The sequence below is a fragment of the Scyliorhinus canicula genome, chromosome 20 (genome assembly GCF_902713615.1).
Source record: "Scyliorhinus canicula chromosome 20, sScyCan1.1, whole genome shotgun sequence".
Taxonomy (NCBI): Eukaryota; Metazoa; Chordata; class Chondrichthyes; order Carcharhiniformes; family Scyliorhinidae; genus Scyliorhinus; species Scyliorhinus canicula.
This window is the reverse complement of record NC_052165.1, coordinates 50,879,754-51,097,900: the sequence shown is the minus strand read 5'-3', so window position 1 is coordinate 51,097,900 and position 218,147 is coordinate 50,879,754. Positions and strand designations below refer to the sequence as shown.

The 218,147-nt window shown below is 49.5% G+C and overlaps 1 protein-coding gene across 3 annotated transcripts; it reads left to right on the top strand.

Annotated features, from left to right (window-relative positions):
- The first annotated feature begins 7,546 nt into the window (after nucleotides 1-7,546).
- On the top strand, nucleotides 7,547-167,393 carry zgc:136858 (uncharacterized protein LOC678543 homolog). Of its 3 annotated transcripts, none has more exons than XM_038780951.1 (19): nucleotides 7,547-7,632; nucleotides 28,835-28,935; nucleotides 30,121-30,235; nucleotides 41,239-41,413; nucleotides 51,094-51,205; nucleotides 58,206-58,312; nucleotides 61,070-61,196; nucleotides 62,304-62,424; nucleotides 64,383-64,468; nucleotides 66,927-67,057; nucleotides 68,522-68,581; nucleotides 113,065-113,131; nucleotides 123,025-123,119; nucleotides 125,267-125,395; nucleotides 126,723-126,837; nucleotides 127,977-128,114; nucleotides 129,873-130,039; nucleotides 132,760-132,848; nucleotides 166,091-167,393. In XM_038780951.1, the coding sequence occupies exons 2-19, from the start codon at nucleotides 28,854-28,856 to the stop codon at nucleotides 166,311-166,313; spliced, it is 2,139 nt and encodes a 712-aa protein (XP_038636879.1). In that variant the 5' UTR covers nucleotides 7,547-7,632; nucleotides 28,835-28,853; the 3' UTR covers nucleotides 166,314-167,393. The 3 variants fall into 3 exon arrangements, with proteins under 3 accessions (XP_038636879.1, XP_038636880.1, XP_038636882.1); XM_038780952.1 differs by having other exon boundaries at nucleotides 7,588-7,632; nucleotides 28,835-29,016; XM_038780954.1 differs by lacking the exons at nucleotides 7,547-7,632; nucleotides 28,835-28,935; nucleotides 30,121-30,235 and having other exon boundaries at nucleotides 41,244-41,413; nucleotides 51,095-51,205.
- The last annotated feature ends 50,754 nt before the right edge of the window (nucleotides 167,394-218,147 follow it).

The window sequence follows — 218,147 nt, the reverse complement described above, 5'->3', positions numbered from 1 at the left end:
GCACCGCATCCAGTGGGAGAAGATTTCTTTAGCCTCTGCATCCTGCGGGTTGAGTTCCAGGCGTCCAGGCTTGAGGGCCGATTCCATAATCGATCTTTTACTGTTCTTAAGTCGATTAAATTGATGGAACAATCAATTCACCAGACACGTGTTTCCGATGTGAATCTAGGCTTTAATCAACTTACTTCAGAGCCAGCCTGTTACCTGTCGATGAACTTGTAGTGACCCAGGCTGACTCTGGACACGGGTACTTATACAGCTGCACTAGGGGGAGGAGTCATGGGCGGAACCAAGGGTGGAGCCCAGTACAAGTTCCTAGGTGCTCCCAGCACTACTCCCCCTAGTGGTAGGACAGCGCTACTGTGCTTACAACAACAGTGTGAATTAACATATATTACATTCACCACAGCACTGCAGCACACCAGAGCGGTCCAGGCATTGTAACGGCATTTTGAGCATGTGGTAGTCACCACTGTTGTATTGTGTATACTGCATACGAGGGTATTACGGTAAGGCCCCTGTGCTACAGGTATGGGGGTAGATCCCTGCCTGCTGGCTCAGCCCAGTAGGTGGAATATAAATGTGTGGGCTCTCCGAGCTGCAGGCATCTCGGCAGCAGCTGCGGGAGGCTCCACATCTCTGCGTAATAAAGCCTCGATTACTCTCTACTCTTGTTTCGTCATAATTGATAGTGCATCAATTTATTAAGCTGAGATTTTAAAACGATGGATCTCCGCATCAAGGCTGATCACCAGCAGCTGCACCCTCAAGCAGACAACGGCATGTCGGCCTTCGCACATTGGCTAGTCTGCTTCGAGACATACGTCGGATCTGCGACTGAAACACCCTCCAGATCCTCAACACACGGCTGAGCTCAGACATCTTCCCCCTCATCCGGGACGCGCCGACATACACTGAGGCCATGGTACTACTGAAGGAGAACTACACTCAGCAGACCACAAAATCTACGCCAGGCACCTCCTCTGCACGCGGCATCAACTCCCCGGTGAGTCTGTGGAAGATTTCTGGCGTGCCCTGCAACTCCTAGTGAGAGACTGCGATTGCCAGGCCGTTTCGGCCGATGAACATTCAGACCTGCTACTAAGAGACGCGTTTGTTACAGGCATAGGGTCGGCCTACATCCGCCAGCGCCTCTTAGAAGGGGCTACCCTCGACCTCGCGGCGACCAAGAAACTAGTGCTCTCGCTCACAGTCGCCTCACGCAATATACAGGTGTATGCCCCCAACCGCACGGCCCACCCCTCCTGGGCATCGTGGACCCCGCCAGCGAACCTACCGTGCACCCCACCAGCGACCTCCCCCAGTCAACCTCAGGCCTGTGCTGCGTGGCAACCACACTACCCCGGGGGGACCCAAGTGCTACTTCTGCGGACAGTCAGAACATCCCCGACAACGCGGCCTGGCTCTCCAAGGCCTGTGGTAAGAAAGGACACTTTGCTGCTGTGTGCCAGGCCCACTTGGTCGCCGCTGTTGCCCCGGCACCCCCATGTGCGACCCGCGGGCACCGCCATCTTCCTCGCCTCATACCTCGTGTGGCCCGTGGGCGCTGCCATCTTCCTCGCCTCAGACCACGAGCGGCCTATGGGCGCCGCCATCTTGCTCCCCTCACAACACATGTGGCCCATGGGCGCGGGCATCTTGCCTGCCATCTTGCTCGCCTCGCATGTGCGGCCCGTGGGCGCTGCCATCTTGCCTGCCTCAGGACACGTGTGGCCCATGGGCGCCGCCATCTTCCCCGCCTCAGGACCCCTGCTCGTCGGACACCTCATCGGGCTGCTCATCGCCTGCAATCGCCTCCGACCAGCCACGTCTGGCCTCTGTCACGATCGACCAGTCCTGACCGCACAACCTTGCGACCGCTTCGACGACAGTGAAGGTCGACGGCCACAAGATATCCTGCCTTCTGGACTATGGGGGCACTGAGAGCTTCATCCACCCCGATATGGTAAGGCGCTGCTCCCTCGCGGTACACCCCACCAACCAGAGAATCTCCCTGGCCTCACCATCCAGGGCATAGAGTTCAGCGGCTTCCGGTTCTACGTCCTCCCCAACCTCTGGGCTGCCTTGCTACTCGGCCTGGACTTCCAGTGCATCCTCCAGAGCCTAACCGTGAAATTTGGCGGGCCCCTACCACCCCTTACTGTATGCGGCCTCACGACCCTTAAGGTCGACCTACCTTCTCTGTTTGCGAACCTCACCCCGGATTGCAAACTCGTCGCCACCAGGAGCAGACGGTACAGCGCTCAGGACAGGACCTTCATCAGGTCTGAGGTCCAGCGGCTGCTGCGGGAAGGTATTATCGAGGCCAGCAACAGCCCCTGGAGAGCCCAAGTGGTAGTGGTGAAAACTGGGGAGAAAAACAGGATGGTCATTGACTACAGTCAGACCATCAATCGGTTTACACAGCTCAACGCGTACCCCCTCCCATGCATATCTGATATGGTCAATCAGATTGCACAGTACTGGGTCTTCTCGACAGTGGACCTGAAATCTGCCTACCACCAGCTCCTCATTTGCAAGGCGGACCGCCAGTACACTGCATTTGAGGCAGATGACCGCCTTTACCACTTCCTTAGGGTTCTGTTCGGCGTCACTAACAGGGTCTTGGTCTTCCAACGGGAGATGGACCGAATGGTTGACCAGTATGGACTGCGGGCCACTTTCCCGTACCTGGATAACGTCACCATCTGCAGCCATGACCAGCAGGACCATGACGCTAACCTTTCCAAATTCCTCCACACCACCAAACTCCTCAACCTCAACTACAACAAGGACCGATTGGCCATACTCGGCTATGTGGTTCAGAACAGAGTTCTAAGGCCCGATCCCGATTGCATGCAACCTCTCATGGAGCTCCCCCACCCCCACTGCCCCAAGGCCCTCAAACGATGCCTCGGGTTCTTCTCGTACTCCGCCCAGTGGGTCCCAAACTATGCGGACAAGGCCCGCCCACTCATTCACTCCACCGCTTTCCCACTAACGGCCGTGGCTCACCAGGCCTTCAACCGAATCAAGGCCGACATCGCCAAGGCCGCGATGCACGCGGTCGACGAGACGCTCCCCTTCCAAGTCAAGAGCGATGCATCAGACGTCGCTCTGGCCGCCACCCTCAACCAGGCAGGCAGGCCCGTGGCATTCTTTTCCCGCACCCTCCATGGCGCCGAAATTCGACACTCCTCTGTTGAAAAGGAAGCCCAAGCCATCGCTGAAGCTGTGCGGCATTGGAGGCATTACCTGGCCAGCAGGAGATTCACTCTCCTCACTGACCAAAGGTCGGTAGCCTTCATGTTTAACAACACACAGCGGGGTCAGATCAAAAATGATAAAACCTTGAGGTGGAGGATCGAGCTCTCCACCTACAATTACGAGATTTTATATCGCCCGGGTACGCTCAACGAGCCCCCCGATGCCCTATCCCGAGGTACATGTGCCAGCACACAAGTGGACCGACTCCGCACCCTGTATGACGATCTCTGTCACCCAGGGGTCACCCGCTTTTATGACTTCATAAAAGCCCGCAATCTGCCCTTCAGGAGGTCAGGGCTATTACGAGAGACTGCCAGGTCTGCGCGGAGTGTAAACCGCACTTCTACTGGCCAGACCGTGCGCGCCTGGTGAAGGCCTCCCACCCCTTTGAACGCCTCAGCGTGGACTTCAAAGGGCCCCTCCCCTCCACTGACCGCAACACATACTTTCTCAATGTGGTCGATGAGTCCTCGAGATTCCCCTTTGCCCTCCCATGCCCCGACATGACATCTGCCACCGTCATCAAAGCCCTCAACACCATTTTCGTGCTGTTCGGTTTCCCCGCCTTCGTCCACAGCGACCGGGGATCCTCATTTATGAGCGATGAGCTGTGCCAGTACCTGCTCAACAGGGGCATTGCCTCGAGCAGGACAACCAGCTACAACCCCCGGGGAAACGGGCAGGTGAAGCGGGAGAATGGTTCGGTCTGGAGGGCTGTCCAGCTGGCCCTAAGGTCCAGAAATCTCCCGGCCTCCCGCTGGCAGGAGGTCCTCCCCGACGCCCTTCACTCCATTCGGTCGCTCCTGTGCACTGTGACTAACGAAACTCCCCATGAACGTCTCTTTGCCTTCCCCACAAAGTCCACCTCCGGGGTTTCGCTCCCAACATGGCTGGCAGTTCCAGGACCCATTATCCTCCGCAAGCACGTGCGGCTCCACAAGGCGGACCCATTGGTTGAGAGGGTACAGCTACTCCACACAAACCCACGGTACGCCTACATAGCGTACCCCGACGGCTGCCAAGACACAGTCTCCCTCAGGGACCTGGCACCAGCTGGGTCCCCATACACCCCCCCCCTCCCCTCTGCCCCGGCGCCACCCTCCCTCCCCCCGGCGCAGCCCACCACAGCCCCCGCTCCAGGACGATCCGCCCTCCACTTGGTCCCACCCGTGGATGAGGTTGACATGCTCCCGGAGTCACCGACAACCGAACCAACGCCTGAATCACCACCACAACTGCGGCGCTCGCAATGACGGATCAAGTCGCCCGACCGTCTAAATTTGTAACCTCTTTCTTAAATTTTAAACAACCTGTATGTAAATAGTTTCCACCACCCCCGCTGGACTCTTTTTCTTTTAAACAGGGGGTGAATGTGGTAGTCACCACTGTTGTATTGTGTATACTGCATACGAGGGTATTACGGTAAGGCCCCTGTACTATAGGTACGGGGGTAGATCCCTGCCTGCTGGCTCCGCCCAGTAGGCGGAGTATAAATGTGTGGGCTCTCCGAGCTGCAGGCATCTCGGCAGCAGCTGCGGGAGGCTCCACATCTCTGTGTAATAAAGCCTCGATTACTCTCTACCCTCATCTCGTCGTAATTGATAGTGCATCAGAGCAGTCCGATGCACCGCTCAATGACAGCGCAGGATCTCCGCCTCGGTCTCCAGCCTCCACACTGGCGTCATCAGCGGGTACCCCTTATCCCCCAAGAGCCGACCCGTCATCCTGGGGTGGCCCTCGAATATGCTAGGGATCTGCGAATGTCCCAGGATGTAGCTTTCATGCACACTCCCTGGGAAGCATGCACACATGTGCTTGATCCATTGTGCCATCGTGCCTCCGGACCTGGGGCATCCCGGCGATTGCGGTGAATCCTGCAGCCCGGCATCTTGATTGGCTTGGTCCAGCTTGAAGTTTATATAGTCAGCTGCCCGGGCATACAGAGCACCCGTGACTTCAGGAATGCACTTGTGGGCTATAGCTTAGGAAATGCCACACACGACCCAGCTTGAGCCCTGGAATGAACCTGTTACATAGGAATTCAGAGCTGCCACTGGGAGCGGGTGTGTTCCTGCTCCACAGTGTGCCACATTCATAAGGACATGGCACAGGTGCCGAACTGTCTCTTTGGGCCCCTCTGGGGTCCCTCCTCGGTCTGGTGGGCAGCCGGGTCATCAGGGTGTCCGGCGGCCCCCTGCACATGGGATGCCACCTCCAGGATGTGTCGACATTGCTGCCTTCTCCGGCGTCTTGCCACCTGGACTGCCACCAGCACCGCAAGGGTATCCTCCACAGGATCGACAACACCAGCCTTCCTGGTCTGTGGGGATTGGAGGAGAGTGATTAACTTCCATCCTGGGACCCTCAAATCACCATGCCTACCCCACCCTTATGTGTCCCGCCTTCTCTCAGAGTGCCATCCACCGAGCCAGTTGTGCTGGAAAAGCTCTGCACACTCATCCCCCGGCCACAGCAGGAGCCCATAGATCCCAGATCCCTGCCGGGAACATTAGGGAGGCCGTGCTCAGGTGCCCTTCCCTGATCCGCACACTCACCCTTTGATCGTGAGGATATCCCCAGAGCTGAAGCCCATATCTTGGATGTTTGATTGTTGGCTGCTGCCTCTATGGTGATGACGCTTCTTGAGTTCAGACAAAGAGCTCATTCTTCAAGGTTTGATTGAAATGCAATGCAATGCTCATCCTGTCAGACATTGCACATGTACCCACAGGCAGCTAATTGAGAGCAGCAAAGTGTTCTCACTACTAACAAGGCCAATTCCTTATTAGCAATAGCCTTCAGCCTTGCAGCTAGAGTCTGTTCATAGTCAAAGGGAATTAAAGTGACATTCCGCATATAACCAAGGACAGGTTTGTGTCATGGTCGTGGTTGGTGGGACAGGCAGCAGCTGTAGTACCCCCTGTTATGAGTAGCCACAATATTTGGAGATGGCCTGAAGGCCTCGCAGACGAAAAGCTCCTGAACACCCGCCCAGGGGCAACCCCAATCCTGGAACACCTCAGCTCCCAACAAAGCCCAACCCTCCACTGCAGCGGCAGCTCCAGTCCCTTCAGGTGCCTGACTGAAAATGCAAATGGCTGCTCACTTACTCGGTTCTCCTCAGCAGCCACTGCACCAGCTTCACTTTTTTTAAAAAGGAGAGCTAAACAGCGCATGATTCCTTGCTGGGGAGCCGGTTAATTCCCGGAAAGCCGTTACATTCAACTTCCATCTCACTAATGTTGTGGGGCGCTGCCATGGACCCGGAAATTCTCCGGCCGTACCATCAGCTAAAGCCGGCTTTATGCTGCATTGCCTGCTAGCCCCCCACGAGACAGAGGATTGGTGCAGCTTTGCGCTGTTTTTTCGGGTGTAAAACACCACTGTTCCCACGCCGGCGTCAGCACTTAGTCTTCACATCAGAGAATCCAGCCCAGGATACTTATCTGGAATCTTGACAAGGATCAGAAATCATTCTGGTGAAAGTGCAGAACACCTCAACGAGGGAATGGTGATGAGGAGGCCAGTGGCAGGGTCTTTTTGCCGGGGGGGGTTCATGTGACCAGCTAATTGGGCCGGAGAGCGCGAATCCAGGAGTTGAGCGGGGACTGGAGTCGAAGTAGTCATAGAATTTACAGTTCAGAAGGAACCCATTCGGCCCATCGAATTTGCACTGGCAGTTAAACCCACGCTTCCACCCGATCCCCGTAAAACCCACTAACCTTTTGCACACTGGGGGGCAATTTAGCATGGCCAATCCACCTAACCTGCACATCTTGATTGTGGAAGGAAACCGGAGCACCCGGAGGAAACCCACGGAAACACAGGGAGAAAGGGCAAACTCCGCACAGACAGCCACCTGAGGCTGGAATTGAACCCTGAACCCTGGAGCTGTGAGGCAGCAGTGCTAACTGGTAGAACATTTCTGCTACTTTGCATATAGTTTATTCCTTAAATTAAATAATTTGTTGAGTTACTAAACTTGGTGGTCGTCCATCCTTGAATTCCAACAAGGAGACTGGCATTTCTGGTGATGGTGATTTGCAAAACAACATTAGCATGAAACTGAAGATCCTGAGGAATGAGCTGTAAGTGGCATTACTGTGTGTGGGGCCAGTGTCTGCTGTATGTGTATGGGAGAGTTTGATCATCTATTTAGCAAGCCTTTTGGCAGAGTTGTGAACCCAATGTCAACAGTTCGAACCGCACAGCTGCCGAACACTATTTGATAGGGCGGAATTTGTAGTTCTGCCTGGTCAAAGTTCAGGTTTTATAACACGTGTTTCGAGGAAGTGGAGAGGTTGGTGGAGGTGGAAAATAATAAACGCAACTGAGCAGCTTTCCTGGGGAAGGGTTAGGATTTGGGTAAGTTGGAATTTTAATTCTCTGAGCGAGTTACAGGGATTGGTAACTGTACCGGGGAAGGATGTGATCCTTGTTATTGTTCACAGAGCCTCACCCTGCTGAGGTTAGCCGGCCCGGGACAGGGGCCAACACCGCAGCTCATTAACCAGATTGGCCGGATCGCCTCACCCTGGCCCCCTCACAGATCGGCGGCTTTGAGAACTCCAGACGCGCACTGTTAAAGAGCCATTGCTGAATAACTCAACTGTGAAGCCAAGTTGTGGGAGGGAGAACATGTTGCTGATGGTGCAGGCTTGTGCTGAGGGCTGGCTGCACACTCACTGCCCTGTGCTGAGTGTGGGCTGGCTGCACACTCACTGCCCTGTGCTGAGGGTGGGCTGCACACTCACTGCCCTGTGCTGAGGGTGGGCTGCACACTCACTGCCCTGTGCTGAGAGTGGGCTGGCTGCACACTCACTGCCCTGTGCTGAGTGTGGGCTGGGTGCACACTCACTGCCCTGTGCTGAGGGTGGGCTGGCTGCACACTCACTGCCCTGTGCTGAGGGCGGGCTGCACACTCACTGCCCTGTGCTGAGGGTGGGCTGCACACTCACTGCCCTGTGCTGAGGGTGGGCTGCACACTCACTGCCCTGTGCTGAGGGTGGGCTGCACACTCACTGCCCTGTGCTGAGGGTGGGCTGCACACTCACTGCCCTGTGCTGAGTGTGGACTGGCTGCACACTCACTGCCCTGTGCTGAGTGTGGGCTGCACACTCACTGCCCTGTGCTGAGGCTGGGCTGGCTGCACACTCACTGCCCTGTGCTGAGGGCTGGCTGCACACTCACTGCCCTGTGCTGAGGGTGGGCTGCACACTCACTGCCCTGTGCTGAGGGTGGGCTGCACACTCACTGCCCTGTGCTGAGGGTGGGCTGCACACTCACTGTCCTGTGCTGAGGGTGGGCTGGCTGCACACTCACTGCCCTGTGCTGAGGGTGGGCTGGCTGCACACTCACTGCCGTGTGCTGAGGGTGGGCTGCACACTCACTGCCCTGTGCTGAGGGTGGGCTGCACACTCACTGCCCTGTGCTGAGGGTGGGCTGCACACTCACTGCCCTGTGCTGAGTGTGGGCTGCATACTCACTGCCCTGTGCTGAGGGTGGGCTGGCTGCACACTCACTGCCCTGTGCTGAGGGTGGGCTGCACACTCACTGCCCTGTGCTGAGGGTGGGCTGCACACTCACTGCCCTGTGCTGAGGGTGGGCTGGCTGCACACTCACTGCCCTGTGCTGAGGGTGGGCTGCACACTCACTGCCCTGTGCTGAGTGTGGGCTGCACACTCACTGCCCTGTGCTGAGTGTGGGCTGCACACTCACTGCCCTGTGCTGAGGGTGGGCTGCACACTCATTGCCCTGTGCTGAGTGTGGGCTGCACACTCACTGCCCTGTGCTGAGGGCTGGCTGCACACTCACTGCCCTGTGCTGAGGGTGGGCTGCACACTCACTGCCCTGTGCTGAGGGTGGGCTGGCTGCACACTCACTGCCCTGTGCCGAGGGTGGGCTGCACACTCACTGCCCTGTGCTGAGGGCTGGCTGCACACTCACTGCCCTGTGCTGAGGGTGGGCTGCACACTCACTGCCCTGTGCTGAGGGTGGGCTGCACACTCACTGCCCTGTGCTGAGGGCTGGCTGCACACTCACTGCCCTGTGCTGAGGGTGGGCTGCACACTCACTGCCCTGTGCTGAGGGTGGGCTGCACACTCATTGCCCTGTGCTGAGTGCGTGTCGCGTCTTTTCGTCCGACGTCACTTCGTCCAACGACACTTCGTCCACGTCTTTTGGTCCAACGTCTTTTTGTCCGCCCGTCTTTTGGTCCAACGTCACTTCGTCCAATTATCCAATTACAAATTAACTCCGTTAATTTACTTGCTAAAATGCAAGTAATTGATAAAATGCAAGTAAAATGCAAGTTGAAAAATGCAGTTAAAAAGTTAAAAAATCTAAAAATGCAGTTAAAAAATCTAAAAGTTTACTAATTACTTAAAATTCCCGAAATTACTTAAAATTGATGTAAATTGTAAATTCCCGAAATTCCCTAAAAGTTAGATTTCCAGAACTGTACCCGAGAGAGAATAATGGGGAGAGGACAAGATGATTTGATATTCTACAATTCTGACAGACACAGATATAAGTGGGAGTCTAATTGGATTTAGACAATGAGTGCAGTTCTGAAAGAAGCAGATTTAAACTCGATTTTCGTCGAGTGATTAAAACCTCTGGTTGGCAGTGGGTTCTGACATTACAGGTCTGAAATGATCAAATATTCCATCAGATACAATGGCTCTCATCACTCTGGAGCATACATGGGTGAATATCCTGCAGCTTATCTTAATAATGTCTGGAGATCAAGCAGCACAAATGCAGAACTCAACTTCAAGAGGCGAAATAGGTGGAGAGGATCCTTGAGCAGTAACATTGAAAAACTAAATTAAACTATTTGTAATTGGATAATTGGACGAAGTGACGTTGGACCAAAAGACGGGCGGACAAAAAGACGTTGGACCAAAAGACGTGGACGAAGTGTCGTTGGACGAAATGACGTCGGACGAAAAGACATAGCACCGCTGAGTGTGGGCTGCACACTCACTGCCCTGTGCTGAGGGCTGGCTGCACACTCACTGCCCTGTGCTGAGGGTGGGCTGCACACTCACTGCCCTGTGCTGAGGGTGGGCTGGCTGCACACTCACTGCCCTGTGCTGAGGGCTGGCTGCACACTCACTGCCCTGTGCTGAGGGTGGGCTGCACACTCACTGCCCTGTGCTGAGGGCCGGCTGCACACTCACTGCCCTGTGCTGAGGGTGGGCTGCACACTCACTGCCCTGTGCTGAGGGTGGGCTGCACACTCGCTGCCCTGTGCTGAGGGTGGGCTGCACACTCACTGCCCTGTGCTGAGGGTGGGCTGCACACTCACTGCCCTGTGCTGAGGGTGGGCTGCACACTCACTGCCCTGTGCTGAGGGTGGGCTGGCTGCACACTCACTGCCCTGTGCTGAGGGCTGGCTGCACACTCACTGCCCTGTGCTGAGGGCTGGCTGCACACTCACTGCCCTGTGCTGAGGGCTGGCTGCACACTCACTGCCCTGTGCTGAGGGTGGGCTGGCTGCACACTCACTGCCCTGTGCTGAGGGTGGGCTGGCTGCACACTCACTGCCCTGTGCTGAGGGCTGGCTGCACACTCACTGCCCTGTGCTGAGGGTGGGCTGCACACTCACTGCCCTGTGCTGAGGGCTGGCTGCACACTCACTGCCCTGTGCTGAGGGCTGGCTGCACACTCACTGCCCTGTGCTGAGGGTGGGCTGCACACTCACTGCCCTGTGCTGAGGGTGGGCTGCACACTCACTGCCCTGTGCTGAGGGCTGGCTGCACACTCACTGCCCTGTGCTGAGGGCTGGCTGCACACTCACTGCCCTGGGTTGAGGGCTGGGTGCACACTCACTGCCCTGTGCTGAGGGCTGGGCTGGCTGCACACTCACTGCCCTGTGCTGAGTGTGAGCTGGCTGCACACTCACTGCCCTGTGCTGGGGGTGGGCTGCACACTCACTGCACTGTGCTGAGGGTGGGCTGCACACTCACTGCACTGTGCTGAGGGTGGGCTGCACACTCACTGCCCTGTGCTGAGGGTGGGCTGCACACTCACTGCCCTGTGCTGAGGGTGGGCTGCACACTCACTGCCCTGTGCTGAGTGTGAGCTGGCTGCACACTCACTGCCCTGTGCTGGGGGTGGGCTGCACACTCACTGCCCTGTGCTGAGGGCTGGCTGCACACTCACTGCCCTGTGCTGAGGGCTGGCTGCACACTCACTGCCCTGTGCTGAGGGCTGGGCTGGCTGCACACTCACTGCCCTGTGCTGAGGGTGGGCTGCACACTCACTGCCCTGTGCTGAGGGCTGGCTGCACACTCACTGCCCTGTGCTGAGGGCTGGCTGCACACTCACTGCCCTGTGCTGAGGGCTGGCTGCACACTCACTGCCCTGTGCTGAGGGCTGGCTGCACACTCACTGTCCTGTGCTGAGGGTAGGCTGCACACTCACTGCCCTGTGCTGAGGGCTGGCTGCACACTCACTGCCCTGTGCTGAGGGCTGGGTGCACACTCACTGCCCTGTGCTGAGGGCTGGGTGCACACTCACTGCCCTGTGCTGAGGGCTGGCTGCACACTCACTGCCCTGTGCTGAGGGCTGGCTGCACACTCACTGCCCTGTGCTGAGGGCGGGCTGCACACTCACTGCCCTGTGCTGAGGGTGGGCTGGCTGCACACTCACTGCCCTGTGCTGAGGGTGGGCTGGCTGCACACTCACTGCCCTGTGCTGAGGGTGGGCTGGCTGCACACTCACTGCCCTGTGCTGAGGGTGGGCTGCACACTCACTGCCCTGTGCTGAGGGTGGGCTGGCTGCACACTCACTGCCCTGTGCTGAGGGCTGGCTGCACACTCACTGCCCTGTGCTGAGGGCTGGCTGCACACTCACTGCCCTGTGCTGAGGGTGGGCTGGCTGCACACTCACTGCCCTGTGCTGAGGGCTGGCTGCACACTCACTGCCCTGTGCTGAGGGTGGGCTGGCTGCACACTCACTGCCCTGTGCTGAGGGCTGGCTGCACACTCACTGCCCTGTGCTGAGGGCTGGCTGCACACTCACTGCCCTGTGCTGAGGGCTGGCTGCACACTCACTGCCCTGTGCTGAGGGCTGGCTGCACACTCACTGCCCTGTGCTGAGGGCTGGCTGCACACTCACTGCCCTGTGCTGAGGGCTGGCTGCACACTCACTGCCCTGTGCTGAGGGTGGGCTGGCTGCACACTCACTGCCCTGTGCTGAGGGTGGGCTGGCTGCACACTCACTGCCCTGTGCTGAGGGGGGGCTGCACACTCACTGCACTGTGCTGAGGGTGGGCTGCACACTCACTGCCCTGTGCTGAGGGTGGGCTGCACACTCACTGCCCTGTGCTGTGGGTGAGCTGGCTGCACACTCACTGCCCTGTGCTGAAGGCTGGGCTGCACACTCACTGCCCTGTGCTGAGGGTGGGCTGGCTGCACACTCACTGCCCTGTGCTGAGGGCTGGCTGCACACTCACTGCCCTGTGCTGAGGGTGGGCTGCACACTCACTGCCCTGTGCTGAGGGTGGGCTGCACACTCACTGCCCTGTGCTGAGGGCTGGCTGCACACTCACTGCCCTGTGCTGAGGGCTGGCTGCACACTCACTGCCCTGTGCTGAGGGTGGGCTGGCTGCACACTCACTGCCCTGTGCTGAGGGTGGGCTGGCTGCACACTCACTGCCCTGTGCTGAGGGCTGGCTGCACACTCACTGCCCTGTGCTGAGGGTGGGCTGCACACTTACTGCCCTGTGCTGAGGGCTGGCTGCACACTCACTGCCCTGTGCTGAGGGCTGGCTGCACACTCACTGCCCTGTGCTGAGGGCTGGCTGCACACTCACTGCCCTGTGCTGAGGGTGGGCTGCACACTCACTGCCCTGTGCTGAGGGTGGGCTGCACACTCACTGCCCTGTGCTGAGGGCTGGCTGCACACTCACTGCCCTGTGCTGAGGGCTGGCTGCACACTCACTGCCCTGGGTTGAGGGCTGGGTGCACACTCACTGCCCTGTGCTGAGGGCTGGCTGCACACTCACTGCCCTGTGCTGAGGGTGGGCTGGCTGCACACTCACTGCCCTGTGCTGAGGGCTGGCTGCACACTCACTGCCCTGTGCTGAGGGTGGGCTGCACACTCACTGCCCTGTGCTGAGGGTGGGCTGCACACTCACTGCCCTGTGCTGAGGGCTGGGCTGGCTGCACACTCACTGCCCTGTGCTGAGTGTGAGCTGGCTGCACACTCACTGCCCTGTGCTGGGGGTGGGCTGCACACTCACTGCACTGTGCTGAGGGTGGGCTGCACACTCACTGCCCTGTGCTGAGGGTGGGCTGCACACTCACTGCCCTGTGCTGAGGGTGGGCTGCACACTCACTGCCCTGTGCTGAGTGTGAGCTGGCTGCACACTCACTGCCCTGTGCTGGGGGTGGGCTGCACACTCACTGCCCTGTGCTGAGGGCTGGCTGCACACTCACTGCCCTGTGCTGAGGGCTGGCTGCACACTCACTGCCCTGTGCTGAGGGTGGGCTGCACACTCACTGCCCTGTGCTGAGGGCTGGCTGCACACTCACTGCCCTGTGCTGAGGGTAGGCTGCACACTCACTGCCCTGTGCTGAGGGTGGGCTGCACACTCACTGCCCTGTGCTGAGGGCTGGCTGCACACTCACTGCCCTGTGCTGAGGGCTGGCTGCACACTCACTGCCCTGTGCTGAGGGCTGGCTGCACACTCACTGCCCTGTGCTGAGGGCTGGCTGCACACTCACTGCCCTGTGCTGAGGGCGGGCTGCACACTCACTGCCCTGTGCTGAGGGTGGGCTGGCTGCACACTCACTGCCCTGTGCTGAGTGTGAGCTGGCTGCACACTCACTGCCCTGTGCTGAGGGTGGGCTGGCTGCACACTCACTGCCCTGTGCTGAGGGTGGGCTGCACACTCACTGCCCTGTGCTGAGGGTGGGCTGGCTGCACACTCACTGCCCTGTGCTGAGGGCTGGCTGCACACTCACTGCCCTGTGCTGAGGGCTGGCTGCACACTCACTGCCCTGTGCTGAGGGTGGGCTGGCTGCACACTCACTGCCCTGTGCTGAGGGCTGGCTGCACACACTGCCCTGTGCTGAGGGTGGGCTGGCTGCACACTCACTGCCCTGTGCTGAGGGCTGGCTGCACACTCACTGCCCTGTGCTGAGGGCTGGCTGCACACTCACTGCCCTGTGCTGAGGGCTGGCTGCACACTCACTGCCCTGTGCTGAGGGCTGGCTGCACACTCACTGCCCTGTGCTGAGGGCTGGCTGCACACTCACTGCCCTGTGCTGAGGGTGGGCTGGCTGCACACTCACTGCCCTGTGCTGAGGGTGGGCTGGCTGCACACTCACTGCCCTGTGCTGAGGGTGGGCTGCACACTCACTGCCCTCTGCTGAGGGTGGGCTGCACACTCACTGCCCTGTGCTGTGGGTGAGCTGGCTGCATACTCACTGCCCTGTGCTGAAGGCTGGGCTGCACACTCACTGCCCTGTGCTGAGGGTGGGCTGGCTGCACACTCACTGCCCTGTGCTGAGGGCTGGCTGCACACTCACTGCCCTGTGCTGAGGGTGGGCTGCACACTCACTGCCCTGTGCTGAGGGTGGGCTGCACACTCACTGCCCTGTGCTGAGGGTGGGCTGCACACTCACTGCCCTGTGCTGAGGGTGGGCGGGCTGCACACTCACTGCCCTGTGCTGAGGGTGGGCTGCACACTCACTGCCCTGTGCTGAGGGCTGGCTGCACACTCACTGCCCTGTGCTGAGGGTGGGCTGGCTGCACACTCACTGCCCTGTGCTGAGGGCTGGCTGCACACTCACTACCCTGTGCTGAGGGCTGGCTGCACACTCACTGCCCTGTGCTGAGGGCTGGCTGCACACTCACTGCCCTGTGCTGAGGGCTGGCTGCACACTCACTGCCCTGTGCTGAGGGTGGGCTGGCTGCACACTCACTGCCCTGTGCTGAGGGTGGGCTGCACACTCACTGCCCTGTGCTGAGGGTGGGCTGGCTGCACACTCACTGCCCTGTGCTGAGGGTGGGCTGGCTGCACACTCACTGCCCTGTGCTGAGGGTGGGCTGGCTGCACACTCACTGCCCTGTGCTGAGGGTGGGCTGCACACTCACTGCCCTGTGCTGAGGGTGGGCTGGCTGCACACTCACTGCCCTGTGCTGAGGGCTGGCTGCACGCTCACTGCCCTGTGCTGAGGGCTGGCTGCACACTCACTGCCCTGTGCTGAGGGTGGGCTGGCTGCACACTCACTGCCCTGTGCTGAGGGCTGGCTGCACACACTGCCCTGTGCTGAGGGTGGGCTGGCTGCACACTCACTGCCCTGTGCTGAGGGCTGGCTGCACACTCACTGCCCTGTGCTGAGGGCTGGCTGCACACTCACTGCCCTGTGCTGAGGGCTGGCTGCACACTCACTGCCCTGTGCTGAGGGCTGGCTGCACACTCACTGCCCTGTGCTGAGGGCTGGCTGCACACTCACTGCCCTGTGCTGAGGGTGGGCTGGCTGCACACTCACTGCCCTGTGCTGAGGGTGGGCTGGCTGCACACTCACTGCCCTGTGCTGAGGGTGGGCTGCACACTCACTGCCCTCTGCTGAGGGTGGGCTGCACACTCACTGCCCTGTGCTGTGGGTGAGCTGGCTGCATACTCACTGCCCTGTGCTGAAGGCTGGGCTGCACACTCACTGCCCTGTGCTGAGGGTGGGCTGGCTGCACACTCACTGCCCTGTGCTGAGGGCTGGCTGCACACTCACTGCCCTGTGCTGAGGGTGGGCTGCACACTCACTGCCGTGTGCTGAGGGTGGGCTGCACACTCACTGCCCTGTGCTGAGGGTGGGCTGCACACTCACTGCCCTGTGCTGAGGGTGGGCGGGCTGCACACTCACTGCCCTGTGCTGAGGGTGGGCTGCACACTCACTGCCCTGTGCTGAGGGCTGGCTGCACACTCACTGCCCTGTGCTGAGGGTGGGCTGGCTGCACACTGACTGCCGTGTGCTGAGGGCTGGCTGCACACTCACTACCCTGTGCTGAGGGCTGGCTGCACACTCACTGCCCTGTGCTGAGGGCTGGCTGCACACTCACTGCCCTGTGCTGAGGGCTGGCTGCACACTCACTGCCCTGTGCTGAGGGTGGGCTGGCTGTACACTCACTGCCCTGTGCTGAGGGTGGGCTGGCTGCACACTCACTGCCCTGTGCTGAGGGTGGGCTGCACACTCACTGCCCTGTGCTGAGGGTGGGCTGCACACTCACTGCCCTGTGCTGAGGGCTGGCTGCACACTCACTGCCCTGTGCTGAGGGTGGGCTGCACACTCACTGCCCTGTGTTGAGGGTGGGCTGCACACTCACTGCCCTGTGCTGAGGGCTGGCTGCACACTCACTGCCCTGTGCTGAGTGTGGGCTGCACACACACTGCCCTGTGCTGAGGGCTGGCTGCACACTCACTGCCCTGTGCTGAGGGCTGGGCTGGCTGCACACTCACTGCCCTGTGCTGAGGGTGGGCTGCACACTCACTGCCCTGTGCTGAGGGTGGGCTGCACACTCACTGCCCTGTGCTGAGGGCTGGCTGCACACTCACTGCCCTGTGCTGAGGGTGGGCTGCACACTCACTGCCCTGTGCTGAGGGCTGGCTGCACACTCACTGCCCTGTGCTGAGGGTGGGCTGCACACTCACTGCCCTGTGCTGAGTGTGGGCTGGCTGCACACTCACTGCCCTGTGCTGAGGGTTGGCTGCACACTCACTGCCCTGTGCTGAGGGCTGGCTGCACACTCACTGCCCTGTGCTGAGGGCTGGCTGCACACTCACTGCCCTGTGCTGAGGGTGGGCTGGCTGCACACTCACTGCCCTGTGCTGAGGGTGGGCTGGCTGCACACTCACTGCCCTGTGCTGAGGGTGGGCTGGCTGCACACTCACTGCCCTGTGCTGAGGGTGGGCTGGCTGCACACTCACTGCCCTGTGCTGAGGGCTGGGCTGGCTGCACACTCACTGCCCTGTGCTGAGGGTGGGCTGCACACTCACTGCCCTGTGCTGAGGGTGGGCTGCACACTCACTGCCCTGTGCTGAGGGCTGGCTGCACACTCACTGCCCTGTGCTGAGTGTGGGCTGGCTGCACACTCACTGCCCTGTGCTGAGTGTGGGCTGCACACACACTGCCCTGTGCTGAGGGCTGGCTGTACACTCACTGCCCTGTGCTGAGGGCTGGGCTGGCTGCACACTCACTGCCCTGTGCTGAGGGTGGGCTGCACACTCACTGCCCTGTGCTGAGGGCTGGCTGCACACTCACTGCCCTGTGCTGAGGGCTGGGCTGGCTGCACACTCACTGCCCTGTGCTGAGGGTGGGCTGCACACTCACTGCCCTGTGCTGAGGGTGGGCTGCACACTCACTGCCCTGTGCTGAGGGCTGGCTGCACACTCACTGCCCTGTGCTGAGGGTGGGCTGCACACTCACTGCCCTGTGCTGAGGGCTGGCTGCACACTCACTGCCCTGTGCTGAGGGTGGGCTGCACAGTCACTGCCCTGTGCTGAGGGCTGGCTGCACACTCACTGCCCTGTGCTGAGGGTGGGCTGCACACTCACTGCCCTGTGTTGAGGGTGGGCTGCACACTCACTGCCCTGTGCTGAGGGTTGGCTGCACACTCACTGCCCTGTGCTGAGGGCTGGCTGTACACTCACTGCCCTGTGCTGAGGGTGGGCTGGCTGCACACTCACTGCCCTGTGCTGAGGGCGGGCTGGCTGTACACTCACTGCCCTGTGCGGAGGGAGGGCTGGCTGCACACTCACTGCCCTGTGCTGAGGGCTGGCTGCACACTCACTGCCCTGTGCTGAGGGTGGGCTGCACACTCACTGCCCTGTGCTGAGGGTGGGCTGGCTGCACACTCACTGCCCTGTGCTGAGGGCTGGCTGCACACTCACTGCCCTGTGCTGAGGGCTGGCTGCACACTCACTGCCCTGTGCTGAGGGTGGGCTGGCTGCACACTCACTGCCCTGTGCTGAGGGCTGGCTGCACACTCACTGCCCTGTGCTGAGGGCGGGCTGCACACTCACTGCCCTGTGCTGAGGGCTGGCTGCACACTCACTGCCCTGTGCTGAGGGCTGGCTGCACACTCACTGCCCTGTGCTGAGGGCTGGCTGCACACTCACTGCCCTGTGCTGAGGGCTGGCTGCACACTCACTGCCCTGTGCTGAGGGTGGGCTGGCTGCACACTCACTGCCCTGTGCTGAGGGTGGGCTGGCTGCACACTCACTGCCCTGTGCTGAGGGTGGGCTGCACACTCACTGCCCTCTGCTGAGGGCTGGCTGCACACTCACTGCCCTGTGCTGAGGGCTGGCTGCACACTCACTGCCCTGTGCTGAGGGTGGGCTGCACACTCACTGCCCTGTGCTGAGGGTGAGCTGGCTGCACACTCACTGCCCTGTGCTGAGGGCTGGCTGCACACTCACTGCCCTGTGCTGAGGGTGGGCTGGCTGCACACTCACTGCCCTGTGCTGAGGGCTGGCTGCACACTCACTGTCCTGTGCTGAGGGCTGGCTGCACACTCACTGCCCTGTGCTGAGGGCTGGCTGCACACTCACTGTCCTGTGCTGAGGGCTGGCTGCACACTCACTGCCCTGTGCTGAGGGTGGGCTGGCTGTACACTCACTGCCCTGTGCTGAGGGTGGGCTGGCTGCACACTCACTGCCCTGTGCTGAGGGCTGGGCTGGCTGCACACTCACTGCCCTGTGCTGAGGGTGGGCTGCACACTCACTGCCCTGTGCTGAGGGTGGGCTGCACACTCACTGCCCTGTGCTGAGGGCTGGCTGCACACTCACTGCCCTGTGCTGAGTGTGGGCTGGCTGCACACTCACTGCCCTGTGCTGAGTGTGGGCTGCACACACACTGCCCTGTGCTGAGGGCTGGCTGTACACTCACTGCCCTGTGCTGAGGGCTGGGCTGGCTGCACACTCACTGCCCTGTGCTGAGGGTGGGCTGCACACTCACTGCCCTGTGCTGAGGGCTGGCTGCACACTCACTGCCCTGTGCTGAGGGCTGGGCTGGCTGCACACTCACTGCCCTGTGCTGAGGGTGGGCTGCACACTCACTGCCCTGTGCTGAGGGTGGGCTGCACACTCACTGCCCTGTGCTGAGGGCTGGCTGCACACTCACTGCCCTGTGCTGAGGGTGGGCTGCACACTCACTGCCCTGTGCTGAGGGCTGGCTGCACACTCACTGCCCTGTGCTGAGGGTGGGCTGCACAGTCACTGCCCTGTGCTGAGGGCTGGCTGCACACTCACTGCCCTGTGCTGAGGGTGGGCTGCACACTCACTGCTCTGTGTTGAGGGTGGGCTGCACACTCACTGCCCTGTGCTGAGGGTTGGCTGCACACTCACTGCCCTGTGCTGAGGGCTGGCTGTACACTCACTGCCCTGTGCTGAGGGTGGGCTGGCTGCACACTCACTGCCCTGTGCTGAGGGTGGGCTGGCTGTACACTCACTGCCCTGTGCTGAGGGTGGGCTGGCTGCACACTCACTGCCCTGTGCTGAGGGCTGGCTGCACACTCACTGCCCTGTGCTGAGGGTGGGCTGCACACTCACTGCCCTGTGCTGAGGGTGGGCTGGCTGCACACTCACTGCCCTGTGCTGAGGGCTGGCTGCACACTCACTGCCCTGTGCTGAGGGCTGGCTGCACACTCACTGCCCTGTGCTGAGGGCGGGCTGGCTGCACACTCACTGCCCTGTGCTGAGGGCTGGCTGCACACTCACTGCCCTGTGCTGAGGGCTGGCTGCACACTCACTGCCCTGTGCTGAGGGCTGGCTGCACACTCACTGCCCTGTGCTGAGGGCTGGCTGCACACTCACTGCCCTGTGCTGAGGGCTGGCTGCACACTCACTGCCCTGTGCTGAGGGCTGGCTGCACACTCACTGCCCTGTGCTGAGGGTGGGCTGGCTGCACACTCACTGCCCTGTGCTGAGGGTGGGCTGGCTGCACACTCACTGCCCTGTGCTGAGGGTGGGCTGCACACTCACTGCCCTCTGCTGAGGGCTGGCTGCACACTCACTGCCCTGTGCTGAGGGCTGGCTGCACACTCACTGCCCTGTGCTGAGGGTGGGCTGCACACTCACTGCCCTGTGCTGAGGGTGAGCTGGCTGCACACTCACTGCCCTGTGCTGAGGGCTGGCTGCACACTCACTGCCCTGTGCTGAGGGTGGGCTGGCTGCACACTCACTGCCCTGTGCTGAGGGCTGGCTGCACACTCACTGTCCTGTGCTGAGGGCTGGCTGCACACTCACTGCCCTGTGCTGAGGGCTGGCTGCACACTCACTGTCCTGTGCTGAGGGCTGGCTGCACACTCACTGCCCTGTGCTGAGGGTGGGCTGGCTGTACACTCACTGCCCTGTGCTGAGGGTGGGCTGGCTGTATTCTCACTGCCCTGTGCTGAGGGTGGGCTGGCTGTATTCTCACTGCCCTGTGCTGAGGGCTGGCTGCACACTCACTGCCCTGTGCTGAGGGCGGGCTGCACACTCACTGCCCTGTGCTGAGGGTGGGCTGGCTGTATTCTCCCTGCCCTGTGCTGAGGGTGGGCTGGCTGTATTCTCAATGCCGGCTGCTGAACCTACAACGGGGGAAAAGAACCACATCATTGTCTATCGGCCGGCTTGCTTTCATTTACATCTCAGTTTGTATTTATTTATAACTGAGGCCGTATTTAATGCTGACCCCCCCCCCCCCCCCCTCCCGTCTCTGAAGAGTGACCCCAGTATGTGTGTTTTGTTAAGTGTGGGAGAGGAGGGAGTTTATGTTGAGTGGGGACATTCTTTCGGCTTTTTAAATATCTGTTTTCTGTGAATCTCTTGTTCCTGTGAAAGGAACAAAAACATCGCTGTCCCATTGCTCGAAAAGATGTTTCAATTTGGATTCAATTGTCTAAAATGTGTTCTTTCTGTGTCCTGTTTTATTTTTTGTCTTTCTTTTGTTTCACTTGTGGAAACAAAAGAAAGACGGAAAGTTTTTTGAGGGGTAGATAGGTGTGGCCTGTGCGCACCTCCCTGTGCACTGGCCTCAACTATCTACCCCCTCAAAATATCTACTCGTCCACGCTAACGTCATATCTGCCCTGTGAAATACTTTAAACTGAATGAGGCTTCGCCTCGCACACGACAAGGACTCATTCACCCTCCTCAGGGCCTCCGCCGACGCCCCGGCCTCCACCACCCCACCCAGCTCCTCATCCCACTTCCTGTCCCAATCTGTCAGCTCCTTATAGATTTAAGACAGCTTCGTAGAACATAGCACAGAACAGGCTCTTCGGCCCTCGATGTTGTGCCGAGCATTGTCCGAAACCAAGATCAAGCTACCCCACTCCGTGTCATTCTGGTGTGCTCCATGTGCCTATCCAATAACCGCTTGAAAGTTCCTAAAGTGTCCGACTCCACTATCACAGCAGGCAGTCCATTTCACACCCTAATCACTCTTTGAGTAAAGAACCTACCTTGGATATCCCTCCTATATCTCCCACCCTGAACCTTATAGTTATGCCCCCTTGTAACAGCTACATCCATCCGAGGAAATAGTCTCTGAACATCCACTCTATCTATCCCCCTCATCATCTTATAAACCTCTATTAAGTCGCCTCTCATCCTCCTCCGCTCCAAAGAGAAAAGCCCTAGCTCCCAAAACCTTTCCTCATAAGACCTATCCTGCAAACCAGGCAGCATCCTGGTAAATCACCGTTGCAACCCTTTCCAAAGCTTCCACATCCTTCCTATAGTGAGGTGACCAGAACTGCACACAATACTCCAAATGTGGTCTCACCAGGCTCATGTACAGTTGCAGCATAATCCAGCGGCTCTTAAACTCAAGCCCCCTGTTAATAAACGCTAACACATCATAGGCCTTCTTCACGGCTCTATCCAAGTGGCAACGTTCAGAGATCTGTGGACATGAACCCCAAGATCTCTCTGTTCCTCCACATTCCTCAGAACCCTGCTGTTGACCCTGTAATCCGCATTCAAATTTTTTCTACCAAAATGAATCACCTCGCACTTATCAGGGTTGAACTCCATCTGCCATTTTTCGGCCCAGCTCTGCATCCTATCAATGTCTCTTTGCAGCCTACAACAGCCCTTCATCTCATCCACTACTCCACCAATCTTGGTGTCATCAGCAAATTTACTGACCCACCCTTCAGCCCCCTCCTCCAAGTCATTGCTAAAGACCACAAGTAGCAGAGGACCCAGCACTGATCCCTGTGGTACACCGCTGGAAACTGGTCTCCAGTCTGGAAATTTTCCATCCACCACCACCCTCTGTCTTCTATGTGATAGCCAGTTACTTATCCAATTGGCCAAATTTCCCTTTATCCCACACCTCCTTACTTTCTTCATAAGCTGACCATGGGGAACCTTATCAAACGTCTTACTAAAATCCATGTATACGACGTCAACTGCTCTACCTTCATCTACACACTCAGTTATCTCCTCAAAGAATTCAATCAAATTTGTGAGGCAAGACTTACCCTTCACGAATCCGTGTTGACTATCCCGGATTAAGCTACATCTTTCCAAATGGTCTAAATCCTATCCTTCAGGACCTTTTCCATTAACTTACCGACCACCGAAGTAAGACTAACCGGCCTATAATTACCAGGGTCATTCCTATTCCCTTTCTTGAACAGAAGAACAACATTCGCCACTCTCCAGTCCTCTGGCACTAGTGAGGACCCAAAGATCAAAGCCAAAGGCTCTGCAATCTCATCACTTGGCTCCCAAAGAATCCTTAGATATATCCCATCTGGCCCAGGGGACTTCCCCTCCCCAATCTCCTCCTTCGACAGTTCCTTGTCTTGCAACCTTAAGGACGGTAACCCAGGAATAGACGGCACCTCTCTCTTCACAAAATCCCGAACCTGCTGGTACCTGAAACCATTCCCCCTGATTTGTACTCTTCCTCTAGGTCCTCCAATTTCGCAAAGCTGTCTTCTACAAACAAGTGCCAAACTGCTCAATCGCTGCCTGCAGCCACCCCCGGAACCTCACATCCACCCCCCCCCCGATGCAAACCTATGGATATCACAGATCGGTGTCCACACCAAGGCACCCTCCAGTACCAAATGCTGCCTCTACTGCCCTGACACCCTCAAGGCCAACACCACCACTGGGCTCACGGACTACCTGGCTGGCGAGAACGGCAGAGGCTCTGTTAACAATGTCCTTAAGCTTGTTCCCCTACACAAAGCCACCTCCATCCGCCCCCACCCTGACGTCCCATTTCCTAACCATGGCGATGTTTGCTGCCCAGTAGTAATTCATTAGATGCGGCAACACCAGTCTCCCCCCCCCCCCCACTCGTCGCCCCTTCTTAAAAAAAGCCCTTTTGACCCTTTCCCCAGCCGATGCAAACACCAATATCAGCCGTTTAACTTCTTAAAGAATTACTTTGGGACAAAGATCGGGAGGTTCTAAATACGAACAGGAACCTTGGCAGCATCATCATCGTTCCTGTCTGCACCCATCCCGCCAATGACAGTGGCAGCACATCCCAATTCTTGAAACCCCCCCTTCATCTGCTCCACCAGCTGAATCAAATTTAACTTGTGCAACTGCGCCCAACCCTGCATCACCTGAATGCCTAAGTATCTAAAACTCGTCCCCACTATCCTGAACAGCAACTCTCCTAACCTCCTCTCCTGCCCTCTGATCTTATTCGGGAACACCTCGCTCTTTCCCATGTTCAACTTGTAGCCGGAGAATCCCCACAATACTCTCAATGCCACCCCATGGGTCCGAAATATATAACAGATCGTCCGCATACCGTGATATCTTGTGCGCGATGCCCCCCTGTACAATCTCTTTCCAATACCTCGACGCTCTCAGTACCATTGCCAATGGCTCTCTTGCCAAGGCAAAAGGCAACTCGGAGAGCGGGCATCCCTGCTTTGTCCCACGATGTAGCCCGAAATATCCTGATCTCACCTGTTTGTCTGCATATTTGCGATCGGTGCCTTGTTAAGCAACCAGATCCAGTCCAGCACCTCCCACATATATTCCCACTCCATCCGGTCGAAAGCCTCGCTACTACCACCTCCACCTCCTGCCCCTCTGGAGGCATTATAATTACATTGAGTAGCCTCCTCACATTTGGCGACAACTGTATCCCTTTCACAAACCCTGTTTGGTAATTTCCTATCACCCCCGGAATGCAAAGCCAATGTCATCGCCAGCAACTTGGCATCTACATTCAATAGCAATATAGACCCACACTGTTCTGGAGTCTTGTACTTTTTCAATATCAAGGAGATGGATGCCTGCGATAGTGTAGGAGGGAGTTCCCCTCTCTCCCCAGTCTCGTTGTATGCCCTTACCAGCAGTGGCCCCAGTCCCCCCCCCCCCCCCAAACCTTTTATAAAACTCCACTGGAAACCCATCTGGGCCCGGAGCCTTCCCTGCCTGCATCGGCCCCATACTTTCCACCACTTCCCTCGGCCCGATTGGGGCCCCCAATCCCTGCACCAACTCCTTGCCCACCCTGGGAAACTCCATAATCTCCTGTAAAAAGCCTCAATGCCTCATTCATTCCCACCGGGTCCAACATTACACTCCCTGTCTCGTCCTTAACTCTGCCAATCTCCCTCGCCGACTCCTGCTTCCTCAGTTGAAGGGCCAGCATCCTACTTCCTACTTGCCTTCTCACCATACTCATATATCGCCCTTCTGGCCCTCCGAACTATCCCACCGCCTTCCCCATGGACACTAATCCAAACTCCATCTGGAGCCTCTGCCTCTCCTTCAACAGCCCCTCTGGGGCCTCCAAATACCTTCTGACCACCCTCAGAATCACTTCCACCAGCTTTGCCATCCCTGCCTATTACGCCTTCTCCCTATGTGTTTGAATTGAAATAAACTCCATCGAACCAATGCCTTGAGTGCCTCCCACAGCATTTGCCTCCCACATAAACACCCATGATTTCTCCTCACCACCCGTGCGTAAACAGGAAGCTGTTTTTCATTTTTAATTTCTCCCTTTATAAGTGATGGCATATTTCCCAACCTTTCAGTTTTGGTGTGACCCAAGTCGCTATTAATAGCCCCACAACAAACTTGAAATAGAATGAATCATCAATCCAGAAGGAGGCCATTTGGCCCATCGATTCTGCACCAACCCTCTGAAAGAATACTCTACCTAGGCCCAATCCCTCACCCTTTCCCCGTAACCCCACTGAAGGGCAATTTATCATGGCCAGTCCACCTAACCTGCACATCTTTGGACTGTGGGAGGATACAGGATCACCCAGTGTAAACCCACGCAGACACGGTGAGAATGTGCAAGCTCCACACAGACAGTCACCTGAGGTCGGAATCGACACAGGGTCTTTGGCGTTGTGAGGCAGCAGGGCTAACCACTGCGCCACCCGCAAAAAGGTAAATAGCAGAGAATGGTTTTGATCCTTCGACCACTGGGCTATGGGTCCAGCATGCGTCTGCTGCGCCGCTCTACTACCTAAAAGGGTTTGCTTATTTACACACTGCATAGTCTCTTAAAGTATAAGAGGGATAAAGAAAAAGATTTACTGGGCAAAGAACACAGAATAAAGATTTGTTGTTTCAAACAAATCCAGAATCAAAGTGTATTACTTCACAGAGGCCAGCAGGCTGAAATTGATGCTGGATAATCCACTTTTCCAGTAGAGTTGACTTCCATGATGAATTGAGCACACAAATACAAATTAGCCTTGTAGGAGATAGTACAGAATTCCAGTAGAAACTGTGTAGACGGGACCAGGTATTCAGAAGCCGAGTTCTGGTTCTCGGCTACTGCTGGTTAATTGGAAGATGACAGCCTGAGCTTTGCAGCTCCACAAGACAAGGAACTTGGTTCTCCCAGCTCGGCAGGGCCTTGTGATATGGCTCCCACATCCCCACTTTGACTTGGGCAAAGGACATATATTCCTTTGTCTGGATTCCTGAGATGCTTCATGTTTCAGCCATTAATAAATTAATAATTTCAAAAGAGGTTTCAGGGTGTTTTGTCCTATCAAACAAGATGCCTTTGTTGGCTGGGGACTGGCCTGAGAAATGTAAATGCCCTTTGTACAATTCCCTTGGATTTGATTTCTAATAATAATAATCATCATTAGTGTCACAAGTAGGCTTACATTAACACTGCAATGAAGTTACTGTGAAAACCCCTCGTCGCCACATTCCGGCGCCTGTTTGGGTCCACTGAAGGAGAATTCAGAATGTCCAATTCACCTAACAAGCACGTCTTTCGGGACTTGTGGGAGGAAACCGGAGCACCCAGAGGAAACCCACGCAGACACGGGGAGAACGTGCAGACTCCGCACAGACCGTGACCCAAGCCGTTAATCAAACACGGGCCCCTAATGCTGTGAAGCAACAGTGCTAACCACTGTGCTACCGTGCTGCAGTCATTGACACATCTTCAGAGGTAATCTTTGTCCAGTTTTTAAAGATTTTATAAATCAGCCATGATAATAAGTATATATTTAAAAAAAACACATGGTGTCTTAGCCCCCGACAGGTATTTGATAGGATTCTAGTGGGTATATAGGTGACCGATGGGGTCAGTATCTGAGAGGGAATCATAGAATTTACAGTGCAGAAGGAGACCATTCGGCCCATTGAGTCTGCACTGACTCTTGGAAAGAGCACCCTACCCAAACCCACACCTCCACCCTATCCTCATAACCCAGGGGTGGGAAAACTATGGCCAGCGGGCCAAGGTCTTTATGCGGCCCACCAAGTCATTAAAACAAAATTAAAAATTTTTTTTTTTTTTTTAATTTTTTATTATTTTTTTTTAAGGTTAATGGGGGGGGGGGGCTGTTGGGTTACTTACTGGTATAGGGTGGATACGTTGACTTGAGTAGGGTGATCATTGCTCGGCACAACGTCGAGGGCTGAAGGGCCTGTTCTGTGCTGTACTGTTCTATGTTCTATATGAGGCGCCCAGAATCATAACCGGGTGAAGTAATTATTTTACTTAATATACTGTGCGGCCCTTTAAAATTGTGAATTTCTGAATGTGGCCCTTGCACGGAAAAGTTTGCCCACCCCTGTCATAACCCAATAAGCCCACCCAACACTAAGGGCAATTTTGGACACGAAGGGCAGTTTAGCATGGCCAATCCACCTAACCTGCACATCTTTGGACTATGGGAGGAAACTGGAGCACCCGGAGGAAACCCACGCACACACGGGGAGAACGTGCAGACTCCGCACAGACAGTGACCCAAGCCGGGAATCGAACCTGGGACCCTGGATCTTGAAGCAATTGTGCTAACCACTATGCTACCGTGCTGCCATTTACAATGTCAGCCGTCATGGAGGCCAGATAGTAAAGTTTGTGCTCAACAATTTCGTGCAAAAAGGTGACAGGCTGTTGTGGACAAAATGAGTTTAGAGAGACACAAGGGGAGATAGAAGGGAAATTAAATAACGTGGTATCAGGACCAAAGCAGGAGTGGGCCTGGGGTAACATTGTGGACAAGTGGGAGAGTAGCAGAGAAAATGAATAAATGAATGGACGACCTCAATCTTTGTGTCAAAATGTCCATGAGCTCTCTGTACCTGTTGGAGGTGAGGGCTGAGGAGGGGAGGGCTGAGGAGGGGAGGGCTGAGGAGGGGAGGGCTGAGGAGGGGAGGGCTGAGGAGGGGAGGGCTGAGGAGAGGAGGGCTGAGGAGGGGAGGGCTGAGGAGGGGAGGGCTGGGGAGGGGAGGGCTGGGGAGGGGAGGGCTGGGGAGGGGAGGGCTGAGGAGGGGAGGGCTGGGGAGGGGAGGGCTGGGGAGGGGAGGGCTGAGGAGGGGCGGGCTGAGGAGGGGAGGGCTGAGGAGGGGAGGGCTGAGGAGGGGAGGGCTGAGGAGGTGAGGTTGAATACAGGGTGTGACCTGGTAGAGATTTTAATGAACTGAAGGTATTCAGAAGTCCAATTTGATAGTGTGGTAGTTAAAATCTCATCATGAAATATGTAATGGTTTTGTTTTTATGATGAACCTCAACATCTTTATTTTGAACCATTCGTCAGATTGTTTTGAGTGACATGATTGTATGAGATTCGTGTTTAGTAGATTTTCATAAGTCTTTATCTCTGTGTGAGGCAGGATAATTAATGTTGCAATTTGGTGTTTTCAGCCAGTCAGAAAGCTTGAGGGGAAAGACACACACAACCATCCGGATTAGGAGCAGGAGTAGGCCACGTTCCCTCGAGTTGCTCTGCCATTCAATAAGAAAAGCTACGACCGAATAAAAACACCATGAAATCTTTTCTAATGTATTGATGTATACTTATACACAATCATAATTGCCTGATTCTGGGTGGAATTTGAAATGCATTTTTAGAGCAGATTGGTACTGACTGTCAGCACAATCAACTTGGGCTAAAAACTTCCATTCTAGTGAAAGCTGATGTGTAATTTGCAAGCTAACTTGCATTTTCCAGGACACAGAATTCTCCTTGGATTTAATTGAACTACTCCAATGGCATCATTGGTGTTCCCCCCCTAAACTAAGAGTACCAGTCTTTTTTAAATTGATCAGAAGGAATGAAGATAATGACTGATCTGACTTTGTTTTCCTCTTCTCAGTGCCTTTCCTCACCGGGGAATGATGTTTAACCACATTTCAGTCTTGCTCCATGCGCGACGTGTGACTCTGGGCGTTGCCATTCCTCGGAAACATCTCCATGGTTCGTTAACAGTCATCTCAACACAATTCTTCCTTTCCTGCTGAATTCATTTCTGCTGCCTCGGTTGTTGATTCAATAAGGGTTTGTTTTACCATTGCGGTTGGTAATTTACTGTCTCTTTTTTAAATTGACTCATTCGAACTGGAATGAACGATACATGTTTTTAACCTGTTAAAATTGGACCTTCTTTGGCAAGTCAGAGTCAACTCTGTGGAGTGTGAATGGGTTAGGTACAGAATTAAACTCGTTCCCGTCTGCCTCAGTTACCGTACCTTAGAGCACCCTGAACATTGTAATATGCTGATGACATTTTTACACCAGCTATCCTTATAGTTATCTCAAAGGCCAATGAGTTTGGGATACTTCTGCCATTTTGAATCCACGCCCTTTCAAATTCATCTCATGTAGGTAGAGAGAGAGGTTTTTCATCCTGGATGTAAACCAGGTTCTGGAGATAGAAAGAGTGTTTTCTAATCCAAGAAACACCGTAGTCATTTCGCAGTCCTGTAGTACCCACACTAAACATACACACTAAACATGAGATATTAACTGTTGTCTAGGCTTAAAGGTGATACAACATCTTATCTTCAGAATATCCCAAAGCATTTCACATTCAATTAATGATTTTGGAAGTGCAGTTTCTTAAATGTAGGCAAATGTGGGAGCCAAACTGTATACCGTTTCAGTATACAAAGGTGAACTAAATGACCACTTCCTTTGGTGGTGTTGGATGAGGAGGAAAGTTGATCACATGAGAACTCCTTTATCTTTATAGTGCAATGGGATCTTTTACATCTGCTCGATCAAGCAGATGTCGCCTCAGTTTAAGGTTCTGTTGAAAACCTAGCACCTCTAATAATGCACAACTCCCTCAGATTATGTGCTCAAATCCTAAAGTGGCGATTGAACTCCCAACCCTCTGAGTCAAAGAGCACAGTGGCTGGGCCATATAAAGCTGAAATTATCAAGTCACTGGGCCAGGGATGTCACCCAGACAGCAGCGTAGAATTTGGGGAGCAATAAGCATCTTGGGTCATTCTTTCCTCTCCCTCTGGGCCTTGGCACTGACTATTGTAGATAGAAATTTGGGAAGCCTCTGTGTAACATGGAAACAATGTAACTGAAACCTTATAAAACATCCAGTTCATTAAAAATATGTTGCTCAATTCTTTTTGATTTATCCAGATGGACTGGTTAAACTTCACCCAAAGGTCTCGGAAGCGATAGCCAAGAAGGAGGCTGTGCTGGCTTTGGAGAGCACGATCATCACACATGGCATGCCGTACCCTCACAATCTGAAGTTCGTAGACTGTTGAAATGCTTTGGGTTGAGAGACTCTGGGGAACAGGACGTTTTGCATTTGAAATCAGCCAGGGATCAATTTGCCTCTTACTGAAATATATTTAAATAGGTTTGATGAATGTCAGGAGCACTGGTAGGTAGGGTTTCTGAACTAGGTTCACATCAACAAGGCTACTATTTTGCGATTTGCAGAAAGTAATCCTCAAAGAATCACAAAAAGCCGTGGAAAATTCCAGAGTCCCATTTAGTAAAAATACAATTTGTTTGAGCCAGCCACCATAACCCAAAAGTTTGGGTTCTATACATAAAGAGTCTGATCAGCTAGTTATTGTATACGCAGATTGACATTCCTGTTTCACAATGGTGAGGAACATAAAACAGGGTGTGTTTTGCCCACTTTTGTCGCAGGCCAGCATATTTAAGCCATCATTAATATATTGTGAATCTGTGGCTAGATTAGCTGCCGAACCTGTGAGCAGAATTTTCTGTTTGTCACTCTGCAGTGTGGTGACAGGATGGAAAATTCGTGTTGAACTTGTTCTTCGGCAAGTAGGAGGAACTTCTGCAATTTTATTTTTGAAAAGCAATGAATCTTGAAGTGGAGCATCAAAATGTTGACGCCGTTCCCTCTGTCATGGGTTCGGTGGTCTCGGTGCCATAGTTACAGAATTCCTGGACGGGTTTTCATCGCCTGCGACCCATCTTGGAGCACCACCTTTGGAGTTGACCACCCTTGTGGACTAAACCTGACAGCCTGTGTCCCATGTTTTAGCGATGCCTCATTCCAGGTTCTCTTCCAGGCTGTGCAGGAAAAGGGAGAGGTCATCTTTCCCAGGGTTGTCCCCCAGGGAGTTCCGGCAAGCAGAGCTCCTCAGTGTAGAAAACGGAGCTAAGTGTAGCCTGGCCGGGGAGTTAATAATCTTTATTAGTGTCACAAGTAGGCTTACATTAGCACTGCAATGAAGTTACTGTGAAAAGCCCCTAGTCACCACATTCTGGCACCTGTTCGGGTACACAGAGGGACGAATTCAGAATGTCCAATCCACCAATCAAGCATGTCTTTCAGGACTTGTGGGAGGAAACCGGAGCATCCGGAGGAAACCCACACAGACACGGGGAGAACGTGCAGACTCCGCACAGACAGTGACCCAAGCGGAACTCAAACCCAGGTCCCTGGTGCTGTGACGCAATAGTGCTAACCACTGTGCTACGATGCCGCCCTCGCTGAGGCCCCCGATCTACCCGGATGGACATTAGATAGTGGGGTGTTTCTCCGCGCTCCGAGCTAATCTCGCGCACTGCGTCACTCTGTCCCCAATTGGGTAGATCATGTCCTTATTGCATGTCATTTTTCCGTGTCATTTTCCCAAGTGATTTAACTCTTTGGCAAAAACAACAACAGTATTCAACAGCTAGAACTGTTCAAATGCCCCAGGGCAGATCCTTCTCACCAGAAGGCAGACACAGGTGCACCTTCCCTGTGCTGCCGCACTTTCTATTGACTAGAGCAGACTTGGAAGATCCTGCTGACAGGAGGGGCTTGGAAATTCTGGCTGCAGGAATTGGCAGCTGTGGGAGCTGCTGGGAAATATGTGGTTATGAATGCTGTGAAACTGTTAATGTCCCCATGTTGCTGAATGCTTCCCTCTATCTAGAAGAAAAAAATGCACAATAGGCTTGAACGTACACAGACCTCGGAGGGATGTCTGACATGAGGATCCTAACCTTGTTTGAAGAAGGGACCACAAAACTAGCAGGAGAAGAGAGTGACCTGCTGGCTCCAGGAGATTGGAGTTGTCCAGTTGTCTTGTGAGAATGCCTGTTTTCTGCTTTCTCTCCCTCCCCCCCCCCCCCCCCCCCCCCCAAGCTGGATGTGAAGTAGCCGAATACAGATATTGTCTAAGCTGGCAACTCACAACACTAATAATACTTTATCTTCTTCAACACATTCTCTTTTTTTTAAAAACGCATTTTATTCAAACTAGTATCAAAGTAGGTTACAGCAAATAAACACCCCGGGAAACATTCTTCCCAACAATCAACTATACAGTTTGTACAGATTTTTCTCCTTTTTCACTGCCCTCCCCCTTCCCACCCTCCTGCAACGAACAGCTCCTCAAACACGATCACAAACATCCCCTACCGTTTTTTAAACTCCCCTGCTGAGCCCCTTAACTCATACTTTATCTTCTCTAACCGCAGGAAGTCGTACAGGTCACCCAACCGTGCTGCTACCCCCCGTGGCGATGCCGACCGCCACTCCAGCAAAATTCGTCGCCATGCAATCAGAGAGGTGAAGGCCAAGACATCGGCCTTCCTCCTCTCCATGTGCTCCGGCTTCTCTGAAACCCCAAATATCGCCACCAAAGGTTCCGGGTTCACTCCCTCCTCCACTATCCTGGCTAAGACCGCGAACATTCCCGCCCAGAATATTCCCAATGTTTCACAACCCCAAAGCATGTGCGCATGATTCGCTGGCACCTGCCCACACATCTCACACTCATCTGCTACCCCCTGAAAGAACCCACTCATTCTCGCCCGAGTCATATGCACCCTGTGCACCACCTTAAACTGTATCAGCCTCATCCTTGCACAAGAGGAGGTCCCGTTTACCCTTTGTAGTGCCTCACTCCATACTCCCCAATTGATCTGCATTCCCAACTCCGCTTCCCATTTCTCCTTGATCTTCACCACCCGCTCGCCTCCCTGCTCCCCCAGCCATTTATACATATCCCCAATTCTTCCCTCCCCTTCCACATCCGGAAGCAGCAGTCGCTCCAGCAGGGTGTATCCCAGCAATCTAGGGAACCCCTTCCAGATCTTTCGTGCAAAGTCCCTAACCTATGGATACCTGAACTGACTACCCCTCGGCAGCTCTACCCTCTCCCTGAGCTCCTCCAGACTGGTGAACCCTTCCTCCAAATACAAATCCCTCACCTTGACCAGCCCCACTTCCCTCCACCTCCTGTATACACTATCCATCCCCACTGGCTCAAACCCATGATTCTCGCACAGCAGCGTTAGCAACGACATCCCTTCCACCCTAAAATCCCTTCTCACCTGATTCCATATCTTCACCATGGACTGCACCACTGGGCTCCCTGAATACCTACTCAGAGCCATTGGCAATGCTGCCATCACCATAGCCCTCAAACTAGACCCCTTACACGTTTCCTCCTCCATCCTAACCCACTCTATCCCTTCTCCTTCCCACCACCGCTGCACCTTGTCCACATTCGCTGGCCAATAATAAGCAAGTTTGGCAATGCCAACCCCCCCTGCTGCCTCTGTAGCAGGGTCCTCCCCACCCTCGGCACCTTCCCCGCCCATACAAAGCCAGAGATTATTGTGTCCACTTTCCGAAAAAAGGCTTTTGGTAGAAAGATCAGGAGAGCCTGAAAGATAAACAAGAACCTCGGCAGAATATTCATTTTCACCACTTGGACCCTCCCCGCCAACGTTAAGTGCAGTGTATCCCACCTCTTAAGATCCTCCCTGGCCTCCTCCACCAGCTTCGTGAAGTTCCACTTATGGAGCCCCATCCATTCCGTCGCTACCTGAATCCCCAAGTACCTAAACCTATCCCTCACTACCGTAAATGGCATCACCGCCTAACTTAGCCCACTGTGCCAGCTCATTCACCGGGAATACCTCGCTTTTCCTGACATTCAGCTTGTATCCTGAGAACCCTCCAAACCTCCTCAACAGGCCCATTATCCTTCCCAAACTCTCCAATGGATCCGCAACATACAGCAAGAGGTCATCGGCATAGACTGACACCTGATGCTCCCTCTGTCCCCTCATTATCCCCAGCCACTCTGCCGACCCCGTGAGAGCCAGCGCAAACAGCAGCGGCGACAGCGGGCACCCCTGCCTCGTACCCCTGTGTAAGTCAAAGCTTTGTGAGCTCATATAATTCGTCCTCACCCTCGCTCTTGGCGCCACATACAGCAACCGCACCCATGCCACAAACCTCGGCGCAAACCTTCCCAAACTTCGAACAAGTACCGCCACTCCACCCGATCAAATGCTTTCTCCGCGTCCATGGACAACACCACCTCCGGTACCAGAGACCCCGACGGATTCATCACCACATTCAACAGCCGCCTTATATTACTCGCGAGCTGCCTGCCCTTCACAAAGCCTGTTTGATCTTCTGCAACCACCCCCCGGGAGACAATCCTCCATCCTCCCCGCCAACAACTTAGCCAATACTTTCACATCCGTGTTCAATAGTGATATGGGTCTATCCGACCCACATTCCACTGGATCCTTCCCTTTTTTTGGGGATTAGTGTGATTACTGCCTGCTTCATCGTCTCTGACAATTCCCTCTCCTCCAGTGCTTCATTAAACGTCCCCAACAGATGTGGCACCAGGTCCGCCACAAATGCCTTAGAAAATTTTGCCGGGTACCCATCCGGCCCAGGGGCCTTCCCAGACTTCACATCCCTGATACTAACCAGCACCTCCCTCAACCCCAGGGGCTCCTCCAACACCTGCCTCTTTGCTTCTTCCACCTGGGGAAATTCCAGCTCGTCCAGAAACCATCCCATGTCCCCCTGCTCTCCTCCTGGGTCTGCCTCATAAAGTCCCTGGTAATACTCTCTAAATGCCTAATTTCTCTTCCCTGGCTCTGACACCACATCCCCAGCCCCAGCCCGGATCTTCAATATTTCCCTGGATGCAGCCTCCCTCCGCAGCTGGTGCGCCAGCATGCGGCTTGCCTTCTCCCCACACTCGTTTTGCACCCCTCTTGCCCTACGCAGTTGCCCTATCGCCCTCCCCGTTGTCAGCCTGTCAAATTGCCCCTGCAACTTTTTCCTCCTCGCCAATCCCTCCACGGTGGGCACCCTCGAATATTCCCTGTCCACCTCCACTATCTCGCTCACTAGACGGTCATGTTCCGCCCTCCTTATTCGCACGAACCATAAATGAGATCATTTCTCCCCGGACCACTGCCTTCAGTGCTTCCCAAAAAATGCCATCCGACACCTCCCCATTCTGATTGAACTCCACATAATCCCTAATCGCCAACTTCACCTTATCACAAAAACCTCCATCAGCCAACAACCCCGAGTTAAACCTCCACCCCGGCCTCTGCTGTCGTCTCGTACTAAAGCAAATTCCCAGCCAGTAGGGTGCATGGTCAGAGGTAACTATCCCCCCATACTCTGCTCGATCTATCCACCCTCGGCTCCAGGATACAGTTAAAATCTCCTCCCATGATCAACTGGTACATGGCCAAATCCGGGATCGCTGCCAACAACCCCCTCATAAAACCCACATCATCCCAATTTGGGCAAACACATTTAGCAACCCTACCGGTGCCCCTTCCAATACCCCACTCACAATCAGATATCTGCCACCTGGATCCCTCACCTCCTTCGCACTCACGAATCCCATTTTTCTGCTCATTAAAATCGCCACACCCCTCGATTTCAAATCAAACACCGAGTGAAAAACCTGCCCGACCCACCCCTTCCTTAACCTAACCTGGTCCTTCACACGGAGGTGTGTCGCCTGCAAAAAGACACCTTTCAAGCTCCTGAGGTGCGCGAACACTGAAAGGATGCATCTTCTTCTCAAGATCTTCCTCCACATCCGACCACCAGCACAGACACATTCATCTCGGTTGGTAACCCATCGAGAGTAGGCTTGGTGAGCACATCACAGACACAGGTTCACAGCAGGCAGAGGAAGAGACAGCCGAGGTCGCTGGCACTCAGAGGACTGCTGGAGACCAGGCCTCTGCTGAACCTCATGCAGATAATGAGCATGTGTATTCAGCCATAAGAGACACGTTGGGGATGCAGAGATGGGCGGGGAACATCAGGCGGAGGTGCCAGCGGCTCTGTGCAGGCTGGACCGAAGGATGGATGTCAGAGGGGAGTGCTTAGCCGCCTTTCTGGAAAGGGTGGTAGCTGCTTGGAGACCCAGGTCTGGTAGGACACAGTGACTGCCAGATGTGCACTTGGACTTGCATTCTTGAGCCATGGGTGCAGTGCAGCAGTGGTTCGGCAAGCGGGGGAATGAGGCTCACTGACCTCCCTCTAGGTGCCCCTGCTCCCCAAGGAGTTGTCATGGGGCACCCACCGGGAAAAGGAGCGCCAGCCTGGCACCCTTTGGACTTCATCCCAGGACACTCCAAGGATACCCTGATGCTCAACCTCCAGTTTTCCAGTGACTTTATTGCCTTCAGCAGGTCAGGCCGAGGAGGATTCACTTGCATGTGCAGAAGCGCCTCAGCATAGGCCTCGGACCACCAGAGGATACCCACCAAATCATCATATTCAATAGGACAAAGCAGTCAACATGCTGCCTCCATCTCAACTGGAGATGTCAGGGCTACACCTTGACGTAGGTGGAACGGGTATCCAGTCTCTGTATGATTTGCACATAATTTGCACATTGATTGTATGTTAATTACGCTGTGTTCAGGTTTGCTGTATTCTCACTATGCTGCAGGTTACTGCAATGATCACAGATATTTAAAGGACTTCCCAATCAAATTGAATGAAGTGGCTCTAATGATACACCATTTAGTGTGTCATATCATCAGTAGTGTCGTTGAGTTTTCGGACATGAGAATGTTTCAATTACAGCATCATTTGTGCAGCCCAGACACAGGTCAGACAAGCCAGCCGGTATTGCTCACCTGGGTTTGAACCCTCTGAGAATACTGTCAGCACAGAGTTTGCAGTTGATTCATTACATGTCCTACTGGTGTCCTGATGTGAGAGGTGAGGAGGCTGCAAAGAGGCCTCAAGGATGGTTAGACAGTATATGTGAGTGGCCAGGGATGTAGTTGTTGGAGTGTAAGGGTCAGAAGTGTGAGACTGTCCACTGTAGTCTGAGGAATAGCAAATAAGAATCTTTCCCAGATGGTCAGATAATGAGAGGTGTGGACGGCCAAAGGGATCTCTGGTTGTCCTTGTTCAAAGGTAAATGTAAGGTCACATGCACGTGCAGATGGCACGTATGGAGACAATTGCAAGTTTCCCTTGCTTATAAGGAATTGATAACAGGATTAAAGAGGTCTGGCAGCAGTTGATTGTAGCTTTGGTGAGACCTATTTACTGTCCTGTTTGTCCCCTTACCTAGGGATTTGCTTTGATTTGATTTATTATTGTCACGTGTATTAGTATACAGTGAAAGATATTGTTTCTTGCATGCTATACAGACAACGTATACTGTACATGGGGAAGGAAGGAGAGACTGTAGAATAGAACATAGAACATAGAACAGTACAGCACAGAACAGGCCCTTCGGCCCTCAATGTTGTGCCGAGCAATGATCACCCTACTCAAACCCACGTATCCACCCTATACCCGTAACCCAACAACCCCCCTTTAACCTTACTTTTTAGGACACTACGGGAAATTTAGCATGGCCAATCCACCTAACCCGCACATCTTTGGACTGTGGGAGGAAACCGGAGCACCCGGAGGAAACCCACGCACACATGGGGAGGACGTGCAGACTCCGCACAGACAGTGACCCAGCCGGGAATCGAACCTGGGACCCTGGAGCTCTGAAGCATTTATGCTAACCACCATGCTACCGTGCTGCCCCAAATATATAAGAATATAATGTTACTGTCATAGCTAGGGTGTAGAGAAAAGATCAACTTCATACGAGGTAGGCCCATTCAAAGGTCTGATGGCAGTGGGGAAGAAGCTGTTCTTGAGCTGGTTGGTACGTGACCTCAAACTTTGGTATCTTTTTCCTGACGGAAGAAGGTGGAAGAGAGTATGTCCGGGGTGCAAAGGGTGCTTAATTATGCTGGCTGCCTTTCTGAGGCAGCAGGAATTGTAGACAGAGTCGATGGATGGGAGGCTGGTGTGCGTGATGGACTGAGCTACATTCACAACCTTTTGCAGTTTCCTGCGGTCTTGGGCAGAGCAGGCTCCATACCGAGCTGTGATACAACCAGAAAGAATGCTTTCTCTGGTGCATCTATAAAGGTTGGTGAGGGTCGTAGCTGACATGCCAAAAGGAAGGATTAAACTCACATGAAATGATTACAACCAAGGTTCACCTAATTTACTACAAGGACAGGGGGTTTCCCATGAGGTGACATTACTGCTCCTGACCTTGCTGGGATGACAATGTTAGGAGACCCATGAATCAGGGAGCAAACCTGTCAGATGGCATTCACCAAAAAGAGGGGAACACAACTGAGCATCCAGTTGCCTCATGATTATTACTGTGCCCCTTTAGTCAGTCAATTGTGCCCACTGAAAGGATTCTCCTCCCAATTCCAAAGATTTCACTTACAGTCAACTGTGTTTCAACAAACTTTAAAAAACAGCGTATGTCACATTTCAAACATGCTCCACCACCATCATCCACCAATTTCCATCCACCATCATCCTTGTCCCACGCAATATCATAATTTCTCTTCCCTCTGTTACCCTTCAACCTCCCCCCACCTTCGTCTAGCACCTAACCATCATCCTGCATATGCCTTCTCTCCCCTCTGAGTTTTCACCCTTTACCATCCCCATGCCCACCTTGATCCTCAGCCCCTCCCTGTTGTCCGTTTCTGCGACCCCCTCCCTATCAACTACCAACCATTACCCTGGACATGTCACCCTACCGGATCTCACTACCCCCTCTTATTGTGGATGTTCCCTCCGCTGCCCAGTATCCTCAGTTCAACCATCAACAACACCAACCCCGCACTTTAGGACCATCTCTCCCACTATTCCTGCCCTGAAATTCCTCCCCCAGCCAACTACAAGAACACCCAACATGCAAGGGCCTTCCCTCCTTCCCACTTTTCTGCACCCTTCATATTCCTTCACTGCTCCCCTCCTTCTGCTGAATGTCTGGCTTCCTTCCCCAAACACCCTTCCACCCTGTCCCGCTGACCCTTGTACCTTTGCCCGGGCCCAATCCCACCTTTCCCTGTTGAGGCTGCATCCCTTGTCCAGCTTGCTTGATGCTTTCCTAGTAGACTCCATCCTCCCTCCCTTGTTCCCTTTCCCCGCACCTTGGACAACTGACACCTGAACTCAATTATAGTCTGCCTTAGAAGAATGATTCTGAAAGAGGGCCAGAGGGTAGAGGTTAGTCACTCCACAGTGCAGGAAGAAACCTACCTCGCCTGGTGCATGCTTCTTACAAATGGTCAGATTCTGAGGAACGTTTTTCTTACTTATTATGAACACGATTGCGACCATGAACATAATACTGGCGGGCTGGGGTTTTAGTAACTGTGCTAACATGCTAATGGGTGCCAAAGAGCTTCCTGACCTTTACCATCAGAAGGCAGTGGCATACTGGTATTGTCACTAGACTAATAATCCAGAGACCCAGGGTTCGAATCCCACCAGGGCAGATGGTGAAATTTGAATTCAATAAAAATCTGGAATTAAAAGTCTAATAATGACCATGAAACCTTTGTCGATTGTCGTAAAAGCCCATCTGGTTTACCTTTAGGGAAGGAAATCTGCCATCCTTACCTGGTCTGGCCTGCATGTGACTCTAGACCCACAACAATATGGTTGACTCTTAAATGCCCTCAGGGTAATAAATGCCAGCGACGCCATCTCATGAACAAATTAAAAAAAAATGTTGAACCACCATCTTAATACCAGTGTATTAATACCTTAATACCTGTGTAATGAAGTTCCCCCTCCACCACTCTCCCTGCTTCAGGAGATATTGAAACATTCTGCCTTGTGTGTGGGAGAAAGATGAATATGAGTGAGTATAGATGATACATTTGAATTTTGCATTTTTGCTTACTTCATTCACATTGAAAGGATCAGGCAGCTTAATTTTCAGCAAGCGTTACTGCGAATAAGAACTCATCGAAACTGTTTCAAGAGATTGTAAAATTCAGCATTTAAAAGAAAACCGGATTTAATGTAAAAACGATAAAAACATTTACCAGTGATATGGGTGTAATGAGTAAATACAATTAATTTTAAAAATGTGTGATTTTATGTGACTAGTGAAATAACTAGAAACAGAGAACGTGCAACAAAACATGCAATATGGGGCTGGATATAATGGTTGTGGTAGTTGCTACATCCATGCTGTGATACAATTGTATAAACATTTAGGCCCACAAAATACAATCAGCCAAAAGACCCTGGCAGAAGATAATGGGCGTGATTCTCCGCAAATGCGGAGAGTCGTGAAGGCTGCCGTGAAACTGGCCGTGTTTCACGGCAGCCTCCGCACCCCCTCCTGGGACCCGATTCTCCCCCCCGGGCGGGGCTAGCAGCGGGGCCCCGTGATCCTCGGCATCGCAAGCTTAGCGAACTTCGCTAAGCCCTCGTGCCAAGGGTAACGGTGGCTGACGCACAAGATGACGTCAGCCGCGCATGCGTGGATTGGACGGCTCCAACCCGCGCATGCGTGGATGACGTCATCACGCATATGCGTGAAACCCGCGCATGCACGAGCCGTTATGCACCTCAGCCGCCCCGCGGACTGATCCAGTGGGGCGGCGGAGGAACAAAGAGTGGGGTTCGGACCCGCTGCCCGCGATCGGTGGGCACCGATCGCGGGCCCATGCCACCCTTGGCACGGCCGTGGTGCGGCCGTGCCAATCGGTGCCATGGTTCTCGAGAACGGCACTTTGCGGCCGTTTTCACGAACTGTGAGAGCAGGTGTGTTGAGTTCATGAAAACGGCCGTAAAGGCCTGGGAAATCGGCCCATCGGATAGGGAAGAATCGCTGCTCGCCGTAAAAAAAAGGCGAGCAGCGATTCATGTCGTGGGGCGGCCGTGGGGGGGGGGAGAATAGCGGGAGGTTGGGAAAAATGTCGGGAAGGCCCTCCCGCTATTCTCCGACCCGTTGTGGGGGGCGGAGAATCGCGCCCAATAGGTACAACTGTCCCACTTACACAGTTTCCCAATTCTGAGCCTATTCTGCCTGCACAGCCAATGCAGCAAAGTGCAAAATCCATCCGAGAAGTAGAAAGACATTTGTGCTGGTGTTTTGGCTTTGTAATTTGGCTCCACATTTCTCTGATTCGTTCCAGTACTGCGAAAGAGGTTGAACAGATAGTGAAAGAACATGGGGTGGTTCCTGCAGCAGTTGGCATTGTGAAAGGCAAGATTCATGTTGGGTTGTCAGACAGTGACCTGCAGTACCTGGCAGCAAACAAGAAAACAATCAAAGCATCTCGAAGAGATCTACCCTATATCCTCACTAAGGTAAGAACTGAAAGATTAAATATAATTTTCTCTATACAGTTGTATATATTGAATGGAGATGTTAGAAGAATATTTGCACATCCAAGAATTCATTAGAGATTAGAACAAGTGGACATTGAAACAGTCAATTTCAACAGATTCATTTTATGTCACCCACAAATCTGTTCTCATACACTTCCTTTGATCTCTTAATCTGTTTTAATGTCCTCTCTGTACTTCCTGTGTTCACCTTGTTTCTCTGCTCAATTGCAAACTCAACATTGATCATAAATCTCCTTTGTCTGTTTAATTTTGATCTTTAAACACCAGGAACTTCTTTCACTTCTTGCCCCTCCTTTCAATTCTTGGGAATATGTCTATTCTGTGCCTGAACAACTTCCTCTTTGAGGGCCTCACGTCGTTCACTTATCGTTTATTTGCCAATCTTTGATTCCAATCCAGTCGGGCCAGATCCCCTTTCAAAATGAGTTTTTGAAAGTTTTATTTTCCCTTGTCCTTTTCCGTAACTGCTCTAAACCTAATAATATTATTAGGTTTAATAATAATATTACTGTTTCCCAAATATTATCCCACTGAAACATGCTCCATTTACCTCACTTTGTTTGCGAGAACCACTGACATCTCCATTGTTGCTAAACTATCAGGCTGCTGTTCTGGTCCAGAACTGGATGAGTAGAAATTCTCTCCAATTGAATATTGGAAAGACTCAAAACCATTGTCTTCAGTCCATGCTCCAAACCCAGATCCCTAGAGAATGACTCCAGCCTTCTGCCTGACAACAGTCTTGAGACGAAACCAGACTGACTGCAACCTTGGTGTCAGATTTGATTCCAAGATGCAATTCTGGCTATGTATCTGCAGCATGAGATTACCTATTTTCACCTCCATTACAGTGCTTTGCCCGTACCGTAGCTCATCTGCTGCTGAAACATTCATTCAGGCCTTTTGTTACCGCTAACTATTCGAATGTGCTCCTCGGATCAGCCTCCCACATTTGACCCTCTGTAAATTTGAAGTCATTCAAAACTCTGCTACCTTTGTCCTTATTCACACCAAGTCCTGTTCACATATCACCAAAGCAATACTTTGATTTCAAAATTCTCACCCTTGTTTTCAAGGCCTCCATGGTCTCGCCACTCCCTACCTCTATAATGTTCTCCAGCCCTTATGCTCATCTAATTCTGGCCTCTTGAGCATCTTCCATTTTAATTGTTCCACCATTAGTGACTGTTCCTTCAGCTGACGAGCCACTAAGATCTGGAATTTCCAACCTAAACCTCTCTGACTTTCTCCCCTCGCATTCTCACTTTAAGCTGCAGCTTAAAACTTACATCTATGATGAAGCTTTTTGCCATCTTAGCAAATATTACCATTTTTGGCTCAGTGTCTAATTTTGTTTTCGTGTCATTTTATTTTGGGCTGTTTTATAACATTAAAGGTGTAATATATATCCAAGTTGTTGAAATATACTGACCCAGAACCCTCTCTCGTGCACACTTCTGGAATTTTTCCTCCTGTGCCATTTATGGGCGGCATGGTGGCACCGTAGTTAGCACTGCTGCCTCACAGCGCCAGGGACCCGGGTTCAATTCCGGTCTTGGGTGACTGTGTGGAGTTTGCATATTCTCCCCGTGTCTGCATGGGTTTCCTCCGGGTGCTCCGGTTCCCTCCCACAGTCCAGAGATGTGCAGGTTAGGTGGATTGGCCATGATAAACTTGCCCCTTAGTGTACAAAGATCGGATGGGGTTACGGAGATTGGGCGGGGGAGTAGGCCTGGGAAGAGTGCTCTTTCGGAGGCTTGGTGGTGACTCGATGGGCCGAGTGGCCTCCTTCTGCACTGCAGGGATACTATAATTCTATGACACTGTTCATCTTTATTCACTTTTCCGGCAAAATTGTTCCTCTAGCTCCTTCCCCTTGACGTGCTCCCCCACCACTTGCTCCCTCCACAGACACACACCTTATTTGGTGGTTTGTACGCCAAGTATCACAACAGCTCCTCTCGTGTTCCTGAATTCTAACCACATCAATTCTCCCTTTGAACCGGCAAGCACATCAATCCTTTCTGTTATACTCCAGAAAACCAGATGTTGGAGGATAAAACCAAGGCAAATCTTTGCACAGTCTTAGAAATATTTATTTATAGAGACATTCATAATAAATGTATGCTTCCCCATCCAGAAACCACAGTGTCAGTTCCTTTATGCACAGGCCAAGTGAATCCCCAGGGAATACCTATCATCACATACAATTGATGGACACTTCACAGATTCTCTTCTCTCCTTTGATTGAATTAGAGTTAATCTGTACAATCAAAATGTCAAAACAAATTAAGGGCGCGATCTACCGTTTGCATCCTACCGGAATCGGGGCGGGATGTGGCCGACAAATGCCGGGAGAGACCTCCCCGGGATTACCGACGGGCGTTACACCTCGCGGGACATCACCATTTGTGGACAGGACTCAGTCAAGCACGGTTAAATTAGTTAAAAAACCCACTTAGCCGTGCTGATGCCGGATCGCCGAGGAGACGCCAGCCGAGTGCCAATTAGCACTTGTTCCCACAACCGTGGCAGTGCCACCTGGTTATTGCTACCTGGATGCCACTCTGTCACTGTGCCCAGCCGATACTGCCAGGCTGGCAGAGGTACTACCAATGTGGCAGGCTGGGTGCCAAGGTGCCTGGCTGGCATTCTTCCCACACCGGGGATCCGGCCCAGGTTGTCTTGCCGGTATATCGTGGGGAGCGGGGGGTGTTCATGGACCCTCCGAACAGGTGAGTTGGGGCATCCTGGGAATCGCGACAGGGTTGAGACATCAGGGTGTCATTTAAAATGGTGTCCCAATCTCTTCCTGCACTGCAGAACTCCGCTTGTCAGAGCTCCTTAGTGCAGGAAATTACACTGACCTTGGCCTTGAGGGGGTGCTCCCTGGCAGTGCCCAAAATAGCAACACAGTGCTGTTAGATATCGGGGTAGTTCCCGGCAGCTTGACCCTGCTAATCTCGTCCAGAATGGTCTCTTATTTTTTTTTTTGATTAGGTCGTGCCCTAAATCAGAAATCACCACATTCTGTCTGGAGCATTACAGTAAGAGATGTACCTCCTCCAGGACCGCTAACAATTTTTTCATACATATATTTCTTTTTAGAAAACAATCTGGCAGTTGATGACTTGCATCCACTATTTAATTTACTTTCTCCCTTGCACTGCTTCAAACCAGCAAGCTCAGGCCCTAATCTTTCCTCACTGACACATTTCATAGATTGTGCATTAGCCCACAATGAACACCTTCAGTAATATCCCTTTAATAGAATCGCGCTCAAAATATTTGACAAATAAAATCCCACATCTCTTTCTCCCACATGAGTCAGTGCTTTAACAGCTGGACTTGTTTTACCAATGTGTTATATTTCCTTAACTTCCCAAGTTAAGGGATAATATTTACCATTTCTTACCCATGAGAAATATTATGAAAGTGACTGCACTAGAATTCCTGTCAGGGAGAGTCCAGGTGGTGTGTCATTAAAATGTCTTGTTTCTTGTTCTTTGGGCCATCCAAGCATGGGGACTTAAGTATGCATTTATCTAAATATCATTTTGGATAGTTTATTTACCCATAAAGCACTCTACTTTAGTATGTTTGGGCAGCATGGTAGCATTGTGGATAGCACAATTGCTTCACAGCTCCAGGGTCCCAGGTTCGATTCCGGCTTGGGTCACTGTCTGTGCGGAGTCTGCACATCCTCCCCGTGTGTGCGTGGGTTTCCTCCCACAGTCCAAAGATGTGCAGGTTAGGTGGAGTGGCCATGATAAATTGCCCATAGTGTCCAAAATTGCCCTTAGTGTTGGGTGGGGTTGCTGGGTTATGGGGATGGGGTGGAGGTGTTGACCTTCGGTAGGGTGCTCTTTCTAAGAGCCGGCGCAGACTCGATGGGCCGAATGGCCTCCTTCTGCATTGTAAATTCTATGATATGTTTCATCGTGGTACTAAACTCGAAACCAGAGTGCAGAGCCACTTCTACTGACCAAGCAAGCATTGCAATTACCCTGCCTCTTCCTCAGATAATACATCGCCTTTCCAAGATGACCTAGTATGATTGACTTAAATAGGAATACCACTCTCTAAGTTGGACTTTTGATTTATTCCAGACCTACTTTGCTTAATACCTAAACCACTTAAAGGCCCCACAAGCTTGACTCCCAATTTTAACTTCTACTCTAATCTTATGAACATGAATACACCCTTCTCAAATCTTTTGCCCGCACCATAAGGAATCATCAACCATGTCATGAAGATGCTTGCGGGTTTTCCTACATGATACTAATAAAACATTGCTTTGTGAAGAAAAGTCTATTTTCAGAAATAAACATCTGACTGCAGAATACCGCAGCCTGGAAACATCATTAATGCCATGGACAGGTTTGTTTAGTTTCCATTGTTTTCCTTCTGCTTCTGTGGCCACTTTGTGCAGTTTGAGAAACATTTCCTTCTGAAAAGTATCACATTGCAGACATTTTCGTTTAATGATTTACAACCTCCACGAATATCTGATCAAATAAGCTAAACATCTTTTTAAGATTACGACAATGGATTTTCAAAGACAAATTGGTCGCATTTTGCTGATTGCATATTTTTGATTTGATATTGTTTCATTCCTGATTTGTCCATTCACTAACTTTCCAGTTGTGATTTGTTGCTGTCATCAAATTTGTGAGCCTGTTATTATGTTCAGGCCTGATGTATCTTGGATAATTCCTGCTCTGCTCACATGTCTCGAGGTAAACATACGTGTTTTTCTGTGAGTTCTGCTCATGAAAAGACAGCAACATATCTTTTAAACCACACCTGAACATTCGCTTGTTCTTTAGCTTATGAATTTGTTTGAAGTTGTCTCAGCTCTAGACCAGCTATTGTCCACTTACAAATATGAAGTTGTCCCACAAGGTGGGGATAGTGCGATGGGACTGGGCCTAGATAGGGTGCTCTCTCAGAGGGTTGGTGCAGACTCGATGGGCTGAGTGGCCTCCTTATGCACAATAGGGATTCTATGCATCAGCAACCAGTCTACTGACCAGAGCTCCCCTCAGTTCCTACTGATCAACTTAAATTCCTTTGATTTACATTTTTATCCTCCAGTCTTACTGTCATTGATTAAAAGATTCAGTTCTGGAACATTCTGGAGACTTGCTTTTATTTGCTTTTGTCTGGCAATTGTGCCAGAATCCAAATAAGATTAAACAGCTCATATTTTGTGAAGCCAATTGGAATCGACTGGACCTCCTGAATTCCCTGCTTTAGTGTGGCACTGGGATCTACAAGCTCGATAAAGATACAGTTTTTTTAATGAGCTGACAAAAGATAATTATAAATTAGTGTGGCTAGGCCAGCACATCCTGACGTAAATAAAAACAGAAAATGCTGGAAAGACTCAGAAGTCTGGCAGCATCTATGGAGAGAGAAACTGAGATAATGTTTCAAGTAAATCAGCTTTGAAGAAGAGTCATACGGACCAGAAACAGTGGGCATGATTGAACGGGAGAAGGACTAAGTGCCATAGCGGGCGTGACTTCCCGGGTGCTTCCCAACGGCCGACTAGGCAAGACCACAGCCCGTATCTAATGGCAATTAATGCAGGAAATGGCTGTTTCGCCAGCTGATTCGCTCGGACCATGCCCAGCTGCTCCCTGCTAACCAGGGGGAACAGCTCATAAACTGCTTCCTCCCAACACACCCCAGTCAGCACACAGCCATGCCACCACATAGACCTGCTCTACGGCCAGGCTGCTGGATGCCGTGGAGGCGAATTGGGACACCCTGTTCCCCCAAGGGGGTTGGAGGATGAGCCCAGGGCCATCATGCAAGAGAATGGATATGTGGCCAGTGAGAGGGACGGATCTGCCTGAGAGGCAATGACAGTGGCCGTAAGTTCGGGCAGTGTGACCAGGAGGATCTCAGTCCAATGCAGAAAGACCCAACAAACTCCACCAGGCCGCATGGAAAAGTTGACACTGGCCCTGGCATCTCACACCACCCTGCGCCACAGTGGTGAGGATTCTGCACCCAAATAACCTGTCTCAAGTGAATTGTTCATGCCAGACAAAATGATCCTTCCCTTTCACCGGCCACATATCCATTCTCTTGCATGATCGCCCCCACCTTCCAGAGAACACCTCAGAGGAAAGCTCTGAGGATGCCACAATTGATGCGTCACAGCTATCATCCCCACTCTCCACCAACGCAGAAACATGCACCTCGCTGCTGCCTGTCCTTCTGACAGTGGGTCCTGTGGGTTCTCCCCGGGCTTGTCCTCTAGCACCTCCTGGTCTGGTCACTCCTCATCCTCCTCTTCAAATGAGGCCACATGTTCCTCCTCTTCCTCCTCCAGCACGTTGCCTCCCTCCCAGATTGTGGAGGGCACAGCAGACCACCATTAAACTGGAGACCCTCTGTGGGGGAGGTGTACTGCAGTGCACCACCAGAGTGGTCCAGGCATCGGAACCACATTTTGAGTAGTCCGATGCAGCGCTCAATGACAGGATGGGTAGGAATATGAGCCTCGTTGTACCGGCTTCGATCTCCACTTCGGTCTCCAGCCTTCGTACTGGCGTCATCAGCCAGGACCTCAGCGGGTATCCCTTATCACCCAAGAGCCCACCCGTCATCCTGTGGCAGTCGTCGAAGACGCTGGGGATATCCGAGTGTCCCAGGATGTAGCTGTCATGTACAATCCCTGGGAAGCATGCACACATATATCCGAAGGTCGCGGTCGCTCACGGGTTGAACATTTAGGGAGTGGAACCCCCTCCTGTTAATGAATGGCATTCTCTGAAACAGGGCATCCGCGATTTCACAGATGCACATGTGGACTGTAGGTTATGATATGCCACACAAGTTCCTGCTTGAGCCCTGGAATGAACCAGTGGCATAAAACCTCAGGGATGTGGTGACCTTCATGGCCACCGGGTACCCTCCTCCTCCAAGGGATGCCAAGTCGCGACAACATGATACAGGTGCCATTCTGTCTCCTTTTTGAGATGGAGCCTCCTGTGGCACATGTTGTTCGTCATCTCCTCAAACAACCAATGATACTTGCACACCTTGAGCTACCGCTGGCCTCCCCCTGCGGGTCTCTCCACGACCTGATGGGCAGTCAGGTCTGCAGGGTTTTAGCAGCTCCCTGCACATGGGATACTGCATGGAGCTTACATCGATGCTGCTGCCACCTTCGGAAGCGCCTGGCCGCCTGGGCTACCACCAGTATTACAAGGGCAGCCACTGTGGGGTTGTCAACAGCATCCATATTGTTACACCATAAGGAATTGGAGAGGGGAGAGACCCAAAATCAGTTAGGGCTTCCACTCCAGGACCCTCCAATCCCCCAAGCCTCCCCCCACCCAAGCCTCCCCCCACCTGTCCCATCTTCTCTCGGGGTGCCATCTGGCGAGCCTCTTGTCCTGGGGGGACCCCGCCCTCCACATGCAACCTGGCCACAGCTGGGGTTCCTGGGCCCTGGACCCCAGATCCCTGCCCGGAACATTCGGGGGACCGAGCTCAGGTACCCCCCCCCCCCCCCCCCCCCGATCACACACTCAACCTCTGGTCGCTGGGTTATCCCCAGTGCTGAGGCCCAGCTCTTAGGTGTTTGATTGTTAGCTGCTGTTCAGGGTTCAGGCAAAGTGTCCAGGCCTCACCGTTTGATTGGAATGCTTGCCAATGAAACTTATCCGAAACACGGCACATGTACCCACAAGTATGGATTTGAGAATATTTTGTTTATTAAACGGTCAACAGTAACAAAGGTTTGAAAATCAATTGTGTTTCATTCCACACATTGCACTAATCATTAAACAACCTTCCCAAATTAGTAGTAATATAAAGCTATAGCAGCTCATTTTCATAAATAAAAACGCATGGTATCACCCCTCACAGGTTCCTCAACAGAAACAGAGGATATGCCTGAGAATATGTTATCATGTCCAGAACTTTGTTATAGAAATGATCTTCCATCAATGTGTGACTTGTTCCACGCATCAATGACATTCTCCTGCCAGGAACCGCAGCTGTTCAGGCCCTCCCACATATCCCAATCTTACCGGAACCAAATTCAGGTTCCACTGTATGTATTCCACTGACACTCGAGGTGTAGTTGACCATCCTTGACTTCCAGCGTGTTTAACCCGTGGTGACGTGCCAGTTACACGCAGCACTCACCACACCAGCAACAAAGCATCAGCAATCTGTGTTTCTTCAACGATGTTAGCAGGTGGCCCATTTGATCAATGTCGCGCACCAGGTCGTGCAGCATCTTTTGCTCCAAACCGGATTGACATCTGGGCTCATACGGCCCCCTGAGCTCGGTGTTCCAGGTTCCAGGTATCTTAGAAAAAAATTGTCCTTCTTTCCGGCTACAGAAAAAGGAGGAAACAGCAACAGCAGCCTCCAGGCATCTGCAGCCACCAGCAGCAGCAAGCACAACCTACAGCTGTGAAGCGCTGACATAACTAACAAGGCCAGTTCCTTATTAGCAATGGTCTTCAGCTGTGCAGCCAGGGGCTGCTCACAGTCAGAAAGAGTTAAAGTGACTGTCACCGTATTACCACAAACAAGGATCTGTTCTGGAAGTGTTTGGTGAGACAGGCAGGCAGCAGCTGAAATAGCCCCTGTTATGGGTACACTATTTGGGATGGCCTGTAAACCTGCAGGGGCAGAGAGCCCCCCCCCCCCCCCCCCCCCCCCAGCACCCCCCCTCCAGCACACCCCCTTCACTCTGGCAACTGGTGCAGCAGCTCCAGTGTCCTTGGGCTGCATGTCCGATTTTGAAAATGGCTACCTCCTCCGATCCCCACAGCAGCCATTGCGCAAGCTTCCTGTTTTTAAATAGGTGTGCTAAAGGGTGTCAGTGTGACCTCCCGCTGAGGAGCCGGTTAGATCCTGGGAGGCCATTAGAGAGGGCCTCCATCTTATTAATGAGATGGAGATTGCCTTAATTGGTGATAATCGCCATGTCTAGACAGGATCCGGAACCCGCCAACATTTGTGAGCCAGTTAGGTTGCAAACCAATCAGCGCCCTGCGCGGAACCCTATTTCGGCCTCTCCCGTGATCTAACCAGCACGCACGGATCCGCGCTGAGCGCAACGTGGCTGTTAAATTTGGATTTTGTTTATTGTCACGCGAGCAGATCAACAGATCATTAAGTGCATGAAAACAAAAGAAAAGAAAAGAAATATATAATAGGGCAACACAAGGTACACAATGTAACTACATAAACACCGGCATCGGGTGAAGCATACAGGGGTGTAGTGTTAATCAGGTCAGTCCATAAGAGGGTCGTTTAGGAGTCTGGTAACAGAGGGGAAGACTTGTGCCCAGTAACTCTGTTTCTCTCGTCATACATTCTGCCAGACCTGCTGAGCCTTTCCTGAATTTTCTGTTTCTATTTCAGATTTCCAGCATCCACGGTATTTTTGCTTTTATAACAATTGACTGAAGTCTGTTTTGTTTGAGACACACGAATAAGATTAACTTTAGTGCAAATTCCAGAATATCTTTCTGCGTGACTTCAGGATTGCAGCTTTGCAAAAATCAGGAGATTTGTATCTTATTTTGTGTGTTTTGAGAAAGTCAGCCAAGTGTCATTGAGACACAATAGTATTGATTTTCTTTGTTTTGTATCAGGGCTTATCTGCTGGTACCACAGTTTCAGCCACTATGATGATAGCGCACAAAGTTGGCATTCCACTGCTTGTAACTGGTGGGATTGGAGGAGTGCATCATGATGGACAAAACAGTAAGAGATTTATGAGACCTACTTCAAATGTCCAAGAGTCAAATTCAGGCACAATCTTGGATACATTTTTAAGCAAATTTACATGATTAGTAAGACCGCCACGTGTTATTTAACATTTAGTTAAATGAGTAGCAGTGATCAGACTCGACCTAAGTCAGGGAAGAAAGAAAATGTTACTATATGTACGAGTATATATAGTATCGTCAGGATGCAAGCAGCAACTCAACCAATGAAAATACTGTTCTGAGTGTTCATTGGTTGCATGTTTGCAAATCATGACACAGCTCACACAAAGAGACCAACTTCAGGGTTAATATTTTGAATCAGATGCATGTTTAATGTCTGCCACTGTTACCATTGTCAATTAATCTTGAGTATCTGTTACCGTTGGCAGTGTTGGTTCAATTTCTGCGACAGTTAATCTTCTTGATGTCTGTTGAGTTTCAGTTACTCTTAACCTTGTCAATCAGATCTATGTTTAAAGTCGTGTTGTGTATGAACAAAGGGTCGATGTATATTTTAAATGGGGAGCCGCTTTACGCTCACTTTCTGAGATCAGTCGCTCTCTGTGAAACTGACTTCGTGATCAATGGTGAGGCTCCGTCCTTCCCCATCAGCCCCAAATCCAGACGTGTTTCCAAGAAATTCCTCATTTCCCCTTCAAACATCTCAGGACTCTGCGATCAAAAGACTCGCACACTGATCTGTAAAGAGATATTAATTTCAAGTTATTTAAATCTGCAAATAACAACAAAAAATAGAAAATATATTTTCATTTACATTATTTTACATTTAATAACACAGATGTGATAATACAGAACAATGAAAGTGATGTTTGAAGAAGTAACTATGGAGAATCTATTGTGAACAAAGCGTGGGTCGCGAAAGGCAGCCATTTTGTACAAAAGGGTCGCTGTAAAAAAAAGTTTGAAAAACATTGTACGATATACTGACACTGGGAAAGGACATTACAGTACAGATACACTGACTGAGGGACAGGTCATTACAGTACAGATACACTGACTGAGGGACAGGTCATTACAGTACAAATACACTGACTGAGGGACAGGTCATTACAGTACAGATACACTGACTGAGGGACAGGTCATTACAGTACAGATACACTGACTGAGGGACAGGTCATTACAGTACAGATACACTGACTGAGGGACAGGTCATTACAGTACAGATACACTGACTGAGGGACAGTTCATTACAGTACAGATACACTGACTGAGGGACAGTTCATTACAGTACAGATACACTGACTGAGGGACAGTTCATTACAGTACAGATAGACTGACACTGGGAAAGGACATTACAGTACAGATACACTGACTGAGGGACAGGTCATTACAGTACAGATACACTGACTGAGGGACAGGTCATTACAGTACAGATACACTGACTGAGGGACAGTTCATTACAGTACAGATACACTGACTGAGGGACAGTTCATTACAGTACAGATACACTGACTGAGGGACAGGGAATTACAGTACAGATACACTGACTGAGGGACAGTACATTACAGTACAGATACACTGACTGAGGGACAGTTCATTACAGTACAGATACACTGACTGAGGGACAGGGCATTACAGTACAGATACACTGACTCTGGGACAGGGCATTACAGTACAGATACACTGACTCCTGGACAGGGAATTACAGTACAGATACGCTGACTCCTGGACAGGGCATTACAGTACAGATACACTGACTCTGGGAGAGGGAATTACAGTACAGATACACTGACTCCTGGACAGGGCATTACAGTACAGATACACCGACTCTCGGATAGGGCATTACAGTACAGATACACCGACTCTCGGATAGGGCATTACAGTACAGATACACTGACTCCGGGACAGGGCATTACAGTACAGATACACTGACTGAGGGACAGGGCATTACAGTACAGATACACTGACTGAGGGACAGGGAATTACAGTACAGATACACTGACTCCTGGACAGGGCATTACAGTACAGATACACTGAGGGACAGGGCATTACAGTACAGATACACTGACTCTGGGACAGGGCATTACAGTACAGATACGCTGACTCCTGGACAGGGCATTACAGCACAGATACACTGACTCCTGGACAGGGTATTACAGTACAGATACACTGACTCCGGGACAGGGCATTACAGTACAGATACGCTGACTCCTGGACAGGGCATTACAGTACAGATACACCGACTGAGGGACAGGTCATTACAGTACAGATACACCGACTCTCTGATAGGGCATTACAGTACAGATACACTGACTCCGGGACAGGGTATTACAGTACAGATACACTGACTGAGGGACAGGTCATTACAGTACAGATACACTGACTCTGGGAGAGGGAATTACAGTACAGATACACTGACTCCTGGATAGGGTATTACAGTACAGATACACTGACTCTGGGAGAGGGAATTACAGTACAGATACACTGACTCCTGGATAGGGTATTACAGTACAGATACACTGACTCTCGGATAGGGCATTACAGTACAGATACACTGACTGAGGGACAGGGCATTACAGTACAGATACACTGACTCCGGGAGAGGGAATTACAGTACAGATACACTGACTCCTGGACAGGGCATTACAGTACAGATACACTGACTCCTGAACAGGGCATTACAGTACAGATACACTGACTCCGGGAGAGGGTATTACAGTACAGATACACTGACCCCTGGACAGGGCATTACAGTACAGATACACTGACTGAGGGACAGGGCATTACGGTACAGATACACTGACTCCGGGAGAGGGTATTACGGTACAGATAAACTGACCCCTGGACAGGGCATTACAGTACAGATACACTGACTCCGGGAGAGGGTATTACGGTACAGATACACTGACTCCGGGACAGGGCATTACAGTACAGATACACTGACTCCGGGACAGGGTATTACAGTACAGATACACTGACTGAGGGACAGGTCATTACAGTACAGATACACTGACTCTGGGAGAGGGAATTACAGTACAGATACACTGACACCTGGATAGGGTATTACAGTACAGATACACTGACTCTGGGAGAGGGAATTACAGTACAGATACACTGACTCTCGGATAGGGCATTACAGTACAGATACACTGACTGAGGGACAGGGCATTACAGTACAGATACACTGACCCCTGGACAGGGTATTACAGTACAGATACACTGACTCCGGGAGGGGGAATTACAGTACAGATACACTGACTCATGGACAGGGCATTACAGTACAGATACACTGACTCCTGGACAGGGCATTACGGTACAGATACACTGACCCCTGGACAGGGCATTACAGTACAGATACACTGACTCCTGGACAGGGCATTACAGTACAGATACACTGACTCCGGGAGAGGGAATTACAGTACAGATACACTGACTCCTGGACAGGGCATTACAGTACAGATACACTGACTCCTGAACAGGGCATTACAGTACAGATACACTGACTCCGGGAGAGGGTATTACAGTACAGATACACTGACCCCTGGACAGGGCATTACAGTACAGATACACTGACTGAGGGACAGGGCATTACGGTACAGATACACTGACTCCGGGAGAGGGTATTACGGTACAGATAAACTGACCCCTGGACAGGGCATTACAGTACAGATACACTGACTCCGGGAGAGGGTATTACGGTACAGATAAACTGTCCCCTGGACAGGGAATTACAGTACAGATAAACTGACTCCTGGACAGGGCATTACAGTACAGATACACTGACTCTGGGAGAGGGAATTACAGTACAGATACACTGACTCCTGGACAGGGCATTACAGTACAGATACACTGACTCCGGGAGAAGGAATTACAGTACAGATACACTGACTCATGGACAGGGCATTACAGTACAGATACACTGACTCATGGACAGGGCATTACAGTACAGATACACTGACCCCTGGACAGGGCATTACGGTACAGATACACTGACTCCTGGACAGGGTATTACAGCACAGATACACTGACCCTCAGACAGGTCATTACAGTACAGATACACTGACTCATGGACAGGGCATTACAGTACAGATACACAGGTCATTACAGTACAGATACACTGACTCTCGGATAGGGCATTACAGTACAGATACACTGACTGAGGGACAGGGCATTACAGTACAGATACACTGACCCCTGGACAGGGTATTACAGTACAGATACACTGACTCCGGGAGAGGGAATTACAGTACAGATACACTGACTCCTGGACAGGGTATTACGGTACAGATACACTGACTGAGGGACAGGTCATTACAGTACAGATACACTGACTCTCGGACAGGGCATTACAGTACAGATACACTGACTCCTGGACAGGGCATTACAGTACAGATACACTGACTCTCGGATAGGGCATTACGGTACAGATACACTGACTCCGGGAGAGGGTATTACAGTACAGATACACTGACTCCTGGACAGGGCATTACAGTACAGATACACTGACTCCGGGAGAGGGAATTACAGTACAGATACACTGACTCCTGGACAGGGCATTACAGTACAGATACACTGACTCCTGGACAGGGCATTACGGTACAGATACACTGACTCCTGGATAGGGCATTACGGTACAGATACACAGAGCATTACAATGCAGATACACTGACTCCTGGACAGGGCATTACGGTACAGATACACTGACCCCTGGACAGGGTATTACAGTACAGATACGCTGACTCCGGGAGAGGGTATTACAGTACAGATACACTGACTCCTGGACAGGGTATTACAGTACAGATACACTGACCCCTGGACAGGGTATTACAGTACAGATACACTGACCCCTGGACAGGGCATTACAGTACAGATACACTGACTCCGGGAGAAGGAATTACAATACAGATACACTGACTCCGGGAGAGGGCTCTGTCGTACAGATGCACTGATTATGGGAGAGGTCATTACAGTACAAAGAACAAAAGAACAAAGAAAATTACAGCACAGGAACAGGCCCTTCGGCCCTCCCAGCCTGCGCCGATCCAGATCCTTTATCTAAACCTGTCTCCTATTTTCCAAGGTCTACTTCCCTCTGTTCCCGCCCATTCATATACCTGTCTAGATGCTTCTTAAATGATGCTATCGTGCCCGCCTCTACCACCTCCGCTGGTAAAGCGTTCCAGGCACCCACCACCCTCTGCGTAAAAAACTTTCCACGCACATCTCCCTTAAACTTTCCCCCTCTCACCTTGAAATCGTGACCCCTTGTAACTGACACCCCCACTCTTGGGAAAAGCTTGTTGCTGTCCACCCTGTCCATACCTCTCATAATTTTGTAGACCTCAATCAGGTTCCCCCTCAACCTCCGTCTTTCCAACGAAAACAATCCTAATCTACTCAACCTTTCTTCATAGCTAGCACCCTCCATACCAGGCAACATCCTGGTGAACCTCCTCTGCACCCTCTCCAAGGCATCCACATCCTTCTGGTAATGTGGCGGCCAGAACTGCACGCAGTTTTCCAAATGTGGCCGAACCAAAGTCTTATACAACTGTAACATGACCTGCCAACTCTTGTACTCAATACCCCGTCCGATGAAGGGAAGCATGCTGTATGCCTTCTTGACCACTCTATCAACCTGCGTTGCCACCTTCAGGGTACAATGGACCTGAACTCCCAGATCTCTCTGCACATCAATTTTCCTCAAGACCCTTCCATTGACCATATAGTCCGCTCTTGAATTTGATCTTCCAAAATGCATCACCTCGCATTTGCCTGGATTGAACTCCATCTGCCATTTCTCTGCCCAACTCTCCAATCTATCTATATTTTGTTGTATTCTCTGACAGTCCTCCTCGCTATCTGCAACTCCATAAATCTTAGTATCATCTGCAAATTTGCCAATCAGACCACCTATACCTTCCTCCAGGTCATTTATGTAGATCACAAACAACAGTGGTCTGAGCACGGATCCCTGTGGAACACCACTAGTCACCCTTCTCCATTTTGAGACACTCCCTTCCACCACTATTCTCTGTCTCCTGTTGCCCAGCCAGTTCTTTATCCATCTAGCTAGTACACCCTGAACCCCATACGACTTCACTTTTTCCATCAACCTGCCATGGGAAACCTTATCAAACGCCTTACTAAAGTCCATGTATACGACATCTACAGCCCTTCCCTCATCAATTAACTTTGTCACTTCCTCAAAGAATTCTATTAGGTTTGTAAGACATGACCTTCCCTGCACAAAACCATGCTGCCTATCACTGATAAGTCTATTTTCTTCCAGATGTGAATAGATCCTATCCCTCAGTATCTTCTCCAACAGTTTGCCTACCACTGACGTCAAGCTCACAGGTCTATAAACATCTAGTACAGATGTGCTGATTCCAGGAGAGGGCAGTACAGACCAGAAATACTCAATCCAGGAGAGCACATTCCTGTCTGTATGCACTTAATCCAGGAGGGGGTGATACAATTCAGAAACACTGTTTTAGGAAGGGCGTAACATGACAAATACATTCATTCTGGGAGAGAGAGTTCTCCAATGGAAATGTTCAATCTGGACAGGTTATTATGGCACAGATATGTTCACTCCTGGAGACCATTAAATATAGGAACACAGCAAGGAAAGGAAGATATAGGGATATGGAAATGGAGTTGGGACATGGGATTATGATAACTGCTCATGTGGGGAACAAGCACCAAGGTGGACTGATTGAGCTGAATGCTTGTTCTGTAGTAGTTTATAATTTTGTGTCATGACTGATAATTGAGCTGAAAAATACTACCCATTGATCATTTGAGGTATAACTACAATTCTAGAAACATTTTGTGAACAGTTACACAATCTGCATCTTTTTGCCATCATTTTGGGGAGTTTCAATACATAATTAAGTGGACAATGTGTGTTAAATTCATTTTACATTACTACATCTTACTAGGAATTGTTCCATGGAATATCCCACAAGACTGGTGTCAGAGTAACTCCTGTGAGCCTAACAGATGATACCGTTATTTTACTTTTCCAGCATTAGATATAAGCACAGATCTGACTGAACTGGGACGTAATCCTGTTACTGTGATCTCGGCAGGAGTCAAATCCATCCTGGATATAGGACGAACACTGGAATACTTGGTAAAGTGGCTCATAGATTGTCATTTATAAAGAAATATCGTAACTGATTTTGAATTCAGACTAGTCTGGCAGATGAAACTCTTTTCCATTCTTTACGCAATAAGTTTGAATCAATCTCGTAACGGTTCAGATCAGTAGCGATTAGGGAAAGGCGGGTAAGGCACCAGGGCTGGATGGTTTTGTGGTACTGTTTCACAAAATGGTTATGGATACGTTGGCACCGCTGTTGGTGGAGATGTTTCAGGATGCTGTGGCTAAGGGGACACTGCCAGAGACAATGGGTCAGGCATCCATTTCATTGCTGCTTTAGAAGGACAAGGACCTGGTGGAGTGTGGGTCGTACAGGCTAATATCTCTGTTGAATGTGGATGCTAAGATATTGGCAAAGGTGCTGCCACATAGGTTGGAGGAGTGCCTCCCGAAGGTGTTTGGGGAGGATCAGACTTCGTCGTAAAGGCCAGACAGTTGTCATCGAACCTGCTGTGTCTGGTGAATGTGGTGCTTTCTCTGGCAGAAGGGAGGGAGTTAGAGGTGGGTGGCACTGGATGGGGAGAAGGCGTGGAGAGGAGCTAGTTTGTGGTGTTGGAAAGGTTTGGGATTGGGCCTAAATATGTGGCATGGGTGAAGTTGTTGTATAATGATCCAATGACATTGACAAAAGGGTACTTTACATTGCATAGGGGAACGAGGCAGGCATGCCCTATGTCCCCCCTTCTGTTTGCGCTGGTTATAATGCTGAGGTGCTCGGGTAAAAGGAGGGGGATAGTGAGGAAGGTGGAGCCCCTGTATGCTGATGATTTTTTGCTGTATATCTCTAACCCTGGATCTTTAGTGGGGGATATAATGGGACTGCTTAGGAGATTTGGGGCTTTTTCAGGCTATAAGTTAAATTCGGGGAAAAGTGGGTGTTTTGTCTTCTCCCGGGGTGGGATTTGGGGTGGGGGTTGCCATTTTGGGTGGCAACAACCCACTTTAGGTATTTGGGAGTGCAGGTGGCTCGGGATTGGACCCGACTTCGTAAACTAAACATTATAAGTCTGGTGGGAAGGATTAAGACAGATCTATCGATCCCCTATTGTTGGCATTTGGGTGCAGTGGTTAAGATGAACCTTTTGCCCCGCTTCTTATTTTCAATTCAGTGCAGTGATTGATAGGGTTGTGAAGAAGGCCTATGGTGTGTTGGCCTTTATTGGTAGAGGGATTGAGTTCCGGAGCCATGAGGTCATGATGCAGCTGTACCAAACTCTGGTACGGCCGCATTTGGAGTATTGCGTACAGTTCTGGTCGCCTCATTATAGGAAGGACGTGGAAGCTTTGGAACGGGTGCAGAGGAGATTTACCAGGATGTTGCCTGGTATGGAGGGAAAATCTTATGAGGAAAGGCTGATGGACTTGAGGTTGTTTTCGTTAGAGAGAAGAAGGTTAAGAGGTGACTTAATAGAGGCATACAAAATGATCAGAGGGTTAGATAGGGTGGACAGCGAGAGCCTTCTCCCGCGGATGGAGGTGGCTAGCACGAGGGGACATAGCCTTAAATTGAGGGGTAATAGATATAGGACAGAGGTCAGAGGTGGGTTTTTTACGCAAAGAGTGGTGAGGCCATGGAATGCCCTACCTGCAACAGTAGTGAACTCGCCAACATTGAGGGCATTTAAAAATTTATTGGATAAGCATATGGATGATAAGGGCATAGTGTAGGTTAGATGGCCTTTAGTTTTTTTTTTCCATGTCGGTGCAACATCGAGGGCCGAAGGGCCTGTACTGCGCTGTATCGTTCTATGTTCTATGTTCTATGGTCATTTTGCCCGAATTGCTTTTTACGGGGATGGATCCGTTTGTTTCATCGTTTGTGTGGACAGGTAATGTGGCAAGGATATGGGAGACTTCAGAGAGGGCAACAGTTGGGGGGCTTGACCTTTCTGAACATGTTAATGCTCTCATTGGGCGGTGAACACTGAGAAGTTGCCAGGTTGGAGCAGGGAGACTGAAGCTTTGTGGGTGAAGATGAAGGAAGGCTCTTGTAAGGGGTCACGGTTGCGGGCGCTGGCAACGGCGCTGCTCCCTGGTTTGCTCCAAGGACGATCTCGGGGTGGTGGCCGCGCTGAAAATATGGAGCCAATTTTGGCAGGACTTTAAGTTGTGGGTGGGGGTCAAAGCTGATGCCGATCCGAGGGAACCCTGGGTTTGAGCCAGGGAGGATGGATTCGAGGTTTCGGGGATGGGAGGAACGAGGGGTGATGGAGATGTTTTTGGAAGGACGGTTCGCAGGTTTGGAGGAGTTGGGGAGACATTTGGGGTCCTGCTTGGGGAGGGTTTCATGTACATGCAGCTGTGGGATTTTGCAAAAAAAAAGGTTTTTCTGATTTTTCGGGTGGCACCCCCTCCTCGTTGCTGGAGGGGATGTTGTCAGTGATTGGGTTGGAGGGGTGGGTGGGGGGGGGATGTCGACGATCTCTGGGAGGGTTTTGAAGGAGGATATAGCATCCCTAGAAGGGGTGAAGGCCAAGTGGGAGGAGCTGAAGATGGCGCTGAAGGAGGGGTTGTGGTGTGAGATGCTGCGGAGGGCGAATGCCTCAACCTCATGTGCGAGGCTGGGGTTGATACAGCTAAAGATAGTACACAGAGAGCACCTGACGAAGTCGAGGATCAGCCAGTTGTTTGAGGTGGTGGTGAACATTTGGAGTGGCGCAAGATGAAAGTAAAGTTTCAGCAAGGTTCTGTAATTCTGTATAATCTTCTCTGCTTTTGTTGCTTTAGGAGACACATGGGGTATGTGTGGCAACATTTGGAAAATCACGTGACTTCCCAGCATTCTTTCTTCCAAAAAGTGGTTTTCAATCTGCTTACAATGTCACTGATGAAGAAGAAGCAGCCCAACTTATCGGTAGGTTATGGTTTCTTCATTTTCCCAGGAATTTCAGCATCATATATAATGCATTGTAAATGGTTCGTGAAAATCTGCATCACATCCACTGGTTTCAGAGCTCCATGTAGAGGAGGTCAAAACATTGACACGTGATTATGGCAGTGACAACAACTGTTCCAATTTGTTGATTTAGATCACAGTTGATTAATCCCTCCGGTAAGTGCAAAGCCGTGTGTCAGAATGAACTATGTAATCTGGGAAAATCCCCCCCCCCCCAGCCAGTTGCTGTTGAGTTAACTTTCCGAATCGGCCATAAATTGGCTGAGGGAAAGAGGATAAAGTCATGGATTCCATTCCGGATCTGTGCAGTTAATTTCACAAATTAAAAATTGCCACTTGGGTGAAGTAGCATAAGACGGTGAACCAGAGGCAGTGCCTTCAGGAGAAGAGGAGGGAAAAGGTAAGAGAAATTCCTTCCTTTAGCAAATTTAATGATAACAGTGCACTTACCAAGGGAATAGTTGTTTTGTGTTTGCTTCGGCTCTTCAACATCGATGGAGAAATGTCTGATTTCAGCCCAAGCTTTCTTGAGTGTAAAGGCACTGCATATGGTTCAGTGATGAGCAGGATGTATATCATCTCAAAGGCTGGACAACTCCATTTACAGGTAGAACAAGGTGTGAGTAAATAACCAGCAGGGTATAGTGTCTGGAATGACCAGTGACCGTGTCAGGGACCATTGGGTTTGAGCTGTCTTTGAGTTTGTTGAAATTCAAGTAAATTTGACATATCCATTGCTACCTTAAGATGATAGGTTTGTAGTGGTTTACAGCAATTGTATCAAATCTGCTTTCAAATAAGAAATTGAAAGAAAATATTCACCCAAGAGCCACCAGTAATGCAAACAAATGGAATAATTTAAAACCTGATTTGAATGTTCAAATGGCCAATTTATGTATATCAGGGATTTTATAGCATTTTAAGAGCCAGTCATAGCTTCCCTGCATAGCTTTCCTTTCCTAATGCAGGACTGACAGCTCTAATCTACTGGGGGCTCTAAACTACTGGGGGAACTACACGTGATTGGACAATAAAGTGAAAGTATTTGTTATTTAATTTCAATAGCCAATGCACATAAATTTGGCCAGGACAGCGGTGTGCTGATAGCTGTACCTATTCCAGAGGAGCAGGCAGCATCAGGTCTGGTTATTGATGATGCAATCCAGCAGGCTGTGGAAGAAGCAAGGTAAGAAGCACAAACAAAATCTTGGGAAGTAATTTAGTGACTAATGATATTTTGGGGGTGAATTTCCATGGAGATTTCCCTCACCAGTCTGCATTAGGATTACCATGGAAAGAGCTGAAAACTGGTGTTAACAGTGTTTCACCCGTTTATCATTTATACAGCTTTTCTGCTAAAGTTACAGCAGACAATCACAAAATTCATCACCCAAGTCTCACGTTTGTGCACTTTGTCTGGTTTTGTTGATGATAGAATCCCCACAGTGCAGAAGGAGGTCATTCAGCCCATTGAGTCTGCACTGACTCTCTGAAAGAGAATGCCACCAAGCCCATTCCCCCACCCTATCATATGACCCTTTAACCTAACCTGCACACCTTTGGACACCAAGGGCAATTTAGCGTGGCTAATCCACCTAACCTTGCACATCTTTGGACTGTGGGAGGAAACCGGAGCACCCGGAGGAAACCCACGCAGATACGGGGAGAATGTGCAAACTCCACACAGATGATCACCCAAGGCTGGAATTGAACCCAGTCTCTGGCCCTGTGAGGCAGCAGTGCTAACCACTGTGCCACCGTGCCGTCCACAAAAGAAGATGCCCTGCATTGGCCGGGAATCAAATCTGGGCCTCCTGCATGGCAGGCGAGAATCCTACCACTGAACTATCAATGATAATCAACAAACAAAATGTAGACTAGACATGTTTGGGTGCGGGTCTCGCAGAGAGTCATGATTTAACCTCGATCTGGGAGTCAGCAGTTAATTTGTTTGAGTTATGAGTCTGCCTGTTCTTAACCAAAGTCATTTGAAATGCTTCATCTCTTAGCATCTTCACTCATGAGAAATACAATGAGTTGTACCAGTTGCATATTCATCATTGTACAAGTTGCATATTCAGTCTTGCATTCTAAAGTGGAAACTCTCCAGCCACTGAACTTGTACAGACAGTGCAATCATAGGCTAGAACATGAAAAGGTCCTGGTGGAAACATTCAGCAGGTCAGATAAGGTCCAAACTACAGCATCTGTTTGATGATGAAACTGCTTTCCTGATCTACTTTGTCTCATTACTTTCAATACAGACATCATTGATAACAACTTCAGAAAGAACTCCTGTTATGTAAGCTAAATCATAGAATATGATTCCATATCACTATAGGATTCTTTAGTATTGATTTCACAATTTTGATTAGAGCTTAGGCACCAAGCCTCACAATTTCAACCTGACTATAGTAAATAGTGGTTTACTCAAAGCTCTTGCATCAATTCTACCTTTGATCTCTAAATTTTATGCATACTAGCACCACATTGAAAATGTAGACTTCAGATAACATGAAGTCGAGAAGATATTTTTCTGTTCACTTTAGTCTCTCCCAGCGATTCTGTTCTCATGGTTATATAGTCTACTTAAGTTTTCAATCACATTATTACCATAAACAGTGACTAAATCAACATGTCCCAGACCCTTAAGGTGTGGATGAATGGCCTTCCTTCAACCAGACTTACTTAATGCATCCCCATCAGCACGACTGAAAGCTGTTTAATCTCATTGTGTGTTCATCACAAACAATGAGATACATGGACAATGTGAACTCACATTCACACACTCCTTAGAGTCAGAAAGCTGCCTCTCAAAACCTGGGCAATAGTTGAGTGCTACATTTGTTCATATCACTTATTAATTGGCTTGTTCTGTATGAATGTTGTCAGCTTGCAGGTTCAGAAAAGCCTGTTCATCTCATGAGAAGGATGATTCTTCAATCAGGACAGTAATATCTGTCAGTTTCAGCAACTTGAGATATATGCTAATCTAAGGGAGCATGAGTGAAACTTTTATATTTGCCCCCTGAGGCTCCCCAGGGTCTACACATGTTGTGGCTATGAAAGCAAAGAGTTTGGACATTTCTAATCAAGAGAGGAGACGGGACATGGCTATGACTTTTCCTGTTTCTCCCCCATCAGGAACAAAGGTATCCTGGGCAAGGATGTTACTCCCTTCATTCTGGACAGAGTTTATGAGCTCACCAAAGGAATTTCTTTGACTGCCAGTATCCTTCATATTTTGAACCATTTTTGAACCTGCGGCTTGTCTTTAACTCGATTCATTTCATATGGCGAGGAACAGGAGAACTATGTCGGTCCAGATATAAAAATTGAAGACTTTGCATAGTTAAGAGCAATGCTAGGCTATTGTGGTCATCCCTGTCAAGGTAGTCACTCAAGAGGAACACAGGTGGTGTCAGAGACCCGCATTGCTTGAAGTATAAGTATATTTGGAATAGTTACATGTATTAGTGAAAAAATGAATTCTCACTTGCTGATACTGCCATAATAGAAGCATTTTTAGCCTCAGTAGTTACGGTTGAGGTATGAGATTGACTTATCAGAAGCTAACTTTATAGTCTGACAGCCACTCCAATTACTGAGGAATCACATATGGGCCTGATCTGGTATGTCTTTATATTGTGCCGGATGGGTGGGGTTTTGGATTTGGTGGAAGAAACGACAGAGACTGGGGGTGATTCAGACTATTGTTTTTGTCAATAACACAAAAATGTTAACGTATATCCCTTAGTATTTAAACCAATCATAAAAGTGACAAATTTTCCTGCATTGACTGTGTCAATCTCTTTCAGTATTGCAAACTTCAACTACATCACATCAAAGGCAAGTCCTCTGTCTTTGCTTGGTGATTAAATTATCGCTATCCTGAATTAGGTTTTCTGGTAAATAAATCCCTATCATGACACTTAATTTGACATTGTATTTCATCAGTGTTATCTTTTAATCATTATGGATTGGTTCTGAAACAAGGTCTCATTGGTGAAAGGAGAGTGTGCTTAACTACTGCACCCTCTGCATCTTCCTAGATCCCCACTAACATGCACCCTTATTTCTTTTGCCTGTTCCAAGTTACTATTCTCAAAAATATAGCCCAGCTAAGAGTCAATACCACGTTTCTGCTCTTTACAAGGGAGGTCAATCATTTTATAAAAATAAATTTAGGGTGCCCAATTCATTTTTTCCAATTAAGGGGCAGTTTAGCATGGCCACTCCACCTAGCCTGCACATCTTTGGGTTGTGAGGGGGAAACCCACGCAAACGCAGGGAGAATGCGCAAACTCCACACGGACAGTGACCCAGATCTGGGATCAAACCTGGGACCTCGGTGCTGTGAGGCAACAGTGCTAACCCACTGCGCCACCGTGCTGCCCCTAGGGAGGCCAGTCATATCAGGGAAGAAGGCAAAGAAATGTTGTGTGGTTGCCCAAATTCCTGGTTAGCCTGAAGCTGTTAGCCACTGAACCAAACATGGACTGGTATAATTTTCAAAGGCTGAAACTTAAAGCTGTTAATCCTCTATAACACAATGGTGATGGTGCATTCAGAACCCTGTCTGCAGTTTGACAACCAATCTTCAAAGGTACATCAAACAAGCTACAAAGTTGACTTTAAATTATGATTGTACATCAAATGAACCAAGTTTACCTTCATTAGAAGAAATCAGGGAGAATAATTTGCTACAATTCTTTGAAATGATGAAAGACATAGTTAATGAGGTCACAGACACAAAATTAACAAGCGAGTATTAATAAATGAATATCAGAGGCAGAGAAAACAATGGCTGGAAAGTAGGTAACAAAGAAGTCGTTCAGTGACTCTTGGTACTTTTTCAATGTGAGGAGTCTAGTGAATAAAACATTTGAGCTGTGGACACAGAGACGCTTGGAAGTATGAAACGGCTACTACGTAAACTTCCTTAAAAAAGATTGAAAATGGCAGCTCAATATTTCTTGTTTCCAGGCAGGACAGAAGGAGGATAAGAAAGGGTGGGGGAGTGGGACGCGGTATTTAAAGAAACAGTCCCACCTGAGAGGAAGAATGATACGCTAGAAGGAGCAAGAAATGAGGCCATGTGGATTGGACTGGGAGTAAGAAAGGGCAATCACCCTGGAGGGCAATTACAGTGTTTAACATGTTCAAACAGTGTTTTATTTTCCCTTCACAGAGTGATGGCTTTTTGAGCACGTAGCCTTCCCGCAAAATCAGTTTGTGTTGTGCTGATTAAGTTCAATGTAAATTCATGAACTTCTGTCTGTTCTCCCTTTAGTAATCTTCATTCCCATTCACAAACAAATACTTCATGGAAAGTGTGGTTTCTCTATTCCCGGGAAAAAAAACTTGTTTACTGTTTTTTCGTTCTGGGTTGTCAGGGAGATAGTTGAGCCTCCAGTGGAGTGTAAATGATCGAAGAGTTGGAAGTGTGGTCTGTGAGAGATTGAATCAGTATTGTGAAGTTTTCTTTGATTATGGAGTGAGGGGAGAATTCCACCAACTATATTGGGTATTTTTCATCGATTCCCTCAGCTCCCGATGAATATTGACTTGGATGGAGTTATGATAGAAAATTGCAGGGATTTGTTGAGTTGAGCCACACTTCTAGCAATTTACCAGACGGGTAACAGCAAGCACTTTATTCACCTTTACTCTTTAACACTGAAAAAGACATTGCCCTCATCAAAAACAATGCAAAGGTGGGCAGCCGCATAGCATGTGCCCTCACCAAGCAGAGTTACCACAAGTACAGCACCCTGTCACAACCACCGAGGGAAAAGCTTGGTGCCCACGAAAAGCTGGTAAGTTACAGTTCTATTGTGTCATTTCCTCCTAACTCTGCACTACCCCTTGGAAAGAACACCCTACTTAAGCGCACACCTCCACCCTATCCCTGTAACCCAGCAACCCCACCTAACCTTTTTGGACACTTAAGGGCAATTTAGCATGGCCAAGCCACCTAACCTGCACACCTTTGGACTGTGGGAGGAAACCGGAGCACCCGGAGGAAACCCACACAGACACGGGGAGAACGTGCAGACTCCGCACAGACAGTGACCCAAGCCAGGAATCGAACCTGGGACCCTGGAGCTGTGAAACAACTGTGCTAACCACTGTGCTACCGTTCCGCCCCATGCAGAGTGCGTAGAGCACTTCTAAGCAGCCCGGTGGTAGGACTTTGTAGCTGACAGTTATAAAAAGAACATATTTAGGAGCTTGTTCAAGGCACTAAATCATCCTGGATTCAAAAGACCAGTTTAATGCTCTAACATGCAGCATTTAAATTCCTGAAATATGCTACAGTCTGATAATATATTTGCATTTCTCATTTAGTCTCTGATGTGATAGAGAAACACGACCCACTCTCACAAGTTAATGCTTGTGGAAAGGGGATTAAATGTTTTTGCAGAGGAATTAGAAAGAAAATTCTTAAAATGTTGAGTTTCTCACACGGTTAGTTCTGCTGATATAATGCTATTCACTCTCACTGCAACAATCAGTTTAATGTTAAATAAAATATCAGAAACAATGGAATGTACGAACAAGGAATAGGAGCAGGCCATTTGGCCCCTCGAGCTGCTCCGCCAGCTGATAGTAACCTCAATTCTGCACTTCATCTACACTCGATAACCTACCAGCTGTGATGATATGCATCACTGTAGATACACAAGGGGTTAATGTAAGTACACGTAGACTAGCTAGACACTAGAAGGAGCACCAGAGACATGACACACAGACACTCAACCAATAGGTCAGTAAAACAGGACACGACCAATGGGCATTCACGATACACACAGAGGTGACATTACCACAGGGGGGCATTACACCAACCCATATATAAAGGACACAGCATACATGATCTGGCTCTTTCCAGTGGAGACACTCAGTGAGTACAGACACAGGGTTGATTCAATATCACACCCACCTCGTGGATTGTAGCAGACTGGTTTGTCAGTCTGAGTAGCTATAGAAGGATTAACAATAGTGGCGAACCCGAGTAGGAGAATTGTAAATAGTTTAATAAACATGTTGAAGTTATCTCCACGTCTGAACCTTCCTTTGTCAGAGTGAACATCAAGGAAGCCGCTTATGCTACGCCAAGAGCATAACAAGACATCAGCCATTTACTTACCAAGAATCAATCCACCTCTGCCTTCAAAATAGAGAAAATGCAACTCTTTTTGAACTGACACCTGACAGTAATTGCACCTAACCGGATTGTTTGTGCCTGAGAGTCTATTCCTGTTTTTTTCCCGTATCCACAGGTGGTGATTGGTGGCTGCAATGTTGATTTTATTGCAAAGGCGAAACAAGGAAATTTGGTGGTATGTGAGTACAGCAATATAAGTGACCATTGAACAAACTGCAACTGCTACACTCTGCTCCTGCTCCCAACGTTAGCTTTTGAATCCAAAGTTCCTGTCTGAAGTTTGACCTTTGAAACTCTGTTGCCAGTGATGCTTAATTTTTTTAATTGATCTTTTTGATCTTGTCCTCTTGCCTCAGCTTGTGCACCATGTTTGCCTTACATCACCATGAAACCCATTAGGAATTCCACAGCAAAGCAATAAACTACTCCAGTCAATTGACAAATAGTCAACCAGACTAGAAATGTTACCTCCGTTCTCTCTCCACAGATACTGTCAGACTTGTTAAGATTGTCCAGCATTTTCTGTTTTAGTTTCCGATTCCTGCATCCGCAGTAATTTTGCTTTTATCTTAGTGTTTATTTTATTCCATCCCAGCACGGACCCTGAGGTCTGCCAATTTGGATACTGGATGAGTTGGCATGGAGGGTGTAAGGGACAAGGGTGGTGGATGGGGGGCATTGGGGCAGTGAAGGGCTATGGGGTGGGTAGAGAGGCACTTGTTGGCATGGAGGGTATGAGAGGTCTTTGAGGGTGAGTAGAGGGGTGTGGGATAGCATGGGGTGTGTGGAGGGTGAGGCGATATGGTGTGAGGGCTGGAGGGTTTTTAAAAAAATCTGTTTTCTCATAGCTGCAAAGTGCTGGAGCACTGAGACGAGTCCTTCACACAGTCCGCCTCCGCACCTTCACACAGTCCGCCTCCACACCTTCACACAGTCCGCCTCTGCCCCTTAATACAGTCCGCCTCCGCACCTTCACACAGTCCGTCTCTGCCCCTTCATACAGTCCGACTCCGCACCTTCACACAGTCCGTCTCTGCCCCTTCGTACAGTCCGCCTCCACACCTTCACACAGTCCACCTCCGCACCTTCACACAGTCCGCCTCCGCACCTTCACACAGTCCGCCTCCGCACCTTCACACAGTCCGCCTCCGCACCTTCACACAGTCCGCCTCCGCACCTTCACACAGTCCGCCTCCGAACCTTCACACAGTCCGCCTCTGCACCTTCACACAGTCCGCCTCCGCACCTTCACACAGTCCGCCTCCGCACCTTCACACAGTCCGCCTCCGCACCATCACACAGTCCGCCTCCGAACCTTCACACAGTCCGCCTCCGAACCTTCACACAGTCCGCCTCCGAACCTTCACACAGTCCGCCTCCGCACCTTCACACAGTCCGTCTCTGCCCCTTCAGACAGTCCGCCTCTGCCCCTTCACACAGTCCGCCTCCGCACCTTCACACAGTCCGCCTCCGCACCTTCACACAGTCCGCCTCCGCACCTTCACACAGTCCGCCTCCGAATCTTCACACAGTCCGCCTCCGAACCTTCACACAGTCCGCCTCCGCACCTTCACACAGTCCGTCTCCGCCCCTTCATACAGTCCGCCTCTGCACCATCACACAGTCCGCCTCCGCACCTTCACACAGTCCGCCTCTGCACCATCACACAGTCCGTCTCTGCCCCTTCATACAGTCCGCCTCCGCACCTTCACACAGTCCGTCTCTGCCCCTTCACACAGTCCGCCTCCGCACCTTCACACAGTCCGCCTCCGCACCTTCACACAGTCCGTCTCTGCCCCTTCATACAGTCCGCCTCCGCATCTTCACACAGTCCGCCTCCGCATCTTCACACAGTCCGCCTCCACACCTTCGTACAGTCCGCCTCCGCACCTTCACACAGTCCGTCTCTGCCCCTTCATACAGTCCGCCTCCGCACCATCATACAGTCCGTCTCCGCACCTTCACACAGTCCGTCTCCGCACCATCATACAGTCCGTCTCCGCACCTTCACACAGTCCGTCTCTGCCCCTTCATACAGTCCGCCTCCGCATCTTCACACAGTCCGCCTCCGCACCTTCACACAGTCCGTCTCTGCCCCTTCATACAGTCCGCCTCCGCACCATCATACAGTCCGTCTCCGCACCTTCACACAGTCCGTCTCTGCCCCTTCATACAGTCCGCCTCCGCATCTTCACACAGTCCGCCTCCACACCTTCGTACAGTCCGTCTCTGCCCCTTCATACAGTCCGCCTCCGCACCATCATACAGTCCGTCTCCGCACCTTCACACAGTCCGTCTCTGCCCCTTCATACAGTCCGCCTCCGCATCTTCACACAGTCCGCCTCCACACCTTCGTACAGTCCGCCTCCACACCTTCACACAGTCCGCCTCCGCACCTTCACATAGTCCGCCTCCGCATCTTCACACAGTCCGCCTACGCACCTTCGTACAGTCCGCCTCCGCACCTTCACACAGTCCGCCTCCGCACCTTCACACAGTCCGCCTCCACACCTTCGTACAGTCCGCCTCCACACCTTCACACAGTCCGCCTCCGCACCTTCACATAGTCCGCCTCCGCATCTTCACACAGTCCGCCTCCACACCTTCGTACAGTCCGCCTCCGCACCTTCACACAGTCCGTCTCTGCCCCTTCATACAGTCCGCCTCCGCACCTTCGTACAGTCCGCCTCCGCACCTTCACACAGTCCGCCTCCACACCTTCGTACAGTCCGCCTCCACACCTTCACACAGTCCGCCTCCGCACCTTCACATAGTCCGCCTCCGCATCTTCACACAGTCCGCCTCCACACCTTCGTACAGTCCGCCTCCGCACCTTCACACAGTCCGTCTCTGCCCCTTCACACAGTCCGCCTCCGCACCTGCACACAATCCGCCTCCGCACCTTCGTACAGTCCATCTCCGCACCTTGACACAGTCCGTCTCTGCCCCTTCACACAGTCCGCCTCCGCACCTTCACACAGTCCGCCTCCGCACCTTCGTACAGTCCGTCTCCGCACCTTCACACAGTCCGTCTCTGCCCCTTCACACAGTCCGCCTCCGCACCTTCGTACAGTCCATCTCCGCACCTTCACACAGTCCGTCTCTGCCCCTTCGTACAGTCCGCCTCCGCACCTTCGTACAGTCCATCTCCGCACCTTCACACAGTCCGCCTCCGCACCTTCACACAGTCCGCCTCCGCACCTTCACACAGTCCGTCTCCGCACCTTCGTACAGTCCATCTCCGCATCTTCACACAGTCTGCCTCCGCACCTTCACACAGTCCGCCTCCGCACCTTCGCACAGTCCGCCTCCGCACCTTCACACAGTCCGCCTCCGCACCTTCACACAATCCGTCTCCGCACCTTCACACAGTCCGCCTCCGCACCTTCATACAGTCCGTCTCCGCACCTTCACACAGTCCGCCTCCGCACCTTCACACAGTCCGCCTCCGCACCTTCACACAGTCCGCTTCCGCACCTTCACACAGTCCGCCTCCGCACCTTCACACAGTCCGTCTCCGCACCTTCATACAGTCCGCCTCCGCACCTTCACACAGTCCGCCTCCGCACCTTCACACAGTCCGTCTCCGCACCTTCATACAGTCCGTCTCTGCCCCTTCACACAGTCCGTCTCTGCACCATCACACAGTCCGCCTCCGAACCTTCACACAGTCCGTCTCCGCACCTTCATACAGTCCGTCTCTGCCCCTTCACACAGTCCGCCTCCGCATCTTCATACAGTCCGTCTCCGCCCCTTCACACAGTCCGCCTCTGCATCTTCACACAGTCCGTCTCCGCACCTTCACACAGTCCGCCTCCGCATCTTCATACAGTCCGTCTCTGCCCCTTCACACAGTCCGCCTCCGCACCATCATACAGTCCGTCTCCGCACCTTCACACAGTCCGTCTCTGCCCCTTCATACAGTCCGCCTCCGCATCTTCACACAGTCCGCCTCCACACCTTCACACAGTCTGCCTCCGCACCTTCACATAGTCCGCCTCCGCATCTTCACACAGTCCGCCTCCGCACCTTCGTACAGTCCGCCTCCGCACCTTCACACAGTCCGCCTCCGCACCTTCACACAGTCCGCCTCCACACCTTCGTACAGTCCGCCTCCACACCTTCACACAGTCCGCCTCCGCACCTTCACATAGTCCGCCTCCGCATCTTCACACAGTCCGCCTCCACACCTTCGTACAGTCCGCCTCCGCACCTTCACACAGTCCGTCTCTGCCCCTTCATACAGTCCGTCTCCGCACCTTCACACAGTCCGCCTCCGCACCTTCACACATTCCGCCTCCGCACCTTCACACAGTCCGCCTCTGCCCCTTCACACAGTCCGCCTCCGCACCTTCACACAGTCCGCCTCTGCCCCTTCACACAGTCCGCCTCCACACCTTCACACAGTCCGCCTCCGCATCTTCATACAGTCCGTCTCCGCACCTTCACACAGTCCGCCTCCGCATCTTCATACAGTCCGTCTCTGCCCCTTCACACAGTCCGCCTCCGCACCATCATACAGTCCGTCTCCGCACCTTCACACAGTCCGTCTCTGCCCCTTCATACAGTCCGCCTCCGCATCTTCACACAGTCCGCCTCCACACCTTCACACAGTCTGCCTCCGCACCTTCACATAGTCCGCCTCCGCATCTTCACACAGTCCGCCTCCGCACCTTCGTACAGTCCGCCTCCGCACCTTCACACAGTCCGCCTCCGCACCTTCACACAGTCCGCCTCCACACCTTCGTACAGTCCGCCTCCACACCTTCACACAGTCCGCCTCCGCACCTTCACACAGTCCGCCTCCGCACCTTCACACAGTCCGCCTCTGCCCCTTAATACAGTCCGCCTCCGCACCTTCACACAGTCCGTCTCTGCCCCTTCATACAGTCCGACTCCGCACCTTCACACAGTCCGTCTCTGCCCCTTCGTACAGTCCGCCTCCACACCTTCACACAGTCCACCTCCGCACCTTCACACAGTCCGCCTCCGCACCTTCACACAGTCCGCCTCCGCACCTTCACACAGTCCGCCTCCGCACCATCATACAGTCCGTCTCCGCACCTTCACACAGTCCGTCTCTGCCCCTTCATACAGTCCGCCTCCGCATCTTCACACAGTCCGCCTCCACACCTTCACACAGTCCGCCTCCGCACCTTCACACAGTCCGCCTCCGCACCATCACACAGTCCGCCTCCGAACCTTCACACAGTCCGCCTCCGAACCTTCACACAGTCCGCCTCCGAACCTTCACACAGTCCGCCTCCGCACCTTCACACAGTCCGTCTCTGCCCCTTCAGACAGTCCGCCTCTGCCCCTTCACACAGTCCGCCTCCGCACCTTCACACAGTCCGCCTCCGCACCTTCACACAGTCCGCCTCCGCACCTTCACACAGTCCGCCTCCGAATCTTCACACAGTCCGCCTCCGAACCTTCACACAGTCCGCCTCCGCACCTTCACACAGTCCGTCTCCGCCCCTTCATACAGTCCGCCTCTGCACCATCACACAGTCCGCCTCCGCACCTTCACACAGTCCGCCTCTGCACCATCACACAGTCCGTCTCTGCCCCTTCATACAGTCCGCCTCCGCACCTTCACACAGTCCGTCTCTGCCCCTTCACACAGTCCGCCTCCGCACCTTCACACAGTCCGCCTCCGCACCTTCACACAGTCCGTCTCTGCCCCTTCATACAGTCCGCCTCCGCATCTTCACACAGTCCGCCTCCGCATCTTCACACAGTCCGCCTCCACACCTTCGTACAGTCCGCCTCCGCACCTTCACACAGTCCGTCTCTGCCCCTTCATACAGTCCGCCTCCGCACCATCATACAGTCCGTCTCCGCACCTTCACACAGTCCGTCTCTGCCCCTTCATACAGTCCGCCTCCGCATCTTCACACAGTCCGCCTCCACACCTTCACACAGTCCGCCTCCGCACCTTCACATAGTCCGCCTCCGCATCTTCACACAGTCCGCCTACGCACCTTCGTACAGTCCGCCTCCGCACCTTCACACAGTCCGCCTCCGCACCTTCACACAGTCCGCCTCCACACCTTCGTACAGTCCGCCTCCACACCTTCACACAGTCCGCCTCCGCACCTTCACATAGTCCGCCTCCGCATCTTCACACAGTCCGCCTCCACACCTTCGTACAGTCCGCCTCCGCACCTTCACACAGTCCGTCTCTGCCCCTTCATACAGTCCGCCTCCGCACCTTCGTACAGTCCGCCTCCGCACCTTCACACAGTCCGCCTCCACACCTTCGTACAGTCCGCCTCCACACCTTCACACAGTCCGCCTCCGCACCTTCACATAGTCCGCCTCCGCATCTTCACACAGTCCGCCTCCACACCTTCGTACAGTCCGCCTCCGCACCTTCACACAGTCCGTCTCTGCCCCTTCACACAGTCCGCCTCCGCACCTGCACACAATCCGCCTCCGCACCTTCGTACAGTCCATCTCCGCACCTTGACACAGTCCGTCTCTGCCCCTTCACACAGTCCGCCTCCGCACCTTCACACAGTCCGCCTCCGCACCTTCGTACAGTCCGTCTCCGCACCTTCACACAGTCCGTCTCTGCCCCTTCACACAGTCCGCCTCCGCACCTTCGTACAGTCCATCTCCGCACCTTCACACAGTCCGTCTCTGCCCCTTCGTACAGTCCGCCTCCGCACCTTCGTACAGTCCATCTCCGCACCTTCACACAGTCCGCCTCCGCACCTTCACACAGTCCGCCTCCGCACCTTCACACAGTCCGTCTCCGCACCTTCGTACAGTCCATCTCCGCATCTTCACACAGTCTGCCTCCGCACCTTCACACAGTCCGCCTCCGCACCTTCACACAGTCTGCCTCCGCACCTTCACATAGTCCGCCTCCGCACCTTCACATAGTCCGCCTCCGCATCTTCACACAGTCCGCCTCCACACCTTCGTACAGTCCGCCTCCGCACCTTCACACAGTCCGTCTCTGCCCCTTCATACAGTCCGTCTCCGCACCTTCACACAGTCCGCCTCCGCACCTTCACACAGTCCGCCTCTGCCCCTTCACACAGTCCGCCTCCACACCTTCACACAGTCCGCCTCCGCACCTTCACACAGTCCGCCTCCACACCTTCGTACAGTCCGCCTCCACACCTTCACACAGTCCGCCTCCGCACTTTCACATAGTCCGCCTCCGCATCTTCACACAGTCCGCCTCCACACCTTCGTACAGTCCGCCTCCGCACCTTCGTACAGTCCGTCTCCGCACCTTCACACAGTCCGTCTCTGCCCCTTCACACAGTCCGCCTCCGCACCTTCGTACAGTCCATCTCCGCACCTTCACACAGTCCGTCTCTGCCCCTTCGTACAGTCCGCCTCCGCACCTTCGTACAGTCCATCTCCGCACCTTCACACAGTCCGCCTCCGCACCTTCACACAGTCCGCCTCCGCACCTTCACACAGTCCGCCTCCGCACCTTCGTACAGTCCATCTCCGCACCTTCACACAATCCGTCTCCGCACCTTCACACAGTCCGCCTCCGCACCTTCATACAGTCCGTCTCCGCACCTTCACACAGTCCGCCTCCGCACCTTCACACAGTCCGCCTCCGCACCTTCACACAGTCCGCCTCCGCACCTTCACACAGTCCGCCTCCGCACCTTCACACAGTCCGTCTCCGCACCTTCATACAGTCCGTCTCTGCCCCTTCACACAGTCCGCCTCCGCATCTTCATACAGTCCGTCCGCCCCTTCACACAGTCCGCCTCCGCATCTTCACACAGTCCGTCTCCGCACCTTCACACAGTCCGCCTCCGCATCTTCATACAGTCCGTCTCTGCCCCTTCACACAGTCCGCCTCCGCACCTTCATACAGTCCGTCTCTGCCCCTTCACACAGTCCGCCTCCGCACCTTCACACAGTCCGCCTCCGCACCTTCACACAGTCCGCCTCCGCACCTTCACACAGTCCGCCTCCGAACCTTCACACAGTCCGCCTCCGCACCTTCACACAGTCCGCCTCCGCACCTTCACACAGTCCGTCTCCGCACCTTCACACAGTTCGCCTCCGCACCTTCACACAGTCCGTCTCTGCCCCTTCACACAGTCCGTCTCTGCCCCTTCACACAGTCCGCCTCTGCACCTTCACACAGTCCGCCTCCGCACCTTCACACAGTCCGCCTCCGCACCTTCACACAGTCCGCCTCCGCACCATCACACAGTCCGCCTCCGCACCTTCACACAGTCCGCCTCCGCACCTTCACACAGTCCGCCTCCGCACCTTCACACAGTCCGCCTCTGCACCATCACACAGTCCGCCTCCGCATCTTCACACAGTCCGCCTCCGCACCTTCACACAGTCCGTCTCCGCACCTTCACACAGTCCGCCTCCGCACCTTCATATAGTCCGCCTCCGCACCTTCACACAGTCCGCCTCCGCACCATCACATAATCCGCCTCCACACCTTCACACAGTCCGCCTCCGCACCTTCACACAGTCCGTCTCCGCACCTTCATACAGTCCGCCTCCGCACCTTCACACAGTCCGCCTCTGCACCTTCACACAGTCCGCGTCTGCCCCTTCACACAGTCCGCCTCTGCCCCTTCACACAGTCCGCCTCCGCACCTTCACACAGTCCGCCCCCGCACCATCACAAAGTCCGCCTCCGCACCTTCACACAGTCCGTCTCCTCACCTTCATACAGTCCGCCTCCGCACCTGCGTCAGGGGATATGTTGAGCTTGTGCAAAGCACTGATTTACCCTCCTCTGGAGAACAATTTGAGATGAATTTGATTGGATTATTTAAAATTGAATGGATTAATCAAAGACTTGATGATTAACTGACTTTGCTACAAATACATGTTCTGTTTAACAAATGTAAATTTTGAGAAAAGAAGTGGATACACAGTGGAAATCTAGTTGATATAATATTTTGGATTTTCAGGATGTGTTAATTAAGGTGACATGTCAGCTATATGGTAGCACCACGGATAGGAAATTTGTTAAAGAGCAGGAGAGAATCGGGTGTTGGTGGAAAAGGAAATGGTGCCTGGTGAGACCAGCTTTATTCTCAGTCTGTTTAGATTTGAGCATTAAAAATGTTTAAATTTGCAGATGAGACTTGGCAAATGATGTGGAGGATAGGCATGTGAATATGTAAATAGAACAAGCAAACAGGCTGCAGATGTAGACAGGAGTAGGTATTTCAGCCCCTCACTCAGAAAGATCCCGGTTGATGTGCGACCAAACTGCACCATATGGCGTGTAGGGATGGAGAAACTGGGAAGGGGATTAGGGATGGACCTCTGTTGCATCTGTTTGGATGAATCAACTTTCCATACTTGTACTTTGACATGCCATCCTTTCTGCTCAACCAAGAATTTCCCCACAGTTTGGTTGGTGGGCGCCCGACCATGTCCATTCTATTGTACAGACTTCTGCTTTCATCCCAGGACCATGATTGGGTTCCACTTGTCCTCACCTTCCAGCCCACCAGCCGCCATATTCAACCAATCATCTTCCACCATTGCTCCTGCCTCTGGTATGATGCCATCATCAAACACATCTTCTCGCCTTGGCTTGCAACGTTCTGAAGGCACCGTTTCACGGAACACTTTCATTCTGGCCACAAGCACGACCTGAAGCTTCCTGTCGCCTGTTATTTTAATTCTCCGCCATGCCTCCCACTCTAATGTTTCATAAAATTTTACAGTGCAGAAGGAGGCCATTCGGCCCATCGAGTCTGCACCGGCTCTTGGAAAGAGCACCCTACCCACGGTCAACACCTCCACCCTATCCCCATAACCCAGTAACCCCACCCAACACTAAGGGCAATTTTGGACACTAAGGGCAATTTATCATGGCCAATCCACCTGACCTGCACACCTTTGGACCGTGGGAGGAAACCGGAGCACCCGGAGGAAACCCACGCACACACGGGGAGGATGTGCAGACTCCACACAGGCAGTGACGCAAGCCGGAATCGAACCTGGGACCCTGGAGCTGTGAAGCCATTGTGCTATCCACAATGCTACCGTGCTGCCCTTGTGTCCTTAGCTAACTGCACTCCTCCAAGGAAGCGCAATGCAAGTTCAAAGATCTGCACCTCAGCTATCAACTGGGCATTTCACAGCCTTCTGAACTCCACATTGAGATTGAGACCGCTGCTACCATTTTGTTTTGCTTATGTTTGCAGGTTTATTTTCTTTCTCATTTTTCTCTTATATTCTTGACTTTGCCTTCAACATCAACCATTCGCCCCTCCTCGCGACATTCCTTTTGTTTCTTAACTTGTCCCATTAGCCTTTGTACCTTTATCACTTAATCTCTCCAACCCCCCAAACTATCCACGACATTTCCTTTTTTATTCCTCTTCCTCTCCACTTTCACTTAATCAAATTCTATTGCATTTCTAACTCTCCTCAGTTCTGAGGAGACCTGAAGTGTTAACTCTGTTTCTCTCTCCACAGATGCTGAGCAGTTCCAGCATTTTCTGTTTTTATTCATGTTTTTTTTGTGATCTCTCCTCACATTTAACCCTTGACATCCAAGTTATATTCTGATAAATCTATGCTGCACTTCCTCCAATGACAATATATCCTTTCTAAGGGGCCCAGATACAAATCTATATGGGTAAATGTGAGGTAATATACTTTAGAAGTAAAATAAGAATAGGAGTGTGCTGTCAATGGAGAGACATTGAAATATGTGGACAAATAGAGGCCTATGAATTTAAATACATAATTCACTCAAAATGCAAATGTAGGTAATTAAACTTATAAAAGTATCAGTGGGATTTACTGAATTTGAGTAAAACTTGAGTGGCCACAATTAGGGTCCTGAGTAGAGTTTTGAACGTCCATTACAGAAATGAAATTCAAAACATAGACTGCGGGATTCTCCGTCGGTGGGATCCTCCGCCCCCACCGGCAGTGAACCCATGCCCGGGCTTTTCACAATGGCGTGGGGGTGGCACACAATGGAAAACAGGACGGGCAGGATGGAGAATTCCGCCCAGAGTGTGTACAGCATAGATTTACAAAGGTGATTCCAAAAAGTTCCGGTTACTGAAATCTACATTTATTAATACACAGGACCCTCTTCTTCTCAGACAGAAAGAACATGTTTGAACATTGTGCCTGTTTCAGCTAATCAAAATAAGTGACATTGGCTAGTTCATTCCTTAATCAGAGTCAAGCTGTCTGGTTTAAATTTGAAAAAATGCTTGGCAGTTAATTGTCAGTTTCCATCAACTAGTACATTCTCAATGGCAACATCTGTACCAGTCTGAGCCCACTTGCCAACCAATCGGCACTCTTCCCATTTGGTATAATTTTGTTGTCTCTTGGATTTATATTCTTGTGAAATGTCCTGATGAGTGCAAGATGAAAAGCTTCATCAAAAAATACCTGTTTTCAGCAAAGCTTAAGAGTTGAGACTTGAAATGCTGAGGAACATTTCAACAGAGAAAGCGGTGAGGAGAATTTAACTTTTTTAAAAATTGTGAAAGAATTATTATTTTTTTTATTTTTTAATATAATTTTTATTGGAATTTTTTACAGAAAATATAAAACATAACGACAAACAATGAAATGCAACAAAATAACCCATAATAACTGTGACACCCCCAGACCGTATCGACGCATGTATCACATCCCCCCACCCCCCCAACCCCAATGAACAACAAAATATATTAAAATTAAATAAACAAACATAGTCATTGTCCGCCCCCCCACTCTTTTCCCTCCCCCTCCCCCCCCCCCAGGTTGCTGCTGCTACTGTCCCTGTACCCTATCGTTGAGCTAGAAAGTCGAGAAAAGGTTGCCACCGCCTAAAGAACCCTTGTACCGATCCTCTCAGGGCGAATTTGACCTTCTCTAGCTTAATGAAACCCGCCATGGCATTGATCCAGGTCTCCACGCTTGGGGGCCTCGCATCCTTCCATTGTAGCAAGATCCTTCGCCGGGCTACTAGGGACGCAAAGGCCAGCACACCGGCCTCTTTCGCCTCCTGCACTCCCGGCTCCACCCCAACCCCAAAAATCGCGAATCCCCATCCTGGCTTGACCCTGGATCCCACCACCCTCGACACCGTCCTCGCCACCCCCTTCCAGAACTCCTCCAGTGCCGGGCATGCCCAGAACATATGGGCATGGTTCGCTGGACTCCCCGAGCACCTGACACACCTGTCTTCACCCCCAAAGAACCTACTCATCCTCGTACCAGTCATGTGGGCCCTATGCAGCACCTTGAATTGGATGAGGCTAAGCCGCGCACATGAGGAGGAAGAATTAACCCTCTCCAGAGCATCAGCCCATATCCCGTCTTTGATCTGTTCCCCCAGTTCCCCCTCCCACTTAGCTTTCAGCTCCTCTACTGACGCCTCCTCCGCCTCCTGCATAACCTTGTAGATATCAGATATCTTCCCCTCTCCGACCCAGACCCCCGAAAGCACCCTGTCGCTCACCCCCCCTCGCGGGAAGCGAAGGGAATCCCTCCACCTGCCGCCTAGCAAATGCCTTTACCTGCAGATACCTGAACATGTTCCCCGGGGGAGCCCAAATTTCTCCTCCAACTCCCCCAGACTTGCAAACCTTCCGTGAAAGAATTATTGATTGACACTGTACCAGCATTGGAGAATGTGTTTGTTAGGTGGCTGAAGTTTTTAAAAAAAGGGATGTGGGGTCAGACAAGCGAATGGAGTACTGAAGGAGTGTGACGGTGTCAGAGCTGTCAAATTCTGGAGGAAACATTAAACCCATGTACCCTCTTGTTGATGTAAAATATCCGATGACACAATTTGAAGAAGAGCAGGATACTTTATCCCCAGCGCTAGTCAACGCATATTTCTCAACCAACATTTAAGAGCAGATTATCTGACTGTTAGTGCATTGCTGTTGTGGGACCTTGCTGTTCACAAATTGGTTGTTGCATTTTCACCATTATAACAATACTCCACTTCAGAAATACTCGGCTGGTTATCAAGTTTCTGGAGTGTCCTGAAGTCAGGACGGGCGCAATAGAAATGCAGGTTCGTTTTGTCTGTCTTTTACATTGCGTGGAGGTCGGTTTACTTGTAACACGGAGGGAGAGAATTATTCCATGGTTCCTCTTTTCTGCCTCTGGAGGTTTGATCGGCAGTAGTGGAAAAGGCTTGGGAACCTGATCAAAGTGTAAAGGTCAATTAATGACCTGAGGGAAAATTGGCCAAAAGGCTCCCTTCTGACACTGTTCTCCTTTCCCTTACAGTCACACAGGCTGTTCAGTGTCATAGACACCACTTCCCTAGTTACAATAAATTTTGGATAATATATTAATGGTTCTGATGGTGCATTTCCTCTTTTCCCAGCTCTGACTGATGTGCTGTTTTAATAACTTTGGTCACATGGTGGCCCTGTTCCCTGACAATAATCACATGCTGCACTTGCTGACCAGGGAGTGGCATCCAGCGGGAAGCAAAATGTTTGCCAGCTGATATTCTGGGAGAACCAGGAGGCATTGAGCAGCCTACACATGCTAACTGTGTTCACCAGTACCAAGGCTTTGGTCAGTGAGAAACATTTGGAATTTGGGCATGGACACAGAACTGAACTCCCACCACAAGGAATGGTCAGAGACGGAGGAAAATGTAAACATTAGATTTTGATTTGGCCGAACCTGTTAGTCAGTTAAAGAACAAGCTGAGAGAGGGACAGAGTACAGGTTTGCACAGTATTCAAGCTGAGAGACAGACAGGCTCCAGATTCACTTCGCTATCGAGTTTTAAAAATTTGTTCATGGAGTATACATATCGCTGGTTAGGCCAGTATTTATTGCCCATGTCTAATTGCCCTTAAGAAGGTGGTAATGGCTTCCGGTTCGGCAGCTCCCGCTATTTAGGGACTTTTGGGCCGTTTCGAGGGCCCCAAACGGCGCTGTTTCTACGCATCCCGGTGGGGGAAGGTGCCTGGAGGAACTTGCCCCACACTATATGGTGCTCACCCGGAGTGGGACGAAGAAAGAAGGTGCAGTAACTCCCCCCAAAAAACGGGGGAAGGAAAACAAAATGGCGGCCGGCACAACACCCGAGGACTGGTGGAAGTGGGCGCAGGAGCAACAGGCCTCGCTCCTACGTTGTTTTGCTGAGCTGAAGGCTGAGCTGCTGGACTCCATGAATGCAACTACGAACAAGCTGCTTGGGACCCAGGCGGCACAGGAGGAGTCTATTCGGGAGTTGCAGCAGCAGGCCGCTGAGCGGGAGGAGGAGGCCGTGGTCCTCGTGGGGAAAGTGGAGTTGCACGAGGCACTACATAAAAAGTGGCAGGACCGCTTGGAGGAGCTGGACGTTCGCACGACGCGAAAGAATCTGAGGATCCTGGGCCTGGCGGAGGGGCTGGAGGGGTCGGATCTCCCGGCGTATGTGACCACGATGCTGAGCTCGTTGATAGGAGTGGGGTCCTTCCATTTGCCCCTGGAGCTTGAGGGAGCGCACAGAGTGAAGGCCAGGAGGCCCAAGGCAGGTGAGCCCCCGAGGGCGGTGCTGGTGCGGTTCCACCGATTCAGTGACCGGGAGTGTGTGCTGCGCTGGGCCAAGAAAGAGAGGGGCAGTAAATGGGAGAATTCGGTAGTGAGGATCTACCAGGACTGGAGTGCGGAGGTGGCTAAGCGGCGGGCCGGGTTCAACCGGACGAAGGCGGTGCTGCATGCCAAGCAGGTCAGGTTTGGAATGCTGCAGCCTGCATGCCTGTGGGTGACATACAAGGACCGGCACCATTACTTCGAGTCCCCGGAGGAGGCGTGGGCCTTTGTACAGGTGGAGAAGCTGAACTCGAACTAGGGTCTGGGGGCATACTTGGGCCGTCGTTGTTTCCGCTGTGGCTGTTTTGTTTCAACTTTTTAAACTTCGACATGTGTGTTATGTATGCTGGTTTTCTGTTTGCTCTGGTTACGGGTGAGTTTGTTTGTTGGGCATGGTTGTGGGTTAGGTGGGGAATGTTGGGGGTTTGTGTTTTATATGTTCTCTTCTGTATGGGGCTGGGGATTGAGGTGAAACTGGATTTTGGGGAGCTGCATCAGAAGGGTGGGGTGTCGCAGTGTGAAAGCGCGGGCTTTCCTCTGGTTTCCCGTGCTGCGGGGCGGGGGCGGAGCTTGTGGTGGGGCGGGGCCTCTACGGGTCTTCTTTCCCACGCTGCAGCAGTGCCAAGGAGGTGTGGCAAGAGGGGGATGACCCTATGCCGGGAGGGGATAGGTTTTGGCGGGAGCTGCCGGGGTCAGCAGAAGTCAGCTGACTCACGGAAGTACCATGGAGGGTGCCTCGCGGCTAGGAGGGGTCCTAGCCTGGGGTGTGGGGGAGGGGTGGGGGGGGGGGGGATACCGGGTTGCTGCTGGAATGACTAGGAAGGAGCCGGTGGGGGCCGTGGGGGAAGAGGAGAGGCGTTATCGCCATGGGGAACGGGTCGGGCGGGGTGTGCTGGCCTGGGGCGAACATCTGCCAAGCTATGGCTAGTCGGCGGGGGAGGGGGGCGGGTTGCCCTCTGATCCGGCTGATAACCTGGAACGTGAGGGGGCTGAACAGGCCAGTTAAGAGAACCAGAGTGTTTTCCCATCTGAGGGGGTTGAAGGCGGACGTGGCTATGCTCTAGGAGACCCACCTGAAGGTGGCGGACCAGGTTCGTCTGAGGAAGGGGTGGGTGGGGCAGGTTCATCATTCAGGATTGGACGCGAAGAACGGGGGGGGTGGCGATTCTGGTGGGGAAGAGGGTGGCGTTTGAGGCGGCTGAGGTGGTGTCGGACAAGGAGGGCAGATATACCATGGTGAAGGGTAGGCTGCAGGGAGAGAAGGTGGTGCTGGTTAATGTATATGCCCCGAATTGGGATGATGCTGGCTTTATGAGGCGATTGTTGGGCTGCATCCCGGACCTGGAGGCAGGGGGCCTGATCATGGGGGGAGACTTTAACACAGTGCTGGATCCCACACTGTACCGGTCCAGTTCAAGGACGGGTAGGAGACCGGCGGCGGCCAAAGTGCTGAGGGGGTTTATGGACCAGATGGGAGGGGTGGATCCCTGGAGGTTTGGGAGACTGAGAGCGCGGGAGTATTCCTTTTTCTCTCACGTCCATAGGGTTTATTCCCGGATAGACTTTTTTGTCCTGAGCAGGGGATTGATTCCGAGGGTGCAGGATGCCGAGTACTCGGCCATAGCGATTTCGGACCATGCCCCGCACTGGGTTGATCTGGAGATGGGAGAGGCGCGGGACCAGCGCCCGCTCTGGCGCCTGGATGTGGGGATGCTGGCGGAGGAGGAGGCGTGTAAGAGGGTTCAGAGAAGCATTGAGGGGTATCTGGATACCAATGATACGGGGGAGGTCCAGGTGGGGATGGTCTGGGAGGCTCTGAAAGCAGTGATCCGGGGGGAGCTGATCTCCATCCGGGCCCACAGGGAAAGGAGGGAGAGGAAGGAGAGGGAGAGACTGGTGGGAGAGCTCCTGGAGGTGGACAGGAGACATGCGGAGGCACCGGAGGAAGGGTTGCTGCGAGAACAGCGCAGTTTGCAGGCCAATTTTGACTTGTTGACCACCAGAAAGGCGGAGACACAGGTGCTGGAGAGGTTTGGATTTGGGGAGGGATTCATCAAATGGGTGAGGCTGCTTTATGCGGCTACGATGGCGAGTGTAGTCACAAATGGAAGGAGATCGGAATACTTTAGGCTCTACCGTGGGACCAGGCAGGGGTGTCCCCTGTCCCCCTTGCTCTTTGCACTGGCGATTGAACCGCTGGCCATGGCATTGAGGGAGTCAGGGAAATGGAGGGGTCTGGTGCGGGGTGGGGATGAGCACCGGGTATCGCTGTATGCGGACGACCTGCTGTTATATGTGGCGGACCCAGAGGGGGGAATGCCGGGGGTGATGGAGCTGTTAGTGGAATTTGGGGGCTTCTTGGGCTATAAGCTAAATTTAGGAAAGAGCGAGGTATTTGTAGTGCACCCGGGAGATCAAGAGGAGGGAATTGGGAGGCTCCCCTTCAGGAGGGCAGTGAAGAGTTTCAGATACCTGGGGGTGCAGTTGGCCAGGAGTTGGGGGGCTCTCCATAAGCTTAACTTCACCAGACTAGTGGAGCAGATGGAGGAGGAATTTAAAAGGTGGGACATGGTGCCGCTATCGCTGGCGGGCAGAGTGCAATCCGTCAAAATGACGGTTCTCCCGAGGTTCTTGTTCCTCTTCCAGTGCTTGCCCATCTTTATCCCTAGGGCCTTTTTTAAAAAAGTGACCAGCAGCATCATGGGATTTGGTTGGGCGCATGGCACCCCGAGGGTGAAGAGGGTCTTATTGGAGCGGGGTAGAGATGGGGGGGGGGGGCTGGCATTGCCCAACCTCTCGGGGTACTACTGGGCGGCCAATGTGTCGATGGTGCGTAAGTGGGTGATGGAGGGGGAGGGGCAGCATGGAAACGGATGGAGAGAGCGTCCTGTGGGGATACAAGCCTGGGGGCCCTGGTAACGGCGCCGTGGCCGCTCCCTCCCACGAGGTATACCACGAGTCCGGTGGTGGCGGCTACCCTCAAGATTTGGGGGCAGTGGAGGCGACATAGGGGAGAAGTGGGGGGCTCGATGGAGGCTCCGTTAAGGGGGAACCATAGGTTCGTCCCGGGGAACATGGATGGGGGATTTCAGGGATGATACAGAGTGGGCATCAGACAGCTGAGGGACCTGTTTATCGACGGAAGGTTTGCGAGCCTGGGGGAGTTGGAAGAGAAATTTGGGCTCCCTCCGGGAAACATGTTTAGATACCTGCAGGTAAAGGCATTTGCTAGACGGCAGGTGGAGGGATTCCCTGCGCTCCCCGCGAGGGGGGTGAGTGACACGGTGCTTTCGGGGGTCTGGGTCGGGGAGGGGAAGATATCCGATATCTACAAGCTTATGCAGGAGGTGGAAGAGGCGTCAGTAGAGGAGCTGAAAGCTAAGTGGGAGGGGGAACTGGGGGAACAGATCGAAGATGGGACATGGGCTGATGCCCTGGAGAGGGTTAATTCTTCCTCCTCGTGTGCGCGGCTATGTTTGTTTATTTTATTTAAATTTGATTTATTTAATTTTAATTCATGGTTAAGTTTTCTTGTGGGGGGAGTGTGATACATATGATGTTATGGTTTGGGGGATTTGTGGGTGTTATGGGGCAGTTAGTTGCATATTATTATTTGTTATATTTTTATATTTTCTGTATAAAATTCCAATAAAAATTATTTTAAAAAAAAGAAGGTGGTAATGAGCTGCCTTCTTGAACTGCTGCAGTCCCTGAAGTGTAGGTACACCCACAATGCTGTTAGGGAGGGCGTTCCAGGGTTTTGACTCAGTGATAGTGAAGGAAAGGTGAAATGTTTCCAACCAGGTTGGGGCGTGACTTGGAAGGGAACTTCGAGGTGGCAAGGTTCCCAGATATTTGCTGCTCTTGCCCTTCCAGATGGTAGTGGTCATGAGTGTCATATCTTGCACAGAACCTACTGGAATGGGAATGCTTGTCTGCCCCGTGCTCCTCGCGGAGTTACAAGCTCCCTGCTACAGGGCGCGGATTCTCAATTAACTCATGTAAATAAAGTCGGCTGCTGGCGGCAGCCATGGAGTGAGTGGTCGTACATAGGGCAGCTCAGATTCAAAGGTGTTGATTTGAGTTTTTCATACATAAAAGCGGAGGAATTTCGGCAGGAAAGTGTAGCTGAAGGTGTGGAGGAGATGTTCCGCCTGGGAGTGACATGTCTGCTGGCTATCAGACCCGGCAGAAGAAGGTTACAAAAGTGGCCAAGGAATTGGAAGAGACCTGCAGCGCAGTAGAAATTAGGAAGATGGCGGAGGGGGAAGAGTTGTTGCAAGTTGGAAAACCACATATGGAGCAGATGATGGCATTAATCAGGAAGGAGTTCCACCAGCACCAAAGGAGATGAATGAAGATTGATCGATTGATCGAGGGACCCGAGGCACCCCTGTGAGACGGACAGAGTACAGACTCACTCACACTGAGCTGTGAGGGACAAAGTACACACTCACTCACACTGAGCTGTGAGGGACAGAGTACAGACTGACTCACACTGAGCTGTGAGGGACAGAGTACAGACTGACTCACACTGAGCTGTGAGGGACAGAGTACAGACTCACTCACACTGAGCTGTGAGGGACAGAGTACAGACTGACTCACTCTGAGCTGTGAGGGACAGAGTACAGACTCACTCAGACACTGAGCTGTGAGGGACAGAGTACAGACTGACTCACACTGAGCTGTGAGGGACAGAGTACAGACTGACTCAGACACTGAGCTGTGAGGGACAGAGTACAGACTGACTCACACTGAGCTGTGAGGGACAGAGTACAGACTGACTCACACTGAGCTGTGAGGGACAGAGTACAGACTGACTGAGACACTGAGCTGTGAGGGACAGAGTACAGACTGACTCAGACACTGAGCTGTGAGGGACAGAGTACAGACTGACTCACACTGAGCTGTGAGGGACAGAGTACAGACTGACTCACACTGAGCTGTGAGGGACAGAGTACAGACTGACTCACACTGAGCTGTGAGGGACAGAGTACAGACTGACTCACACTGAGCTGTGAGGGACAGAGTACAGACTGACTCACTCTGAGCTGTGAGGGACAGAGTACAGACTGACACACACTGAGCTGTGAGGGACAGAGTACAGACTGACTCACACTGAGCTGTGAGGGACAGAGTACAGACTGACTCACACTGAGCTGTGAGGGACAGAGTACAGACTCACTCACACTGAGCTGTGAGGGACAGAGTACAGACTCACTGACACTGAGCTGTGAGGGACAGAGTACAGACTGACTCACACTGAGCTGTGAGGGACAGAGTACAGACTGACTCAGACACTGAGCTGTGAGGGACAGAGTACAGACTGACTCACACTGAGCTGTGAGGGACAGAGTACAGACTGACTCACATTGAGCTGTGAGGGACAGAGTACAGACTCACTCAGACACTGAGCTGTGAGGGACAGAGTACAGACTGACTCACACTGAGCTGTGAGGGACAGAGTACAGACTGACTCACACTGAGCTGTGAGGGACAGAGTACAGACTGACTCAGACACTGAGCTGTGAGGGACAGAGTACAGACTGACTCACACTGAGCTGTGAGGGACAGAGTACAGACTGACTCACACTGAGCTGTGAGGGACAGAGTACAGACTGACTCACACTGAGCTGTGAGGGACAGAGTACAGACTCACTCAGACACTGAGCTGTGAGGGACAGAGTACAGACTGACTCACACTGAGCTGTGAGGGACAGAGTACAGACTGACTCAGACACTGAGCTGTGAGGGACAGAGTACAGACTGACTCAGACACTGAGCTGTGAGGGACAGAGTACAGACTGACTCAGACACTGAGCTGTGAGGGACAGAGTACAGACTGACTCACACTGAGCTGTGAGGGACAGAGTACAGACTGACTCACACTGAGCTGTGAGGGACAGAGTACAGACTGACTCACACTGAGCTGTGAGGGACAGAGTACAGACTGACTCACACTGAGCTGTGAGGGACAGAGTACAGACTGACTCACATTGAGCTGTGAGGGACAGAGTACAGACTCACTCAGACACTGAGCTGTGAGGGACAGAGTACAGACTGACTCACACTGAGCTGTGAGGGACAGAGTACAGACTGACTCAGACACTGAGCTGTGAGGGACAGAGTACAGACTGACTCAGACACTGAGCTGTGAGGGACAGAGTACAGACTGACTCACACTGAGCTGTGAGGGACAGAGTACAGACTGACTCACACTGAGCTGTGAGGGACAGAGTACAGACTGACTCACATTGAGCTGTGAGGGACAGAGTACAGACTCACTCAGACACTGAGCTGTGAGGGACAGAGTACAGACTGACTCAGACACTGAGCTGTGAGGGACAGAGTACAGACTGACTCACACTGAGCTGTGAGGGACAGAGTACAGACTGACTCACATTGAGCTGTGAGGGACAGAGTACAGACTCACTCAGACACTGAGCTGTGAGGGACAGAGTACAGACTGACTCACACTGAGCTGTGAGGGACAGAGTACAGACTGACTCAGACACTGAGCTGTGAGGGACAGAGTACAGACTGACTCACACTGAGCTGTGAGGGACAGAGTACAGACTGACTCACACTGAGCTGTGAGGGACAGAGTACAGACTCACTCAGACACTGAGCTGTGAGGGACAGAGTACAGACTGACTCACACTGAGCTGTGAGGGACAGAGTACAGACTGACTCACACTGAGCTGTGAGGGACAGAGTACAGACTGACTCACTCTGAGCTGTGAGGGACAGAGTACAGACTGACTCACACTGAGCTGTGAGGGACAGAGTACAGACTGACTCAGACACTGAGCTGTGAGGGACAGAGTACAGACTGACTCAGACACTGAGCTGTGAGGGACAGAGTACAGACTGACTCACACTGAGCTGTGAGGGACAGAGTACAGACTGACTCACACTGAGCTGTGAGGGACAGAGTACAGACTGACTCACACTGAGCTGTGAGGGACAGAGTACAGACTGACTCAGACACTGAGCTGTGGGGGACAGAGTACAGACTGACTCACACTGAGCTGTGAGGGACAGAGTACAGACTGACTCAGACACTGAGCTGTGAGGGACAGAGTACAGACTGACTCAGACACTGAGCTGTGAGGGACAGAGTACAGACTGACTCACACTGAGCTGTGAGGGACAGAGTACAGACTGACTCACACTGAGCTGTGAGGGACAGAGTACAGACTGACTCACACTGAGCTGTGAGGGACAGAGTACAGACTCACTCAGACACTGAGCTGTGAGGGACAGAGTACAGACTGACTCACACTGAGCTGTGAGGGACAGAGTACAGACTGACTCACACTGAGCTGTGAGGGACAGAGTACAGACTGACTCACACTGAGCTGTGAGGGACAGAGTACAGACTGACTCACACTGAGCTGTGAGGGACAGAGTACAGACTGACTCACACTGAGCTGTGAGGGACAGAGTACAGACTGACTCACACTGAGCTGTGAGGGACAGAGTACAGACTGACTCAGACACTGAGCTGTGAGGGACAGAGTACAGACTGACTCACACTGAGCTGTGAGGGACAGAGTACAGACTGACTCAGACACTGAGCTGTGAGGGACAGAGTACAGACTGACTCAGACACTGAGCTGTGAGGGACAGAGTACAGACTGACTCAGACACTGAGCTGTGAGGGACAGAGTACAGACTGACTCAGACACTGAGCTGTGAGGGACAGAGTACAGACTGACTCAGACACTGAGCTGTGAGGGACAGAGTACAGACTGACTCACACTGAGCTGTTGAGGGACAGAGTACAGACTGACTCACACTGAGCTGTGAGGGACAGAGTACAGACTGACTCACACTGAGCTGTGAGGGACAGAGTACAGACTGACTCACACTGAGCTGTGAGGGACAGAGTACAGACTGACTCACACTGAGCTGTGAGGGACAGAGTACAGACTGACTCACACTGAGCTGTGAGGGACAGAGTACAGACTGACTCAGACACTGAGCTGTGAGGGACAGAGTACAGACTGACTCAGACACTGAGCTGTGAGGGACAGAGTACAGACTGACTCACACTGAGCTGTGAGGGACAGAGTACAGACTGACTCACACTGAGCTGTGAGGGACAGAGTACAGACTCGACTCAGACACTGAGCTGTGAGGGACAGAGTACAGACTGACTCACACTGAGCTGTGAGGGACAGAGTACAGACTGACTCACACTGAGCTGTGAGGGACAGAGTACAGACTGACTCACACTGCAGCTGTGAGGGACAGAGTACAGACTGACTCACACTGAGCTGTGAGGGACAGAGTACAGACTGACTCACACTGAGCTGTGAGGGACAGAGTACAGACTGACTCAGACACTGAGCTGTGAGGGACAGAGTACAGACTGACTCAGACACTGAGCTGTGAGGGACAGAGTACAGACTGACTCACACTGAGCTGTGAGGGACAGAGTACAGACTGACTCAGACACTGAGCTGTGAGGGACAGAGTACAGACTGACTCACACTGAGCTGTGAGGGACAGAGTACAGACTCACTGACACTGAGCTGTGAGGGACAGAGTACAGACTGACTCACACTGAGCTGTGAGGGACAGAGTACTGACTCACTGACACTGAGCTGTGAGGGACAGAGTACAGACTGACTCAGACACTGAGCTGTGAGGGACAGAGTACAGACTGACTCACACTGAGCTGTGAGGGTCAGAGTACAGACTGACTCACACTGAGCTGTGAGGGACAGAGTACAGACTGACTCACACTGAGCTGTGAGGGACAGAGTACAGACTGACTCAGACACTGAGCTGTGAGGGACAGAGTACAGACTGACTCACACTGAGCTGTGAGGGACAGAGTACAGACTGACTCAGACACTGAGCTGTGAGGGACAGAGTACAGACTGACTCAGACACTGAGCTGTGAGGGACAGAGTACAGACTGACTCACACTGAGCTGTGAGGGACAGAGTACAGACTGACTCACACTGAGCTGTGAGGGACAGAGTACAGACACACTCAGACACTGAGCTGTGAGGGACAGAGTACAGACTGACTCACACTGAGCTGTGAGGGACAGAGTACAGACTGTCTCACACTGAGCTGTGAGGGACAGAGTACAGACTGACTCAGACACTGAGCTGTGAGGGACAGAGTACAGACTGACTCAGACACTGAGCTGTGAGGGACAGAGTACAGACTGACTCAGACACTGAGCTGTGAGGGACAGAGTACAGACTGACTCACACTGAGCTGTGAGGGACAGAGTACAGACTGACTCACACTGAGCTGTGAGGGACAGAGTACAGACTGACTCACACTGAGCTGTGAGGGACAGAGTACAGACTGACTCAGACACTGAGCTGTGAGGGACAGAGTACAGACTGACTCACACTGAGCTGTGAGGGACAGAGTACAGACTGACTCAGACACTGAGCTGTGAGGGACAGAGTACAGACTGACTCACACTGAGCTGTGAGGGACAGAGTACAGACTCACTCAGACACTGAGCTGTGAGGGACAGAGTACAGACTGACTCAGACACTGAGCTGTGAGGGACAGAGTACAGACTGACTCACACTGAGCTGTGAGGGACAGAGTACAGACTGACTCAGACACTGAGCTGTGAGGGACAGAGTACAGACTGACTCACACTGAGCTGTGAGGGACAGAGTACAGACTCACTCAGACACTGAGCTGTGAGGGACAGAGTACAGACTGACTCACACTGAGCTGTGAGGGACAGGGTACAGACTGACTCAGACACGGAGCTGTGAGGGACAGAGTACAGACTGACTCACACTGAGCTGTGAGGGACAGAGTACAGACTGACTCACACTGAGCTGTGAGGGACAGAGTACAGACTGACTCACACTGAGCTGTGAGGGACAGAGTACAGACTGACTCAGACACTGAGCTGTGAGGGACAGAGTACAGACTGACTCAGACACTGAGCTGTGAGGGACAGAGTACAGACTGACTCACACTGAGCTGTGAGGGACAGAGTACAGACTGACTCAGACACTGAGCTGTGAGGGACAGAGTACAGACTGACTCACACTGAGCTGTGAGGGACAGAGTACAGACTGACTCAGACACTGAGCTGTGAGGGACAGAGTACAGACTGACTCACACTGAGCTGTGAGGGACAGAGTACAGACTGACTCACACTGAGCTGTGAGGGACAGAGTACAGACTGACTCACACTGAGCTGTGAGGGACAGAGTACAGACTGACTCACACTGAGCTGTGAGGGACAGAGTACAGACTGACTCAGACACTGAGCTGTGAGGGACAGAGTAAAGACTGACTCACACACTGAGCTGTGAGGGACAGAGTACAGACTGACTCACACTGAGCTGTGAGGGACAGAGTACAGACTGACTCACACTGAGCTGTGAGGGACAGAGTACAGACTGACTCACACTGAGCTGTGAGGGACAGAGTACAGACTGACTCACACTGAGCTGTGAGGGACAGAGTACAGACTGACTCACACTGAGCTGTGAGGGACAGAGTACAGACTGACTCACACTGAGCTGTGAGGGACAGAGTACAGACTGACTCACACTGAGCTGTGAGGGACAGAGTACAGACTGACTCACACTGAGCTGTGAGGGACAGAGTACAGACTGACTCACACTGAGCTGTGAGGGACAGAGTACAGACTGACTCACACTGAGCTGTGAGGGACAGAGTACAGACTGACTCACACTGAGCTGTGAGGGACAGAGTACAGACTGACTCACACTGAGCTGTGAGGGACAGAGTACAGACTGACTCACACTGAGCTGTGAGGGACAGAGTACAGACTGACTCACACTGAGCTGTGAGGGACAGAGTACAGACTGACTCACACTGAGCTGTGAGGGACAGAGTACAGACTGACTCACACTGAGCTGTGAGGGACAGAGTACAGACTGACTCACACTGAGCTGTGAGGGACAGAGTACAGACTGACTCACACTGAGCTGTGAGGGACAGAGTACAGACTGACTCACACTGAGCTGTGAGGGACAGAGTACAGACTGACTCAGACACTGAGCTGTGAGGGACAGAGTACAGACTGACACACACTGAGCTGTGAGGGACAGAGTACAGACTGACTCAGACACTGAGCTGTGAGGGTACAGAGTACAGACTGACTCACACTGAGCTGTGAGGGACAGAGTACAGACTGACTCACACTGAGCTGTGAGGGACAGAGTACAGACTCACTCAGACACTGAGCTGTGAGGGACAGAGTACAGACTGACTCAGACACTGAGCTGTGAGGGACAGAGTACAGACTGACTCACACTGAGCTGTGAGGGACAGAGTACAGACTGACTCACACTGAGCTGTGAGGGACAGAGTACAGACTGACTCACACTGAGCTGTGAGGGACAGAGTACAGACTGACTCACACTGAGCTGTGAGGGACAGAGTACAGACTGACTCACACTGAGCTGTGAGGGACAGAGTACAGACTGACTCACACTGAGCTGTGAGGGACAGAGTACAGACTGACTCAGACACTGAGCTGTGAGGGACAGAGTACAGACTGACTCAGACACTGAGCTGTGAGGGACAGAGTACAGACTGACTCACACTGAGCTGTGAGGGACAGAGTACAGACTGACTCACACTGAGCTGTGAGGGACAGAGTACAGACTCACTCAGACACTGAGCTGTGAGGGACAGAGTACAGACTCACTCAGACACTGAGCTGTGAGGGACAGAGTACAGACTGACTCACACTGAGCTGTGAGGGACAGAGTACAGACTGACTCAGACACTGAGCTGTGAGGGACAGAGTACAGACTCACTCAGACACTGAGCTGTGAGGGACAGAGTACAGACTCACTCAGACACTGAGCTGTGAGGGACAGAGTACAGACTGACTCACACTGAGCTGTGAGGGACAGAGTACAGACTGACTCAGACACTGAGCTGTGAGGGACAGAGTACAGACTCACTCAGACACTGAGCTGTGAGGGACAGAGTACAGACTCACTCAGACACTGAGCTGTGAGGGACAGAGTACAGACTCACTCAGACACTGAGCTGTGAGGGACAGAGTACAGACTCACTCAGACACTGAGCTGTGAGGGACAGAGTACAGACTGACTCAGACACTGAGCTGTGAGGGACAGAGTACAGACTCACTCAGACACTGAGCTGTGAGGGACAGAGTACAGACTGACTCACACTGAGCTGTGAGGGACAGAGTACAGACTGACTCACACTGAGCTGTGAGGGACAGAGTACAGACTGACTCACACTGAGCTGTGAGGGACAGAGTACAGACTGACTCAGACACTGAGCTGTGAGGGACAGAGTACAGACTGACTCAGACACTGAGCTGTGAGGGACAGAGTACAGACTCACTCAGACACTGAGCTGTGAGGGACAGAGTACAGACTGACTCACACTGAGCTGTGAGGGACAGAGTACAGACTCACTCACACTGAGCTGTGAGGGACAGAGTACAGACTGACTCACACTGAGCTGTGAGGGACAGAGTACAGACTGACTCACACTGAGCTGTGAGGGACAGAGTACAGACTGACTCACACTGAGCTGTGAGGGACAGAGTACAGACTGACTCACACTGAGCTGTGAGGGACAGAGTACAGACTGACTCACACTGAGCTGTGAGGGACAGAGTACAGACTGACTCACACTGAGCTGTGAGGGACAGAGTACAGACTGACTCACACTGAGCTGTGAGGGACAGAGTACAGACTGACTCAGACACTGAGCTGTGAGGGACAGAGTACAGACTGACTCACACTGAGCTGTGAGGGACAGAGTACAGACTGACTCACACACTGAGCTGTGAGGGACAGAGTACAGACTGACTCACACTGAGCTGTGAGGGACAGAGTACAGACTGACTCACACTGAGCTGTGAGGGACAGAGTACAGACTGACTCACACTGAGCTGTGAGGGACAGAGTACAGACTGACTCACACTGAGCTGTGAGGGACAGAGTACAGACTGACTCACACTGAGCTGTGAGGGACAGAGTACAGACTGACTCACACTGAGCTGTGAGGGACAGAGTACAGACTGACTCACACTGAGCTGTGAGGGACAGAGTACAGACTGACTCACACTGAGCTGTGAGGGACAGAGTACAGACTGACTCAGACACTGAGCTGTGAGGGACAGAGTACAGACTGACTCACACTGAGCTGTGAGGGACAGAGTACAGACTGACTCACACTGAGCTGTGAGGGACAGAGTACAGACTGACTCACACTGAGCTGTGAGGGACAGAGTACAGACTGACTCAGACACTGAGCTGTGAGGGACAGAGTACAGACTGACTCACACTGAGCTGTGAGGGACAGAGTACAGACTGACTCACACTGAGCTGTGAGGGACAGAGTACAGACTGACTCAGACACTGAGCTGTGAGGGACAGAGTACAGACTGACTCAGACACTGAGCTGTGAGGGACAGAGTACAGACTGACTCACACTGAGCTGTGAGGGACAGAGTACAGACTGACTCACACTGAGCTGTGAGGGACAGAGTACAGACTGACTCACACTGAGCTGTGAGGGACAGAGTACAGACTGACTCACACTGAGCTGTGAGGGACAGAGTACAGACTGACTCACACTGAGCTGTGAGGGACAGAGTACAGACTGACTCACACTGAGCTGTGAGGGACAGAGTACAGACTGACTCAACACTGAGCTGTGAGGGACAGAGTACAGACTGACTCAGACACTGAGCTGTGAGGGACAGAGTACAGACTGACTCACACTGAGCTGTGAGGGACAGAGTACAGACTGACTCACACTGAGCTGTGAGGGACAGAGTACAGACTGACTCACACTGAGCTGTGAGGGACAGAGTACAGACTGACTCAGACACTGAGCTGTGAGGGACAGAGTACAGACTGACTCAGACACTGAGCTGTGAGGGACAGAGTACAGACTGACTCACACTGAGCTGTGAGGGACAGAGTACAGACTGACTCAGACACTGAGCTGTGAGGGACAGAGTACAGACTGACTCACACTGAGCTGTGAGGGACAGAGTACAGACTGACTCAGACACTGAGCTGTGAGGGACAGAGTACAGACTCACTCAGACACTGAGCTGTGAGGGACAGAGTACAGACTGACTCAGACACTGAGCTGTGAGGGACAGAGAACAGACTGCACTCAGACACTGAGCTGTGAGGGACAGAGTACAGACTGACTCACACTGAGCTGTGAGGGACAGAGTACAGACTGACTCACACTGAGCTGTGAGGGACAGAGTACAGACTGACTCACACTGAGCTGTGAGGGACAGAGTACAGACTGACTCACACTGAGCTGTGAGGGACAGAGTACAGACTGACTCAGACACTGAGCTGTGAGGGACAGAGTACAGACTCGACTCAGACACTGAGCTGTGAGGGACAGAGTACAGACTGACTCACACTGAGCTGTGAGGGACAGAGTACAGACTGACTCACACTGAGCTGTGAGGGACAGAGTACAGACTGACTCACACTGAGCTGTGAGGGACAGAGTACAGACTGACTCACACTGAGCTGTGAGGGACAGAGTACAGACTGACTCACACTGAGCTGTGAGGGACAGAGTACAGACTGACTCACACTGAGCTGTGAGGGACAGAGTACAGACTGACTCACACTGAGCTGTGAGGGACAGAGTACAGACTGACTCACACTGAGCTGTGAGGGACAGAGTACAGACTGACTCACACTGAGCTGTGAGGGACAGAGTACAGACTGACTCAACACTGAGCTGTGAGGGACAGAGTACAGACTGACTCACACTGAGCTGTGAGGGACAGAGTACAGACTGACTCAGACACTGAGCTGTGAGGGACAGAGTACAGACTGACTCACACTGAGCTGTGAGGGACAGAGTACAGACTGACTCAGACACTGAGCTGTGAGGGACAGAGTACAGACTGACTCAGACACTGAGCTGTGAGGGACAGAGTACAGACTGACTCAGACACTGAGCTGTGAGGGACAGAGTACAGACTGACTCACACTGAGCTGTGAGGGACAGAGTACAGACTGACTCACACTGAGCTGTGAGGGACAGAGTACAGACTGACTCACACTGAGCTGTGAGGGACAGAGTACAGACTGACTCAGACACTGAGCTGTGAGGGACAGAGTACAGACTGACTCAGACACTGAGCTGTGAGGGACAGAGTACAGACTGACTCACACTGAGCTGTGAGGGACAGAGTACAGACTGACTCACACTGAGCTGTGGGGGACAGAGTACAGACTGACTCACACTGAGCTGTGAGGGACAGAGTACAGACTGACTCACACTGAGCTGTGAGGGACAGAGTACAGACTGACTCAGACACTGAGCTGTGAGGGACAGAGTACAGACTGACTCACACTGAGCTGTGAGGGACAGAGTACAGACTGACTCAGACACTGAGCTGTGAGGGACAGAGTACAGACTGACTCACACTGAGCTGTGAGGGACAGAGTACAGACTGACTCACACTGAGCTGTGAGGGACAGAGTACAGACTGACTCACACTGAGCTGTGAGGGACAGAGTACAGACTGACTCAGACACTGAGCTGTGAGGGACAGAGTACAGACTGACTCAGACACTGAGCTGTGAGGGACAGAGTACAGACTGACTCACACTGAGCTGTGAGGGACAGAGTACAGACTGACTCACACTGAGCTGTGAGGGACAGAGTACAGACTGACTCACACTGAGCTGTGAGGGACAGAGTACAGACTGACTCACACTGAGCTGTGAGGGACAGAGTACAGACTGACTCACACTGAGCTGTGAGGGACAGAGTACAGACTGACTCACACTGAGCTGTGAGGGACAGAGTACAGACTGACTCAGACACTGAGCTGTGAGGGACAGAGTACAGACTGACTCAGACACTGAGCTGTGAGGGACAGAGTACAGACTGACTCACACTGAGCTGTGAGGGACAGAGTACAGACTGACTCACACTGAGCTGTGAGGGACAGAGTACAGACTGACTCGACACTGAGCTGTGAGGGACAGAGTACAGACTGACTCAGACACTGAGCTGTGAGGGACAGAGTACAGACTGACTCACACTGAGCTGTGAGGGACAGAGTACAGACTGACTCACACTGAGCTGTGAGGGACAGAGTACAGACTGACTCAGACACTGAGCTGTGAGGGACAGAGTACAGACTGACTCAGACACTGAGCTGTGAGGGACAGAGTACAGACTGACTCACACTGAGCTGTGAGGGACAGAGTACAGACTGACTCACACTGAGCTGTGAGGGACAGAGTACAGACTCACTCAGACACTGAGCTGTGAGGGACAGAGTACAGACTGACTCACACTGAGCTGTGAGGGACAGAGTACAGACTGACTCACACTGAGCTGTGAGGGACAGAGTACAGACTGACTCACACTGAGCTGTGAGGGACAGAGTACAGACTGACTCACACTGAGCTGTGAGGGACAGAGTACAGACTGACTCACACTGAGCTGTGAGGGACAGAGTACAGACTGACTCACACTGAGCTGTGAGGGACAGAGTACAGACTGACTCAGACACTGAGCTGTGAGGGACAGAGTACAGACTGACTCACACTGAGCTGTGAGGGACAGAGTACAGACTGACTCAGACACTGAGCTGTGAGGGACAGAGTACAGACTGACTCACACTGAGCTGTGAGGGACAGAGTACAGACTGACTCACACTGAGCTGTGAGGGACAGAGTACAGACTGACTCACACTGAGCTGTGAGGGACAGAGTACAGACTCACTCAGACACTGAGCTGTGAGGGACAGAGTACAGACTCACTCAGACACTGAGCTGTGAGGGACAGAGTACAGACTGACTCACACTGAGCTGTGAGGGACAGAGTACAGACTGACTCAGACACTGAGCTGTGAGGGACAGAGTACAGACTCACTCAGACACTGAGCTGTGAGGGACAGAGTACAGACTGACTCACACTGAGCTGTGAGGGACAGAGTACAGACTGACTCACACTGAGCTGTGAGGGACAGAGTACAGACTGACTCAGACACTGAGCTGTGAGGGACAGAGTACAGACTGACTCAGACACTGAGCTGTGAGGGACAGAGTACAGACTCACTCAGACACTGAGCTGTGAGGGACAGAGTACAGACTGACTCACACTGAGCTGTGAGGGACAGAGTACAGACTGACTCACACTGAGCTGTGGGGGACAGAGTACAGACTCACTGACACTGAGCTGTGAGGGACAGAGTACAGACTGACTCACACTGAGCTGTGAGGGACAGAGTACAGACTGACTCACACTGAGCTGTGAGGGACAGAGTACAGACTGACTCACACTGAGCTGTGAGGGACAGAGTACAGACTGACTCACACTGAGCTGTGAGGGACAGAGTACAGACTGACTCACACTGAGCTGTGAGGGACAGAGTACAGACTGACTCACACTGAGCTGTGAGGGACAGAGTACAGACTGACTCAGACACTGAGCTGTGAGGGACAGAGTACAGACTCACTCAGACACTGAGCTGTGAGGGACAGAGTACAGACTGACTCACACTGAGCTGTGAGGGACAGAGTACAGACTGACTCACACTGAGCTGTGAGGGACAGAGTACAGACTGACTCACACTGAGCTGTGAGGGACAGAGTACAGACTGACTCACACTGAGCTGTGAGGGACAGAGTACAGACTGACTCACACTGAGCTGTGAGGGACAGAGTACAGACTGACTCACACTGAGCTGTGAGGGACAGAGTACAGACTGACTCACACTGAGCTGTGAGGGACAGAGTACAGACTGACTCACACTGAGCTGTGAGGGACAGAGTACAGACTGACTCACACTGAGCTGTGAGGGACAGAGTACAGACTGACTCACACTGAGCTGTGAGGGACAGAGTACAGACTGACTCAGACACTGAGCTGTGAGGGACAGAGTACAGACTGACTCACACTGAGCTGTGAGGGACAGAGTACAGACTGACTCACACTGAGCTGTGAGGGACAGAGTACAGACTGACTCAGACACTGAGCTGTGAGGGACAGAGTACAGACTGACTCACACTGAGCTGTGAGGGACAGAGTACAGACTGACTCACACTGAGCTGTGAGGGACAGAGTACAGACTGACTCACACTGAGCTGTGAGGGACAGAGTACAGACTGACTCACACTGAGCTGTGAGGGACAGAGTACAGACTGACTCAGACACTGAGCTGTGAGGGACAGAGTACAGACTCACTCAGACACTGAGCTGTGAGGGACAGAGTACAGACTGACTCACACTGAGCTGTGAGGGACAGAGTACAGACTGACACACAGTGAGCTGTGAGGGGACAGAGTACAGACTCACTAGACACTGAGCTGTGAGGGACAGAGTACAGACTGACTCACACTGAGCTGTGAGGGACAGAGTACAGACTGACTCATCACTGAGCTGTGAGGGACAGAGTACAGACTGACTCAACACTGAGCTGTGAGGGACAGAGTACAGACTGACTCACACTGAGCTGTGAGGGACAGAGTACAGACTCACTCAGACACTGAGCTGTGAGGGACAGAGTACAGACTGACTCAGACACTGAGCTGTGAGGGACAGAGTACAGACTGACTCACACTGAGCTGTGAGGGACAGAGTACAGACTGACTCACACTGAGCTGTGAGGGACAGAGTACAGACTGACTCACACTGAGCTGTGAGGGACAGAGTACAGACTGACTCACACTGAGCTGTGAGGGACAGAGTACAGACTGACTCACACTGAGCTGTGAGGGACAGAGTACAGACTGACTCAGACACTGAGCTGTGAGGGACAGAGTACAGACTGACTCAGACACTGAGCTGTGAGGGACAGAGTACAGACTGACTCACACTGAGCTGTGAGGGACAGAGTACAGACTGACTCAACACTGAGCTGTGAGGGACAGAGTACAGACTGACTCAGACACTGAGCTGTGAGGGACAGAGTACAGACTGACTCACACTGAGCTGTGAGGGACAGAGTACAGACTGACTCACACTGAGCTGTGAGGGACAGAGTACAGACTGACTCACACTGAGCTGTGAGGGACAGAGTACAGACTGACTCAGACACTGAGCTGTGAGGGACAGAGTACAGACTGACTCACACTGAGCTGTGAGGGACAGAGTACAGACTGACTCACACTGAGCTGTGAGGGACAGAGTACAGACTCACTCAGACACTGAGCTGTGAGGGACAGAGTACAGACTCACTCAGACACTGAGCTGTGAGGGACAGAGTACAGACTGACTCACACTGAGCTGTGAGGGACAGAGTACAGACTGACTCACACTGAGCTGTGAGGGACAGAGTACAGACTGACTCACACTGAGCTGTGAGGGACAGAGTACAGACTCACTCAGACACTGAGCTGTGAGGGACAGAGTACAGACTGACTCACACTGAGCTGTGAGGGACAGAGTACAGACTCACTCAGACACTGAGCTGTGAGGGACAGAGTACAGACTGACTCACACTGAGCTGTGAGGGACAGAGTACAGACTGACTCACACTGAGCTGTGAGGGACAGAGTACAGACTGACTCACACTGAGCTGTGAGGGACAGAGTACAGACTGACTCACACTGAGCTGTGAGGGACAGAGTACAGACTCACTCAGACACTGAGCTGTGAGGGACAGAGTACAGACTGACTCACACTGAGCTGTGAGGGACAGAGTACAGACTGACTCACACTGAGCTGTGAGGGACAGAGTACAGACTGACTCACACTGAGCTGTGAGGGACAGAGTACAGACTGACTCAGACACTGAGCTGTGAGGGACAGAGTACAGACTGACTCACACTGAGCTGTGAGGGACAGAGTACAGACTGACTCACACTGAGCTGTGAGGGACAGAGTACAGACTGACTCACACTGAGCTGTGAGGGACAGAGTACAGACTGACTCAGACACTGAGCTGTGAGGGACAGAGTACAGACTGACTCACACTGAGCTGTGAGGGACAGAGTACAGACTGACTCAGACACTGAGCTGTGAGGGACAGAGTACAGACTGACTCAACACTGAGCTGTGAGGGACAGAGTACAGACTGACTCACACTGAGCTGTGAGGGACAGAGTACAGACTGACTCACACTGAGCTGTGAGGGACAGAGTACAGACTGACTCACACTGAGCTGTGAGGGACAGAGTACAGACTGACTCAGACACTGAGCTGTGAGGGACAGAGTACAGACTGACTCAGACACTGAGCTGTGAGGGACAGAGTACAGACTGACTCACACTGAGCTGTGAGGGACAGAGTACAGACTGACTCAGACACTGAGCTGTGAGGGACAGAGTACAGACTGACTCAGACACTGAGCTGTGAGGGACAGAGTACAGACTCACTCAGACACTGAGCTGTGAGGGACAGAGTACAGACTGACTCAGACACTGAGCTGTGAGGGACAGAGTACAGACTGACTCACACTGAGCTGTGAGGGACAGAGTACAGACTCACTCAGACACTGAGCTGTGAGGGACAGAGTACAGACTGACTCACACTGAGCTGTGAGGGACAGGGTACAGACTCACTCAGACACTGAGCTGTGAGGGACAGAGTACAGACTCACTCAGACACTGAGCTGTGAGGGACAGAGTACAGACTGACTCAGACACTGAGCTGTGAGGGACAGAGTACAGACTGACTCACACTGAGCTGTGAGGGACAGAGTACAGACTGACTCACACTGAGCTGTGAGGGACAGAGTACAGACTCACTCAGACACTGAGCTGTGAGGGACAGAGTACAGACTGACTCAGACACTGAGCTGTGAGGGACAGAGTACAGACTGACTCACACTGAGCTGTGAGGGACAGAGTACAGACTGACTCACACTGAGCTGTGAGGGACAGAGTACAGACTGACTCAGACACTGAGCTGTGAGGGACAGAGTACAGATTGACTCACACACCGAGCTGTGAGGGACAGAGTACAGACTGACTCACACTGAGCTGTGAGGGGCAGAGTACAGACTGACTCACACTGAGCTGTGAGGGACAGAGTACAGACTGACTCACACTGAGCTGTGAGGGACAGAGTACAGACTGACTCACACTGAGCTGTGAGGGACAGAGTACAGACTGACTCAGACACTGAGCTGTGAGGGACAGAGTACAGACTGACTCACACTGAGCTGTGAGGGACAGAGTACAGACTGACTCAGACACTGAGCTGTGAGGGACAGAGTACAGACTGACTCACACTGAGCTGTGAGGGACAGAGTACAGACTGACTCAGACACTGAGCTGTGAGGGACAGAGTACAGACTGACTCACACTGAGCTGTGAGGGACAGAGTACAGACTGACTCACACTGAGCTGTGAGGGACAGGGTACAGACTCACTCAGACACTGAGCTGTGAGGGATAGAGTACAGACTGACTCAGACACTGAGCTGTGAGGGACAGAGTACAGACTGACTCACACTGAGCTGTGAGGGACAGAGTACAGACTGACTCACACTGAGCCGTGAGGGACAGAGTACAGACTGACTCAGACACTGAGCTGTGAGGGACAGAGTACAGACTGCACTCAGACACTGAGCTGTGAGGGACAGAGTACAGACTGACTCACACTGAGCTGTGAGGGACAGAGTACAGACTGACTCAGACACTGAGCTGTGAGGGACAGAGTACAGACTGACTCACACTGAGCTGTGAGGGACAGAGTACAGACTGACTCACACTGAGCTGTGAGGGACAGAGTACAGACTGACTCACACTGAGCTGTGAGGGACAGAGTACAGACTGACTCACACTGAGCTGTGAGGGACAGAGTACAGACTGACTCATACTGAGCTGTGAGGGACAGAGTACAGACTGACTCATACTGAGATGTGAGGGACAGAGTACAGACTCACTCAGACACTGAGCTGTGAGGGACAGAGTACAGACTGACTCACACTGAGCTGTGAGGGACAGAGTACAGACTGACTCATACTGAGCTGTGAGGGACAGAGTACAGACTGACTCACACTGAGCTGTGAGGGACAGAGTACAGACTGATTCAGACACAGCTGTGAGGGACAGAGTACAGACTCACTCAGACACTGAGCTGTGAGGGACAGAGTACAGACTCACTCAGACACTGAGCTGTGAGGGACAGAGTACAGACTGACTCACACTGAGCTGTGAGGGACAGAGTACAGACTCACTCAGACACTGAGCTGTGAGGGACAGAGTACAGACTGACTCAGACACTGAGCTGTGAGGGACAGAGTACAGACTGACTCACACTGAGCCGTGAGGGACAGAGTACAGACTGACTCAGACACTGAGCTGTGAGGGACAGAGTACAGACTGACTCACACTGAGCTGTGAGGGACAGAGTACAGACTGACTCAGACACTGAGCTGTGAGGGACAGAGTACAGACTGACTCACACTGAGCTGTGAGGGACAGAGTACAGACTGACTCACACACTGAGCTGTGAGGGACAGAGTACAGACTGACTCACACTGAGCTGTGAGGGACAGAGTACAGACTGACTCAGACACTGAGCTGTGAGGGACAGAGTACAGACTGACTCACACTGAGCTGTGAGGGACAGAGTACAGACTGACTCACACTGAGCTGTGAGGGACAGAGTACAGACTGACTCACACTGAGCTGTGAGGGACAGAGTACAGACTGACTCACACTGAGCTGTGAGGGACAGAGTACAGACTGACTCTCACTGAGCTGTGAGGGACAGAGTACAGACTGACTCAGACACTGAGCTGTGAGGGACAGAGTACAGACTGACTCACACTGAGCTGTGAGGGACAGAGTACAGACTGACTGACACTGAGCTGTGAGGGACAGAGTACAGACTCACTCACACTGAGCTGTGAGGGACAGAGTACAGACTGACTCACACTGAGCTGTGAGGGACAGAGTACAGACTGACTCACACTGAGCTGTGAGGGACAGAGTACAGACTGACTCTCACTGAGCTGTGAGGGACAGTGTACAGACTGACTCAGACACTGAGCTGTGAGGGACAGAGTACAGACTGACTCACACTGAGCTGTGAGGGACAGAGTACAGACTGACTGACACTGAGCTGTGAGGGACAGAGTACAGACTCACTCAGACACTGAGCTGTGAGGGACAGAGTACAGACTGACTCACACTGAGCTGTGAGGGACAGAGTACAGACTCACTCAGACACTGAGCTGTGAGGGACAGAGTACAGACTGACTCAGACACTGAGCTGTGAGGGACAGAGTACAGACTGACTCACACTGAGCTGTGAGGGACAGAGTACAGACTGACTCACACTGAGCTGTGAGGGACAGAGTACAGACTGACTCAGACACTGAGCTGTGAGGGACAGAGTACAGACTGACTCAGACACTGAGCTGTGAGGGACAGAGTACAGACTGACTCAGACACTGAGCTGTGAGGGACAGAGTACAGACTGACTCAGACACTGAGCTGTGAGGGACAGAGTACAGACTGACTCACACTGAGCCGTGAGGGACAGAGTACAGACTGACTCATACTGAGCTGTGAGGGACAGAGTACAGACTGACTCAGACACTGAGCTGTGAGGGACAGAGTACAGACTGACTCAGACACTGAGCTGTGAGGGACAGAGTACAGACTGACTCACACTGAGCTGTGAGGGACAGGGTACAGACTCACTCAGACACTGAGCTGTGAGGGACAGAGTACAGACTCACTCAGACACTGAGCTGTGAGGGACAGAGTACAGACTGACTCACACTGAGCTGTGAGGGACAGAGTACAGACTGACTCACACTGAGCTGTGAGGGACAGAGTACAGACTGACTCACACTGAGCTGTGAGGGACAGAGTACAGACTGACTCACACTGAGCTGTGAGGGACAGAGTACAGACTCACTCAGACACTGAGCTGTGAGGGACAGAGTACAGACTGACTCACACTGAGCTGTGAGGGACAGAGTACAGACTGACTCAGACACTGAGCTGTGAGGGACAGAGTACAGACTGACTCACACTGAGCTGTGAGGGACAGAGTACAGACTGACTCACACTGAGCTGTGAGGGACAGAGTACAGACTCACTCAGACACTGAGCTGTGAGGGACAGAGTACAGACTGACTCACACTGAGCTGTGAGGGACAGAGTACAGACTCACTCACACTGAGCTGTGAGGGACAGATTACAGACTGACTCACACTGAGCTGTGAGGGACAGAGTACAGACTCACTCACACTGAGCTGTGAGGGACAGATTACAGACTCACTCAGACACTGAGGCCCCGGGTTCGAATCCCGGCCCTGGATCGCTGTCCGTGTGGAGTTTGCACATTCTCCCCATGTCTGCGTGGGTTCCACCCCCACCACCCAAAGATGTGCAGGTTAGGTGGATTGCCCATGCTAATTTGCCCCTTTATTGGTAAAAATTAATTGGGTACACTAAATTTAAAAAAATATATATATGATATGCCACTGAAAGGGGCCAGGTATCTTTTTACTACACTGTGCCATTACAATACACACATTACTGTCACAGTGAATTGAATTTCACACTTACAGAGACAGTCATTTACATATTGATGTACCATCATTTGGACTCGAGACACGATGATGATCCGAACTGTGGCTTTAGTCAGCTAGTTGTTAGCCCGGTGGTCGACTACCGGGAAACCTGGGTACTTATACCCCGCCTCGGAGGCGGGGTCTACTTGCCTCTCGACCAATTGGTGAGCAGTCACATGACTAGTGCCAGCCAATCGGACGAGAGGCACATGACCAGCTAGAGCCAATGGGGAACCAATGCTCTGCACCAATGGCAGTGCTTACATTCATACCACCACATTCACCCCTTGTGGAGAAAGAAGACGGGGGGGGGGGATGTAAGTGGAAGAGAGGGGGGGGGGGGGGTCCGAGGAATGGTGGTATGAGCAGCGAAAATCGAGAAAGGTGGGCTGCCCCCTGGCTCATTAAGCAAAACAATAAAAACAATAAAAAGACAATACTACTACTACGAACTTAAGGTGCAACAGAATAATAACAAAGTCCAAAAAAATGTCCCATGGTCTGATCAGATGGACACGATCAGCCTGTCAGGTGCCTGTGATGTTCTGGTGGACCGTCGCAGTGGAGCCGGTGATGTCGGGCCGATGGTCGTCCTTGCCTCCGGGAGCGTCAGTCGTAGATGTGTCTCCGTACCTTGGGCCGGTGGTGGAGACGCTGTAATCGGGGGAGAGGGGGCAAGGGCGCGGGGGGGCTCTGGGGGGAATTGGTGTTGGGGGGGAGGTGTTGATGTAGGGGGAGAAGGCCGCATGACGGCGGGTGCCAGGTCCCGAAGTGAGACCGCATCCTGCCGACCGTCGGGATACTCCACGTACGCATACTGCGGGTTGGCGTGGAGTAACTGGACTCACTCAACCAACGGGTCGGTCTTGTGCACCCGCACATGCTTCCGGAGCAAGATGGGCCCGGGGGTGCCCAGCCAGGTCGGGAGAGGGGATCCTGAGGACGGCTTCCTGGGGAAAACAAGAAGACGTTCATGAGGTGTTTGATTAGTGGTAGTACAGAGGAGAGACCGGATTGAGTGAAGGGCGTCGGGGATGACCTCTTGCCAACGGGGGATAGGAGATCTCTGGACCATAGGGCCAGCAGGATGGTCTTCCAAATGGTGCCATTCTCCCGCTCGACCTGACCATTACCCCGGGGGTTATAACCGGTCGTCCTGCTGGAGGCTATGCCCCTGCTGAGCAGGAATTGACGCAGTTCGTCACTCATAAAGGAGGACCCCCGGTTGCTGTGGATGTACGCGGGGTAACCGAACAGGGAGAAAATGGATAGGAGGGCATTTCTGATGGTGGTTGTGGTCATGTCGGGACAGGGAATGGCGAAAGGGAAGCGGGAGTATTCGTCGATAACACTCAAGAAAAATGTGTTACGGTTGTTGGAGGGGAGGGGACCCTTGAAGTCTATACTGAGACGTTAAAAAGGGCGGGATGCCTTGACCAGATGCGCTCGTTCGGGGTGGTAGAAGTGCGGTTTGCACTCGGCGCAGACGTGGCAGTCCCGGGTGACGGTCCTGACCTCCTCAATGGAGTAGGGCAGGTTGCGGGTCTTAATAAAATGGTAAAAGCGGGTGACGCCTGGATGGCAGAGGTCCGTGTGGAGGGAGCGGAGGCGGTCAATCTGCGCGCTGGGGCAGGTACCGCGGGATAGGGCATCGGGAGGCTCGTTGAGCTTCCCCGGACGATACAAGATATCGTAGTTGTACGTGGACAACTCGATCCGCCACCACAAGATCTTGTCGTTCTTGATCTTGCCCCTCTGTGCATTATCTTTTTTATTTATTTATTTATTTTTTTAAAATTTAGAGTACCCAATTATTTTTTCCAATTAAGGGGCAATTTAGTGTGGCCAATCCACCTACTCTGCACATTTTTGGGTTGTGGGGGCGAAACCCACGCAGACACGGGGAGAATGTGCAAACTCCACACGGACAGTGACCCAGAGCCAGGATCGAACCTGGGACCTCAGCGCCGTGAGGCAGCTGTGCTAACCGCTAGGCCACCGTGCTGCCCTACCCTCTGTGCATTATCGAACATGAAAGCTACTGACCGTTGGTCTGTGAGGAGGGTAAACCTCCTGCCGACCAGATAGTGCCTCCAATATCGCAGAGCTTCGACTATGGCCTGTGCCTCCTTTTCCACCGAGGAATGGCGGATTTCGGAAGCGTGGAGGGTACGGGAGAAGAAGGCCACGGGTCTGCCCGCTTGGTTCAGAGTGGCCGCCAGAGTTACGTCAGACCCGTCGCTCTCGACCTGGAATCGGAGGGACTCGTCGATAGCATGCATCGTGGCCTTTGCGATATCCGCTTTGATGCGGCTAAAGGCCTGGCGGGCACCATCGACAGGGGAAAGGAGGTGGACTGGATGAGGGGGTGGGCTTTGTCGGCGTAGTTGGGGACTCACTGGGCGTAATAGGAGAAGAAGCCCAGGCAGCGTTTGAGAGATTTGAGGGAGTTGGGGAGGGGGAGTTCCATCAGGGGGCGCATGCGTTCGGGATCGGGGCCTATCACTCAGTTACGCACTACGTAGCCAAGGGTGGCTAGACGGTCGGTGCTAGACACGCACTTATCCTTATTGTAGGTTAAATTAAGGAGTTTTGCGGTTCGGAGGAATTTTTGGAGGTTGATGTCGTGGTCCTGCTGGTCATGGCCGCAGACGGTGACATAATCGAGATACGGGAAGGTGGCCCGTAAGCCGTGCTTGTCGACCATTCGGTCCATCTCCCGTTGGAAGACCGAGACTCCATTTGTGACACCGAATTGAACCCTGAGGAAGTGATAGAGGCGCCCATCTGCCTCAAACGCGGTGTACTTGCGGTCACTCGCGCAGATGGGAAGCTGATGGTAGGCGGACTTAAGGTCCACCGTGGAAAAAACTTTGTATTTCGCGATCCTGTTAACCAGGTCGGAAACACGGGGAGAGGGTACGTGTCCAGCTGCGTAAACCTGTTGATGGTCTGACTGTAATCAATGACCATCCGGTTTTTCTCCTCAGTCCGAACAACCAGCACTTGGGCTCGCCAGGGACTGTTGCTGGCCTCGATAACTCCTTCCTTAAGGAGCCTCTGGACCTCGGACCCGATGAAAGTTCGGCCCTGGGCACTGTAGGGTCTGCTCCGAGTGGCGACAGGTTTACAATCTGGGGTGAGATTAGCAAACAAGGAAGGGGGGTCCACTTTGAGGGACGCAAGGCTGCAGACAGTAAGGGGGGGAATAGGACCGCCAAATTGGAAGGTTAAGCTCTGCAGGTTGCACTGGAAATCCAGGCCCAAGAGTGCTGGAGCACATAGACGGGGGAGAATGAGGAGTTTGAAGTTTTTGAAACCCCTCCCCTGGACCGTGAGGTCCGCTATGCAGCACCCGGTGATTCGGACGGAATGCGAACCCGAGGCCAATTCAATCGTATGCTTAACTGGGTGGATGGGGAGCGCGCAGCGTCTTACCGTGTCGGGATTGACAATACTTTCTGTGCTCCCGGAGTCCAGCAGGCATCTCATTTTGTGTCCGTTGAGCTGGATCGTTGTCGTAGTCTTGGCGAGCGAGCGTGGTCGCGACTGGTCGAGTGTGATGGAAGCAAGTCGTGGCGAGAGTTGCAGATCCTCCTCGGTGGCAGAGTAATCGCTGGCAGGGCCTTCCGTGTTGGCCCAAGATGGCGGTGCCCAGGACCCGCACATGGAATCGGGGTCCCAAGATGGTGGCGCCCAGGACCCGCACATGGAATCGGGGTCCCAAGATGGTGGCGCCCAGGACCCGCACATGGCGTCCGGGGCCCAAGATGGCGGCGCCTGTGGGAACCTCGTGGCGGCTGGGGGCAGTGTCAGCGGCGTCTGCGGGCTGGTCGGGGCAGCTGGGAGCGCGTTGGGAGGACCGTGGGGCCGTTGCGGGGGCCGGGAGGTGGGCCTGAGAGGTTGGTACGCGCGGGGCCCGGGGGGGGGGGGGGGGGGGGGGGGGGCGCTTCGTGGTCGCTGCGCGGAACAGCTGCGACCGACTTGGTCTGGGAGACCACCGCGTAGTAGCCCTTCCTCCCGCAGCTCTTACACAGGGCGGAACGGGCCGGGCAGCACGGGCGGGGGTGCCTGGAGAGACCACAAAAATAGCAGCGGGGCCCCGATAGGTTATTGGAGTGTCCTGCAGCGCAGGCCTGGGCGGGGGGGGGGGGGCAGGGTCCACGGAGGACGGGGTTGGCGCGTGCCATGAAGTCCAGGGGGTTGCTGCGCGGCCGGGGGCGTATGCGCGGGCGTTCAGGTCAGCAACCTCCAGGGAGGTTGCAAGGGTTCGTGCCTCAGTTAGGCTGAGGGCGTTCTTCTCCAGCAATCGTTGACGGATAGAGGGGGATTGCATGCCGGCAATGTAAGCGTCTCTAATTAAACGTTCCATGTGCTCAGTCGCCGAAACTTGGATGCATGCGCACATTCTCCCTAGAGTTGAGAGGGCCTGGTAAAACTCGTCGAGTGACTCACCAGGGAACTGTTGTCTGGCTGTCAGGAGATGCCGTGCGTATACTTTGTTGACCGGCCGGAGAAAGTGTCCTTTGAGAATCCCCATGGCCGCATCAAAATCGCTTTCGTCCTCAAACATCGAATATACCACCGTGCCCACGCATGAGTGGAGGATGTAGAGTTTCTGCTCCTTGGTGGGCTTGCCGGCTGCAGTTGTCAGGTAACTGTTAAAACACGCCTGCCAGTGTTGAAAGATTGCAGACACATTTGAAGCATGCGGGCTGGTGCGGAGGCAGTCAGGCTTGATGCGTAGCTCCATTCCAAAATTCTAGCTGATTAAATTGATGTACCATCAATTGGACTCGAGACACGATGATGATCCGAACTGTGGCTTTAATCAGCTAGTTGTTAGCCCGGTGGTCGACTACAGAAAAAGGCCGACTGCCGGGAAACCTGGGTACTTATACCCCGCCTCAGAGGCGGGGTCTACTTGCCTCTCGACCAATTGGTGAGCAGTCACATGACTAGTCCCAACCAATCGGACGAGAGGTACATGACCAGCCAGAGCCAATGGGGAACCAATGCTCTTTACCAATGGCAGTGCTCACATTCACACCACCACACATATGAGCTGCTAAAACAACTAAGTCATTAAGTCAATGAATAGAGGGACAGGACTTACATTTATTTAGCATCTTTCAGAAGTGTGAGATTTCCCAAAAGCATTTCCTGCCAATGGAGTACTTGGAAAGGTGTCACTGTCAGAAGCTAGGCCAACACAGTGAGATAAATGACCAGGTCACCTGTAATGGTGATGTTGGTTGAGGGATAAGGAGTGGTGGTCGGTTCACTGAAATTTCCTCTCCTCTTAAAAGGCTATTGCTGTGGGATCGTGTCTGTCTCCCTGAGAGAGTTAGGACCGTGGGGAAGGGGGGCCCTTTGGTTTTATGGCTTAGCTGCAAGGTGGAGTCACAAACAGTGCCCCCCACCCTCAGAATTGCAGTGAAGTTTCAAACTCGACCATAACTCAGATTGGGGAGTGGACATTCAACACACCCGCTGTTACCTCCAATGTTAGATTGCTACGACCAAGCTAATCTGACACCTAAATAAAAACTAGAAGGTTTGCTATGATATCCGCTATTACAAAGTAAACTGCTTCCTATTTCTTTCCTGTAGTTCAACGGACCTACAAACCGTAGTACCATGCGCCAGACAATAGGGGGAGTTGGCAGAAACCTCGCAGGTACGGAGACTTCTCATTTCTTGGTCCTTTAGAATTGAAAGATAAGGAACAATTAAATGTTAAGAAATGCAACAATCAGTTGGAAATCAATTCTTTATGCTCCTGCGGTAATGCTATCAAAGTCATTAATATCGTTTGCCACCATTTGATGATATCACCCTGATGCTGTAGAAATTCCTGCAGACAGCAAATGAGCTGAGCGTGGGTCATCTGTTGTTGAGGAATATTGGCCCGGACACTAAAATAACACTGCACCAAATGGTGGCATAACGGAGTAACAGAATTGTTGCAGCACAGAGGCAGGTTATTCAGCCCATTAGGTTTGTGCTTGCTCTCCATTGGAGCAATTTACCTGCATGTATCCCCCCCCCCCCCCCCCCCCCCCCCCCCGATAGTCCTACACATCCCTCCTTTTCACATAACAATACAGTTCCCTCTTGAATGCCTCGATTGAACTTGCCTCCACCACATTCTCAGGCAGTGCATTCCAGATCCTAATCACTATCTCTGTGAAGAGGTCCTTCCTCATGTTGCCATTGCTTCTTTTACCAGTTACCTTAAATCTATGCCCCTTATTCTTCCTCCTTCCAGCAATGGGAACAGCTTCTCCCTCTCTGCTCTGTCCAGACCCCTCAGGATTTTGAATACCTCTATGAAATCTCACCTCACCAAGGAAAATGGTCTCAGCTTCTCCAATCTCTGTAAGTGAAGTTCCCCATCTTGGGAACCATTCTTGTGAATCTTTTCTGTACTCTCTAATGCCTTCATATCTTTCCTAAAGTGTGACCCTCAGAACTGGATGCAATACTTCTGTTGTGGCTGAACCAGTGTTTTATTCAGATTTATTGTAACCTCCTTCAAATTGTTCGGTATGCCCCTATTAATAATGCCTAAGATATTATATGCTTTAATAACCACACTCTCAACCTGGTCTGCCATTCACTGTCGATGATTTATGCACATATGCACCCAAATTCCTCTGCTCCTGCACCCACTTCAAGAATTATACCCTTTATTTTACAATGTCTCTCCATGTTTTCTCTACCAAAATGAATCACTTCACCTGTCTCTGCTTAAATTCTGTCTGCCACTCGTCTGCCCATTCCACCAACCTAGGATCTTCTGAAGTTCTATACTGTCTTCCTCACAGATCACAATGCTTCCAAGTTTTGTATTGTGCCCAGGAGTGTGCCCTGTATACCGAGATTTAGATTATTAATCTGTATCAGGAAAAACAAGGGCTCCAATATCTACCACTGGCGAACACTACTACAAACCTTCGTCCAGCCCGAAAAACAGAATTAACCATATTCTTTGTTTCCTATGACTAATCCAGTTTTATATCTACACTGCTACTGTCCCTTTCATTGCATGAGCTATAACTTTGCCCACAATTCTGTGTGTGACACTGTATCAACTGACTTAGAAGTCCCTATACACCACATCAACCTTCTCTGTTACCTCATCAAAAAACTCCAGCAAGTTAGTTAAACACGATTTTCCCACAAAAAATCCATGCTGGCATTCCTTAATTAACCTGCATTTTCCCAAGTGACTATTAATTTTGTCCTGAATTATCGTCCAGAATTCTCCGGCCGTTTGGATTTTCTTTTCCGGCTGGCAGTGCACCCCCGGGGCAGCATGGAGCGGCTTCAATGGGAAATTCCATTGACAAGCAGCGGGTAGGGAGAATCCCACCATCAGCGAAACATGTGGCTGGTGGACTGGAGAATCCTGCCCATCGCTTCTAGAAGCTGCCTCATTGTAATTACTGACCTTATCCTTACACCCTTTTGTGAACAAAGGTATATCGTTTGAAATTCCTCCAATCCTCTGGCACCACCCCCAGAATAAGAAAAACTGAAAAATCTGACCAACACCTCTGCAATTTCGACTCTCACTCCCCTCCGTATTCTTGCGTGCATCTCAACTGGCCCTGGTTGCCTTATCAACTCTTGAGTACAGACTACTTAGCCAAAAGCCCCTCCATATCAATTTTAAAACCCGCAAGTGTCTGAATTACCTCCTCTTCACCATGGTCTGGGTAGCATTTACTTGGTAACAATAGATGCAAAGTATTCAATTAGTATCACATTGGCACAGTGGTAGCACTGCTGCCTCACAGCGCCAGGTACCCGGGTTCAATTCCGGCCTTGCGCGACTGTCGGTATCAAGTTTGCACATTCTCAGAGCAAGCGAGAGGGGTGCAGGGTAGGATTGGGGAAGAGCGGGCAGAAAACCTCAGAGGCCAGGCAGGGGAGAAGCGAGACAGTAACTCCCGAGAGGGGGGCCACCGAACTAGCAGGAAAGCTAGCGCCGGGGGCACGCAACAAAGCAGGGCCGCAGCGCACCCCCAACAGGGGGGAAGGCGCCAGGCAGGGGAGGGGGGGAACTACCCATCAGAGTCGGGAGAGCAAACGGGGACAGGAACAGGGGAAAGAGGGGCAAAGGAGGGGAATACGTGGAGGAGGGAAAAGGGAGAGACCGGGGGCGGGGGGTACACAGGGAGCGAGAGACCCGGGGGGGGGGGGGGGGGGGGGGGGGGGGGGATGCAGGGAAGGAGGGACAAACGAGATTAGAAAAGGAACAGGGCTACAAAGTGCCACAACCAAGGGCTCGAAACAAGGAACCGCTGCAAGCACCCACCCAGTACGGTCTGTGGGCAAAGGGGGCCCCCCAGAGTGCAGGGGACTACCCGCGTGGCGGACACACAGTGGGCGGCCATGGCGGGTGCCCCCGGGACAAAGGGAAACCCCGGAGCGCAGAGACCCGACCGCATGGGGAGAGCAGTGATAGCGGCCATCCTGGACGGCCCCCTTACAAAGGGAAGGACAGGGGCGTGTCCACCAGATAAGTATGTTAATCCCACAGGAGCGAGGGGGCCGAAGCCCTCCCACCAGGATAGTCACCTGGAACGTAAAGGGACTTAACGGCCCAGTAAAGAGATCCAGAGTCCTCACCCACCTCAGAAATTGAGGGCCGACATAGTCTTCCTCCAAGAGACACACCTGAGGGAGCAGGACCGACTGCGGGTAAGAAAGGGCTGGGTGGGACAAACCTACCATTCCTGCTATGGGACAAGGGCCAGGGGGGTGGCGATACTGATCGGCAAGAGGACGATGTTTAGGGCGACAAAGACGGTTACGGACCTGGGGGGACGGTACGTCATGGTCAGCAGGGCCCTGGATGGGGCACCGGTAGTACTAGTCAACGTGTACGCGCCCAACTGGGATGACACGAGCTTCATCAAAAAGACCATGGCAGAAATCCCGGACATAGCGACGCACCGACTAATCGTGGGGGGGGACTTCAACTGTGTACAGGATCCAACGACAGACAGATCAAACCCCAAAACGGGGAAAACCTCAAGCATGGCAAGGGAACTCAGTCACTTTATGGAGCAGATGGGAGCGGTGGACCCCTGGAGGTTCACCCACCCAGAGGAGAAGGAATTCTCCTTCTTCTCCCCAGTACACAACGTATACACCAGAATTGACTTATTTGTGGTGGGAAAAGCAGTGCTTCCAGGGATAGACAAAATGGAATACTCCGCAATTGTGATATCAGACCACGCCCCACATTACATGGACGTGCGGCTAGAGACAGGAAGGGCCCAGCGCCCCACATGGAGGTTGGACGGTGCCTTACTAGCGGACAAGTCCTTCAACGAAAGGGTAACGCGGGCCATAGCAGAGGACACGGAGAACAACCAGAATGGGGAGGTCTCACCCTTCACGTTCTGGGAAGCGCTAAAGGCCGTACTAAGAGGGGAAATCATCGCTTTCAAAGCGCGAAGAGCTAGAGCGGAAAGGTGGCTAGGCAGCAGCTGAACAACTCCATACTGGAGGTAGACCGTAAATACTCCGAGGCCCCGACCGTAGAGCTCCTGGCGGAGAGGAAAGAGCTACAAAGGAACTTTGACCTGCTCTCCACCAGGAAAGCAGTGCACCAACTCCGCCAGGCGCGTGGGACCCTGTACGAACACGGAGACAAAGCCAGCCGCCTGTGGGCACACCAGCTGAGAAAGCAGGAAGCCACCAGAAAAATTGCACAAATCAGGGGTACCGGAGGCATGTTGGAAACAGAACCAGAGAAAATTAACAAAACCTTCAAGGCCTTCTCCCGAGAGCTGTACACCTCAGAGCCCCCAAGGGGGGAGTCTGGAATGAAACGGTTCCTTGATGGACTGGACATTCCAGTCGTGGGGGAGGGCAGAAAACGGGGCCTGGAAGCACCACTAGCACTGGGAGAGATCATGGAGAGCATTAGCTCCATGCAGACGGGGAAGGCGCCGGGACCGGACGGATTCCCGGCGGACTTCTACAAAAAATGTGCGACAGCGCTGGCCCCGCACCTGCGGGAGATGTTCACAGACTCGCTAGCTAGGGGCACACTGCCACCCACGCTAGCACAGGCCTCAATCTCGCTGATACCTAAGAAAGACAAAGACCTAACAGAATGTGGGTCATACAGACCCATCTCACTGCTGAACGCAGACCCCAAAATACTGGCCAAGATCCTAGCCAAAAGGCTAGAAGACTGTGTACCTGAGGTGGTCACAGAGGACCAGATGGGCTTCGTCAAAGGTAGACAGCTTACCTCAAACATCAGGCGCCTGCTGAACGTGATAATGACCCCCTCCGGGGAGAGAAAACAAGAGGTGATCGTCTCCCTAGATGCAGAAAAGGCCTTCGACAGAGTCGAATGGAAATACCTCATAGAGGTACTAGAGCAGTTCGGGCTTGGAACAGGGTTCACCTGGGAAAAGCTCCTATACAACGCTCCCATGGCGAGTGTACAGACCAACAATACCAACTCCCAATATTTCCAACTGCACAGGGGCATCAGACAAGGATGCCCACTGTCCCCGCTGCTGTTCGCCCTAGCGATCGAACCACTAGCAATCGCGCTCAGAGCAGCAAAAAGCTGGAGTGGGAACTGAAGGGGAGGCAGAGAGCACAGAGCCTCACTCTATGCAGATGATCTGCTCCTCTACATTTTGGACCCACAGAGCAGCATGGACGGAATCATTGCGTTCCTGAAAGAGTTTGGAGCCTTCTCGGGCTACAAACTCAACATAAGCAAAAGCGAGATCTTCCCAGTACACCCGCTGGGGGGGGGGGGGGGGGGGGGGGCTGCCGTTTAAACAAGCCCGACACAAATTCCGCTACCTGGGGATCCAAATTGCGGGGGGGGGGGGGGGGGGGAATGCTAGGATCCCAAAGAAGGTCCTACAAAAACAAAATCCAGGGGGGGTCTAGCCCTCCCAAACCTACAATTCTACCACTGGGCGGCGATGGCCGAGCAAATAATGGGATGGATCAAGGAGCCAGAGGCCGAGTGGGTGCTTGCGGAGGAGGCCTCCTGCGTGGGGACCTCCCTCCGGGCCCTCGCCACAGCAGCACTCCCATCCCCACCCAAAAAACACTCCAGCAGCCCGGTGGTGATAGCCACCCTCCAATCCTGGAACCAACTGCGGCAGCAATTTGGCCTGACCAAAATGTCGGACAAAGCTCCCATCTGCAACAACCATAGGTTCACACCAGCACTGATTGACGCCACCTTCAAAAGGTGGAGGCAGGACGGAGGGACACTGACAGTCAGGGACCTATACACGGACGGCAGGATCGCAACACTGGAAGAACTGACAGAGAAATTTCAGCTAGCCAGGGGGAACGAGCTAAGGTATCTGCAGCTTAAAAACTTCCTACGAAAGGAGACAAGGACGTACCCACAACCGCCACGACAGACACTACTGGAAGACCTACTGGACGCAAGTATCCTAGAGAAAGGGAACTGTAGTGACATGTATGATCGACTGATAGAAAGGGCCGACATCGTACTGGACGTGACAAGAAAGAAATGGGAGGAGGACCTGGGGATTGAGATAGGGTGGGGACTCTGGAGCGAAGCACTGCATAGGATCAACTCCACCGCCACGTGCGCAAGGCTCAGCCTGACACAGCTAAAAGTGGTACATAGAGCCCACTTAACGAGAACTCGTATGAGTAGGTTCTTCCCGGAGGTGGAGGACAGATGCGAACGGTGCCAAGTAGGCCCGGCCAACCACGCCCACATGGTCTGGTCTTGCCCCAGACTTGTGGAGTACTCGACAGCCTTCTTCGAGGCAATGACCAAAGTGGTGGGAGTGAGGGTGGAGCCATGCCCGAAAGTGGCGGTCTTCGGGGTCTCGGACCAGCCAGATCTATTCCTGGGGAGGGGGGCGGATACCCTTGTCTTTGCCTCCCTGATCGCCCGCCGTAGAATCTTGTTTGGCTGGCGGTCAGCAGCACCACCCAGAGCTGCAGACTGGTTGTCCGACCTCTTGGAATCTCTCCAAATGGAGAAAATCAAACTCGCCATCCGAGGGTCAGACGACGGCTTCCACAGAACGTGGGAGCCGTTCACGCGACTGTTCCGGGACCTGTTTGTGGCCAACGAGCAAGAGGATGAATAGCCAGGTAGCCAGAAATCAGGGGAAAGTAGTCAAGAATCAGGGGAAAGTAGCCAAGGCATGAAAGGGAGAGATAGACTGGGAGGGAGGGAGGCGGGGGGGGGGGGGGGGGGGGGGGGGGGGGGGGGGGGGGGGGGCAGCTAAACCTGAGGAAAGAAAGGTGAACCACGGGGGGGGGGTGGGGGGGGAGACAGCTAAACCTGAGTAAAGAATGGCGAACCGTGGAGGGGCGGGGGAACAAGAGAGGAGAACCAGCGAGGTGGGGGGGGGGGGGGGGGGGGGGGGGGGGGGATGGAGCCGGAAGGACAGGCACGGGATACCAAAACGTACGTGACATCTCCAGGACGCTCGGGGAAAGAGGAAATAATTAAGACAGAGGACGGGAGGAGCACAGCAGAACGCGGAGGCGAGGCGCGGGACGGCAGCGAGGACCCGTCCGCGGAGAATGTAGGCGACCAACAACACAAAACACAGCCAAGTATCGCACACCGTGATTACCTCCCCGCGCACCCCAACTGTATATTTTCCTCCCCAATCCCCCCCCCCCCCCCCCCCCTCCCCACCCACCCCCACCCGAACCCGTCAGCCTACTTCTGGTGTAAATAATTTTTCCCAGGTGTACAGAGCTGCCGCTGTCGAGCTGGTGCACAATACCCTACCAGTTATTCTATTTCATTTTTTATTGTATTTTTTTTTTTACTATGTATTATTTTCTTCTCTTTTGTATGTTGGGGTGTGCCCTTCTCTTCTATATATGTGTGTGTGTATATATATATATATATATATATATATGTTTCTTACCTTGTGTACATAACGGTAATTATACCTTGTTCAAAAATCCAATAAAAAACATTTATAAAAAAGTTTGCACATTCTCCCCGTGTCTGCGTGGGTTTCCTCTGGGTTTCCTCCCACAAACCAAAGATGTGCCGGTTAGGTGGATTGACCATTCTAAATTGCCCCTTAGTGTGCAAAATTAGGTGGGGTTATAGGGATAGGCAGGAAAAAAGGCCTAGGTAGGGTGTTCTTTCAGAGGATTGGTGTAAACACGATGGGCTGAATGGCCTCCTTCTGTACTGTAGGGATTGTATGAATATCCCTTCCTTTTGGTTTTTAGTTGTCCCCAGCTCTGCTTTTACTATTTATATGCCCAAAAAAAGGTTTCGATTTCCTCTTATATTCAGCCTGGTTCTCAATTGTATTGTCCACCTGACATCAGTCCCAACTGCTTTTTCTTCGTCTTCTCCATCTCTTTTGTTATCCAGGGAGTATTGAATTTGTTTGTCCCAACTTTCCACTATGAAGTTGGCTTTCCCCATTTAATTATTGGATTGTTATTTGACCTTTTCCGTAGTCAGCCTAAACCATATGATACAATGATCACTGTCCCCTAAGTGATCTCCTACTGATACTTGATCCACATGGCCCACCTCATTCTCAAGATCCAGGTCCAGCAATGTCTCCTTTCTCATTAATCGTTACATTCTCACATACTATTCTAAAAATAAATCCTGAAAATACTCTAGGAACCCGTGCCTCTCTCTACCACTCGCACTCTTACTATTCCAGTCTACGTTCAGATAATTAAAGTCCTCCAATTTCACGACTGTATAGTTCTTGCATCTCTCTGTAATTTCTTTGCAAATTTGTTGCTCTACCTTTTTTCCACTGGTTGGCGGCCTACAGTCTAAATCAAGCAATGCAATTACACCTTTTTTTTCTTGAACTCTAGCAAAATAGTTTTGTTTTTTGATCACCACACTCCCTCCCTCCCACCCATGCCTCTTTCTCCAGCACTGCAATATAACACCATACCTCCCCCTTTTATTCATTTCTGTCTTTCCTGAACACCTAATATCCAGGAATATTTAACACCCAGTCCTGCCGTTCTTTGAGCTGGATCTCTGTTCTAGCCACAACACCATATTTTCACATGATTTACCACACTCTGCTTGTTCACATATATGCACAGTAACTCTAATTTCTACTTTATTACTGTCTCTTGTACTCTGAAACCACCGGATCCACTATTTCCTCATCCTCTCCTATCTAATATGGAACTATTCCTTTTTCCAGCTCTGCCAATATCCTAGCTTTATACATGTAATTCCTCTTTTATACTTCTGTTGTCCACCTCCCCTGTGAATTTAATGTGAACTCTCTACAACCACGCTAGTGAACCTCTCTGTGAGGACATTGGAGCTGTTGAGATGCAACCCGTCCCTTTGGAATAGGTGCTTTCTCTCTCAAAACTGTCCCCAATACCCATGAACCTGAAGCCCTCCCTCCTACATCATGCTTTGAGTTACTCACTGACCCACGCTATCTTCCTATTTCTATGACATCTTTTACATGCACCCGATCACGGGTTTAACACCTCATCTGAAAGATAGCACCTTGGACAATACAGCACTCCCTCAGTGCTGCACCGTAGTGTCAGTCTAGATCGTGTGCTCAAGCTCCGAGTGGACTCGAGCCTGATTGAGACTTGGGAATGCTATTGACTGGGCATTTGAGTCATCTCAATTTGTATTTTTTAATATAAATGACTTTATTTAATATTCTCCCTGTAGTACACACCATCACTCAATGTGAAGATTTGCTGGACCTATACCCACCATTTTCCCATTCCCAATTCAGCCACTGACTAAAGATTGTGAAAGGTGTCAGGAAGTGACTGGTCTTTTAGATTTTCTTAATTTTCTGTTGAAATTCCCAGTCAATGATCCACACATCTCCTGAGATCAGATGATCACCATGTGAGCACTTCCTTTATGAACCCACATCATACCCTTCAGTAGCCTGGTTTTTAGCGTTTCAATGGGGCCGGTAATTGTATTTCTATGTTAGAGGCAATAAGAAATTTGAATTAGTTAGTTAGATTCACGTTAGATTCTGCCTTTTCCCTTAATAAGTACATTATCTTGTTCTGGTACAAGCAGCACTAAGATTAAGAAATGGCAGACACCATAGTTGATGCACCAAACAGTTTGATTGGTTCATTGGCCTGCACCATCTTTGATAAAACAAAAAACATCATCTAACTAACGTGTTTTACATTTATATTAATTTTATTCTTTGAAAGAAACAGGTCCTTATCCTAACTTTCATAGTAGCAATGACTTTGTTTTGGTGTCAGGAATCACCTTAGTGAGAGGTGTCAGATTCATGATTTACTCCAGGTTTTCAGCCAGAACACTTTTCCACTCGTTACACTTTGTCCTTGAAGACAGTTTTAAACATTTAAACGACACACAAATTAGTTGTGCAAAACTGCCAATTCAGTGTATTTACTACCACAATAACTTGACTAGTCCCTTCAATCACTTTAGTAGACCCACAATATGACCTGTTTTATTCACCAACTTGGCCACAGGGTTGGTAACTAGGAAAGTTTATTGCACAGTTACCAGTATTTACATGTATATCTATTTTTCAGACTGTTTAAGTCGCCTTGGGTTGACTCCACTGTTCATCTCCGCCCTTGGAAAGGACGCCAATGGAGACGGAGTTCTTCGCTTTTGTAGCCATATGGTAGGTAGGCTAATTTGCTGTGCGTTTGGCTCAGAGCAGATATTCTTTTATTATTGCACCATGGGAAGTATATTACTTTTGAAGGCAAAATGCCTTGTTTGTGAAGGGGTTTCTCCCCACCTACCCTTTGATTGGGGATGGCCATATCTCAGCTAAGAAATCTGGCACACCCCTAGTCCTCTTGGAATGCCAGCCTGACGTCCTCCACTAGGTGGCATGAAAGCATGTCCAGAGGATTCTACCATTATCCACCCTGCAGAAGAGCAGGCATTATTTTGACACCTCTTCAGAATGGGGGTAGAGGATAAAACGTGATTGAGAGGCTGAGCAAACCTACATTTCAGCACCCCTGTCGGCTGAATACATACTCCTCACATTTCATAGCCTCCCACTTACTGCGTAGCTATGTTGACCTATGTCTGTCATGGTCTAACGACAAAGATGTCTAGGTTGGTTTCACCCAGTGAGCAGAATTTCTTGTTCTCAATACCTCCTGCTGTGAAACAGGAATGTTTTAAAGACCCCAGTCCAATTGTCCGTAAATTTGTAGTAAAGCTTTATTTTATACTCCACCCTCCTTGATATAAAGGCTAACGTTCTTTTTGCTGTCCTACTTACTTGCTGTACCTGTGTGCTAACCTTTTGTGATTCATGTACGAGGACACCCAGGTCCCTCTACTTCAGCATTCTGCCATCTCTCTCCATTTAAATAATTTTCTGCTTTTCTATTCTTCCTGCCAAAATGGACAAGTTCACATTGTCCCAGGTTATATTCCATCTGCCAATTCTTTTGCCCACTCACTTAACCTGTCTCTTTCCTTTTGAACGCTCTTTGTATCCACTTCACAACTTGCTTTCCTACCTATCTCTGTATTGCCAGCATACTTAGCTACAACATAATCGATCCCTTCATCCAAGTTATTAGTAAATACTACAACTTCCTGAGACACGCCACGAGTTATAGTTTGCCCAAGCGAAAAAACGTCACAATGTTAAGCCCGCCCATTATGGGTGGGATCACATTTGAGCAAATCTACATATTAGAGCGAGACCGCTAGCCACTGACGGAACCAAGGCTTTGGGATCCATCTCCGTTCAATACTCGTCTCCAAAAACCGGGATCAAATGCAACGGCACTTGTGGGGATGTCCAGCAGACCGGAGGCCCCAGTTTCTTGCCCTCTGGGCAGGGTGGCATGCTGGCACTGCCAGGCTGCACACTGGCACTGCCACCTGAGTGGCAGCCTGGCATTTTCAAGGTGCCCAGGTGGCACTGCCAGGTGCCAAGCCAGCATTTTCGTGTCACTGTGATCGAGCCCGGGGGTGCCCTGTGCACGTGGCGTGAGGTGGAGGGGGGGGGGGGGGGGGGGGGTGGAGAGAGCCAAGGACCTCCTTACAGGTGGGTTAGGGCTTTGAGGAGATTCGGGGGTCACATCCAGGGATCGAGAAATCAGAATGCCACTTAAAAATGGCGGCCCAATCTCTCCCTGCACTGAGGAGTTTTGTTCCTCAGTGTATGAAACGGGACTAAGTGCAGCCTTTGTGCTGCGCTCCCCACTGAGGCCCCGTATCTAACCGGAGTCAAGTTAGATAGTGTGTTTCTTGGCGCTGTGTTCCCCACTGAGACCCCGTATCTAACCGGAGTCAAGTTAGATAGTGTGTTTCTTGGCGCTGTGAGTGCCGGGAGACATGTGGCTAAATGGACTCGCTATGGGACATAGTTGCCTTGTGGTTGAATCATGCCCTACATCTCTATTAATAAAGTGGCTTACCCCAGCTTTACCACTCTTTTCAGTGACTTTAACATATTGTCATCCCCAAACCTGAAGCAAGTAGAATTTTCATAATGCTTGACCTTCTTCTGCTCCTTACTACTGAGTGAACCCAAATAACATTTTGGCCAATCCATTCCACAGGCTGTGGATGTGCAACCACTTTCCAACAGGGCCCATTTAAATGACTCTGTGGCTAGCACACTCATTCCTGGACTGAATCCTCTTGTGACCAGCACAATTCGCTCAGACTGATCAATATCATTATCTTCCCCTTCCAGACTTTCCATGTCCTACGTCGCGTTTGTGGAAGGACATACCCATGTGTTACATGACTGTGTTTGTTTGGTGCTAAAGCGTCTCTCCCTCTTTCCAGGATACCAGTGCCATTGTAACGTTACCGGAACATAGCACAGCTGTGTACTGTGCAGTGATCGCAGCCAATGGAGAGATAAGCGTGGGCCTTGGAGATATGGACATTCACTGGCAAATAACAGAGCAGTATGTAAGAGAAACCAAGCCCCCCACCTTTAAATTTCAGAAATGATAGGCAACAAATGGGAAATCAAACTAGCCTCAAGTTCTTCCTTGGCAGGTTCATGAATGTGGTATCGAACCAGACAAAGCTGAAGGTCCCAGCCATGCTGTCAACTGAAGTTAATGGGGAATTAAAGAGGAAATGAAATGAAAATCGCTTATTGTTACGAGTAGGCTTCAAATGAAGTTACTGTGAAAAGCCCCTAGTCGCCACATTCCGGCGCCTGCTCGGGGAGGCTGGTACGGGAATTGAACCGTCTGCTGGCTTGCCTTTGTTTGCTTTAAAAGCCAGCTCTTTAGCCCTGTGCTAAACCAGCCGTATACAAGGTGTAAAATGAGTGTCTGATCCAAACCGCCTTGTTCCTGCCATTTGAGTTGGATGAAAATTAAGATCAATAGATATGTATTACTGTCCCTTACATTGATGAATACAATCTCAGAAACACCCAATATTATGAGGAATTGGTATAACCTTTATGAGATACCAAGGGCGCGAATCTCCGCAAATGCGGAGAGTTGTAAAGGCCGCCGTGAAACTGGGCGTGTTTCACGGCAGCCTCCGCGCCCCCTCCTGGGACCCGATTCTCCCCCCGGGCGGGGCTAGCAGCGCGGCCCCGCGAAGCATGGCATCGCGGGCTTAGCGACCGTCGCTAAGCCCGCGCACCAAGCGTCACGGCGGCTGACGCGCACGATGACGTCAGACGCGCATGCGCGGATTGGATGGCTCCAACCCGCGCATGCGCGGATGACGTCATCACGTATATGCGTCAAACCCGCGCATGCGCGGGCCGTCATGCCCCTCAGCCGCCCCGCGGACTGATCCTGCGGGGCGGCGGAGGAACAAAGAGTGCGCAGGTATCAGACCCACTGCCCGCGATCGGTGCCCACCGATCGCGGGCCCATGCCACCCTTGGCACGGCCGTGGTGCGGCCATGCCAATCGGGGCCATGGTTGTCCGGAACGGCACTTTGCGGCCGTTTTCACGAACGGTGAGAGCAGGTGTGTTTGCGTTCGTGAAAACGGCCGTAAATGCCTGGGACCTCGGCCCATCGGCCGGGGGAGAATCGCTGTTCGCCGTAAAAAACGGTGAGCAGCGATTCGTGTTGTGGGGCGGCCGTGGGGGGGGGGGGGGGGGGGTGGAGAATAGCGGAGGTCGGGAAAAATGTCGGGAAGGCCCTCCCCCTATTCTCCGACCCGTTGTGGGCAGCGGAGAATCACGCCCCAACTCTTATCTCCTTGCTTTTCTACACCCCACTCTGATCCTCTCTATTTCTGGATTGATTGTTATTTGTTAGGTTTCAAAGTTCAAGGAGCAACTCCAATCAGCCTCACTTGTGTCTCTAGATGGAAATATCCCCACGTCGACTATCAATTATGTCTGCAGTTTTGCAGAAGAACATGGAATACCAGGTAATGGACTGTACCGGGCACATAACTGAATCAAGTAGCGTATGGTGTTGAGAGATGATCACCATGGTCATTTTAAATGGCGTAGCAACTCGAAGGGCTGAATGGCCTCTTCATATTTTCTATGTTTCTTTGTTTTACATCATTGACTCAAGATTTCAAACCAAGGGCAGCAGGGTAGCACAGTGGTTAGCACTGCTGCCTCACGGCGCCGAGGTCCCAGGTTGGATCCCGGCTCTGGGCCACTGTCCGTGTGGAGTTTGCACATTCTCCCCCTGTTTGCGTGGGTTTCGCCCCCACAACTCAAAGATGTACAGGGTAGGTGGATTGGCTGCGCTAAATTACCCCTTAATTGGAAAAAATAAATTGAGTGCTCTAAATTAAAAAATTTTTTTTTTTTTTAAAGATTTCAAACCAATCCAATAGTAGCTCTGCTTCCCCAGTGGACCAGTTGATGATGATTACAGAATGTGGGATGGTTCAATTGTTCAGTTACAGCTAAGACCACTGCACGTCCAGGTTATTTTGTAGTGATTCAGTCCAACACACCACCCCATAAAGACCAACGTTTTCCTTATTTACTATGTGGCATAACCAAGTGTTGAGAGCACATAGGAGGATGTTCCTATGCTGGTTCAATTAAAGCAGAGACAGCAATTATATTCATCTCAATTTAATAATAATCTTTATTAGTGTCACAAGTAGGTTTACATTAACACTGCAATGAAGTCACTGTGAAAAGCCCCTAGTCGCCACATTCCGGCGCCTGTTCGGGCACACAGAGGGAGAATTCAGAATGTCCAAATTACCTAACAGCACGTCTTTCGGGACTTTTGGGAGGAAATCGGAGTACCTAGAGGAAACCCACGCAGACACGGGGAGAACGTGCTGACTCCAGCCGGGAATCGAACCTGGGGTCCTGGCGCTGTGAAGCCACAGTGCTAACCACTGTGCTACCGTGCCATCCGACCTAATAAAGCAAAATTTGGTGTTTGTACAATGCTCCCTAGAATATGAGGTTTTCTGCATAGAAAGGCTGATGTGCTACAGACAGCAGCAGCAAAATTTAAAGTCTTTCTGCTAAAGGTATGGAATGTTGAAGTAAACTTCACCCCATTTTTTATCCATTGTCTTCTTTGTAGTATTGTTTGAACCGACAGACAGCATTTCAGCTTGCAAACCATTCAAGTCAGATAGTTGGAAAAGCCTGGCATACACGTCACCCAACCTGATGGAGCTGCGGGCAATGAATGAGACGCTCGGATTACCCGTACCAGCAGGTGGTCATCTCCAATTATTATATTTTCTGCAGCACGTTTCAAAAAAGCTTTCAGCCAAAGGTCTGAATTTTAACGGGCCAGGGGAGGTGGGTTCAGGCACGGGACACAAGATTAAATCCGACAAAATGATGCAGGGTCAGAAACCTGATATAATATCATTCATTTCCAGGTTTAAACTTCAGGGGTTTTCTGGTGAACATTCTGTCTTTAACAACGAGTGAACAACTTGTCAGGGTCAACCAGGTACACGTACAGCGCAGAGTGCTTCTTCAGTGGAACTGGCAGGCTGGGAAGGTTTCACATATTGAAACTGGATTACTCCAGCACTGCCTTGGTGGGAGGCCGGTGCTCATGGAACTTTACTCGAGAGCGTGCTATTACTGCTTGACCGATGTTTTCCACCTGCTTGGAGGTCACTTCATTCATCTTGGACTTCACTCACCTTGATCTGCAATTTCCTGTTGTCAGCCTTCGCTGCAGCACGTGAGCAGCTGATGCAGCTCGACCTGGCACCTCTGATGAGGAACGAGTAGAACTGCAACACCTACAACATCATGAGTAACAGGACCAACACCAGCAGCAACTGTCCTATCTGCCAAATACTGGTCCAAAGGATAGAGGAAAAGGACACAGAAATCCCCTACACACGGTCTACAGACTGAGGATCAGATCTCTCAGCACGTCAGTACCAGTCTCTCAGGAAGCATCAGTTTTCATGGTCAGTCATTCCTGACATCCATGGCCTCCTGGAGCTAGACCTCCTTTCCAGTGAAACAGGACACACATTATCACAGTGTGCCTGTCTGGAGGACTGCCCCAAGATCTCTCTGAGGTTGTACACTCCCTTCTGACAGGACAGAAAGCAGAGAATGGTGAGTGTCAGGAGTGTTAGGAATGGCTTGTGTGGATATAAAGGAATCACAGCATTTATGGAGGGTATGTGTAAGGCATGAGTATGAGAGGACAATCGGGTGAGGGAAAGTTGGCTGTTTTGATCCCTGCAGAGAGAAGAATGAATGAAAATGGAAACTGTGTTGTTCTGAGGAGTGCTGTGCAGGAGAATGCTGGGAAAGTCAGAGTGTGGGGCTTGGTGCCTGGCAGTGTTATGCCACTCACCTTAACCACCCTCCCGGGGTCCCGGATCCCCATGGTGCCCTTTTTCCCCATTGGAAGAGCCACACCTCTGCTGCTCACTTTCTCGGCTACTTCCAACCACATCTACCTAATTGGAGATATTGGCCGTTCCTCACGTCCGTGATAAACATCAACCTCACTCCAGTCTCTCATATCCTAGGGAGGGTGGCAGTCTTCCCAGGTCACCTTCCCGTTCCTGTAGTTGCTGAAAGCACAGAGATCAGTGTACAGTGTAGACATTCTGAACCCCTCGGGGGTTGCTCTGGCAGACTTGACGATGCGACATCTCTTCCTCTCTGGCAGTGTTTGTCCCGTTCTTTGACTTTGAATTCTGAACTCATGGGCAACCTAACATGGCCGCTGCTTTGTTCTGCTTCTGATTAACTGTTGCATTTGAACACAGGACAAGATTATCAGAGTTGGTGACAGGAGACAAAAGTAAATATAATTAATGATTTTATTCTTACAGCGTGGATGCAGTGTGTGTTGCATGTGAGATACTGCCAGTGTGAATGGACATAGCTGCAAGCCATATGTTGGATCTATGAGCTTCTGTCCTCCGATTCCACTCTCAGTTTGAACTTTCCTTTAATGTCTTCAATGTGCCGTCCCAATTTTGTACAGAGTTGCCCTCGGTGATGGATGAAGTCATTGGTGTTGCGCTGGACATGTCACGGCCCCTGTTGAAACACCTGCAATGTGTGATTGTAACTTTGGGGGAGCAAGGTGTGCTGCTATGCGGTAAAAGTGAAGAAGGAACTATTTCTCTTCAACCAAAGAAATCTCCTCAGGTTAGCAATAAAACTGGCTGATGAGTCATCTGTCTGCAGCTCCCGTTTGTTGATTCACAAAATGTTGACATTAATTTTGGTTCCTTCTCGAACATTCCACATGTTGTTTTGCCAACATAGTGAACAAGCATCCTGCTCCCAAGGTCAGCAGTTACCTGTGAACGGTCACTGAGGTATGAGGCAAATCAGTATCACACTGCTGTGTGCTGTCACAGGCCGATAATTCCCCATGGTGTCGTTGTCCATTATTGCATAACGGAGATGAGGTGTAGCCTTGAAAATACATTGAAGATGAAACACAAAAACAGGCCATTTAGCCTGACCACTTTTATTTTTTAGAAAAATATTTTGTTGAGGCATTTATAATTTAAACAGTTTTGAAACATCAGGGTTCAACAAGAACAAAACAATATAACCAACCCCCCCCTCCCCCCAGTAACAAACCCCAGCAAACATGGCTTACACCAACAGGACCACGTTCCCCAGCCCTCTTTCTACTGGTTCTCCTGCCCCTCCCATACCCCCCCCCCCTCCCCCCCCACCCCACTTCTGAAAGCCTAATTTTTCTCAAGGAAGTAGATGAACGTCTGCCACCTCTGGGCAAACAACTGCAGCGATCCCCTCAAGGCAAATTTAATTTTCTCGAGTCTGATAGACCCCTCCATATCACTGACCCATACCCCCGATTTCGGAGGTTCCAAGTTCTTCCAACCTCGTAAGATCCTCTCTGGGCTACCAGGGAGGCAAAGGCCAGGATATCGGCCTCTCTCACTCCCGGGTCTTCCTGCCAGAAGCCCCTCAGCCTCGGACATGCCCAAAACATATGGACATGGTTCACAAAACCCCCCACACAGCTCCCACACCTCTCCTCCACCCCCTCGAAGAACCTGCTCATCCAAGCCACCATCATGTGCGCCCTGTGGACCACCTTGAATTGTATCAGGCTGAGCCTGGTACACAATGAGGATGCATTGACTCGTCTCAGGGGCTCCCCCCATAATCCGGCCTCCAAATCCCCAACCAACTCTTCTTCCCACTTTCTCTTCCCCTCCCCTATCGGGGCTCCCTCCTACGCCATCAGTTCCTGTAGATCTCTGAAACTTTCCCCTCTCCTACTGTTCTCAACGCCATCTTATCCTGTATGCCTGACTATTCCGATAACGTTTCCCCCACACAAATGAATTCCATTTACCCACCTTGTTCCCAGATCCTCAGTCCCTTTTTCTGTACCACCTACCCAATCTAATCTTGGATATTGACAAGCCCTGAAATTCAGTTCCTCTGTGTGAAGAATTCCTCATCATTCAATCTTGTATCTATTGATCCTCCCCCTCAACTACGCTGCTTCAATCTACAATATCCTGTCCTTTCATGATTATAAGCACTACTGTTATCACCCAATCATTTATCTTGGTCCACTGAAAAAGGATCTAAACTTTCATGTTTTTCTTTATATTTCCTTTACCAGGCAGCTTCCTGCTGGACCTCCATTGCACACAGTTTAAAATGTCAGCATCCTTTCAATGGTGTGTGTCCCTGCATACTCTAATAGAAATCTAATTAAGGTTTTATATTGGGTCATCATTACATTGATGTTTTATATTCTACATCTGGACATCAATCCAGATTTTGCATGTTTTGGCATCCTCTGCAAATGTCGACACTGCCCCTCCAATCCTTCCTCTATCCTAATCATTGTTAAGAACACGAGGAAGAGCAAGAGTATAGCACCTGGCCTGTCGAGCATGCTCTGCCATTCAGTATGATCATTGTGCTTCAACTCCACTTTTCCGCTTGGTCCCCATATCCCTCGATTCCCTGAGACACCAAACATCTGTCTATCGCAGCCTTAAATAAGTTCAGTGATGGTGTGTCCCCAACCCTCTGGGGTTGTACACACTGAATGGAAATGTCCACAGAACTTAATCCTCTGGGACACCTCTGCCAACTTGCAAACATTCTGGAAAACTGCCTTAACTCTTAATTGGTTTCCTACCTGTGAACCTATAGTAACTTCATTACAGTTTTAATGTAAGCATACGTGTGACAATAATAAAGATTATTATTATTTTAATTCAGTTTGATAGCCTACTCATTCCATACATCAAATCCAGTTACACCACATCCTACTGCCTGATACTCATCAAAACATCCAGACATTGGTCTGGCCTGCCGTGCTAACAAATTGTTACTAATATCCTTACCAGGAGCTTGTTGTTGATGCCATTGCAAATTATTTGATAGCCTTGCCTGGAGACACATTTTCCCTGCAGAAAGCTGGAGTTTCAAATCCATTTGATGGTGCAAATTTTGTTGGATAACCCTGTTCTAATTGTTCCTTTCCCCACCCCTCGGATAGTCACCTCTTCTTCCTCCTCCCTATTTCTCAATGATGCGATTATCCTTTGAAACTCTCAATCACCCCAGTAACACAATATTGAATTAACATCTAGTCACTGAGCTACTTACAGGATGCGGGGGAAATAATCTGAGTTGGCAGTTGCCATGGGTCTCGCTCAAAGCCTCTAGAACTGAGAAGGGCCTGGGTGGACCCAGTCTCCAGCTTACCTCAGCCCCAAGTTGGGAAGTGCTGACCTTTGATTATGGTCAAGTTTTGTAACTCAACCTGTCGAAGCCGAGACCTGTGTCCATTACTCAATAACATGGTCTACATTTACTATTTAATATCCTACATTTAAATGTTTTTTGTTTTTCCCCAGGACGTACCTGGTACGTTTTGTGCTATCCATTACCCAGCAATTGCTGTTGAAGCAGAAGAAATACTGAATGTGTCCGGAGCTGGTGATAGGTAAGGCACCTTAATCATCTTCACCAACCTGTGCATCTGAGTGAACTGAGATTTAAATCTTTATCTTTACTTCAGACTAATAGTATTTGGCACTGTTGTTCTGGCAGGGCTTTGATTCTAGGTGTGGTGAATTTCTGATATACTGTGTTGGAATGTTGATGTGTAGAGGTTGGATACACATTCACCAATCCAGCTTTCTACCTATAACTGTCCAGACATGACCATGCCATTAGAGGAGGCACATTCCACAGGTCATAGCATACAGGTCAACCCAGATAAGACTGTCACAAACCACGCTGATGTTATCCACGAGGATACCCCAACTTGGAACATGGTTCGTGGGGGTGTATAGTTTTGTTTTCGAATGGTGCGAGACGTCAAGTGAAACCGCAGTGAGAATAATCAGTCCAGCCGTCGTGTAACATTTATTTATTTATTTAATGTTTTTATTAAAACTTTTCATTTGTAACAACCGGATAACCATAACATAGCCGATGTTACACATTATAATGTAATGCTAAAAGCACACAGAAAAAAACAAGACTAACACAACCTATCATATAATCTTTTCACAACAATACTAACTACTCGAATTCCTCCCACAAACACCTGATGACAATTGATTCTTTAAAGTAGGAAATTAGTGACTCACCTCAGGGAGAATCCCTCCACCGACCCTGTAATGATGTACTTGACCTTTTCCAGATATAGAAACTCCATAAGGTTATCCAACCAGGCCGAGGAATTGGGCAGAGTTGAGGATCTCCATCCCAGCAGAGCTCGCCGCCGGGCTAGCAGCGAGGCAAAGGCCAGAACGTCTGCCTTCACCCTGGTCTGCAGCCCTGGCGAGTCCGATACTCCCAACAATGGCCATTAACGGACAAGGACTCATATTGAGAATTGCTGACATGGTGTTGGGTTTTGGGAGACCCAAAAGCTTACCATCCTAGGGCACGACCAGAACATGTGGGTGTGGTAGGCGGGCCCGTGAGAGCACCGCTCACACCTGTCCTCCACTCCCATGAAGAACCCACTCATCCTTGCCTTGGTTAGGTGCTCTTTGTGCATCACGTTGAGTTGAATCAGGTTAAGCTGCGCACAAAAAGAAGTGTGAAGGGCTTCACCCTGCGAAGGGCTTCACACCACAACTCTCCATCCAGAATAGGACCTCACTCCCCTGTCCACTTTGCATTCACCTGGTTCAACGAAGCTCCCTCCATTAGCATGATCTGCCCATAAATATTTTAAATGTTCCTCCCAGACCCCGCCAGCAATAGGATTCACCTAAGCAGGCTGGGTTGAGGGGCTAAAGGAAACTTAAGACAGGCTTTCGGGATAAAATTGCACAGCTGGAATTAGCAGAATGACAGTTGATATTTCACCGAGTGCTCCAAACTGGCAAATCGTCCCTCCACGATCAGATCCCCAAAGCTTTCCAGGCCCTTTCCCCTCCATGACCTTGAACATCCCATCCAAACTCTGTGACACAGACAAGTGATTGCCACAGATGGGGGCCAAGAATGACATGGAGTCCAGTTTGTCGTGGTACCATATCCTTAAAGTAGAGATCACTACTGGCTTTGAGGACTACTTCGCCGGGGAGAGCGGGAGTGAAGTCATAACCAAAGCTTGCAAAGTCGAGCCGCCACATCAACCGTCCTCCATGTGACTCCATACGGAGCTCGGCTCCCGCAACCACCCGAGCACCTTTTCAATATTGGCCGCCCAATAATAAAAGAGCAAGTTGGGTAATGCCAGACCCCCGACTGCCGATCCTTCTGAAGGAACACTCTATTCTTGTTGACTTACCCACCCAAATAAAAGAGGTCAATAGCCTGTTAATCCTGGCAGAGAGAGACTTGGAGGAAAACAGGGAGGCATTGAAACAAAAACCTTGGAAGAATGTTCATCCTAATAGTCTGGACTCTGCCTGCCAGTGATAGCAGGAGGCGATCCCACCTTTGTAGGTCTGACTTCACTCTGCTCATTAGACTTCTTAACCAATGAATCATAGACCAAACTTGGATACCCAGATAACGGAAGATAATTGGCTCCCTTCCCCGGGGGATTAACTGGAAAGTATTCAATCTTCTCCAGGTTCAGCTTATACCCTGAAAAGGAGCCAAAGCTCCTTAGTAGCTTCATTATTCCTTTCATAGTGGAGACTTGGCCAGTAACATACAAGATGCAGGACTTCCGGTGGCGGCTTTGGAGTGAGTTGTTGCCACTCTGGCTCGAAGGCGTTGATTTGAGCTCTTTTTACCCGAAAGTGGGAGAATTTGGACAGGAACATGTGGCTGGTGTCGAGGAGAGGTCCCCCCCCCCCCCCAGGGGTGGCATGTCTGCTGGTTATCAGACCTGGCACAAGAAGGTTAAAACCTGCCCAAGGGACTGGAGGAGACCTGTGGCGCAAGTGGGGAAGGGTTGTCGCAAGTTGGAAAACCCCAGATGGAGCAGTTGATGGCGTTAATCAGAGAGGAGTTCCGCTAGCAATGAAAGGAGTTGCAGGAGGATCGATCAAAGGCCTTTGAAAGGATCGATGGAGAGAGTCAAGAGGCACGGGGGCGGCAGATCCGGGAGGTGGAGAGGGTGATGTCCGGCCACAGTGATTTGTTGGTGGCATTGGAGGCGGAGGTGGGGCTCCTAGGGGATCTTTGCAAATCGTTAAGGGCAAAGGTAGAGAGCAGGAGAATAGATCCAGTAGACAAAACCTGCGTAGCGTTGGCGTGCCTGAAGGTGTGGAAGACACGAGTACAGTGAGATAAATCTCAAGGATGCAGATGGGGATGGAGGTGGAGGGGGTGCCGGACAAGGCTCCAGAGGTGGATAGAGTGCGCAGGTCTCTAAGGCAGAAGCGGGAGAGCCGCTACAGATGGTAATTATGAGACTCCACAAATTTGTGGAGAAGGAGATGATCCTGCGGTGGAACAGGGAGAAGCAGAACCATAGCTTCCCCCTCTCCGCAACTTGTCCTGGCTCTTTTTTGGAGGAGGTGACCTGTGGTTTTGGATGTGTCTTTGTTTGTGTGGGGGAGGGTGGGATCCACAGGGAGCCGTTTGCACAGCCCAAGGAAGGAAAGGTGAGGGGAGAAGTGGGGGGGGGGGGGGGGGGGGGGGGGGGAAAGGAGGAGCCTTCGGGCAGGATCTGCCACCCTGGCAGATAATTCTGGGGAACGGAACTGAGATGGGGGAGGGGGAGGAGTTGGGGATGGGGGACTTGTCCTGGCAGTGTTGGACTTGGAGCAGGGTCATGGATGGAGAAAGACCCATCCGGGTGAAGTATCAGGTTAGGTCAATGGGTGGGATAGGTATTTCACTCGGGGTTCAATTCAAAGTTATGGGGGCTGGCTATCCAGCTGAGCAAAAAGATGGAGTTTGGAGGGGCCAGGGAAGTGAGGGATCCAGGGGAGAGATATGTGATGGTGAGCAGGGTGTTGGAGGGTCGGTGGTGGTGCCAGTGAATGTTTGGACGGTCGGAGGTGCCAGTGAATGTTTGGAGGGTGGGTGGTGCCAGTGAATGTTTGGAGGGTCGGTGGTGGTGCCAGTGAATGTTTGGAGGATCGGTGGTGCCAGTGAATGTTTGGAGGGTCGGTGGTGCCAGTGAATGTTTGGAGGGTTGGTGGTGCCAGTGAATGTTTGGAGGGTCGGTGGTGCCAGTGAATGTTTGGAGGGTCGGTGGTGCCAGTGAATGTTTGGAGGGTCGGTGGTGCCAGTGAATGTTTGGAGGGTCGGTGGTGGTGTCAGTGAATGTTTGGAGGGTCGGTGGTGCCAGTGAATGTTTGGAGGGTGGGTGGTGCCAGTGAATGTTTGGAGGGTCGGTGGTGCCAGTGAATGTTTGGAGGGTCGGTGGTGGTGCCAGTGAATGTTTGGAGGGTCGGTGGTGGTGCCAGTGAATGTTTGGAGGGTCGGTGGTGCCAGTGAATGTTTGGAGGGTGGGTGGTGCCAGTGAATGTTTGGAGGGTCGGTGGTGCCAGTGAATGTTTGGAGGGTCGGTGGTGGTGCCAGTGAATGTTTGGAGGGTCGGTGGTGCCAGTGAATGTTTGGAGGGTCGGTGGTGCCAGTGAATGTTTGGAGGGTGGGTGGTGCCAGTGAATGTTTGGAGGGTCGGTGGTGCCAGTGAATGTTTGGAGGGTCGGTGGTGCCAGTGAATGTTTGGAGGGTCGGTGGTGCCAGTGAATGTTTGGAGGGTCGGTGGTGCCAGTGAATGTTTGGAGGGTTGGTGGTGCCAGTGAATGTTTAGAGGGTCGGTGGTGCCAGTGAATGTTTGGAGGGTCGGTGGTGGTGCCAGTGAATGTTTGGAGGGTCGGTGGTGCCAGTGAATGTTTGGAGGGTCGGTGGTGGTGCCAGTGAATGTTTGGAGGGTCGGTGGTGCCAGTGAATGTTTAGAGGGTGGGTGGTGCCAGTGAATGTTTAGAGGGTGGGTGGTGCCAGTGAATGTTTGGAGGGTCGGTGGTGGTGCCAGTGAATGTTTGGAGGGTCGGTGGTGGTGCCAGTGAATGTTTAGAGGGTGGGTGGTGCCAGTGAATGTTTGGAGGGTTGGTGGTGGTGCCAGTGAATGTTTGGAGGGTCAGTGGTGGTGCCAGTGAATGTTTGGAGGGTTGGTGGAGGTGCCAGTGAATGTTTGGAGGGTCGGTGGTGGTGCCAGTGAATGTTTGGAGGGTCGGAGGTGGTGCCAGTGAATGTTTGGAGGGTCGGTGGTGCCAGTGAATGTTTGGAGGGTCGGTGGTGCCAGTGAATGTTTGGAGGGTTGGTGGTGGTGCCAGTGAATGTTTGGAGGGTCGGTGGTGCCAGTGAATGTTTAGAGGGTGGGTGGTGCCAGTGAATGTTTGGAGGGTCGGTGGTGGTGCCAGTGAATGTTTGGAGGGTCGGTGGTGGTGCCAGTGAATGTTTGGAGGGTTGGTGGTGGTGCCAGTGAATGTTTGGAGGGTCGGTGGTGCCAGTGAATGTTTAGAGGGTGGGTGGTGCCAGTGAATGTTTAGAGGGTGGGTGGTGCCAGTGAATGTTTGGAGGGTCAGTGGTGCCAGTGAATGTTTGGAGGGTCGGTGGTGCCAGTGAATGTTTGGAGGGTCGGTGGTGCCAGTGAATGTTTGGAGGGTCGGTGGTGCCAGTGAATGTTTGGAGGGTCGGTGGTGCCAGTGAATGTTTGGAGGGTCGGTGGTGCCAGTGAATGTTTGGAGGGTTGGTGGTGGTGCCAGTGAATGTTTGGAGGGTCGGTGGTGCCAGTGAATGTTTAGAGGGTGGGTGGTGCCAGTGAATGTTTGGAGGGTCGGAGGTGCCAGTGAATGTTTGGAGGGTCGGTGGTGGTGCCAGTGAATGTTTGGAGGGTCGGTGGTGCCAGTGAATGTTTAGAGGGTGGGTGGTGCCAGTGAATGTTTGGAGGGTCGGAGGTGCCAGTGAATGTTTGGAGGGTCGGTGGTGGTGCCAGTGAATGTTTGGAGGGTCGGAGGTGCCAGTGAATGTTTGGAGGGTCGGTGGTGCCAGTGAATGTTTAGAGGGTCGGTGGAGGTGCCAGTGAATGTTTGGAGGGTCGGTGGTGGTGCCAGTGAATGTTTGGAGGGTCGGTGGTGGTGCCAGTGAATGTTTGGAGGGTGGGTTGTGCCAGTGAATGTTTGGAGGGTCGGAGGTGCCAGTGAATGTTTGGAGGGTCGGTGGTGGTGCCAGTGAATGTTTGGAGGGTTGGTGGTGGTGCCAGTGAATGTTTGGAGGGTTGGTGGTGGTGCCAGTGAATGTTTGGAGGGTCGGTGGTGGTGCCAGTGAATGTTTGGAGGGTCGGAGGTGCCAGTGAATGTTTGGAGGGTCGGTGGTGCCAGTGAATGTTTGGAGGGTCGGTGGTGGTGCCAGTGAATGTTTGGAGGGTGGGTTGTGCCAGTGAATGTTTAGAGGGTCGGTGGAGGTGCCAGTGAATGTTTGGAGGGTGGGTTGTGCCAGTGAATGTTTAGAGGGTCGGAGGTGCCAGTGAATGTTTGGAGGGTCGGTGGTGGTGCCAGTGAATGTTTGGAGGGTCGGTGGTGCCAGTGAATGTTTGGAGGGTCGGAGGTGCCAGTGAATGTTTGGAGGGTCGGTGGTGCCAGTGAATGTTTGGAGGGTCGGTGGTGGTGCCAGTGAATGTTTGGAGGGTCGGTGTTGGTGCCAGTGAATGTTTGGAGGGTCGGTGGTGCCAGTGAATGTTTGGAGGGTTGGTGGTGGTGCCAGTGAATGTTTGGAGGGTCGGTGGTGGTGCCAGTGAATGTTTGGAGGGTCGGTGGTGCCAGTGAATGTTTAGAGGGTGGGTGGTGCCAGTGAATGTTTGGAGGGTCGGAGGTGCCAGTGAATGTTTGGAGGGTCGGTGGTGGTGCCAGTGAATGTTTGGAGGGTCGGAGGTGCCAGTGAATGTTTGGAGGGTCGGTGGTGCCAGTGAATGTTTAGAGGGTCGGTGGAGGTGCCAGTGAATGTTTGGAGGGTCGGTGGTGGTGCCAGTGAATGTTTGGAGGGTCGGTGGTGGTGCCAGTGAATGTTTGGAGGGTGGGTTGTGCCAGTGAATGTTTGGAGGGTCGGAGGTGCCAGTGAATGTTTGGAGGGTCGGTGGTGGTGCCAGTGAATGTTTGGAGGGTTGGTGGTGGTGCCAGTGAATGTTTGGAGGGTTGGTGGTGGTGCCAGTGAATGTTTGGAGGGTCGGTGGTGGTGCCAGTGAATGTTTGGAGGGTCGGAGGTGCCAGTGAATGTTTGGAGGGTCGGTGGTGCCAGTGAATGTTTGGAGGGTCGGTGGTGGTGCCAGTGAATGTTTGGAGGGTGGGTTGTGCCAGTGAATGTTTAGAGGGTCGGTGGAGGTGCCAGTGAATGTTTGGAGGGTGGGTTGTGCCAGTGAATGTTTAGAGGGTCGGAGGTGCCAGTGAATGTTTGGAGGGTCGGTGGTGGTGCCAGTGAATGTTTGGAGGGTCGGTGGTGCCAGTGAATGTTTGGAGGGTCGGAGGTGCCAGTGAATGTTTGGAGGGTCGGTGGTGCCAGTGAATGTTTGGAGGGTCGGTGGTGGTGCCAGTGAATGTTTGGAGGGTCGGTGTTGGTGCCAGTGAATGTTTGGAGGGTCGGTGGTGCCAGTGAATGTTTGGAGGGTTGGTGGTGGTGCCAGTGAATGTTTGGAGGGTCGGTGGTGGTGCCAGTGAATGTTTGGAGGGTCGGTGGTGATGCTAATGAATGTTTAGTCAATGTGCCGAGTTGGGATGATGTGTTGTTTGTAAAGGGATTGCTGCGAGCGATTCCAGACCTGGTCATGCATCAGTTGATCGTTTCATTGCGTGCTGGAACCCAGGGTGGACAGGTCAAGCCCCAAGTCAATGGGAAGGTTGAGGAGGTGAAGGAGCTGGGCGGGTTTATGGACAGGATAGAAATGGTAGATCTGTGGAACTTTAGGAACCCGGGGAGAGAGAGTACTCCTTCTTGCACGTGTACAAGGTAACTCCCTGTGGTGAGTTGAGAGATGGTGGTGGGGCGGAGTGTGCGGGAATCGTGATTTCTGACCATGTGCTGCATTGGCTGGAGGTTAGACTTAGCTCGAGGCAGGAACAGAGGTCGTGATGGAGGTTGGATTCAGGGCTTTTGGCGGACAAGGGGTTCTGTGAGAAAGTGTGGCTGGTGATCAGAGACTATGTGGAGCTGAATCAGAACGGAGAGCTATCGGCGGCCACATTCTGGGAGGCATTGAAGGCAGTGGTTTGGGGGGAGATTATCTCGTTCAAGGTGCAGAGATAGGAGACGGAGGGAGGAGTATGGACAGTTATTGGCTGAGATAGTCGAGTGGACGGAAATATTCGTGGGCCTCCACCAGGGAGGGATTGGGGAAGAGAAAGAAGCTACAGGGGCAGTTCGGTAGGCTGATGATGGGAAGGGCTGTTGGGAAGCAACAGAGTGCGAGGGGGGTGCAGTATGAATATGAAGAGAAGGCAAGCCGCATGCTAGCACATCAGTTACGGAGGTAGGCCGCGTCCAGAGAAATCCTGAGAGTGCGGGCAGGGAAGGGGGAGGTCGTGTCGGGAGGATTAATGAGGGAATATTATTAGAAATTGTATCGGGCCGATCTGGGGGGTGAGGAAGGGGATATGGGGCGGTTTTTGGATGGGTTGGAATTCCCGCAGCTGGCTGAGAAGATGAGGCAGGCACTGAAGGAGCCGCTAGGGTTGACAGAGGTGATGGAAAGCATAAGAGGGATGAAGTCGGGGAAGGCCCCGGAGCCAGACGGTTACCTGGTGGTGTTCGATATAGAGTTGGCGATGGAGTTGGCACCACATCTATTGAGGATGTTTAGCGAGGTGCTGGAGAAGGGGGAGCTGCCGGAGACACTGACCCAGGCGTCGATCACGTTAATCCCAAAGAAGGGGAAGGACCCACTAGAGTGTGGGTCATACAGCCCATATCACTGTTGAACACGGATGTGAAAGTGTTGGCTAAGTTTGTGGCGGGGAGGATGGAAGGATGTATTCCGGGTTTGGTTGCAGAGGATCAAACGGGTCTTGTGAAGGGCAGGCAACATGCCACTAACATAAGGCAGTTATTGAATGTGATCATGACCCCTTTGAGGGGGCGGGTACCAGAGGTAATGGTCTCCGTGCTTGCGGAGAAGGCTTTCGACCGGGTAGAGTGATGGTACCTGTTCAAGGTTCTGGGAAGGTTTGGGTTTGGGCTGAAGTTTGAGGCACAGACGCGTCTGCTGTACATGGCACCGGTGGCGAGTGTACCGACAAATGAGATGAGTTGACAGAGTTTTCAAGTTGCATAGAGGAGCGAGGCAGGGATGCCGCTGTTGTTCGCGCTGGTGATAGAGCGCTTGCCGATTGACCTTAGGGGGCCAACAGAGTGGGGATTACAAACGAGAGTAGGGAACACCTGGTGTCGCTGTATGCAGACGACCTGCTACTGTTCGTATCAGAGCCACTGAAGAGTATGGGGAGAATTATGGGCTTATTAAAGGGGTTTGGCGCCTTCTCGGGCCATAAGCCGAATTTCGGAAAGAGTCAGATGTTTCCAGTGAATTTGGAGTGCTGCCCTTCAGGGTTGCCAGGGACAGGTTTAGGTATTTGGGGGTTCAGGTGATGGAGTGGGCGACAATGTACAAATTAAACCTAACAAAGTTGGTGGGGGAGGTTAGGGAGGACTTTAGGAGATGGGATACATTACACCTGACAAGGCGGAGAGGGTCCAAGTGGTAAAAATGAATGTCCTGCCACGGTACCTGTTTGTATTCCTTGCAACCTATATTCCGAAGGGCATATTTTGGAAATTGGATGCAGCAATTTTGGAGTTTACACGGGCGGGTGAGGCATCTAGGGTGAAAAGGCAGAAAGGGGGCTGGCGCTACGAATTTGTTGCACTATTACTGGGCGGTGAATGCGGAGAAGGAGAGGGGTCAGAATGGTCAGGATGGAGGAGGAGTCCTGTAAGGGTCCAGCCTGAGGGCCACGGTGACGGCGGCCTACCATGGAGTTATACGACGAGCCTGGTGGTACAGTCCACGATTAGGGTGTGGAACCAGTTGAGGAGTCATTTCAGGATGGAAGGGATATCGGTGCTAACATTGCTGTGTGGGAACAGTGGGTTTAAGCTGCGGGAGACAGATAGCATGTATAGGAGGTGGAGAGAGGTGGGGCTGGTGAGGGATCTATACCTGGAGGAGAGGCTTGTAAGTCTCGAAGAGCTGCGGGAGAGGGTAGAGCTGCCGAAGGGAAGCAAATTCAGGTATATGCAAGTGAGGGACTTTGAGCGGATGAATGGAGAGGGTTTCCAAAGCTGCTGAAGTATAATTTATTGGAGCGGTTGCTGCTCCCAGATATGGAAGGGGAGGGTAGGATTGGGGACATATACGGGTGACAGGGGGGGCAGGGGGAGTGCAGGTAATAATAATCATTATTGTCACAAAATTGACAGGATGCAGAGCTGGGCTGAGAAGTGGCAGATGGAGTTCAACCTAGATAAATGTGAAGTGATTCATTTTGGAAGGTCGAATTTCAATGCTGAATACAGGATTAAAGGCAGGATTCTTGGAAGTGTGGATGAACAGAGGGATCTTGGGGTCCATGTACATAGATCCCTCAAAGTTGCCACCCAGGTTGATAGGGTTGTTAAGAAGGCGCATGGTGTGTTGGCTTTCATTAACAGGGGAATTGAGTTTAAGAGCTGCGAGGTTTTGCTGCAGCTTCCTTGGACAGGCACATGGACAGCAGTAAATTTTGAAGGGGTTGATCTTAGTTTAGGATAAATGGTCAGCACAACATCGTGGGCCGAAGGGCCTGTAGTGTGCTGTTCTGTTCTATGTTCTATATGTTCTAAGTAGGCTTACATTAACACTACAATGAAGTTATTGTGGAAAGCCCCTAGTCGCCACATTGTGGTGCTTGCTCGGGTACGCTGAGGGAGAATTAAGAATGTCCAAATTACCGAACAGCACAAATTCGGGACTTGTGGGAGGAAACCGGAGCACCCGGAGGAACCCACGCAGACACGGGGAGAGCATGCAAACTCCACACAGACAGTGACCCAAGTCAGGAATCGAACCTGGGACCCTGGAGCTGTGAAGCAACAATGTTAACACTGTGCTACCGTGAATCTGCAGAAATAGTTAGTTGCATTGGGTCACTAGAAATGATGATTGGCTTACAGTTTATGACATTAATCGAGTTATGTATCATCATATTGCAGGCTGTGGCATATCCTTCATTTATCACATTTGAGTCAAAATATTTTGACTGGAGTAATCACTAAGGTAACTCACTTAAAACTGTATTATCAAGTCACGTGATAGAGGATGTGGGATTCTCCGTGAGCACTGTGAAGGAAGCCTGGTTGTAACCAGACTCTTAAGTAGAGTTTCTAGATTTTGCCATTTGTAGAAGCATGCACAGAAATATTGGAAATAAATGCATCTCAAAGGCGGTGACAAATCCTTCAACCAGCCCTCTAATCTCACTTGATTCTGCAGTAGTTACATTTCTCATCTTCCCACCCTAACCAAACTACAGTAACAATTTGGAAAGGATTAGTTCAAAGAAACAAGGGATTTCCTTGGATTATACAGATTAGCATAGAACATGCGAAGGAAGAAAACATGAAGGATAATGTTGAGCAGAAATAAATTAACTGAGAGACATTGAACGAGTTATTTATCTCAATAATCAAAAATATTAAAAAACAAGTCAATCCCAGAAGTTTTTTTTTCCATTTTTTACAACAACGAAAGCAGAAAATTTGAAAACTGCAGTCATATATATGATAGGAGAACAACTCCAACGAGCCAACCTCGCGTGCGTGAAATGGTGACTATATACTGCAAACCTGTTCTTTCACGTTTGTCGCGTTCTTTCTACCCACTTTGATCGTAGACCGCTAACCCACCCTTGAAAGGAATCTTCCTCCTACTCAATTTATTGGGGAGTGCCTGTCCATCTGTTTGGGGACATCTTTAACATAAAACCTTCTCATTACAGTATATCCCCATCTACCCAGTGCTCTCTCAGTGCTCTCCTGTCTGACTTTCACACCCTGTAAAACTACAGAGGAAAGGAAGCCCCAGTTTAAAGAAGCAACACAATTTGTGCAAAACCTGCCACAACAGAGGCACTTAATGGGGATAATTTTTTGCTTCTAAACACGCAGCAGCTAACAAAAAAAAAAGCTGTCTGTTCTATCTCCATCCAGCTTTCCTGATTAGGAGTTGTCAGCCCTTGAATACGTTCAAAATGGCTACATCCTAACTTCGACCTCCAATGTTCAGTGGATGAGAACTGGAATGGGTGATAATCCAGCCGGTCAAAATAAATTAGGCGTAGTTTCACCTGATCCTGATTAACATTGATCAGGTTCCTGCCATTTCCACGTGTGAGCTCAGGCCTTCTAGGCAAAAGTCTACTCAAAGATCAGAGAGAACGCCATACAAAAAGCAGCAAATTTGCATTTAAACTGATCATGTTATTTTGAAGTAGAAACAGAGCAAAATGGATTTGAAAATCACTGTGTACCTAGCACATCTGATGCTTGATCAAGGAGTGCTTGATGGGGCAATGTAAATTTTGCTTCATCAAACTCAAACTTTAGATGAAGTATTTACTGGTGCAACTGGGTAAAGGAAAAGGAACAGTGTTCTAACACCCTCATTTCCTTACAATTCATAATTTGATTAGAACTTGAGGGAGTAAAGTTTCCATTGCTATAAATCGGTGACAGCCTATTCAGAGCATTCAGCAGCAATCCTCCTCTTGCCACTAAACCTCAGGGATCTCTGAATGGAGTTTGTGTGGGCCCCTGGTTTCCCTCAGTGTAACTTGATTAAAAACGACCAGGCCTAATTGTGTGTGTATGGTGGGGGGGAGGGGGGTGGGGGCGCACATTCAGCTGCTTGCTGAAGGAGATGGTGTTCCTTTATTCCCTGCAGGATTTCTAGCTCCACAGACTCAAAACCTGGCAGTAGTCCAGAGCAAATTTATGCTGGACTAATGGAGGCTGTACAGTTAAGCTAACTCACAAAGATAGTGTCATCCTATGACCTATCTAAACTGGTTGAATTGGAGGTGATTGTGTAAAATAAGACAAACATTCTGGAAAATGAGTTAGCCAGTCCGGCAGAATTTCCACATGAATATACAGCCCCTGGTTATGTACAGCTGACCAAACCACATTAAAACACATTGTGCCATTGCAAAGAAGCATTATGAATTTATGCATTGAATTTATTTTCATTGGTAACTGAGTTCTTGATAAATGAAGAGTTTTGCATTTAATTCCTGTTAAATGGAATTAAGTATTTGAAAATGAATTGGAGTTACCCATTATTTAGATGTAAGCCTATTAGCAGTGTTACAATGTAACCTGTTAGTATTTCCTGTAAGAATTCAGTTCTTCTTTCCGATGAATCCTATGCCTTTCCTTACTCTCTACCGTACATTTTTCTTCCTCAATTCCATCTCACCATTTTTGGTTCCTCCTTACTCACCACAGTCAATGTTTCATTACTGTTTGTCATCGTGGTAATAGCAACAGACCTTGCTGTGTTTAAGCCTGCACTTTTTGGTGATCCCTCTCATCACCGGAGTACATTCATTGGATATTAATATCCCTGCAGTTTCAAAAATGTGAAACTCGGCAATTTACACATGCACTTGTTAAATCTTTAGGCAGTAATCTCAGATCAGTGATCTATATTTTTAACAGACCTTTGCAGTGATGATCAGCTGTGTTTGTCATATTTTTAAGCTTTAAAATTGACTTGTGATCATCTGTAAATTATTTTTGCAAAATAAGATAAATATGGCATTTTTCTTCTCCGACCTTGCAAACACCGACCAGAGATTGGGTAAGAATAAACAGAGGGCTGGATTCTCCAGATGCATCCGCCTGGCGACAGGAGAATCCCGCCCGAGGTCAATGGAGTTCTTCATAGTACGCAGCTCGCCCGTGGCATTCTAGCGGCGGGCGCTCAGGAGAATCCAGCCCTGAGACAATGGCATCTATGAAATGAAATGAAATGAGCTTATTGTCACGAGTAGGCTTCAATGAAGTTACTGTGAAAAGCCCCTAGTCGCCACATTCCGGCGCCTGTCCGGGGAAGCTGGTACGGGAATCGAACCGTGCTGCTGGCCTGCTTGGTCTGCTTTAAAAGCCAGCGATTTAGCTGAGTGAGCTAAACTGAAACAAATTTTCCTGTTTGAAGGAAATGGATTAAATGGGCATCCTGTTCAATGTGTGTGTGTGTGCGGGGTGGGGGGGGGGGGGGGGGGGGGGGATGTAGCCTATGTAGACTGTGTCCTCTTTAAAGTCCTCTCACCTCCTACAAGTGGATAGAGTTCTTGATCTCTTTGTTCTTTGAAACCACCTGTTCAGCATCCTCTAATGCTTCTGACCATGAGGTCAAACTTCCAGCTAGGTTCCCACTCGCCATAACTCTAAATGTCTCTCTAGTTTCTCTCCCATCTCCTTCCATGCCTTCTTCAAGCTGACCACAAAGGCTGCCTACTTTTCAACTTAACATTCCCTGTATCTCCTCTGATCTCTCTCTCTATGCCACTGAAACCCTCATCTGTGCGCTGTTAGTTCCAGGCACAGGCTTTCCAATGCTCTCCTGGCCAGCCTATACCAATATCTCTGTTAAAATAACTGGGAGGGCAAACTGCTCTTTTAATTACCACTCTGAGTTGCTAGATTCTGACTTAACGTAATAAGTATAACGTCAACAGAGTACATTTGCCAAGGTGACTGATATTCAACTTGAATATCAACCTCTGGAAAGCAGATTGCTCCTACTCCCAGGACTCAAGTTAACAAACTCAAGTTAAAGTCCTTTTTTAACTAAAGTTACAGTTGAGACAAGCATAATAAGGCAAGTAATATTGGACACATTTCAGACTTGAGATTTACCCTGGTCAACCTGTAACCTGATAAATTTCCTGATCTTGCCTACCATGGAAATGAGACTAGAATTGTTTCTGACCGAATCCTCTGGGGGAAAAGGATGTTGAGATCTCAACAGGGAGATCAAGTAACTGTTCAATCAAGGAATTATTCACAGTTACAGGAGAGAGCTGCAAGGTGATAGGGAAGGAAAAAGCTTTGGAAAAGGAGAAATAGAAGGAAAGGAAAAACCTCAGAGAGAAATATATTTACAGCCAAAAAATGAAATGAAACAACTGACCCAACAAAAGAACATTATTTTGACTAAGAGAACTGGCAAAGAGTCTGCTACATTGTCTGGACTGTGGGCAAGGTTATTGGCATGTCATTTTATAATACAGAACACACTGAAACTAGTTGAGTTGAGCAATAAAGCAGAGTTTTATAGTACTGTTTAATGCTTGTAATTCATATAGCTACATACTAGGGTTGTGTGCTTTCAACGAAACTTTGAAAATGTGTTAAAATATTTTCAATTGATCAGACTGCAGTTATCTGACATGTCACAAATATGACATTAGTTTTTCGAGGCTAGAGAGGTTGTTCGCCAGTGATGTTTTCCATTTTTACAGCACCATAAATTCAATTGTGTGCAATCAATGGTACTGAATTGGATGGAAAAAAATTACATTTTTATAGGTTATTAAAAGGCATCAACTTAATAAAGCAAAATTTGGTTGTATACAATACTCCCTAAAATATGAGGTTAAACTGTATTAGGTAGATGTATGGCAAATATCTCTGAAGAAGCACTTAATGAATATTAGGATCCCTGTGGACTGATAATTTTATAAAAGTAATTCAGTCTTCCAGTTAATAGCTAACAAAATGACGTGACACGGAGTGAGATTCAGTGGAGGGTGTCCGAATGGCGTGTTTAGCAGGGTTTCAGCAGCGGCTGCAGTGCCGAGAAACATCCCCCTATCCAATGGCACCCTGCTGTCTTCCTTAGCCTCAGGGAGTTTCTCTCTGCAGGAGACCAGCCCCGATCATTCCCCCCCCCCCCCCCCCCCCCCCCCCACCCCGCCTCCCTTCAAACCCCTATCCTCTCCTGACCCCCTCACCCCCCTACCAATCTTGGGGAGGTCCCGGGAACATCTCCTCTACCTGGCAAAGCCCCAAATGCCGGGCCTGACCTCTGGCAGTGCCAACCTGGCACCTTGGCAGTGCCATGGGGTGTGTCAGGGTGCCACTCTGCCCTGCCCCCAACCACCCGGGGGTCTTCAGTAGCCGTCAAGACCCTCCCAAGTGCCCTTACGACTCATCCACATTTGTGCGGACCAATACTAAACGGGCCCTGGCCAGTTTTCCCAGGCGCGGCCGGTTAGCCCTCAGTGCCAGGTGAAGGGTATTTAAATCGGCGTCGAGTATTTAAATAAGCCGTAAGGTTGATTTCAATATTCAGATCTGGGGTCTCGCCGGGCAGAGTGAGTCTGATGACTCGTGAGATTTCGTATCCGCAGCGAAGCTCAATTTGGGGCTCGAGCGCAATTCACCCGTTTTGCCCAGATCCACGCCGGACGCACCGGAGTCGCTGAATCGCGCCCAATATTTCACATTTTAAGAGTTATACTGTAAAAAAAGACAATGGACTCAATCTAACAGAAAGCACGATCTAACGAAGAAGTTTCTAAGTGTCATTTGTGGCGGGTTTTGCTGGGAGTTCTCCTCTGGCTCTGCCAGCAAGTTCCCCGCCGTTATCTCAACACACTTAGGGCGGGATTCAGCTAAATAAATCCCATAACAGGCACATTTAGCCGCTATAAAACAGCAGTCACATTAGATAGGGGGCCTCAGCGGGGAACGCAGGGCCGAGGCCGTACATGGTCTCCTTTTGTGTACTGAGAAGCACAGCTCGCCGGAACCCCTCAGTGTAGCGAGAGATCAAGATGCCATTTGTAATTGGCGTCAGGATCTCTGGAGCTCCCAAAGTGATCCACCCAAGCCCTAATGCACTATGGGAGAGCCCCCCCCCACCCCCACCACACTCCCCTCTCCCCCACAACACCCACGCGGGGCACCTCCAGCCGGATTGCCGCTGTGCAGTAAATGCCAGCCTGGCACTTTGGCAGATAAACATACCAGGGAGAAAGGCAAAGGTTTTAAAGCAAGATATGGTCAAGTACTCAGAATCTGTGGCCATAAATCTTCAAGCATTTCAAGCACTATGTTGCTTTGGCCACCTGAAATAGGTTTAAAAACCCCAGGGGAAACCACATGTTCCCTCCCTCAGGTGGACATAGCCACTGTGAGGCAGGCAACTGGAGCGAACGCCCAAATAACTCAATTGTCAATTCATAGAATCATAGAATACCTGGGACGCAATTCTCTCCAAACATTCCTAAGTTAATTTGTGGCGTTTTTTTGGTGCGTTCCCTGTCATAATATACACACAAGTATATGATGGTGCATAGACAAGCATTGATTGGCACACAGGATGACCAATGAACACACAGAACACAGCAGCCAATCACCAGACAGGACACGGCCACTATAAAGCCAGAGGGCACTAGTTTTCCCGCTCTCTCTGGATCCAGCCTCTGAGACAGTCAGAGCCTGTGAGCAACAACTAGAACATCCACCATGTGGTAGTAAGATAGTCTGGTCAGGTTAGCCTCAGGTCTCCAGTCAACTCAGCATGGTACAGTGAGACATGTGAGAGTTTGATGGACCTACCTTGAGATAGTCTGCCTTTGACCTGCGATCAGCCATCCGGTAACATGGACAGCGTCCGCCCTCCCCCGCCGCTCCGCATCGCTGGCAACCTCGGTGCAAACTGGAAGATTTTTAAGCAAAAGTTCCAGCTGTATCTTGAAGCCAACGACCTCGAAGCCGCATCTGATGCCAGAAAGATTGCTCTCTTCCTCTCTACAGCCGGGGACCACGTTATCCACATTTTTAACTCCCTCACCTTTGCGGAAGGTGAGGACAAAGTTCACAGTCCTGCTGAAGTTCGACAACCACTGTGACATCGAAGTCAACGAGAGCTTTGAACGCTATGTGTTCCAGCAGAGTCTTCAGGGTAAGGATGAACCTTTTCAATCCTTCTTAACCCATCTCCGTATCCTTGCGCAATCCTGTAACTACTCCTCCACTTCTGACTCCATGATTCGCGACCAGATCGTTTTCGGGTCCACTCCGATCCCCTTCGCCAGCAGCTCCTTAAAGTTAAGCAGCTCACCCTCACCATCGCCATCGAGACCTGCGTCCTACACAAGCACGCTAACAACAGGCACTCCCATATCAAGGCAGCAGAGACGGCGCGTCAAGGCCACCACGATGCGGAGCGAGTGCAGGCCGTAAAACAGCTCCAGGGCCTGAGTCTGGATGAGGGCGGCCATTTTGTGTGCTTTTCCTGGGCTCCTGCACATTCACGCAACGACCGAGGGGACAGCGAGGCCGACGACTGAACTGCGCAGGTGCGCACATCGTTTGACCGCACCGCACATGTGCGGTTGCGCACGGAGCGTCCTGACGTCGGCGCCATGACGTGCAACAACTGTGGCTCCGCCCACTTCAAGCGGCAATGTCCCGCGATATCTCGACGCTGTCTCCAGTGTGGCAAGCTTGCCCACTACGCAGCCCTGTGCAGATCTGCTCAACTGCCCACCACACAGCGATCCCAGCCGCAGCGCAGGAATATCCGGTCAGTACAGCAACCCGTTGCAGACTCCGACTCTGACATGGTTCCAGATCCCGACACCGAGGACTTCACATCCCCATTCCGGGTGGGCATCATCACCAAGCATACGATGCTTTCCGCAAAAAAGGCTAAACAACTCCCAGTGATGAACATTGATCCGGACGCCGAGTGGTGTGCCACCCTTATGGTCAACAAGGCTCGCATACGCTTCAGGCTGGACGCCGGCGCTTCAGCGAACCTCATTTCAAAGTCTGACCTGGATACCATCCACGTCAAGCCGAGCATTCTTCCATCGGCCAGCCAGCTTCTCGACTACAATGGCAATGCCATTGCTGCCAGTGGCTCATGCCAGCTTGTGGTATCCCATCGTTCTTCAAAAACCACCCTGCGTTTTGAACTTGTAGGGTCCAACAAAGCTTCCTTGCTCGGTGCTCAGGCCTGCAAAATCGTGAATCTTGAGCAGCGTGTTCACACCATGTCACCCGCTGAGGCATCAGCCTCGCCAGATGCCAACTTCCAAACCCAATTAGATGGCATCATAGCACAATACCACAGCGTCTTCGAAGGTATGAGCACACTCCCCTACAGATACAAGATACTTCTGAAACCGAATGCCACACCTGTGGGTCATGCACCGGGTCGGGTGCCGGCACCCCTTCAGGACCGCCTCAAGCAGCAGCTGCAAGACCTCCAGGACCAGGGCGTCATTTCTAAGGTCACGGAACCCACGGACTGGGTTAGCTCCATGGTTTGTCGATGACATCATTGTCTGATCCACAACTCCTCAAGCGAGTGTTCCAGAGGATCCACGAGCATGACCTCCGACTCAACAGAGCCAAATGCTCGTTTGGTCAAGCAGAAATAAAGTTCCTCGTCGACCATATTTTGCAGCCAGACGCAGATACGGTGTCGGCGATCAACGCTATGAAGATACCGGAGGACAAGAAGGCGGTCCTCCGCTTCCTAGGGATGGTCAACTTCCTTGGGAAGTTTATCCCCAACCTTGCATCTCACACCACAGCTCTCCAAAATCTTGTTAAAATAAACACCGACTTCCAGTAGCTCCCCGCTTATGAGCGAGAGTGGCGTGAGCTCAGGGCAAAACTCACCAAGTCCCCGGTACTGGCGTTTTTCGACCCTGCCAAGGTGACGAAGATCTCCACTGACACGAGCCAGGCTGGCATTGGGGCAGTACTCCTCCAGCGGGACGAATCCTCCTCCTGGGCCCTAGTCGCATATGCATGTAGAGCCATGACACCTACTGAGCAGCGATATGCTCAAATCGAAAAAGAATGCCTGGGCCTCCTCAAAGGGATTGACAAATTCCATGACTACGTGTATGGACTCCCCAAATTCACGGTCGAGACGGACCACAGGCCACTGGGTCACATCATACAGAAGGACCTCAACGATATGACGCCACGCCTACAACGTATCCTCCTCAAACTCCGACGCTATGATTTCGACCTGGTCCACACCCAGGGCAAGGAGCTCATTAAAGCCGATGCACTCTCGATCCATCACCACGCCGTGCGAGCAGTCGGACTTCGTCTGTCAGATCGACGCCCATGTTGAGTTCTGTGCATCCAACTTTCCGGCCACTGATGAAAGGGTCGTACAGATTCGGCAGGAAACGGCCAGGGATCCTTTACTCCAATGGGTCATGCGCCATCTCACGGACGATTGGCCAAAGGGCCAGTGCCCACAGTTCTATAATATAAAAGACAATCCGGCAGTAGTCAATGGCATACTAATGAAACTGGGCAGGATAGTAATACCACAGAATATGCGGGAGCTTGTCCTCGGCCAACTGCACGAGGGTTACCTGGGGGTCGAAAAGTGTTGCCGGCGAGCCCGAGAGGCAGTATATTGGCCTGGCATCAATCAGGACATCGCCAACACTGTCCTCAATTTCCCTACGTGCCAACGGTTCCAGCCGGCTCAGCCGAAAGAGACTTTGCAGCCGCATGAACTGGTGTCCTCCCCATGGACCAAGGTTGGCATTGATCTCTTTCATGCAAAGGGCCGAGACTATGTCCTCCTCGTGGACTATTTTTCTAACTACCCCGAGGTGGTCAGATTGACTGACCTCACATCAGCAACAGTCATCAAGGCATGCAAAGAGACCTTTGCCTGTTATGGCATTCCACTTACAGTCATGTCTGATAAAGGCCGGTGCTTCTTCAGTCAGGAGTGGACGTATTTTGCCCGGCAGTACAATTGTACGCACGTCACTTCAAGCCCCCACTATCTCCAATCGAATGGGAAAGCTGAAAAGGAGGTCCACATTGTTAAAAGACTATTGTGCCAAGCTGTTGACTCGGGTTCAGATTTTAACCTAGCGCTGCTAGCCTACAGGGCGACTCCTTTGTCCGCTGGTGCCGGCTATCCACATCCCGGACCTTGACAATTTTCCGGTCCTGCAAAGAATGCAACAGTCTCGGGCCCAATGCAAGTCGGCGTATGATGACCACGCCACAGATCTCCCTGCTCTGGTCCCTGCTGACCAAGTTCATGTTCAGCTACCTGACGGTGGCTGGTCTGCCACAGCTGCGGTGGTCAAGCAAGTGGCCCCGAGATCATTTCTCGTTCGCATGCATGATGGCTCCTTTCTTCAGCGTAATAGGTGGGCACTGTGGCTGCTTCCACACTCGCCACCTGAATGTGATGTCCCGCCTCGCCTGCTGATTCCTCCCGACGCACCCTTCCACGAGGTCACCGATCTGCCACTTCTTTTACCACCCTCTACATTGGAGGCAGTTCCACCTGTTCCAGTGCAGGCAGCCCCTGACCCACCCTTGAGGTGGTCAACCAGAATTTGTCGCCCGCCACAGAGACTGAATTTATAGACTGAATGTTGCATTGCCTTGTGATCTGTTTACACATCTGTACATATTGGTTCTTCCTAATTTGTTGTATGCCCTCTATCTGCACTAGACACCTTCCCATGTAAATATGTTCACGTACTTTGTATATAGTCAGGCTCCTACTCATGTAAATACGCTCACACACTTTGTACATAGTCAGGCTCATACACACATTCACTATTTATTGACCTATTCACATTTTTTTCAAAGGAGGGAGATGTCATAATGTACACACAAGTATATGATGGTGCACAGACAGGCATTGATTACACACAGGATGACCAATGAACACACAGAACACAGCAGCCAATCACCAGACAGGACACGGCCATTATAAAGCCAGAGGGCACTAGTTTTCCCGCACTCTTGGGATGCAGCCTCTGAGACAGCCAGAGCCCATGAGCAACAACTAGAACATCTACTATGTGGTAGTGAGATAGTCTGGTCAGGTTAGCCTCAGGTCTCCAGTCAACTCAGCATAGTGTCAACCCACAGTTAAAGTATGTATAATAGTTAAGAGTTCAATAAAATAGCGTTGCATTTCTTCAAGTGTTGGAAGCCTGTCTCTCACTGCTATGGTAAACGCAGTCCTCGCAGACCCAGCTTACCCAACACATCATTCCCCACCGCTATTCAATGACACTTAGTCACATTTCTGGGCCCTGGGGGGTTTCTCACCGGTTTAGGCCACACTTAAATTTTTTTTTAGCACTGGGAAGCTGAACTCAGAGATCGGAGCGCCATTTTGAAAGGGCACCACTTATGGATGTAGTGGAATTGGAGGCAGGTCAGAGGAGGTTCACCAGATTGATTCCGGGGATGAAGGGATTGATGTATGAGGAGAGATTAAACAGTTTGGGCTTATACACGCCGGAGTTTAGAAGGATGAGAGGGGATCTCAATCTCAAACTCTGCAATCTTGGACTTGACCCCTCCCTGTGCAGCTGGATCCTTGACTTCCTCACCAACTGACCGCAATCTGTCAGGATAGGCAACAGCACCTCCTCCACAATAGTCCTCAACACCAGGGCCCCGCAAGGATGTGTGCTCAGTCCTCTACTGTACTCCCTATACACACATTACTGTGTGGCAAGATTTAAGTCCAACTCAATCTATACGTTTGCAGATGATACGACTGTGGTGGGCCGTATCTCAAACAACGATGAATCACACTACAGAAGGGAGATAAATCACTTGGTTGCATGGTGCATTGAAAACAACCTCTCTCTAAATGTCGGAAAGTCCAAGGAACTGATCATCGACCAGGAAGCACAGCACGACACACACTCCATCTGCACCAATGGCTCCGAAGTGGAGATGGCCGATAGCGTCAAGTTCCTGGGGGTCACCATCACCAACAGTCTATTCTGGTCCACTCATGTTGATGCAACAGTCAAGAAAGCCCAACAACGTCTCTACTTCCTACGGAAGCTAAACAAATTCAGCATGTCTGCATCGACTCTCACAAACCTCTACAGATGTGTAATAGAGAGCATCCTATCCGGCTGCATTGCAGCCTGGTATGGCAACTGCTTGGTCCAAGATCGCAAGAAACTGCAGAGTGTGGTGAACTCAGCCCAATGCATCGCACAAGCTTGCCACCCCTACATTGATTCTGTAAACACCTCCCGCTGCCTCAGGAAGACAGACTGCATGATCAGAGACCCCTCCCACCCAGGCATTGGTTTCTTCCAGACCCTTCCATCAGGCAGAAGGTACAGAAGTCTGACGACCCGCACATCCAGACATAGGAACAGTTTCTTCCACACAGCTACTGGATTCTTTAACAGCTCTCTCTCGTTTTCTTTTTTCTTTTTCTTTTTTTAATAAATTTAGAGTACCCAATTATTTTCTCCAGTTAAGGGGCAATTTAGCGTGGCCAATCCACCTATCATGCACATCTTTGTTTGGGTTGTGGGGGTGAAACCCACGCAGACACGGGGAGAATGTGCAAACTCCTCACGGACAGTGACCCAAAGCCGGGATTCGAACCCGGGTCCTCAGCGCCGTAGGCAGCAATGCTAACCACTGTGCCACCGTGCTGCCCCCGCTCTCCCTCGATTGATCTGTTCCCTGTAACAACACTATTCACGACGCCCTATGCTGTTCTTGCTCATGTATTTGCTTTGTTTGGCCCCTTGTTCCGCACTGTAACCAATCACTGTTGTCGATGTACCATTTGTCAATGTACTCTGTCGATTATTCTTTTTTTGTCCACTATGTACGAAATGTTCTCTTGGCTGCAGAAAAATACTTTTCACTGTACTTCGGTACATGTGACAATAAATCAAATCAATCAATCAATCTTTTTTTTATAAATGTTTTTATTCTCCATTTTCACACTTTCCTCCAAAATTTACACCCCACCCACAAACAGTAAATGGTAACAAATACAAAATCAATCCCCTTAACAATAACAACGATCCATCCTCCCACCACCCCAAACAACGGCCCACCTGTCAAGAAATGCATCCAATAAAACAAACCCTCCCACGGTGGAAACAAAAAGCTAAGGAGAAAAAGAAAAAAGGAGTCCGGGACCGCCCATGGTCACCATAGAGTCCACTCCCCCCCACCCCCACTCAACGCCGTCCAACCTCTGAAAGAGTGCCGTACATGATACCCCAGAGTTGTAAACCCCCCCTCCTCCCCAACTCCTCCCGTCCACTACCTCTTATAAAATTCCTTCCCCCAACTGCCACAGTTCCTTCCCCTCCAACTTTCCACCCCGGCTAGACCACTCGGACCCTGTTCTGCCAGACTCTGATGGCTGCAGCCTCTTCCCCACCTCACTCCCGTTCACTGGCCGGCTTAGACCGGCCAGCGCGGAGGCCCCCCGCCCGGGTCCCTTTCCCCCCATGCCCGGCCCTAGGAAAGCTCAAAAATACCCCTTTTAGCACACAAACCCCACATATCCACCTATACCCCAAAGAGCCCTCACTTCGAGTGAAAGTCCCATCACTTCCCTTGTCCAAATATATACAACACCGGCTCCTTTAGCCCATACACCTGCATGCAGTGAAACACAGAAGAAGAAAATACAGTCATGAGGTTACATCGGCACATGGCCATTTCTCAGTTCTGCCACAGTCCTTCTGCCTTCGTAAACTCCTCCGCTGCCTCCGCCGTTCCAAAATAAAAGTCCTTGAGCTTGCAAGTCACCCTCAGCTTCGCTGGATATACAATGCCACACTGCATCTTGCTAATGTACAGTGCCCTCTTCACCCGGTTGAAAGCAGCCCGCCTCCTCGCCAGCTCCACCGTAAAGTCCTGGTATATACGTATACCAGTTCCAGCCCACTGCACCACCCGCTTCTGCTTGTCCCAGCACAGGACCTTCTCCTTCACACTGTACCTACGGAAGCACAGAGTCACTACCCTTGGCGGCTCACTCACCTTTCGTATAGGCCTCCACGACCGATGAGCCCAATCCAGTTCATATCGGGAGGGATCCTCCCCCTCCCCCAATAGTTCCGCCAGCATCACAGCAAAATACTCAGTCGGCCTCGGCCCTTCAACTCCTTCGGGCAGCCCCACAATCCTCAAATTCTGTCGCCTGGATCTGTTTTCCAGGTCTTCCATTTGTCCTCGCAGATCCATATTAATTTCCATAACCTTCCGCATCTCCTTCCCCATCGAGGTAAGTTGATCACCGTGCTGCAATAATGTCTCCTCCACTTCCTTCGGCGCCTCCCCTTGCTCCCGCACCTCCGCCACTGCGCTCGCCACCGATGTCGTCGTCACCGGGGAAATCGCCTCCTCCACCAGGACACTCAAAACCTCCCTCATCTCCTTCCTCATTGTCTCCATGTATTTTGTAAACTGCCTTTCGAATTCCGCAGCCATTACCGTAGTTATTTCTTCAGCCGTAAGCAATGCAGCCTCCCCTGGTGCTCCAGCCTCCATTTTCCTTGGTGACCCCACGGTGACCTTTCTACTCCCCAACGAACTTTCAGCTGTTTTCACAGCCGTTTTCTTACTGGACCTTGACATATCCCTTCCCTGTATTTTCTCCTGGCCTTCACCACCTTTGCTGCCCCTAGAACCGGGCGTCAATCCCCGACAATGCTGTTCCCGAACGGCAGCCCTCCAACACGCGGCTGCCTCCCGCCCGCCGTCACCGGAAGTCAGCCGTCACCGCTTCTTCAATGGCCTTGGTGAGATCTTTTCACAGTTGTTCCCTCTGCTGCTAGAATTCAGCTTTCATAAAGGCCCTCAAGTCAGCTTGAAGCCTTTAAGCTCGCCCTTCCCCCGCCTGCATGCTGGAAGAGGCTTTTGTCTCTGCTGTAGCTTCAGCCAAATCTTTCACTGTTTCTGCGTATCTGGTAACCAAGATACCTACCATTCCCGGGGGAAAGTACTCCTCCAACATTCACCTACGCCTTTTCATCAAAATTCCACCCCGTATTGCTTAAAAAAGAGCTCTTTTCTGTAACCTTGGGCAGGAGCTGCCTTGTGTCTGACCACTTACTCCATGGTGCACACCGGAAGCACTCCAATCTATCAATCAATCTGATCGAGGTGTATAAAAGACTAAATGGGATTTATAAAGTAAACGTAGACTAAATGTTCCCCATTGTGGGGCAATCTCGAACGAGAGGTCACAAATGTAGGTTCAGAGGTGGTAGATTTAAAATTGAGATAAGGAGGAACTACTTGCAGAGGGTGGTGAATTTGTGAAACTCGCTGACCCATAGTGCGGTGTATTCTGAGTCAAGAAGGATTTCAGGAAGGAGATGGATATATTTCTGATTTTTAAAAAATGGGTTAAATGGATATGGGCAACAGGCAGGGTGGTGGATTTGAGACCAGGAAGAGATCAGCCATGATCTGATTGAATGGTGCAGCAGGCTCAATGGCTGAATTGGCTACTTCTGCCCCTAATTCCTATGTTCCTATACCTGTACTCCTTTAATTGCGGCCTCTTGGGCATCCCCGATTTTATTAGCTCCTTCATTGATGGCCGTGCCTTCAGCTACCTGGGCCCGATACTCTACAATTCCTTCCATATCTCTGTAATCTCCTCTTGACCTCTTCTCCTTTTATCATAGATCATAGAATTTACAGTGCAGAAGGAGACCATTTGACCCACTGGGTCTGCACTGGCCCTTGGAAAGAGCACTCTATGTAAACCCATACCTCCACCCTGTGCTTGTAACTCAGTAATCCCACCTAATCTTTTTGGACACTAAGGGCAATTTAACATGGCCAATCCACCTAACCCGGACTGTGGGAGGAAACCGAAGCACCCAGAGGAAACCCACGCAGACACTGGGAGAGCGTGCAGACTTGCACAGAGTGTGGGTGCGATCTTCCCAAAAGGGAACAAAGTTCCCTAGCGAGCGTGATTAGCCGCGTGTTTCCTGGCAGTGCCAACGCTACTCGCGTTGAATAAGGGGCCTGAAGGGGAACACACGGCCAAGGCCGCACATAGCACCATTTGTAACAACGGGGAGCTCTGCTCGCTGGAACTGCCCGATGTAGTGAGGGATCGGGATGCCTTTTTAAAATGATCTCCAAGGCCCACAAAAGAAAACCCAACCTCCCCCCAGCCTGAACATAACAGGGGCGGGTCCCCCCGGCCCCTCCCTTGCACACTCTCCCTGTGTCTGCCTGGGTTTCCTCCGGGTGCTTCGGTTGCCTCCCACAGTCCAAAGGTGGGCAACCCCAACCCAATCACACAGGCACCCAAAATGACAGCCTGGCACCTCAGCAGTGCCAATCTGGCACCATGGCAGTCCCTCTGCCAGCTGGAAGTGTTATATGGGCAACTTGGCAATGCCAAGTACTGAGGTGGCACCAGCCTGCCCAAAGTGCATGCAGCTGGAGACTTCGGATTCCCTTGGGGACCCCCATGAGTGCCATTCCATCTGGTTCCCGTTTGTGGTGACCAGCACCAAACAGCACTCACCTAGGTCCCCAAGGCAAAGGGATTGAATCCCAAAGCCTCAGGTACCCTGGAAATCTGCACATTAGAGTAAGGCTAGCTGACCCATTCTAATATGCAGATTTGCCAAAAGGTGATCCCACCCATTGTGGGCAGGATTCTCCTTGCAACGTCTCTGAGATTGCATTGAACCTCGCAAGGTGTTGCGAGCCAGGTGGATCACAGGAGCGGTGTCTTCCGGCTTTCACCGGCCAATTTGTGGCGCACCGAGATGCTTTTCCGACCCGGCGTGGCCGGAAGATCGTGCCCAGGGATATTTTATTATATTAAAGGTGCTATATATATATATACAAGTTGTCCTCACATCCTGTCTCCTCAATTAGACCTTCAGTTCTCACTAGCTGACAGGATACATAAAGAATAGCAACTTGATTGAGATATTGGAGGCCTGTCAGGGGCCTGTGGACTGTACCTCCAAGAATTACCACCTCAACGACAGGTGAATGATGGAATGGATATTGATAAAATTGGATACACTTTTGTTACTTCTCACAGAGGAAATAAATGTGTTTTTTATGTGAAGTGCTGTAAGGTTTTCTTCTGCGTCAGCGATCGGCTTAGCACCGTAGCACAGGGGTTAGCACTGTTGCTTCACAGCGCCAGGGTCCCAGGTTCAATTCCCGCTCGGGTCACTGTCTGTGCTGAGTCTGCACGTTCTCCCCGTGTGTGCGTGGGTTTCCTCCGGGTCCTCCGGTTTCCTCCCACAAGTCCCGAAAGACGTGCTGTTAGGTAATTTGGACATTCTGAATTGTCCCTCAGTGTACCCGAACAGGCGTCGCAATGTGGCGACTAGGGGCTTTTCACAGTAACTTCATTGCAGTGTTAATGTAAGCCTACTTGTGACAATAAAGATTATTTTTTAAAAATTAAAGTGGAAGCAAATGTTGTCTGCCTCGGGGAACATAAATCATCCAATTATTGCCACAATGAATGATGTATTGGTAAACACCTAGATACAAAATATTAAATTAAAAATCCCATCACAATGTCCTTAACTACATGTAATAGTCATTATAATCACTGTGCAAACACTGATGTCATATTTTCCTACATTTCAGCTCTATCCGTGCTCCATGTGCAGTCTTGCAAAGATCATAGGGGCCCCAAAATGCAGGGACAAGAAATTACAAAATTGTGAAGAAAAATTGGAAAGAAATTTCCTGGCATTGGTTCAGCAATTTCCATATTAGAATCTGAAACCATTGTAGAAATTGCTGCTTCAGTTACACTCCGAGGCAGGTATTAGTTTTGTTTGAAGTAAGGATAGTTTCAGACAGAGACAGAAATAATACAGAAAGGAGTTCTTGAATCAGTGAAAGAAACTCTTGTGTGTTAGTCTTTTGCTCATTTCTAAGTTAAAAATTGTGTATAATATGCATCATCCAGGAGCTGAAAAGATTCTAAAGCAATGTGAAAGCCACAGGAAATAATCACAATGATTCAGTCTGTTATTGCTAACCCTGTGTTTGGAAGAAAGGTCAGGGTTACTCCATTTCTGCAGTGTTTAAGAAGTCTGCTACTGGTGAAGGAACAATGCTAACTCAGATACCAGGCAAGGTCAGCATGGTGGAGCAGTGGTTAGCACTGCTGCCTCACGGCACCGAGGTCCCAGGTTCAATCCCGGCTCTGGGTCACTGTTCGTGTGGAGTTTACACATTCTCCCCGTGTTTGCGTGGGTTCGCCCCCACAACCCAAAAGATGTGCAGGGTAGGCGGATTGGCCACGCTAAATTGTCTCATAATTGGGAAAAAATGATTGGGTACTCTAATTTTATTTAAAAAGAAGAAAAAAAGCCACAAAAAACTCACTTACCAGGCGGAAGTCCTGTTCGCACAGTGGTGTTGTAAGGGCAGGGTTGCCCAGGACAATTGGATAACCCCTTGACAGGAAGGCAGCAGCTGGCAACGTGGGCATGGCTCTTAAAATTCAGCTCCTGTGACTATGAGAAGCAACACTCTGAAGGAAAGGCAGAGTCCCGGGCATCAGGAGGGCAGAGAAGAGGGACATGGGGCAGAAAGGAAACAGAGTCTATCCCCTCAGCTTGAGATCTACCAGCAAAAGTGGAGCTACCTGGAGATGGCAGAGAACCAGAACCACAGGAAACTGCAGCTCTCCAGGCAGGTAGTCATTGGCATCTGTGCTCTCATTGCCATAGATCTTGCAGCCGACTGTTCGGCTCGTCATACCCTGTCAGCAGCCGTCAAAGTCACTATGATCCACAGCCTGATGTACCCAGCACTGAAAACACTCTATCAACACTCCAGAACACCAACTCACCTCACCCCTACAAACGGCAAACTCCTCAGCCAGCGATTGCAGCAGGGGCCTTTTTCCCCTCCAAAAAGGATTAAATACAGTTGGTCCCCCTGCCTGTGTTGTCCATGCAATGAGTTTAAAATTGCACGGGCAACGTTACATTTGGGTCTGTTGGAGTTCTAATCACCTGAAATACATCTCTAATTGTCGGTGGGCCCGAGCATTGTTGGTCTCAATGCCACGCATTGTCGGCACCATCTCCTGCGCCTGCAGCCTTTGGCACTCCTCCAATTGGCCTTACAGTCGCTAGCCTATCACTGACACCCCCTGCTGAATGTCACGGCTGTGTTCTATCAGCTCTGGGAGGCCAGAGTTTCAGCATCTGGCTGGGACCCAGGTGCGTCCTGGGATCCAGCAGACCTCCAACTGCTGTCTCCCTTGGATGTTCTTGCCTCGACCTGATGTGCATCAGCAACTGTGTGATGATCACTAGATTGTGCCCCGAAGCCAGTCCACTACTGCACCCGCCGAGGTGTGTTTCTCGGCACTGGTGGAAGATGGGGATGATAGCGGTGAAGCCTCGCCATGGTCTCCTTGGAGCTGTCTGAGGTGTTCCCTTGGGGTGGCTGGGGAGGGGAGGGGAGTACGACCGACCCCAGCTGGCCCGGCCTCATCAGATGGAGATCCTGTGAGACAGTGGACAATGTGATGAGTGAGAAGGAAAGGTTTATTTTGTGGGATATCAACAACTCACTAGAGTCAGGACACCTGGATGAAGGGCAATGAATCCTCACCACTCTGGCACAGGCCGACCTCGCTGTCAGTCACTGGTCTCATCAGGAAACCCTGCTATCTCCAGGTCCCATTCTTCATAGGGTGTGAGGACTCGGATCTCTGGGACTCCCTCCCCTTGTCTTCACCCTTTCCCTATTATGGAATATCTGCTCTTGCAGAGAAAGAGAGGCCATTGTAAGCCACACGTTTGATGCATTAGGGGTCTATAGCAGTCGCATGTACGGTCACCACACCTAGATATGAAGGGGTTGTGCTGGTGGGTGAGGAACAAGTTTGAAGATTGGTTGAGGAGAGGGTCCAAGGGGTCAGCTAGTCGATTAGGGGGTGGGTTTTGTATTTGAGGGGTGGTAGGCAGAACTGATGCCAGGAGAGAGGTGGTAATGTACCCTTGCAACTTGTTGGAGGGCGTTTGTCAGCTTACGCTATTGGACAGAGTTCCTCCTTGCCATACTGCCTGCACTCACTGCAGCTGCCTCTGCCTCCCAGGCAGCATTGCTGACCATGCTTCTGGTTCTCTGACCTCAGGGGAATGAGGTCCCTGCCTCTTACCAACGGCATTGAGAAGTCTGGTCAGGTGGGCATCACCAAAGCAAGGAGCAGGTCTGCATGCTACTATGCTTGTGTGTTGACTGGGAGTGAGTGGTGAGGGAGCGTTTAAAAGCTGCTCCCCCTTGTTAGGGGTGAGAAGCTGCGGCGTGTCGGGCAGATCAAATGGAGAGGGAGTCAGGAATGCGGAGATTCATGTGGGGGCTTATTTTTGGCACTAAGTGCTGTTGAACACAAGCTGTGATTTTGCCAATGTGGCCACCAAGAAATATCCCACCAAACACACCCAAAAGCGGACTTTAACTTTTGTCCGCTGAATCACATCCATCATTCTTTCTCTTTGATGTTACCCACCCTGTGGACTCGGTGTTTAGCATACAAGTGCTAACTCCGTTATCTCTTCACTTTGAAGTTACCATTTCTACACCCCATTGTTTCCCCATATTCACATCGGGAAGCACTTGCTTTCTCACTGATATGCTGATTCGCATATCAAAATCCCCTTCAGAAAATGTCCCTCATCAATTCCCATTTTTATTAATTATATCCCAATTTTATTTAATATATCCCAATTTCACTTTTTAATCTCAATTTTCCCGAAATCTTAACACCTTTCCTCTTTTTTCAAATGGAACATCATAATTTATTTGAAAGACGATTTAATTTCTCAACCATTTATTAATTCAATCTTATTTAACATTGTATGGATTTAAAAATACGTGTTAACATAAAATATACCCAAAGTATTTACACGCAAGGTTCCCAATAGTGTCTTTTATATTCGTGACAGTGTTTTCTTTTCCAGCCACATGAATGATTTTCAAATTAAATGGTTGTAGTAACAAACTCCACCTAAATAATCTTCTGTTCTGATTTCAAAATCTCTCTGGAAACTTCAGGGGATTATGGTCTGTATATGTGATTTTTTCTGCTTAATTACTGGCAACCTGAATCTCAAAATGTTCTAATGCCAATACCAAACTTAAAGTTTATTTTTAAAATCTAGTTCACCTCTATTGATGAGGATTTAATTTAATTGAAGAATACCCCAAATGCTTCTCAAATCCAAGTCCATCTTCCTGTAACCACACAGCTCCCATACCAATGTCACTAGCATCCACAACCATTTTATGTGTCAGACTTTGGTGCAGCAAACACTGGTGCTGTTGTCAACACAGTCTTTAAATGTTGGAATGCAGTTTAGCAGTTCACTATCCAATTAAATTTCTTGTTCTTCAAAAGTTCCACCACACTGCTAAAATTCAACACAAACATGCTAAAATATACACATTCTCAGAAACCTTAAAATCTTTTTTCTTGTTGTCGGTTCTGGAAAATCCCAACTGGCCTGTATTTCTGCATCTCATAGAGCAATCTGTTCCACGATATGTCCTAAATATGAAACTTGAACTTTAAGCAAATACACTTTTTGCCAAATTCATGACTAAATTAGCTTCTTTTAATCGTTCAAACAATTCTTTTAGGTGTTGCAGATATTCTTACTAACTTCACCTAGACTCCACTAAATCGTCAATGTACACTGCACAGCGACTCAGTCCCTGAATCAATTATTGGTTAGTCTGAAATGCTGCAGGTGCGTTCTCATCCCAAATGGCATAACTTTAAATTGGTACAGTCCATTTGGCATCACAAATGCTGAGAGGTCCTTTGCCCTCTCAGATAAAAGTACTTATCAATATCCCTTTAGCAAGTCAATTTTTGTAATGAATGTAGACAGTCCAGCTCCTTCAATGCAATAATCCAACTGCTGTACAAGAAACAAATCCCTCTTGGTGACAACATTCACTTTCCTGTAGTCTTTATGTTCCATCTGGCTTCAACTTCATTATGATAGGTAAGTTCCAATCACTAGAACTCAATTTAATATTGTCATTTTGGAGCATATATACAATTTCCTTCTGTACTTGTGATAACATTGCTAGATAGGATTTAGCCTATCTAGATGTTGCTTTATTCGATCTGTTTCACCCACATCTGCATCATGCATCAGTATCTTTGTTCTACCTAATTTATTCCCACAAATACATTTATAAGACTGCAGTAACTCTTCCAATTCACCTCAGTTCTCATCTGGAAGATAACTTAACCAGTTGTTTAAATTTCCCAGTACTTCCTCATTACCCAAGTGAAGTCGCTCTCAGACCTTAACCCTTCCTCTTCTCCCTGTTTGAAGACCTCATGCCTGTCCTCTATTGTGCCTACCAGATAATTTACTTCACTCCATTTTCTTTTAATCTGATGTGGGCTATTAAATCTTGCTTTCAATGGTTTGCCTGACACTGGTAAGAATACTAGCCCTTTCTATAGGTTCTCCCTAATTTTCAGCCCTGCCCGTCACCGATTGGCAATCCTTAAATGTTCTTGACAATTTCTGTTTCATCCATATGTTTATTGGCTCTTTTTTTCTCAAACAGATATATTTCCCTCCATCACAAACCTCTCATATGCCTGGTTAGTCTTTGCCTTTCATTTTAGAGTCACCTGGGTGCCCTTGTGAATAGTTAGCTTTCTAGATTAATCTATTTCTAAACCACAAGATTTTGCAAAATTCGCACGAGAAGAGTTAATTTATGTTTAAAATATACCTAGTGTATATTTGAGCCAATGACGATCATTCCCCAAGTGTGTAATGTGCCCCACCTGCCTGCACCATACGAGGTGGGATATTATAGCTCGTTGACAATGTGACACCCAAGCAGCTAACAGAACGCCAGGTTTTCATTTGGAATTTCTTTGCTGAATGATGTCTTTTTATTTTACAGCCTTGCTGCTGGAATTATAGCAGGCATTCTGACTGGACAGGAAACCCACACTTGCATCAGGATGGGATTGTTGGCTGCTCACTACTCGCTTGGGTCACAAGAAGCCATCTCCACACTAATCAACACGGACAGTGTGAACCCACAGAAGGTCATTGACGGAGTATGGCAGCAACCGACATACCATAGCGAGAACAAGCCACCCACAACCAAGAGCAAATTATAACTCCCTAGATATTTGATCAGATGGCAACCTGCTTATTTAGGGATTGATGAAAAATAACCAGATATTAACCAGAATTGGAACCATTATTTTACATTATAATTTATATAGTTTACTGTATTACAGTTCAGAAACTATGTAAAATGATGGAGGAAATGTTTGACAGTTGACCTGGGATGAGTATAAAAGTGTTCTCTGAAGCTGGCTCAAAGGATCCTTGGCTAAATAATTACAATCAATCTTTATTCCAATTCCCAATAATCTACACCATTAAATTGCCCAGAATTTAACACTAATTGACCCTAAATGCTAATTACATCAGAAATGGTGGTGTGCCTGGTGGGGAGCACTGTCGTACCACTTGCAATGATTGAAGCCAAGGTACATTGGGGGTCATTTTCAAGCAGCTGGACAGTAATCCATCAGAGCAAACCACGATTCATCCATTGTAAAACCCATTTTGTTTCATTTCAATTGATAGGCTGAAACCACAGAGCAATGAAATTGAAGATTTGAAAATGACCCCATCGTTCAGACATAATTGCAGATTGTTATTTTACACCTGATCCACGCTATAGCTAAGTCAGAGAAACTCTGTTGTCTCTGGGAGCAATCAATATCTTAAAGAGTTCATTTTCCTAACATTGAAATCTTTAGTATTAATGAACGCAAAAATATTCAGAACATAATGTTACCTGCTTTACTTGACCTCATTTAAATATTTTTAGTTACTGAGGAAGAGCATCACCATCATTAATAGATGGAAAATATCAAAGTCCACCAGTGAGATAGAGTTAATAATATTGCTCATGAAACTTAACAAATAACTCAGCAATTGAAAAGTAGCACAGACACCTGCTTAGCCACAGGCGATGAAACAAATTATTGTGTTGAGCTGGATGCAAATTCACCATTTGGTAAGCAGAAACTTAAGCAAGTTGCAGTTAATTTTGAATATAACTTGATGATAAATGTGATTATCATGTAGAATTTCTGAGCTTTTCAGAGCCCCTTTGTATATTGGACAGCATGTGTTAATAGGAGCGTTATATTACCTAACACTATTATAATACTTTGTCCCTATCTATTGAATAGGTTTCACTTACTTTTATAATTTAAAAAAAAAATTCCTTTATAGAGTTACAAAGCCAACGCTCAGAGTGGACAAGGGCAAACCCCTAATCCATCTCCTTGCCTGCGCCAGGAATCAATTCAAATTGAATCCAATTCATTATACCTGCAATCTACCTGATCTCATGCTCAATCTTAGCCAAAAGGCTGAGAATTGCTAATAAGTTTCATTTACACGACATATGATAGGACATCCGTTGACTTCCCATCAGTTCAGAGGTTCTCACTCTTCAATCCCATCCACTCTTATCAATGACTCCTATCAAAGTCCATCCACTTTTCTTCTGACTACAGCACTTCAATGTACAAGAACTTTATGTTCTTTTTTTATTATAAATTTAGAGTACCCAATTAATTTTTTCCAATTAAGGGGCAATTTAGCGTATTCAATCCACCTACCTCGCACATCTTTGGGTTGTGGGGGCGAAACCCACACAAACACGGGGAGAATGTGCAGTGACCCAGAGACGGGATCGAACCTGGGACCTCGGCGCCACGAGACTGCAGTGCTACCACTGCGCCACCGTGCTGCCCAGAACTTTATGTTCTTAAATAAATTGCAAAACCTCCATGCTTTCCAAAACTTTTATGGGTTAATAAATGTTATTTCTTAATTTTTTAAAAGAAATGTTTCATTTTATATCTACCACATGGCCAACCAATAGCTATCACCTCTGGCCTTTGATTACCCTGATTTTAGGTCAGGCCATGAGGAAAGGTGTCACACTCCCTGAGTCTGGAGGGTGGGCTCGAAGCTATTTTAACTCTTCATTTCTCTGTTTCAGTAACACTCCCAGACAGAATCGCCACCTGGCCAGGACGGAAGAAGGGTTTTTGGGTTGGTCACAACCTGAGCAGGGGACACTTAAAATTCCCTTGTAAGACTTTGAGGAGCAATCCTGGTTCAAAAAAACCATTAAAAGATAAATAATTTTGCCTTCTTTCAGCCTCCTCTGGCATCAGTCCTCTTGGATTTGAAGTCCTTAAACGTGCTGTAGCATCAGAAGCTTAGTGCCTATCTTTCCCTCCAATCAGGGATCTGCCCACGCCACGGTATCAAAGTCATTAATCACTGATAAAAGTTTCAACCTGCTGCAGCCTTAGACATGGTTGATCAGACCATCCTCCTCCAACACCTTTCCACTCTCCTTCAGCTGAATTGGATTACATTCACTTTGTTCTAATCATGGGCTGGATTCTCTGCTTTTGGGACTATGTCCCCACGCCGTCGTAAAAACTGGACTTCGGGCCATATATTCCTAGTCCAGCAGGGGGCTAACAGTGACCCAGCATGAAACTAGCACTTTTTGCTGCAGATACGGGCCCCTGTACCTCCGGGTCAGAGGCCGCGCATGCTCACGGCGGCAGCCTCCAGCGGCCACCGCTGTGCTCCATGGCAGACTCAGACCGCGGAGCTGGACCTTAAACATAGTGCCCCCGATCGCAGGGCCGGCCCAAGGTACCGGCAACTCAGGCAGTCGCCCGGGGCGCCATGTGCTAGGGGGCGCCAGACTCGGGTCCCGCGCATGCGCAGTTGGGCCGGTGCCAACCAGCGCATGCGCAGTGGCCGCCCTCCCCCAGGGCGGCCCCTTCCGCCCCCCCCTCCGGCCGCCCCCCCCCCCCCCCCCCCCCCCCCGTCCTCCCCTCCGTCCGCCTCGGCCCCGGCCCCCCTCCCCCCTACCTCGGCCCCGCCCCCCCCTCCTCCCGCAGCCCCTCGCCCCCCCCCCCGCGCCTCGGCCCCGCCCCACCACATCGGACCCCCCCCCCCCGCCTCGGACCCCCCCCCGCCTCGGACCCGCCTCGCCCCCCCCCCACCTCGGCCCCGCCCCCCCCCCCCCCCCCGCCTCAGCCCCCCCCCCCCAAGGGCGCTGAAGTTCAGCTTGCCCGGGGCGCCAGCAACCCTAAAGGCCGGCACTGCCCGATCGGCCGCCCTGGACTGCCCACCCAAAAATTGCCCGGGTATAAGGCCCCCCCTGCCCTCCGATCAGTTTGCCCCCGACCAGGGCAGCCACGGATTGAGTCCGCAATTGCCACGCTAGTACCCCGACCATGTTAGATCCAAGCCATCAAGACTTTGGCCAGTTGGAGGTGGGGCGGGTCTCCAGCAATGGCTGCAGGTAGGGGATATGCGGCGCGGCGTGCTCTCTGAGTAGGCCGCTTTTCGACGCCTGCCGTGATTTCGACTTCGGTGCGGAGAATCCAGCCCCCTATCACAGCTTGCTACAGATTCACTGCCAGCTACTGCGCAATTGCCTCTGGTCTCCCCAGAATAATACCCTCAGATTCTTATTTCAGTCAGACCAATTCTCAAATTTCGAAACTCCAATGGATACAGGTCTCGCCTGTCCAACATCTCCGAATAAAATAAACCCCAGTCTCAATCCCGCTGCTGACGACACTGAGGAACACGTAGCTGGGGAGACGAAGAATTCACCAGACTGTTCCAGAAAGGACAAAACTCCGCAGGTTCTCTGGGAGTTTGTCCAGCTCAGATGCACATAGTGACATGCCCTCCAAATGGGAAGTTTCTGATGTGAGCATCTCCACCTGCTCTGCTGCCCTACCCATTTGGGTGTCCTTCGGAGCACAACCTGTATGACCAACGGGCTTCCATCACAAAGTCCAACAATCAAGTCTGGACCAGTCTATTTTATTTCAATGGGAACACACCGGTCGGGGAGGGGTGGGGGCGGTGGCAGTGTCTCCAGTGTTTTCTAGGAGGGTGTTCTTTCCTATCTAGGTCACCCTGCTCATCTTTCCAATGCTAATGGGAATGGTTTGAAAGGGTTTGCCTGGGTTTCCAGGCCTGGGTGGGAGATCATAGCTGTCTGCTGCATTTCCAGCTGTGGCGATTCTCTGCTCCTCCGCATGTGTTCACTGGTTGGTGGTTGGACTCGGGCAATTTTGGAATTCCTCCAACTATACTAACTCACACAGCCCCTCATCAATGAATGGGATTTGTAGGGATCTGTCAAACCACGACTCTCTTCAGGCATTTGAACTTGGTGTAAGTTTGTGTGGGCTTCTTATGAACATTCCAGAGTTGCTGGCAATATACTTCCGGGATAAACATGTAGGCACTTAGAATGGCAGCCTTGGTCTGCTCCAAATTCAGGGACACTTGAAGAGGCAGCATGGGCTCTCCCAGACAGCTGCCCTGGAATTAAACATTTCCAGATCTCAGATGGCTATGCTGCTATTTACTTAATGGTGACAAAAAAATTGCTTCACATCATTCTCTTCGAATTTGGGAATGGATTTACCTTGAGGGCCTCAGAGTGGTTCGGGGTATTTCCCTCCCTTTCAGCTGGTAGCTCTATTTCCAATTTTTGGATCTGGAATACCTCTCCTGTTCCCTTGCTCTCTCTCGTCTCTCTTGTTTCCTCTCCTTAAGTTCTAGCCGTATTCTGAGCTTTTGCCACTTGAATCGGGCTAGGGGAGGGGATTAGGAGTCATTGTTGAGCTCTATAACTAGCTTCTCTACCAGTAACGTGAGATCCAAGCGTCCCGTCAACAACTGGATCACCTCACTTCTCTTCACTTTACTGAGCAATTTTTACTGTACCTCCCTCACTGCAGCTTTTAGTCGTTCCGAATATCCATTCAAATTTCCTTGTTTGGCCCCCATCTCAACATCAAATGTTGCCATTTTCTTAGTGCTAGGGAAAAGGAATTTGCTGTGGTACATTGCTTGTGTTTGAAAATTTGTTTGCGATAGCGGGTTCAAATTGACTCTTTTATATCAGATTTGGCTCGTGTCTTAACTTGAACTCTGGTCAAATTCAAATAGGTTAGCCTAGATTTGAGCTCCTAATTTCTGTTATTTAAACTACCCTGATTTCTGTCACCACAGTCCATAAATAGAAAAGGGTTTTGATTTGCTTTCCCCTTTATAAGCTGCGGCGATTTTCCCAACCCCTTAGTTTTTGTGTGATTCAATTTTTATTAATATCCCCACAATATACTCGAGATAGGATGAACTCAATAGGTTAGTTTGTACACACTCAAACGCAAGGCAAGTGTCGCAATGTAGTCCCCTGTGCATCGTAAAATACAAGAGGAATAGAGAAAGGAAAGATTTACAGGGCAAAGAACACAGAGAAGAGAATTATTGTTTCATGCGAGTGCAAACTCCAGAATCAATGAGGTATTCCTTTTACACAGGTCAGAAGGTCGAAAATCAATGCTGTATAATCCACTTTTCCAGTAAAGTTGACTTCCACGATGAGGTAGACATGCAGAAATGTATCAGTCTTGTAGGTGATGGTATAGACGTTGATGAGCCATCAATTGCACGAGAGACGAGTTGCTGTACAAAAGTTAGGCTTTAATAAGCTAGAACTTAGCCCTGCGGTCGACTACAATAAAATGGACGGACCGCCGGGTGTTCTGACTATTTATACCTCGGTATGGAGGCGTGGTTAACTCAGGATCTTGACCAATCGGAGAGCCGTCACATGACTGGTCTCAACCAATCGGTCGAGAGGCACATGACCGACCAGGGCCAATGGTAAGCCAGTGTTCTGCACCAATGGCAGACACTATGCAAATCATACCACCACAGACGTTCTGGTCAAAACAATGTAGATGGGGCCTAGTAATCAGTCTGAACAAACCCCATTTTCTGTGCCTCTGGTCGGTAGATGGAAAATAGCAGACTAAGATGTCTTAGTACTACAAGGCAAGATTACGGGTTCCACCAGCTAAGGTTCATGACACATAACTCCCACCTCTCTACTCTGGTTTTGCCAAAGAGTGAATATTTCTCTGTCTGGGTCCCTGAGATTGTGTTTGCTCCAGGGTCATAGACAGATGTAGTTTCAGCCATTTTAAAAAGCATCTTCGTCCAATTTTTAAAATTTTACAAATTAGCCATGAGGATATCTGTAGAGACAGCTGGTGGGATTTTCTGCTCCCACTATTATCAAAGAGGATTCCCATTGAATGCACCATCAGCGGGACCAGAGGATTCCACTCTTGTGAACAGTTGGAAAGTTCCAGCGTTGGACAGGAGTTTCTGGCTGTTCATTCCGGCAGGATCTTACGGTCTTGCCAACAGCACATCCCCGTCACAGGTTTTGCGGCAGCAAGGGGTGCATCCAACAGGTAACCCCGTTGATAATGATGAGACCAATAGATCTTGCCATCGGTCACTGTCAAGCCACCTTTCACCATTGCAGAACACGCTGTGGAGGGGAAGGAAAATCCCACCAACGATTATGAGGTCTTAGACTTCAACGGTTGCAAATACCTTAACTTTTGCTCTGATGTACTCGGACCCACCCCCATCATTGGGGATGGTCTGCCATCATTCACGTCCAGACGTGGCAGGCCTGCAGAGCTTAGGTCCGATCCATTGGCTGTAGTTCTGTCTATCCCAGTCTAGCAGTTACATTCTTTAAGACTTGGCTAGCTCAATCTGTAGTAGTGTTACAGAGCCACTTTTGGTGATAGACACCCCACCCAAAGTACGTTCTGTGCCTTTCTCATCTTCATTGCTTTCTCCAGGTGGTGTTCAACATAGAGAAGTACTGATTCATCAGCTGAGGGGTGATAGGTGGTAACCAGCAGGAGGTTTCCTTGCCCGTGTTTGACCTGAGGCCATGAGACTTTATGGGGTCCGGAGTTGATGTTGGAGGATTCCCAGAGCGACTCCATTCTGATTGTATAACACTGTGCCGCTGCCACCTCTGGTGGGTGTGTCCTAATGGTGGAACAGGACATACCCAGAGATGGTGTTGGTGCTGCCAGGGACTATGTCTGCATGTTATGATTTTGTGAGCATGATTATGCCAGGTATTGCTTGACCAGTCTGTGGGACAGCTCTCCCAATTTTGGGGCAACCCCCAGATATTAGTAAGGAGGACTTTTCAAAGTCGACCGGGCTGGGCGTGCCATTGTTGCTTCTGGAACCTCAGTCGATACTGGGTGATCAGTCCAGTTTCAAATCAACTCATGAGAGCATTGCAGTTCTGGCGAAAGAGGATGTTCCAGAAGGAGCAAAGACAGAATCTATCTGGCTAGAGCTAAGGAACAAAAGTGACATTGCTTAATGTCGTCTATTGACCCTCATCTGGTGGCAAAGATGTTGAGGAACAAATTTGCAAGGAAATTACAGAGTGATGCAAGACCCATAGAGCAGTTATAATGGAGGGCTTTTATCGACTGGGATAGTAGCTGTGTGAAGGGAAAAGAGGGGTAAGAGTTTGTTCAGGAAAATGTTGCAGTATGCTTACAGTCCAATCAGTCCCAATGGATTAAGTGTCAATAAGAAAACATTTAGGGGACAGAGATCATTGTATCATAGAGTTTAGGAGGGTAAACTATCTGACAATTTAGCGAAGTGGAGAAGTCAAGAAAGGTGGGGCTGAATGTTACCAGCGTACCTGTGAAAACTAATTATGTGTTTTCAGATTATGTCAGAGGGACAGCAAGTAGATGAAAGACAGAAAGTAAATAATTGTACAATATCTGAATTCTATAATTATTTGCTGTTGTTTCCACGACTATTTAAGAGGCTCATTGATGAAATGTTACATGGAAAATCTGAAATCCTCCAAACCACTTCCATTGCAAGCAGATAATCAAAGCATGAATGACAGTTGCCTTTACCTCCGACATGCCGTGTATTAAAGAGGTCATCCAGTTCAAACCATACACAGCTGTTAGTCCGCCACTTACCTTGGAGCGCGTCAATCATTCGAACTGATTACACAATAAACTGCTTCCTCGCAAACCCAGGTGTTAAACTGAATAAAAAATATTTTCTCTTATGGAGAGGATTAGATCATTTCTAACAGCTGTTAAGAACCATCAGCTGGATTCTCCATTCCTGAGACTTGCGTTGATGCCAACGCAGGATTCGTGGAGTTCCACGACAGCAAAACTAGCATCGCACCTGGATCGATGCAGTGACTGTTAAGGGGCTAGCACTGGCGCCACGTGGAACATAATCGATTCCAATGAGAAACGGTGCCGGATTTGCAGGATTCACGATTGACACTCAGGAGGCCGACAAGCTGCAGCACACTTCACTCCCCGCACACACCATCCCAGCCAACAAGATGGCACTGGTTGTGCTGGAGCGTGCCTGAGGGGACATCCATACCACCCATGGCCCTAAGTTCACAGTGGCAGTCAGCAGCATGCGCAGCAGCATGGCTGCCTTGCCAGCTGCGGCAATGGTGTTCTGTGCCTGTCCACCCCGACCCCACAGTACACCTCCTACCCACCTCCTACTACTCCCCCCGGCTCTAGCAGAATCTCCCCCGGCCAGCGGCACAACTGTCAGCAAACTATGGCAATGTTGGACACTTTCCCTACCCCCCTCTCCCTCAGCAGTGTGATGATATGCATAATGTAAGTTTGTACATAATTTTATGCACAACCTCCGACCACTAGATGGCATTGTAAACCCATCACATCACCATGTGATCTGGGAGTGGGGAGTTGATCGTGCTGGGAGATAGACGTATTTGCAGTAGTCCCATGAGAGTTGTTTAGTGTTAGTTGTTTGTTAGTTAATTTATCCGAGTTATCATGCCATAAAGTTTGTTCCATAATGAATTATTTTAAACTACATGTTCTGTAGATCATCATTCACTTCGTCCAGTCTATAGAACATGATAGCAGCCAGAGTACTTGTGTCACAATTTTTCAAAGCACAAGTGAACCTCGCCATTGGGAATTCGGCCAATTGGAAGCAGCGAATCGGTGAGGCCCTGGAGAATACCGCGTCAGGCCTGCTAATGATATCTCAATGGCGTTTACTGTACGTGCGTTTTGGAACACATTGATGCCGCTGTTGAGGCGATGGAGAATTGTGATTTGGTGTGAAATTAGTGTCCGCCGCGATTTCGGCTTCGGAACTGATTCTCTGCCCAATCGCATTTCCCGATTCCGGCATTGACCAACGGAGAATCCCGCCCCATTGGTAGGTGTAGTGAGATTGAATGAGGTGGTGAGTTAAACAGTTTGAGCTCTATTTTTGTGCTCTATCCAAAACCTTAGGTTAAAGATTTCCCACATTTCTTAATATTTAATTCCGAATTCACCTTCCACCTGCTGAGCTGTCCGTGTCCAATGTTTTACATTTGGTGAATAAATTTTCAAAGGAAGATATCTGATTTATTGAGGGTATTTAAAAACCCAGCACTCTGTCTTATGTTTCTTCCAGTTGTGCCAATGGTCTGTTAGAGTCCCTGCTTCTCCATGAGTGAAGAACAACCTACTTTCATCTGAGGCAGAAGTGATTGAATAATGACCACCCTATTCAAGCTCCCCCTCCCCACCTCAAACCCTCATTGATCTTCCTACCCCCACCCCTCATTCAATCTACCCGCTCTCCCACCCCCTTATTCAATCTCCCCACCCCCTCATTCAAACTGGTTAACTCCCCACCTCATTCAATCTCACTACTCCTACCCCTCATTCAATCTCCACACCCCCTCATTCAATCCTCCACCACCCTCATTCAGTCTCTCCACACCTCACACCCTCATTCAATCTCCCTACCCCATCATTCAACCCCCCACCTCCTCATTCAATCTCCCCAAACCCCCACCTCCTCATTCAATCCCCCACTCCCTCACTCAATACTCCCACCCCCTCAACCAATCTCCCAAAATCCCCACCCCCTCATTCAATCTCCCCAAACCCCCCACCCCCTCATTCAATACTCCCACCCCCTCAACCAATCTCCCCAAATCCCCACCCCCTCATTCAATCTCCCCAAACCCCCCACTCCCTCATTCAATACACCCACCCCCTCAATCAATCTCCCTGAACCTCAACCCCCTCATTCAATCTCCCCACCTCCCTCATTCAATCTCTCCCCCCCCCCCCCCCACCCCCCGTCAAGATGGAGCAAGCTACCTCCTCACTTTGTCATGCAGCACTTTAGTGGTTCAATGTTCTGTTCTGTGCAGAAATAAATTGATTTCATAGGTTTACATCTGTTCGGAATCTGAGAATGTTTTGTTAGTTTCACCTGTCTTGAACATTACAGATGTGAGTGTGCACTAAAGGATCTGAGTGTTCCCAGGTAAGGGACTTGGGAGGGAGCCTGTATGCCACTCCTATTAAACGTCAATAGCTGGAAGGGACTGAGTACACAAGGAAGAGAGTGGCAATTTTTTTTCTATCAGTTAACCTAACTCTTCAGCTTTTATTGTTTTTTCCATAATAACATAGTCCATTGGTGCTAGATTGAAGTTCAGTGCTGAACTAGTGCGTACCCATCATCCATCACAAGGAGAGAGTTGCCAGTCATTGAGAGACCTGTTTCTTTCCCATAGTGAGGTGGAAGAAGCTCATTTGCTGCTGAAACTTTCATTCATGCCTTTGTTACCATTAGATCTGATTATTCCAGAACCCCTAGGCCAATATTTATACCTCAACCAACATTACTACAAAAACACATTATTCTGGCATTATCACGTGGTGTTTGTGTGACCTTATTGTGTGCAGATTTAATGTTGCATATGCATTGCAATAGTGATTACACTTCAAAAATACTTAATTGAACTTCATAAGATTCTTTAATGTGGGGTACATCACTCAGACTGTGGCACAACCAATATCTTCAGTGCCAATATAGGAATGAAAATATATATATTTTTTTAAAACCTTATTTATTTTAAAATGGACCCTGATTAACTGTAAGATTACCGTTGTAGTTTCAACAGCCTAGCCAGCTTTCTGAAATATTCCAAATTGAATTATTGAGGGCGGGGGTCTCCCTTGATTAGATATGCCTTAACAACACTCTTCTGGAGAATTTCATGCCTGGTATTGTCAAGGCTTGCTCAAAAACACAAGGACAATAAACTCCCAGTATTTCTGACTCGGGGTCTGCCATGTAACTTTTGAGAATGAGCATTGCGGATATTAAAAACCATTGTCTAACTTCTAATGAACATCATTGGCTTTTGACCAGGTGACAAACTCCTTCACTCTGAAAGACCATTGTTTGCCTTCCATTGTGTATCAATGACCATTCATCATGTGATCGAAACTGTCCTCTGATTTTGAAATACTTTTATCCAAAAACAAAGAGACCAGGCAGTCTTCAGAACACCAGCAACAGCATCACAGGTGCAAAGAAAGACAGTGTATTCTTGAATTTTTCAAGACCTATGAGACTTAATGTCTTTTCCAAGCCTCCTCCAACCTGCTTCGAACCGCTCTAAGTTTCTAAGTCACAACAGGCACCAAAGCCTGCCTACCTGACATGCGGAACAACCTTTATTTTGAAGGAACACTACAGTTAATTTGGGTCTGTCCCCAGCCATTTGAACTTACCAGAACTTCAATTTTAAAGTGGGAAAGGCTCTCTCCTTCACTATTCTATTTGGTTTGTATCTGAGGAAGTGTACTGCTGTCTTTAATAGTATCTTTCTTGGACATGCATTGTGTGATTGACGTACTGATGGACCTTTCTGGGGTGAGTCTGTGAATAAGCAATGCTCCATGTTTAAATCCATTAAAGTGTTCTGCTGGTAACTTTAAAAATGACCGCACACTCACAGGGGTTTGAGAACCCATCAGCCTTATCAAAATTAAACTACACCGATTGTGGACAGAAGGGAAAAGACATTGGGGGTTTCAGTCTATTCCTTTCCCCTGTGTGTAACAAGATCCATCATCATCTCTACGATATTTTCAATATTGGCCAATACCCGACTTAGCAAGGAAATTGTGATGTCCTATTGGGAACATTCCTGAAGACATTTGCAGGAAATGAAACTCAACTGCAGTTAGCTAACACCAATCATTAACTCATAACTTTTCCATCTGCATTAAGCCTTGACAAATCTGAAGTATTCCCTATTCAATGAGAGCAAAGCTGTGCTTTAGTTACAGTAGTTAATACCTCTGCTATTTCATCACTTAATCACCCTCAATATTCTTGTGTTTAGCATTCGGCTTTAGTAACTTAACTAGAAACCTCATTAACAATTTTAAATTGTTTCTTTCAGCCATGCTGGGTTTGTGATTGACCAATTAATTATTATGCATTAGAGTACCCCCGTTTATAGTGTTCTGTAATTGCAGTGTTCCATCTGGTGTCTGATTCAAGAACTGCAAAAAGCTTGTCTAAAGAGCAAACAAATTTAAGAAGCTGCAAATCCAACACCACAACTAAACGCAGTCTACAAAATTAGAAGATTACTTAAGATCCTGATACACAGTGATTGTTATATTTTCATGGAAGCCTTGCTAAAACTACGAATAGCAAAAGGAATAATTCTAAAAAGTTCCTCAGATTGGTACTTGGTCGCATGCTGGGTATGTGCACTGACCTCTGAGTTTATATCCAATTCAGAAATCTGTTGCAATAGGAATGGAGTAAATGTTAGCTGTTGAGATATATACAGGGCACATACCTATATGCTCTACTTGCACTGTATCACTGAGACATAGAAGACATCTATGGCAGCACAGTAGCATAGAAGGCAGCACGGTAGCATAGTGGTTAGCTTCATAGCTCCAGGGTCCCAGGTTCGATTCCCGGCTGGGTCACTGTCTGTGTGGAGTCTGCACGTCCTCCCCGTGTGTGCGTGGGTTTCCTCCGGGTGCTCCGGTTTCCTCCCACAGTCCAAAGATGTGCGGGTTAGGTGGATTGGCCATGCTAAATTGCCCGTAGTGTCCTAAAAAAAAGTAAGGTTAAGGGGGAGTTGTTGGGTTACGGGTATAGGGTGGATACGTGAGGGTGATTGTTGCTCGGCACAACATCGAGGGCCGAAGGGCCTGTTCTGTGCTGTACTGTTCTAACACTTCTAATCTTTCTTGTTTAATGCGTTCAAACAATTAGCATGATATTCCTTATGACCAGCAGCTTGCCTCCAATCCAATTAGGACAATAACATTTGAAGATAGCACCATGTGACAATCAAACCCTTTAAGTGCCTAACATAATGTAATGCTTTGTGCTTATAAAATAGCATATCTTCTCAACCTTCCATCAATGTTCATTGCTATCAATTTTAACATAATTGCAAACCATTCAGAAGATTCTCAGATTACCCTAAAGAGGGACAAGAGTAAAATGAGCCTTTCAGCTCACTTTAAAAAAGCAGCAAAAGTTAAATTACAATGAAATGATTTTCAAATGGGCAAGGAATGTTGGATTTTTAACCAGTGGATTCACCGCCTTGGAGGAAATAGCGGAATTGTTTTTAGGATCCATAAGACCATAAGACATCGGAGCAGATTTGGCCACTCGACCCATCAAGTCTGCTCCACCATTCAATCATGGCTGACATTTCTCTCATCCCCATTCTCCTGCCTTCTCCCCATAACCCTTGATCCCCTTATTAACCAAGAACCTATCTATCTCTGTCTTAAAGACACTCAGTGATTTTGCCTCCACAACCTACGGCAAAGATTGCCACAGATTCACCACCCTCTGGCTGAAGAAATTCTTCCTCATCTTTGTTTTAAATGATCGTTCCTTCAGTCTGAGATTGTGTCCTCTGGTTCCAGTTTTTCCTACTAGGGAAAACATCCTCTCCAGGTCCACTCTATCCAAGTCTCACAGTAGCCTGCAAGTTTTAATAAGATCCCTCTTCATCCTTCGAAACTCCAACGAGTACAGATCCAGAGTCCTCAACCGTTCCTCATACGACAAGCTCTTTATTCCAGGAGTCATTCTTGTGAACCTTCTCTGGACCCTTTCCAAGGCCAGCACATCATTCCTTATATACAGGACCCAAAACTGCTCACAATACTCCAAATGGGGTCTGACCAGAGCCTGATGCAGCCTCAGACGTAAATCCCTGGTCTTGTAGTCTAGTCGTCTCGACATGAAAGCTAACATTGCATTTGCCTTCCTAACTGCCGACTGAACATGCACGTTAACATTAAGATAATTCTGAACAAGGACTCCCAAGTACCTTTGTGCTTTTGATTTCCTTTTTTTTAAATGTAGAGTACCCAATTAATTTTTTCCAATTAAGGGGCAATTTAGCATGGCCAATCCACCTACCCTGCACATCTTGTAGGGGTGAAACCCATGCAAACACAGGGAGAATGTGCAAACTCCACACAGACAGTGACCCAGAGCCAGGATCGAACCTGGGACCTCGGCGCTGAAAGACAGCAGTGCTAACCACTGCACCACCTCTCGTCACCGGCTGCCCTGTGCTTTTGATTTCCTAAGCATTTCCCCATTTAGAAAATAATCTATGCCTCCATTCTTCCTTCCAAAGTGCATATCCTCACATTTTTCCACATTATATTCCTTCTCCAACTTCTTTGCCCACTGTCCTAGCCTGTCCAAATCTTTCTGCAGCCCCCGTTTCCTCAATACTACCTGCCCCTCTACAGTTCTTTGAATCATCTGCAAACGTAGCAACAGTGCCTTCAGTTTCTTCTTCCAGATCATTAATGTATATGGTGAAAAGTTGTGGTCCCAGGACAGATCCTTGAGGCACATCACTAGTCACCGTCTGCCATCCTGAAAAAGACCCCTTTATCCCCACTCTGCCTTCTGCCAGTCAGCTAATCTTCTATCCATGCCAGGATCTTACCCTGAACACCTTGGGCTCTTAACTTATTTAACAGTCTCCTATGCGGCACCTTGTCAAAAACCTGGAAATCTAAATAAATCACATCCACTGGTTCTCCTTTGTCTAACTTCCTTGTTACCTCCTCAAAGAACATGAGGGAGGAGCTGGCCAGAGTTAATTGGAAAAGGAGCCCAGCAAGGATGACAGTGGAACAGCAATGGCAGGAGTTTTGGGGGGTTATTCGGGAGGCACAATGGAAATTCACACCAAGATGGAGGAAACATGCTAAGGGGAGGACATGTACATAACTCCCATCAGGGTCTTTTTACCTTTGCGATTCCTCAACTCACCCACAGAGATCCATGACTTCTGATCCTATATCGCTCCTTGCTATCGATTTAACTTCATTCCTTATTAACAATGCAACCCCGCCTCCTTGCCCACCTGTCTGTCCTTTCCATAGGATTCATATCCTTGTATATTTAGATTCCACCCCTGGTCCCTTTGCAGCCACCTCTCTGTGATGACCACAACATCGTACTGGCCAATTTTATGTGTGCAATAAGCTCATTTACCTTGTTCTGTATACTGCATTTAGGTACAACACTCCTGCATTGACCAACTCCCTTCTCACACTTGTCATCTTTTTTTCCCTGCCTGAGGGTGATGTTCTCTTATTTTTGTTCTCTATTTCCCCTTCAGTTATGACACCTTCTAAGCTAACGCTCTGGTTCCCACCCCCCTGCCATACTAGTTTAAATCCTCCCGAGTGACTCTAGCAAACCTCCCAGCCAGGATATTGGTGCCCCTCCAGTTTAGATGCAATCCATCCTTCTTGTACAGGTCCCATCTGCCCCAGAAGAGATCCCAATGGTCCAGAAATCTGAAACTCTCCCTCCTACACCACCAGTTTAGCTACTGTTTAGCTGTCCTCCTATTTCTAGCCTCACTGGCATGTGGCGCAGAGCATAATCCTGAGATTAAAACCCTAGAGGTCCTGCTTTTTAGTTTACTGTCTAACTCCCTGAACTCCTTCTGCAGGACCTTATCACTCTTCCTGCCTATGCCATTAGTACCTTTTTGCACTGCTCCCTCTGGCTGTTCACCCTCCCCCTTCAGGATGTCCTGTGTTCGTTCAGTAACAGGCATTAAATTATTAATCCAAAATAGATAAATCACAAGGAATAGTTGATGTGGAAAATGGAAAAATGTCAATTACGAGTACACTCTCATCAAGAACTGAGTTAAAAATGTCAGCTTCAACTAAACAAAACAATGGGGTAAGAAGATATTTTGGTGACAAATAATATCAGGGAGTTAAGGGTGGAGGGGTAGTAATGTAATAAGGAAGTAATGTAATAAACACCAGAACTAGATTTTTTAAGAGCAATGTGTCAAACGTGGTCTTTTGTTACTTATTGCACATCTTCAGCTGGTGTCTCGCATTTACATCACCTGATTTTTGACAGTTAAGGGTTAAAAAGGACTGTTTATGTGCACACTATTTGATGGAACTTTTCCTATTTGAAGTGAAGAATGCTGATGTAAAAAGGAAAAAACATGTCACGGACAGTAAAAAAGTTAACTCCCCAAATTACTCCAGACTTACAGAGGCACTGAAATATTCGAAAGATGAGAAATTGTGGCATTTTCTGATGTAACATCACATCAATTAAGGTAACTAATATAATTACCATCTAATTTCTTCAAGGCGAGGATGCTGCCAAGATTCTGCCTCATCACAGATCCACGGTGGAGGAGAAGATGACGAGTTCAACCCAAGGCTCTGACAAATCCTGACAGGATTTTACTGCTGTCCGTTACGTTTTATGTTAAGGAACATAAGAAATATGAGCAGACGTAGACCAGAGAGCCACTTGAGCCTGCTCCAGCAATCAATGCAGTTATGGCTAATCTTTGACCCTAACTCCACTTGACCGCTGCTCCACATGTCCCTTGGTTCCCTGGGAGACCAAAAATATGACTATCTCAGTCTTAAATGTACTCAACAATGAAGCAGCGACCGCCTTTTGGGGCGGGGAATTCAAAAGACTCACAGCCCTGAGTGAAGAAATTTCTCCTCATCTGAGTCTAGAATGAGCAGCGCCTTGTTCTAAATACCCCAACCCGAGGAAACAACTTATCAGTATGTACTCTCTTAAACCCCTTCAGAATCGTCTATGTTTCAATGAGATCATCTCTCATTCTTCTAAACACATGAGTATAATAGGCCCAGTTTACGCAGCCTCTAATCATAGGACAACCCTCTTGCTCCATGAACCAATTTAATGAATCTACATTGTACCACCTCCAAAGCAAGAATATCCTTCTTTAGCTATGGAGGCCAAACTGCACTCAATGCTCTGAGTGTGATCTATAGTAGGTCTTCCTTATCTTTGTACTCAAATCGCCTTGCAATAAAGGTCAACATGCACTTGCTTTCAAAATTGCTTGCTTTACTTGTATATGTGTTCTGTGTACAGAACAATAAGGTATATTAAAAATCAAGTAGCATCATTTTAACTCTGAAGTGTGTGACTACCTTTCACATATTGTTTTATCGTATGTAATAGTTATATAATAATGAGTTGCTGACGGCTGTGGGGGTTTTCATATATTTTTGTTCTTTTTTCCTGCCACTGAAATCTGTCCTGTAGGTAATTGAGCTGGCCAGAAATGATAATGACCTCTCAGGTTTTAAACTACAACTTCTGGAACCCATGTAAGAAGAACTACTCGTCTACAAAGGTTAATGTTCATTGTGATGGGTTATTGAAGGGCAAGATGCGAAAGTTCTCAATGTCCAACTGATGGAACAGTCACCTGACAGAGTTTGGAGCTTGGCAGGAGGATGGTACAATTGCAGTAACTTTATAGAGTTGCAGAATTCACCAAGCTACTTGTGAAGAGATCCTGCTCACTGCTGTCCATCTCCTGAGGGTTCATACTCATGCGAGTTGGTCGTCACCTACTCATCATGGAAGAATCTTCATTTATATGGTGTATCTTGTTACTGTTGTAAGTGCAGCAGTCAATTTGCATATAGTATAGTTTCACAAACGGCATTGAGATGTTTTTGGAGGCATATGTTGAGAAATATGGCAGGTAGGATCAAGGATAACCCGAAAGCTTTCTATAGGTATGTCAGGAATAAAAGAATGACTAGGGTAAGAGTAGGGCCAGTCAAGGACAGTGGTGGGAAGTTGTGTGTGGAGGCTGAGGAGATAAGCGAGATACTAAATGAATACTTTTCGACAGTATTCACTCAGGAAAAAGATAATGTTGTGGAGGAGAATGCTGAGACCCAGGCTATTAGAATAGATGGCATTGAGGTGTGTAGGGAAGAAGTGTTGGCAATTCTGGACAAGGTGAAAACAGATAAGTCCCCGATTCAGGGGAGAGATTGCTGAGCCTTTGGCTTTGATTTTTATGTCATCACTGGCTACAGGAATAGTGCCAGAGGACTGGAGGATAGCAAATGTGGTCCCTTTGTTCAAGAAGGGGAGTAGAGATAACCCCGGTAACTATAGGCCGGTGAGCCTCACGTCTGTTGTGGGTAAAGTCTTGGAGAGGATTATAAAAGATACGATTTATAATCATCTAGATAGGAATAATATGATTAGGGATAGTCAGCATGGTTTTGTGAAGGGTAGGTCATGCCTCACAAACCTTATCGAGTTCTTTGAGAAGGTGACTGAACAGGTAGACGAGGGTAGAGCAGTTGATGTGGTGTATATGGATTTCAGCAAAGCGTTTGATAAGGTTCCCCACGGTCGGCTATTGCAGAAAATACGGAGGCTGGGGATTGAGGGTGATTTAGAGATGTGGATCAGAAATTGGCTAGTTGAAAGAAGACAGAAGGTGGTGGTTGATGGTAAATGTTCAGAATGGAGTTCAGTTACGAGTGGCGTACCACAAGGATCTGTTCTGGGGCCGTTGCTGTTTGTCATTTTTATAAATGACCTAGAGGAGGGCACAGAAGGTTGGGTGAGTAAATTTGCAGACGACACTAAAGTCGGTGGAGTTGTAGACAGTGTTGCAGGTTACAGAGGGACATAGATAAGCTGCAGAGCTGGGCTGAGAGGTGGCAAATGGATTTTAATGTAGAGAAGTGTGAGGTGATTCACTTTGGAAAGAATAACAGGAATGCGGAATATTTGGCTAATGGTAAAATTCTTGGTAGTGTGGATGAGCAGAGGGATCTCGGTGTCCATGTACATAGATCCCTGAAAGTTGCCACCCAGGTTGATAGGGTTGTGAAGAAGGCCTATGGTGTGTTGGCCTTTATTGGTAGAGGGATTGAGTTCCGGAGCCATGAGATCATGTTGCAGCTGTACAAAACTCTGGTACGGCCGCATTTGGAGTATTGCGTACAGTTCTGGTCGCCTCATTATAGGAAGGACGTGGAAGCTTTGGAATGGGTGCAGAGGAGATTTACCAGGATGTTGCCTGGTATGGAGGGAAAATCTTATGAGGAAAGGCTGATGGACTTGAGGTTGTTTTCGTTAGAGAGAAGAAGGTTAAGAGGTGACTTAAAAGAGGCATACAAAATGATCAGAGGGTTAGATAGGGTGGACAGTGAGAGCCTTCTCCCGCGGATGGAGGTGGCTAGCACGAGGGGAATTGAGCCTTAAATTGAGGGGTAATAGATATAGGACAGAGGTCAGAGGTAGGTTTTTTACGCAAAGAGTGGTGAGGCCGTGGAATGCCCTACCTGCAACAGTAGTGAACTCGCCAACATTGAGGGCATTTAAAAGTTTATTGGATAAGCATATGGATGATAATGGCATAGTGTAGGTTAGATGGCCTTTAGTTTTTGACTTCCCATGTCGGTGCAACATCGTGGGCCGAAGGGCCTGTACTGCGCTGTATCGTTCTATGTTCTATGTTCTATATATATTGGCCAGCACTCTGGCAGAACTCCTTTGTTCTTTTTCAAAGAGAAACACAAAAACATTAATATCCAGGTGAACAGGCAGGTAGGATTCCATTTAACATTTTATCCAAAATAAAACATGGCAATGCAGCACTCCTGCACTACAGCACTGAAATATCCATTTGGATTATACACTCAAAACCTCAAGTGAGTCATGAACCCACAATTTGCAGATATAGAGGCAAGTCCAGCTACTGATACTTCAGCCTGGATTTGCACTGCCAAGTGTGGCCATTGTTGTATATCGAAGTGGTCCAGCAACTTCCAGATGCACACTGTGATACAAGGTCAAATACTACAGTGTTTCTAGTGTAATGTCTGCCATATATGTGCTTGAGACATTTTATGACCTCCATATTTCTGCACACATAAAATGCTTTCTTGTGAATAGGTTTCTCCTCCCCATTGACTTGCTCTCACTGCCCAATCTCTTCTGCCTAAGATAACTCTCTTCAATGAGATCATCTTTTAGTTGCTCTAATTCCCATGATTCTATGAGCTGTGTTATCTCAGTCACATACTGATTGATGGACTTTTTTTCACTTTGAGCCCCAGTGTTGAACAGATGCTGTTTATAAGTTACGTTCATTTGGGGTTCAAAGTGTGTCTTCAAAGCTTTCAAAATACCAGTTGTCTGTTTTTTCTGTTCTTCGGATAGATTTGGGGTGAAATACAATTTGTAGAGTTCTCTTCACAACAGTATTAAAAGTGTTGCCACTTGTATTGGTTTTAGCTTGTGAATTAAATCTGTTGCAATCTTATAGTATTGCCATTGCAAATGGAAAAATTGCCAGTTGACCCGAATATCTCCTTTCATTTCGACTGGAGCTGGGATTGGAAAACTTACAGAACTTTTTGTCTCATCAAGAATTTTACTTGCAACTTTCAGCTTGTGTTAGCTTTTCCTTGCCTGTGTTCTTTTTCACCAGCTTTTAGTAGGTGTAAACGTTTAAGCGTTACTCTTTCAGTTGCTGTGGCTTCTCTTCCAGAAAAAAACACAATCTCAGCTTAAAGTCTTAATAGTGTAATTTTTTACTGAACTGAATGTGCCATGGCCGCCCCCAGACATTCTTTCTTGACAGAGGTCACTTGACTATAGCAAGACAGGTGGTACCTTTAGTATTGATTGCATTTGAAAACCCAAACACACTGTAACACTTCAATGTGGAAGTTACAATGGGCCAATCAACACTACTAGTTTGCTACTTCTCTCACAGATTTAAAAGGCTGATGTAGAACCAGTGTAAATTTGGGCTAATTACCCAATACTTACATTTTAAATGTTTAAGAAGATTTATCATCCTTTTCAATTGTTTCAATATTAATACTTTTAAAATAAGATTTAATAGACTTTTTCAGTGTTTTACTGTAAATTTCCTTTTAAGCAAATTAGATAAATCTTGTTGGAAGGTCAACTTTTTTAATTTATTCTTTCACGGGATGTGGGACTAGGCCAACATTTATTTCCCATCCCTAATTGCCCTCAAGGAGGTAGTGGCGAGCTGCCTTCTTGAGCTGCTGCAGTCCATGTGATGTAGGTACACCCACTGTGCTGTTAGGAAGGGAGGTCCAGGATTTTGACCCAGTGACAGTAAAGGAACGGTGATATAGTTGCAAGTTAGGGTGAAGTGTAGTTTGGAGGGGAACTTGCAGGTTCTGGTCTTCCCGTGCATCCGCCACCCATGTCATTCCAGGTAGTAGAGTCTGTGGGTCTGGACGGTGTTGTCAAAGGAGCCTTGGTGAGTTCCTCCAATGCATCTTGTAGATGGTACACAGCGCTGCCACTGTCCATCAGTGGTGAAGTGAGTGAATGTTTAAGGTGGTGGATGTGGTGTCAATCAAGTAGGTTGCTTTTTCCTGGACGATGTTGAGTTTTCTGAGTGTTGATGGAGCTGCACATTTCCAGGCAAGTGAAAACTTTTTAAAATCCTATTAATCTTGCTAAAAAGCAAAATCTGTAACTTTTTACAATGATTCATGAGACTTCCTACATGTTTCCATGTACATTACTTTTAAAAATGATTTATCTCACTTTCTCAAAATATGTAGGAAAATGGTCTGATGAAGATTATTTTAATTTAAAAAAAAATGTTTACACTTTTAATTTTGTAAAATGGATCAGGTCAGGTAAATGTGATTTCATCCTTTATTCCAATGACTTTAAGCCACCTGATTTGATAGTGCATCAATAGCAGGACACATTTACAGCTGCCTGCCATTGTCACTTGTGGCTGGGTCTTGCCAAAGCCAATACCGAGAGGAAATCCTCCCTCCTTCGAACTAAAATCCCCACCTTGGGGATTGCCATAGATAATTGAACAAAGAGAAGGCTTGAGGACAGCTACAAAGTAGACACGCTTGCATGAGGGGAAAAGGAAGGGCATTCAAAGCTAGAGGTCTCTGGATGGCTAAAGGGAGAGATTAAAATTAAACAGAAAAAGGTAAACGTCAGGCCCGTAATACAGTAGCGAGCCAAGCTGAATATAGAAAATACAGAGGCAACCTACAAAAGGGAACGAGAGTGCGTAGAGTTGGAGAATAGTTTAACAGCTAACAAAAAAAAAAACAAAATGTTTTTTATGAGCACATAAATAGAAAAAGGAAGAATGGGGCAGATTAAGGATCGAAAAGGGGATATTATTTTGCAGGCAGAGAGCATGACTGAGGTACCAAATGAATATTTTGTATATGTGTTCATGACAGAAGAGGTTACTGCTAATGTCACAGTGAAGAAGAACACAGTCATCATATTGGATAAGATGCAAATAGATAACGAGGAGATTTAAAAGTTGGCAATATTCAAAGTAGGGAAATCACCCGGAGTGGATGGAATGTAACCCAGTTTATTGAGGGGAATATGGGGGCAGCACGGTGGCTCAGTGGATAGCATTGCTGTCTCACGGTGCCAAGGTTCCTGGTTCGATCCCGGCTCTGGGTCACTGTCCGTGTGGAGTTTGCACATTCTCCCCGTGTTTGCGTGGGTTTCGCCCCCACAATCCAAAGATGTGCAGGTTAGGTGGATTGGCCACGTTAAATTGTCCCTTAATTGGAAAAAAATGAATTGGGCACTCTAAATTTTTAAAAAAAAAAAAAAAAATTGAGGGGAATATGATGATGATGATGAAATTATGGAAGCTTTGGCCACAATGTTCTAATCCTCCTCGGAAATGGGAGTAGTGTCAGAGAGGGTGTTTCTTTTTATTTTTTCATGTGCAGAGAGCAATACTGGCCAGGCCAGCATTTGTTTCCCATCCCTAATTTCCCTTGAGAAGATAGTGATAAGCTGGCATCTTGAGTCGCTGCAGTCCACGTGGTGTATGTTCACAGTGCTATTAGAAAGAGAATTCTAGGCTTTTGATCCAGTAAAAGTGAAAAAACAGCACAATTGTTTCAAGTAAGGATAATGCATTATTTGGAGGAGATCTTGCAGTGTCTACTGCCCTTGTCCTTCTAAGTGGTAGAGGTGTTGGCAAAGGAGCCCTGGTGGGTCGCTGCAGAGAACATTATTGATGGTACACACTGCTGCCACTGATGGTGGTGGTGAAGGAAATGAATGTTTAATGTGGTGGATGAGGTGCCAATCAAGTGGGCTGCTTTGTCCTGGGTGGTGTTGAGCTTCTTAAGTGTTGTTGGAGCTGCACTCATCCAGGCAAGTGGAGAGTATTCCATTACACTCCTGACTAGTGCCTTGTAGATGGTGGAGAGACATTGGGGAGTCAGGACTGTAGAGCTGCAAATATTACATTCTTGTTTAACAAAAAGAGGAAAGTAATAAACACAAAAATTACTGGTCAGTCAACTTAATGAGGTGGTGGTTTAGAGACAATAAAGCAGTACAAAAGGTACTGGTATTTGGACGGCTAATAAATAAAGTCAACACAAAGTTGTTAATGCAAATTGTGTGTGGACTAACTTAGAGAATTTTTCAATGAAGTAATAGAAAGGGTTGATGAGAGTAGTACACTTGATGTTGTGTATAAGGATTTTCAAAAGGTGCTGGACAATTACCACACAATAGATTTGTTGGCAAAATTGAAACCATTGGGCTAAAAGTGGCAGTGGTAACAGGGATACAAAATTAACTAAGGAACAGAAAGCAGAGAGCACTGGTAAACTGTAGTTTTCAGACTGTGAGTACGTGGGATGGCCTGAAAGAGTGGGGGGGAGGGGTAGTAGAGAGGGGAGTTGGTGGGGGGCAATACTGTTCCCTTCTGTTCCCCAAAGCTTAGTATTAGGACCACTACTATTTTTATTATTTATTAAGCGTATATTTATTAATGGCCTGGAATTAGATATACAGAACAGAATTTCAAAGTTTGCAGATGATGTAATACTTGGGAATGTACCAAACAATGAGGAAAACAGAGAGAGACTTCATGAGAACACAGACAGACTGGTGAAAGGGGCAGACACATGGCAGATAACGTTTAACACAGCAAAGTGTGATGTGATATATTTTGATAGGAAGAATGCAGAGAGGTAACACAAATCAATGGTACAATTTTCAAGGGGGTACAACAACAGATGTAGGTATATAAATCTTAGAATGACATAAGATTAGGAGGGTTGTTGAAAAGCATATGGGACTGTTTTATTAATAGAGGAGTAGAGTACAAAAGGAAGGTAGTTATGCTAATCTTTTATAAAACAATGGGTAAGCCCCATCTGGGGTATTGTGTCCAATTCTGTGCACCACAGCTTGGGAGACATGTTGAGGCCTTAGAAGGTGCCAATGAGACTTGCTAGAATTGTAACAGGGGTGGGCAACTGCGCCTATGAGGAGTGATTGAAGATGCTGGGGTTGATCACCTTTGAGCAAAAAAGGTTAATAGATTAGATAGAGGTGTTCAAAATCATGAATGTTTTTGTGGAATATGAAATAAGAAACTGTTTCCAGTGATCTGTGGGTTGATAACCAGAGGACACAGATAAAAGGTGATGGGTAAAACAACAAGAGGTGGCATGAGAAAACATTATTTTACAGGTGTTGTTGCGATTTGGAATGCATTAGTTGAAAAAATATAGAAGCAGATTCAACAGTAATATTTAAAAGAAAATTGGATAGATACATGAAGGAAGAAAATTGACAGAGCTTTAGGGAAGAACAAGAGAATGGGACAATTTGGATAGTTGTCCAAAGAGCTAGTACAACCCCAATGGGCTGAATGGAATCCTTCTTTGCTATATCATTCTGTGATTCTTTAACAGTAATAGTTATTCATTTTACATCTTGGGAGAAGAATTTTAATTTTTTTCATCAGATTTTTGGATTGTTCAGTAAAGTGTTGTTGGACAGCTAAAGAGTGTTGAATGACCAGGTAATTAGTCCAGTGCTGACATTGGAAGAAAGTTCAGTATGTCACACATTACTCTGCAGACAGCTTGGCATTTTAGCGGACAAGACTTACATCAGCCTTGACACAGCCTTTGTGGAACTCTTCTCTTTGCTAACAACTACTTTACATAACTGTTCAAGCAGCAACCCATTACTCAAACGTCTTTGGCCCTCTTTGCCAGTATTTCACCGCTGTTCAATTTTCAGTTTAAGGTACAGAAATAATACAGTAATGATGCCTGGAGCCAACTCTGTAAATGGGATTTGAAATGGATGATACACAAGGAGAGGGAGGTAACTTATGCCCCACAGAAAACGATTTGTGAGCCATCTTGTGGGTCACATGTGGCTGGGTCCCTAATTACATTTTCTCATGATTTCCAGAGGCAATTGTATGGATTGCAGGCTAATGCCAATAAAGCCAATTTTCTTTTTATAAAGTTCTGTCAACATTAGATGGCACTTTCTGCTGGAGTTATAGCTCCCTGGTGTAACTTGTCTGTGTTCTACTAGTTGAGCTCCAATCACATCTGAGATTTTCTACCTTTGGTCACGTGTTAATGAAATGAAAATTGAAAATCGCTTATTGTCACGAGTAGGCTTCAATTAAGTTACTGTGAAAAGCCCCTAGTCACCACATTCCGGCTCCTGTGCGGGGAGGCTGGTATGGGAATTGAACCGTGCTGCTGGCCTGCCTTGGTCTGCTTTAAAAGCCAGCAATTTAGCCCAGTGTGCTAAACCAGCCCATTGGCCATTGTGTTGAAAACAAATGCAAATGATGTGGATACAGAATATACTATTGAATCTGCTTCCATATCTTTGATCTATCATTTATATTACAGTGCAGGATTGCCAGTGTATCTCTGGTGTCCACGATTGCCAGTGTATCTCTGGTGTCCAGGGTTGCCAGTGTATCTCTGGTGTCCAGGGTTGCCAATGTATCTCTGGTATCCAGGATTGCCAGTGTATCTCTGGTGTGCAGGATTGCCAGTGTATCTCTGGTGTCCAGGATTGCCAGTGTATCTCTGGTATCCAGGATTTCCAGTGTATCTCTGGTGTCCAGGATTTCCAGTGTATCTCTGGTATCCAGGATTTCCAGTGTATCTCTGGTATCCAGGATTTCCAGTGTTTCTCTGGTATCCAGGATTGCCAGTGTATCTCTGGTGTCCAGGATTGCCAGTGTATCTCTGGTGTCCAGGGTTGCCAGTATATCTCTGGTATCCAGGATTTCCAGTGTTTCCCTGGTATCCAGGATTGCCAGTGTATCTCTGGTGTCCAGGATTGCCAGTGTATCTCTGGTATCCAGGATTGCTAGTGTATCGCTGGTGTCCAGGATTGCCAGTGTATCTCTGGTATCCAGGGTTGCCAGTGTATCTCTGGTGTCCAGGATTGCCAGTGTATCTCTGGTGTCTAGGATTGCCAGTGTATCTCTGGTGTCCAGGATAGCCAGTATATCTCTGGTGTCCAGGGTTTCCAGTGTATCTTTGGTATCCAGGATTGCCAGTGTATCTCTGGTATCCAGGATTGCCAGTGTATCTCTGGTGTCCAGGATTACCAGTGTATCTCTGGTGTCCAGGATTGCCAGTGTGTCTCTGGTGTCCAGGATTGCCAGTGTATCTCTGGTGTCTAGGATTGCCAGTGTATCTCTGGTGTCCAGGGTTGCCAGTGTATCTCTGGTGTCCAGGATTGCCAGTGTATCTCTGGTGTCCAGGGTTGCCAGTGTATCTCTGGTGTCCAGGATTGCCAGTGTATCTCTGGTGTCCAGGGTTGTCAGTGTATCTCTGGTGTGTGTCCAGGATTGCCAGTGTAGCTCTGGTGTCCAGGATTGCCAGTGTATCTCTGGTGTCCAGGATTGCCAGTGTATCTCTGGTATCCAGGATTGCCAGTGTATCTCTGGTATCCAGGATTGCCAGTGTATCTCTGGTATCCAGGATTGCCAGTGTATCTCTGGTGTCCAGGATTGCCAGTGTATCTCTGGTGTCTAGGATTGCCAGTGTATCTCTGGTATCCAGGATTGCCAGTGTATCTCTGGTGTCCAGGATTGCCAGTGTATCTCTGGTGTCCAGGATAGCCAGTGTATCTCTGGTATCCAGGATTGCCAGTGTATCGCTGGTATCCAGGATTGCCAGTGTATCTCTGGTGTCCAGGATTGCCAGTGTATCTCTGGTATCCAGGATTGCCAGTGTATCGCTGGTATCCAGGATTGCCAGTGTATCTCTGGTGTCCAGGATTGCAAGTGTATCTTTAGTGTCCAGAATTCCTCTGGGAGTTAAAGGAAGGTTTAGATAGTTTTTCTCCCCATCATAGATACTGTCAATCACGTGACTGGATATCAGTGGCAGACAGATCAGAACCATGAAGTGACTACAAAATCTGTGTTGTCAGGATGATATCAGGACTCCTGTGCAGTGGAAAATTTAAAATGTTTAATGGAACATCATCACCAGCATATATGGAATGGATAGTATCCTGTCAGCTGGTAACAACATTTTAACATTGTGTCTACATTTATTTCAATTCTAGAGGTTCAGTATTCTTATTGATTTGCACAGGGCCATCTGATTTGAATCTGAACACAGAGAAAACAAGGATCCATTTTGGCCTGCTGTTCTTCCTCACTGTCAAAGTATCTCAGGCTATTCTGATTAACCACTTGAGTTGACAAACAACCAAGACACAATTCGTCCAAAATGTCCAATTCTTGAGTGAAATATTCAGCACAAAAGTGATGTTTCTGACCATAAAATATAACTGATTGGAAATTTAACCTCTGGTCTGTGCTAAAATAAAGAAAAACAAAAGATGCTGCAAATACTTAGCAGGTCAGGGAGAAACAGAGTTAATATTTCAATTGGTCTGTGCTGATTTATAATTGTTTTGTCGGAACCATTGATTTGAGCAACAAAGGATTAGACTTGGGTGGAACATGTGTTATCAGTATATATATGAAGGACCTTAAGGTAGGTTTAATGTTTGGAGAACCTGACCTACCAAAGCCAGTTGTAACATCATTCACTCACCAGTAGAGTTTAGACAGCCATGGGAAAGTGTTAAACTGTAGGTAAATTACCAAGCAATGCTCTAAATACCAGCAAGAACAGCACCATCTGTGGTTTATAGAATCTAAAGAACCCCTACAGTGCAGAAGGAGGCCATTTGGCCCATCGAGTCTACACCAATCCTGGGAAGGAGCACTCTATAGGCCCAATCCCCCGCCCTTTAGAATGCCTCCTCTGCACTGTAACTTATATGATTCTATGATATCAGGGAGCAGATGCAGGCTGAATTCAGCCCTTCCTAGACCAATGTCTTTTAATAAGAATGGATATGGCCATTGGGTAAAGGTGGGGTTTAGCTATAATGAATTCCCACGGTTAAGTACCTGGATTACTCTCTGTCTGATCTCACACAGACGAAGTACAGCCACGTGGACAGGCCAGCGAACGGGAACTTTGAGGGGTGGAGAAATCTAAGTCTCGTTTGTGGCACCGACAACTTTCACCTTTATAGAGGAAGCAGTGAGGACTGAAGCTATTTCACTGCCTGCACAGGGGCCACAGGAAGTATTCTATTACACTCTCTGCTTCTGTCCTCACTGTACGGATCTCACAGGCACAATAGCAAGAATACTACATTTAGAATTCCCATCTACCCCAGTCATTCTATGAGCGGTGACAGATAGGGAACTCGGATATATGCATTGCTGTTAGTATCACCGGCGTTTTAAAACGAGTTTTTATTGTCTAGTTGCCGCAGTTAGCAGTGTGACATTATTCATGTGGCATGTGTCAATGGGACTCTATCCCGACCCTCCAATATCTCCACCTTTCTGGCCACTAACCTCCGACTAACAGATTTATGTTTTACATTGTCGAGCCTCGGAGATAGATGAACTGTTAAACGTGAAGATTAAAATGCTCGTTGTGCACTAATAGCATTTATACAGTTGCATCCGGCAGATGATTCAAACCCAAATTTAAATTGACAAAGGGAGGTTTTTGGTACAAAAGTATACCCCATCATAAAATGTCATTTGAAGGACAGTGATTAATGCAGACTAACATTGCCCATGGTGGCCTGTGTTTAACTAGATCCCGGGGAACCTTTCTCAGGGCGATCCGCCCAGCCCATGAATGGAAAATTTGATCACCAAGTGATTGCTCCATCACAAAGTGTGCTAGATTGGCATGTCAAATGGGATTATGTTTAAAACCTGTTGCAATACAATTATCGAATGATACAGCGGTGTGTTGAGCCCGTTAGGAATGGGGCAGCTCGCTCGATGTGGAAGATGTGGTGAGGTTCAGGTTGCCTGTCAGACTGGCTGATTGACATGGGGAGGAGCAGCTCTTTCACCTAATATTAGGCACAGCAACACCTCAGCCACCTCTGTACACCAGGGCTGCAAGAGGTGCAGACATTTCTCATTGCAATTTGATTTCAGCCAGGATTTCTGATTCTGCTCCAAGATGATGGTTGACGACATCAAGTTGCTGTCTTGCACCCTGGCGCTGGTTCTGCTGCCGATCACACTGACCCTCAGCTCCCAGCTCCAGACGCCGGCTGCAGGCCACCACCCAACTCAATCTCCCCCTCCTGGCACCCAGGAGCTGCTCGGGGTGAGCAGTGAGCCGGCTGGGGGCAGAGGGAACACCACAAGGAACAGTGAGGAGTCTCACTTGGACAGGGTGAGCAGGAGTCAGGAGCAGCAAACAGGACATCAGCAGAGAGTTCTCGCCTACCTGAGGGGACATGGCAGGTTCAGCTCAGACACGGTAATAAGCACATTCACAACATAGTCTCCCTGTTAACGTCTACCTATGATTGCTGATTTAAGAAAGATACTTGAATGATTAGAACAGAGAACTTTCATGGTAATAATATAATGCATTGATATGTTGCTGCTAAAGGTACCCCTGTGAAAATCCTATTAACTTGCACTGAGTTTTATTTGGAAGTGTTTAAAGTAATTGCCTCTCCTTTCTCCTCCTGGCCTTGCCAAGAAGTGTTAAAACTTGGGTTTATCTCTGGCAGAGAAGCCTGTCATCATTCTCTGACTTCGGGAGCTCCTGGTTTCTATCAATTTTGGAGACCAGTGATATTTGCTCCCGTGAACCGGATTGTGTCTGGCACTGGATAGTCACAGCGATTGCAGGATAATTGAGTAAGAATATTACAACCTGCCTGGTGTAGTATTTAACACAGGAACGTCTTCAGGTAATGTAACAGCAACCAACTGCGAAGCCAAACTTGCATTATTTTTATAAAAGTACCTAATATCTCATGTTGATTTTCACTTTTTTACTTTCTGAAATGGTCATGTGAGATTAAAGTCAGGCTCATTGACAGAAAATTGCTTACCATTAATGACAGAGCCCAGAATACATAAATAGATAGAAAGTCAGCGATCAGACAATGCAGCTTGAAGAAGGAGCAAAGCTTTTGTATTCAAAAACAAACATCCAGCTTATTCTTTACCAGGTAAATAACTGATAAAATAGAAGAACAGAGACTAAGGGATACAGATACTTCCTGTAAACTAACAATCAGAGTTGGCAAGGTCATAAAATGTACAAACTAAGTACTGAGATTTATTTCTAAAGGAATGGAATAAGAGAACAAGGGAGTAATGTGAAATTTATCAAGAGCCTTGGTTAGACAAGGAGTTCTTAACCTTTTCGCAAGTGTGTTATAAAAGTTCCACATATCACCATAACACAATTTTTTCTATATAAAACTAGCTATGGAAGTAAACGTATATTTTCATTATTATCTTTGTTTTCCTTGCTTAATGTGACTTGAAGTTGATCACATAATCTCCAGTGCAGTACTGAGCGAGTGCCGAGTGGGGAGCTTGAGGTAAGAAACAAATTATGAGCTTTTGTGTCTTGCCAACGGGGCAAAGGAGGTCTGGGGGATAAACCTTCCTTAATATGCACTGTTGCACAACCTGGTTTTATAGAAACAAGATGTTTCTCTTTATAAATGCTCAGTTTGATGCACTGCTGTTTCAGGCCTGATTAACCTACGGTAGTCGGCAATGATGAAATAACACATCAATTTCGGGCTACTTATTCTTTAATGGGATGTGGGTGTCACTGGCTGGACCACCATTTATTGCCCATCCCTAATTGCCCTTGAGAAGGCGAGCTGCCAGCTTGAACCATCGCAGTTCCTGAGGTGTAAGTACCTCCTCAGTTCTGTCAGTGAGGGACCTCCAGGACTTTGGCCCAGCAACAGTAAAGCAATGGTGATATATTTTCAGGTCAGGATGGTGAGTGACTTGGAGGGGAACTTCCAGGTAGTGATGTTCCCATGTATCTGTCGCCCCAGGCTTTCTAGATGATAGAAGTCATGTCTTTGGAAGGTGCTGCCTAAGGAGTGAGTTCCTGCAGTGCACCTTGTGTTTGGTACAGACGGCTGCTACTGTGCATCACTGGTGGAGGGTTTGAATGTTTGTGGATGGGGGGAAACCAAGCAGCTACTTTGTCCTGGATGGTGTCGATCATCTTGAGTGTTGCTGGAGCTGCACAAATCCAGGCAAGTGGAGAATATTCCATTACATTCCTGACTTATGCCTTGTAGATTGTGGACAGGCTTTGCGGAGTCAGGACATGAGTTACTCACCACTGGATTTCTAGCCTCTGATGTGTTCTTGTAGCCACAGTATTTATATGGCTCATTCAGTTTAGTTTCTGGTCAGGTTAACAAAGGACTAGATTTAGATTTTGGGTTGGGAATTTGATAATGGATCAAATGTGAGCCCTGATCCTGTAGAGCATCAAATTAGGTCATCTGACATTAATTTTGCCTTGATTTGAGAATTAGTGATCGGGGGAATGGTCACCATACAATTAAGGGCGGTGGATGAGCCCTAGAAGTTGGAGGAGCAATGGGGACCTCTCCAGTGCAGAATGGAAAAAGAGACAGCCTGCCCTTCGAGGCAAGGGAGAGGGAGCCTCTTGAGATGCCCTGTCAGTACTTTTAAAAGAATTGAACTAAAAGATGGCCAAAGTTTCTATGTCACCATTGTGGCCACCAGGCAGACATGAGAGGGGTGAAAGATAACTACAAAATTCCCAGAGGACTCTGATCCGTGGTCATGGCGACTGGTGGCCATTACTCCCCCCCGTCCAGTCTTCCCGAAAATCGCTCGACGGTAAGATGGTGCCAGTAACCCAGCGCGTTGGACACTGACACAAATTCTAAGATCATTAACTCTGTTTCCATCCCATATCAGGGCAAACATTCTGTCCAACGTTTTTATAAGTGTGAAAGAATTGCACAATGATGTGATGTTTAGAGTTATATTTTGGCTTGAGCAACACTACCTCTAATATATTCACCTCTGTTGTTTATTTATCACACAGGTGTTGGAAACCAAATTAACCCTTTAATCAGCAACTGGAAATTAAATGAAATGTTATTTTCCCACTACTGTCAAGTCATAAATAAAGTAACAGAGGACATGAACTGAAGCAGTTCTAAGCTCCAGCATTAATGACTCCCTCCAGAGTGAGTGGTTAGCTTTAACTCAGTGACTAGCCTCTGAGACACCACAAAACATTAGGATCCCAGGACATCAGCTCAGGAGTTCCTCAGGTGACTGTCTTAGGCCCATCCACCTTCAGCTAGTTAATTAGCGACCTTTCCTCCATCACAAGGTGGGAAATGGGGATTTTCTCTGAGTCCTCTTCTCAGCCAGCTGAACTTTTCGCTTCTGCTCACTTTCTTCCAGTGCCCTTTAAAACAGTCAGCCTCCAGAGGTCACGGTCGGCAGTGACAGTCTTCCAGTTGGCAGAGTCAATATCTGTCATCTTCATATCTCGCTTGTAGGTGCCCTTGTAGCAGAGGCTGCCCAGGAGGTCATGATCCAGGGGCCAGTTCACTGTACTGATGGTCTTTGGGTATACAAATGTGGCTGTGCCTACTCGGACATTATTTGTTTAGTAATGAATGTATTCTAATAGAATTAGCATGCTCCAGGACCTCTGCATTGGTGATCTTGTCATGCCAGGTAATGCTGAGGATACACCTGACACAGTGAAGGTGAACAATATGTTGTCCAGGTCTCTACACCATAGAGGAGTACGCTGAGGACTCAGACTTGTTAGACTCGCATTTCTCAATCAGATTGCTGTTGCTCTAACTCCCTTAATAAACTTGGACGTAACAGGTCAGCTTTTACAATGAGTGTGTTGATTTCAGCATCACGTTTCAGATTGTTAATGATTGTGGAGTCAAGATCTGTGAAGTTATTAACAATCTCCATCATCACATTGTTAATGTTGATAGATGACAACACCCTGAACCATGACATTTGTTGTCTTGATGATGATGCTCAAACTAAACACTTTATATGCAAGAGAGAGTCTGTCCATTTTGCTGCCGGGTTTCCTGGGTTTGGAATGTTAGTGTGGCATTGTCAGTGCAGAGCGACTCTCTGATGAGGACTTGGTACATCTTTGTCTTGGATCTTAGGTGAGCAAGACTGAACAACTTCCTGACAGTTCTGTTATGTATGTAGACACCCTCTGTGAATCATAGAATCTCTAAAGTGCTGAAGGAGGCCATTCGGCCCAATGAGTCTGCATCAGTGCTCTGTCCTTACCTAGGCCTACACCTCTGCTCTATCCCCATAACCTCCCCTAACCATGGAAACTAAGGGACAATTTAGAATTGCCAATCCATCTTTGGACTGTGGTATGAAACCAGAACAGCCGAAGGAGAGCCACGTAGATATGGAGAGAATGTGCAAACTCTACATGGACAGTCACCCAAGGTCAGAATCGAACCTGAGTCTCTGGCGCTGTTGAGATGACCTTAAGGCATATGACAGCAGAAAAGGGAAGAATATACCAAAGCGTATCAGTGCCAGAACATAACCCTGTTTGACCCACTGCTAACCTCAAAGGCTTTCCATGTTGTACCATCATAACTATCTGACCTATCATCTTGCCAGGGAAAGAGAAGATCACATTGAACAACTTCAGCGGACAGTCAATTTTCTTCATTTGTTTTAAATAGGCCGGCTCTGCTCACATGGTCGAATGTCTTGGTGAGATCGATGAAGGTCTGCTTTGTTCACGGCATTTCTCTTGCAGCTGCTGACAGTAAATCTTTCAGTTCTGAAGTCACACTGGGATTCGGGGTAGATATGTTCAGCTAGGATCTGCCGTCTGGCAAGGGAAAGATGGGTAAATACTTTTCACACAATACTCAGCCTTGATTGTTGCTGTGAATTCTGTGATAACCCATGTTCATATACAGGGTCACAATATGCAACAGGCATATCCTGGGGCACTGCCCCCTCCAGCATTGACAGAGAAGTTAATGCAGATGCTGCAGGAGTGCCAGTTTCCCATGTTTGATGAGTTCAGACAGAACCTGGAGCTTTGCCCATGGCAAGTGAGTCAATAGTTTTTTTTAACTCCTCCACTGTGAGTCACTGTTCAGCTCTGCCATGACAAGCAAGATTTCTGAGTTGTCCAGAGCCCCCCTCGGTGACAAGTGTTCTCCCTAGAGTTCAACTTCCATCCATCTCTCCAACCATTTATTATAGTCAGTGATGATCTTGTCTGCCTTTATTTTCAATGGAACCATTTCCTTTGCTCATGGATTTATTGCTTTTTTAATCCCTTCATACTTAACATTCCCTGTGTCGAAGAACATCTGGACATTGTGACAGAGCAATGTAACCAATAGTCATCGGTGCACCACCTAGCAGTGAGGTGGATTTTACTTTGAGTGGTTGTTAGTGCATTCAGAGGCTCTCACTTGGATTCCTTTAGTAATTAACGAGAGTGGATTGCTGGGCTTCAACATCAGGTTCCATCACAGTGCCTCACCAGTCAGTACTTTTCCACTCTTGTTTCTCATATGTTGAAAGTGCGGTGTTGTGCATGGGGTCTCGAAGTATTTCTATTTCACTTCTGCACTCTACCTGGGAATGCCGGATAGCACCTGATTGCAGAACTGCTGATTTGTACCAGGGCAGGCAATGTGGTTGATGTTGATACGAAGATGGCGTTTCAGCTTTGAATGAAAATTTCAAAGGTAGCAAACTCATCCTAGTGCACACCAGGGAATGATCGGTAGCACAGTCAGCGCTGTGGTAACTGCAAGTGTTGAGAATCATGATCAGAGTCACGTCTGGTTACTCTGGTGACATTGATGCCAATGCCTTGATCTTGAATACCTCCAGGGCACCTCATGTCATGGTTTGTGCTGAAAGAAGGTATCACTCAAATCTCATGGTGGTAGCAAAACTCTGTCCATTCTCATTTACCTTTCCCAGAACATCCATGTCTGAGGAAAGAGGGCCATGCCTTATGGTCCAGGCTCACTTTTGAGTTGAAACCTCCACTAGTAGCAATGTTCTGACTAAGGGATTCTGCTGATAGCAGTGTCAAGCACTACATAGAACTTTTGCCTCTGTAGTTGAGCACAACTTTGAAACATCGATGTTCTTGAGGTTTAACTGGCCCTGTTTGAGTTGAGAGGTTCACATTCTGAACTATCTGTGGGGGTTCTAACATCGAGGGTATTGAGTTCCTTACAGAGAAGCTGACATCTTGCTCACATATTTCCTCTGAACTATGGAAGTTATATCAATGTTCATCCCATCATGTTCCATGTCTTTCTTGCACACATTATTATACATTCCGTATGTGTGGCCCTTATATTCCAGCTTGCCAATTGAAGAATTGGCATCCTTTTTCTTTTTATTTGTTTGCCTGGTGTGACGGATCCCATCTACTTGTTGATCAGAAACTCTAAGCTCTAACCCACTGAAGCAGGTGGCTCACAGTCGGTCAGCACCTTACGAGTTGAGTGCAACCCAACTTGAGGTGGGCCAGTGACCACTGGGATACAATGGTACCTCACACTGTTGGAGACAGCCTGTAGCACCTGTTCTCTTTGTCAGTCAAATCGGGATTATCACTTGTAACTGCTGTCTCCCAGGTTGTGTTAAAGTTCTGCAGAGACAGTGGAATGTCCTCTCCAGGATTCAGGCCTGGGTGAAATGGATGGAGACCCAGGAATGCCCAAAGGTCAGGTCCCCATCTCAACCTTCCCATTGAGCCCAGACAAATACAAAGCACCATTTTCGGCACTGATTTGGTTGCAGGAGTTGGCAGAAATGGCATATTAGGCAACAGTCCACCTTTGGATTCCAGTCGAGATTTTTTGTCAAGTTTTATTCTGTTGACCTTCCCAAGGAAGGTCACAAGATAGTGGAGCTATTCACCCACAGCTGGTTCATGAGTGCCGGGGTGTGTTCACATGCCAGTGGACCTGCATGCTGCATGTCTGGGACCAAACATCCTCCAATTTCCTCTGAAGCTTTAGCCTGGGACAGCGAGGAACCCCATTTCTGTGTATCAACACAAGAAGGCACAACTAAAGACATTCTGATGGAGAGGCTGTATACTGACAGGGTGAGACTTACACATTTGGCTCTCTCTTTCCTATTGCTATTGGACAGTGCCAGAGGCTAGAAGCAAACCAACACAAAAAAGTGGAACACACGCTAGCCCTCTTGGCCCCACCTGTTGGTATTCTGTATTTTGTTTACATTAATAAAAACTGTGCTTCCAATTGTAAGTATTTTTTTATTCATTAATTTTATTTTATTCATTCATGGGATGTGCGCATGGCTAGCTAGGCCAGCATTAATTGACTATCTCTAATTGCCCTTCAGAAGGTGATGTTGAACTGCCTTCTTGAACCGCTGCAGTCCATGTGATATTAGTGTCACAAGTAGGCTTACATTAACTTTTACTTTTCCTTACTCTAGTGAATCCTCCAAATGGTTCGGTGGATAGATTTCACTAGAGGAGCATAAAAACAGGAGCAGGACGGTATATATGCCCTCTTGTCCCTGCTCTGCCATTCATTAAGATCATGGCTGATCTTTGACCTCAATTCCACTTTCCCACGATCTACAATTCTCCCCAATCCACAGAGGCCCAAAAATCTATCTCAGGCTTAAATATAGTCAATGACTGAGCATTCACTGCTCCTTCGCCTGCTTCTCCCAACAGATCAAGAACAACCGAAAGCCATGGACTGCTTTCCTACCAATTTACTTAATCACTTGAAGAAGGTGAAGAAATTAGAGAATTCTAAAGATTCACAACCATTTCAATGAAGAGATTCCTCCTCATTTCTTTCTTAAATTATCAGCCCCTTATGTTGAGACTATGCCCACAGCCACTAGTTCTAGACTCTCCAGCCAAGGAAAACAACCTCTAAGCATGCATCTTTGCAAATCTCCTCAGAACCCTATCAGAATCAGAAATAAGTTTCAATGAGAATACCTCCCATGCTTCTAAACTTAAAACAAATTCAATTTCAATTTCTCACAACTGGAACCCTTTTTCCGAGAAACTAATCTAGTCAACCTTCATTGCACCATCTCCAAGGCAAGTAGTGTATATCCTTCCTTGGTAAGGTGATCAAGACTGTGTACAGTACTTCAGGTGAAGTCTCGCACCAATCCTGTACAATTGTAGCAAGTCTTCCTTGTTCTTCGCCTCCTTGCAATAAAATCAATACACTATTTCCCTTCCTAATTGCTTGTTGGACCTGCAAGCTAATTATTCATATTTCTTATAGAATAATAGAACCACTACAGTGCAGAAGGAGGCTATTTGGCCCATCAAGTCTGCACCGACCCTTTGAAAGAGCACCCTAACCAGACTCCCACATATCCCTGTACATTAGGGTAATTTAGCATGGCCAATCCACCTACCCTGCATATCTTTGGCCTGTGGGAGGAAACTGGAGCACCTGGAGGAAATCCACACCGACACGGGGAGAATGTGCAATCTCCACACAGTCACCCAAGGCTGGAATTGAACCCAGGCCTTTGGCCCTGTGAGGCAACAGTGCTAACCACAGTGCCACCATGCCACCCCTTATACAAGACACCCAGATCTCTCTCATCATCAGTGTTTAAAACTTCCTCACCATTTACAAAATATCACACCATGTATAGACTAGAAAGGTCTCAGCTTTAACCTATGGTCTGAATATCTAATTTAAACCACAGATAGGATGTTATAATTGCTGTTAGTATCTTGGGTTAAGAGAGGAAAAGCAATTGCCTGCTTCTAATTACTATCCAGAATTAATTTACTAGGTGAAAGATATGTCATATAAGACACCCGGACACTGTGATGCTGAAAAGTATCTTGCCATTCTAGCCAACAAAACTCCCTATTCACTGCGTGTGGTTTTATCATGTTCCAACAGAGCACCTGTGAAGACATTGAATCCCGATCCTGCAGCAGAATCTCAGAGTGCCGAGGTTGCCTTGGACTCTACACATGTAACATCCCATTGGCAAAGTGTGAACTCAAAGGAGTTTCAAGGAAGACAGGTAGAGTACCTTTCCAAGCAAACTCCTGAAATTCTTCATTTTAAGAGAGTCCATTAAACAAGAGTCTGACCTCAACATGAATAATTTAGAATGTGTACCGAGGTGAAAAAGGACCTTAGGAAAGTTATAGAGGAACATGAAAAAAGCTGGTTAATGTGGATGATATACAGTCTGTCCTTCCACTATGTTAAGAATCTTAAAAGTACATCTATACAAGTAAAACATTTCCACAAATCATAAATGTCAGCAGAACTCAGAGATTAGCAACTCCCAAGTTGTTCAATGGATATATCCAATGTGAAGTTTCATCACCAAGTAATGGTCAGTTAGCTGATCTCAGCTGGTTTATGAGCGAAGAGTATATATAATTGGCCATAATGTCTCCAAATTAGATTGTGGGAAAGAATAAAATCAGCAAGGACGGCCACATCTAATCATGATCCCGACTTGGTGCGTAAGTGTGGATATCCTATAAAGGCAGAGTTCAACATAGCTGTTAGACTATAAGTATGTAAAAAGAATAAGATCAGTGAAGACAAATGACCTTCCAGTCCCAAATGGGAGAATTTATAATAGAGAACAAGGAAATGGCAGAGCAATGAAACAAATACTTTAATTCTATCTTCATGGAGGAAGATACAAATATCTTCCCAGAAATGCTAGGGAACCAAGGGTCTAGTGAGAAGGAGGAATTCAAGGAAATTAGTATTACTAAAAAAAGAATGCTGGAGAAATTAATGGAATTGAAAGCCGATAAATCCCCAGGGCCTGCATCCCAGGGTGCTAAAGGAGGTGGCCATGGAAATAATGGTTGCATTGGTAGTCATCTTCAAATATTCTGCAGATTCTACAACAGTCAGAGCAGATTGAAGGGTGGAAAATGTAACCCCACTTTTAAAAATGAGGGAAGGAGAAAACAGGGAATTATAGACTAGTTTGCCTAACATCATTAGTAGGGAAAATGCTAGAGTCTATTATAAAGGATGCAATAACAGGATACGTAGAAAATATCAACGGGATTAAACAAAGTTAGCATGAATTTATGAAAGGGAAATCATGTTTGACAGACATGCTGGAGTTTTTTGAGAACGTAACCAATGGAATAAATAAGGGAGAACCAATCGATGTGGTGTCTTTAGATTTTAAGAAAGCTTTTTATAAAGTCCCACATAAGAGGTTAGTGTGCAGAATTGGAGAACATGGCCAGTCATTGAAAGCAATAATGCAAACAGTTAAGAGGGCAAATGGTATATTGGCCATCCTTGCAAGAGGGCTTGAGTACAGGAGCAAGGTTGTCTTATTGCCAGCTGTACAGGGCCTTGGTGAGACCACATCTGGAGTATGGTGTGCAGTTTTGGTCTTCTTACCAAAAAAAGGATATACTTGTTGTAGAGGGAATGTAGTGAATGTTCACCTGACTGATTCTTGAGGTAGCAGGATTGTCCTATTAGTGGAGGTTGGGTTGACTGGGACTGTTTTCATTACAATTTAGAAGAATGAGAGAGGATTGAAACATAAAATTCTGACAGGGCTGGACAGAGTGGATGCAGGGGTTTTGTTTCCTCTGGCTGGGGGGTGGGTTTCAAAAAAAAAGAGTCTCAGGATACTGGCTCGGCCATTTAGGACTGAGAAAAGGAGAAACATCTTCACTCAGAGGGTAGTAAACTTATGGAATTCCCTACCACAGAAGACTGTTGTGGCCAAGTCACCGAATATATTTAAGAAGGAAATAGATTTCTGAGCTTAATGGGTATGGGGAAAGCTTGGGTGTATGGTGTTGAGATAGAGCATGAGCCATGATCATATTGAACGGCAGAGCTGGCTCAAATGGCCGGATGGCCTACTTTTGTTCCTATTTCCTATGATTCTGGGAGACACCCCACTGCCAAATGGCCTGCTGACACTCCCTGTCATGGCTCACTTATAATGGCCACTAGGGCAAGATATTAAAGATCACCCTGCATGAGTTTAATTGGACTTTTCTCCCTCTCTCCACCAGATGGATTTATGCAGAATACCCCGCAACACTGGATGGCGTAAATGTCTGAATGAGCTTCAACAATTCAATTTCAGAGTGTATTGTTCTGAAGGAAGAAATTGAGTGGGTTGTTTGTAAGATATTGCTGCAGCATTTGCACAGAAAACATTGAGTCTAAGTTTGTAACTGTTAACACTGAGAGACCCTTATAATAGGAATGACTGCCAAAAACTTTCAATTCATGTTATGGAGATCAGGTGTAATGAGCTATGTCTCAGTGAACTGCTGTGTAGAATAAAATACCATTTAGCTGTTTATTTTCAAAGTAGAGGGACTTCAAACAATTAAAATAAATGTTTAATACTAAGTTTAAAATACAGTCATGCATTAAATAAAAATGGTAAACATTTTTCTGTATTGGATGGTGGATGCCTGGGAAATCGACTGTACTTCAGCACAGAGAATAAGGAAGAGCTGAAAGGGAACAGTGGACAAAACTGTCAGAAAGCATGGAATGGGAAAAGGTCATTGACCAGAAACTCTAATCCTCCCATAGTATGTACAATCTACCCCATTATGGGCTGCTGCTGAATTAGCCAACTTATTCCTGCAAATTTCTCACTAGCTCTCAAAGATATGTGAGTGACATACTTCAATATCAACCGCCTACACATAGCTCCATTGACCAAGCCTAACATTGTATCTCCATTGATAATGTTTTCTTTATATCAAGAGCAACTATTTTGTGGCATTTAATTCTTTTAGTTCTTTCTTGAGACCTGAACATCGCTTGCAAGGTCAGCATTTATTGCCCACCACTAATTGACCTTGGGAAAGGGGTGGTACAGCACCCCGTTGAACTGCTGCAAGGATGGATTGGTACAGCTCACAGCTTTTTATTAAACTTCTGCATTTTATACCAAAAAATCTAAAATGTACAAAAGAATCCAAACAACAACAATAAATTTTAAAAAACAATAATTTAGTAAACCAACACCCTCCTAACCCCATTGCTCCCCTCCCTCTACCAGTTAAGAGTGACTAATTCCTTGAAATACAATATAAACTGTTGCAATATAACGGTCCACAATATTTTCCCCCCCCCCCCCCCCCCCCCCCCCCCCCGACCCCCCATGAGTTTCCTCCAATTGCAACCCACCCACTCGGGGACCAGACTCTCATCCCTGGCCCGGCCTGCCACGTGGATCTCCTCAGGCCTCAGTCAGAAGGTAGGGCGAGACAGGCACAGATAAAATTTGGTGTAGGTAAGTGGACAGGGAGTAGCAATCCAAAGCTGCTTGCCACTCTGAGGAAGTTACAGCCTTCTATGTTAAATCACTCGAATCACCTTTCCAGTTCTGACACGGTATTGAGACAGCCCCTATCAAAGTCACATCCTACTTGACTGTGATAAAGGTAAACTATTGCCTCTTTGTCCTTCTAAAACTGTTTGCAGTCTTTGGCACTGTTTTTAAAAAAAATTTTCATTAAGGTATTTGTAATTTTATAATAATAACAGTAACAATAACAGTAAACAATGGAAATCCAAATATAAACATATTGCATAAATCATCTCCATCCCTAACAAGTCCCTCCTGCCCTAAACAGAAAATTGCCTAACTCCCCCCCCCCCCCCCCCCCCCCCCACCAACCCCCCCTCCCAGCAAACCTTGCCCTTCCTCTTTAAATTTTTTAGCCTCTGCTGACAGTTAGTTTCCCCCGAAGGAGTCGACAAACGGCTGCCACCTCCGGACGAACCCTAGCGTTGACCCTCTTAGGGCGAACATGATTTTCTCAAGACTGAGAAACTCAGCCATGTCGCTAACCCAGCTCTCTGATTTCAGGGGTTTCGAGTGGCTCCGCGCTAACACTATCTGTCTCCGGGCTACCAGAGAGGCAAAGGCCAAGACGTCAGCCTCTCTCACCCGCTGGACTCCCGGATCTTCCAACACTCCAAAAATCTCCACATCTGGACTCGGCACTACCCGTGATTTTAGTACCGTGGACATGACACCTGTAAAACCCTGCCAGAATCCCCTCAGCTTCAGGCATGCCCAAAACATAACATTGCATAAATCATCTCCATCCCTAACAAGTCCCTCCTGCCCTAAACAGAAAATTGCCTAATTCCCCCCCCCCCTCCCCCCCCCCCCCCCCACCCCCCCCCCCCCCACCCCAGCACACCTGTCCTTTACCCAAAAAAACATTTTCATCCGGGCCACCGTAATGTGCGCCCGGTGAACTACCTTAAATTATATCAGGCTAAACCTGGCACATGATGAGGGCGTATTGACTCTACTCAAGGCATCCGCCCGCAGACCCGGCTCTATCTCTCCCCCCTAGCACATCTTCCCACTTGCCCTTTAGCTCCTCTATCTGAGTTTCCTCCGACTCCATAACCTTCCCCTCTCCCACCCCCGTTCCAGAATCTACCCTGTCCTGTATCCCCGGGATCGGTAGGAGAGGAAAGGTTAAAACCTGCCTTCGTAAAAAAATCCCGTACCTGCAGATACCTGAATCCGTTTCCAGCGGGCAGTTCAAACTTCTCCCCTAAATCCTTCAAACAAGGGAAGCTACAATCTATGAATAAATCCCCCATCCTCACAGTCCCTGCTCTCTGCCACCTCCGAAACCCCCCATTCAGCCTTCCCAGTACACACCGATGATTGTTACAAATTGGGGCCCAGATCGATGCTCCCTCCCCTCTCATATGCTTCCTCCACTGCCCCCAGACTCTCAGGGCCGCCACTACCATCGGGCTTGTGGAGTATCGGGCCGGCGAGAACGGCAGAGGTGCCGTTATCAATGCCCCCAGACTTGTGTCCTTACATGATGCCGCCTCCACTCGCTCCCACACCGGACGCCCCCCCCCCCCCCTCCCCCACTTCCTAATCATGACTATATTTGCCGCCCACCCTCCCCTCGACTATGCTCCAGCACCATTTTCTTCACTTGCGGGGTTTTACCCGCCCACACAAAACCCAAAATCATCTTGTTTACCCGTTTAATAAAGGCCCTTGGGATAAAGATGGGGAGGCACTGGAAAACAAACAGAAATCTAGGGAGGAACGTCATTTTTACGGTCTGTATCCTCCCCGCCAGTGACAGCGGGAGCATGTTCCACCTTCAAAAGTCCTCGATCATTTGCTCTACTAGCCGAGTCAGATTTAGCTGGATTCCCAGATAGTGGAAGCTCCCTGCCACCAATCTAAACGGCAGCTCTCCCAATCTCCTCTCCTGCCCCCTCGTCTGGATCTCACTTTTCCCCATATTCAATTTATACCCTGAAAACCGACCAAATTCCCCTAAGATCTGAATAATTTCCCCCATGCCCCGAACAGGTCAGAAATATACAAGAGCAAGTCATCAGCGTACAGCGAGACCCTCTGTTCCACCCCCCAGGACCACCCCCTTCCAGTCCCTAGATGCTCTTAGGCCATTGCTAATGGCTGTATGGTCAGGGCAAACAATAGCGGGGGGAGGGGGCACCCTTGCCTTGTCCCTCGGTGCAGCTTAAAATAGCTCAACATCAGCCAATTCGTTCGTACACTCGCTACTGGTCCTTGTTACAGCAACTAAACCCAATCAATGAAGCCCTGCCCAAACCCAAACCGTCCTAACACTTCCCACAAATAATTGCACTCCACCCGGTCAAAGGCCTTTTCTGCGTCCATTGCAACCACTACCTCCAACTTAGCTGCCTGCCCTTAACAAACCCCATCTGGTTTTCCCCTATCTCTTCCGGGACACAATCTTCTTCTATCCTCGAGGCCAAGATTCTAGCCAACAGTTTAGCATCAGCATTCAATAGGGAGATTGGCCTGTATAATCCGCATAACTCTGAGTCCTTCTCCTGCTTCAGGATCAGTGAGATCGAGGCCTGTGACATTGTTGGGGGAAGGACGCCCTGCTCCCTTGCCTCATTGAATGCCCTCACCAGCAGCGGGCCCAGCATCTCAGAGAACGTTTTATAGAATTCCAGTGGGTGGCCACCCGGTCCCGGGGCCTTGCCCAACTGCATGGCCTCCAGCCCCTCTGCTATTTCTTCAATTCCAATCGGGGCTCCCAACCCCTCCACCAATCCTTCCTCCACTTTCGGAAACTTCAACTCACCCAGGAACTGCCTCATCCCCTCTTCCCCAGCTGGGGGTTCCGACTCGTTTAGCCAGCAATAATGCTCCTTAAACATCCCGTTCATCCCTGCTGGTCCAAGGCCGTGTTTGCCCCTCTGTCCTTCACTCTCCCTATCTCCCTGGCCGCCTCCCTTTACCTGAGCTGGTGTGCAAGCATCCTGTTGGCCTTCTCTCCATACTCGTATATTGCCCCCTCCCGCTTTCCTCAATAGCTACACCGCCTTCCATGTAGATAACAGACCAAACTCCATCTGTAGCATCTGTCGCTCCTTCAATAACCTGCCTCCGGGGCATCCGAATATCTCCTGTCTACCTGGAGTATTTCCCTAACCAGCCTATCTATCTCTGCTCGCTCCACCTTTCCCCTATGGGCCCGTATCGAGATTAGCTCCCCCCTAACCACTGCCTTCAGCGTTTCCCAAACTGTTGCTGCCGAGACTTCCCATTTATTTCCAGATGGAAAATAAATTCCACATTTCCACATTTATTTTAATTCTGGATGGACTCCCTCACCCGCCCACACACCCCCTCATCCGCTAACAGTCCCACGTCCAATCTCCATTGCGGGCGCTGACTGCCCTCATTGCTCACCCGCAAACTCCTTCACTCTTGGCCGTCAGAACCTCCATGGGTCTAACTCCCCCATCTGCTCCATGAACCCCTTTAGTTCCTTCGCTACGGCTGGCACCCTCCCTGTCCTTGAGCTAGACCAGTTCAACCTTGGATCAATGACCGTATTAAAATCCGCTTATGCAAATCTAGGTCCCGGATTTTCCCTAACACCCGTCTCATAAATTCCACATTGTCCCAGTTTGGTGCGTATATATTCACAAGCACCACCGGCATCGCCTCCAGCATCCCGCTCACCATGGTGTACAAACCCCCCACGTCTGCCACTATTTCCCCTGTCTCAAATGCCACCCGTTGGTTGATCAGGATTGCGACCCTCCTAGTCTTAGAGTCCAACCCCGAGTCAAATATTTGGCTGACCCATCCCTTCCTCAATCTGGTCTTATCTATTACCCTCAGGTGTGCCCCTGTAATATTGTCCCATCCACCTTCAATCTCCTCAAATGCGCAAACACGGAGCCCTCTTAACCGGCCCATTCAGCCCTCTAATGTTCCATGTGATCAGCCTAGTTGGGAGGCTTCCCACCTCCCTCCCCCCTGCCGATCAGCCATCACCTTTCTTATGGCAGCCTCCAGCTCGTGTCCCTCGCCTCCGTAGGCCCGCCCTCGGGCATCCACTGTCCTCGGCCTCCCATTTGTCTCCCAACAACAGTCCCTCCCCTGTCAGCAGAACAGCTTCCCCCCCCCCCCCCCCACCTCCATTAGCAGCATCACAATCCCAACCCACCTTAACAAACTTATCACCTGATCGCCCTCCACTGCGCTTCCGTGAGCTAGCCCGCCCAGCTAGCCTGGTAACCCCCACCTATGGTGCCAGACATCCTATTGTCTCCCCCCCCCCCCCCCCCCCCCCCCCGCTTGAATATACATATTCAAAACATCACAGTCCCCAATAAACACACAGTAAAACCTCCCCCATCCTCCCCCACTGAAACAAACTTCCAGATCTGAGCAATGGCCCAAAAATTGTTACAGAAAGCACTGCATGTACAGTTCAAAACGAAAATAACTTTTCAAGAATTGATACAGCAATACCGTTCCCCAAAGGGTCAGCGTCCTCAAACACCTGTCAGCCTTTTATCTTTGACAAAATCCATCGCCTCGTCCGCCGATTCAAAGTAATGTTCTTGACCCTCATAGGTGATCCACAAGCGCGCTGGATATAACATTCCAAACTTCACCCCCTTCTTGAAGAGGGCCGATTTTACCCTATTGAATCCGGCTCGTCTTTTGTCCAGTTCTGCGCACAGGTCCTGGTAGATGCCCAGCTCCCAGTCCTCCAGCTTGCAGCTTGTCCAGGAACCGGTACATTCGCACCATCATTGCCATCGGTGGCTCATTCACTCTTGGCTTCCTCGCAAGCGCCCTATGCGCTCTGTCCACTTCCAAGGGTCGAGAAAATGCCCCATCCCCCATCACCTATTCCAGCATACTTGCCACATATGCTCTTGCATCCGATCCCTCGCTGCCCTCCCAGAGGCCGCCAATCCTCAGGTTCTGTCTCCAGGACCTGTTCTCCAGGTCCTTCACCTTCTCCTGCAGCCTTTTCTGGTGGTCCCTCAACAGCTCCACCTCCAACATGGTTAAATGGTCCTAGTGCTCGTCCACCTCCTCCTCCACCTTCCGGATTGCCAGTCCGTGGACTTCCAGCCCCTGTTCCACCTGGTCAATAGTTGCCCTAACCGGGTCTAACCCTTCCTTCGTTTGCTTGGCGAAGCTGTCCTAAATGAACTCCACCAGCTGTACCACTGACCGCTGTGCCACCATACAGGATCATGCCCCTCCCCCGTGCTTTCCCGTGCTGATGGTTCTGCACTCACCTTCTTTGCTCGACTATTTCTTGTCATACGGCCACTTCTAGTCCAAGTCTCCATATACTGGTGGGGGTTTCTCCTCACTGTCTCACTCTTTACTGATTTTCCCAATAAAATCCCGAAAAATTAGGGAGAACAAGTCCAAAAGATCCGTCACGAGCGGGAGCTACCAAATACGCAACCTCTTACTCCATGGCCGCCACCTGAAGTCTTCTTTGGCACAGTTGACCATACCACACTCTTCTAATCGTTACTCAACTGCTCCCACCTGGTTCCATTCTTATTTATTTAATCATAGCTATAAATTGTTAAGATCAATAATAGTATGTGTTGGAAGAATAATACAGCAACTTGTCTTTTACCTTCTGCAAGTTTATTCTTCATACAGCTCAGTAAAGTTACAAACTCCTCATGGTTCTCCCCCACCCAACTGTTCCAGCTGTGTCCAATTGTACTCTTTTACATTCTGTGGGTGGAAGAATGTAATTAAAGCTTTAGAAACAAAACAGAATTCAGAGGCACATTTTTTTCAATCCAAACAAATGGAAACAAAGTTATATGCTTTCACATTATAGATCACACTCTTCTTTTACCATATATATCAGCTGGTACCGGAATTGAACGGTTTAACTGGTCAGCTTCTTCCTTGGGCGCTGGCTCCTCTTTTTGTGAAGATCTGATTCAATTTATTGGGACGCAACTAACATTTTCTAGATATGATTGCTATTCAATGTCACTCCTGACTTGTTTTGTTTAATGTTTAAATCAATGTATCTAAAAGCCCCCAAAGTCTGGCTTCCAGTCTTGAACACCTCCTTAATTTTACCAATCACCCATTGTTCAAATTCTATAGACATTCCCCACAGAAAACCATCCACATGCACGATAAAGATTCCAGAAAGTCTCTCCTTGTGATACCAATAGAACGTCACAGTCTACTTTTACCGGAAGCAATCCAGCAACTTGACTGACCTCACTGAAAAAAATCATAGGACCATTCAATCCGTAAACACACTTATTTAATTTCCACAATTTTCCTTCTATATCAGAGACGTCTTCAGGTGGTTTCAAAAGTATTCCTCTTTGAATTAGCTCAGCTTACAAAAGCGCTGCCTTTATATCTATTGATCTGCACTCCCAGGATGATGTTTCCAAAATTGCATAAAAAATCACCAAGCTTACTTTCCCTGCAGTAGGGGAGGTCACTCTGATATCCTGATCCCTGAGTCTCTCCTCAAAACCCCGAGTTACCAGTCGAGCTTTAACCTTGTATGGTGCCGTCAGGGAGTATGTTTTCCATGCATATCCACCTGTGTGACGAGGCTAGCTGTCCCGTCTGGAATTTCAGTATGTACTCCAAATTCCTTCCAACTTTGTGGCTCTTTATGTTTGACCTCTTCTACCAGCTTATCTTCCAATTTATTGCAGCTACTAAAATTTCTCTATCACGGGAGCATCTATTTATTCTGCAGTTGTCTTTCTGGTCAAGCTACAACCTCTGCTTGCCCCCCTTCTCTAACTACAACCTCTTTTTGTCCCTTCTCTCTGCCTGGACTGCTACTACATGGTTCACTGTCAGAACTTATACTGCCTTCCAGAGTCTTACTTATTTTTGCCAATCCATGGGTCTGATTTCCTGACCTTCATCCTGCACATTTAACCAATGTTTATATTGACCAGTGGCCTTTCTTATTCTTCCTACAATAATGGTAACCCTCCACATATTGGCCCTTTCTGGCCTTTATGTTACTTTTGTTCCTACTTTGGGTCGCTGTTCTCTAAATACTTCTTAAATTGCTATGAGGGTCTCTGCCTCTACCACCCTTTCAGACAGTGATTTCCAAATTCCCACCACCCTCTGAGTGAAAAAGGTTACCCTCACATCCCCTTTAAATCTCCTGCCTTTTACTGTAAATCTATGCTCCCTCATAATTTTATACACCTCGATCATGTTCCCCTCAGTCTCCTCTGCTCCAAGGAAATCAATCCAAGTCTATCCAATCTCTCTTCATAACTAAAAGTCTCCAGCCCAAGGCAACATCCTGGTAAATCTCCTCTGCGCCATTTCCAATGCTATCACATCCCCCCGTAATGTGGATTCCAGAACTGCACACAATACTCTAGCTGTGGCCTAACCAATGTTTTATACAGTTCCAGCATAACCTCCCTTCTCTTAAACTCTATCCTCAGATAATAAAGAAAGTATACCATATGCCTTCTTAACTACTGTATCCATCTGCTTTGCGACCTTAAAGGATCGGTGTATGTATACACCAAGGTCCCACTGATCCTCAATGCTTCCCAGGTTCCTGCCATTTATCATCAATTTCCTTGCCTTGTCTGTCCTGCCCAAGTGCATCACCTCACACTTATCTAGGTTGAGCGGCATGGAGGCACAGTGGTTAGCACTGCTGCCTCACAGCTCCAGCGACCTAGGTTCAATTCTTTCTTTTAATATAAATTTAGAGTACCCAATTTTTATTTTTTCCTATTAAAGGGCAATTTAGCGTGGCCAATCCACCTACCCTGCACATTTTTTTTTTGGGTTGTGGGGGCGAAACACGGGGAGAATGTGCAAACTCCACACGGACAGTGACCCAGAGCCGGGATCGAACGTGGGACCTAAGCGCCGTGAGGCAACAGGGCTAACCCACTGTGTCACCGTGCTGCGCCCACGTTCAATTCTGGCCTTGGGTGACTGTGTGGAGTCTGCACTTTCTCCTCCTGTCTGCGTGGGTTTCCTCCGGGTGCTCCAGTTTCTTCCCACAGTCCAAACAGGTGCAGGTTAGGTGGATTGGCCAAGCTAAATTGTCCGTTAATGTCCAAAAGGTGAGGCGGGGATAAGGTGAGGGTGTGGGTCTAGGTTAGATGCTCTTTCCAAGGGTCAGTGCAGACTCAATGGGTCAAATGGCCTCCTTCTACACTGTACAGATTCTATGATTCTATAAGACATAGGAGCAGAGTTCAGCCACTTGGCCCATTGAGTCTGCTCCGCCATGCAATCATGGCTTATATTTTTCTCATCCCCATTCTCCTGCCTTCACCCCATAACCCCTGTTTCCCTTATTGATCAAAAACCTACCTATCTCTGTCTTAAAGACACTCTGTGATTTAGCCTCCACAGCCTTCTGCGGCAAAGAATTCTACAGATCCACCACCCTCTGGCTGAAGAAATTCCTCCTCATCTCTGTTTCAAAGGATTGTCCCTTTAGTCTGAGATTGTGTCCTCTGGTTCTAGTTTTTCCTACAAGTGGAAACATCCTCTCCACGTCCACTCTGTCCAGGCATCGCAGTATTCTGTACGTTTCAATAAGATTCCCCCTCATCCTTATAAACTCCAATGAGTACAGACCCAGAGTCCTCAAACGTTCCTCATACGACAAGCTCTTCATTCCATGGATCATTCTTGTGAACCTCCTCTGGACCCTTTTCAAGGCCAGCACATCCTTCCTTAGATACGGGGCCCAGAACTGCTCATAATACTAAAAATGGGGTCTGACCAGAGCCTTATATAGCCTCAGAAATACATCCCTGGTCTTGTATTCTCTTGACGTGAATGCTAACATTGCATTTGCCTTCCTAACTGCCTACTGAACCTGCGCATTAACCTTAAGAGAATCATGAACAAGAATTCACAAGTCCCTTTGTGCTTCTGATTTCCTAAGTATCTTCCCATTTAGAAAATAGTCTATGCCTCCATTTCTCCTTCCATTCTTTCTATGAATTCCATTTGCCGCTGATCAGCCCATCTGATCACCTCATCTATATACTCCTGTAATCTAAGGCTATTCTCCTCACTATTTACCACCCCATCAATTTCCGTATCATCCGCAAACTTACTGATCAACCCTTCTACATTCAAGTCTAAATCATTTAAATAAACCACAAACAGCAAGGGTCCTGTCATAATATCCACTGTTCCCAAAAACAGTCCCAATGTCCCAGAAGTATAAGCCCTCCCTCCTGCACCATTTCTCCAGCTATGCATTTGTCTGGACTAACCTCCTATTTCCTATTTCTATACTCACTAGCACGTAGCACCAGAAGTAATCCAGAGATTACTACCTTCTGAGTCAATTTTTAAAATCAACTTCCTGAAATTCTGAAATTCTGCTTGCATGATCTCAGCACGCTGTTTGTCTATATTGTTGGTACCAATGTGCACCATAATGTCTGTCTGTTTGCCCTTCAGAATTCCACGCAGCCATTCAATGATATCCCTGGCTCTGGCACCAGGGAGGCAACATCGTCTGTGTGGAGTCTGCACATTCTCCCTGTGTGTACATGGGTTTCCTCCGGGTGCTCCAGTTTCCTCCCACAGTCCAAAGATATGCAGGTGATGTGGATTGGCCAGGCTAAATTGCCCTTAGTGTCCAAAATTGCCCTTAGTGTTGTGTGGGGTTACTGGATTATGGGGATAGGGTAGAGGTGTGGGCTTGGGTCGGGTGCTCTTTCCAAGAGCCGGTGCAGATTTAATTGGCCGAATGGCCTCCTTCTGCACTGTAAATTCTATGATACTATTCTGGAGTCCCTTTTGCGGCCACAGAAACACCTGTCTGTTCCCTTAAAATTGAATTATCTGTCAGGAATTTTGCTGGTGTCCCTAATCTTGCTCCCACCTCTTTCTCCATAACCTTATTAACTATGGTTCATTTGTCATTCCCATGTATTACAATAGGCAGACTAAATCTGTTCACCAATGGCATGATTTAATGGCTACACTGAAAAGCAGCTCGCCAGAGCACATGTGGCTGATAAAAGCCGGGAGACCACGCTCCTGGAATCTCACTTTAATGTGCAAATTCCTGACTTACTTGAGGCCTGGGATTAATCTCCCTCACCTTAGAGACCTTGCACAAGTGTTGTTCAGCACTGCGCCCCACAGATGGAATGGCATTTGTAGGGGTTTCCCAGGGGCTCGGAGGCCCCCATGTGCATGGCCTTTGGGCAGGGTGGCACCCTGGCAGTGCCATCTGGGTGTT

What these genes read in the sequence shown, in the direction of transcription:
- zgc:136858 (XM_038780951.1), top strand. Translation starts at nt 28,854, where the DNA reads ATGATGTTTAACCACATTTCAGTCTTGCTCCATGCGCGACGTGTGACT. An exon ending in AGTTGGCAGAAACCTCGCAG is followed by an intron (nt 113,132 to 123,024) that starts GTACGGAGACTT and finishes TCTATTTTTCAG; the next exon opens with ACTGTTTAAGTCGCCTTGGG. An exon ending in TTCGCTTTTGTAGCCATATG is followed by an intron (nt 123,120 to 125,266) that starts GTAGGTAGGCTA and finishes CCCTCTTTCCAG; the next exon opens with GATACCAGTGCCATTGTAAC.